Source organism: Delphinus delphis, chromosome 9, assembly GCF_949987515.2.
Source record: "Delphinus delphis chromosome 9, mDelDel1.2, whole genome shotgun sequence".
NCBI classification, from domain to species: Eukaryota; Metazoa; Chordata; class Mammalia; order Artiodactyla; family Delphinidae; genus Delphinus; species Delphinus delphis.
In genome coordinates this window covers 71,320,260-71,608,617 of record NC_082691.1, presented here as the reverse complement: position 1 = coordinate 71,608,617, position 288,358 = coordinate 71,320,260, and the positions used below count along the sequence as shown (strand labels likewise).

The 288,358-nt window shown below is 36.8% G+C and overlaps 2 protein-coding genes and 1 long non-coding RNA gene across 4 annotated transcripts; 2 read left to right on the top strand and 1 right to left on the bottom strand.

Annotated features, from left to right (window-relative positions):
- Positions 1–125,774: 125,774 nt before the first annotated feature.
- On the bottom strand, positions 125,775–235,189 carry LOC132430705 (uncharacterized). Its single transcript, XR_009520550.1, has 3 exons — positions 235,099–235,189; positions 215,210–215,348; positions 125,775–125,851 (listed from the first exon to the last, which is right to left on the bottom strand). It is a non-coding gene; the product is annotated as an uncharacterized lncRNA (long non-coding RNA).
- Positions 235,190–235,313: 124 nt separating this feature from the next.
- SMIM30 (small integral membrane protein 30) lies at positions 235,314–237,149 on the top strand. The gene is made up of 3 exons (XM_060020756.1): positions 235,314–235,347; positions 235,705–235,772; positions 236,235–237,149. The coding sequence occupies exon 3, from the start codon at positions 236,280–236,282 to the stop codon at positions 236,457–236,459; it is 180 nt and encodes a 59-aa protein (XP_059876739.1). The 5' UTR covers positions 235,314–235,347; positions 235,705–235,772; positions 236,235–236,279; the 3' UTR covers positions 236,460–237,149.
- A 22,792-nt stretch (positions 237,150–259,941) lies between these two features.
- On the top strand, positions 259,942–264,389 carry GPR85 (G protein-coupled receptor 85). 2 transcript variants are annotated; one of them, XM_060019951.1, is made up of 3 exons: positions 259,942–259,981; positions 260,147–260,262; positions 261,365–264,389. In XM_060019951.1, the coding sequence occupies exon 3, from the start codon at positions 261,535–261,537 to the stop codon at positions 262,645–262,647; it is 1,113 nt and encodes a 370-aa protein (XP_059875934.1). In that variant the 5' UTR covers positions 259,942–259,981; positions 260,147–260,262; positions 261,365–261,534; the 3' UTR covers positions 262,648–264,389. The 2 variants fall into 2 exon arrangements, with proteins under 2 accessions (XP_059875934.1, XP_059875933.1); XM_060019950.1 differs by lacking the exon at positions 259,942–259,981 and having other exon boundaries at positions 260,017–260,262.
- Positions 264,390–288,358: the final 23,969 nt, after the last annotated feature.

Sequence of the window (288,358 nt, the reverse complement as noted above, 5' to 3'; positions counted from 1 at the left end):
GCTTACAGTAGTACTATATAAGAATTTGTTTAAATAAATTCAGATAGAATTAGCATGACTGTTTCAGGGCATATTCCAGCCAGGACAGAGCTCATTAAATGTGAGAGAAAGTCTTAGCAACATATGAAAAGACAACTTGAATAGCAGGCGTGTATACCTTGATAGAAATACGACTTTCAGGAAAGCCAGGAGTGGAAAACAATATTGTCTTGTGATTCTGGGAGTTTTCATAAGAAGCATCCTCTCTGAAGAGCAAATATCCACTATATTTTACATTGAGCTGATAAAGACAATCAATGATTTCAATGGGGAAAGATTTATGTGCCAAAAAATATGAAAACAACTTCACATAATACTCAACTGATAAAAAAATAATGGCATATATCTGTCTTGAGGATTCATAGAAGCTTTTATTTTTCCTATAGTAACATCATTTATGAGACAGGCATATTGTCTTGATCTTCTTTTCTTTTTTTTTGCTTTGTCAAGTGTATTCCTTGGCACTTGACAAATAAATGAGCATAACCATACCATAATCATAACCTGACTGTATATACTCCATTTCCTCAAGAAGTTGCATGAACATAAAGCATTCTCCCTTTCGATCCTGCCAGGCTGTCAGTGAGGCTGGCCTTTAAATAGAACTCTGGTGCATTCCAATTTATAGGCAAGCATTACGTATTGTTGGGAACGCTCTCTAAAGATGAAGTATGAAGGTCCTGTGCTCTTAGGAAGAACAAAGCAGCTTTCAAAGAATGGTGACATCACCCAACAAACCTGCTGTCATTAGACTGAAATAAATGGGAGAAGTTCAATTAAACTCACAGTCTGAAAAGTAATTTAAAGGCCTCTTTCTTCTGCTTGGTGTGTATAAATGCTCAATTTTTACTCTTAACTTTGCTAGGATCAGTAACATCAAATACATAATAGGACTGGCAGCTAAATGCTTCATTTGTTCAGGGCAGAATATTTCTATGACCCTACACTCATAAACCACCCAGCCCCCATGTCAAACTGCAATTTCCCTCTTAAGCAATTCACCTTAAGATAATTATTTCCTTGCAGTTTTGTTTAAATTTCAGTTTTAACAGGTTAATTATTTCCCTGCAGTTTTGTTTAAATTTCAGTTTTAAAAGGTCCATGTGGCTTGTTAAAAAAATGTAACTTGAGCTATAAATGATACATCGTGGTTGATCCCATTTATCTTCATAACCAAGGTATCTCATTGCTCTTTCCAAAGAAAAGTAAATGTCATATAAGACCAGTCACCCTACATTTCCCTCAGTAGTCATAGGGTACATGCTATTACTGCTCCTTCTCTTCTCTGAGACTGGGACACTTTTAGGAAAATATTCTGAGTGACATAAAATTGGGAAATGATTTAAACTGCGATTCCTGGCTAAATTCCTGTTGTCAACTCTATGCAGTTAAATGATTAGCAGCAGGGCCGTTTGGCTACCATCTCCCTGGGCTGCTGGCTGCCTACTTGGTTCCACTACTGTCACTGGTGTGCTGCTTGAAAGACCAAGAAGGCAGCTGAGGTCATCCTGCCTTTGTAAGTAAAATTCAAGGTTAAATTTAATGTCTTTCCTATATTTCTGATAATTTCTAGGACCTAAAATTTCATGGCCACTTCTGGCTCTGAATTTCTTCAGTTTCCTGTGGATTCTAAGACTTCTATCTTGTAGCCATTCTCTTCCTTCTGCTCTGTGAAGGCACAGGTATGATGGAATTTAGCCCTTTCTCTGATTTTTCCCAGCCCACTCACTCAAGGTTATCATGTCTAGCAGTAAAGGTTTGGAGGACCAGGACTTTTAGTTTTACTAAATTTGGCATTTTAACATTATAATACAGGCCATAAGATACTGCTCAGCTTTCTCTCTTCTAGAAGGCTCTTTCACCTTTCAGACCCCTCTATTTATTATGTACATCAATTTGGCTCACCACTCCCTACTGAGTCCAAGATTTGACACTAGATGTCTGCAAATCCTACTAGAGTAAGTGTCCTCTGCTCTGGGTCTCATTCTTCAGTAGCACCTAAGAACTAGTGGATGGTTTGACGGTTTAGAATTTTCTTTCTCCCATTATCAGCCGCTATGCATGCTTCCCTAATCACTCCCCACTCCTATATATATTCAAACTCTACCGTTCACATGAGGGATATTAAGTCATACCCTCTGGGGCCATTTGGACTAACAAAGTGGTTTTACTCCTTTGACTTACTTGTCAAGTCTGTTAAAAAATACTCGAGGTGGTCCAAAACTATTTAAGCTGGTCAACCAAACAACTAACTTGGTCCTCCTTCTTTCCTCCCCACCTCCTTTTTTCCTTCCTTCTTGCCATAACAACTAAAACCAGTTTACCAAAAAATCATACTAATTTGTAGAGAGAAGGAAATCTGGGTCACATAAATTTATATGCATAATTTTTTAACTCCCAGGTCCCTTCAAGAGTGCTAGTTAGCTGATTCACTTTGCTGTACGATAGAAACTAACACAACATTGTAACTATACTCCAATAAAAATGAATTGAAAAAAAAGAGTACTACTGTTAATATTTTTTTCTCTAAATGTATAAAGCCTAGATTCAGATGCTGTGTCATGTATCTCTGTGAAGTGAATTTCAATCTCTAACTCCAAAGAGGTAAAACAGAATCTGCATTGATTATGAATACAAATAAAGTATTCAAAACTGCACATAGGGGCTTCCCTGGTGGTGCAGTGGTTAGGAATCCGCCTGCCAATGCAGGGGACACGGGTTTGAGCCCTGGTTCAGGAAGATCCCACATGCTGCGGAGCAACTAAGCCCGTGCACCAGAACTACTGAGCCTGCGCTCTACAGCCCGCGCACCTAGAGCTGGTGCTCCAAGACGAGAGAGAGGCCACCACAATGAGAGGCCTGCACACGGCAATGAAGAGTAGCCCCCGGCAACTAAAAAGAAAGCCCACACACAGCAACTTAGACCCAATGCAGCCAAAAATAAATTAATTAAAAAAAAAGAGAAATGCATTTCCAATAAAATTAAAAAAAAAAACTGCACATAAATTAAACATCTTATGTATTTTGTTTGCCCAGGCCATGGGTAAAAAAAACAGGGTCACAATAACATTGGCAAAAATAGTATTTCTCTAGTGCTGCTTCTATTTGCTTAATTAAAAATTAAAAAATCCAGGCCTCTCAAATCCCTTCTAAGTACTTCTGGAAGCCACGTCTAACCTTTGTTCTCAGCAGCTACCAGACAGGGAATATTTTCATCCCTCTTGCTCAGGCCTTACTTCCTGGAGCAATATGTGCTACTAAAGATTCTGATGCCAAAGCCAAAGGTATCATGATTTGTGCCTCCTTGCTCTGTTCCACTGTCTCTCAATACCAGTTGTAGATAAGCACAGCTCCCTGTTCAGACATCTGTCATGTCCTCAAACAGTACCCCGTCTGCCACCCCAAAGTAAACATTTGTAACATAATCAACAAGTAAGGTTTATCACCCTATGCTTTCTCTATCTTGATGTGATTTTAGTAAAGTGCCTCTTCTTTTTAAATTCTCAATGGTCATTTCCTCTCTATAAGACACACAGTGTGTTAGGTTGGGATCCAAGTGCAGATGCTGTTCCTACCGCCAACCCGCTCACTCGAAGGATGCTATTTTTAATACTTTCCCTCTCTCCCTCCTTTCTCTCTTTATCTCTTTCTTTCTGATTGTCTATGCTTCAGAGTACTGACTTTTACATTCTTCCTCCAAAAAATAGAGGTAGGTCCAAAAATAAACTTGATCAGGAGAAACAGGTATTAAGTAAGGATTAACCTTACTTACTTACTTAAACCTTAGAAACAGAGGCTCTTCATAAACAACTTAACTAGTTTCAGTTCATGGTTAACAGCCCTGCAGTTTAAAGAGAGCCTTCCAATAAGAAATCCATGTGTTTAAAACCATGTGATGGTGATTAGTAACTAATCACTAGTTTTGTAATTTTCACATTAGAATCAGTATCTCATAAGAATGTAGGTGATGGTAAGAGAATAAATAGAAATAAAATATCATCTGGGCAGAATGTTTTTAACCCTTAAAATTACTCCAGAAACATAAGATGGCATTTGACTTACACTACTGCTAGGAACTTAGATAATAAGCTAGAGGGGCTAATTGTCCTCCTCATCACTCCTTTGCCTCTCACAGTGGGACTAACTTCGGAGAACAGTGAGCATCTGGCATGCTGTTCTCCTCGAGAATAAAGTGGATCCTGAACTGTCAGTTGCTGACTGGTGGGCTTGAAAGCTAGATGAGATTTTTGGACAAATTAAAAAGTAATTTGCTGATGCACACTTTTCTCATAGTTTTTTAATTACTTGCATTTACTCTTTTTCATTTTTTCCCAATCATATGTTTCTTTTTTTTTTTTTTTTTTGCGGTACTTGGGCCTCTCACTGTTGTGGCCTCTCCCGTTGCGGAGCACAGGCTCCGGACGCGCAGGCTCAGCGGCCATGGCTCACGGGCCCAGCCGCTCCACGGCATGTGGGATCTTCCCGGACCGGGGCACGAACCCGTGTCCCCTGCATCGGCAGGCGGACTCTCAACCACTGCGCCACCAGGGAAGCCCCCATATGTTTCTTTTGTTCTACTTTGAAGAGAGTTTTTCTTCCTAAAGTCTGTTAACTGTCAACAAGTTCCCCTCAAATGAGCCCAGAGATCAAGCCTTGATTACCTTTAGCATCGTAAGCTTAGAAAAAATGGTGGGAAGAGGAAGTTGCCTAAAACTGAAGCTTTCAAAATGCTTCACATTACCCCAGCACCACTGTGGAACTGTTTAAACCATGGAAGTTATAAAGAAAGTTACCTGTGTGTTACTGTAATGTATAAAATGTTTCTTCTTTATTGTCAAGTGCATTGAAAATGTTTTTAAATAACTAAATGTTAGAATTACAGAAATGTTTATACATCTTTCCTTCTTTTCTGTTTCTACCTTGGCAATCTGACTGGTGTGCCTCTGCACATTTACAATATCCTTGCTTTTCTCTTTACAGTCTCAATAAACTATGACGAGGGGCTGTGTCTACATACACCAAAACAAGTGATAAATTAAAGACAAATGTTATCAGTTGTTTGGATAGCTTGTTTACCTGTGCCAAAATGAACTGATTAAATGGTTTTGTGTTTAAAAGAGAAAAAAAAGAGCCAAACTTTAAAAAGTTAAGAGAGTAATAAAGGACTCATTTTCCATTTCCTAATATTGCTGTATATAAATAGGCAATGTTGAATGTGTCAAAATCAAAAAGATGATTTCTATGTAACATATTTAAAATGCTAATCTAGGGATTATCTGCATATTCTATTATTTGTATATTCAGGAGGCAAAGGATATTTTCTCCATATTCTGTGCTATTGTCAATGTCATTGAAATTAATCTCCTCCTATTCACCCAACACGACTAGTAATTTAAGGTAGCTCAGACACTTGTTAATACCAAGTGAGTAAGAATGTAGAACAACTGGACTTCTTATACGTTACTGATGAAAGTGTCAATTGGAAAATCCACTCTGGAAAATTGTTTGGTACTACCTATTAAAGCTGAGTGTATACCTTATGACCCAGCAATTTCATTCCTAGGTATAAATCCAACAGGAATGTCTACATTCATGCACCAAAAGTAATGCATACATAATAGCAATGTACACTAAAGCCAAAACTGGAAACAACTCAATTATCCATCAACAGTAGAGTGGATAAATAATCATCAATGAAAACAAATGAACTACTATACGGTAAGACATATTGTGCAAAAGAAGCCAGGCTCAAGAGACTACATACTGTATGATCCCACTTATACAAAGTTCAAAAACAGGGGAAAAAAACTAACTTATGTAATAACCAGGATAATGGTTACCTGTGAGGTGAGGGAGTAGTAACTGGCACAGGGGGTGCTTCTAGGGTTCTAGTAATGTTCTATTTCTTGATCTAGGTGGAGGTTACATTAGTAATGAAAATGTATTGATTTGTTCATGATAATATATGTACTTTTTTGTATATACGTTATTCTCAATAAACCACTAAAAAACCTTAAAAAAAGTTTAAGGTACCTTGATAATAATTACTGTATCCTATATGTAACTCCTGCATAAAAGATACAGAGAGTTTAAAGTAGATGGGTAATAACTTTAAGTGGAGAAAACTGGCACACATCCAGTTAACAAAGTAATAAGTCATTTTGATAGCATACGCTCCCAATATGGGGTGACAAGAGCACATCACCTCTGTGGTATTCTCCAAACTCTAAAACTTCAATCTATTCATGAGAAAACATCAGGCAAACCCAAACTGAGAGGCATTCTACAAAATACTTGACCAGTACTCTTCAAAGGTATCGAAGTTATGAAAGATAAGGAAAGATCAAGAAACAATCACATGTCAGAAGAGACTAAGGAAACACAATGCCTAAATGTAATGTGGTATCCTGGGTATTCAGAAAAAGAATGGTAGAAGAACAGTGGAAATTTGAATGAAGACTACAGTTTAGTTAATAGTATTATACCAATATTCATTTCTTAGTTTTGATAAATGTAGAGATTATGTAAGAAATTAACATTAGAGGAAGCTAAGTGAAGGGTATACAGAAACATTCTGGGCTATCTTTGCAACTCTTCTATAATGCTAAAATTATTTTGAAATAAAAGAGGTTATTTAAAAATGAACTTGTAACTATGAGAGCTTATATATATTTGTTAATTTAAGATATTTAAATAAAATATCTAGAGTGATGCAAGTTCAGTTCTGGTATCTATCTGCATCTAGATATAAACACACACAAACATTCACACATACACATAAGCACACATACATGTTAGCCTCCTCGGTAAGCATGAGATAGCAGGGATGAGAAGTGTGTTCCGCTTTAGTGTGGACAACAAGATGCACACACATAAACTGAAAACTCCTGATGAAATCTAAGATTTCTGTTTAATATTCATGATATTTCTCTCTTTCCTAAGCCCATTAGCTCACTTCTCCATAAGGTATTGTGACATCTGTAAAAGTGTTTCTGGTCAGTTTGTTCCCTCTAAAATTCTTGCTCCTTATCCCATCTGGCTTTGCAAATACGTAAAATATCTGTGTTGCATCACACTTTTTAAAGCAGCTTCCAATGACATTCACTGACTTCAAGCGTGGCTTAACCGTTCCTACATCTGATGCAAATGGCTTCTTTAATTCTCTTCAGATCAGGCCACCCATCTTTGAGTATAACTGTTGCTTATTATCAATCTGTGTAGCAGTCTGCTCTACTTTTCTTCCGTCTGTTCAGGCTTAGGCAAGCTTACTGTTGAGCAATCGCATTCTTTACTATTGCCAAAACAGGTTTTATTTTATGTAATTTTACGCAGCTGAACTGCTCCCCTGACAGTAGCCATCCCGCTAGAACCAAGCTCATCAAGTTCACTGGTAATAGCAGTGAAGGAAATTTAGCCAAGAATCTTTAAAGTGTTCATGTCAGGACACAAAGAAGCAAACCCTCAGGGTACATGTTTCTGCTTGTTTATCATCCAGGAGTGGATGACCAATTCAGAAAAATGGAGGTATTATCTCATCTTCTATGGTATTTATTCAGTGGAATTTAAAATGTTATTAGGAAGGTGATCTTAACCATAAGTGCCATATATCTGGCCATGCATTGGGACTATAAAGTCATAATGTTTTTCAGGAAGACACAGAAATATCTTTATATCTCAAATATCAAGTTTAAGATTAGCTTGTGTCTATTTTTTTTGGGGGGTGGGCAGAGGATGGAAGTGACTGCTCACTTTTTACATTACACTTTGCAGTTTTCAAAATGATTTGGTAATATATATGCATGCAAAGAATTTGGGAATAAAATATTTTAGGAATTTAGCAAATGACTAGCAGCTCTGAAAGAACATATTGATGTAAGGATATTCTGTTGCACTAATGATATTTAAAGGAAGAAGAGTGGAGCAATCTCATCCTCTTCTCTGAGACTGGGAAAGAGACTGCATTATTCCTTTTTTTTTTTTTCTTTTAACAAGATAAGAAGTCTGAGACCAGAAAAATATAATGCCATTTGTGAAATACTATTCTTTCCCTTTGTCTATATCACGTCTGAAAATAATGATGCTGCAAATGTCATTTGTCTTATATTTGGTCTTGCATTTTATACTTAAATTCTCATACAAAATCATGAGATTTTATACTTAAAATTTCATTAGATTTTGGTGTAATACAAATATAATTTTAAAAATCAATGAAAATATACATCTCATCAAAATAAACATGTGATACTTGAATTGATTCAATAACTTTCTAGGAAACCACAGAAAGACATAATAATTCCATGGGTACAAACTCACATACTTTGGGTAAATGCTCCTGAAACTGGAATGCAGTGCCAAGAAACACTGCAGGGGCATTCTTGCAGAAAAAAAATGTCCCAAAAGTCTGTTCTCTTACCCTGTTGGCCTATTTTACCTAGGGGAAGGGAGCTAAAATGTGTTTGATGTACCCAATGCATTATTCGTTAACAGTGAGCACTTCATCTCTGTGCCAAAAGCAGAACCAATCTGCTTACCACTCCTTGCCATGATGCCTTTAAAAGAGAATAAAAGCAAAGTACTCATCAATCCTGTAAAGAAAATGACACGAGAGATAAATAAGACATAAAGTTATTGGGGAATTGGTAATAAGATCAATTATTTACATTAAATAAAAGAAATTTACTATGGATAATTTTGTTATGCAGAAATCAGATTGGAGTAAGGAAGTGAATATTTCTATTATCCTATTGGTCAATGTGGCTAGTATCCAACAAAACGTTATACTTCCCTCACATATGGAAGATTCAGTGCTAGGAGCTATTAACTCACCCAGAAACTATACATTTCCCAGACATCCCTTGCATCCAAGAATGATTAGTTTACCTCTTGTCAGTGGATGTGGGCAGATATAATGTTTGTCACCTTCATGCTTGAGTTTTTAAAAAACAAATGTTAATTCTCCACTAACGCTTTTTCTTTTGACCTAAGAGCCCCTGTGAGATGTCAAAGCCACAAGATGGAAGGAGTTTGGGTCCCTGAACTACCACATGGAGGAAATGTGCCCACTGGGAACATTCATATATAACCATTAAGTTTGTGAAAAATAAAATGTGTTTCATCACATCACATTAAAACTCTAAATTTAGGGTTTAGCTGTTACAGCAACTAGCTTTACCCTATCTTACACAGTCAGGTATTGGCTCATCAACAGATGAAGATAGGTGAAAAGAAGTCAACATCATCGATAATTACGCCCTACAAAGGCATCAGAGTAAGGGAGACACAACAAATAGAAGACAAACTCTCTCAGCAGAGATTGTTTGAGTTTTTATGCCTGATATTCTAAGCAGAAGAAAAATATGAGTCCACAATTACTGGACCTGAAAAAAGCTTGAAAGAATGTTCTTTCTGAGACAGGAAGGATAACCATGCATGAAGTTTTTAAAGGGAATAAACTAATGAAATTAGAAATAATGGCTGCCCACACATTAGGAAAGTTTCTAAAGACAGAGAGGATTAGAAAAAAATTATAGAAGAGATATCTAACCTGCAGTGACTTGCCTGGGTGTCCATCCCCATAGATTTCATTTCCTACACATACATATTTCCAGGGCCATGGGAAGAGCAGACAGAGGGGTCGGGCAGAGAATCACTCATATTCTTCCTAAAGACTGAATCTTAGTCACAGAGAAATTACTTCTCTGTTAAAATATCAGTTAATCAGTGAAATGTTCCTAATTTCTGCATATTTCTCCATATGCCCCCTCCCTCTGTACACTTTGAGTTCCTTTAGCATTCAGAGAACTTTGTGTAAGCCTGTATTCAGCACTAATGAGGTATGGGTGGGCTGCTTCTCTACGATTACTCTCCCACCCAGCAGTGATGGCTTGAGTACAGGGGCCTTGTATTATTCTTCTCTGTATCCCCAAGAGTTGTTTATTCATAAAATATTCATGAAGCATCTACTATGTGCCAGACCCTATGCTAGGCACTGGAGATAGAAGGGTGAACAAGACCAACAAAGTCTCTGACTTTTGGAGATTACATTCTACAGGGGACCAAAAAATTGAATTACCTCAAGTTACAATAATTTCTATGATTAAAAAAGAGGCAGAAATAGGGAATAGTAGAGGAGGGCCTTCTTTAGGTAGGATAATCAAAGCAAGTCTCTCTCTGAGGGGTGAAATTAAAAGATGAGATCTGAAGGAAGAGAAATATCTATGTAAAAAGTGTGTGTGCATTTGTGGTGGGGGAACATCTCAACAGAATAAAGAGTATGTGCAGAGGCTCTGAATCAGGAAATGGTGTATTTACATAATTTTAAAAGGCCAGTGAGTACGAATGGAGTATGTGAGGGGATCATGGCCTAGAATGAAGTAGGGAGGTAGATAGTTTTAGAAACTGTAGTAAGAAATTCAGATTTTATTCTAAGCACAACAGAAGACCATTGCAGTGTTATAAGCAAGTAAATGACATTACCCAATTTGGATTTTGAGAAGAGCATTTTTTATGGGTAATGGATTAGTATGTGGGAAAGATTTAGCAGGTTATTTAAATGATCCCAAGTGAGAGATTTTGAAGACCTGGACCAAAATGAAGGCAACAGAGATGGAGAGAAGAAGGCAGATCCAAGACATATTTTAGCCATTTATTTCACAGAATGTACTGAAGACCTGAACGTAAGCATTGACAGAGTAAGGAATGCAGGATAAATCTCAGGCTTGAGAAACTATTTAGAATGTGTAGATGGGGAAGATGTGCTGTAGTAGTGGGAGGAACAGATGGATACAAGTTGGGGAGGGTGGAGTGGGAAGAAGTCAAGAGTTCCATTACCATGATTTGACAAGTGTATGAGATATCCAAGAGCAGATGTCAAGTAGACAGTTGCATAGGCTAGTCTAGAGCAGAGAAGATCTGAGTTAAGTCAGATATCTGGGATGACCAGCATAAAACATAATTGAACCTATGAGAATTACTCATAGGTAATTGAGTAATTGAGGGGTAGAGCATATGAAGAGAATTCAGTGCCTTTCACAGTGCTTCATACATATTTTTTGAATGAGGACAAGAATCTTGACCTCATTGCCAGTGCCCATGAACAGGTCCCTGACTCTACACCCTGCCAGCTGCACCCCACACCCACCACTTTTCCTTTTTGTGTGCCAATTGCCTACTTTGATTTTCACACAGTGTCTGCTGCCTAACTTCCCAGATACTCCATCCATTCAGCTCAACTCCCTCATACCTAAGGAAACTCTGCAGAACAAGTAGCTTTACGCCCTAGCACCAGAATTCCTATCCTTCATACTTGATCTGATTTGCTCTGACTTGCTAATGATGTGATTGTTTTATTCTGATAAGGACGTAAACAATAAATAGATGCCCAGATGGATCCCAAACTAAGGGAGAGGTGAGATCTACTAGCAAGATTGTATAAAGAAAAAAAAATGATAAAAAGAATAGAGTCTAGAATAACCAGGGCACTAGTATGTGTTTGAATATTTAGGGGAAAAAATCTTTACAGGTTGAAAATATCTCAAAATTCTGTATGCTTTTCCATTAGAAATAAATCACTTTGTATATTCTTAAGCAATTATGTGATTCTAACTTTTTTTTAATTAAAGATTTTAAAGGTTGTGCTCCACTTCTCAATCAAACATACTATGTGTTTAAGGAAAAAACATATGATGCATGAAAGTTATTTAGTTTAAAAGAATATATTATTCTTTATGGCATTACACTTCTTGTTAAAAACTTCACTGTAAGTGATCTGAATTTTTGACATTAGCTTTACCTCATTACCATAAAATCATGATCTTTTAAAGGTAATTGAGAGTACAATTAACCTTAAGAAAAGGATGTCATCATTTTCTGATTATCTCAGCTTTCAAAAGCCAGTCATCCAGAACCAGTGTTTCTAATAAAATAAAATTTTCAGAAATGAGATCTGATCTATATTTTCTTGGCTCTCTGAATACAAAACAGACTTTGTGGGATGCATGCCTAATGAGTCATCCTTGTTTTTTCATGAAAAACATGGTTTTCCAGTACTGTAGCATTTTGCTCTTTACTGATGCATTTGCATCAAATGAATATATTACAACTTGGATGTTGTGATTTAGTTAATTATGACAGTCACATTGATGCCTTAGTGATTTCATGAATCTGGAATGGACCTGAGTTTTTTAGGGGTCTTACCTCTAATATTAAAAAAATCTTGTAAAGTGAATCTTTCTTAATTGTATTTGATTATGTTAATATTCTCTGAGTCCTGGAATGGACATGTTTACCATGGATATAAAAAGTACAAGGTCTCACTTTAGCAGCATAGCTGCCATGGACGAATATGGAACAGCACACAAAGGAATGATATGAACTAATTAAATGTACTGTTGTATTATTTTTCCCACTCAGTGTGGTTTAATACTTATTCATTAAATGAATAAGAGGGAAACTCTGCCATCTACTTTAAGTAGAGTGAAGGAAAGGCATCCATGAAGGGATGGCATTTAAGCTCTGACCTAAATAATGAAAGCAGCAGCAATGTGTAGAATCAAGGAAGAGAACTTCAGGCAGATGAAGCCAGAAGCATTAAAGCCCTGAGGCTGGAAAGAGCTCACCATGTTCCCAGAAGACCAGGGTGACAGTGACATGGGAGTGAAGAGAGAGTGGTGTAAGACTGATGGGCAGGCAGGGACCAGGTCACACTGCACCTTACAGGCCAAGGTTGAAAGCTTAGATTTATTGCAAGAGTTGGGAAACCACTGAAAAGCTTTAAGCAAAGGAAAAATATGACCTAGTTAGGGTCAAAAAAAAAAAAAAAAGAAAGAAAGTCCAGCAGCTCTAAGGAAGGTAAATTGGATGGGGTTAAGAGTGGTCCACAGTCATGGAGTCAATCTTTCAATCTTCACTTTGGAAAATATAAGTGTTTTAAAAGAGTTCAGATCTAAGAAATATAGATTAGGTGACTGGGAGTTTAGAGAATTGGGAATAAATGTAAGATAGGAATTTTTTCCCTAATGAAAATTTACTTTGCATTTGGTCTCCTAAGATAAAAGTATAGAAACTTTAATTAAAGTTAAAAGTTTATTTGACTATATTAAACCAAATGCAATGGTAAACTATTCCAGTCACACCCAGGAGCACTAAACATGTGTCAACTGATTTTCTGTGTTGATGGGGTTCTGTCAGAGCCTTTATGGACCTGACTCACATAATTGTGCTCTACTAGAGATTCAGACATCCCTCTTTGTTTCCAGTTTCTCCCTACCCCTACCTCTGATTTAGCCAATGAAAAATGAAGGAGCAGGCATCATTAGCACAACAGATCTACGTAACTTATTCATGAATTCAGGAACTGTAGACAAACCAAGTCAAACTTATGGTCCATCCTGTCTAATGCTGACTTTCACAGTCCCATTTAGAATAATTTGCAAAGGGAATATTTTCCTTTATGACACTGACCTCTAAAATTTAAGACTGAATTTGACCTTCCTAATTTCTCTAGCTGGGACAATAAGCCATGATTTCATGTAGTAAGCATATGATGAATATGGAATGATGATTAAATGAATGAATAAAATAAATAATACCCTCCATATATTGTAAATAAGAACACCCATCCTCTATAATAAGAAATTGTGAACCAACATCTAAATAAGGTTAGCCATTCGCAAGAGTAGCCCACTCCAAAAGATGCCTTAATTTATTAAATAAATTTTAATTATCTACTCTGGGGTCAGCAAACTTTTTCCCTAAAAGGCCAGACAGTAGACATCTGGACTTTGCAGACCATATGGTCTCTGTTGCAACTATTCAACTCCACCATAAATGACTATATTCCAATAAAACTTTATTTATGGACACACAAATTTAAACTTCATGTAATTTTCATGTGCTGTGAAATACTCTTCTTCTGCTTTTCTTCAATCATTTAAAAGTATAACAACCATTCTTGGCCCACAGGCTGTACAAAGCAGGCATCTAACCATAGTTTTCTGAGACCCTGGTCTCCTAAACATCAGGCATTGGAGAGACCGCAGTGAAGAAGATAGTTTTGTAAAGGTGGTGATGATGGGACTAAGGTATCCACCAAATCCTTTTTACTCGACCAAGGATTAACTTTAGGTAGACCAGTCAGATGTAATCTTGAAAATTCTGCATTATGTTCATTCAAGTTTAGCATGAAGTTCTGCTAATCTTGATAAGCAACAACAAGAAGTGAAGAATAATCATTTCAGCATATTCAAAGGCTTGTTAAAGGGGAAACATCTTTATAAAGGAATACTTTTTAAGAAAGCAATGACATAGAATGAAGCAAGAGCAAGTCTCCAGCAGTTCAACTTATGACTGAAACATCCCACCATCTATTCAACTCTTTTGGCTCTAGCATCATATTCATTAGGTAACTTTCTGATTTCCAATCAGTTTCCCAGGTACTCTGATATTGCAAAGGTAATGCCCTGGGTAGCAGATATAATTATTTCTACCACTGGAAATGAAGCGCCTCACTATGAATGAATAAACTGGTAAGCTTGGATAGTTTCAATCAAGTCCCCAGAGTCTTGTATATAAAAATAACTTCCTGAACATGGAATGCTGAGAACCAGATCCTGACCCCTTGCTGAGCCCACCAAGGTAGTGGTTTCCCTTGAGTCTCTGCCTACACAGCAGGCACATAGCCCTTAACTGCCAAGTTCTCAGTCAAGCATTATGTTTCTCTCCTGCAAAACTTTCTCTTAAACACTTTTTATATTTATTTTTCATTTGATCTGTGAATATTTTAGTATGTATCTCTATAAGGGCTCTTTTTAATCATAACCACAACACCATTACTTGTACTTAAAATAAATTAACATTAATTCCACAATATCAATGAATATGCAGTTACTGTTTAATTTTCAGTCTCATAAATACTTTAAATTTATATTTTTCTACTTTATTTACATTAATATATACATTTCTTTTCATTATTCTATGTCTGCATGCATTTACAGAGAAGCAAATGATTACTCTCTATGATAGAAAATACAGCTTTTTAAAATTTGACCTAAAGCTTTTCTTTCCAGCCTCAACAGCCTTTCTCTGTAGTAAACAGAGTGCTGGACTGAGAATCAAGAGATCAGTTTTTGTTTTTTTCCCTGCCACTTAATATATGAGATTAGGAAATCACAGAGTCTCTTTAGGGCATATTTCTTCACCCCATGAAATGAGGAGCTGAGTAAGTAGATGCTCTCAAAAGATCCTTTCCTCACCAAAACTCTTTGGTTCTGTGATTCTATAAGGGTGCCTTTATAAATATTCAGACAGGTGATATCCTCCTCAAGTCTATGATTTAGTCTAGTGAAGAGTACAAAATGTGTCATCAATCTTTAAAAGGAGGGAGTCAGATTCATTTGACTATTCACATAGTCTACGTATCTTTTCTAATTTACTAGATAATGATTCCTCCTACTCCTTAGTTTAGACAGCATAGAAAGAGCTACTCTAACCAAAACATCAATGTTAATGGTTAAAATAACTGGATCTTTTCCTTAAAACTAAAGAATCTCTCAGCATGAGAAAGCGAAAACAAAATCAGTGTTGGACAATATGCATATTTAAGGCTTTCCTTTTCTTTAAACTTTAGTCAGCAAAATAAACAGCAGCTAATTGTATAAAACAAGAATGAGATATATGATGCAGCCTCACAACTAACTTTCTGAGTGTGTATTTAATATAGGAACTTCAAATTAAAGTTTCTCTCCTGTAGTTTAATATCCTTCTATATCGCCTTCTTCTTAGAAGGTGAAGAAATTTCTCTTTTAAATGTAAAGGTCAATTATAGTCCAAAGGCTTTAAGAAATCAATGTTCTCGTGACAATTAAGGTTATAATTTAGAAGAAGACCCACATTATAATAAGTTAAAGTCTAACAATGAAGATGTAAGAAACCATCTAGATAATCAAAGCTAACGTTTACAAATGTAACTAATAAAAGAACTCTTTCTAAACAACTTATTAAAACATTAAAATTTTATTATGATTTAACATTAGATATAAAGCCTTTAAATCTGTTCCAATCACTAACTGAATTGCACAATTATTTAAAAGTGATTTCTGCCACTCATCCATGCCTGCGTCTGTGTTTCATATAGCATTAAGGAAACAGGCATCCAATCTTACTCTCTATAAAAGTCATATATTTTTTTCTTCTTTTAACATAGTCCTTAAACTTAGAAGATAAGTGCTATAAAAACTTGACTAAAAAGTAATTTGGTCAATTTGTTACAACACAAGCAAAACTAAAGAAACATTCTAACATTTGTGGGGAGGAACTGAATATGAGGTATAAGAAAAAGAGAGGAGTCAAGAATGATATCATAACTTCTGGTATGAGCAACTGGAAGGACAGAACTTCCATTTACTAGATGGGGAAAAGGGCCAGTGCAGCACATTTCAGGTTGAAACTTGGGAGTTTAATTTTGAAGAATATGAGATGCTTTTTGGATATATACATGTGGAAGTACCAAGTAGGCAGCTGGAAATAAAAGCCTGCGAGTCAGGGAAAATGTCTGGGCAGAAGGTCTAATTTGGGGAATTGTGAGCCAATAGATGGTATTTAAATCCATGACAGATGAGATCACCAAGTTAGTGTGTGTGTAAACACAGAAAAGGACCAAGGATCCAACCTTAGGCATTCTTTGTTTGAAAGCCAGAGACACCGGCAATGGAGACTGAGAAGGAATCACATGTGCGAGAGGAGGACAGTCAAGAGAGTGTGGTGTCTTGGAAGACAAATTAAGGCAATATTTGAGGGAGGAAAGAGTGCTCAACCCTACTGAATGCTGAGAAGTCAAGCAGAATATAGAATTTTGGCTTTACCTTCAAAATATATCCAAAATATGACCACATCTCACTATGTCCAAATGATTACTTTGATCCAAGTCATCAGTATCTCAGTGCATTAGCTTCTAAACTGGTCTCTATGTTTCCACCACAGCTCCCAACAATATATCCTCAAAACAGCAGCCAGAGTATTCTTTTAAACAAAGTTTGGTCATGTCACTTCTCTACTTAAAACTCTCTAAAGACCTCGCAACTTACTCAAGGTAAAAGCCAAAGCTCTTATAATTGCCTTCAGGGTTCTGTACCCTCTGGCCCTTCCACCATTTCTTATCTCCCTGGCTCACTCTACTTCAGCTATACTGCCTCTTTGTTGTTCATTGAACACATCATTTATACTCACGCCTCAAAACCTTTGCACTGGCATTCATGGTTCCTTCTACATGAAATGCTTTTCCCCTATATATCTACATGGCTTACTCCTTCACATTCTTCAAGTCTTTGCTTAATTTCACCATATTCGTGAGGTCTTTCCAAAATAAACTACTTAAAAATTTACCCCCTACCATCCTACAGTCCCCCATCCTTCTTCTCTGCCTTATTTTTTTCTTAGTAATTATCACTTATTTATTCATTTGTATTTGTCTGCCTTCCCTCACTATGAGTTCCAGAAGGCAAGGTATTTTTTTTCTCTTGCTCAAGCCATAATTTTGTGCCAAGAACATGCCTAACACGTAGTAGGCACACTACAAGAAAAAATAGTTTAATAGGCTTATTCAGAGCTTTGAGGGACACTCTACATTATGAATATATCCTATTTTAATCTCCCATAGTCCATATTTTCCTTTGAAATATATTTATTGGCCTTTGGATTGCTGCAGGTGGCTAAAACATAAAAATATTCAAATACTTTTCTGGCTACCAATCCATATGCTCTATTCCTAAGGGTACAGACCAAGCATACACTAGACAGGTCTTGGCTCCAAATCTCTACTTTGGCACTGTGCAGAAAAAGAGTTAACACAGCAGGCCTGAGACTTATCTTTAGAAAGGCCTGCTTGCAAGTTTGACACTCAACTGGCATTTGGGAACTTAGATTTTGGGAGACTTTTCACCACCCTAATTGAAAAGAGTGGTTCACCGTGCCTAAATTGGTTGTGCAAACAATATGGTTTATGCAGAATACCTGCTTCCCTTCTGGAAGTCTGGATTGCCAGGCAAAGGCTGACTAAGTGACCCATCTCCAAGACCCATCTCCAAAGGCTGACTAAGTGACCCATCTCCAAGACCCATCTCTGGAAACTGAGTTTCTAATGAGCTTCCCTAGTAGACAACATTTCACATGTGTTAACACAACTCACCCCTGGGGCAATTAAGCTTGTCCTGTGTGACTCCACTGGGAGAGAATTCTGGAACTCATGCCTAGTTTTCTCTATACTTCCCTCCATGTACCTTTTCTGTTTGCTAATTTTGCCTTGCATTCTTTCACTGTAAAAAAAATAATAGCCAGAAGTATGACTATATGCTGAGTCTTATGAGCCCTCTGAGCAAATCATCTAACCTGGGCTGGAAAGGGTCCTGGGGGCCCCTGATCTGGTCACTCATTGAACTCTTACTGCATGCTTATTATAAGCTTCAACCCTAGTGAACTGAAAAAGACCATAAATGAGCTTGTGGGCTTTATTTATTTTGCCCCTCTCCTTTAAGGCCTGGGGTTTTCTCCAACTGAAGAAGCCTGCTCCGTGGCTCCTTCTACAGAGGCCTCCTCTTATCAGGAAGTGCTTCAAGGCACAGTCACATGATAGAAATGGTGAAGAAATAAACCCTGTGAAAGAGAGCCAAGAGCATCCAGGCTTCAGAGCCAGCTCCACTGTAACTCCTTTACAGCTCTTTTGAAAGTGAAAAAATGGGAGGTTCTTGACACAGATTAGACTTCTTTTTTCTTGAGACATGGAGTAAGGAGGTATCTTCTCAAGGTTTCAATACTGGTTTTTAGAATCTGCCATTAATACTAGTCTTTGGATTTGAAATAATCATTCCACAGTCTAATGAAGAAAACTTACATATATAGACCATTTCCTACCAAAAGCACAATAGTAAATATAAAAAATATATGTACATGTAAAACACATAACTTTTGTAGTAAATGTAATAATAAATGTGCTTGTTATAGGAAGTGGTATGCCATCTATGTTTTACATAATCTCCTAAACATCCATTTCTTTCTTTGATTCAGAAAAACCATCCTGCCTTTTGTATAGAATCCTGATTTGTCTACCACATGCATTACTATTCAGGTCTAATCACTGCTCTTCAGGAAAAATAAAATTTTAAAAGACCAGCAAAATAGAAATTTAAAAGACCAGCAAAAAAAAAAAAAAATCCAGGAGATGGATGCACTGATGTATGCAAACAGACTAAAGTGATTAGAATTCTTGGGCTTAAAAATACAAAGTTTTAACAAATATATTAAGTACTATGAATAATTCATTTACCAAATTCCTAAGTCATCAGTAGTAATCACATGAACTGAAAATAAGAGCTAAGTTTTCTATAGTGTGGAGTTAAAAAAAATCATCACAATAAGCAGCACAGACTGAGATTTTTCTGTGTTTTTTAACAATCTGTATATGTTTTCATTGCTGTGTAACAAATACCACAAACTTGGTAGCTTAAAATAATACTCATTTATTGTTCCTACATCTGTGGGTCAGAAGTCCAGGAGCAGCTTGGCTGGGCTTGCTGTTCAGGGACTCACACTCAAGGTATTGGCCAGGCTGTGATTTTTATCAGGCTCTGGAGAAGAATCTGCTTCAATACTCATTCAGGTTCTTGGCAAATGCACTTCCTTGCAGTTGTAAGACTAAGGTTCCTGTCTTCTTGCTATCTGTAGTCTAAAAGTCACTCGCAGCTTCCAGATACCACCCACCATTCCCTGTCATATAGCCCCCTCCATCCTCAAAGCCAGCAACAGAAAACCTTCCTTGCCTCAAATCCCTCTCACACTTCCAATTTCTTTCCAAGAAGAGTCCAGTCCCTTTTAAGGGCTCATGTGATTACATCCACTAATTATAATCTTCCAATCCTACGAACATTTTAAGAATTGAGACTTTACTTCCGCAAAATCCCTTCACAGTGGAACCTAGATTCATGTTTAATTGAACAACTGGGAGAAGGTGTGTGTACACCAGAGTACAGACAATCTTAGGGGTTATCTTAGAATTCTGCCTACCACAAAATCCTAATGCACCAGGCTCATAAAGTGCCTGTGTTAAAGGCAGAACTAGAGCTGGATAAAACATCAGTCTGATCCAAAATGAGAACCGTTTTAAGTTCTAAAATTTCTAAATTTAGTAACTTCACATTTTTCTCATTCGCTTAGTCAGTTTCACCAATAATTGATCTCTTTTCCTTTTGTTATCCTTCTCTCTCCAGGTTTATTTAGTAATCAAAATCAATTGACCAAAATAAATGTGTGATGTCCTCAAGAAGTTCACTGTTGAAGAGAAGCAGCAGAACATAATGGAAGAAAGATATACAAAGAAATGTACAGAAAACCCAGTATCAAATGTCATGCACTGAACAGAGCAATTTCTTCACTGGCTATAGAACTAAGGAGCACTGTCTTGAGGCAGCTCTGCCTATGATAAGAGGTCAGCCTTTGGGGATGACAAACCTGCATCCTTTTGTGCTTATTTCACACTTACCTCACTCACTAACTGTGTGACCTTAGGGAAGCTCTTCTGACTTCCTTGAGCCCCAGACTCCTCATCTATAAAAGGGAGGTAGATAGTTTCTAACCCCCAGGTTTTTGTGAGATTTAAATGAAATAATGTACATAAGGCACTTTGGAGAGTATTTTTACCAGGTACCTTTACACATAATAGATATCAATAAATATATACTATTATTTTTATCATCATTTGCATAAATTATGGAAAGCTTCGTGGAGAGCATGTTTTCTCTGTACAACCACAAAACTTTGTGTGCAGGGGCCTATGTCATGGCTCTTACCCCTCTTATTTGTTATAATTTTCCTTACTCTTGTCTGTCCTTCCTTATACACTGGCTTCTAAAAGACAGAATCTGTGCATTTCCCCTTTCTGTCACCAGCTTGAATATGTGCTTAGTAAATAAATATATACATTTTGGACAAACGGATTAGGATAAGAACTGATACGTTCTTATCAGTATTTGGAAAAACAGAAATAATTAACCTTTGCAGAAGAAAAGAAAGGGCAGCTGTGGTAAACGGTAAGGAAGATACATCCAGAGATTAGAGGGAACAAATAGTTTGCTTTGGGGAACATCATCAATGAGGGTAACCCTTGTATAACCCTCAGTTTCAGAGAGGAGTTTTAGGTACCACGTTTTGACAAAATTATAGAGTAATATTAGAGAAATACCCAAATGCTGATTTTCTTAAATCTAATTATTTTGACTAGCATTTCAAAAAAGAAAACAGTTCAATACTTCAAATAGGTTATGATATGCATATTTCCTATTTCTACCTGTGTCAGATGAATTTGTCCCCTTTACTATAAAGCAATATCAAAGGTAAATCAAGAGTTCAATTCTTTAGTCTCTTCAATCCCATTACTTTTAAATCTTCAATAAAAACTAAAATATTCAGCACAGTTTGACCCATCAGAAAACCCATTCTTTTTACCTAACTTCAAATTGGTCAGTCAAAAAATAAACTGAGTAGTTTGCCAATGGTTTAACATTTGCTTTGCTATATCATATGTATAAAACTATGACCCCCAAATTACCAATGGCATTTTTCACAGAATTAGAACAAAAAATTTTACAATTTGTATGGAAACACAAAAGATCCCAAATAGCCAAAGCAATCTTGAGAAAGAAAAACGGAACTGGAGGAATCAGGCTCCCAGACTTCAGACCATACTACAAAGCTACAGTAATCTATACAGTATGGTACTGGCACAAAAACAGAAATATAGCTCAATGGAACAGGATAGAAAGCCCAAAGATAAACCCATGCACCTATGGTCACCTAATCTATGACAAAGGAGGCAAGAATATACAATGGAGAAAAGACAGTCTCTTCAATAAGTGGTGCTGGGAAAACTGGACAGCTACATGTAAAAGAATGAAATTAGAACACTCTCTAAAACCATGCATAAAAATAAACTCAAAATGGATCAAAGACCTAAATGTGAGGCCGGACACTATAAAACTCTTAGAGGAAAACGTAGGCAGAACACTCTTTGACATAAATCGCAGCAAGGTCTTTTTTGATCTACCACCTAGATTAATGAAAATTAAAACAAAAATAAAAAAATGGGATCTAATTAAACTTAAAAGCTTTTGCACAGCAAAGGAAACCATAAACCAAACAAAAATACAACCCTCAGAATGAGAGAAAATATTTGCAAATGAAGCAATCAACTAGGGACTAATCTCCAAAATATATACAAGCAGCTCATGCAGCTCAATATCAAAAAAACCAAAGAACCCAATCAAAAAATGGGGGGAAGATCTAAACAGACATTTCTCCAAAGAAGATATACAGATGGCCAATAAACACATGAAAAGATGCTCAACATCACTAATTATTGGAGAAATGCAAATCAAAACTACAATGAGGTATCACCTCACACAGGTCAGAATGGCCATCATCAAAAAATCTACAAACAATAAATGCTGGAGAGGGTGTGGAGAAAAGGGAACCCTCTTGCACTGTTGGTGGGAATATAAATTGGTACAGCCACTATGGAAAACAGTATGGACCTTCCTTAAAAACCTAAAAATAGAACTACCATATGACCCAACAATCCCACTCCTGGGCATATACCCTGAGAAAAACCATAATTCAAAAAGATACAAGCACCCCAATGTTCACTGCAGTACTACTTACAATAGCCAGGACATGGAAGCAACCTAAATGTCCATCAACAGAGGAATCAATAAAGAAGATGTGGTACATATATACAATGGAATATTACTCAGCCATAAAAAGGAACAAAATAGTGCCATTTGCAGAGATGTGGATAGACCTAGAGACCATCATACAGAGTGAAGTGAGTCAGAAAGAGAAAAACAAATATCATATAATACCACTTATATGTGGAATCTAGAAAAATGGTACAGATGAACTTATTTGCAAAGCCAAAATAGAGATACAGATGTAGAGAACAAATTTATAGATACCAAGGGGGGAAGTGGGGGATGGGATGAATTGGGAAATTGGGATTGACATATACACTAATATGTATAAAATAGATAATTAATGAGAACCTACTGTATAGCACAGGGAACTCTACTCAGTACTTTGTGGTGACCTAAATGGGAAGGAAATCTAAAAAAGAGAGGATATATGTATACATATAACTCATTCACTTTGCTATACAGCAGAAACTAACACAACATTGTAAAGCAACTATACTCCAATAAAAATTAATTAAAAAAAACAACCATGACCTATCTTGACACATTTTGCCTTGAGTTTAATAGAAGTCAAACAAATTATTTTATGTTTTTTTTTTTTTTTTTTTTTTTTTTGCGGTACACGGGCCTCTCATTGTTGTGGCCTCTCCCATTGCGGAGCACAGGCTCCGGATGCACAGGTTCGGTGGCCATGGCTCACGGGCCCAGCCACTCCGCGGCATGTGGGATCCTCCTGGACCAGGGCACGAACCCACGTCCCCTGCATCGGCAGGCGGACTCTCAACCACTGCGCCACCAGGGAAGCCCCTATGAGTTAATTTTTAACATCTGCCCTGCAGGAAAATTTTCACATGCCATGGTAAGGCCTAAATCAAAAATTTGCTGCCAAATTTTAAACTCTTGAAAGTAACTTGATAGAATCTAGGTCACACAGTATCATTTCGTTCCACATCTTCCCTTATAATTCAATGTCTACAGCACAAACTTCAAAAAGGACACTTAATCTAGAATAGGCCATTTTCTGCAAAGCAAAGCAAAAATCAAGTGTGAGCGATTTTTATGCATAAGTACAGATATTCAAAACCAGTACTGTAGTTGACCCAATTATTTTAAATATTAAGAGAAGAAGCTTGATGCTACCAATCTATTTTCTAAGAGACTTCATAAGAAATAACATGGACCTTAGGGGCAGATACTCCTAACACCACTGTGACAGGGGCCAGTTTGCTCCAATTTTATCTGTAAAATGGGTGTCCTGCCATTCAACTTTTCTCACACTACCTATTCTCCCTGAAAATATTCATCAATTCCTGTATATTATCTACATGTTGACATTGTCGGATCCATAGCTAATGTCAGTAAAATTTCTATGCACTTCAGACTCCTATATCCCACTTCCTACTGGTCCTGAACCTTTTGATATCCTAGACACCTCAAAATCAGCATATCCAAGACTGAACTCTTTATCCTCCCCAATATCTCTATGTCTTTATCTTCCTCCTCCCCAATATTTCTATATCTCTAAAAGAATATCTCCTCCTTTTTTCCCTAAGTCAGTGAAGAGGATTACTATCCACTCCATTACTCAAACCAGCAACCTGGGTATCATCTGTGAGGGTCCACTCTGGCTACCATCATAGTCTACATGAAGAGCAGTCTCTCCAGCTGCACAATACACATTGTTCCCTTCCAGTCCCATATCTACTCACACTGTCTCATTGGTTGTACTCACAAGGTAGCTTCCATTTTTCTTGCATCCCACTATCACTCCTCTAAGATTAGTTCCCACCATTTCTTTGCCTGTATCACAATAAATCCTAATTGGCTACTCACCCTCCTCTCTTACGCCCAACTAGTTCTTTCACCCACTGAAGTTAGTTTGAGCTTTCTAAAATATAAGTAAATTATGTTCTCTTCTTAATGCTATTCTCTTTTAATGATTCCCTACTTCCATGAAGATACAGTTTGAAATCTGTCAAGACTTACCCCTGTTATATATATATATATATGTATATGTATGTATGTATATGTCATATATATGTCAATAAGTGAACTGATAAATATGAATCCAAAAAGTGAAACAAAAATAGTAAATGTATTATAATGACAAATATATACTAGCTTCATATAAGAGAATTGGATTCTCCTGGACAACTAAGTTTTCCAAAGTTGGCAGGAATAAATTAATTAATAAATGAATCAATAAATAAGACGTATTGAGTTCAGCATTAACTGTTGCTGCACACCTGATGATCATCAAAGGCAATGAGAGTGCAGAAAGATCTTTCTCTCCTACAAATAGACTTTCTTAGTTTAAAATGTTTTTCTCTGTTATTATGTCCTATAAAATGAAATGTTTGTTACATGAATAAATGTATTTAAAAATTTATTTTTCATCTTTAACTACAAATCATATATATTTATATAATTATAAATTTCCAGAGGGTAACAGAAAATCTTTAACTGGCCCGGTGCAATCATGAAAATTATGACAAATATAGTAGGAACATTAACATGGAAAATATATTTACTGCATTTAAAACTGCTCCCTAGAAACACTGACAATAACAAACAATGTTGTCTGAGTTCTAAGTTCTAAAGGAAGAGAATAAATCTTTTAAAAAAAAGTTTTGAAAGCTGGGGATAAATATTGGATTAGTCTTGGTCCCATTGTGATAATCAAAATGGCTCTTTCTATTTATTCCTAATACTTATATTAAAAACTCAGATATTTTCATAAAGGAAACAATTGGATGAATAGGAATCAGACCTGGAGGCAACAGGAAGGCCTCCTAAAATAATCTAAAAGAACATGATTTTATGCATGTTTAGCAGCAGCTATTCTGATTTCTAGTATATGATTTTAAAAGCACCTTTGCAGTTTTTCCCCTATATGATACTTGTTAGGTAATCATTTACTTATGTTAATATGTTCAGAAGATAACACAAGTTAACAATTAACTTCCAAGGACCAAAAAAAGTAGACAACTAAGAAATATTGTCTTTTCTTCTCACTCTCAAAAAAACAGAGTAGATCACCCTACCATCACTATACAAAATTAACACGTTAACAATTCTTCTCCAACACAGGATATCCTGTATCTAAACAAGTGACTTGAACATTTTTATCTTAAAGAGTCAAAATGACATGGCTTTAGAAACTAAAATTAGTTTAGAAACTAATTTAAACATATGTAATCTTTACAAAGATGTAGAGAATTTTTCACTAGGCCCAATTTTTTGTTCAGTGAAAATAATTAATTTTGCTTTCAAAGAGGCAGTATCTTTGGGGGAGTTAGACAGCTGTGTGTTTTAATCATAGCCCCATTACCCTCTCATTTGTTCTGCAGGCAGACACTTAAAGTCTGACCTTGGCAGAGCATAGGCCTAGAGGTCCTTGGCAAAGGGATGCTGGTATTTACTTCTTCTGGATATTGATGGTTAGAGAAGCAAGAGAAAGTCTGAATATTGATTCTGAAGGACCTTTAGAGGGCAAATTCAGCAATCAGGGAAAAGTCAATGAATCAGAGAACCAGCCAAAATGTTAGAATACCACTGGGAAGGGTCACAGAAAAACTTCTGAACTTCATCTATGTCACCACAGGCATAGAGAAAATTGTGGAAGGCTGTTATTAAGGGTGAAGGGTGCAGAGGATGAAGAGAAGAGCTGATACCAAAAGTTCATGACCCACTAGAAGAACGCATACAATGATTCTGCTTAGGTTGCTGGCTTAATGAACAGCATAGGATATGAGGTCACAATGAAGAGAAACAAATGGGGCAATAGAAAGACATGAGTTTAATTTCAGTTACATAAAGTCTATGTGTCCTCTAAGACATGCAGGTAAATTCCCAGGGGACAGTAATATTTTAGGGACAGTAGGAGGAATAAGAAATACTGAAACAGTTGCCAGAAGTAAAACAGGCAAACTAGATCTCAGCAGAGAAACCATGTAAAAAGTTTTTCACTAATATGTGGAATCTAAAAAAGCTAAACTCATAGAAATAGAGAGTAGAGTTAGGGTCTGGGGGGGTCGGGGAATTGGGGAGATGATATTAAAGGATACAAATTTGCAACTAGAAGGTGAGTAAGTTCTGGAGATCTAAGGCACAGCATAGTGATGATAGTTAACAATACTGCATTACATACTTCAAAGTCACTGAGAGCCTAGATGTTAAATGTTCTCACCAAAAAAATAAAGAAATAATAATTACGTGATATAATAGAGATGTTAGCTAACACTCTGGTGGTAATCATATTGCAATACATAAATGTATCAAATCAACACATTGTAAACCTTAAACTTACACAATGTTATATACCAATTATATCTCAATTAAAAACAAAAAAGTTTGTTCAATGCAGCAGAGAGAATTGGTAGATTTCAGATTATATGAGACCATCTAATTTGATGTAAGCTGATCTCTGGTAACTTTTAAGAGCAGTGACAGGAGAGTGATTGGGGGGCAATCAATCAAACTGTGGTAAGAAGCAAATGAGAAGTGAGAAAATAGAGGGAAAGGGTGTAGAAGGTCCATTAAAGTTGTTGGCAGGTGAGAAAAGAAAGGAGTTGCCTTGGTACCTTGAGGTATAGACAAAACTAGAAATACATTACTGAAGTTTGCCAAAAAGTCTTTAGCAGCTTTTGAAGCTGAAAAATAAAAAAAGGAAAAACAGAAATTTAAGGTGCAAGAATATGATGAGAAAGTCTCAGAGAAATATAGAGATTGGTAGCAAGAATCCTGTAGGTGACGTCAAAACAGAATAGGAATAGGAGGGTGAGTTCCTGCCCTCAAAGACAAGATACAAAAATATAACTGGGGAGAGGGTGAAGATGGCGGAAGAGTAAGACGCGGAGATTACCTTCCGCCCCACAGATACATCAGAAATACATCTACACGTGGAACAACTCCTACAGAATACCTACTGAACGCTGGCAGAAGACCTCAGACGTCGCAAAAGGCAACAAACTCCCCACGTACCTGGGTAGGGCAAAAGAAAAAAGAATAAACAGAGACAAAAGAATAGGGATGGGACCTGCACCAGTGGGAGGGAGCTGTGAAGGACGAAAGGTTTCCACACACTAGGAAGCCCCTTCGGGGGCGGAGACTGCGGGTGGCGGAGGGGGAAAGCTTCAGTGCCACGGAACAAAGCACAGCAACAGGGGTGCAGAGGGCAAAGCGGAGAGATTCCCGCACAGAGGATCAGTGCCGACTGGCACTCACTAGCCCGAGAGGCTTCTCTGCTCACCCGCCAGGGTGGGCGGAGCTGGGACCTGAGGCTCCGGCTTTGGTCGGAGCGCAGGGAGAGGACTGGTGGTGTGAACACAGCCTGAAGGGATTAGTGCACCACGGCTAGCCGGGAGGGAGTCTGGGAAAAAGTCTGGACTTGCCAAAGAGGCAAGACACTTTTTCTTCCCTCTTTGTTTCCTGGTGCGCGAGGAGAGGGGATTAAGAGTGCTGCTTAAAGGAGCTCCAGAGATGGGAGCGAGCCGCGGCTAACAGAGCGGACCCCACGGACGGGCATGAGACGCTAAGGCTGCTGCTGCCGCCACCAAGAAGCCTGTGTGCAAGCACAGGTCACTCTCCACACCTCCCGTCCAGGGAGGGACAACTTCCCCGGGAGAACGCACGGCGCACCTCAGGCTGGTTCAACATCATGCCGTCCTCTGCCGCTGCAGGCTCACCCCGCACTCCGTAGCCCTCCCTCCCCCCGGCCTGATTGAGCCGGAGACCCCAAACCAGCGGCTCCTGTAACCCCGTCCTGTCTGAGCGAACAACAGACGCCCTCCGGCGACCTACACGCAGAGGCGGGGCCAAATCCAAAGCTGAGCCCCTGGAAGCTGTGAGAACAAAGAAGAGAAAGGGAAATCTCTGCCAGCAGCCTCAGGAGCAGCGGATTAAACCTCCACAATCAACTTGGTGTACCCTGCATCTGTAGAACGAATCATCCCAAATTCAGGAGGTGGACTTTGAGAGCACGATTTATATTTTTTTCCCCTTTTCCTCTTTTTGTGTGTATGTGTATGCTTCTGTGAGAGATTTTGTCTGTATAGCTTTGCTTTCACCATTTGTTCTAGGGATCTATCAGTCTAGTTTTTTTTTTTTTTTTCCTTTTTTAAAAAACTTATTTCTTACTAATTACTTTTTAATTTTAATAATTTTATTTTACCTTACTTTATTTTATTCTCTATTTTCTGCTTTCTTTCTTTCTCTCTTTCTTTCTTCTTTCTTTCTTTCTTCTTTTTCTCCCTTTTATACTGAGCCATGTGGATAAAGGCTCTTGGTGCTGCAGCCAGCAATCAGTGCTGTGCCTCTGAGGTGGGAGAGCCAACTTCAGGACACTGGCCAACAAGAGACCTCCCAGCTCCACGTAATATCAAACAGCGAAAATCTCCCACAGAGCTCCATCTCAACACCAACACCCAGCTTCACTCAATGACCAGCAAGCTACACTGCTGCACACCCTATGCCAAACAACTAGCAAGACAGGAACACAACCCCACCCATTAGAACACAGGCTGCCTAAACTCATACTAAATTCCCAAACACCCCAAAACACACCACAAGACGTGGACCTGCCCACCAAAAAGACAAGATCCTGCCTCATCCACCAGAACACAGGCACTAGTCCCATCCACCAGGAAACCTACACAACCCACTGAACCAACTTTGGCCACTGGGGACAGACACTAAAAACAACAAGATCTACAAACCTGCAGGCTGCAAAAAGGAGACCCCAAACACAGTAAGATAAGCTAAATGAGAAGACAGAAAAACACACAGCAGATGAAGGAGCAAGATAAAAACCCACCAGGCCTAACAAATGAAGAGGAAATAGGCAGTCTACCTGAAAAAGAATTCAGAATAATGATAGTAAGGATGATCCAAAATCTTGGCAATGGAATAGAGAAAATGCAAGAAACATTTAACAAGGACCTAGAAGAACTAAAGTTGAAACAAACAACGATGAACAACACAATAAATGAAACTAAAAATACCCTAGAGGGATCAATAGCAGAATAACCGAGGCAGAAGAATGGGTAATGACCTGGAAGATAAAATAGTGGAAATAACTACTGCAGAGAAGAATAAAGAACAAAGAATGAAAAGAACTGAGGACAGTCTCAGAGACCTCTGGGACAACATTAAACGCACCAACATTCGAATTATAGGGGTTCCAGAAGAAGAAAAGGAAAAGAAAGGGACTGAGAAAATATTTGAAGAGATTATAGTTGAAAACTTCCCTAATATGGGAAAAGAAACAGTTAATCAAGTCCAGGAAGCACAGAGAGTCCCATACAGGATAAATCCAAGGAGAAATATGCCAAGACACATATTAATCAAACTGTCAAAAATTAAATACAAAGAAAACATATTACAAGCAGCAAGGGAAAAACAACAAATAACACACAAGGGAAACCCCATAAGGTTAACAGCTGATCTTTCAGCAGAAACTCTGCAAGCAAGAAGGAATTGGCAGGGCATATTTAGAGTGATGAAGGAGAAAAACCTACAACCAAGATTACTCTACCCAGCAAGGATCTCATTCAGATTTCATGGAGAAATTAAAACCATAAGGGACAAGCAAAAGCTGAGAGAGTTCAGCACCACCAAACCAGCTTTACTATGCTAAAGGATCTTCTCTAGGCAAGAATCATAAGAGAAGGAAAAGACCTATAATAACAAACCCAAAACAACTAAGAAAATGTGAATAGGAACATATATATTGATAATTCCCTTAAATGTAAATGGACTAAATGCTCCCACCAAAAGACACAGACTGGCTGAATGGATACAAAAACAAGACCCATATATATGCTGTCTACAGGAGACCCACTTCAGACCTAGAGACACATACACTGAAAGTCAGGGGATGGAAAAAGATACTCCATGCAAATGGAAACCAAAAGAAAGCTGGAGTAGCAATTCTCATATCAGACAAAACAGACTTTAAAATAAAGACTATTAGAGGAGACAAAGAAGGACACTACATAATGCTCAAGGGATCGATCGAAGAAGAAAATATAACAATTGTAAATATTTATGCACCCAACATAGGAGCACCTCAATACATAAGGCAAATACTAACAGCCATAAAAGGGGAAATTGACAGTAACACATTCATAGTAGGGGACTTTAACACCCCACTTTCACCAATGGACAGATCATCCAAAATGAGATTAAATAAGGAAACACAAGCTTTAAATGATACATTAAAGAAGATGGACTTAATTGATATTTATAGGACATTCCATCCAAAAACAACAGAATACACATTTTTCTCAAGTGCTCATGGAACATTCTCCAGGATAGGTCATATCTTGGGTCACAAATCAAGCCTTGGTAAATTTAAGATAACTGAAATTGTATGAAGTATCCTTTCCGACCACAATGCTATGAGACTAGATATCAATTACAGGAAAAGATCTGTAAAAAATACAAACAGATGGAGGCTAAACAATACACTACTTAATAATGAAGTGATCATTGAAGAAATCAAAGAGCAAATCAAAAAATACCTAGAAACAAATGACAGTGGAGACACGACGACCAAAATCCTACAGGATGCAGAAAAAGCAGTTCTAAGAGGAAAGTTTATAGCAATACAATCCTACCTTAAGAAACAGGAAACATCTCGAATAAACAACCTAACATTGCACCTAAAGCAATTAGAGAAGAAGAACAAAAAACCCCCAAAGTTAGCAGAAGGAAAGAAATCATAAAAATCAGATTAGAAATAAATGAAAAAGAAATGAAGGAAACTATAGCAAAGATCAATAAAACTAAAAGCTCATTCTTTGAGAAGATAAACAAAATTGATAAACCATTAGCCAGACTCATCAAGAAAAAAAGGGAGAAGACTCAAATCAATAGAATTGGAAATGAAAAAGGAGAAGTAACAACTGACACTGCAAAAATACAAAAGATCATGAGAGATTACTACAAGCAACCCTATGCCAATAAAATGGACAACCTGGAAGAAATGGACAAATTCTTAGAAATGCACAACCTGCCAAGACTGAATCACGAAGAAATAGAAAATATGAAAAGACCAATCACAACCAATGAAATTGAAACTGTGATTAAAAATCTTCCAACAGACAAAAGCCCAGCACCAGATGGCTTCACAGGCAACTTGTATCAAACATTTAGAGAAGAGCTAACACCTAACCTTCTCAAACTCTTCCAAAATATAGCAGAGAGAGGAACACTCCCAAACTCATTCTAGGAGGCCACCATCACCCTGATACCAAAACCAGACAAGGATGCCACAAAAAAAGAAAACTACAGGCCAATATCACTGATGAACATAGACACAAAAATCCTCAACAAAATACTAGCAAACAGAATCCAACAGTACATTAAAAGGACCATACACCATGATCAAGTGGGGTTTATTCCAGGAATGCAAGGATTCTTCAGTATACACAAATCAATCAATGTGATACACCATATTAACAAACTGAAGGAGAAAAACCATATGGTCATCTCAATAGATGCAGAGAAAGCTTTCGACAAAATTCAACACCCATTTTTGATAAAAACCCTGCAGAAAGTAGGCACAGAGGGAACTTTCCTCAACATAATAAAGGCCATATATGACAAACCCACAACAAACGTCGTCCTCAATGGTGAAAAACTGAAAGCATTTCCACTAAGATCACGAACAAGACAAGGTTGCCCACTCTCACCACTCTTATTCAACATAGCTTTGGAAGTTTTAGCCACAGCAATCAGAGAAGAAAAGGAATCCAAATAGGAAAAGAAGAAGTAAAGCTGTCACTGTTTCAGATGACGTGATACTATACATAGAGAATCCTAAAGATGCTACCAGAAAACTACTAGAGCTAATCAACGAATTTGGTACAGTAGCAGGATACAAAATTAATGCACAGAAATCTCTGGCATTCCACACACTAATGATGAAAAATCTGAAAGTGAAATCAAGAAAACACTCCCATTTACCATTGCAACAAAAAGAATAAAATATCTAGGAATAAACCTACCCAAGGAGACAAAAGAGCTGTATGCAGAAAATTATAAGACACTGATGAAAGAAATTAAAGATGATACAAATAGAAGGAGAGATATACCATGTTCTTGGATTGGAAGAATCAACATTGTGAAAATGACTCTACTACCCAAAGCAATCTATAGATTCAATGCAATCCCTATCGAACTACCACTGGCATTTTTCACAGAACTAGAACAAAAAATCTCACAATTTGTATGGAAACACTAAAGACCCCTAATAGCCAAAGCAATCTTGAGAACGAAAAACGAAGCTGGAAGTGTCAGGTTCCCTGACTTCAGACTATACTACAAAGCTACAGAAATCAAGACAGTATGGTACTGGCACAAAAACAGAAAGATAGATCTATGGAACAGGATAGAAAGCCCAGAGATAAACCCACGCACGTATGGTCACCTTATCTTTGATAAAGGAGGCAGGAATGTACAGGGGAGAAAGTACAGCCTCTTCAGTAAGTGATGCTGGGAAAACTGGACAGGTACATGTAAAAGTATGAGATTAGATCACTCCCTAACACCATACACAAAAATAAGCTCAAAATGGATTAAAGACCTAAATGTAAGGCCAGAAACTATCAAACTCTTAGAGGAAAACATAAGCAGAACACTCTATGACATAAATCACAGCAAGATCCTTTTTGATCCACCTCCCAGAGAAATGGAAATAAAACCAAAAATAAACAAATGGGACCTAATGAAACTTCAAAGCTTTTGTCCAGCAAAGGAAACCATAAACAAGACCAAAAGACAACCCTAAGAATGGGAGAAAATATTTGTAAATGAAGCAACTGACAAAGGATTAATCTGCAGAATTTACAAGCAGCTCATGCAGCTCAATAAGAAAAAAACAAACAACCCAATCCACAAATGGGCAGAAGACCTAAATAGACATTTCTCCAAAGAAGATATACAGACTGCCAACAAACACATGAAAGAATGCTCAACATCATTAATCATTAGAGAAGTGCAAATCAAAACTTCAACGAGATATCATCTCACAGCAGTCAGAATGGCCATCATCAAAAAATCTAGAAACAACAAATTCTGGAGAGGGTGTGGAGAAAAGGGAACTCTCTTGCACTGCTGGTGGGAATGTGAATTGGTACAGCCACTATGGAGAACAGTATGGAGGTTCCTTAAAAAACTACAAATAGAACTACCATATGACCCAGCAATCCCACTACTGGGCATATACCCTGAGAAAACCATAATTCATAAAGTGTCATGTACCAAAATGTTCATTGCAGCTCTATTTACAACAGCCTGGAGATGGAAACAACCTAAGTGTCCATCATCGGATGAATGGATAAAGAAGATGTGGCACATATATACAATGGAATATTACTCAGCCATAAAAAGAAACGAAATTGAGCTATTTGTAATGAGGTGGATGGACCTAGAGTCTGTCATATAGAGTGAAGTAAGTCAGGAAGAGAAAGACAAATACTGTATGGTAACACATATATATGAAATTTAAGAAAAATAAATGTCATGTAGAACCTAGGGGTAAGACAGGAATAAAGGCACAGACCTACTAGAGAATGGACTTGAGGATATGGGGAAGGGGAAGCGTAAGCTGTGACAAAGTGAGAGAGTAGCATGGACATATATACACTACCAAACGTAAGATAGATAGCTAGTGGGAAGCAGCCGCATAGCACATGGAGATCAGCTCGGTGCTTTGTGACCACCTAGAGGTGTGGGATCGGGAGGTTGGGAGGGAGGGAGATGCAAGAGGGAAGAGATATGGGAACATATGTATATGTATAACCGATTCACTTTGTTATAAAGCAGAAACTAACACATCATTGTAAAGCAATTATACTCCAATAATGATGTAAAATATATATATATATATATATATATATATATATATATATATGTTTGTAGGATCAGCCTGTTTTTCTTTTGAATGATTCAGCAGTAATGAAGAATACCTACAATGTTTAATTGACTTAACTCTTTCATTTGCATTTTTATTAACTTAATGCTATTCAAGACATACTATGTTTTATTTCAGTTTAAACAGCAAAAATATTAATAGATTTGAAATTTTATAATGGTTGTCACAAGGTTAATCTTACAAGATAAATTAACCTTCGTGGAAACTCTGTAGTCAGTTTTATCTCAACAGTTCAAGGCTATTTTAAGATTTAACCAACTATCCCTTAAATACAGATGAATTGTTGTGTTAATGTAAAAAGAATTTAAAAGAGAAAAAACAGCTTCACTTCCATGAAGACTGCAAAACCAATTTTCTCACTATTTATTGCCATTAAAAACTTTCATTCTCCTATTTCTTAAATTAATATTTTTCCCAACAAAACTACAGACTATGAGCAACACTTTATTACACAGTGTAAGTCTCAGAAAAACAACCTAAGGCTGAACTCTACTCACTGCTATGTGAATTTATTTAGCCCTGGATAATCAACAGACAGATTTTCTATATTCAGTGTTTATTATACTATAATGCTTGTTAAAATTAATAGGTATTTTATATGCTACTCCAACTAGAAATATAACCAAAAGGTAAAAATTCACTCAATTGATAGTCTAATTAAAATTCCATATTAACACTCACTTTCTTACATTTAAAAGAAATGAGCATTTTGAAATCTAAATAGCTTAAGATTAGCATGTTCTCCATACATGTTTTTGCATGTCTGTTTCATAGATAAAATACTACATAAATTAAAAAAATGTTTTTAAAGCTTCTATTGCCAGTCACTTTACTTACTAACTCATTTATTCCTCACAACAACTATCTGAAGAGGAATCTGTTATTATCTGTGAAACTGACTGCCCCTAAACCCAAGTTCCTCTGACAAGTTTATGATTAACTGCTCTGTCTAAAGACTTACTCCCTTTCTTGCCCTGTACCTGTTCCCCCTCAAAGTTGAGGAGTACCAAAGAAAAGGGGGGACTGTAACTGAGCAGGACCCCATGGGGCCTTCCCAGGACAGACCTCCCCCACCTGGTCCTTCACCTGCCTCCTGTTTGTAGAAAAACTTTATCCTCCTGGGCCTTCCCCAAGTTCTAAAGAACAAATTTAATAAGAGAAGTGAGAAAATGCAAAAGGAAAGGAAAACAAGTGAGACAAAATAATAATCGTATAGCCATTAAACAAAGTCAAGGACCTTTAGTTCCTCCTCAAGGGTTATAGATAATATTCAGAGCCATGTCTTTGAGCTATTTTTCAGATACTGAAACACCTACTAGGTGGAAGAAGTTAACTGTATGTTGACCACAAGCACATAGACCCCAGACTGTTTGGAATCAAACAGTTGATGATGTTGACTCTTAACCACATCACAACCAACCAATCAGAATAATGTCCATGAGCTGATCACGCAACCCACAAGCCTCTCCCTCACACTGTCTTAAAAACCTGCCCCTGAAAACTATTGGGGAGTTTGGGACTTTTGACCATTAGCTGCCCATACTCTTTGCTTAGCCTTACAATAAACTGTACTTTCCTTCACCACCACCTGGTGTCAGTAGATTGGCTTTACTGTGCACAGGCAAGCAGACCCAAGTTTGGTTTGGTAACATCTCCATTTTACAGATGAAAAAGTCAGAAAAAGAGGTTAATTTTCCCAAACTCAAACAGCTAATGAATGACAGAAGAAGGGTTCAAACCCAGGCTGTCTGGCTCCCAAGTCTGGCATTGTGTCTACTGTGCTATTCTATCTTCACTGGCTTTGACTATGGGTTAAATTTCTGCCTCAGGTTAATCTCAAGTGTCACCAAAACAATGCATTGAAAACTATTCAAATAATCAATCTTTTCTACCTAATTTCAAATAGGCTGTTGAATTGAGTCAAGTTACTGCATAATCTGAAACTGTGTAGGCAAGACCTTTTCTAGGCCACAAATGGACAATCACTTGAAAAAAACTTCTCATTTCAATAAGCAGCTATTTGGATTTGAATTCATGTTGCTATGAAGGTTTCATGAACTCCTTCAAGACCTAAGGACTATCACTTAACATGTAAATATACTGAAGAAGTAATTTACTTTACCTCTCCTTGGAAGTATCTGAACAGAGAATCTAATACTTGATTCTAATACTCATTCATTCATGGTGTATCTATACCATGTTAACCCCTTTCTGGGGAAAAGCTTGTGAAATTCTCAAATACCAACTTTCAATGGCAGATGTTTTCATGTACCTAAAGAAAGGTCCCAGCTCATTGCTGCCTTGGTAACAATGGAACCCAAAGCAATGTTTCTGTGAGCATGAAGCTGAGTTTTTGTGGTGTTTCCTTTACTAGCTAGGAGGGAGCTGAGCTCTCTGTACAAGGTGATCATCCTGTTCATATATTTGGAGGAATACAAGCAACCAAGGCTCCTGAGAGCTCCCAGCCAAACAACTCTAACTTGATTCTCTATTAGTCTTGCACATATATTCTATTATTCAATTTCCCAAGCGTTATGAACAAAATCATTTTTATTTAATCTTTACTCTATTTAAGGAACACAGAAAGAGCTGTCATGTGTCACAAGCTCTAAGCCATTTGAATTTCCCAGGCTTTTTTCTTATCTCTACTGGTTATAATCTAACATTGACAGCAGTACCATACCTTCAACTAATATTTTATTTTATTATTTTTTTCAACTAAGATTTTAAATAGTAGACAAGATACAGACAAAAATGTTATTTCAATCCATAAACTGCCTGTAGTGATTCTTTTTGTGGGGGAAAACATAATTCATATCAATGGGAAAACAAGCTCCTTTTTCTTTGGAGAGATGAGTGGGAAAAAGAGAAAAGGTGAGGGCTTCCCTGGTGGCGCAGTGGTTGAGAGTCCGCCTGCCGATGCAGGGGACACGGGTTCGTGCCCCGGTCCGGGAAGATCTCACATGCCACGGAGCAGCTGGACCCGTGAGCCATGGCCGCTGAGCCTGCGCGTCCGGAGCCTGTGCTCCACAACGGGAGAGGCCACAACAGTGAGAGGCCCGCGTACCGCAAAAAAAAAAAAGAAAAGGTGCGATTCAGGGCCAAAAGGCCATTGAAAAGAGAAGTCCAAAACTGAGCTGGAAGACTGGGCTAAAGGGTTCTGAATTGATCCGACAAGAATTAATGAGGCTAGAGACTAAAGTTGACAAAAATAACTAAAACACTTTTTTAAGAACAGGCACGTCTAATATTCAATTACAAGTTCTCTGCCCTGTGATTTAAAATCCTTTCCATGGCTCGAAAACATCAAGGCTCACTCTCTACACTTGAAAACTTGACCTAATGAGACTGTGAATGCGTGTGATTTAAGGAAAGGGATAGAGATCTTGCTGAGCATATTAGCATATGTGAGAATTCAAAGTAGATACAGAAACAGACTAATTTGCTAGGAAAAGAGTTTGTAGCCAAAGACATCTAGGAAAAAGGTAAACAGCCCCCTTGGGATTCAGGTACATTTCATTTGGATTTTAAGGACCAGAGCCCCTTGATAGTCATCTGAGTGACCCCATAACATCCAATATCTGTAGCATTACTTGTCTCACCTACTACAGATTTGAATTATACAAACACCTATATAACCAATATCAGGATGACAAGCAGATATAATTCATTTATGTTCATCAACTGTGACTATGTCCAATCAGAATATCTAGTAATATTATTTAAAAATAAAAAATAAGTCATATTAAATTTATTTTTAAATCCATCCTTCTCCATCTAACCTGTAATCTTACCTCTCTTTCATATAGAGATTTAGAAATTAGAAACAAATGATTTGTCCTAAATAACATAATTTTAGAGGTTTAATCATTTTTAGTCAAATTAAACATGCTCATTCTCATCCTTCAGCTTAATATACTCATATTTGTATAAAAATAAAATTGAGAGTGACCTAAGCTCCAGTAATTCCATCCCCTAATTTTATATTCTTTCCTTCTTTTATTTTCAGAAGTGTTTATTAACTGCATCTCATGTGTCAGGAACATTATTCACCAGTGGAAAAGAGATTCAGGATGGGGTGTCACTGTGCATCATCAAGGGAAGGCTAACCTCCTCTGACCACCTTGACCCAACTGCCTCCAGCAAGATGACCCTCACACCCTATACACATCAATCTCATGGTTTTTTTCACTGTGCTTATATTGTCCTAAGTTTCTCCAAAAATCTCTCCCAAAATAATAGTTCAAATATCTAAAATTCTATCTTTTGTCCCTCCTCTGATCAAAAATTATAATGAAAATCTAACTGGTACATCTATATTTCGTCTTTTAGAATGATGATAGGGATATGATCAAATGCTCAGATTTAGGGTTCCAAATATCAAATATCCTTACCAATATCATTTCAAAACTGAACAGTGACAGTAATCACTCTACATGCTTTTATGAAACAGATCTAAAACTTTGGACTAAGTTCCTTCTAGACAAAGGAAAAAAATAAAACTCATTAATCATGTTCTTCAGGATGTCGTTATTAGAGGTGCCACAATGAGTTGCCATAGTGGCAGAGTAATACTCAGGTTTTTAAAAATACCAACTATAAGATATAGTTGAATCATCTTAAAAACGCTATTGGAGATATTTTCAGAGGACTGAATGTGTGTTTTTATTCATATAATTACCAGAGGCAAATGCTTCCTTAGTGGTCAGTGAGGTGAACACAATCCTGCCCTGTGAAGGGGATAGTTCATGTTCACGCGTCTCCATTAAGTCAGAAAAAAGCAATCTTTCACAAAACCCCAATCACGTACATTTTCCTTCCACCTGGAGATTAGATATCCGGTAAAAATGCACTTTGCTACTAGTCATTGTTAAAAGAAGCGACAAGTCGTTCTCCTTCTGATTTACAACACCTGGAATAAGCCATGATTATGTCTCTTCTCCCCTAGTTTTAAATCAAGATTGATTTAAGTAAAATTGCCTCGGTCTAAACTGGTTACTACAATGGTCTCACAAAAAGGACCGAAAAAATTTTCCCTCTTAGATTTAGTGTTTTTATCTTTTATAAACACATATGTTTAAATTACCATTGTGGTAAACAAAACATGACCCCCAAAGATGTCCACATCCTAATCTCCAGAACCTGTGAATTTGTTACCTTACATGGCAAAAGCAACTTTGCAGATGTAATTAAAGACCTTGATGTACGTAGATTATTCTGCATTATCCCAATAAAATCATAAGGTTCTTATAAGAGGGAGACAAAAGAATAAGTCAGAGAAGGAGATGAGACAATAGCAGCAGAGGTCGGAGTGACGTAGGTCAGTCCATGCCAAGGAATGCAGGCAGCCTCTAGAAGATGTAAAAGGCAAGGTCACAGATTTTCCCTTAAAGCTTCCAGAAAAAACACAGTCCTGCCAATCCATTTTAGACCTCTGACCTCCAGAAATGTAAGAGAATAAATGTGTTCCTTTAAGCCACTAAATTTATAGTAATTTGTTACAGCAGCCATAGGAAATTTACACAACCGTATTCAGCATTTTAAAATGTGGATATATTTTTATGTTTATTCAGTACTTTTTAATAGAAGAATGAATTTTGCCATCACATTTCTAGGAAAATATTATAGCATTTATATTTGTGGCAAAATAACTAGAGATATCATGAGAGAGAGTTTTACCTAGCTTAATTTCATAAATGCTCGGATCATCTGTATCAGTCATATAAATAAAAGTCCAATCTGTATGTACCATTTTCACCCATTTTAAAGAAGAAATAATAGCAAACTAAGACACTGTCCAGCTTTCACAAGGGACACACTCCAATGACCTACTCCTCTCTCCACCTCTAATATTAATAGAGTTTTCCTTTAAAATGGGGGTAAAATTTCTTGATTCATTGGGGAAAAAACTAAAAGCATTTGTATATGACCTTTTTTTTTAGAATGAGCATAACAGACTCTCATAAGCAGAGTAAGTGCATAAATATGTCTTGACAAAAGTAACTGATATTGGTAGTCCTTCAAAGAAGCTTGCATTCATTGCAGTGACAGTAAAATATTGCATACCCTCTTAAAAGCTAGGGTAACCACGTTTTAAATATGTATGTTAAAGCCCTTTGAACATACTTAGCATGAAAGGGATCACAGTCACAAGAGCAGACAGCATTCAATCCTGAAGTGCTCTGAGTTTACTCAATGAAAAAGAGAAGAGATTTTAAAATCCTGAACGTATGGGGTCTATTTTTCAGGGCAGAGTTGGAAAATGTTAGAATGCTGACACAAGTGATCAAAGATGAGATAATTCGTTGCCATTGGTAAGAGGGATAAAAGGTACTCTAGGAAGAGAAGCAAACATGTTTCTCAAAATGAATAACAACTCTAAATTGCATGGTCAAGTTGGGAACCATGACCAGAACTAATTGCAAGGACTATATAGAAAATCAGTAATATTTTGAAGGGCTACTGCATTTTCTGGTTGCCTCCCCCCACCCCCCACTATTTTAAGTACGTAAATATACTGAACTTTTGTAAATTTTTTTCTTTTGTAGCAGGTTTATTGTTGCCCACAGGGGAATGCTCTTATGTTTCTGGAAGGCACTCCTTGATCTTTTGGGTTCTTTCTGGGATCAAATCCTAAGGTACCAGTTAAGTGAAGAGCACCTCAATTCAACTACTTTATCCTGGTCAAAAAATACAATTTGGGAGTGGAAGCTTAGGACAGGCTTAGCCATGTGTACTCTGTTGTAAGTATTTACCCTAGAAAATGGTCCCTTCTTTTGTCCCTAATCTTTACCAGAAGTAAACATAGAGATAATCAGGATATTTAGAATAAATGTGAAATTCACATGGAAACCAAATTTCAGAAAGAGAGGGAAAAAATCCAAAATCTTATATCAGTATATCACCATTAGAACAACTGTTTGCAACTCTGACAAATTATAAATCTATTATTGGGAATTCTCTCAATTTTCCTCAGATGAGCATATGCATGTGAAATGCAGGAGAGTCAACCAAGCTGCTAAACATAATTCTTTACAAAGCATTTTCACATTATTTTAACTGATTCTCAAAACCACCTTTTATTTATTTATTTATTTATTTATTTATTTATTTATTTATGGCTGCATTGGGTCTTCGTTGTTGGGTCTTCATTGCTGTGCGCGGGCTTTCTATAGTTGCGGCGAGCGGGGACTGCTCTTCGTTGTGGTGCGAGGGCTTCTCATTGCGGTGGCTTCTCTTGTTGTGGAGCTCGGCTCTAGGCGCGAAGGCTTCAGTCGTTGTGGCACTCAGGCTCAGTATTGTGGCTCACAGGCTCTTAGAGCGCAGGCTCAGTAGTTGTGGCTCATGGGCTCAGTTGCTCCGGGGCATGTGGGATCTTCCCGGACCAGGGCTCTAACCCGTGTCCCCTGCATTGGCAGGCGGATTCTTAACCACTGTGCCACCAAGGAAGTCCCAAAATCACCTTCTTAAATGTATACTACTAAACCTAAATAAACTAAGGCCCAACGAACCCAATCCAAAGTCACATATCCAGTAATTGTAAGAATCCAGAGGGAAACGCATGTCTTTGGACTTTAGGACCAGTTTTCAAAGTTCAGGTGTTATTCATTTACTAGTAGGTTGTTTTTATCTTGTGGGACATAGCTAATGCCATCAAATTAAAATGCCAAGAATAACTGTAAAATCCCGAAGTTGCTAACACTTACAGAAATACTGCAAGAGAAATTAAATGAAACGGGTGAAAATGCTCTGAAAATAACTGTGCCTAACAATAATAGCCCAATTGTTAGATGGACTCAAGGTTGAAAGCAGAAAATTAGATTGAATAACAAAGGCAGGTTGCCTTTTTGTAGGTTACCTGAGAAGAATGCTATATTCTGATATCACAAATAGTTCTGCAGTGTAGCTGTAAGCCACATCCATGACATTGATAATGACATTGAAAAATGATAAACAAAAAAACCTTTATTTTATGGAAGGACATATTATGCTCTGTTATTAATATTTCATTGGAAGATGGGATGGATCAATTGTGGAAAATTTTGTTATGGGCCAATGCCAAAACTGCCAGGTGATGTTTAGGGATCAGGGAGATTCACAGAGGGAGTGGAAACTGTGATGGGGGCTGGGGGAAGACTACATTTTTTTTTTTATAAATACAGTTCCTTAATCCATTTGTCTCAATTCATTGTCAGGATCAATAAAAATGAATGTCACAACCAGTGTGACTCAACTAGTTTTAAAATAAACACTCAATTCTAAAAATACAGAAAGAATGCTAATTAGTTTTTAAAGGGGGGGAGAGAAAGTAAAAGGATCATTTGATAAGAAAGCATTGCAATAACTGTCACAATGCATATCATTACCTTTTTTATTACTAATCACTGTTCATTCTAGCTGGTTCAATTAACTGGTTATTTTTAATCACAACACTTTTTCAAATTTAATTTAACAAAATGTGGTGATGTCAATTAAAAGCAATGAATCAGGGAGAAACTAATGATTATAGATAATGCAATTGTCCTGGTTAGTTGATCTAGGAGAATGTGCTAAAGCTTTAATGAAGAGGAAAGCATGAAGCCAAAAGGAAGTGAACATGAGTACAGTACTATCATTGTTTTCTTTCAGGTATCCAAATTAAGTACACAGAGTCTACTATCATCTGGTCAGAACATATAAAATTTCACCAGTAAGGACTTAAATAAAGGCCATAAAGTACCTAAGTCACAGATAGCTCTTAGTCCTGAGATTTCATTTCTAAAAGGAAAAGTATTTTAAAATGTCTGTTGGGAACCAAAAATAAACAAATGGGACCTAATTAAACTTAAAAGCTTTTGCACAGCAAAGGAAACCATAAACAAGATGAAAAGACAACCCTCAGAATGGGAGAAAATATTTGCAAACAAATCAACGGACAAAGGATTAATCTCCAAAATATACAAACAGCTCATGCAGCTCAATATCAAAAAGACAAACAACCCAATCAAAAAATGGGTGGAAGACCTAAATAGACATTTCTCCAAAGAAGACATACAGATGACCAATAAACACATGAAAAGATGCTCAACATCACTAATCATTAGAGAAATGCAAATGAAAGCTACAGTGAGGTATCACCTCACACCAGTCAGAATGGCCATCATCAAAAAATCTACAAACAATAAATGCTGGAGAGGGTGTGGAGAAAAGGGAACCCTCTTGCACTGTTGGTGGGAATGTAAATTGATACAGCCACTGTGGAGAACAGTATGGAGGTTCCTTAAAAAACTAAAAATAGAACTACCATACGATCCAGCAATCCCACTCCTGGGCATATACCCAGAGAAAACCATAATTTGAAAAGACACATGCACCCCAATGTTCATTGCAACACAATTTACAATAGCTAGGACATGGAAGCAACCTAAATGTCCATCAACAGGTGGATGGATAAAGGAGATATGGTACACATATATAATGGAATATTACTCAGCCATAAAAAGGAACAAATTTGGGTGATTTGCAGAGACGTGGATGGACCTAAAGACTGTCATACAGAGTGAAGTAAGTCAGAAAGAGAAAAACAAATATCATGTATTAACGCATATATGTGGAATCTAAACAAATGGTATAGATGATCTTATCTGCAAAACAGAAATAGAGACACAGACATAGAGAACAAACATAAGGAAACCAAGGGTGAAGGGAGGGTGGGATGAATTGGGAGATGGGGATTGACATATATACACTATTGATACTATGTATAAAATAGATAACTAATGAGAACCTACTGTAAGGCACAGGGAACTCTACTCAGTGCTCTGCAGTGACCTAAATGGGAAGGAAATCCAAAAAAGAGGGGATGTATGACTACGGACAGCTGATTCACCTTGCTGTACAGTAGAAACTAACACAACATTGTAAAGCAACTCCACTCCAATAAAAAATTTTTAAAATGTCTATTGAGTATGTTCACCATTAGCATAAGGGCATAGGTACTGTTAGCACAAGAGTGTAAAATATTACTAATTAAAAAGGGGATCTGGTATAGTATTAAGCTGATTTTTTTCTGGTTAAAAAGGAATTCAGACACTGACCTTAGTCACCATAAAGATTCTCTATTCTTCTACTTCAGTAACTTGCCTCAAACCTCAATATAATCATTTGATAAATGGGGAAATCCCTGCTCCCTGGCATTCACCCAGTGTCTTGCCAGAGCTAGGAGTGAGGTTAGCTAAGAGTCCTCTCAGGATCATGCATATATGCTGGCCCCAATAGAGCCCCCTCAGTTTAGGTCATTAATAATGTTATGTCCTTTATATACGCAGCAGCAGTTCTGATTATATATCATCCGTACATGCTCTCTGAATTGATTTTTTCTAGTAGAGGCAATACATTCATATTAACCCCAGCTGTACTTTCTCTCCCAAGCAAGACAGCTGACCAGGGTTGGAAAGGCAATTTGCGGTTCACATCAAGCCAGCAAATATGTCTTGACTCAAGTGCCAACTGAAATGTCTCAATATTCAAACCCAGTTGAAAAACGCTCCATAACTGATAATCTTTGTCTGCCAGGAACTCAGGAGTGGAGAGTAATAGTAAACGCACAGCACAACTTATTTATCATTCCTGCTGACACACCAAATCATTACACTGATTTTATTTTTATATTATTTTAATCAGCTGAACCTATCAGTCACTTCATGAAATAACTGACTAACCAGCAAAAGACAAGAGGGGTCAGTAAAAGATTGAAAAACTAACCATGGAATTTTTGAGATGCTGATTTAACATTCCCAAAAAAAAAAAAAAAAAAAAGAGATACATAAACCTACTTTTCTCTTGGAAATAACAGGGAAGAACAACAGTTAATTGTGATCCAGTAGAAAGAACAATCAAATTTAGTCCTAAGGTTACTACTTCATCAACAATACCAGCATTACTAAATTTTTATTCCTACTTGTTTGTTTGTGTGCGTGTGTGTGTACTTCTTCAAAGTTCAGATCATCACAAGGAACATACACAAAGTATTTTAATCCTATTCTAAATAAAGATTTAGAATTCTTAGGGATAAAAAACTGTCAGTAGTATTACTATGCCTTATAAAATTATACAATCTGAAATGGAGGAATATAGTAGCCACCCGAAGGTAGTTTTTCAGATATAGAATTATTTTCATACCAAAATACAGTTAATAAAAATAATTTTGCATGCTTATTTAAATTTGGAAAAGGGAATAAAAATTGTGTTTTAGTTAAAAATGGACTATTAGGATTTAAAGCCTTCTCTGTTTTCTTCCTTTGTTGCAACCTGTATAAGGAGTTGCTCTGTGTTTTATTTTCCAGTCATCCATTTTTTTTTCAGCCTCCATAGCTCCATAAAGTTGCTCAAGGCAAACAAGATCTTCATATGTCTAAACAAATGTCATTCTCAGATTTCATCTCTAAGGCTATAATACTTAAAATCTGCAGTCTGACGACCTAAAGAATTTGCTGGTACCACAGTTCATTTACATGAATGATTACATCAAAAAATATAACCTAAATTTTGTAACTTACCTCTGATTACAAGAAAGCAATAAAAGCATATTCAGTAGGAAGAAAAACAGAAAATACACAAATAATGCTAGTTTCACTGTGCTTCCTTTTTTCTTTATTTTCTATTTTTTAACATAGATATATTACATTTACAATGAAAACGTTATGTCTCTAACACAATGTTTTTTGAAACATTGAAAATGTTACTGTTTCTAAAAATTAGTCTTAAAAATATGTCATTGGATATGGTTTTACTCTTTTTAAATTATTTTCTCAAAAAGATAAGCTAGTTCTAGCCTGCCATTCCAAACTGAAGTACCTAAAATACCTTAAAAGGATTTCAAGAAGGAGAGCATGTCAAAATCTATCTGGTGAACCAGAAATGTTCATTAGAAGTGGCAAGATTAGTTCCTTCTTAAAGGCCACACTTCTCATAATTTTTTACTAAATTTATCTTCATAGTTTCATAATAAGAAAGTTATACATTAAGGTTGAATCACAACAAATTTTTTTCTTTTTGTCAATCCTATGATGAAAAACATGAAATGAATATTCCCAGAATTTGTTTAGAGATAGATTCTCTCAGATCTCAGGTTGTATCACACATGTCCCAGGCAAGATGGCAAACTTTTCAGTTGAAAAATTTGTGAAATTGGCTGCTGGAAATTGACAACTTCCCAAATGATGTCAGCTATGATAAACTTAGAAACTGGAGGCCTGGAACTCACCAATATTCTCACTTTTACTGAATATTTACTGTAAAACTCTGGTAACTAGACATTTCCTAGGTGCTGGAGACATAAAGAACTATGAGACACAGACCCTGTTCTACCTACTGTCCATTTGGTAGTTGTATCAATTAGGCTGTTTTCATTTGCAAGAATCAGAAAACTCATATAGCTTAAAAATTAAGATAACTTATTGATTAATACCAATAGAGAGTATAAGCAGATTTCAATTTTGATCAGGGACCTAGGTTGGCTTAATTCTCATGCTGGCTTTTCTCGTGGTGGTAAAATGGCTGCAGTGGTTCCAGGTTCATATCCGCACGTCACAAAAAAGAGGGCTTCTACATATTCAACCATCAAAGTCCTATTTGGACATGATTTGACCAAACCCAAACAATCACTACAGCTATGAATATATTGTGTACTGATCTGCTTAAGCTTCAGTTACTTCCCATCCTTGAACCAATCAATAAGATTATACTGATGCAAAAATCAATCAGAGTTAATCACTGAGGCTGGAGGTGGAGTTAATATCACCTGTATCCCATGGATACCATACAAAGGCAGAAGGCTCAAATGTATGCTGGGGAGGAAACTACAAGTTTTATGAGAGTAGCCAATACAATAACAATGAAAAGTAGTAACAACAGAAGTCAATAAGAGTGATGTAACAAAAATATTGTGAACAATTACAATTATGGAGGGTAAAGTCTTACATATGTTTTGTTTTTTTATGAATATTTGTTGATTTATCATGCATTTATTTTAATTCACAATTGCTGAAATAATGGTAAATAAAATAATTATTTTATAATTCAGAACAACAGAAGGATATATGGGGGTTATAAGGAATCGGAAAAAGGCCTTGAAAGGATGAGCATGAAGATATTTTGGCTTGCATGATTGAGCAGTAAGGCACTCTAGTGGAAGAAATAGTTCAAACAAAGAGAAGTGTGAAACACAGAACATATTTTCTAGAATAGTCTAACCTTAGATGATAAGATGAAGTGCCTTAAACACACCTTATCTCTTTAAAGTAGCTATGAACACAGCCTCCTATTCTTGCAAGATGCTGGATTAACCATTAACTGAGGCTTGTAGCTTTTGCTGGAATTACACTTTCCTACCAAGATTGAATTGAATTTAAAAATTATACAGAAACTACACACACACATGCATTTTTTATTTTTACAATATTTTCAAAGGAGATTTGACAACATAGTCACATAGGCCATCCCATGTAATAATTCAAACCAGACAGTATAGTAGAGATACTGAAAGCTATTTTATTTAAAATCTTCCACTCAAGAAAATCTGGAACTCTCTAGATCAACGACTTGCATATAGATATGACCATCTTATAGTTTATTTTTGTTGTTTTTCTAAAACAATTTGGCTACCAAAATTGCAAGACTATGTTACCCAACATATTTTAAATTGTAAAATACATTCTAGATAACATTATCTCAGAAAATGTTATCAAGTTGAGTCTATCTCAGTTTCTTTTTCCTATTTATTGACACATCTCAAGGAAATGACAAAATTAAAGCTACTTTTCTCTCACCTTGTCATTTAATATTGTTCCTTCCTACCAAACCACTGCTTAAAAAGTCATCAGCTCTCAACTGGGAAATAACTGAGTTAATTGATTCCCCAAATATGCTCTTCTGAGAAATTAAGATATATCTATAAGTTTCAGTTAACAGCAGTCTAATTATAAAGAATCCTCAATGAGAGGATCTCCATTTGGTAAAGCTCATTGAGGGAAAGTTAGAATTATAAGGAAACAAATTTTCATAACTGATCAAGAAAGCTATATCACTTTCAAAGTAATGTCCAAGATAATTTATCCAGATCTCCATTCATTTATTTAACAAATTCTTTTTGAAAGTTTACTATGTGCCAGGCATGATGCAAGATATTGGGTGAATAACAAAACTAAGACTGATTATGGTTTCTGTTCCAATACAGGTGAGACTAGTTGGGAAAGACAAACAAATAGGCAATAACAATACCAGCAGTAACATGAAATAATGGGAACACACAGTATAGGTATCTAACTTGGAATTATAGAATTAAAGAAGCTATCCTAGAAAAATTTTTCAAAAAATTTTCAATGTCAAAGCTGAGAAATAAACAGTGATGACAGTTAGCCAACCAAGGAAAAGGGATAATTGTATAGAAAGCAGGAATAGAATATGCAAAGGCCTAGAATCTAGGGAGCATGGTACAATCAGGAAACTTCTAGAACCTAAAAGAATTCACAAAATGGGATCAGCCAGGCTTTTACTATATTTGGTGGATTATGTCCTACTATACTGAAAGAAAAAAAAAAAGAACAAGGCAACCATACCAGGGAGGTAGAGGGAAGTAGAGAAAATTCAACTTTTTCATATCCTACTGGCTACTACAGCTAAGGCTTTTTACTGCTAAAGTAATTCTTCCTTGGTTCAAGAAATAAAATTATTTTCTTATAATTATTTAGGAAGGGACCAAAGCTTCGGCAAGTACTAAAGGAGGAAAATAAAGCCACATCTGCAATCACCTACTGACCAAAGGAATCAAGTCCTACTGATGTTCATTCAATCTTGATACAGAAATTTGAGAGGTACAGACTAAATATGAACATGTCTGAAGATAATGGGTTGATTCATTTCTTTAAAATTCTGGACCCTTAGAGAATCACTGAGACAGCCTACCATCAAACAACTAGATTAGTCTAAGGAGCCTTGTTCCAAATCTTCTTATCTCTCAAAAAACAATGAGCCCTCTTTTCTTCTCCAATATTTTGAATCACAAAATTATATAGAATCTACCAAATTAAAAGATTAAATATAAATTTCTAAAAAGTTGATCTCTATACTAAAGTCATTTTTAACATAAAATAAGTCCATTGTGAGGATAAAAAACAAATCTCTTTGTCTTTACTGAACAAAAAAATAAGATAATGATAGACTGAGATACAATTTAGGCTTTATTTTGAGTTTAAGTTACCTCATTTTAAAGATCTCATAATACTTCAAATTTATTTTTGATCTACAAACATGTCATTAAAAATAACATTACCAAATAAGATGGCTTCACAGATTTATATCACCTCATGGAAGTAGACATGAGGTGTGCTTAGCTTCTGAGAGCTTACTGATAAATTTTCAGAACTTTTGCAAACTTGTTGACATCAGCCATGGTAAAAGTATTTACACCACAGAAACTGGCAAATTCTACAAAACGAAGTTGCCCCCACCCCAAGACTCGAATATTAAATATTTACCAACACATGACTAGTTACATTCATGGGGAAGCATAAAAGAAAGCGAATCACATCAACATTATACAATTGTTTATAAATCACATATGCTAACGAAGCACAGTAAAAAAAAAAATCATTCTCAGTACCTTCCCAAGTCCACTTTATAAGACTGAATCCAATTATTTTCTTACTGTCTAAGGCTCACCCTACCCCAATTATTATGTAATATGGAAAGCAAATGACAATAGTTAAAGTTTAAAAGCTTGATTCCCAGATTTGCTTTTTCAGAAATTAGCTAATGTGATTACTCCAGAATTTTGTGGTTTCAACCTATGTTTATCTATAATTTTTAATTAAGCCACTCAACTATCAAATATGTAAACTTAGGAAAGAATATTGACCTTTTTTGTTAGAATGCAGAGAAAAAATATATATAAAATCTTCTAAAGCCATAACATTCAAACTTGGCAGGTCTTTAGATCTTAGTGAATAAAGAAAATCAAGCCGACTCTGTAAAGCAGTTAAGTAATTTTTAAGCAACAAAGTCTTGAAATGACAAGATAAGCATATAAAATGTTTCCTCTAAGTTTCAAGGTCAGTTGAGGAGATAAGGATGCTGCCGTTGAGGTACACATTATACGTCATAAAAAGCATAGAAAGCCAGCTATGCAGCTCACTTGGGCTCAGGTCACATAGAAGTGCAACAAATGGGTGATGAGAGAAACTCAAGGTTTCACTGCTTTACTTGCATTCATTCTTCACAAACTGAAAGCATAGTGTTGAAATCAAGTAATCAAGGTTTAGTCCAATAGAAGTGCACCAATTCTTAGAATTATCAACTTTAGAAATCCTCTGGGAAATGAATTACCCCAGAGTACATGAATACAAGTTCAGTGCCTTGCTGCTCACAATTTCAAAGGTTCTTTACCCTACATGAAGGACTTTTAAAAAGGGCTTTTAAAAGCATGATGTATTTAAACAGCCACCCTACACTGCAGTTCTGACACTGGATGGAAAGGTCACCTTAACATATACCAGTGTTCAAGGATAAGTCCCTCCGAGACACATTTGGCACTCACTACCTCATTCCTCTGGTACATCTTGTCAACAAGGAAATGTCCGGGTCTTTACAGCAAGTCTTTATAAAGACCACATAAACAGAGAAGTAACCCAGTCTATTAATAAGCCCATCAAAGGCATTCTTCTTTACTGTCACAGTGTTTTTGACCTCTAGCATTTCTTTTTGGACTTTTCTTAGGATTTCCATCTCTCTGCTTAAATCACCCATCTGATCTTGTATGCTGTCTACTTTATCCATTAGAGTCCTTAGCATATTAATCAGAGTTGTTTTAAATTCCCCATCTGATAATTCCCATAATCCTGCCATGTCTGGTTTTGACACTTGCTCTGTCTCATCAAATTATGTTGCTTTTCCTTTTAATATGCTTTGCAATTTTTTCTTGATAGCTGGACATGATGTACTGGGTAAAAGGAACTGTTGTAAATAGGCCTTTAGAAATGTGGTAGGAAGTTGTGGCAGGAGGGTAATCATTCGATAGTCCCATCATTAGGTCTCAGTCTTTCAGTGAGGTTGTAACCCTAGACTACGAACTTCACAAATGCTTCTCAATCCTCCCTTCCCCCACCCCTCAGGTGGGACAGGATTGCTGGAGTGGGCTAAAGTTAGATAATTCTCTGCTCTCACATGGAATCTAGGGCTGACTGGAATTGAATTATTTCCCTCCTGCAAAGTAAGTTAGGCTCTGATAAAACCCCAGCAGGACAAGTTCCAGGTAAGGGCAGGCCTTGTTAAGAACAGAGTGCTCTGGTGTATTTCATAATAGTTCCTTTTCCTCTTTCCCTGCTGAAAGCATATGGGGAATTTTCTCCAGTATTTACTATTGAAAACAGCATCAAGCTCTTGGAGGTAATTCCCACAATAGAATAGAGGCCCCCTATGACAGGGTCCTCTACAGTCTTTAACTCTTAGAGTTGTCTACACTGAGCCTCCAGCAATTTGTCAATTACAGTTCAGGTTTTCCTACCCTGACACTGGTTCCCACACAGTTTCCACTCATGTGTCTATGCTCCAGGAAGCTGTAACTCCTTGTATCACCAGTCTGTCTCTCCAGTCTTGGACACAAGGATTTACCCTATGTCATCCCCTCTCTTCCAGATCCAAGAAGACTTGCTGATTTTTGTCTGTTCAGCTTTTTACTTCTTGTAAGGATGAAGTAGTGACTTCAAGCTTCTTACATGCAGAACAAGAAACCAGTGGAGCAACCCAATTTAGAGGTCCTCAGAGACAAAGGGAACACCTACAACTTGGCATTGATTTACTCTTCAGGTATGAATTGCCTTTTAGAGGAAAAGATCCACCTGGCCTTTGCTGAGATAGAATCAGATGGAATTGAAAAGGGAATGAGAAAGGAAGCATCAGAAATAAAAATTAATAACAGTGGATATTATATACCTACATTATTTTATTTAATCCTAAGAAGAACCCTAATTTTCAGAGTCTTGGGGTTAATATATCTCCAGTTAGGCATACCTCCCACTTCCTCCTCCCTCTGCCATTACAACCTACTGAAAGAAAGGTAGAAAGGAGGGAATGAGGGGTAAAAGAATAAGAGAAATTACAAAAAGTTACCAAATACCTTCCATATTTCAGATGGTGTGTTTGACATGTCTACGGACTTTAAATTCATTTAATAGTCACAACGCCCCTCAGACTCCCCTTTCGTAATTTATTTTCCTTTGTCTTCAGAATTGACTGGAGTTATTTCAACCACATATCCCTTGTATAAAAAGTATATTTGGGGTAGCTCCTGACCAAGATAATAAAATAAGTTTATGCTTTGATATTCCCCTATGCTATAATCACATAGCAAGGATGGGCAAACTAGAAAAGGAGAAAACTAAAAGACATAATTGAGATCAAATAAAAGATAAGCAGCTCTGCGGTCAAGACATAGAACAGAAACACTGTGTGAGACAGGACCTGAAAGCCGGTGAGTCTTAGAATTCCGAAACAAGCAGAGTTTGCCAGAAGTTCTACTCCTATCATTGGTACAGATCAACACGCATGAAGCCAGAGGCTAAACCCTCAACTATCCACTGGTGGCAAAGAGCAGGGGAATTTGGATATTCCCAGGGAGTACTGAAAACATATATGTCATTGACGCCTTGCCACGTAAACAGGTGCTAATGAGATAGGAAAAAATAAGAAGTCACTTTGGCCATGTCTAAGACTGTGTAACAAGTGCCATCAGTCTCTGCAATAGATAAAGTTACAGTCTCAGTGTCTAAACACCCAGGGCATTGGGAGATACAACTGAATACTATTGGCGATAAACCACTATAAGCCTCCAGCTCCTGTTAGTCTTTTTAAGTGGCTGTATTAAGATATGCATTTCTCACTTTCTCTTTGCCTTTAAGTTCTTAATTAACAGAAACACTAATTAAATAAAGGTTTTCCTTTGTTCTCATGGGATTCCATATCATTTCTTTTGGACCATGATAGAAGGGACAGGAAGAAAGTTTAGAAAATGATTTAAGTACCAGAATGCCAGTATTTTTGTGCTAATTCCCTGAGCTCAAATTTCCACAGGCAATCAAAGAGGAGCAGATGACACTTATACATACAATGGACTGCATTACAGGAGAGGAACCCTGAGCTTAGGGAACCCAAATTCTTATAGTATGTAGTTAACATGCCTGCCCTTCACTCCAGAGGGAGACATATTATACTGGAAAGTAAGAAAACCTGTTCTTTTGCTCCAGAGGGAAATGGTGTCTCTAATACCCAATAATGATCTTTACAAACATCGATTTAAAGTCCTAAATAAAGAGCAGTCAGTGCCTCACTTGCAGGATGTTCAAAAACATAAAAGACCCATGGATAACTGTCTTCCAACAAATATATGAAAAGATTCTCAATCTCATTAGTCAAAGGGAAAATGCAAACTGTGTGATATAATATACCCATTACATTGGATTAAAAAATAAAAGTCTAAAAATAGGAAGTGTTGACTAAAATATAGGGAAATGGAAACACTCATACACTGCTGATGGGAGTGTAAATAGGTCCACTCACTTTGAAGAGTAATCTGGCAACATGTAGTAAAGCTGAAGATGCTCATATTCCAGGATCCAGGGGTTTCACCTCTTGGTATATGCGTCCATGAAGCTTTTGCAAATGTTGCCAATAAAAAAAAATTTTGTTGGCAGCGTTCCTTGTATGCATGACAGAATTCTTTATGAAACAGAAAAGTTGGAATCAGCTTAGTTATCCATCAGAGGTGAGTGGTTAAGAGAAGTTATATAGAAGACTCAACAGAAGCTAAAATGAATGAACAAAAGTTGTATGTATAATCATGTATAATCCTCAAAAATACTGAGTTTAGTATGCCATTCATATAATATTTAAACTTGTAAAAGTTATCATATATTATTTTTATATAATAATTTATGTAATAAATTTATTTTTAAAGAGAAAATAATCTTGCATGGGAATAATAAATACTGTATTCCTGGTAGTTCTTTCTTTTAGGAGGTGAGGAAATTAGCATCAGGAAAGATTCCCAGAGACCTTAACTATAGCTATAATATTTTCTTTAGTTTAATGATATAAAACAAATATAGTACAATACTAAAATTTCTTAAGCCTGGGTATGGGAGTGATTGTTAAAATATTCTATATTATTGTTTATGTATTTGAAATATTTTATCCTAAGAATGATTAAAGCGATGTTAGTTTGAGAGTTGTGCTAAATATTCATATTTCCTGCATACTATCATTTAGTTTTTTGGCCAAGAGAGCCAGTATAGCTTTATGATTAAGAATCTGTCCTCCAAACAAAAAACGTCAGAGTTCAAATCCCAGCTCTATACCTAACCATTTTTGTAACATCAAGCAAGTTAACTAACATTTTTAAGCTTTAGTCTATATGTAAATCTGGGAAAATAATATACGTTACATTCTAGGTTTGTTAAAAGTGCTCCAAGAGGCAATAAATGGCTTCTCTTCCTTGGATAAGAAAGCATTTTAAAATGTTGACTGATATTTGATATTAGGAACAATTTAATATATACTTCATACATCCCTCTTTTATCTTTGGCCATAGCAACCTAATGTAACATTATAATCTCTTTAGAAAAAAGATCTCTTTAATCAGAGGTATGGTATATGTTTTCTAACTTCTTTTGACACATTCTTCATACCAGCTGACGATGTATCTCGCTGTTGCTCAATCCGCTCAGTTTAGTCTATGAGACTGTGATCATCCTGTTTTCTCTGTCTTTAATATCTTTCCATTCTGAATGGCTTATCCAACTCTTATTTTCCTTTGCAGCCTATGTCAAGACCTATTTCCACAATGAGATTTTCGTAAATCTTACCAATATACTTTGCACTAAATAGCTTTTTCTGAATAAAAACGTATTACTATCAATGACCAACAATAATTTCAGTGTTTTACATTTACGGCACTCTATAGTTTAAAATCACTTAAAGATTATGACACTCATATGACATTCAGGTGAAGATGAGCTACTGTGCAGAACTAATTTTATATCTGCTCACTCTAAGTTTAATACTTGGCATCACCTCACATACTAAGCAGTAAGATCTTTCAAAAAGTTCACCTTTAAAGGTATACCTCACTATTGGTTTTTGTGTGTGTTTTTTTTGCGGTATGCAGGCCTCTCACTGTTGTGGCCTCTCCCGTTGCAAAGCACAGGCTCCGGACGCGCAGGCTCAGTGGCCATGGCTCACGGGCCTAGCCGCTCTGTGGCATGTGGGATCTTTCCAGACCGGGACATGAACCCGTGTCCCCTGCATCGGCAGGCAGACTCTCAACCACTGCACCACCAGGGAAGCCCCTCACTATTGTTTTTTAATAAGTACTTTCCTGATACAAGGCTTTTTTTAAAGACTGAAAACCACAAGATGTTTTAGTTGCAAACATAAACTCATCAGTGATAATAAAAATGAACCATCAACTATCTTGTAATGTCTTGCCCGAGCAGTGTGTTCAGAGGCCCTGTTCTGTCCAGGTACAATATGATCCAGTTGCCTAATAATGGGTAAATATGTAACAGATTCCACAGAAAAACTTGGAGAGGGTAAAAGATGGACAATTTGTAAATTTATCTGTACTACACAATTCCTTTGACATAAAGAAATGAGCAGTCAAACAGAAAGACCCCATGCAAGCTGATGGGACGATCCCATATGGAAGGATCTCAATTAGAAGGATTCTATATGGAAGCCTCTGACTTGCCAAGGGAGATCCATTCACATCTAAATCAACTAAATCTCTCTATATACACAGTGTCCTTATCTGTGGGATTCACATGCCTAAAAGCCATGATCTTGAGGAGTCCTAATGGTCTAGGATCAGGGAGTAGGTGTGAAATAGGACAGGGGAAGATGAGAAAAGCAGAACTGCACTTTTTCTCTTTTACTTCTGAAATCCTATATATAGGCTTTGGTTTTAAAGCCTGAATGGTAAGCCTGCTTAATTTAATCAGTTCCATGTAAGGGAAGACAGATATTAGAAATTTCAGCAAATGAAGAGAACTAAAAATTTCCATTATCAAGAAGGACCTACCCAAGAGCCATTTATTAATAATATCCAGTCTTTATTCTGCTTTATGTTACTGTTTGTCTTATCCATGTGCTTGCTTCCTTATATTTCTGGTTAGTTTGCAAGTTACTGAATGATAAATCATGTACTTTATATTTCTTTAAAATCCCTGATATTGCTATTGTAAAATTAGTTTAAAATGTATGAAGTTTTAAAGTCTTTATTTTATTTATATGATTTTGGCTGTAGGAAAGACTTGATAATTCTTAATGTCAAAACCTGTTTCTAATTGCTAACTTGTTCTAATTAAGAGGGTGACTGGGGAAAAGAGAAAATAAGTGGATACCAGATTGAATCCAGGTTCCAGTGAAAGGGATAAAGTAAACAAAAGACAAAAAAGAAGAAGAGATAAATCAGGAGGAATAAATAAATAAAGAGTTGTTAGCCAATCAGAACCGACTACAAAAATGGATGCAGCCAGGTTAGATGTAAATACAGACGGGAAAACTGAGAAATACTGTGTAGGTAAATTCTTCATCTTGAAACAGGAAAATGGATCCAGTTATGTCCAACATTACACATATGTAATTGGATTCTCCCAATAAATTAATAAAGTTTTATAAACCATAGATCTCTTTGAAAAAATGACAGAGATTGCAATGAAGATGAAGACGTTATGTGTGTAAAAGGGACACATTACTGATAGGATTACTTAAAATGCAAACACCAAGAAAAATAGGCCTTCGTGACATTCATGGATTAAACTCAAGGTAAAGAGAAGAAAATAAATTGGACTTTTGGGATTCAAAAAAGTTCTGGACTGAGATTTCTTAGCCTTGGGCAACTGAACAGAGCCATCCAGAAATAAAAAAAAAAATCTAAAACTTACTTCAGAATTTATACAAAGTTTAATTACATAAGTATGTAATTTTACAGTCCCTTCCATGCATTTTTAGTTTGTAACTTATGATTCTTCTTTCTGTGTGATTCAGGGTGTTATGATATTTACAACTGCCTACTGTGGAAAAAGCAGAGAGAAGTGGCAAATGGTTAAAGTTCCAACTTCTCAACGAAGCTTCACCCATTTCCATCCTCATCTCATTTTGAGCCTCTGGTTTAGGCATAAGAATGATGAAAAACTATTAAATTAGTTTGGTGTTGTGAAGAGAGTCATTTCTAAAAATTAAGGGAGTTGAATCCTAATGTATGTCTACACTTATTTCCTGGGGTCCAATAGGGCCCAAAACCTCAGAGAAGAAGACTTCAATGAATGGGAACTCAGGACACCATAGAGTAGACTCATATCCTTCTCAAGAATGTTAACATTATCTATATTCAGTGATAATGACCATGAGCATCCCTCAGAGTTACAAGGCTCAGCTTTTTGAAGGGCTTAAAGATAAAGTTATCAAGACTGATTTTTTTATCAAAGGAGGCCAAGGACTTCAAGAATACAAAACTATCCATTGTGCTGAAATGCCAATCTCTACACTTGATTCACCAGGGATGATAAACTGGAGGACCAGGAAGGAAGAGACTGAATGTTTGGAAGTTAATAAACAAATATGACTACTTGTGATAATTTATGTAGGAACGTGGTCAAAGTTTAAATAAAAAAGACAAATTGGGGCATATGGTAAAATAAGTTCCTTCAATACAGGGCAATAATTTTTCTGTAGAATCTTGGGGGTTAGCAATTTTTTTTTTTCTGAGCAGAGGTACAGCATGATGAAAGTAGTACTTTGAGAATTTTAATTTGTGTTAATATAGAGTACAAATTGTAGGAATTATTTTTAATTCACAGAATCCATAAGAACATAACCTATTTCCACTAGGACTTTTGTACACATCAATTTTTGTCCCTAATGTATCAGAAATAACCTAAAAGAATCATATATGCTGGAATTTATATATAATAATTGTCAATAGCTTCCATGCAGTAGAATTAGTGTAAACTGAGCCTTCCCTGAAATTCATCTACAAATGTTAAGTTTCCAAATAATTCATTTTAATGATATTACCACCTATGAGTTCCCAGATTACATATGACCAAAGATACTTGTATTTAAAGGTATAGAAATTATTCATGTTGCTTTTATGAGATTGTTACAAAATGCTCATGTTGCTTTTATGAGATTGTTACAAAATGCTCAAGGGTGTATTGACTGACACAAAGATTAATATGGATAAAGACATAAATAGATACAAATATGGTTGTTTATACAGAATTATCATTATAAATGAAAGAAGTAAACTGTTTCCTAATTTATTTTTTATCTTTGCTTATCTAAATCTGGATAAAAATCAAGAGACTTTTTGGTAAGGTTAAGAAATAATGATCATGAATATCTCTTTCTCTGAAGAAAATTCTATTTGTCATCTAATGACATTTCCCCCTTACCTTTGGAAGGCTTTTTAACTAGGTCTTTGGGGGAAAACTCTCAGTTTTAAGAAAATTTCCTTTTCTCATTTAAAATTAAACAGTAAGTCAACCAATCCAGGCACTATAGGGATGATGTGATGTCCTTAATTTTTTCATATAATGATATGTACGTGTGGTAAGAAATTCATCTTTGCTAAATTTCAAGTTTCGTTTCAGAAGATAAAAGTATGATTTGGGCACTGTTCCCAGAAGTTCCTTTGAGGGAAAATGATACATTTCAAAACTGCAGAGTTCCAGTTGTATTTGGTTAAAATAATCATTTTGGAATGGAGGTTTTCTGTGTCTGTGTTTAAAGAACTGTTCTGTGTGTCTTAGTTCAGATTTGAGAGATGTCAAATTACGTGAACTCCAGGTTGTACACAGTCGCAGCTAATAATAAGCACAAAGTGTTGAGTTGTAACACCAACTAAATGTATTCACATGTCCTTATTTGAGTTTAGGACAGTGCTTTCCTCACCAAAAATAATTAAAACCAGATACCAAGGTAGCACAGCTGGATTTAGGACAAATATGCCACTAAAAAATATCTACTTCTACCCTGAAACAGAAAGGAATGTCTCCTTAAAAATAAAACTCTCTTATGGAAGCAGGATGTACAATTATATCTTAGTTGTGGTCTTAGTTGCAGTATCTACTTTCACAAATGAATTAAGAGAGACAGAAAAAAATCCCAGAAGAAATATAAGGATTGATTCTGGTAAGGCTGAAATATGTAATTGTCTTTCTACATGACACTAGCATTTTTCACAGAAAAGGCAATATTGAAATATCTGTCAATGATAATGTTAGTTTAAATTCAGCATTTGACACAATATTGTTTTAAGTTGCATGTAGAGTCAAACATTTTGTAGAAAAAAAGTGGAAGTAGGATGTTAGGAACACCCTTAAAGGACTTTACTCTTCAGATATAAAAGCCACTTAGAATGTATTATGAAACTCCAAACTCTTAACAGGTTCCAAATAAAACAAAAATGGCAAGGTATTAGATTAATTTCTATATCCACTTAATCAAAGATTTGGTTAACATTCTATTCTCCATTGCCAAGAGAAAAGTGTTCAGAAAAGGAGTGTATAAGTCATGATGTTTTAATGAACTGCTAGCTTTTGGAAAATAGTTTAAAAAAGAAAACTGAAGCTTGGAGGAAGAGAGTTAGACCAAACTTCATAGCACTAACATTGTTAGCGGGGCTAGTTCAACATTACTAATGATATTTTCAACTGCAAAATAAAGGTATTATTACACTAAAAAGAAAAAATAAAACTAAAAGAGTTCAGCTTTTCTGTTTGAAATAAGGGCCAGATTAATCATATTCTATACATTTTTTTCTATTGTACACAAGTAATACAATCAAAATGTTCACTGTAGACCCTCACACCTCATTTAAAAGATTTTTTTCCCAAACATAACCTCAGCACCAGTTCTCTCTAAAAATATAGACTACACATGAAGATCAAGTTTTTAATTGTATATCTATTTAATTTTATTACTTTCCAAATATAAAATTTATGCCTTGTTTCAAATGAAATTTGGCTCTCATTATTTTATAGCCATCAAAATTAATTTGAGTTGTTTCTTTTCTTTTCCAATCTATATGACAGATCTTTGAAATGTATTTTTTCAACATTTCTAATAGCTAGTGTATCTGCAAAAGGTCAATAAATATCAGTTTAGAAAACTTGTCAGTACAGACTAAAAATATTCTGTACTTTCATCTTCCCAGTAAGCCCTAACAGTGACAGAAAATCTACTTCATAGTGAAATTCAAAGTGGAGATATTTGATGACTACATTAGAATCTAATTAGAACACATCCTATTTAGAGTAAAACTTGGTACAAGTGAAATATGTTATGAACATTATGATGGTTAAACAAACTTTTACGTGCCTTACCCTGAAGGAAACACAAAATAAGAAAAATATAGTCACTGCTCTCAAGATGTTTAGATGAAAATATTCTAAAGATATAAGAAAAGTACACATAATTTTTTAAATAACAATGTTAATTTCATTATAGTATGTTTTCAACTATAATGCCCAAACATTTTAGACATGGCAATAGCAAGATTTCTTTGTGTTCCTATGAATATTCAGATACATTTCAAACATTCCTAGGAGTGGAATAAAATAGTGGTCATCATTTTTGCATTTTGACATCATTTGCATACTGGAAAAACCAAGGAGAATTTTTATTCAACTTTATTCTTTTCTCTTCATCACCTCTTGCCCCAAATAAGACATTAATTTTAATGGGAGCACTTCACTAAACAGCAATTCATTTATTATATTATTGCTTCTACTCTTTTATTAGCATTTTAGTTTATAAATGTAAGCTTTGATTTTTGAAACATTTCTTGAAATACTTAAAACATGCTAAGAGATTTTGGTCTTCAAACAAGATACTCATGACCAGCCAACTGATAATACTAATAAAAACTAACAATGTGTCAACTAGATAAGCCTGTTAAAAATGAATACCTTATGAATACTATGTTATCTATATATCCACATTGTGAAACCTGGATTATTGAAAGCTTTTTAATGAAACTTCTTAAAATGGATAAAGTTTAGGGTTTTTTTTTTTCTCCTCCTTTTCATCATGAGATGACCTTATAATTGTATATAAATTTGTTACTTTATTCACAGCAAAATAAGTTCATATTTTCCAACTTCACTTTTTTTAATATATATTTATTTTTGGCTGTGTTGGGTCTTCGTTTCTCTGTGAGGGCTTTCTCTAGCTGTGGCAAGCGGGGGCCACTCTTCATCGCAGTGCGCGGGCCTCTCATTATCGTGGCCTCTCTTGTTGCGGAGCACAGGCTCCGGACGCGCAGGGTCAGCGGCCATGGCTCACGGGCCCAGTGGCTCCGCGGCATGTGGAATCTTCCCAGACCAGGGCTCGAACTCATGTCCCCTGCATTGGCAGGCAGATTCTCAACCACTGCGCTACCAGGGAAGCTCAAACTTCACTTTTGATTTTAACCAGTAAATTATTTTCTTTAGGGAGACCGTGTGTATAGTTTTTGCTAAATAATCATAAATTAAAACACTGAGCAATTAACATATGGCAGAGACTGTGGCTTATCTTGTTGAACTTTTAAAACCAGCCTATGTATTGGAAGCATTTCTCTCCCTAATCTAAATGTGAAGAAACTGAGACTTCACAAGATTAGGTAACTTGCCTAAAGTTCAAGCTAACAAATGGCAGATGCAGGATTGGAACCCAGTCCATCTGAGACCTGAGTCATCACTCTTAGTCACTAAAACATGACACTTCCCAAAAGACATAAACATCCCTTTAGTGTAACAAGTATCAACTACTTGCCAATATACCACACAGGAGGAGGCCTAGGTTGTATGTCATTAGGGAAGAAGTGTTGCTTACTTCATGTAATTCTCCACAATTGCTGGAGAATCTAACCAACCCAGATACATTGGTAAAAGATCACTTGGAATATTATTTAAAATTTTCTAGTTGAGAAGAACAGAACCTACACTATAAAATACATGTTTTATAGTTATATAATATGTAACTTTAATAGACATGCATATGTATAATAAAATTTTTAAAATCTCACATGTAATCAAATAAAAAGCAGTAGACTGTGGTTTTGTTCTGAATCACAAATCCCCATCACTGGCCAGAGGAGCTTATCAAATGTCTTTCCTACTCCCTAAGGGAGTCTTCTCTGTGACAGCTGTTTCTCTGCTATGCCCTGACCCACTTCAGTATATCACACCAGTTCGTGGCTCACCATTATCTCTGCCAGTTCACACAGATCTGGTTATTCTGTTATATCAGTCCTCATATGCTAACTACAGTGCAGCATCTTTTTATACCTCTGTAATTGCACAAAATTAAATCTTTAAAATACAGACTTCAAGTATTTCTATTCCTATACAAAGATTCAAACAATGCAGTAACTTCCAGAGGTGTGGCTATTTTCCAACTCAAGTCCTAAAAAATACAGATTACAAAAATAACTTTTTCTGTGTACAACTGCAGTGAAAAAGATTTTATAAATCTTCCTGGATTTGGGAAGTAAGAGAGCAAATTCCAGACTGAATGTCACCTGAGAGTTCCTTAGTGCTTTCAGCTCAAGTGCCATGACAACCTAGTTGCTGTAATCAGTTGTAAGGTTTGTCACTAATAGTATATATGTTGTTTACAGTAATGAAAGTTCTCAGTCTCCTTCTCTGACTGTTCTGAAGCCCTTTCCTTCATTCAGTTTGTAATTTCTAAAGGGTATATATTTGCTTGATTTTTGTGCATCTCCTCCACTAGACTGTAAGCTCCACTGGCTATCCTTTTTTATTATTACACTCCCAGTGCTTAACACAGCACCCATTCTCTAACACTGTTTGGGGCATAAAGAAAGAATGAATAAATCTTGTCCAAATGCAAATCAAATCCTTCAATTTATCTTAAAACTTTCCAATGGCCTCTACTTCCTAAAGCAGGAGCCTAAAACTCTTTGGAAAATATGCAAAATCTTTGATTACTGGGCCTATCCCTATCTCCAGCCTCCTTTTCTTCCATCTCTGCACTCAATCTCTGCTTCATGAATCCGGAAACACTGGAAGCTACCCAAATGTTTCAAACCTTCACATTACCCCAAATTTTGGACATGCTGTTTCATACACCTTAAAAGCTCTTCTCACCACCCAATCATTAGCCCCCGATATGTGATTAGCATATGTCTACTCCTTCTTCAAGGTGCTATTCAAGGGTTCTGTGTAATTTTTCAGTGATGTCTTTCCTAACACTCCCAAATACAATTAGATTCTCCTTTGCCTATGCTCTCATTGCATTTTGTCCATATTCTCATTACAGCAATTATTATATTGTATTCATTATTTACTTTAGGTTTTACTTTCCTACCAGACGAGGATTATGACTACATAATCATCTTGTGATCAGGAGTTGTAGGTTTCATCTATGTGTTATCAGTATTTAACAGAGTGCCTATATATTAAAGGAGATCCTCTATAAACATGTAGTGAATGAATGAAAGAATGGAGGTCTCATTGTTACTTAATTAATGATCATGCTAGGACAGCTGAAAAACCCTTCTATACTTATTTTTTTCTCTGTAAGATGGCAATAAACTCAACATAACTCAGAGTATTACCCTAACAAATGGATTTAAACACACTCTCTAAACTGAATGTTCTACAAATGCTTCCTCAAGACATTTACATATTAAAGACAATTTATAGACATGAATTCAGTTTAGAATTCTAAATCAGAGAGCTTGCAAATAGTATGCTTTTAAATTGTTCACCACACTGTACAATAAAGAGATGATTCTTTTTTCCAGGAAGTATGCTACAACAGATAAGCTTTATCATATCTCACTATTCTTGGTTCCATATTGGGGAACTGTCATATACTGAAACTTAAGTTAGAAAATCTCGGGTGGGGTCTAAGACAGGTTCACCATTATACTAAGCTCTTTATTTACTGAGACTAGAGAGTTATTGAATTTTAGAGCTAGAGGGGTTCCATGAGAGAAGAGCAAGTTTCCAGTATATTTTTTTTCTTAAGAAAATCCAGAATTTGAAGAAAAAAAAAAAAGATAACGATGTCACCTTTATCTGGTGCAGGAGTGGTCAATGTAAACCACCTGTATGTAAACTATGAGAATTAACTAAGCATTTCAAGGGATTTATCACCATTACCAGCTCACCTATATAAAGATGACTTTGGGGTACTACAGTAACACAATTCTCCATTATTTCCATATAAAATGACCTCAAAGAGGGAAATAACACTGACTACATTTTTGAGCTGGGTAGCACAAACATGAAAGTATAATACATTTTCACATCACTTAAAAGACATTTCTGTTAGTACTAAAAGCAAAGGTCAGAAAAGATCTTTTTCCCGAGGGGAAGGGTTGCAGAGAAGAAGTACTGAAAATCCCACCTTTCAGTAGAATAATCTGTCCCTAATGTTGGATTCTTTATTTTTAATAAATGCTCTTGGAGGGCTAATGACGAAAAACAACTCTAATAATAAATAGCCTAATCAAAATGCAAGTCCATTTCTCTAGCACAGACATTAAGAGAAATGAAAAATTCCCATTTGTTTCTTCAGAGAAGATACTTTTATATTGTTTTCTAAAAATTCTGACTTTAGAAAATAAATAAATAAAATATAATATGTGCAGAATGTTTCCTACTCAAGAGGATTCCCTGAAATAATACATGCAGGACTTTTTTTTCTGATGAAAAGTAGCGTCATTACATACTCTACCTTTAGTTAAATTAGTCAAATTCTGTATTTTTCCCCTTTAATGTGTTACAAATTATATATGCTAATTATAAAGCTTTAGTGATTATCCTAAACATTTTACTTTCATATTTAAGAGTAGAGTTTTGCTACCACTTTTAAGACTTAATCAGGGGGGACCTTCAAGATGGCAGAGGATTAAGACGTGGAGATCACCCTCCTGCCCACAAATACATCAAAAATACATCTAAATGTGGAACAGCTCCTACAGAACACCTACTGAACGCTGGCAGAAGACCTCAGACTTCCCAAAAGGCAGGAAAATCCCCACGTGCCTGGGTAGGGCAAAAGAAAAAAGAAAAAACAGAGAAAAAAGAATAGGGATGGGACCTGCACATCTGGGCGGGAGCTGTGAAGGAGGAAAAGTTTCCACACACTAGGAAGCCCCTTCACTGTGAAAACGGGGGATAGGTGCGGCGGGGGGAAGTTTTGGAGCCACGGAGGAGAGTGCAGCAACAGAGGCACAGAGGGCAAAGCAGAGAGATTCCTGCACAAAGGATCGGTGCCCACCAGTACTCACCAGCCTGAGAGGGTTGTCTGCTCACCTGCCAGGGTGAGTGGGAGCTGGGAGTTGAGGCTCGGGCTTCAGAGGTCGGATCCCAGGGAGAGGACTGGGGTTGGCTGCGTGATCACAGCCTGAAGGGGGTTAGTGCACCGCAGCTAGCTGAGAGGGAGTCTGGGAAAAACTCTGGACATGCCGAAGAGGCAAGAGACCACTGTTTCAGGGTGTGCGAGGAGAGGGGATTCCTTCCCTGTCTGCCCACAGAAGGCAGAGCACCACCTAAAAGAGCTCCAGAGACGGGCATGAAACGCTCATGTTGCCGGTGTGGCCCACAAGAATCCTGTGTGCAAGCACACATCACTATCCACATGTGCGTCCACCACCCCAGGGGCCTGTGCTGCCACTGTCAGGGTCCCATGATCTAGGGGCACTTCCCTGGGAGAACGCACGGTGTGCCTCAGGCTGTTGCAACATCACACTGGCCTCTACCACCGCAAGTTTGCCCCGCGTTACAATTATAACTACCGTACACCTCCCTCCCCCCTGTGTGAGTGAACCAGACTCCCTAAGCAGCTGCCGCTTTAACCCCGTCCTGTCTGCGCAGGGAATAGAAGCCTGAGGGTGACCTACATGCAGAGGTGGGGCCAAAACCAAAGCTGAATGGCAGGAGCTGTGTGAACAAAGAACAGAAAGGGAAATTTCTCCATGCAGCCTCAGGGCAAGCAGATTAAATCCCCACAGTAAACTTGACGTACCCTGCATCTGTGGAATACCTGAATAGAAAAGAAATTAACCCAAAATTGAGGTGGTAGACTTTGGGAACAAAGGCACACTTGAGGTTTGCTGTCTGTGACTGAATTGTTTATGATTTCTATGTTTATCTTATTATAGTTTTTAGCGCTTGTTATCAACAGTGGATTTGTTTATTGGTTTATTGCTCTTTTTTTTCTATTACTTTTTACTTTTTTAATTTTAATAATTTTTAAAATATCTTGATGTTAATTATTCTATTTTTAAAATTTTTCTTTCTTTCTTTTTTTCTCCCTTTACTTCTGAACCGTGTGGCAGACAGGGACTTGGTGCTCCGGCCAGGTGTCATGTCTGAGCATGTGAGGTGGGAGAACCGAGTTCAGGACGATGGATCACCAGAGACCTCCTGGCCCCATGTAATATCAATCAGCAAGAGCTCTCCCAGAGATCTCCACCTCAGTGCTAAGACCCAGCTCCACCCACAGCCAGCAAGCTCCAGTGCTGGATGCCCCATGCCAAACAACTAGCAAGACAGGAACACAACCCCACCCATTGGCACAGAGGCTGCCTAAACTCATACTAAATTCCCAGACACCCCAAAACACACCACCGGAAGCAGCCCTGTTGACCAGAAAGACAAGATCCAGCCCCACGTACCAGAACACAGGCACCAGTTCCCTCCACCAGGAAGCCTACACAACCCACTGAACCAACCTTAGCCACTGGGGGCAGACACCAAAAACAACGGGAACTAAGAACCTGCAGCCTGTGAAAAGGAAACCCCAAACACAGTAAGTTAAGCAAAATGAGAAGACGGAGAAACACACAGCAGATGAAGGAGCAAGGTAAAAACCCATCAGACCAAACAAATGAAGAAGAAACACGCAGTCTACCTGAAAAAGAATTCAGAGTTATGATAGCAAAGATGATCCAAAATCTTGGAAACAAAATAGAGAAAATACAAGAAACATTTAACAAGGACGTAGAAGAACTAAAGAGCAAAGAAACAGTGATGAACAACAGAATAAATGAAATTACAAATTTTCTAGAAGGGATCAATAAGAGAATAACTGAAACAGAAGAACAGGTAAGTGACCTGGAACGTAAAACAGTGGAAATAACTACCACAGAGCATCATAAAGGAAAAAAAATGAAAAGAATTGAGGACAGTCTCGGAGACCTCTGGGACAACGTTAAACACACCAACATTCAAATTATAGGGGTCCCAGAAGAAGAAGAGAAAAAGAAAGGAACTGAGAAAATATTTGAAGAGATTATAGTTGAAAACTTCCCTAATATGGTAAACAAAATAGTTACTCAAGTCCAGTAAGCACAGAGAGTCCCATGAAGGATAAATCCAAGGAGAAACACACCAAGACACATATTACTCAAATTATCAAAAAATAAATACGAAGAAAAACTATTAAAAGCAGCAAGGGAAAAAAAAAAACAAAAACACAAGGGAATCCCCATAGGGTTAACAGCTAATCTTTCAGCAGAAACTCTTTAAGCCAGAAGGCAGTGGCAGAACATATGTAAAGTGATGAAGGAGAAAAACCTACAACCAATATTACTCTACCCAGCAAGGAACTCATGCAGATTTGACAGAGAAATTGAAAACTTTATAGAAAAGCAAAAGCTAAGAGAATTCAGAACCACCAAAGCAGCTTTACAACAAATGCTAAAGGAACTTCTCTAGGCAGAAAACACAAGAGAAGGAAAAGATCTACAATAACAAACCTAAAACAATTAAGAAAATGGTAATAGGAACATCTGTATCAATAATTACCTTAAATGTAAAGGGATTAAATGCTCCAACCAAAAGACATAGATGGCTGAATGAATACAAAAACAAGACCCGTATATATGCTGTCTACAAGAGACCCAGTTCAGACCTAGGAACACATACAGACTGAAAGTGAGGGAATGGAAAAAGATATTCCATGCAAATGGAAACCAAAAGAAAGCTGGAGTAGCAATTCTCATATCAGACAAAATAGACTTTAAAACAAAGACTATTACAAGAGACAAAGAAGGACACTACATAATGATAAAGGGACCAACACAAAAAGATATAACAGTTTTAAATATTTATGCACCCAAAATAGGAACACCTCAATACATAAGGCAAATACTAACAGCCATAAAAGGGGAAATCGACAGTAACACAATCATATTAGGAGACTTTAACACCCCACTTTCACCAATGGACAGATCACCCAAAATGAAAATAAGTAAGGAAACACAAGCTTTAAATAATACATTAAACAAGATGGACTTAATTGATATTTATAGCACATTCCATCCAAAAACAACAGAATACACATTCTTCTCAAGTGCTCATAGAACATTCTCAGGATAGATCATATCTTCGGTCACAAATCATGCCTTGGTAAATTTAAGAAAATTGAAATTACATCAGGTAACTTTTCCAACCACAACACTATGAGACTGGATATCAATTACAGGAAAAAACCTGTAAAAAATACAAACACATGGAGGCTAAACAATACACTACTTAATAACCAAGAGATCACTGAAGAAATCAAAGAGGTAATCAAAAAATACCAAGAAACAAATGACAATGAAAACATGACTACCCAAAACCTATGGCATGCACCAAAAGCAGTTCTAAGAGGGAAGTTTATAGCAATACAATCCTACCTTAAGAAACAAGAAACATCACAAATAAACAACCTAACCTTACAACTAAAGCAATTAGAGAAAGAAGAACAAAAAAACCCCAAATTTAGCAGAAGGAAAGAAATCATAAAGATGAGAGCAGAAATAAATGAAAAAGAAATGATGGAAACGATAGCAAAGATCAATAAAACTAAAAGCTCATTCTTTGAGAAGATAAACAAAATTGATAAACCATTAGGCAGACTCATCAACAAAAAAGGGAGAAGACTCAAATCAATAGAATTAGAAATGAAAAAGGAGAAGTAACACCTGACACTGCAGAAATACAAAGCATCACAGGAGATTACTACAAGCAACTATGTGCCAATAAAATGGACAACCTGGAAGAAATGGACAAATTCTAGAAACGCACAACCTTCCAAGACTGAACCAGGAAGAAACAGAAAATATGAAAAGACCAATCACAAGCACTGAAATTGAAACTGTGATTAAAAATCTTCCACAAACGAAAGCCGAGGACCAGATGGCTTCACAGGCGAATTTTATCAAACACTGAGAGAAGAACTAACACCTATCCTTCTCAAACTCTTCCAAAATATAGCAGAGGGAGGAACAATCCCAAACTCATTCTACAAGGCCACCATCACCCTGATACCAAAACCAGACAAGGATGTGACACAGAAAGAAAACAACAGGCCAATATCACTGATGAACATAGTTGCAAAAATCCTCAACGAAGTATTAGCAAACAGAATCCAACAGCACATTAAAAGGATCATACACCATGATCAAGTGGGGTTTATGCCAGGAATGCAAGGATTCTTTAATATACGCAAATCTATCAATGTGATACACCATATTAACAAATTGAAGGAGAAAAACCATATGATCATCTTAATAGATGCAGAGAAAGCTTTCGACAAAATTCAACACCCATTTATGATAAAAACCCTCCAGAAAGTAGGCATAGAGGGAACTTTCCTCAACATAATAAAGGCCATAGATGACAAACCCACAGCCAACACCGTCGCCAATGGTAAAAATCTGAAAGCATTTCCACTAAGATCTGGAAAAAGACAAGGTTGCCCACTCTCACCACTGTTATTCAACATAGTTTTGGAAGTTTTAGCCACAGCAATCAGAGAAGAAAAGGAAATAAAAGGAATCCAAATCGGAAAAGAAGTAAACCTGTCCCTGTTTGCAGATGACATGATACTATACATAGAGAATCCTAAAGATGTTACCAGAAAACTACTAGAGCTAATCAATGAATTTGGTAAAGTAGCAGGATACTACTAAATTAATGCACAGAAAAATTAATGCACAGAAACCTCTTGCATTCCTATCCACTAATGATGAAAAATCTGAAAGTGAAATCAAGAAAACACTCCCATTTGCCCCTGCAACGAAAAGAATAAAATGTCTAGGAATAAACCTACCTAAGGAGACAAAAGACCTGTATGCAGAAAACTATGACACTGATGAAAGAAATTAAATATGACACAAACAGATGGAGAGATATACCATGTTCTTAGATTGGAAGAATCAACACTGTGAAAATGACTCTACTACCCAAAGCAGTCTACAGATTCAATGTAATTCCTATCAAACGGCCACTGGCATTTTTCACAGAACTAGAAGAAAAAATTTCACAATTTGTATGGTAACACAAAAGACCCCAAATAGCCAAAGCAATCTTGAGAAAGAAAAACGGAGCTGGAGGAATCAGGCTCCCTGACTTCAGACTATACTACAAAGTCACAGTAATCAAGACAGTATGGTACTGGCACAAAAACAGAAATATAGATCAATGGAACAGGATAGAAAGCCCAGAGATAAACCCACACACACATGCTCACCTTATTTTTGATAAAGGAGGCAAGAATATACAATGGAGAAAGGACAGCCTCTTCAATAAGTGGTCCTGGGAAACTGGACAGCTACATGTAAAAGAATGAAACTAGAATACTCCCTAACACCATACACAAAAATAAACTCAAAATGGATTAAAGACCTAAATGTGAGGCCAGACACTGTAAAACAGAAAAATGAAAACATATGAAGTACACTCTTTGACATAAATCACAGCAAGATCCTTTTTACCCATCTCCTAGAGAAATGGATATAAAAACAAAAATAAACAAATGGGGCTTAATGAAACTTAAAAGCTTTTTCACAGGAAAGGAAACCAAAAACAAGAGAGAAGATAACTCTCAGAATGGGAGAAAATATTTGCAAATGAAGCAACTGACAAAGGATTGGTCTCCAAAATTTACATGCAGCTCATGCAGCTCAATATCAAAAAAAGAAACAACCCAATCCGAAAATGGGCAGAAGATCTAAACAGACATTTCTCCAAAGTAGATATATAGATTGCCAACAAACACATGAAAGGATGCTCAAGATCACTGGGGAAGGATAAGTTGGGACGAAATGAGAAAGTGGCATTGACATATATACACTACTAAATGTAAAATAGCTAGCTAGTGGGAAGCTATCTATTGCATAGCACAGGGAGATCAGCTCAGTGTTTTGTGACCACCTAGAGTGGTGGGATAGGGAAGGTGGGAGGGAGACACAAGAGGGAGGGGATATGTGGATATATGTATATGTATAACTGATTCACCTTGTTATAGAGCAGAACTAATATAACATTGTAGAGCAAATATACTCCAATAAAGATATTAAAAGAAAGCTCATCAAATATGGTAAAAATTCATGAATTCATAATGATATTTCCACCTTTGGAAGAAACCAGGAAACAAATTCAGAACTGATAATTAAAGGAAAGGGAAAGAAGTGAACATTTACTCTGCCTTTGCAGGGAAAGCAAACAGGCAACAAGGAAAAGTTATGCTTTATAAAGTGTCTAATAAATGTTGAAGAAATGTTAGAATATCACCATTTTGCAATTCCTAATGAAATAATTGATGCAGGAAACGATTATCATTGACTGAAAGAGGATGAGGAACTTTACAATGAATGGTTGGATTGTCTCAGCCAATCTTAACATCACAAAATTGAGAGATAACCAGATAAATATTAACCATATACAATGTGTGGACATTGTTTGCATCCAATTCAAACCAACTGTCGAAAAAACATTATGAGGCCAGTGGTGAAATTTGGCCGATGACTGAATTTGGTTATATTAGAAGAATTTTCTTCAATTTTTAGGTGTGCTAATGGTATTGTGCTTAGGTTGAAACATATAGAATTGCTGATATTACAACATTTCAACCTACAAAAATGACAGTTTCATATGGTTCAGTCTTATATCTTTTTAAAAAGAGTCCTTACCTTTTAAAGAGCCATATTAAAGTATTTATGAATGAAGTTACATGACTTCCTGAACTTGCTTCAAAATAATCCAGTGGGTGAAGGGGGATGGAAGAAGAGATGAGACAAGATTTGTTGTGTACTGATAAGTGTTGAAGCTGGATGATGGGTACACAGGGGTTCATTATACTATTCCTCCAATTTATATATATGTTTGAAATATGTGTTTTCATTTGTATAGTTCTAAAGTTTTAAACTTTTATGTAAGCTGAAATGTTTCGTTAAAAATGCCTGAGGCTACTTCAAAAATAAAAAGTAAATAAATTTTTTTAAAAAGGAAAAAAAAAGACAATCAATATTATTCCAGTGGCATAGAATACTAAACATTGTGTAGACCTTTCCATTGAAAACAATTAAAATTATGGATAAAATAGGGAAAAAAATATGCTTAATGCTTAAGAAGCATGAAAATAAGAATCCACCATAATTCGTTCAATTCCACTTAGAACAAAGATGTAGAAGGCCACAAGAGAATGCTGCTCTCACACTAATAATGAGAGACTGATAATCTATAAAATCATAATTTTTCTAGAGCCCATCAGAGAGCTGAGTTCTCCAGACAACCAAAGAAACTGAATTCTACAGAGTGACAAGCCTATAAGAGTAGAGACAGGACTTATAGACTGTTTGACCTATGACAGAGCAAAGGAGAAGGAGGTGGTCATCAAACAAGCAGATAAAAATAAATAAGCTAAAATTTTAACAAAATTTTAAAGGACAGGTATGGGGAACCTGTCAGTTGTCATATCTGGGAAGCCAGAAACAAGAGGAGTTTGCATTCACTTGCAAGCTCTTTTCTGTGGCTTTCCCCTAGTGATCCTGAGAAAGTCTGGTACAGGGAGGGAGACTGGAGAGAGTTTTCCCCACTTGGCACAGGCATTCAGGATATAACCTGCTATTGCACAAAGTCTCTTCTATTTCCCTATACCCTTCTTTCTATACCCTTCTTTCTTCTTTCTTCTTTCTTAAGTTTTAAGCTACTTGGAGAAGAGCAGCAAACTCTCTCATTCCCTGAGATGTAGGTAAAAAATCCATTATTTTGGTACAGGGGTAGAATGAAAACCCATTAGGGTTGGGATAGAAATACTCCCCAGTCACAGGACACAGGCAAAAATACTTTGCTGCTGCGAGAGGTATATAAGCAAAAGCCTTACACTCATGAGGCAAGTGCAGAAAAGCCTCCTGAACCCAGGATTCAATACCAATAGCAAGCAGAGATTAGCTAGCATTAAATAAGGGGCAAGAAATTATCTCTGCCCTAGACCAACCGCAGCTACAACTCAGAGTCTGGCTATCATGGGAAGGAAGAGAAGGAATGAAAGCAAAGGCCCACCTTTGAGGCCCAGGGACACAGATCCTGCCAAATACTGAAGATGGACACACACAAAAGAAGTAAAAGAAGAAACCCCTCCTGATCCTTAACATGAGACTAACACCAAGTAACAAGCAACAGCAGCCTAACACTAGAGAAGGGGCAAGAGCACAGACAAAGGCTCCACTCTATTGTTCAGGTGTGCAGAAATTTCTAAAGCTGAAGTACAGCAAGAATGCTGAGAAAAACACAAGGTAACTCCTTCCAACCACTGGATAAATTTGAAGCCCCTGTTGCCCTGAAGGTAATCATAACAACAACAAATCCTAAACCATGCTCAATTCCTGACTAGACTGATGCATACTAATGATCTGATGCATAGCGAATGTACTGAATACATACTGAAGAAGAGGAATTTCTAGAATAAACACTGTTAATTAACCTCAGTCTCTATTATTCTATAAATTATGACAGAATTCAATAAAAAACTATGAGACAATTAAAAAAAAAAGAACAATGACCCATTGTGAAGTGATAAAGCAATCAACAGATTCATACTTAGAGTTGACCTGTAAGTCTATGCTATCAGATAAGGACTTAAAAATGACTATAATAGTCATGTTAAATGATCCAGAGGAAAAAATAGACAATATGTATGAACAGATAGGGGATTTCATCACAGAGATGGAAACTATGAGAGTCTAATGGAAATGCTAAAAATAATAAAAATAAACATGGTAACAGAGATGACAAATCCCTTTGATGTACTCATTACCTGAGCAGAAACAGCTAAGGAAAGAATCAGTAAACCTGAAGACAGAGCAAAATAAATCATCCAAACTAAAATAAAAAGAGAAAAAAAGACTGGAAAACACAGAATAAAGAAATTAGAGCTGTTGGAAAACATCAATCTAATATACATTCCAAATACAAAACAAAACAAAACTGAACATACCTAGTCAAACTGCTGAAAGATGAAGAGAAAATCTTGAAGGCAGGCTAAGAAAAATGAAACATTTCATAGAGGAAAACACATAAGGTTTACCACAGACTTATCAGAAGTTAAACAAGTCAGAATACAACAGCATATCTTTAAAGCACTGAAACAGAAAAATCTATTGATTCTAAGTATTCTTCAAAACTGATAGCAAAGTGGTCTTTTTTTTTTTCAGATAAAATAAAGATGAATTCATTGGCAATAACACACCTACAGCAAGAAATGTTAAAGGAAGTTCTTCAAGCAAAAGAAATGTGATACCAGAAGCAAATGTGGCTGTACACAAAGAATGAGAAGATTGGAAATAGTAAAATAAATATAATCACAAAAGATTTTTTTTTCTTATTTTTGATCACTTTAAAGATAAATTAACTGTCTAAAGCAAAAATAGGAACATGATTGTGGGGTTATAAGATATGCAGAAGTAAAATGTGTGACAACCATAGCATAAAAAATGAGAGGGGGTAGATATAATGGTAGTGTTACAAGCTGCTTAAACTTTACATGAAGTGATATAGTAATATTTGGAGGTTGTGATATGTGACAAATGTATACTGCAAATCCTAGAGCATTCACTCAAAAATGTTTTTAAGTGTATTAACTAATAAACCAATAGTAGAAACAGAAGAGAATCATAAAAATACTCAATTAAAAAAAAGCAAAGAACAGATGAGACAAATAGAAAACAACTAGATGGTGGGTATAAATCTTTTAAAACAACGTAAGTAACAATAACTGCACTACATTTAAATGATCTGATAATCCCAATCAAAAGGCAGAAACTGTCAGATTGGACAATGGGATAAGAACCAAATAAAGAAATTATGAAACAATTTAAACATAAACACACACAGAGGTTAAAAGTAAAAGGATAGAAAAGATATGTCATGCAAGCACTATGCAGAAGAAAACTGAAGTGACTGTATTAGTGTCAAATAAAAACAGACTTCAAAACAAGGAATAGTACCAGGACTTACATAATTAGAAGAAAATCAATTCATCAAGAATTGTTGAATTATATAGATTCACTAGCATTATATAGATCATAACAATCTTAAATGTTTATGTACCTAAAAACAAAATTTTGTAACACATCAAAGAATAACTGATAGAACCAAGGAAACAAAGACAAATCCATTGTTATAGCTGGAAACTTCAACACTCTTCTCTCAGTAAAAGGCAGAAAAAGTAGAAAGAAATTCATAAAGATACAGGAGACCTGAAGAACACTATCAACCAAGTTAACCTAGCTGATATTTATAGGGCACTCTCCCAATCAGAGCAGAATGTGCATTGTTTTCAAATACAATGGAATGTTCGCCAAGACAGACAATGTTTTGGGCTAGGAAATGAACCTCAACAAATTGAAAAGAATTGAAATCATACAAGGTATATTTACAGACCACAATGGAATTAAACTACAAATAATGTGAAAAAAATGAATATTCAGAAATTAAATAACACACCTGTAAATAATCCATGTGTCAAAGAGATAATCACAAGGGAAATGAGAAAAATGTTCTGAATATAATGAAAATAGAAACCCAATATAACAAAATTTGTGGGCTGCCATAAAAGCATTAAATTTATAGTAACATATTTTTACATTAAAAAACAACAGATAGCCCAAATAACTAATCTAGGTTTTCACCTTGAGAAGGAAGGACAAAATAAATTCAAAATAAGTACAAGGAAAGAAATAATAAAGATAAAAGCAGAAATCAATGCAGTACCAAAAAGAAAAACTCAGTGAATCATACCATGCTATAAAAATAATTTTTCAATGCCATAGTACTTAAATCAAGCTTGTACTTTACTATTAGAATCAAGAAGATTAAATGACATGATGTTTATTAATTATTTATAATTTCCACATACAATAGAATATGCCATTTCTGCAACATCTATGTTGCAGTATTATCTATTGACATTTTTCCAAGCAATTATTTTAAAGAAAAAGAGTACCTCTAGGTAATTTATCTTTTATCAGCTTCTTTATACCTTTTCTAAAATTATGGTAGGAAGTAGTGTTGGGAAAGATGCATGGAGTCTTTTTACTCCCAATCAGTCACTTAAGAATGGGCCTTGGGCCTGGAACACTTCCTTACCAAGAGATGAAGAGCCTCACAGTCTGTGCTGGGCTTATCACCTGTGTAAGAATATCTTTCCCTGTTACAAGCCCAATATATGCTCTTTTTTTCTGCGTAAGCACCTGGCCAACCCCACTGTTATATCTGTACTCTGTGGAGAGCACACATAGCTCCTTCCACTACAGCATGAGAGGGGGGCGCATAGGCCAACTGCCCTTCATTTGCGCTGGGAAAGACCCACTGGCCATGGGGGACTGACACCCACTATTGAAGCAACTTCTCCAATAGGTTATATGTCACTTCCTTTAAAAATAACACATTCAATAATGTAGAATTAAAGGAAAGGATATCTGATATTTATTAAAATGTATTTATTAATAATCTATAATGTGCTATACATTTAAGCAGTGTCCATCCACAAACCTCATTCCAGAATATATCCTAAGATTAAAGGTCCTCTTCAACTGGTTACTGTCTCCATTCTAGCTTTATTTTCAGCTATTGATACTTTTACTGAAGCATGACTTAGACTAGCCTGGAGTTTCTGCTCACCCAAAATTCAACTTTATATCTTTCAGACTCTGATGAGAATTGTCTTTCGTATTCTTATGGCTAATTGAATGTTCACACTAGTGTATCTCCAATTCCCTGTTTATTAATCCAGAATTAATCTCTATCTCCTCTGAATTTCCAAACTGCATTGTTTATATCAGTCGAACAATGTCTATATCATTCTTCCTTATATCATACACATTTTTCAAAATGATTTGTATTTTCTTTGTGGAAATATTCTCCCCATCTACATTCAGTAACATAATCTTTGAACCGGCTTCCTAGATAATCTTCCATTCTCCCTTGAATGTAGGTGTGTTCATATGATAAAAATCTCATCGAGGGGAGGCAAGCAGAAGTAATATGAGCAATTTCCACATCACCGCCTTAAAAAGAGTGATGTATTAGTCTTTCTGTCCCTTCTTCTAGCACTCTATTACCCAGGATGTGGTGGTGTTTGTGAAACGCTCTAGTCCTAGAAATGGTGAAGCAACTAGATAGACAACTAGAAGACACCTGGGTCTTTGACATCATGGATCCACCGTATCAACCCTGAATCACTTATATTATAATCTGAAAAATAAATACTACTTTATTTTATTGAATCCACTGCTATTTTGGTCTTTGTTAAAGCAAAGATTTGTTAAACCTAAATCTCCATTAAAATGAGTATGTCCTACAAATTCCTTAGGGGCAGGAATCACATCTTCTTTTTGAATCTTTTGTATTCATCATCTTGCTTAGCAGAATGCCTTATGCATAATGAGTACTCGATAAATACTTGTTGCACTGAACATACCGCTCCAAATGTTCATTACATAACATCTTTATATAAGTAGACCAGTCACCAAAGAAATAAAATTGGATCACATAGTACAGGAATCAAGATAAGCCTTCTTCAGTAAGCCTTGCATGAATTGAAAGTTTGTAATAAGAAAGAGAGAGAGGGGAGGGGCCCAGGGGTAGGGGAAGGGAAGGGAAGGGAAGAGAAGAAAAATGATTGCTCTTTTACATGACTGAGTTTTAGGTGATTTGTTAAGCAGCACTATATAACTAGAACAGTCGTATTCATACTCCTCCTCTTTATATTCTTATTAAAGTAACTTTTGGGAATTCCCTGGCGGTCCAGTTGTTAGGACTCCACACTTCCATCGCAGGACTGCACGGGGCATGGGTTCAATCCCTGGTCAGGGAATTAAGGTCCCTCAAGCCACAGTGTGGCAAAAAAAAAAGAGTTAATCCTTGCAAATGGCACCTAACATGTCGTAGCGCTCATTAAATGTTAGTTGTAAAAAAAGGTAGCTTTTAAACACAAATACAAATGAGTAAGATGATTACTTAAAGCCTGTACTCTGTAGTTCAAAAGAGATGAAGCTCAGGGGATTTTTAGCTATTTTGTATGACATTATTGTGATGAATATATGACACTATGTATTTGTCAAAACCCATAAAACTTTGCAACACCTTAATGTATGCTAATTAAAAATAACAAAACATTTAGGAGGTCTGAGGATCTCAGAATGGAGTGTAGAATGTGACAAAAGGATCTAACTGTACTACAAATGTATGAAGGGACATCATTAATATGTATTGAATGAATGAATGAATGAATGAATATAAAGATATACTTGGAAGGAAAGGTGTTTCTAAGTCCACCTGGCTGGTATATCTAACTCTCAACTCTATCCCAGCCAAGTCAGTTTAAAACAATAGTAAGTATTACGTCAAAAATATGTTTAGAATTTCTGTAGATCTATGTTTCATCAATTTTTGTAGATAGAGATTGTTTACATTTAAAAAGCATTCATTTTTTTAAAGTTTTAAATAACTTTTATTGAAATATAGTTGACTTACAATGTTGTATTTTTTATTTTTTTTGTTGCTGTTGTTTTTTTTTGGCTGCACTGGGTCTTCGTTGCTGTGCTCAGGCTTTCTCTAGTTGCGGCGAGTGGGGGCTACTCTTCGTTGTGGTGCGCAGGCTTCTCATTGCAGTGGCTTCTCTTGTTGCGGAGCACGGGTTCTAGGTGTGTGGGCTTCAGTAGTTGTGGTGCACAGGCTCAGTAGTTGTGGCTCGCAGGCTCTAGAGCACAGGCTCAGTAGTTGTGGCGCACAGGCTTTGTTGCTCCGTGGCATGTGGGATCTTCCTGGACCAGGGCTCGAACCTGTGTCCCCTGCACTGGCAGGCGGATTCTTAACCACTGAGCCACCAGGGAAGTCCAAAAGCATTATTTTAAAATACAGTCAAACCTCATTAATTTGAACTACACAAATTTAAGATTTATGATAATTAAACCTGGAGTATGTACTATGAAAAAGCTATTGTTCATCAAATTAACAGTGTAGACAAAATTATAGGAGATGATATTGTGTTTCTAAATAGGCTAAGAATCATTTTTTATAGATTTTTAACAAATGTTTACATAAATGGATTTGCTTAATTACAAGTCACTCTCATTAATTCTTTAAAAGAAGACCCATAGGAGCTCTGCTTGGAATGGTTTGAGAACAACTTGTTTAAATAACCGTGTGTTCTTAAGAAAAACAAGACTGCATGTCTTCACAAATAGTCTATCATTCAGGCTTTTTAGGAATACGGGGTAGTCTTTCCTTCCATTAGTCCAAAATCTTGAGTCTTAAAACATCTGCCTGGTTTTAGTTTCTCTGCTATGTATTTTTTTCAATTTGCTTGGGTTGTAAAATAAAACTCCGTGTATTACTTTCATGACTTAAGACCTTAACACTGCTCAAGGTAATGGAAGAGTCTAGAACTGATGAAGAAAAATTATATCCAGCATAACAACACTTTTTTTTTTCATGTGCTCTAATTGCCATTTACTTCATATCTCCATGGAACAAAGCTTAGAAACAACTACTGTTGTCAATCAGTTTAAAAAATTATTTTCCATTATTTTAAAATATTTCAGTTACTTGAATATTAGTCTAATTTCTATTCTGTTGGATGAATCTTATAGAATCTGAAGCTCAAAGAAAAAATAATGGCATACCTTCTTACTATCTACACTATTTTTAACCAGTTTTCATGTTCTATAATTCAAAATTGTTTTAGAAAATAAGCTACTTAATATGGAACCATGACCCACTACCATAAAGGGTGATGGGTTTCTTTTTACTCTATATGTAGGCATCCTCTCTCAATTTTCATAAATGGATTTTAGTGCTATACTCTTCATGGTTGATTACAAACAAACCTTTCCCTTAATTAACAATGTAGAATCTGGGCTTCAATGCACAGTAATGAAACAGTCATTTATTGTGGCCAGCATCCATTTGGTTTGTGCCATCTTCAGATTGGTATATGCCAACTGGTTGTTAAATATTTTTAATATCATACCTACATGGGACATATTCTTTCTAGGTTCTTGCCAAGGGGTACAATTATGTCTTATTAGAAAATTCTAATCAAAAGCCTACTTTAGAAAAACAATATTTATAAATAATTACCCTATATCAGGAGTTCTGGGTATTTTGGACACAGATACTTTGAAAATTTAGTAAGATATGTGGACCATCTCCCTAGAAAACTTCACACGTACATCTATAGACTGAAAGTTTACATTAAATTTCAAAAGTCTTGAAGGCCCTTTTAAGTTCATATAGTTCCCAGGCTAAGAACCCCTGAATATATATGCTAAAATTGACCCTAGATCAAGCCTCAAAGAGTTGTATACTTAGATGTCATTATTCTTAACACTTATAGAATTTCTTATATTGTTTAATATGCCATTCTCCACTTTCCACTTCTGCCCATCTTCCCCACCATTCTAGTTCAAGTCACTATTGTATCTTGTATCTAGGCTCCTATAATAACTTTTTTCTTCTTTCTAATTTTGTTTCCTTCAAATCTATTACAAACAGCAATCAAAGTGATATTTTATAAGGTCACATCACCACTTACGTAAAATCCTTCAAATGTTTTCCATTGCATTCAGAACAAAATCCATATTCCTTACAAAGTTGACAAGGCCCTGGATGCCCTGATCCCTAATTTTTTCTATAGTTTCACCTTTGGGTAGTCTCCCCTTTCCCAGGACACTCCAATAACATTGGTCTTATTTCAGTTCTTCAGAGGTATCAAGTTTTCTCCTATCTTTACATACGCTGTTCTTTCTGTCTGGGATGTTCTTCCTTCCCCCTTAAGCTGATGAGTTCCTTCTCATCAGCTTAAATATTACTTTCTGAGGGAGGGCTTTCCTATAAATCTCTCCAATGTAAAATCAGTCCCTCAAAACATTCTGTAATAGTCATTTATGTGTAAGAATATTTATTTAGGTATTTCTCCCCAATTAGACAATAAATTCTATGAGAGTGAGCATAATTCATGTGAAATGTATATAGCACAGTGTCTAACACAAGTGACCTCTCAATAAATTTATAAGTATATAAAAAAGTTAATAAAATAATGATATTACTTAAGAACAAGAAATATACAGTTCTTTATTATATACATTATAGGGACAGGATGTTATCTACTGCAACACACAGTTTCCTATATATGAAGAGTCTTGGCTAAGACATCTGATCAATATGTTTGATCTGCCATGCTCCAAACATATAAAAATGTAAATAAATTGTATTCAAAATATTTTTACTATATGGTCAAATTTGAATGAATGAAAGAAGAAAGGAAGGAAGAGAAAATTCCATGTTCCAGAAACAAAATCTATTCACAACAATAATTTGGAGCAAAAGCCAAATGGTTCATTAGGATCATAGTATATAGATCTTAGTGGCAGGGGCTGAAAATTTAATTCTTGCACATAAATGCAACAGAGGTCTCAAGACAGTATAAAGCAGAGAGGTGAACTTTAAGCCCATATATAAAGCTAAGATCCATAAAGGGCAACCCTGACCATGCATAGAAACTAGAGAAATTCTGTTCCCTGGTTCTTTGAACATGATTAAAGCTTGCTATCTGTTCCCAACATGGGTGAAAACACAGTTTTTCCAAGAAACTGAAATTCTAAGCTAAACAGGTCAAAACGTTGATGCTTGCCTGCTGCTGAAAACCAAAGAAAAGGAGTAAACATTTATTAAAATTTCCAGCAGAGAACTTAATGAAACACCAAGAGACTCATGCTTCTGTAGTCCAGGATGCAACAGGTCCTCCAATAAAATTAACCACTGCTAAAAATGAGCTCAAAGTCACAAAGTATAAGTAATATGAATACTACAAAGAGGAAGAGATAGAAAACAATACAAATAGAAAAATTCTAACCTCAAGAAATAAAACAAAATAATATATTCTGAAAGGTTAATTTTAATTAGCACATATAAATTTCAAAAAGATGAAAGAAAGAACAAAAACTGTAAAGCAATTACAGTTACATGAAAACAGCAGACTCATTTGAAAAACAGCCAGATAGAGATTGCAAAAATTGCATATATAGTTACTTAAATTTTTTTTAAAAACCTACTGGACGAATTCAATGGTTACGTTAGTGACTAGAATAGACAGCTAAAGCAGAAGTAAGGTAAGTAGAAGTTATATCCGAGGACATTATCTGGAATGCCACACAATAATTTAAAGAGATATAAAATAGGAAAGAAAGGTTGGAAGCCATGCAGCATGAATTAAGAGGAAACAATTGGTTCAAACAAGGATTCTGAAATGAAAGAACAGATAATTAAGGAGAGTCATTGTTTACAGGGATGCTAGATTAAGGTTTTCCAAAATGAAATTTTTAAAATTTTAAAACATTCTCAGATTGAAGAAAACCACCACATACTTAGCAGGACTGATGAAAACAAAATGCAAAGAGAATTTGATGGAACCTTAAGAACATAAAGTATCTGAAGAGTATCAATTACAAGGGGATACTGTAAAAGAGTCCATCTGCAGGAAAAAGACAGATTCCTTCTAACAGAGCTCTTAACAGACAGAAGACATTGCATTAGTATCAAAAGAAATTAGAAGACGGTAGAAATAGGTGTTCAAAGTACAGAGGAAAAATAACCATCAAACCTAGAATTATAAATCTAGTTAAAAAAGAAATTCATGGAACAGCCAAAATAAAAACTGTTTTTGACAACATGGACTGAAAAAGTTTACACATCATGAACACATTCTAAAATTAACACTGAAAGACAATACCCAACAGGAAGGAAATTAATCCCCGATGGAAAGAGTTGAATACAAAAATCAGTGGTAAGTAAATAAATTACAAAGTAGATTAGTAGATCTAAATAATTATATAAAAAGTATAAAAATTATTAATTGGGGAGAGGTTGAAAACAAGGTGGCATGACAACAGCACAAAAGGTGAGGGTAGTATAATGCAAAGAAACATGAAACATTATCAAGAGAAAATAAAGGCCTAAATTAATTGAGGAATATGTCATGTTCATAAATTGTAAAACTCAATTTTGTAAAGATTTTAAGCCTTCCCCAAATGACCTATAAATTTAATGAGATACCAATCAAAATATTGGCATGACGTTTTTTTTAATCGGCACGACAATTCAAACTTTAGGTGGAAAAGCAAAGGGGTAAGTATAACCAGACAATCTTAAATAATACATAGAACAAACTTGGAGGATTAACTTGGTTATCAAGACTTGCTTTAAAGCTATAGTAATTAAGGCACTGTGGTATTGGTGCAAGGATAAACAAAAAGACCAATGGAACAGAAGAAATAGTCCTGAGACAGACCTACATTTATATAGGCTCTTGATTTATGGAAAAGATGGCATTGCAGTACAGTGAAGAATAGGACGATCTTTTAAAAAAAATTAGATTAATTACATATCCATAACAGAAAAATAAAGTGACCCATGTAATATACCATGCGTAAAAAAATCACTTCCAGGTAGATTGTAGATCTGAATGTGAAAGTTAAAACAATGCAGCCTCTAGAAGATAAAAGTTTTGGTGTAGGCCAAGATTTTGTAAACAAGACAAAATGATAAACTGGACTACATTAAATTAAGAACTTCTGTTGTGAAAAGATACCATTAAGAGAATGAAGAGTCAAGGAGAATATATTTGCAATATATTTATCTGAAAATGGACTTGTATCCAGAGCATATGTAGGACTTCAACAAATCAATAATTAAAAAAAAAAAAAACAAATGTTTAATAAAAGAGGCAAAGCACTTTAAAGGGGACTTCAAAACAAAACAGATAAACAAATGGCCAATAGGCATTTGAAAAGGTGCTCAATATTATTATTCATCAGGGACATGCAAATTAAGAGCACAGTAAAATACAACTACCCACACACCATGCTGAAATGAAAAAGACTGGCAATACCAAATATTGGCAAGGATGTGCAGCAACTGATATTCTCAAACACTTTATGTAAGAGTGTAAATTGGAATAATCACTTTTGGTAGACTGCTTGGCAATGTCTGGTAAGTTGAACGTGTTTTCTCATGTTATAGTAATTCTACTCCAACAGAAATGTACACATATATGCAACCAAAGACATATATAAAAATTTTCATAGCATTTTCACAGAATCATTGGTATCATATCAGCATAGGTGTTATTAGTATCAGCTAAAAACTGGAAACATCACACATACCCCTCAATAATAAAATGGATAAATAAAAACATATATCCATACATTGTAATACTTTACAACAATGAAAATAAACAATCTACTGCCACATGCAAAAATATGGATAAACCTCATAAATAATACTGAGTGAAAGATGCCAAACATAAAAAAGTAATATTTTATTTATTCTACTTATATAAAGTTCAAAACCATAACTCAGTCAAAATTAATCAATGGACAAAACTGTGGTTACATGTGAGAGAGGTAATGACTGAGAGGGTATACAAGGGTCTCTGGAGTGCTATAAATATTCTTTTTCAGAAATACTCTATTTCTGATCTGAATAGTGAATACACAGCTGTGTTCACTTTGTAAAATCTTTGTAAAATTTCATTGAGCAAGTACATTAAGTTTATTTTTCTCTATGTATGTTATATTTCAATTACAAGTTTAAGAAAAATGATAGCACTTAACATGCTAAATAAAGATACATGGAAGATAGGAAGAGAAGATTTACAGTTATACTGATATAATGTGCTTGTGTTATTCTAAATGAGGATAGAAAGACTAAAATATTGTTAAGTATGCATAATCAAATTTAAGGGTAACAGTGACCACAAAAGAATACAAATGGAACGTAAAACTTCCAAGCTAGGACTGTAAAAATAGGAAAAGGAGGAAAGCTCTATGTGTACCATAGAAGAAAGAAGATCGTAGTACAACAATCTACAGGTGAAAAAGAGACAGTAATTTGGGTAAGGTAGAGATCCTCAAAGCTACAATCTTAATGAAATGATGAACTTAGAAAAATATCTACCTACAGGTAAAAGTAACAGGAAAACTTTTCAGTCTCCTCCTGGGCTATGGATTCTAGGATCTGGCTCAGCAGGCAAAGAAGTCACCCTTGATAATTCTGGCAATAGTTTCACCTTTAGTTAATGGTAATTAATTTAAAGGATCTCATATTGGGGTCCTCCAGGGTACCTGGCTGAAGCAAATTCAAATCCTTTCTATAGGTATGATCTCAAGCTAGGTCACTGAAGCAGGCCTAATGGAACATGTGCTTACATTCCAAAATTACAAAACACATGAGAAAATAAGGCACCATGAGGAAGAGACAGCAAAGAAAACATACTATGAAATTTCAAAGAATTCAGATATTGGAATTATCAAAAACAAAAATTTTAAATGTGTTTTGAAATGTTTAAAGTAAGTAAAAGATGAAACTGAAAACATGAATAAGAGACAAGAGACTTTTTTTTGTCTGGCAGATTTTTTTAAAAAACAGATGAAATTTCTAGAAAAAAGCATAATTGTTGATATCAAATACTCAATGGACAATTTAAATAAGCATAATAAAAACAACTGAAAAGAGAACTGAGATAATGAGACACAGGGAACCAAAGAGATGGAAGAAATAAAAGAGATGTTTAAAAAACCTGTACAATATAATAAGTAAGCCAATATATGTTTAATCACAGTTTTGGAGTAGAAGAAAGAATTGGAAATTGACATTCTTTGGGGATTTTATGCTGCTTAAATAAATATAACAGTTTTGAGAAGGGCTAGAACCAAGAGAATGCCCACCAAAATCTCTGTAACAAGCCTTCTACAGTTCCACAGAAGCTGACAGAAGACGCAAGACTCCTGGGCCACAGAAAAGGACTTTATTGCAGAAGAACAATACAAGGATTATCAGTCTACTTGCACTGGTTCACTGATTCCCAAATTCTACAGAGCAACGAGGAGAGCTAGAGGAAATCTGCAAACATATGAGGATGTGCTACAGGAGAGGAAACCTGAACTTAGAGAATCCATTGCTTTTATAACAAGTAAGCACAACTTCTTTGTCCAGAGGGATACCTGATGTAGTGCAAGAACCTCACTTTTCAAGACTGTCTTCAGCCTAGAAAGTTCTGATAAGTGGCTCAATCAAGGACTTGCAATTTTGGCCTAGCAAGACTCAGCAAGACAAGCAGATGCACAAGAGGCCCAGAGCAAACAGACCCTCAACGGCTCATCCCAACATAAAAATAATTTCTCAGAAAAAAGAAAAGACACCATTCTTCCAATGTAGCAATCACAATGAATTCAGGAATTCCTGCTTTCATTTTTGACCTCTGCAAATTCCTAAGCTTCCTGTCAGATCACCAACTCACTTTAAAGTATTTTTTGTCTGCTCAGTCACCTTAAAGAAAAAAAAACAACTCTATATATTTAAGATTAGTTTAAAATTTACAGAAAAACTGCTTACAATCTAGCTTTAGGAATAAGGCAATAAACAAACAAGATACTTTCAAACTGGGGTAAGTGATGGCAGGAACTAAACAGAACAACATAAGAGTATGACTGGGACTAGAAGAAGCACTTAGGAAGGGCAGTCTGGAAATAATCTTACTAAGAGGGAAACTTTCATGAAATGTCCTAAAGGATAAAAAAGGATCAGCCATTATAAAAAAGAAAAACAAAACTCAAAAAAATAATTGAGGAAAGAGTTTTTTAGTCAGGGCAATAACAACAAAACCCAAAAGCTGGAAAGACCTTACATGTCTGAGAAACAGAAACAAGGCAGAAATTACCTTGACAAGGCTAATCAGCAACATTAGAGTATAGTGAGCAAGGAGAGATTTACAATATGGTAAGGGGAGTAGACAGGGCCAGATAGCACAGGGCCTTGGAAGCCATGGTAACATTTGATTCCATTCTAAGTACAATGAAAAGAGTTTTGAGCAGTGGCATTAGATGATTACCTGTATTTCTAAATGATCCTTGTATTGAGAACAGACTAAACGCAAGAGTAAAAGCAAAGAGACCAGTTACAAGGCTATTGAAGGAGTTCAGGCAAAAGGCAATGGTTGCTTTTATGAGAGTGGTAGCAGTGAAAAGAAGAAAAGTGAAAATATTTCATATATTTTGAAGGTAAGATTAATGAGATTTGCTGGAAGGGAAAGAGCTAAATCAAAGATGAAACAGTTTTTTGGATAGGTGTTAACTGAACTGGGAAGACAATGAAAGGAGCAGGTTTGGGTGTGAGGGGTGATGAGCAGCTCAGTTTTTAGACATTTTAAATTTGAGATGGAAGAGAAATCCAAATGGAAATATCAAAGAGACTACTGAATAAATGATCCTGAAGCTCTAAATACCTGGACTAGAAAGATAACTTTGGAAGCCTTTGACACACAGATAATATTTAAAGTAATGGTGATGAATGTGATCACCTAGAAAGGACATGGTGCTCAAGAAGAGGAACCAATATGCCTGCCTTCCAGCATCTGGAGGTTAAGTAAGGAGAAGCGCCAGCAAAGAACATGGTGAAAGAGTCACTAGGAGAAGCCAAAAGGAAAACCACAAGTGGCTGATGTCCTTATAATTAAGAAAGAATGAAGAGAGGTCTGCTGTATCTAATGGTACTAAGAAGTTTCTACTGAATTCAGCAACCTGGACATCACTGGGGCCCTGAACAAAATCAATTTTAGTGGAGCGCTGGGGCCAGAGCCTCAGTGTAATGAGTTGAAAAGTAGCCACAGGCAAGAGAATGATAACAGCTCTGATCCCTATTGGCAATGAATCTTCATGTTCAGAGAATGTTCCATATCTGTTTCAAATTTTCTGTTACCACCACAGTGATATTAAAGCTGGGAATCTATGACAAATTTCTTAATTTCAAAGTGATTCTCTTTATAAGAATTCTAATTCTTCCTTTGGTGAAGCTTATAACTGCAAATTAAAAGGGATGTTAATGGAGTTCTCTTAAATTTAATTCTATTTTTACAAGATACTGTATTCTATATTAGAAGTGTTATTTATTACTGCAAGTAAAAAAAAGATGTACTAAATATTCTGAAATCTAGCCAATCTGAAATTCATAATCACTTCATTTTTATGAGATTAAAGCAAATATTTTGGTAGGTTAAAAAAAGTCATTATTACTTTTAGTAAAGAAAGAAATAAACTAATGCTGAGATTAAGAGCAGAAGAGATACAGATGAACTGGTGTGCAAGGCAGAAATAGAGACACAGATGTAGAGAACAAAAGTATGGACACCAAGGGGGGAAGCAGAGGTGGGGGTGGGGGTGGGATGAATTGGGAGATTGGCATTGACATGTATACACTAATATGTATAAAATAGATAACGAATAAGAACCTGCTGTATAAAAAAATAAATAAAATTAAATTTAAAAAAAAGAGCAGAAGAGAAACCAAATCATTTAATCAATCTCTAGGATTATTTAATGTGAATATATTCCAAAGTTATCAAGATCATGCAAACCAAACACTAGAAAAAAATTGGTCTAGCAAATTCAGAATATTGTACACTGCTTCACCAGGGTTTACCAATAATTTAGAAGTTTGACAGTGTTTCTTAGCCTTGCTGATGAGGCAATAATGGAGTGATTAGAGGCAGTGGTTCTCTTCTCTGTGTCTCCTGCAAACAGCAGAATCCTCATTCTGCCACTTTATCTTGACTAAACCTGAACTCCTTACTTAATCTTTCTGAGTCTCACTTTTCTCATTTAAAATAAAGATTTATTTATTTATGCAACAAACATTTGTTGAACCCCTACAATTTACTGAAATTAGTATCTATATCATAATACCTATATCATAGAGTCATTGTGAGAATAAAAGTTCCTGACTCAGAGTTAGTACTCTGAGACATCATATACTTTCTCATTTTTTTCCTACATCAGGGTCTTTACACACGCTGTTTCCTCTGCCTGGAATACTCTTCAACTCCTTACTCCCCAATTTCACCTGACTAACTCATATGTATCTTTCTGATATCAGTCTTCCCTGACCCTCTCACACTACATGAGGTCCCTCAGTTATACAATATTCTAGCACCCTATACTTTTTCATCATAGCATTTATCACAATTACAATTATTTGAGGAATTATTTGCTTATTGTTTGCCTTCTCACTATTTTGTTTACATTGCCTAGGATGTTATCTTGAGTAAGTGAGTGAGCTGGAATTTCATTAGAGGAAAGGATGAAGGGGATTAATTCAAAGATGACTCCCAGCTTTCTAGATTGAACAATGTCATCATTAATAAAAGGAAACAGAAGATATATAAGGGAGAAAAGATCATGAGCTTTTGCTTTAAACCTGCTGGAACAAAAGGGCCTGAAGAGAATGCAGGGGGGAGATATTCAAGAGACAGCTGGAACTATGATAAGAGATGAGAACTGAAGGTTTTATGTGGTAGTTTAGCCTTGGAGATTGCCAAGGGGGGCTAAAAACAGTATGCTGCAGAAAACAATAAAGCACATGTAAAGAGTTGTATGATGGTTAATTTTATGGGTCAACTTGGCTAGGCAGATATTTAAGTACCCAGATATTTAGTCAAACATTATTCTAGATGTTTCTGTGAAGGTGTATTTTTAGATGAGATTAACATATAAATCAGACTGCCTTCTATATTGTGGGTGGGTCTCATCCAGTCAGTTGAAGGCCTTAGTAGGAAAAAAAAAAAAAACCTTGCCCTCCCCAAAAGAAGAGGGAATTCTGCCAGCAGACTGCCTTCACATTCAAACTGCAACAATTCCATTCTCCAATGTGCTGGCCAACCCTCAGATTTTGGACTTGCCAGCCTCCACAACTGCATAATCCTGTTCCTTTTTAAAAAACTCTCTCTTTCCAGATAGACAGGAAGATAGATAGAGATATAAACACTCTATTGGTTCTGTTTCTCTGGAGAACCCTGATGAACACAAGCTGATTTTAAAAAGGGTAAAAGGGATAACTGATTTAACATGATTCAAAATCACAAACGAGGCCGAAAATAAAATTCAAAATATTGACAATCGGTCCAGAATCTATGGTTCTGAATTTTGAATTACTGATGGTCTGTTTCCATGACAACAATAGTATGTAGGGGTTTCTGTGAACCATCTTTCATGAAAACAGGGGGGAAAAAAGAAAAAGAAAGGTTAGTTTAGGTGTTAGTTTGACTGATGAAATATTTACTCATAACTCTGCAAGCCTCAGGCAAAAACAAGCAAGAATCCCTATGACCAAAATAGTGAGTACTTTGTAACAGGATCTGTAATGTGAAGATAAACTGGATAGGGAACCCAATGATGGAGGCAATCTCAGTTCCATTCACCCACATGCAAACAGGAAATGCTGAGTCTGAAGGTCCTTTCTGTGCCTGGTGTCCCAGATTTCAAAACAAAGAATAAGCAGCATGAATGTGGTAGAATACTATAAGACTGGAATGGACGTTAATAATCATCTACTCCAATCCCTTTGTGTTCCTATAAAGTAAGCTATTTTTCCAAAGAGGTTAAGTGACTAACCCAAGGTCATACTGGTACAATCTTTAGAAATTAAAAAAAGGATACTAGCAGATCTTCAACAAAGCAGTCTTATACTTCCGAAGAGGAATTCAGGTAAATCCCACACAACCGGAAGAACTTAATGAACATATAGTATTGGATCTAGAGCCCCAATTCTCTGACTACAGTCCAATAATTTTCATTGGGAAAATTTGGTTGCCTTAATAATATGTAGATATATGAACAAATAAATGAATGAATATCATTTTCTACTTCACAAAAGACCTGCAATACTCTATTCTACTAATCTCACAACACGCTGAGGTAAAATGTAATGAGTCTCTAAGGTCATACAGTTCCAAAGAGCTGAACTGGAACCTAGGTTTTCTGACCTTTATCTGCACACTTTTTGACACATTCCTATTTAGACCTAAGGTCATATAATTAATCTATATGATGGGATAAGACCTCAGGCTTGAGCAATGTGGACAAGTGGTTTAATTTTCTGGCTGACTTGATAAGAAGAGACAGTTAAAAAAAAAAATAGAGCCTCCAGCCAGTTTTATCATTTGGGTTTTGCAGTCTTCAGCATCATCAAACTATTAAGTATAAACAGCCAAGCCTTTGTATTCCTGATTTATAAGAAACTAAAACTTAACTTAAAAAAAAAAAAAGCAATTAGTAAAGGCAGAAGTAAATTTGTACAACTGAAGTACATGTTTTTTACAGCACTCAAAATCTCATTCCAGGGGGTTTCCCTGGTGGCACAGTGGTTGAGAATCTGCCTGCCAATGCGGGGGACACGGGTTCGTGCCCCGGTCTGGGAGGATCCCATGTGCCATGGAGCAGCTAGGCCCGTGGGCCATGGCCGCTGGGCCTGCGCATCCGGAGCCTGTGCTCCGCAACGGGGGAGGTTGCAACAGTGAGAGGCCCGCGTACCGCAAAAAAAAAAATCTCATTCCAGGTTATCAGGGAATATGAATTCATTCTTAAATGTTTTACTTAAGTTCTTCCCTTGTTCCCTAATGAAGCAATAAATCCTTCAGGACCAGGCATACCCACAGATTGTGACACTTAGCTTTCAGATTCACATGGCATTCTGATAAATCCATTAGTATGTGCAGTGATGACAGATGTGATAAAGAGATCATCGTGGCTCTCACTGCCTATATTTTATTGTTTGTTACAGCCATCTTCTATTTCTGGAAAACACTCCCAGCTGCCTGCAGCAGAGCTAGGAGCCAGAGTTGGAAAATATGTTGTTTTTCTCACAGTTTATAACCTAACTTTCCTACCACTAATTATGCAGTACAGATAGGCAGAAATAATACAAGAAAACATGTCCTGAACACTAGTTTCATTATCTGGTTTCATTATAATAACCTTATTTCTGATCTTTCTTATTTCAGAGTTTTGAAAGACTCATTAAAAACATCTTCTCTGCAGTGTTTTATAACCTTTCGACATTTTCTTCTTATACCAGTCATGCCAATTTTTTTTTCTTAAGTCTATAAATAGGAAGGTTGAGAAGGAAGAAATGGACACGTTAACCCCTGTACATTTGGAACCTGACAATCAGATTTGAGGTGGGGAGGTTATATCATTACCTTGGTTTTTGTTTTCTTTTGAGGGTATATTGTAAGATGGCTAAAGCATTCCATGTGAATTCTGTTACCATCTTAATCATCAGTGAAATACACATGCATTTCATACATAATATATTTACAACTAATATAAAAAGAACAGGGAACTGTGTTCTTTTGCATGAGTTTCTGAAGACAATATTAGCCGCTTTTAAAGTATTAAAGCATTTTCATAGTTGTTAGTATGATCTGCAATTATTTTACACTTTTCCAGGGAGAAGAAGACAAATTATAAGTGACACAAAATCCTGGGCCCTTTGATCACTTTTATGAGTCTAGTTTAACCCTAATTATTATTGTTACTTTGTATTTCTATTTTTCAGTTATTTTTCCCTCTATAAAATGATAAAAAGCAGTATAATAATTTGCTTTCTATATTACTTGAATTTAGTTGTAAAGTTAATATATTCCCATTATATAATAGAAACCATTTATTTAATAAATAACCTATAAAGTTAATGTTAATCGATAGTTAAAACCTCCAATCATTCATCCTTTACCACAACTACTATGCTGATTAAAATTTTCTTACTTTTAATAACGCTTCCCCACCATTTTTTACAGGTTATATATGATCAGACAAATGAATGGAGGAGAAATAATGAAGCAAAATACTTCACACACTAGTTGATCAACCCTAATTAAAAAGTGACTATCATACAGAAATATATTAACTGAAGATTCATATTTATTATTAGAGCAACCTCTGAGCATCACAATCTCTTCAAAGATCATCATTTTTACTCATATAGGAACAGTACATTTTTGTATATCTTATAAATAGCCCTTGAGAAATGTATTATAATGTGAAAGAAAGTATTTTTTATAAATAAAGACAGTTTGACATTTAAGATGAACTGAGTCACACATCAAAAAAAAGAGTGGAGGGGGCTTCCCTGGTGGCGCAGTGGTTGAGAGTCCGCCTGCCAATTCAGGGGACAAGGGTTTGTGCCCTGGTCCGGGAAGATCCCACATGCCATGGAGCGGCTGGGCCCGTGAGCCATGGCCGCTGAGCCTGCGTGTCCAGAGCCTGTGCTCCGCAATGGGAGAGGCCACAACAGTGAGAGGCCCGCGTACTGCAAAAAAAAAAAAAAAAAAAAAAAAGAGTGGAGGAGCTAGGGTAGAGAGGTTTACTGAGTCTACTATTTAAACCATTCAATCTGATGCCTTGACTGATGAAGCAGGCATAACCTATGCTATCAAAGCTACAACAAACATCACTGCTGCAGTGGAAGATAAAAGACATTTCAATTAGAAATGGTGGTCTGTGGTCATTTAAGTGACTCTAATACCAAAAATAACTGATAAATTAACTACATGAAAGACTCATCTAAAATTAAGATAAGACAAAAAAAGGAAGCTTCTTGTGCATTTAAAATAAAGCAGTGTCAAACTGAGGGCAACAAAAGGATTTATTACCAATTTGTACTCAAAGAAGGTATCATTTAATATTCTGTAATAGGTTTTATTCCTCTGAACCAATTCCATAATATGTTGTAATCCTTTCCAGTGCAGCATCTAAAAATTTTCTTGTTGAATAAACTTGTTACTCTTCTTAAATTTATAAAATGATGTGAATTAACATGAAGCATTATGAAATGGACATTTTATACTCAGAATATCTTTTAAAGAGATATATAAGTTTCCATTTAAATATTGTCTGAGATACTATAATTGATTTCATTTATTCTTAGGTTTCTTGAATCTGAGTTGGTATTGACTTTTCTTATAATTCTGTGACGATTCAAGTAACAAGCTCACACAAGCGAGCAGCAGTTTCTTGCTCATTTACAATAGCCATTTTAGAACTAGCCTCTTTCAGTATCTTATATAAGATAGAATGTATTAGTTTGCTAGGGCTGCCCTAACAAAACATCACAGACAGGGTGGCTTAAACAACAGAAATTTATTTCTCACAGCTTTGGAAGCTGGAAGTCCAAGATCAAGGTGTTGGCAGCTTTGGTTTCGTCTGAGAGCCTCTCTCCTTGTCTGGCAGATGGATGCCTTCTTGCTATGTCCTCAAATAATTTTTTCTCTGTGCACATGCATCCCTGGTGTCTTTTTGTGTATGCTATTTTTTTTATAAGGACATCAGTCAGATTCAATTAGGGCCCACACTAATGGCCTCATTTTAACTTAATTACTTCTTTAGAGGTATTCTCTCCAAATAAAGTCCCATTCTGAGGCGCTGGAAGTTAGGACTTTAACATACGAATTTTGAGGGAACACATTTCAACCCATAAATAGAGTCATATCCAGTAATAAATGTTATGTGGCTTTTCAAAATATTACCTGAACTACTTTTCACATAATAAACTACTTTTTCACATAATTAAATACTGTGTATGTAAAGCATTCTGCAAGTTTTTAAGTGTAATGACTCTGTATGTACCACTAGAGTCAAACTACAACATTACATAAACACAATTTTCATCAAGTTTTTAATTTTAGTTAAAGCTATCTCTTCTTCTTTGTGTTCAGTTTGTTTGTTTTGCTAATTCCCATTAGAGAATTACTCCCAAATCCTGATACCTTCTCTAACAGTCAAGCATTATGACTTCTCCTTTCTTTTTCTTAAAGATGCAACAGCAATCAATGCTGAGCATTCCTTTACATTTTTCAGACTGCCTTTATCCCTAACCTACAATAAGGAAGTCTTTCCAATGATATGCCGACAATGCTCCTTTCTTGTGCTTCCCATATGTGATATTTTTTAATGACACTTTTTCAGAACATTAGAATCATTTGGTCACCTTACTCACCTGGCCTGTCCGCTTTAAGCTGCTTTTTCAACTGAGCCTCATAAAATTCATAGGTTATATATCAAAATTACATTATCTGAATGAACTCAAGATCACAGGTATGATATTATATATATTACTATATCAAAAGAAGAAAACTTTCACTGATAGAAAAAATCAGATTAAACCATGCATAGCTGAAGATGCCTATATATTTGAATTGAATTGCACTTAAAACCACGAAAAACTGGCTTTTGTATGTTATTTACAGTGGGTTGTTCATGTATGATATAAAATGCTTAATAGTACTTATACCTACTTAACAGGTACCATTTTTTATTACTTCTGAAACTGAGCAAGACCCTGCAGGGCCCTCCTGGGTACAGAAACTCCTTCGTGTTCCCTCTTTCTTGTTTGTAGAAAAAGGCTTTAGTCTCCTAGGCCTTCCCTGAGTTCCAACCAGCAGGCTCAAGCAGTTAACTAATTAGGGAAGTGAGGGAATGCAGAAACAAAAGAAAAGCAGTCAAGCAAGAAAAGTAATGATATCTTAAACAACAGTTCAGCAAAACAACGGAGTCCTGGTTTCTCTTCATGGGATGTACATAACAATGTGACTCATATCTGTGAGTTGTTCTGCAGAAACTAAGACACCACCCCCCACGTGGATAATAGTGACTACATACTGACCACAAGCACACAGACCCCAGACTGGTTGGTACCAGAAGGGTAATGATTAAGATTCCCAAAACATCACCCTGCTACCTTACTACCAATTAATCAGAGGAAAATCATATACCCTGTAACCCTCACCCCAAATGTTGCCTTGAAAAACCCTTCCCGGGGAGTTCCCTCGGGGTCCAGTGGTTAGGACTTGGCACTTGCAGTTCAGTGGCCCGGGTTCAATCCCCGCTTGGGGAATTAGGATCCCACAAGCCGCACAGTGAGGCAAAAACAAACAAAAACCCTTCCCTGAAAGCCATTGAGAAATTCTGGTCTTTTGAACACGAGTTGCTTATTCTCCTTGCTTGGTGCCCTGCAATAAACGTTATAATTTCCTTTACCACAACCTGGTGTCAGTGGATTGGCTTTGCTGCGTGGCAGGTGAGAGTACCCAAGTGCAGTTCAGTAACACTTCTTTGCATTGAAAGTTCAGAAATCACATTTGTTTAACTTCAAACTGTGTGACAGTGAAGTACACAACTGGTTACTTTCCAAATAGCACCAAAACAACAACTTTGAGAGTGAGTGTCTAAAATCAGAGAAAAAGGTAGGAAGAAAATCATTAACTTCCTATTTGGTTTGTTTTCTACTAGATTATCTTAAGGAGAGATCTGCAGTCCAGGGCCACTGACTGACATTGCCCTATATTACAAGAGGGTGCCAAACTGTCATATGTTTTTCTTGCAGCTTTTGCCACTTGGAAAAATAAAATGACTGCCTCCTTAAGTGCTGAATGACAAAGTCTCCTAACATCATAAAACAAAATATACTTTTTATGAGTAAGATAATAATTCCTCTGAATGATTATAGAAGTGTACAAATCCAAAGGGACTTCAGAAATACTGGTTGGAGGATACAAAGCCAATAAATTCTTTACATGGTAAGAAAAACATTTTAAAGATTTTTGCAAGTTCTAGTTCCCCTTCCTCATGAATTTTTTAAAAATGAAACAGCAAGGACAATAGCAAGTAGCAGGATGTGCAATAAAGAATTACATTTTAGAAGCTAGAACATGGTTCTATTTCTACTGGACAGAGTTCATTCTGGTTGAATAAGATAGGGATTTGCAACTCAGAAAGAACTATTTTGTTGTGATTTGCCTGTTGATTTTTGTTTTTGAGTATGTGTGATCAGAAGCATTGAGTTTTCTTTGAAACCACAAATCACCCTATAAAAGGAATACCCAGCCAAGTACATTATAGTTTGAAAGGTGACTAGCAGTGCTTCCCAGACCAATGACTGATGAGAAAAAAGAATTCCTGCTAGTATTTCAACCCAGCTAATATTCCTAGAGTGACTTAGAGGATTCTCTCTGTACTATTTTCTGTAATTAAAAAATCTCCCTTTGGTTCTTGCTCAAGTGCTAATTAGTTGCCAAGAATTAACCACTGCAACTATTCTCCAAAGTTATGAACAGTTTTTCAAAACCCATACATTAATTTGCTCTTCCAAAAAACTTGCAAATTTGAAAATTAATTTAAAAATTATTGAGTGTCATTTCCACATTTTCATAAACAGGACTCTGTTAGTCCAAAGAATTTAAAAGATCTCAGGAGGGCTTCGCTGGTGGTGCAGTGGTTGAGAGTCCGCCTGCCGATGCAGGGGACTCAGGTTCGTGCCCCGGTCCAGGAAGATCCCACATGCTGTGGAGCGGCTAGGCCTGTGAGCCATGGCCGCTGAGCCTGCGCGTCCGGAGCCTGTGCTCCGCAACAGGAGAGGCCACAACAGTGAGAGGCCCACATACCGCAAAAAAAAAAAAAAAAAAAAAAAGATCTCAGGAAAGACAGAAACAGAGCCAGCTCTGAGCACTAGCCTAGTCACCTTTATCTCAACTGTCCCTCCTAGCTTCTCTATCTCCTCTTACTATCTACTTTGTTTTCACTTAACTACTTAGGTTCCTTATAAGCCTTTGCCCCAGTGGTTCTTGGGTTAGATCAGAAACCCCAGGTGAAAGCCATGAGCCTCCTGAAGTATACACTTAAAAATCTGCACGTAATTTTAGGGGTTCATTGGCCTACAAGGTCTAACCATGGGCCCTTTTGCTGTATCTTATATTAGGTATAAGCCTTCAGGTTCAATTACCTATAATAACTGGTAAATTTTCTGTGTCTCCGTTCAAGACTTTGATCATGAGGCAGTTCCAGTCAGCTCTTCTTTTCAAACCACATCCTCAAAATTACTCCATAGTACCTCACAGGTTACCCCACAGGTCAGGAGTTCACCTCTGGTCCAACATACTATCCCATAGGATAGGTTCACATGGTGCTCTACCAGCTCAATAAGGACAGTGGGTGAGAATTTTTCAGAAAGGGGTAGAGTAGAGCAGGCAATATTGGCATCTAATAGAGATATTATAAAAAGATTCACAAGTTATAAAATTTTTACATACAAAAGAACACAGAGAATATTAAGTAGGTTATAAAACACAGCAATAAATGAACATCCATAAATTCACCATCTAACTTAAGAAATGGAATATTACAAATACAATAGAAAGTGCTTCTTGATCTCATTTTCCAGCCTCCATATCCCAAATTGTGTCTTAATCAATCCATCTTCCTTATTAGATATCCATCTTCCTTAGTAAGACATTAAGTAACAAGACCTAATGCTGAGTCTAATAAGTACTGCATTTCAAAGTAGTAGCAAATGTAAACATACTGAGATATTTACACCAGCTGTAATGTGATATGAAAACATCTCTGATTTATAACGGTGACAAACTCATAATTACTGCCAATATTACTGTGATTATTTTCATTCAAAATTAAATACTTAATTTCAATTAGAGTAAAAAAAATTTTTTTCCATCTAAATAAAGATGAATTCTGTCTCTAGACCCCAGGTTAAGAACATGTACTCTAGATAGAGCAGAACTAGCAAACTGCCAGCTGATAAAAGAATTTAGCCCAGAGATTTGTCTTTGTATATCAGAATGTACCAAAATGTTAAAAAGGAAATACATTTTTATGCCTCTAGGCAGGTTCGTCATACTCCAGTAATAGGACCATCACTCCCTACGTCACAGGATGCCTTCCCTGCAGAAGTCCCCTGAAATATTTGAGTGTGAGATCCCTACTCCAGAAGAATGATGTGGAACCCTGGAGTAATGCTGTCTGGTAATAGCAAGGGAGGCAGCTTGACAAGAGTAAATACACATGTTAATGTTAAGAGTAGAAGGCTGAGCAGCAATTCAGAAAGTTATTGATTGAAGCGACAACTGACCTTCTCTATGTCAGTTCTTTCTTAGAAATAAATTACAAACAGGAAATTCAAATATTTTTAACTTAAAAATGCATAGTAAAACTTAAGAAAATATTGAAAAATGTGTCTATCATCCTAACGTTACAAATTGTCTTTTGTACTTTGCCCATATTTATTAAAATGAAGGCAGTCATTATATACATAACTTCCATATTTTACTTCTATTACTTATATTTTATATTTCTCATTTTTATTTATAACATTTATAAATGGAAAAATCAAAACAGAAAGGGAACTAAAGCCTATAAAGTTATGAAAGTAAGGCCAATGACTGTACTCAGTTACATTTCCTGAAAGAAACCAAGTGAAGAATTACCCATTCTCCCTTTATGCCCAAGGTGGAATCATCGACCATTAAAAATATTCTCTGCCATCTAGTCCATCAGTTGTCCTGTATGGAGGCATTTCTTTCAAAATAAGGTTTGATTCTAACAATGGTAATAGAAGCAAATTTTTTTTTATATAATGGAAATAAAAACATGCTTGAAATGATATTGAAAAATGTCCATAACCTCACCTAGATTGGAGGGAGGCAAATATTTATTCAGCATCTACTCTAGGTTAAACTATTACAAACTGATGACCTCATTTCTATGAATTAGAAAATGTAATTTTTCTACTGCCATACTGATACTAAGTAGCAGAGTTGGGATTATATTTATATATTATGTTGTAGTCCATCTATCTGACTCTAAAATCAATTAAGATCAGAATGTTTCACCTTAATTACTGTGTAGAAAATAAGGAAAGAAAAACAAGATACAGTCCCTGTACTAAGTTCATTATACAACAGATAGAGAATAGTCATATAAACAGATCCTTTCAATGTATGTTCAAGTTGCTATGGGAACACAGAACCTCCATATGGTTCTCCAGAGTCCTCTTTCTCTACATTATGCTGCTATTCACCAGAGAATATGCCTACTAATATATGCACTACAGTCCACAGAGAATAAAAATAATTATGCTTCAGTCATAAGGTTCCTCCAAAAGGTGCTATTCTGGGGCTTCCCTGGTGGCGCAGTGGTTGAGAGTCCGCCTGCCGATGCAGGGGACACGGGTTCGTGTCCCGGTCCGGGAAGATCCCACATGCCACAGAGCAGCTGGGCCTGTGAGCCATGGCCGCTGAGCCTGCACGTCTGGAGCCTGTGCTGCACAACGGGAGAGGCCACAGCAGTGAGAGGCCCGCGTACCACAAAAAAAAAAAAAAAAAAAAAAAAAGGTGCTATTCTTCTTAAGATGATACCACTGGTGACGCAAAATGTAAAATGTGTGTATTTTCATTTATCCCAGGGTCATGAGTAAATTTAATCAAAGTCCTAATAAAGCTTGGAAATCAAAGAAAAATTAGAATCATAACTTACATATTTGGTAAAAGTTTTCCTGTATGGGAGGTATACCCTAATAGTTTGTTTTGAATCATAGCAGATGTAATTTCCAAAACTGCACGATTCCATAATTACATGTCCTTTTTGACATATCTTCAAATACAGATTGTCTCCAAGACAGATGTTTCATACAGAATCCCAAGTAACTTATATTCTAAGTAGTTATTCCTGATATTTTATAAATGTATGTATTGATATTTCCCTCTTTAATTTAGAGATGCTTCTATTTTAGCTTTTTCCCATTACTAAGTTTTCAGATAGTTGGTCCTTTTCTTATTCCAGTATACCATATGGTATTTTGGCTAATTTTTCTTGGTATATGAAATTAAGAAAAAGAAAAATGTACTGGTATTTGTTACAGATTGTCTTTTATCCGAGCATGGTGTCATTTTCTTTCTTCTAGCATAGTGATGAATTAAACTGAATGCCTGAGAAAGCATTATAAATAGTCTAGGAATACATTTTCATATATCAACAAAAGAGATTGCCTAGCAAATGCATTATTTTTTTTTAAATAAATTTATTTATTTATTTTTGGCTGTGTCGGGTCTTCGTTGCTGTGCACGGGCTTTCTCTAGTTGCGGCGAGCATGGCCTACTCTTTGTTGCAGTGCGCCGGCTTCTCATTGCGGTGGCTTCTCTTGTAGAGCACAGGCTCTAGGCGTGCGTGCTTCAGTAGTTGTGGCTCGTGGGTTCAGTAGTTGTGGCTCACGGGCTCTAGAGCGCAGGCTGAGTGGTTGTGGCGCATGGACTTAGTTGCTCCGCGGCATGTGGGATCTTCCCGAGCCAGGGCTTGAACCCGTGCCCCTTGCACTGGCAGGCAGATTCTTAACCACTGCGCCACCAGGGAAGCCCGCAAATGCATTTTTTAATTAACTAAAACTGTTTTAATTCATACTTCCTTAGTTTTTACCTAATGTTCTTTTTCTGTTCCAGGATACCACACTACATTTAGTTGTCATTTCTCCTTAGGTTCCTCTTGGCTGTGACATTTTCTCAGGAATTTCTTGCTTTTGATAACCTTTGCAGTTTTGAGGAGTACTGGTCAGGTAATTTTTAGAATTTCCCTCAACTGGGATTTTTCTGATGTTCTTCTTATGATTAGACTTAGGCTACAGGTTTTAAGGAGGAAGACTACAGAAGTAAAGTGCGATACTCAATACATCATATCAAGGGCACATACTATTCAATATTTCTTATTATGTTGATTTTTAGCCTTGACCACCTGGCTGAGATAATGTTTATCACATTTCTCTTCTATAAAGTTATTATTTTTCCCTCTTTACTCTTAGGAACAAAGTCATTATCCACAGCTCATGTCTAAGGCATAGGAAGTCATGGTCCCCCTCCTTGAGGGTGGAGTATCTACATAATCATTTGGAATTCTTCCACACAGATTTCTCCATTCTCTCCCTTTTAAAAAATGTATGCATTAATTTATATCAGTATGGACTCGTGGATGCAGATGCAATTTTTATATCATCATTCCCATAGAAAAAAGGGATTTGAGGTTTCAAAAGTAAAAGTTGTCCTTGAAAAAGACAAACATAAAATGATACCATTAAGGAATTCAAGTTTAAAAATGCTGGGAGAAAGTCTGAGGAAAAACTAATCTCAAGTAACTCAGAAAAAAATACTCTTGCTACTATTTAATATTTATAAGATATAATAAGAAAGCCAGGAGATACAAGATACATAGCTCAAAGTGGAGATTCAAAAATTATCTGGCAAATCCAATCAGGAAGAAAAACACATGATTCAAGGTTCAGAACGGAGGTTTGAGACTGCTTTTGCTTATTTATTAATCAAGTTCATTTAGTAATTGCTAGTTGTTAAAAACAATTATTTTAACAGAGTGCAACAGTCCAAATTCTATTTAATCACATTTGAATACAACGAAACTTCAATGATTCCAAAAAGGAATAATATATCAAACAGAATACACGTATGAAAAAATCACAGAAAACTTTAAAGCATTGTGTTATTATTTATTTCAAATATAGCCTATATAGATCAAGTGCAAATGCATATTATGGTATAAAATGACAGAAATTAATACAAAATTGCCAGTGTCACTTGTTTCAAAGTACATAGTCATGTGTCCTAAAGAGAAATGGCGTAAAACCAAAAAATTAATTGCTTGACTCAGAATTTGAAATTACATTGAAGGAATAATTATATTGTTGACCTTTTTTTAAGCTACTAATGTTAGTCTGGTTCTCCTTTATAATTAAAATGCCTAAAATTTGAAAAGAAAGCTCTAACTTATATTTTCCTACTACATAAAATTGCATGTGGAATCCAAATTAATCTTGAGATGGGATATCTTTTTTTAATGAAGAGACACATGAACAGCTAAAATGTGCCCAAAACTTACATTCATACTTCACCACACTACACATGAGGAGTTATAGGTTGTTTACTTCTATTTTAACTAATTTAAATCAACTATTCATAGAATACTGTCTACAATCACAATCACTTGAGGAAAATATGATGGAGTAACCCTGAAAAGCAATTCTGAGGCTCTGTGAACTCCAGACGCTATATATTCCTACAACACTTTTTGGCCTTCAAGCATTTGTTCATCAAGGCCACAGTATGAAATGGACAGCTTCTTCAGATCTTCAAAGCCTCCATCAGCCTCAGTCCATGAAAATGCTAATTAGGATTTTATACCTCAATGTCTACAAGCTATCAAACCTGGAAAGCTGAGTTTTTCTCACTCAAGACCTCGAGTACACCACCCCTTGGCTCTTTTCTGACAAGGTCTAAACCAAAATCTAGCCTAAACATCATTTTATGTCTATTCTGTTGGGCATTGTCTTAGCTTTGACTCTCCAAAACTCTGACCCTGCAAAACTTATCACTCAAATGGCAAGGGTAGAGAAAATGAAGTCTGCAAGAGTCTTTCCTCCTACTAAAAATGCCCTAAGTCTGATACTTGATGTTTCTTTCCTCTAGGTCTTCCTCACTTTTGTCCCACCTGAACTTCAAGATGGAGAGAATTTTCTGAAATGGGAGGAACCTGTAGGTCCTCAACCACACTACTGGAATCACAGGCTGGTAAAAAGAAATAAACAGCTAAATCTGCTGTTGTCACAATTCATTAATTAATCATTCCATTATTCTTTCTAATAAAGACTCAACCCCCCAGGAAAATTACTAATTTCTGAGTTATTGACAAATTAATTTTGTCTTTCAATAATATCAGAAAAATATTATAGAAAGAGGATTGGAAATCTTGATGTCTCCATAGAGTATGTGACCTAGAATATCAGCAACACTCCTGACCCATTGCTTACACAGATTTTGTAGACAAGGAAATTTGGTTAAGACCAACTCATGACAATTCTTGGAGAAAACCCAGTTATTTACTATTATTGCTATAATTGTAGTGGTGTTAGTGATATATTTAAGAAGATATATCCAACATTCACCCTAGCTATGAAAAAATTACCCAATAAAAGACCCACAAAATGTCTAGTCTTCACCAGTGTAACTCCCTATTGTATCCTCCAAGATAAAATTATTACAAATTAAATTAAATACCTTACAGAACAAGGTTACTAAAGTTGCATGACATCTACCAAAAATGACTTTTTGGTTCAAAGTTTATCTGTGGTACTTCCTTCCAGCAATATAGTTAGAATTAAAGCTGTTTTTTACTTTATGAGGATAAAATGAAATGATTTGTACATAGAAGATTGCTAGTTCCTTTATTCCTTGAGTCAATAAATATGTTATATTTAACAAGAAAAAACAACCAATAATTTAAAAGTAAGATTCTTTCCATGTAGCTTCAAATTCTAAATATTTTTAGATAATACGCTTTCTTATGGGTACGTGCATGCACTAGGAGTCTACTGAGAATTAAAACATTTATAATAATTTAAGTAATTATGATGATTACATAAGTTCTGTATTTTGAAGAAACAATTCTATGATGTGGTGACGAGAGAAGAAGTAATTATGTTTACAACTCATTATCCAAACATGGCATCATAATTATAAATTAAAAAGTCTCAACCATTTCCCTATTTTAATCCATTAGAAATTATTATCTGATTTGCCAAAATACTATTGTTATTGACCTTCACGCTAGCATTAAATAATACAGGCTTATATAAGCATTATCAACAGAGTCAAAGACAATGAAAAACTATTAAAACTTACTTTATTATTAATGAGTATTGGTAATTATTTATAATCATCCTGCATCCAAGCAATCATGTCTGTTGTTTGCTTGTTTGGTAAATTAGATCTAAAAATATGGCACATCTTTACTCATTCAAATATATCCTCCAATAAATGTACATTTAATGTGAAAATTATTTAAATTATTTTTAGGTTTCTTAGTTTAAATTCTGCCTTTTTCTTTGAAGAACACACAAGTTTCTCTTAGTATTAATCTAGTTAAATGATTGTCCTCCCACATATTTATCAATAAAATCTTCTGTAAGCTTCTCCCAGCTTCTCTCTTAACTACAGCTGCATCTGTACTAACAAAATGGCTTAACAGAGTTGGCCAGCTGGACTGAATAATTTGGTGTCTGTGCTCTGTAACCCAAACAAACAGCTTACAATTAATAGTCCAGTGCTTAAGTAAAAATAGGAAGTCTGTGCTTACACATATAAAAAGAAGACAATGGAGGCAACATGATTAATACCCAAATAACAGAGATAAAACTTTGAGGGAAATCCCAAATTGTTCAGGTAGAAATCTTTTCTTTTCTTCAAAAGAGATATCTAAAGTTAAGTTGTTAGTATATCTTTAAGAAAGCTCCATAAGCATGGAAGATATGGAAGCAATGACTCCTATAAGAATCTGTTCTGACTATGCTTTTAAATATAATGTACCTGATGAGCCAAGACATGTTAAGACTACACAACCATCAAGGAAACAGTATAACATAATGCCTTTCAAATGCCTGCAATATGAAACACAAAACATAAAAAAAAATCTATTTCAGCCATTTTTATAGCACTTCTTATTGATAATAGCAAATCAACTTTCTCCAAGTAAAATCTTGAACTTGAGATCAAACCAACTGGTTTGAGAAGTAAAATATACTTTAATGTTCTCTTAGTTTTAAGTCAAATAAAAAGCATATATCAGAAATAAAGAAAAAAAACTCTACACATTTAGGAACTAAATGAACATTTTCAAATTTTGCACTGAATTAAAACTTAGATGTAGAGACCTTCAAGATGGCGGAGGAGTAAGACGTAGAGATCACCTTCCTCCCCACAAATACATCAGAAATATATCTACATGTGAAACAACTCCTACAGAAAACCTACTGAATGCTGGCAGAAGACCTCAGACTTCCCAAAAGGCAAAAAACTCCCCATGTACCTGGATAGGGCAAAAAAAAAAGCAAAAACAGAGACAAAAGAATAGAGATGGGACCTGCACCTCTGGGAGGGAGCTGTGAAGGAGGAAAAGTTTCCACACACTAGGAAGCCCCTTCACTGGCAGAGATGGCAGGTGGGCAGAGGGGGTAAGCTTCGGAGCCACAGAGGAGAGCGCAGCAACAGGGGTGCAGAGGGCAAAGTGGAGAGATTCCCGCACAGAGGATCGGCGCCGACCAGCACTCACCAGCCTGAGAGTCTTATCTGCTCACCTGCCAGGGCAGGTGGGGGCTGAGAGCTGAGGCTCAGGCTTCGGAGGTCAGACCACAGGGAGAGGACTGGGGTTGGCTGTGTGAAGACAGCCTGAAGGGTGTTAGTGAGCCCCAGCTAGCCGGGAAGGAGTCGGGGAAAAAACTCTGGACCTGCTTAAGAAGCAAGAGACCATTGTTTCAGGGTGCATGAGGAGAAGGATTCAGAGCACCACCTAAATGAGCTCCAGAGATGGGCGCAAGCCTCAGCTATCACCGTGGACCCCAGAGATGGGCATGAAACACTAAGGCTGCTGCTACAGTCACCAAGAAGCCTGTGTGCAAGCACAGGTCACTGTCCATATCTCCCCTCCTGGGAGCCTGTGCAGCCCGACACTGCCAGGGTCCCGAGATCCAACATCCCCAGGAGAACATGTGGCGCACCTCAGGGTGCTGCAATGTCATGCTGGCCTCTGCTGCTGCAGGCTCGCTTAGCATTCCACACCCATCCTTCCCCACAAGCCGAGTGAGCCAAAGCCCCCTAATCAGCTGCTACTTTAACCCCGTCCTGTCTGAACAAAGAACAGATGCCCTCAGGCGACCTACACGCAGAGGCGGGGCCAAATCCAAAGTTGAACCCCAGGAGCTGTGGGAAAAAAGAAGAGGAAGGGAAATTTCTCCCAGCAGCCTCAGGAACAGTGGTACCTTGCATGTCTGGAATACCTGAATAGACAACAAACCATCCCAAAATTGAGGCAGTGGACTTCGGGAGCAACTGAGACTTGGGGTTTGCTTTCTGTACCTAATTTGTTTCTGGTTTTATATTTATCTTAGTTTAGTATTTAGAGTTTATAATCATTGGTAGATTTGTTATTGATTTAGTTGCTCTCCTCCTTTTTTAATATATATATATAGATTATATATTTATTTCCTTTTTCTTTTTTTGTGTGTATGTGTATGCTTCTTTGTGTCATGTTGTCTGTACAGCTTTGCTTTTACCATTTCTCCAAGGGTTCTGTCTATCCGTGTTTTTGGTTTGTTTGTTTGTTTTTATAGTTTTTAGCACTTGTTATCATTGGTGGATTTCATTTTTGGTTTGGTTACTCTCTTCTTTTCACTTTCTTTTTTTTATACATTTTAACTTTTTTCTATTTTTAATAATATTTTTATTTTAAAAACGTTTATTTTATTTTTTTTTACTTTGCTTTATTTTCTTCCTCCCTCCCTCCCTCCCTCCCTCCCACCCTCCCTTCCTTACTTGTGGCTGACAGGGTCTAGGTACTCCAAACAGGTGTCAGCCCTGTGCCTCTGAGGTGAGAAAGCCGAGTTCAGGACATAGGTCCACCAGAGACCTCCCAACTCCATGTAATATCAAATGGCGAAAGCTCTCCCAGAGAGCTCCATCTCAAAGCTAAGAGCCAGCTCCACTCAACAACCTGCAAGCTCCAGTGCTCAATACCCTATGGCAAACAACTAGCAAGATGGCAACATAACCCCACCCATTAGCAGAGAGGCTGCCTAAAATCATAATAAGGTCACAGACACCCAAAAACACACCACTGGACATGGTCCGGCCCACCAGAAAGACAAGATCCAGCCTCATCCACCAGAACAAATCCACTACTCTCCTCCACAAGGAAGCCTACACAACCCACTGAACCAACCTTACCCACGGGGGCAGCCACCAAAAACAACGGGAACTATGAACCTGCAGCCTGCAAAAAGGAGACCACAAACACAGTAAGTTAAGCAAAATGAGAAGACAGAGAAACACACAGACGAAGGACAAGGCAAAAACCCACCAGGCCAAACAAATGAAGAGGAAACAGGCAGTCTACCTGAAAAAGAATTCAGAGTAACAATAGCAAAGATAACCCAAATGCTGGAAATAGAATGGAGAAAATAAAAGAAACATTTAAGAAGGACCTAGAAGACTAAAGAGCAAACAAACAATGATGAACAACACAATAAATGAAATCAGAAATTTTCTAGAAGGAATCAAGCACAGAATAACTGAGGCAGAAGAACGGATAAGTGACCTGGAAGATAAAATAGTGGAAATAACTATTTCAGAGCAGAATAAACAAAAAAGAATGAAAAGAATTGTGGACAGTCTCAGAGACCTCTGGGACAACATTAAACACTCCAACATTTGAATTATAGGGGTCCCAGAAGAAGAAGAGAAAAAGAAAGGGATTGAGAAAATATTTGAAGAGATTATACTTGAAAACTTCCCTAATATGGGAAAGGAAATAATCAATTCCAGGAAATGCACAGAGTCCCATACAGGACAAATCCAAGGAGAAACATGCGAAGACACATATTAATCAAACTATCAAAAATTAAACACAAAGAAAAAATACTGAAAGCAGCAAGGGAAAAACAACAAATAACATACAAGTGAATCCCCATAAGGTTAACAGCTGATCTTTCACCAGAAACTCTGCAAGCCAGAAGGGAGTGGCAGGACATATTTAAAGAGATGAAAGGGAAAAACATACAACCAAGATTACTCTACCCAGCAAGGATCTCATTCAGATTCGACAGAGAAATCAAAATCTCTACAGACAAGCAAAAGCTAAGAGAATTCAGCACCACCAAACCAGCTCTACAACAAGTGCTAAAGGAACTTCTCTAAGTGGGAAACACAAGAGAAGAAAAGGACCTATAAAAAAAACCCCAAAACAATTAAGAAAATGGTAATAGTAACATACATAACGATAATTACCTTAAACATAAATGGATTAAATGCTCCAACTAAAAGACACAGGCTTGCTGACTGGACACAAAAACAAGACCCATATATATGCTGTCTACAAGAGACCTACTTCAGACCTAGGGACACATACAGACTGAAAGTGAGGGGATGGAAAAAGGTATTCCATGCAAATGGAAATAAAAAGAAAGCTGGAGTTGCAATACTTGTATCAGATAAAATAGACTTTAAAATAAAGAATGTTACACGAGACAAGGAAGGACACTACATAATGATCAAGTGATCAATCCAACAAGAAAATGTAACAATTATAAATATATATGCACCTAACATAGGAGAACCTCAATACATAATGCAACTGCTAACAGCTATAAAAGAGGATATCAACAATAACACAATAATAGTGGGGGACTTTCACACCTCACTTAAACCAATGAACAGATCATCCAAACAGAAAATTAATGAGGAAACACAAGCTTTAAATGACAGAGTAGACCAGATAGATTTAACTGGTATTTATAGCACATTCCATCCAAAACCAGCAGATTACACTTTCTTCTCAAGTGCACACGGAACATTCTCCAGGATAGATCACATCTGGGGTCACAAATCAAGCCCTGATAAATTAAAGAAAATTGAAATCGTATCAAGTATCTTTTCCGACCACAATGCTATATGACTAGGTATCAATTACAGGAAAAAGAAACTGAAAAAAATACAAACACATGGAAGTAAACAATACACTACTTAATAACCAAGAGATCACTGAAGAAATCAAAGAGGAAGTCAAAAAAACCTAGAAACAAATGACAATGAAAACACGACGACCCAAAACCTATGGGATGCAGCAAAAGCAGTTCTATGAGGGAAGTTATTTATAGCAATACAATCCTACCTCAAGAAACAAGAAACAACTCAAATAAACAACCTAAACTTACACCTAAAGCAATTAGAGAAAGAAGAATGAAAAAACCCTAAAGTTACCAGAAGGAAAGAAATCATAAAGAGGAGAGCAGAAATAAATGAAAAAGGAATGAAGGAAACAATAGCAAAGATCAATAAAACTAAAAGCTGGTTCTTTGAGAAGATAAACGAAATTGATAAACCATTAGTCAGACTCATCAAGAAAAAAAGGGAGAAGACTCAAATCAACAGAATTAGAAACGAAAAAGGAGAAGTAACAACTGACACTGCGAAAATACAGAGAATCATGAGAGATTACTACAAGCAACTATATGCCAATAAAATGGAAAACCTGGAAAAAATGGACAAATTCTTACAAAAGCACACCTTCTGAGATTGAACCAGGAAGAAATAGAAAATATGAACAGACCAATCACAGGCACTGAAATAGAGACTGTGATGAAAAATCTTCCAACAAACAAAAGTCCAGGACCCAATAGCTTCACAGGCAAATTCTGTCAAACACTGAGAGAAGAGCTAACACCTGTGCTTCTCAAACTCTTCCAAAACATAGCAGAGGGAGGAACAATCCCAAATTCATTCTACGAGGCCACCATCACCCTGATAACAATACCAGACAAAGATGTCACAAACAAAGAGAACTACAGGCCAATAGCACTGATGAACATAGATGCAAAAATCCTCAACAAAATACTAGCAAACAGAATCCAACAGCATATTAAAAGGATCATACACCATGATCAAGTGGGGTTTCTCCCAGTAATGCAAGGATTCTTCAATATATGCAAATCATCAATGTAATAAACCATATTAACAAACTGAAGGAGAAAAAGCATATGATCATCTGAAGAGATGCAGAAAAAACTTTTGACAAAATTCAACACCCATTTATGATAAAAACCCTCCAGAAAGTGGGCATAGGGGAAACTTACCTCAACATAATACAGACCATGTATGACAAACCCATAGCCAACATCGTTCTCAACGCTGAAACACTGAAAACATTTCCTGTAAGATCAGGAACAAGACAACGTTGTCCACTCTCACCACTATTATTCAACATAATTTAGGAAGTTTTAGCCACAGCAATCAGACACGAAAAAGAAATAAAATGAATCTAAATCAGAAAAGAAAAAGTAAAGGTTTCACTGTTTGTAGATGACATGATACTATACATAGAGAATCCTAAAGATGCTACCAGAAAACTACTAGAGCTAATCAATGAATTTCATAAAGCAGCAGTACACAAAATCAATGCACAAAAATCTCTTGCATTCCTATACACTAATGATGAAAATTCTTAAAGGGAAATTAAGGAAACACGCCCATTTACCACTGCAACAAAAAGAATAAAAATCCTGGAATAAACCTACTTAAGGAGCAAAATGACCTGTATGCAGAAAACTATAAAACACTGATGAAAGAAGTTAAAGATGATACAAATAGATGGAGAGATATACCATGTTCTTGGATTGGAAGAATCAACATTGTGAAAATGACTATACTACCCAAAGCAATCTACAGATTCAGTGCAATCCCTATCAAACTACCACCAGCATTTTTCACAGAACTAGAACAAAAAATTGCACAATTTATATGGAAACACAAAAGACCCCGAATAGCCAAAGCAATCTTTAGAAAGAAAAACGGAGCTGGAGGAATCAGGCTCCAGGACTTCAGACTACACTACATAGCTACAGTAATCAAGACAGTATGGTACTGGCACTAAAACAGAAATATAGATCAATGGAACAGGATTGAAAGCCCAGAGAAAAACCCACGCACATATGGTCACCTTATTTTTGATAAAGGAGGCAAAAATATACAATGGAGAAAAGACAGCTTCTTCAATAAGTGGTGCTGGGCAAACTGGACAGCTACATGTAAAAGAATGAAATTAGAACACTCCCTAACACCATACACAAAAATAAACTCAAAATGGATTAAAGACCTAAATGTAAGGCCAGACACTATAAAACTCTTAGAGGAAAACACAGGAAGAACACTCTTTGACATAAATCACAGCACGATCCTCTTTGACCCTCCTCCTAGAGAAATGGATCTAAAAGCAAAAATTAATAAGTGGGACCTAATGAAACTTAAAAGCTTTTGCACAGCAAAGGAAACCATAAGACAAAAAGACAACCCTCAGAATGGAAGAAAATAGTGGCAAATGAAGCAAATGACAAATGATTAATCTCCAAAATATACTAGCAGCTCATGCAGCTCAATACCAAAAAAACAAACAACCCAATCCAAAAATGGGCAGAAGACCTAAATAGGCAGAAGACCTAAATAGACATTTCTCCAAAAGATATACAGATTGCCAACAAACACATGAAAGGATGCTCAACATCACTAGTCATTAGAGAAATGCAAATGAAAACTACAGTGAAGTATCACCTCACACCAGTCAGAATGGCCATCATCAAAAAATCTACAAAGAATAAATGCTGCAGAGGGTGTGGAGAAAAGGGAACCCTCTTGCACTGTTTGTAGGAATGTGAATTGATACAGCCACTATGGAGAACAGTATGGAGGTTCCTTAAAAACTAAAAATAGAACTACCATATGACCCAGCAATCCCACTACTGGGCATATACCCTGAGAAAAACGTAATTCAAAAGAAGTCATGTACCACAATGTTCATTGCAGCACTATTTACAATAGCCAGGAGATGGAAGCAACCCTGGTGTCCATCAACAGGTGAATGGATAAAGAAGATGTGGCACATATATACAATGGAATATTACTCGGCCATAAAAAGATATGAAATTGAGTTATCTGTAGTGAGGTGGATGGACCTAGAGTCTGTCATACAGAGTGAAGCAAATCAGAAAGAGAAAAACAAATACCATATGCTAACACATAAAATATGGAAACTTAGAAAAAAAATTTGTTCTGAAAAACCTAGAGGCAGGACAGGAATAAAGATGCAGACATAGAGAATGGACTTGAGGAGACGGGGCATGGGAAGGGTAAGCTGGGACGAAGTGAGAGAGTGGCATGGACATATATACACTACCAAATGTAAAACAGATAGCTAATGGGAAGCAGCCACATAGCACAGGGAGATCAGCTCGGTGCTTTGTGACCACCTAGAGGGGTTGGATAGGGAGGGTGGGAGGGAGACGCAAGAGGGAGCAGCTATGGTGATATATGTATATGTATATGTATAGCTGATTCACTTTGTTCTAAAGCAGAAACTGACATACCATTGTAAAGCAATTATATTCCAATGAAGATGTTAAAAAAAATAAAACTTAGATGTTAGATGTAGCATATTCAAAGGGGTTTAGATTTTTTATTTAAATTCATCATATCGGTTTGAGCCCAACCTTACTTCTCTCCGTATCTTTTTTTCTTTCCCTGTGAATAAGTTGGTAAGAATGCCACATCCATTCTGATTAGCCAACAGATAAGCAATGTGGAAACTGATTTAAAGTCTCTACCACTAGAAATGTCAAAACAGATTTTACTTTCTTATAGGATGACAGCACTGGGCCTGAGATGTCAAACATAATTAAAAATTTTATTTTCAAATGTACTCCACAGTTTATACATACTGAAAGGATATCTTACCTTTTGAACTTACAGAGTGCTGTCCTTTGCAAAATGTGAGAGGCTTTATTTTAGTTTAGACTCCATTTGGGAGTGAAATCATTTCATCAATCATACCCAGAGGTTTCCTTCAGGATTTGGCATGAAAAGAGTGGCATTTCATTAAAATGTGCTGACAACTGAAAGAGCAATTCTAGCAGGACTGATTTCTCTCACCCTCCTATCTATGACTATCAAAGATTTTCCCAGTGGGTCATCCAAATTAGAGAATAAATTATAGTGTCTTTCTTTTTATAGTTATCACTCATTTCGTTTTCTGAAAGGGGAGAGGCTCAGAAGTTGCATTCTACTTAGTCATATTTATTTATAAATTTACTTAGTAAGTTTCTCCCAAAGTCGTTTCCTTGGCCATATGAGTAACAAAATGCCTGGGTGGGGAAGTCTCATTGTCTTTTTAGGACATGCAATCAAAACACTGAAAGTATAGAACTCACCATAAACTTCAGAGAATATCACCATAGATTTGTGGCCCATAAGGGAAAAAAAAAAAAGGAACTCCAAAAGCATGGATATTCCAAAGAAGGTTCTCTGCCTCTTCATCCCCAAAGTGTAATTTGAGGAGCTCTGACCTACCCACAGCCACAGTCAAACACCCTACATCCAGCCTTGAAATATAATTGGTTATTCACTGGTATTGTCTCTTTGGCTAGAGAATTAGTTCCTGAGGGCAAGAAATATGTCATATTCATGTGTTTATCAGCTACAAAGTCTTCATGATATCTTGCACATAGGTGGCTCTCAGTAAATTTTTAAAAATCAATTTTGTTGGCAGGTTGAAAGCCAAACATACAGTATCTGCCCTCCAAAAACCAAGGAAGCACAGTGGAGTGGCTCAGAGCAGTGGCTGGGGCAGCTGGCTGTTTGATTTTGAATCTCAGCCTCACTGCTTGAGTGCTTAACCATGTGCCAGGCACTGTTCTAATGATCCTATATATATTAACTTATTTAATCCTCACGATAATCATATTACATATAAAGAAACACTGGCACAGTGATGAAATATAACTTACTCAGAGTCACACAGCTAGTGAATATTTTGTTTTTCTATTTCACAACAGATAGCTTAGTGGGAACCTGCTGTATAGCACAGGGAGCTCAGCTTGGTGCTCTGTGGTGACCTAGATGGATGGGATGGAGGAGTGGGGTGGGAGGGAGGTCCAAGAGGGAGGGAGTATATATATACATATAGCTGATTCACTTCGTTGTACAACAGAAACTAACATAACATTGTAAAGCAACTATACCCCAATTTTAAAAAAAAGTTATTTTGTAAAAGTTTTTAAAACTTTATATTTATTTACTCTTCTCAATGTTTGAAATGTTTATTTTTCTAAATGTTATTTAGTTTCTTAAATGTTTGAAAATAATTTTCATTGTTTACTCCTTTTCTTTGTCGTGGACTTCTAATTTTTATTGCACTGTGATTAGAAGGTATAGTTGCACTCTTTCCAATCTAAAGCATTTATTAAGGTTTTCTTTGTGGACTAATGTATGGTCATTTTTGTAAATTTATCATAGCATTTAAACTATTTGGTTTCTTTTTTAAGGGCATTAAGTATGGTACATTCTATTAATGAATATATTTATAATAATTGTTCAAATTCATTTTGTCTATGTTTTAATCTTCCTGCCCTGTCAGGGCCAAATTACTGATGTAATACATAGCTCTCTACAAATGAGAATACAATTGTTATCATTATTTAAACAAAAGCTACGTAAGGTAAAGACAAAAAGATTAATGATACCAGAGAATAAAAAAAGAAAACAGAACTACACATTTACTAATTCCTTACCTATTATAAGAGGAGATCAACATGTATCATTTTATTCCTCAAGCTGTAAAATGAGAACTTATATTAATGGAGTTAATTATTAGTAGACCTAAAAATATGCTGCAGTATATACTTTCAAGTTACTGGGATGTGACGGAGGAGTTGGGAGGGGGTACCAAGGAAACAGGTACCCCCTGTTTATATATAAACAGAAAGGAAACAGGACATAGCGAGAAAGACAAAGATAGGATCATACATAAAGAAACATGAGTACAAGAGAATTAAGCCCAAACATTTATCACAACAATGAAGGTAAGTGAGATAAAAATCACTTTTTAAGAGAAACTGACTAAAATTGAGAAGAGGTAAGACAAACAATAAGTCTCAAACATATACTGTACACAAGATGATATCTAAAATATCTAAACATATATCTAAACTACAATTCATAGCATGAAAATAAAAGAGTAGGCAAAGGAAAACCAGAAGTATACAAATAAAAAGAGAACAAATGGAGTAATATCAATGTTGGGCAAAAGTGAACACGATATACAGAGCATTAAACAAAAACAAAGAGAGGTGCTCCTTTTTTTTGATGAAGGATTCTTTGTTTAGGTAAGTTTCTTAGCGAGAACACACAGTTGATATATCTGAGGATTCCTTGCATATTTATTTTTAGGTTACATTCATACATGAATGAAAACATGGCTGATGTGAAACACTGGGGGCATGTTAGTCTATCCTTATTGACTCTTTATGTATTTATGTATTGCTTGGTTGACTACTGGTATCTAAGGTCCCCAAGAGAATACTGAAGCTAGCTTGATTTTCTACATATTTTTGAGCAAACTGTTTCTTCTGATTGGATACTTAATATTAACAGCATAATTTTGTTTTTTATTTGTATTATGTACCTGGCATACATTACTGCCCTTAATTACTGAAACAGCTCTATGATACCTGAGGTTCACTGCAACACATCCAAAGTGATCAGCTCTGGTCTTAGCGATAAAGAAGCAAGACTCTATGGTCCTTTGGATAAACCGCCCCAAAACTGTTCCACTTCTACAGAACTTTTTTGGACGAATGCCAAGAAATTTGCTAAAACCCTGTTGCTAATATAAAGATTTTCCCAACATTGCATTTTATCAGAGCCCATAATATCAAGCTTATATCAACATATCAAGATATGACTTAGGATGTAACATCCCAAAAGCAAATTTTTACCTACCAGTTAATTTTTCCACAAGATTTTCTCACTCTTTTTAAAATACTTTTATATTTTCAAACATACAGAAAATTACAGTATAAGATAACAGATACCAGAGAACCTTCAACATGGCAGAGGACTACGACATGGAGATCACTTTCCTCCCCACAAATAAATCAAAAATACATCTACATGTGGAACACCTTCTACAGAACACCTACTGAACGCTGGTAAAAGACCTCAGATTTCCCAAAAGGCAAGAAACTCCTTACGAACCTGGCCGTGTGGCTGACAGGGTCTTGGTGCTCCAGCCAGGTGTCAGGCCTGTGCCTCTGAGGTGGAAGAGCCGAGTTCAGGACACTGGTCTACCAGAGACCTCCCAGCCCCTCATAATATCAATCAGCAAGAACTCTCCTAGAGATCTACATCTCAATGCTAAGACCCAGCTCCACTCATCGACCAGCAAGCTCCAGGGCTGGACACCCCATGCCAAACAACTAGCAAAGCAGGAACACACCACCACCCATTAGCAGAGAGGCTGCCTAAAATCATAATAAGGTCACACACACACCAAAACACACCACCAGACATGGTCCCGCCCACCATAAAGACAAGATCCAGCATCATCCACCAGAACACAGGCACCACCCCCTACACCAGGAATACCTACACAACCTACTGAACCAAACTTACCCACTGGAGGCAGACACCAAAAACAACAGGAACTACAAACCTGCAGCCTGTGAAAAGGAGACCCCAAACACAATAAATTTTACTGACAGTAACACAATAATAGTAGGAGACTTTAACACCCCACTTTCACCAATGGACAGGTCATCCAAAATGAAAATAAATAAGGAAACACAAGATTTAAATGATACATTAAACCAGATGGACTTAATTGATATTTATAGGGTATTTCATCCAAAAACAACAGAATACACTTTCTTCTCAACTGCTAATGGAACATTCTCCAGGATACATCATATCTTGAGTCACAAATCAAGCCTTGGTAAATTTAAGAAAATTGAAATCTTATCAAGTATCTTTTCAGACCACAACACCATGAGACTAGATATCAATTACAGGAAAAAATCTGAAAGAAATAAACAAACATGGAGGCTAAACAATACACTACTTAATAACCAAGAGATCACTGAAGAAATCAAAGAGGAAGTCAAAAAATACCAAGAAACAAATGACAGTGAAAACACGACGACCCAAAACCTATGGGATGCAGCAAAAGCAGTTCTAAGAAGGAAATTTACGGCAATACAATCCTACCTCAAGAAACAAGAAACATCTCAAATAAACAACCTAACCTTACACCTAAAGTAATTAGAGAAAGAAGAACAAAGAAACCCCCAAAGTTAGCACAAGGAAAGAAATCATAAAGATCAGAGCAGAAATAAATGAAAAAGAAATGAAGGAAACAATAGCAAAGATCGATAAAACTAAAAGCTGGTTCTTTGAGAAGATAAACGAAATTGATAAACCATTAGTCAGACTCATCAAGAAAAAAAGGGAGAAGACTCAAATCAACAGAATTAGAAATGAAAAGGAGAAGTAACAACTGACACTGCAGAAATACAAAGGATCATGAGAGATTACTACAAGCAACTATATGCCAACAAAATGGAAAACCTGGAAGAAATGGACAAATTCTTAGAAAAGCACAACCATCTGAGACTGAACCAGGAAGAAATAGAAAATATAAACAGACCAATCACAAGCAATGAAATTGAGACTGTGATGAAAAATCTTCCAACAAACAAATTCCCAGGACCAGATGGCTTCAAAGGTGAATTCTATCAAAAACTGAGAGAAGAGCTAACACCTATGCTTCTCAAACTCTTCCAAAATAAAGCAGAGGGAGGAACACTCCCAAACTCATTCTATGAGGCCACCATCACCCTGATACCAATACCAGACAAAGATGTCACAAACAAAGAGAACTACAGGCCAATAGCACTGATGAACATAGATGCAAAAATCCTCAACAAAATACTAGCAAACAGAATCCAACAGCACATTAAAAGGATCATACACCATCATCAAGTCGGGTTTCTCCCAGGAATGCAAGGATTCTTCACTATATGCAAATCAAACAATGTGATACACCATATTAGCAAATTGAAGGAGAAAAACCATATGATCATCTCAACAGATGCAGAAAAAGCTATCGACAAAATTCAACACCTGTTTATGATAGAAACCGTCCAGAAAGTAGTCATACACGGAATTTATCTCAACATAATGCAGGCCATAAGTGACAAACCCAGAGCCAACATCCTTCTCAATGGTGAAAAACTGAAACCATTTCCTCTAACATCAGGAAAAAGACAAGGTTGTCCACTCTCACCACTATTATTCAACATAGTTTTGGAAGTTTTAGCCACAGCAATCAGAAGAAAATAAAATAAAAGGACTCCAAATGGAAAAGAGGAAGTAAAGCTGTCACTGTTTGCAGATGACCTGATACTATACCAGAGAATCCTAAACATGCTACCAGAAAACTAGAGTTAATTAATGAACTTGGTAAAGTAGCAGGATACAAAATTAATGCACAGAAATCTCTGGCATTCCTATACACTAATGATGAAAAATCTGAAAGAGAAACTAAGGAAACACTCTCATTTACCACTGCAACAAAAAGAATAAAATACCTAGGAATAAACGTACCTAAGGAGACAAAAGTCCTGTATGCAGAAAAATATAAAACACTGATGAAAGAAATTAAAGATGATACAAATAGATGGAGAGATATACCATGTTCTTGGATTGGAAGAATCAACATTGTGAAAATGACTCTACTACCCAATCTACAGATTCAATGCAATCTCTATCAAACGGCAACTGGCATTTTTCACAAAACTGGAACAAAAAATTGCACAATTTATATGGAAACACAAATGACCCCGAAGAGCCAAAGCAATCTTTAGAAAGAAAAACAGAGCTGGAGGAATCAGGCTCCCAGACTTCAGACCACACTACAAAGCTACAGTAATCAAGACAGTATGGTACTGGCACAAAAACAGAAAGAGAGATCAATGGAACAGGATAGAAAGCTCAGAGATAAACACATGCATGTATGGTCACCCTATCTTTGATAAAGGAGGCAAGAATATACAATGGAGAAAAGACAGCCTCTTTAATAATTGGTGCTGGGAAAACTGGACAGCTACATGTAAAAGAATGAAACTAGAACACTCCCTAACACCATACACAAAAATAAACTCAAAATGGATTAAAGACCTAAATGTAAGGCCAGACACTATAAAACTCTTAGAGGAAAACATAGGCAGAACACTCTATGACATAAATCACAGCAAGATCCTTTTTGACCTACCTTCTAGAGAAATGGGAATAAAAACAAAAATTAATAAGTGGGACCTAATGAAACTCAAAATCTTTTGCACAGCAAACAAAACCATAAGACGAAAAGACAACACTCAGAATGGGATAAATATTTGCAAACGAACTGAAAAAGGATTAATCTCCAAAATATACAAGCAGCTCATGCAGCTCAATATCAAAGAAACAAACAACCCAATCCAAAAATGGGCAAAGACCTAAATAGACATTTCTCCAAAGAAATATACAGATTGCCAATAAACACATGAAAGGATACTCAACATCACTAATCATTAGAGAAATGCAAATCAAAACTACAATGAGGTATCACCTCACACTGGTCCAAATGGACATCATCAAGAAATCTGCAAACAATAAATGCCGGAGAAGGTGCGGAGAAAAGGGAACCCTGTTGCACTGTTGGTGGGAATGTAAATTGATACAGGCACTATGGAGAACAGTATGGAGGTTCCTTAAAAAATTAAAAATAGAACTACCACACGACCCAGCAATCCCACTACTGGGCATATACCCTGAGAAAACCACAATTCAAAAAGAGTCATGTACCACAATGTTCACTGCAGCACTATTTACAATAGCCAGCACATGGAAGCAACCTAAGTGTCCATCGACAGATGAATGGATAAAGATGTGGCACATATATACAATGGAATATTACTTGGCAATAAAAAGACACAAAACTGAGTTATTTGTAGTGAGGTGGATGGACCTAGTGTCTGTCATACAGAGTCAAGTAAGAAAGAAAGGGAAAAACAAATACCATATGCTAACACGTATATATGGAATCTGAAAAAAATAAATAAATGGTTCTGAAGAACCTAGGGGCAGGACAGGAACAAAGAAGCAGATGTAGAGAATGGACTTGAGGACATGGGGAGGGGGAAGGGTAAACTGGGACGAAGTGAGAGAGTGGCATGGACATATATACACTACCAAATGTAAAACAGACAGCTAGTGGGAAGCAGCCGCATAGCACAGGGAGATCAGCTCGGTGCTTTGTGACCACCTGGAGGTGTGGGATAGGGAGGGCGGGAGGGAGACACAAGAGGGAGGGGATATAGGGATATATGTATATGTATAGCTGATTCACTTTGTTATACAGCAGAAACAACACACCATTGTAAAGCAATTATACTCCAATAAAGATGTTTAAAAAAATTATCCATATAGAAAAAAAATAACAAATACCTACATAATCACAACCCAGAATTAATATGCTAACAACATTTTGCTTTAGATCTCTTTTTAATTACTGTTAAAAAACTAACCATTCCAGACTTTGAGCCTTTGTTTGAGTCATTCTGCTTCCTTTCTTCTCGGAGACAACCACCATCCAACTCATTCAGGTTTCTATGTGTTATTACATACATTAATACCATTTTAAATTTGCATTGCATCAGATCAATATACATATATAATAGTCATGCTGTACTTTGTATATACAACACTTTATTTTTGAAATCTGTCACTTTTGAAATATTTTAACAAACTTAGAAATCAAGGTCATTAATCTCTGAGTACCTGGAAAGAACATGGGTTCTCTATTTGTTAAGGTCAGAACCCGTATGTGTCAGGTATCATAAATATCTATTAGATCAAGTTTGTTAACTGAATTCTTTAGACCTTCTGTATGCTTGAAAATTTTTTTGTCTGCTTGACTTATTAGTTACTAAAAAAGGCATGTGCAAATCTCCTGCCGTAACTATGGATTAGTCAAATTCTTTTTATAATTCTGTCAATTTTTGCTTTAAATATATACTTTTTTAACAAATTTTTCCCTTGTGAAGAAAACTTTTAAGACCTACTCTCTTAGCAACTTTCAAATATACAATACAGTATTGTTAACTATCATCACCATGCTGTATATTACATCCCCAGGTCTTATTTATTTTATAACTAGAAGTTTGTACCTTTGAACACCTTCACTCTTTAAATATTTAATATTAAAATATTTAAATATGCTTCAAATATTTTGAAGCCATGATACATAAAGTTTAATTTTATTATTTCTTGGTGGAATAGTCCTTTTATCTTGTATGTGATAATGCTTTCATCTCTATTAATGTTTCACATGTTAAATAATTTTTTATTAATCAACAAGTATTTATTTGACTGGCACTTCCTGATACATTTTTTCCAAAAATGTATTTTACATTTCTGGGTTACTATGTAATGTTTTGTATCTAGTACAAATGGAATATATCTATGTAGTATCTGACAAATTTGAATGTCTCTTTTACATATGTGAATTTAATCTATTTTTTATGATGATTTCTGGTATGTTTTATCTTATCTCCACCATCTTCTTTTGTGTTTTATTTTTATAATGATTTTTCTTTGCTTCATTCTTTTTCTGCTCTTGCACTGAATTAATTGACATGTTTCTTCTTTATTTTTTCCCCTTTATTTCTCTCTATTGACTTGAAATAGATTTAGGAATAGATTTGTTTTTATTTTTCCATTTCAGAACTGAGACGGATCTTTCAGTCTGCAAATCTATGTTTTCACAAGTTTTCTAAAACTCTAGACCATCAAACCTGTTTTCAAACATTTTTTCTCCCCAACTCTCTATCTATCCTTTTGTAACTTGTATATTGGTCTTTTCACTCCATATTTCCATGTCTTTTCATTTCTTCTTCCTATTTTCCAACATGTAATTTCTCTCTGTTGTATTCTAAATATCTTCCTCTCTTCAACTATAGCTAGCCTTTTCTTTGTCATATATACTATGGTTTCAATTTCAAAAATCACATGCTTTTAGTTTCTGGAATTTATATTTTAGTATTTTAAAATTTCCCTATTCTTTTTCTATAATGTTCTGATTTTGTCTAATAGTTGATGTTGTTTCTTTTATTCTCTTTAACATATGGAAAATAGTCCTTTGGTCATTTCATACAGATATTTCTTGGCATGTCATTCAAGCCATTTTGTACATTTACTCTCATTCTCTGTTCATTACTTCCTATTATATATTATTATTTGTTGTGATATCATTCCCTTAGTGCTATTTCCTGGGAAGTCTACATGTGCTGGGTTGTGGAAAATTCTTCATGAGATTTTTCATATGGCTCTACTACAGCCTCATGTATTTCACTAATTTTAGACTCATGTGTGCTTATTTTTGGACTGATAATTGCTAAAATGTATGAGAAGTGCAAATTTGAACTCCACACTCAAGTCTGGCAATTCATATTTGGAGTTGTGATTTCTCATGGTGGTTCTTTTCCCACCACACCATGCTGGTACTTCCTAGTCTCTAAGTTTTTGTAGCCTCTACTTCAAGGACTAGACAACACCTGATGGTTCTAAGTTTTATATAAGGAGTTCAGTTCTAGTCCCCTGCCAACCACAGCCCTAGGTTTCACTCTGATTTGAGTCCAGGTCTTCGAATCTTAGCCACTGCAGCACATGTCCAGTTCTAATAAACTTTCAGCTTCAGCTTCCCTCACTTGTAACTATAGCTTTCCAATCCTTCTTTATTTCTACCTCCTAGGGACTTTCCTTGTTGTTTTTAAGAATTGACATGTTTTTTTGAAAGTCTGTTGTTAAATTTATCAACATGTGTTTTAGATAGGGGTGGCATTTTCTATGTTAGTTTAGCACACCATATTGACCAGAGATCTAATATACTATTCTCTGTCCTTGAAATTGAGTAACTTCCCTAAATCTTATCTTCATGAAGCTATCCTCTATTAGTTTTTCCTAAAATATAATTAGCCTTATTGATGCTTTACTTTAGTAAATGCTCTACTATGAATTTGAATGTTGATTCTGTCCCATTAGCTCCATTCTCCCCTTTAGCATTTTATTTGCCATATGCTGTACTTCTGAAAAATTTTTCATGTATATCGTCTTCTTTCAGATGACAATCACCTCTTTATCTATAAGACTCTTTCCAGCCTGTTCTGAGTAACCTTGAGTTGGTTTTCTACTGTGTCAGTTTTGCCTCTAAGGCAGGAATAGACAATTATCAATTTGTTAAGAGGTCAATTCTCCCCAAACTGATCTAAAGACTCAGTAAAATCCCAACCAAAATCCTAGTAGGCTTTCTTATGGAACTTGAAAAGCTAATTCTAAAATTCATATGGTTATATAAAGGACCAAGAAAATTTTGAAGAAGAACAAAGTTGGAGGATTTATACTATCACATTTAAGATTTACTATAAAGCTATAGTAAATAAGACAGTTTGGTACTGATGCAAAGAAAATAAACAGGTCAAGATAAAAAAACAAAGTCCATTTAAAAACCACACACACATGATCAATAGTTTTTGACCAATACAATTCAATGGGAAAGTGTGGGGCGGGTAGAGGGGTTTTTTTCAATAAATTATTATGAAACATCTACATATCAGAGAGAACCTTCACACCTACCTAACGTTATGTATAAAAGTAATTGTGATGCATCATAGCTTTAATGTGCAGGCTAAAATCTAAAGGCTTTAACAGAATATTTTCAAGAACTTAGAAACGAAATTGAGTTATTTGTAGTGAGGTGGATAGACCTAGAATCTGTCATACAGAGTGAAGTAAGTCAGAAAGAGAAAAACAAATACAGTATGCTAACACATATATATGGAATCTAAGGAAAAAAAAAAGGTCATGAAGAACCTAGGGGCAAGACGGGAATAAAGACACAGACCTACTAGAGAATGGACTTGAGGATATGGGGAGGGGGAAGGGTAAGCTGTGACAAAGTGAGAGAGTGGCATGGACATTTATACACTACCAAATGTAAAATAGATAGCTAGTGGGAAGCACCACATAGCACAGGGAGATCAGCTTGGTGCTTTATGACCACCTAGAGGGGTGGGATAGGGAGAGTGGGAGGGAGGGAGATGGAAGAGGGAAGAGATATGGGAACTTATGTATATGTATAACTGATTCACTTTGTTATACAGCAGAAACTAACACACCATTGTAAAGCAATTATACTCCAATAAAGGTGTTAAAAAAAAGAACTTAGGATGGATTATAATTCATTGGGCAGGATGCAAAAAGTACTAACCATAAAAGAAAAAAGTTAAATTGGACTTCTTTAAAATGAAAATCATCCAAAAAATACCATTAAGAACAAGCCACAGACTAAGAGAAAAATAGTCTCTACACATTTATCTAACAAAGAATTCATATTTAGAATGTGTAAAAAACTAGTGTACGTCAATAAGACAAAAAGACACCAAAATTTTAAGTGAGCAAAAGAACTGAACAGACACTATACAAAATAAGATTTATAAATGGCCGATAAACAAGAAAAGGTGTTTAACATCATTACTCACACTCCCTGCAGTTAGAGGTCTGCGAGGCACATCTCATGGCTGCCACAGTCCACCACTCGTGCCATGTTCACAGGCTTTTCTTCCTGAGGAGAAATCCAAAAAAGGAAGGTCAGTGGGATGAACCACATCTCTGTCACACGGTTAATCTCAGGGTCCTACTGGCGTGCATGCTCTCCTTTCTCCAGTATCCACCGTAAATAACCCCCCACCCTCAGATATTGCCTCTGTTGGCCTAAGTGGTGGGGTGATCCAAACTTTCAAAAGATATCATCAATGGAATAAAAAGACAAGCCACATTGTGGAAGATAATATTCTCAACGCATGAAACTGACAAAAGGCTTGTACTAAGAATATATAAAGAAATTCTACAAATTAATAAGAAAAAGACAGACAACCCAATAATAAAGTGGGTAACAGACTTTAATACCTTGTTTAAAAAGGGATATCCCAAAGGCCAAAAAATATATGAAAAAGTAATCAACTTCTTTATTCACTAGAGGAATTCAAATTAAATCTACTGTGAGATACTACTACCCACATATCAGAATGACTAAAATGAAAATAAGACAGCACCAAGGATTAATGAGGACAGGGAGCAACTAGAACTTTCCTACATTGCTGAAGTGCCCTTTACTATTCTCATTTTTAAGATATTTGTTTTGAATTGTACATAGAATAAAAAGACATAGGTATTAACATTTCGAGCAGGATGTTGACACATTTCCATTATTATTAATCTGATGATTTTATAGTCTTTGATATTTTCTCTTTTAATCATTTTTATCAGTTTTGTAAACCTGGATTTATACCATCATTTAGGGGAGGGAGGGGTATCTGTTGCCCATCATTAAATAGAACACTATACTTTAAGAAAAAGACTGCATTGCTAAACTAGCATTATGAGAGAGTATGGAGGAGGAAGGAAAAAAGAATGGAGGCATATGAAAAATGATGCAGATGTATTTGCATTTTTTCCCATTCACTCCATTTTTTATCTAATCATCTACATTTAAAAGCTAAAGCTTTTCCAGAGATTGCTCTTTGCTCCCAGTCCTTTCAGGTAGAGTTCTGCTAGTTATTGCATAGGCTGAATGCAGGAGTAGAGAGAGGCACAAGGTAATCAGGAGTCAGCCCTGAAATCATCCTTCTAACTCTACTCTTCTTGCTCCTCAGGTAACTGCACATCTTCAATTGTTTATATTACATTTCTTGAAATGATGGTACAGGAGGAATAAGTTTCCAGGAAAGACACCATTATAAATATGAGTTAAAATTATTAAGCTGGCCCCATATTCCCTGGGCTCCTCTAAAGCTCTTTCTTTCCTTCCCCTTCACTAGTATTCCAACTCCCTAAACCACTCTAGATATGGGACAAAAAAACTGAAAGTTCCTCTGATGACAGGAAATCAGCCTTGAAGGTTTTTCAATAAAACTTTTGATAGGGTTTATTAAACTATGATTCACAAATGTAACCGGGTATACATGATATTTTGCAGTATGTTAAAAATAAATGCATCACAGCTCAGGTGAGACTTACAGATACTACATTCCATGGTTCTGATGAAACACAATCATGGATTATGATTCTTTAGGCACAGTGGAAAGGCTAATTACATTGACTATGTCATCAGTTTATAGATTCAGATTTTATATGTTCTGTGTGACTTTTAATAGGGAAAAATAAAGACTGATTTATAAAAAAGTGGGCTGAATTTATCACTTTGGTCTACTATACTCCAGTTAAATTCAGCTCCTCTCCTCAAAATAATATCAGTTTATCCTGGCTTGATAGATTATAATTAATATACTCTCTCCTGTGCTTTCTGACAATTGTCCCATTTTGAGGGGAAACAAATACATTAGGGCAGTGATTGTTAACCTTAGGTACAAACTGAAATCACTTGAAAACTTTTAAAAAATCCTATTGCTCAGGCCATGCACCATACAGTTAAATCAAAATCCCTGGAATTGGAGCCACAGTCTAAAGCATTTTTTTAAAGGTCCCCCAGGTGATTTAGAAGTGCAACCAAGGTTGGGAACCACTGAGTCTGAGCCCCTGCCTCCGCTACCATCCTTGACAGTGTTCACATACATTACTGATATTGATCAGATACTAGTCAGTCAACCACTCAATTGACCAAAAGGGTCATGCAGACATACTTAAGATATTAAAAATATTTAGTTAAGTGTTTGCTCAAGAAGCTTTTGTTCAAATCTGCTCTAAGTAATTTGAAGAAGTAATTAAATATGTATGTGTGTGTGTATATATATATATGTATATATATAAACAAAAAATTAAATTCAAATATATAGGTATTATTTAACAGTTCAATTCAATACTGTAAACATGATAAGAAACCATAATGTGTTACGACAACTTCCAGGAAAACAGAACTCTTGAGTATTTAAATTTCTTTTTTGCCATGTAGACCCAATCACTTGTATGCATGTTTACCTATTTTTAAATGAAGACATATGCCTTGGATAAAGAATTTTGAAAACAAAAGAAAAAATAGCACTAGCACCAAAATATACATGGTAAAGCTTCTTCTATAAAACCAGCCTTGGAGGACAGGATCAGCATCTACAGGGGAGACATCTCTCTAAATGTGGCTTTGTGGTTCACAACATCCTTAAAACCCTTGTAACTACTTACAAAAGGATGTGAAGTGTGTGTCTGTGCATGGGGTTGCCCACTAATACGATTTTTCTGGGGAGAGGAATCATGGCTCTGATGAGGTTCCTATGAGGGGAATCTACTTTCAGTTAAGGGTGGAATGACATTCTGTGATTAGTCAGCAAGCATTAAAGGATGACATATCTCCATCTTTGTGGAGACAGTTGACCACAGTACACTGGATCTGAACTCAGATAACCAGGATTTGAGTTTCACCTCTACAACTTACTTGCTGAGTAAATGCAGCTTTCCAAGTTTCAGGTTTCTGGTCTATAAAATGGTGATAATAATACCTGTCCTACCTACCTAATAGGATTATTTAAAAGTTTAAAATCAAATAATTATTTGTTAATTCTAAACTACAGTTCAATGAAAAGAAAAGATTTAGCATAAAAAACAATCCCTGTGTTGACTGATAGCTTCCAGGCCAGTTTGTATGAACTCCTGTTTAAGCCCAAAGAAGAGAGATGCTCAAGCAGATGCTGAAATAATGGTTTATGCATGATCGAAGTAAGTTTCAGGGAATACAACTGACATATATTTGCAACCTTCTTTACAGGATTTGGCACATAGATGTGTGTGTGTTTGGAGGTATCTTCTCCTCTTTAAAACAACAAGTTCAGTCCAGTGAGATTTCAGCACAGTGGTTATTAACAGGGAGCCATAGGAGACAATCTGAGAAGCAAGGAGAGGGAAACACACCTTGATGAACCCTCTTGGTAACATCTCCAAAAGAAACAAAGGCCAAAAGAGGAAGAAACATGTAGTGACTGAGAGGACCTATTCAGGAACACTCATGAGACACTAGCTTGTCTTGCAGAAACAGTTGAGGACATTCTAAGTGTATTTATGGAGTGGTGGTGAATTTTGTACCACCTTAACCAGGAAATGGGGGAGCGATAAACCCTTGCTACATCTGATATCATCAATGAAGAAAAAACAATGTTATAATGCACTCTGCTCTATTTTACAACTTCATATCATGGGTGTCTATTTGTATAAAAAATTCTAAATAAATTCAGTTGTTTACATACTTCATTTATAATTTAACCAGCCAAATAATGATTGCTTTTATATACAATTAAGTTTATAACCCTGTGCAGATCATGCATGTTGTATCTGCCTGATATGTCCTTCTTAATATTTCTAAAACCTTTCTCCGTGCCCCCCCACCACACACTTGAATAAAGCATTAATAGGCTTAAAGATTGATTTTACATTCCCTGGATTAGAGCAGGATTTGTTAATTGCCACACTTTAGACAGCATCTCTAACACTGCATAAAAGTCACAAGGTTAAATGAGGTTTACTCCTTATTTTAAAATTGATTTGTGTTTTTGTTTCAGGAAGATATTTTATTTAACAGGATTATTATCATTGTTACAAAACCTTTTTTTTCTAATGTATGATGACAAGGAGATTTCCTGTTTGTAAATACTTTTACAAGATTTTGATCAAAAACATTGTAGTACCTATGTACATAGCAATCAAAAATGTTCTCAAGGAAAAATGAATATGATTTGAAACGTTAGCCTTATCTTTGATCCCATTTTCTCTTTCTTCCACCTCTGATCATTCAGCAAGCATTTAAGGTCTCCTCGATCTCTGACCCGGCCTCATCTCTGTGTACACACTGAAATCTTGCCAGTTCCCCAGACAAACCACACTGCTCAACATGCTGTGCCTTGCACTCACACTGCATCCTCTGTGATGGACATATCCCCTTTGCCCAGTGAACACCAAGTCAGAATTCAAAGCTCATCTCAAGCACTGTGCTTTATATAGAGGATTCCTGAATAAACATCCTTACTACCAGGTACAATTAATCACTCCTTCATCTATGTTTCTTTGTAACTGCCTGATCAGCCTTCTTCCCATGCATAGACAAAACCACATGATTTCCATAAAAAGTCCTTGCAAACAGACTAGAACATGTTCATCTTCAGAGCTGACCAATAATTTGACACTCCCTCAAACTGGTATTATTTAATATTTATTTCTAAAGAAATAACCTCCCACCAACAGTGCAAGAGGGCTCCCTTTTCTCCACACCCTCTCCAGCATTTATTGTTTGTAGGTTTTTTGATGATCGCCAGTCTGACAGGTATGAGGTGATACCTCATTGTAGTCTTGATTTGCATTTCTCTAATGATTAGTGATGTTGAGCATCCTTTCATGTTTGTTGGCAATGTGTATATCTTCTTTGGAGAAATGTCTATTTAGGTCTTCTACCCATTTTTGGATTGGGTTGTTTGTTTTTTTAAATCATCACTTATAATTGAATAGCACTGGCTATCATGTTCACTTAGGATAGTGGTTATGGTAGATACAATAAAAAGACTTGTCTAAAATATCTCTTTAAAGTTCTTTGTTCTGGCTTTCATTCCATTTCATCAACATACTTATCAAAGTGTGTTTTTAATAGCTTCATGTCCAATTAATAATACCCCAAAATGTAAATAATTGCTTATCAACAGGATAGACGGTCTTAATTTGTAATATGTAAAAAACTATATATGACATTATTTTTAAGATTCTTGATGACTAAACATTTAGATATTCACAATAAGACATAATTCATACTTCATATATTGTTAATTGTTTAGGCTTTTATTAAAAAAGTTTTCAGTATTAAATTTAAATGGTATAAATATGTAATTAACAAGTTATTCTAAGATAGCTAGATCTTAAACATTACCTTTGAGAATCAGTGTTTATCTAACTGAATTTAATTTAACCTGAGATGTTGATAATCAAGCTAATAAAATTCTAACTGTAATCAGAAAACTCCTTCTATTCTGACAGGTTTCCTACTTCACACTCCCTTGATGCACTTTGCCCACTCCATCTCCAACACAAAGCTTACACTTAACCTGGTGACAAGGTGATTAAGTGGCACACTAGAACAGAGGAGAACGAGGATTCAGCAAACTTCTGTATCTTCTTAGTCCTTGCCTCCTACTGCTCAATGTTTAGACAGGCAGCACATTTCTTAGACTGGCACTTTTCAAACATGTTACTACTGCTTTATTTTACCCAATTTAGACAAAAATGAATGTAATGTTTATTAATATTATGTATCTAGTATCCAGTGTCCTTCAAAATATAGATCTCTCTCTCCATCTACTGTTAAGTCTGTCATTTTGATAAGAGTTACACTGCCAGAAGTCATTAGTGACAAGGCCAGCAACACATTTGGCACAGAAAGAACTTGCAAATGCAAGAACCAAGGCAATGGAAAACTACCTAAGTTCAAAAATACAAGCCACAGAATTCTAAATTGTGCCTTAAAACTTTTCTATTTCAATTCTACAAGATATTTTGAGGGTATGTGCTGGACAGTGTTGTTATTAGACTCTCAAGAGGAAAAGGAGGGAGTGATTGGAACATACAGTTTTGAAAAAAGCACATTCTATAACTAAAGTACTTTGTTTTTTGTCACATAGCATCTTTTAAAATGTTACAATAACACTGGAGTAGGACACAAAATGTCTATGTTTATCAATAAATTTTTTTTTTAATTGGTGGTTTTAAAGTTCAGTGACTTCATTGCTCTGGATTAGCTTCAATCATTTTCATCGATCAGGAGGCTGAGGCTCTGGTACAAGCTTGTCCCTCCTGAATGATAAAAAAGGCCACATCCAGAACTAACAGCTGAGCACCTGGCACCAAAAATTACTGAGAGATCTCTGAGAAATGAATCTGCCTCCTTCACCTCTCAAAAATCCTGTTGAGTAGTTAATAGAAATGATTTTACAGATGAGTACCTTGCAGCCCCAGAGCATGTAGACTGCTGATATATTTAGAAAAGTGGTAGCAGAGTCAAGATTAGAACCCAGATTTCATGAATCTTTTACCATGCTTTCTACTATAACATAACTTTCCAATATAACAGTAACAAACACGTACTGCTTCAAAGTTTACACTAGAAGATGACAGTGACTCTTTGAGCTAAAAATGACTTGTTATTTCCCATTTTTCAAATAACAAAGTGTAACCTCCGTGGATAAATGGATAAACAAAATGTGGTGTACACATATTATTCAGCCTTGAAAAGGAGGGAAATCCTGTCATATGCTACAATGTGGATGAACCTTGAGGAAATTATGCTAAATGGAATAAAGGCAGTCAAAAGAAGCTAAATACTACATGATTCCACTTATATGAAGTATCTAAGATAGTCAAGTTTATAGATACGGGAAGCAGAATGGTGATTACTAGGGGCTGAAAGGAGAAGGAAATGGAAAGTTGCTGTGTAATGGATATAGAGTTTCAGATTTGAAAAAGTTCTGGAGATTTGTTTCACAACAGTGTGATGTACTTAACACTACTGAACTGTACACTTGAAAATATTTAAAGTGATAAATTTCATATTATGTGTTTTTTACCACAATAAAAATAAATGTAATTTCAAAGATATATAAAACTGGTTAGGCTGTGATTCAAAATCTCGTGTTCAAGAGTTAGGCTGTGATTCAAAATCTTGTGTTCTTTACCCTGAATTCCCCTGTAAGAACTATTCCCCCAAATAATAGGTGACTATATCACCTGCATGACTGCAAGCCCATTGCAATCATGCATCAGCAATCCTTTGTGGGACAAGAATTGGGAATAAGCACAGGCCCTTGCAGGACAAAGCCTGAGGAAGCAGTTCCCATCTTGCCATACTTGGACCCAATATTCCAAGGGAAAACATTAAAACTATCTTTATTTTTTTTTACCTAAAAACAAGTGGTCGGTATGGCGTGATCACAAAGATAGGCCATTGGTCCACTGACTTGACCACTTTATTCCCTTTTAGAATGATTACTCATTGTCATACAGACATAGACACTGAAAAGTAATGCCTGGTAGGAACACAGCCATCTCCAGGAAATGAGACCTGAGGACATGCCTCACTCATGTGGTGAGAAAAAGTTAATTCTAATGGCACTATATTCAAACCAACACTTTATCTGTTGGCATGTTTACAAGGAAAGTTGGAAACCAAATAAAGGATAATTGCCCATTCTCAACAGGATGTGGCAACTTTCATCTGTGATCCTTTATTTTCAGGCAGTAGCAAGGCTTGCCAAATGAGCTAAATGAGGAATGATTCTGATGGAGAGATGATGTTAAGGCCTAAGTCTGTGTTCCTCCCAGATGCTGGATTAATTGCTGTAATATAAACCCGCAGCACAATGTGTTCTCCACTGATATCACCCACTTATCTATACAAGCCTGTCTGTGATGATTTCCACTAAAGGCCAAATAGTGCCCTGAATAACTCATTGAGTTGTACAAGATTAGTCCAAATTTGAATAAAGCTTGTATGTTGTAAAGCTAAAACCTAAACTGTTACAATCATTCCAATGGATGCTGATGGTTTTCTTCATTAAACAGTGTGAGGACCCCACTGTCTAATCTTTCTAGAGTGCTTAGTAACCTCACTTTTGTTACTAGTATTTGTCTTTGGGATTCATGGGTTTTCTAAATAAGGGAGTAGCTCATGGTATACCTTTTATGAGGACACAAACTATTGCTACATTGTGTTCTTCATTTTCTCTTAAAGAATCTCTGTTTGTTACATCTAACTCTCCCTGGACATTTTGCTTCAGTCCATGGGACTGGGCTTAGGGAAACTGGTGTGGCATGCCTAACTACGTTCAAAAATAAGTCTTTTGCTCCAATTTTGACCCCTTATCTTTGGACCAAGCCAGTGAGCTGAAATTGTTTTTAAAAATTAGTTTTTTCCTTTGAGAAACTTGGTTCCTCAAATAAATTTAACAATGCTAGGTCCACCCTGCCAGACGTCTGGGTACAAACACAGGACTTCTTTCTGAAACCCTTCTACATAGGGATTCTGGACCTAACTCTGGAAACATTGAGAGGCTGATGAGTTTTTAAATAAAAGACCTCTAATGGCAGAAATTAGAATGGATCAAAAAGGAAAAAGACTGGAGGCAGGGAGGCAAGTTAGTAGGTGATAGTAATAGCTGAAGAAAACGAAAACCTGAATTAAAGTAGTGACAGTAGGAATGGAGAAGAGTAGGTAGATGAAAGGGCTATGACAGAGATAAAATTAGCAGGCCTTACAAACTAGTGAATGTGAGGTACAAAGGGTAGAAGGAATTTTTTCAGAATTACCTTTCTAAAGGAGAAGTAAGTTCATATTTTTCACCTGCTTACAACACTCCAATGGCTTCCCAATACACTTATTAGAGTCTAAACTCTATCCGTTGCCTTATAAGGCTTCATAAAATCTGGCCCCTGCCTACTTCCTCAGCTTCACTGCTCCCCAACCTCATTGCTCTCCAATTTTTTAATATAAATCTCCAGAAATACTGGATTTTCTTTCCCATCTCTGTGCCTATGCACTTGCTAGTTCTTGTGAACCCTCTTCCCCAGACTTGGATGACCATTGTTTTCTCTCCACAGAGATCCCAGCTCAGACCTCCTTCTACTTCCTCAGAAAAGTATTCACTGGCTCCCCACCAGCAGTAACACCCCCACACTGCAACAGTCACTCTTGATATCACCATGTTTGTCCTCTCTAGAACACCTATCAGTACCTGAAACTACCTTGTTTGTTTTTGACATTATTATTGTCTGTCTCTCCCTACTGGAATGTCAGCAACCTCAGGACAGGGATCTTCTTTATCACCAGTGCCTACCATGTGATAGGTTCTCAAAGAATATTTATTGACCAAGTGATATACAGCTATACATGTACATATACATATATATATATATATACATACATACATATATGTGCTGTGTCTGTGTGCCTGTGTGTGTGTATGTCCACACATGCCATATTTATAAATATATTCTATGGTAAAAAGTTATGGCTTGAGATTAAAACTATCAGACTCATATAGCTTGCTACATCCAAGTGTGATGCCTGTGCTGATGTAAGAAGTATTAATTTATAATTCTAATAACAGAATCATTACATATTGAACTCTATAAGAGCTATAAATACTTTTGATAAAAGAGAATTTGATTGAGATAAATACTCATCTAGGAATAAATTTCTAACCCATAGCATCTAAGGGTTAGATGCATCTAAATTTTATCCCCAAAATTTGTAGATTAAAAGTTGTATTTTAGAGACCTGGGAATAAGGGAGCTGGCATGCCCACAACACTCATGCCTATAATATTTTGTTGTATTGTTAGGAAACAGGGTAACTTTTTCTAGCAGGAGTAGCAAGTATATTTCAGATAAGACTACTTTTTGCAGGGAACATAAGTACCTCAGCCAGCCTTAATGGAGTCTATTTTAGGAGGCGGAGCAAAGGATCTTCAGGTTCTACTTCTCAAGCCATGCTTCTTTACATACCTCACAGGGTTATCAAAAGGGTTAAATGAATTAATGGTATTTTATCAACTTTATCTACACTCTATTTTCACATTGTTTTTGGATCTGAAGGTTCACTGAGAGTCCAAGATGGATCACTCTGAGTTCTGCATGGCATCAGCAGAGTTCCAGTGACCTCAATGTTTATTCTGTGTTTAAAGAACCATTGACTGTGCCAGGGACATAGGGTAATTGATCATGACTGAACAATATGAGTGCTACTCACTACCCATATTTTCTTCCTAATTTAGAACTTTATCATTTGAAAACAATTATATCACTGGGGAAAAAATGTCTCCTTTCAAAGAAAATGTATTCTATCAAAAACTGAGTCCAGGCAATAGCACAATTCCTCAATAGATCTTTGGATCCCACTACTAGGACCATACTTATCAATGCTGCTAATTGGATAGACACATCACATCACTGACCAATCCTGCTGCCTCTCCTTAATATGGTGCACCCCTGACTGCAGGGCTACTTCACTGTTCTTTGACTTACTGGGGCTGTGGTAGCAATAGCATGAACAACCTTAAATAGGAATGTTCCCTGTCCTCAGGGAGACTTCAATAAAAATAAGTCTCATGAGCTCTGTTTAATGGCACTTTCCATTTCTGCTCTAGTAAATGTACACTAAGACTATTAATCCTGGGAAATATAACATACACTGAAACAGCCTGAAGATGAGTCAGATTATTCCAGTGATGTTGCAATAGCTTCAAATGAGGAAAACATACAAGGTTATTAAAGAATATTTTTTAAGAGTCATTTTTTTGAGTATTTGATAATTATCTGAACCAAAATTCTATTCTATCATGGACCAAAAACATAGATTCATTAAAATAACTGTATATGTGATGTTTTTGTATAAATGGTTAGCTTATTAGATATTAAAAATAATACAGGATAATTAAAATTGTTTACAAACAAAAATAAATGTTTTCTTTGCAAAATTTTTGAAGAGCCCTGCATTTTATTCAAAGACATTTTATTTCAAGTATATGATTATAAAAGCAATTGATCTTTCAGGATAAGGAACTGTAGGAATATTAAAAAGAATAAAATAATATTAAAATAACTTAATAGTAATGATAGTATTAGTGCCACTATCCTAACATGATATTATATTCCACATGACAGTTATTTACATAATTTACCCAATATTACTCAAACATTTTCAATAGTTTTATGTAGGGTAGTGTTCATAATTTTAATAATAGCTCCAAGATACGCTATTTTCCTTCAAGTTTTTCTTTTTGAATATGTTGCCATTTTTCTGACATGGTTTTGAAATATGGATCACTTTCTCTCTTTTTATGTTTTAGAATGAATTGAAGGTTTTTATAACATTGAGATTAATATAGCAAATTTAACAGACATTACTCATTCTATAAATATTAATTCATAACCACATAATCAAGCACATATTTTTTAAAATTTCCTTCAAGTTTTGTAAAAATTGGGGCCTTTTTCCCTTTCTGAAACTTTCCCTACTTCAAATTTATTACTTTGTACAGAGGTTCAGTACTTCCATAGTAAATAAGTTTTTTATCTTTTATGTTCTGCTTTTGTTTTCACAGATAAGTGAATTAGAAATAATACACTTCCTTTACTATGGTCATTTCAGCAAACATCAACTCATCATACACACACACACACACACATCTTTTATTATCATATTATCTCTAAAACTGGATGGTTCTTTTCTTTTTTAATCATAATTTTCAAGCAACTTCCTTATCTTTCTCCTTCTCCACATACTCATCTACCTCACCTCCATTTAATTTTTTTTCTGTAGTTGCAGATAAATTTCCTTTGGTAATATCAACAAAAAAGATATTTGTGTAGTAAGTATTCCGAATGGTTGTAAGTCAGAGGATGTGTTTCAGCAGACTTCACCTATGAATGATGGCACAGCTGAAGATCTTAATTAGAACACTCTTTTTTCTTTGAAGGTTTTAAAGTTATTATTCCATTATAACTTTTATTGACTGGTGCAAAGAGGAAATCCAACTTTTTTTACTTTGGCTCCTATGATGGTCATTTGGTTTTTTTCTCCAGCTTAAGTGATGATTGTATATTTAAAGTTTAGTGACTTTAGGGAATATACACTGCTGGTAGGGATATTTATATAACTGTTTTCTTAAAGGCCCATATTAGACAATTTCATAAACTTATCCCAGCTGCTCAGAAGAAGTTAATTGATGAGCACAGATTATTTACAAAAAGTGGCAGGGATTTTAATAGGAACTGAGAACTATCTTCACCATATTATATATGCAAGGCTCTAGTTCTTTGTGTCTATGAATGTATTTTCACAAATATTTTGCATGGTTTGATAGTTTATTTTATTCTCAAATTTTGCTCCATTGCTTCCATGTTTTTGTAAGACTGAGGAAATACCCTTAGAAGTGGAAGTCTAGAGCTTCCTTTTTCTTGATGAGTAATAAAGATAGACATAGAAAATAAGAGCAAGGGTGAACCACTGGGTTATATACCAGGGAGAAACAGCCAAGCTGTTAAAAGGACTCAGTGATTAAAACATCCACAAATGAATAGACTAGCGCTTCAAGGTCAATGCTTTGTGTCTCAGACACATTGTCACAGGCAGAAATGCTTTCTTTGATGTGAACACAGCTTCTGTTGATTTTTCTCCTCTACTGGAAAAGAAGTAAGAACAGAGAGGTTGCTTAAAAGGTTGGTACAGTCACTAAATTCCCCTAAAATAGCCTTGAAAACCCACACACACAGTATCTATTTTCCTCACAAAGAAAGTCTGAGCCAAGAACAGAGAAATTTCTGAATAAGAGAAGACTACTACTTATCAGTTGTGTAATAGACTATGGCACTGCCTGCTTCTGCCATGAAACAGATTAGAGGAAAAACTGAGCACAGAGATCTCATGATGTAACTGAGAAATTCCTCTACACCTCAGATGACAAATCTTCAGTGTGACTTCAATGCTCTCTAAAAGTCTTGTAAATTCCCTGAATAAGAACCATGTTAAAACCTAAATATAATACACTTTCCAAAAGTTCTCAGACTATAGGATTTCAAGTAGCAACTATAAGATTTCAAGCAGATTTTCAATTCATCTAGTCTCCTTTGGCCAGCACAAGTCGTACGACAATAATATGGATATATCAAGACAAAACAATTATTAGCCCAAATCATGTAGATGTATATTTCCATATCTTCTGCTCTGTCACTACTCAGTAGCAACTGATGCTCTCACTAGAGCAGAAACAAAGATTTAAACATCACTCTAACCCTGGCTGAATCCAATTCGTGGGAGAAAACTGTGATTGGATAAGATGAGTAAGAAGAAGCAGTGGTAACTGGACCTAGAGAAGCTAGAGAGAGAAAGGAAGTCCAATAGAGGAAAGGCTACAAGAATCAAAGGGTGAGAGGACAGAGCTCAGCACTTGGATGTACTTGAGGGTGAACCGCTTGCTAATCATGGCCTGGGAACCACTCGATGTCTGACAGAACCTGGATACTTTTAAGTGCCAGACAGTGATGACATGAATGCCTTGTATTAAGGTGTCAGGCAGCTTGACATGAAAATCTTTCCCCTGTCCAACTGCATAGAAATCAACACCACTTGAGAATCTTCCTAGCCGTAGAAGCAACGATAGACACACTGCCACATTTTCAAACACGTATAAACATGCTTCAGAGTTGAATTTTTATTATATATAGATTTTATGAATTTTTTGAACATAATAAACAGTTTGTCTCACTATAAAAATTTTTTACCAAATAGCATGCTTAACGGCCATATAATGTTCTATCCCAACAAATTACTATAACTATCCCATTTGGTTACTAATAAACATAAAAGGCTGGGATGAATATTTTAATACATAAATATTGAAACATTTCTCCAAGGCAGGGTTTTGGAAATTTAATTGCTGGGTGAGAGAGAATGTATGGTTCTATGACTTTTAATGCATATTGCCAAAATGCTTTCTACAAGAGTCTTAAGGAGTTCTTCTCCCACCAGGATTTATGTGAATGACCTTATCCATCAGCATAAGCAATAAGTACCACTTTCTTTTTTTTTTTAACATCTTCATTGGAGTAAAATTGCTTTACAATGTTGTGTTAGTTTCTGCTAACACAAAAACAAAGTGAATCAGTTATATGTATACATATATCCCCATATCCCCTCCTCTTGTACCTCCCTCCAACCCTCCCTATCCCACCCCTCCAGGTGGTCACAAAACACCAAGCTGATCTCCCTGTGCTATGCACCACTTTCTTTTAATATTGTTTATTTCATAAGTTAAAATGGTATTTTTATAGTTTTAATTTACATTTCTTTATTCATGAGATTGAACATTTTTCATATGTTCATTATCTGTACATATATCTTTTCTCACGTCTTGTTTCTGTACTAAAAATCTCATATATTTTTATTTGAAAGTATATATTAAGAGATAGAAATCCTTTCCCTATTTTTTGTTACAAATATTGTCCCATTTATTGTTCAAACTTTCATTTTATGACAGTTTGACATTAAAGAGTTTTTTATCCCTTGATGTTTTCGCCTTTTGATTCCTTCCATTATATACAGAGACCATATAAGTAAATACCTAAACAATTCTTACCCATATGGACATCAAATAAATACCTAAATTAAGTAAAAGACTTTGCTGTTTGTTTTTCATTTTATAACTTAATTTCCCCCAAATTTTCTTGATGTATTACAGTTAATATTTCTGTATAATAAACTACACCAGGGCAACTCATCTCTGCTCCAAGTAGGGCAGTGCGGCAGCAGGGAGAAGCACTACCAAGATCCTCTTTTCAAAGAAGGACTTGCTGTCCAGCTACAGGGTGGGGCGGGGGATGATCAGCTCCTTCAGTGCCTGGCCTCAGCTACAGAGAGCTGCTTCACCTGAGGTCACATCCTTTACAGAACAGCTCACATCTGATAACTGCACAAGGCAGCAATATGAAGGTCCAGCCATCTCAGATTGACCAGGAACAAATCTGATGAGCAAAACTCACGGTAGATCTTCACAACTGGTTGGCAAAGGCTTTGTCAGACCTTCACTGAAGCTTAGATTTTTCCTCTGCCCAGTTCTGCTGTTGCCCCTCCTTACACAAGTGTTGAAGTCTACTAATCATTTATATCATCAGCTCCATCTCAGTGTTTGCTTCCAGAAAACCTAACATGCCGTAGGCAGCTCAACTGGCTGTTGGAAGATCCTCTTTCAAGATGGCTTACTCCTTTCCCATGACTGGCAAATTAGGGTGGCTGGACTGAATACCTCTTGATGTGGGTCTCTCTTTGGCCTTGTTGGGCTTCTCCCAGCATGATGGCTTGTTTTCACAGAGGTACAATTTGAAAATGTGTATTCTTTTTTATGAAGTACAAAGCTGAGCTGATATTTCTTATCAGTGTATCAACTATACTATCTAAAACCTCTTTAAATTTTCTGTTTTGGCTGGCCTGTATAAAACAGGGAATTTCTACTCTTCAGCTTTAGAATTTACTTGATATGTACATTCCCCATTAATGAAACCCATTTGATGACAAAGTGAGCCCTTTTACACACTGCTTATAAACTATGGTAAAACTCTGTGCTTGCTTTAATTTTTTCCAGTTACATAATTTATTTAAAATTCTTAAACATGTTAGACAATAGTTTTAATGAGTTAATGGCAGAGAAAGAATCATTTTATTTCATCTTTAATATTCAACATAAATTTTCCAAAACAGATATGTGAATTTTTTTAATTGTTACAAATTTTTGAAATCCCATAGCATGCATAACTGAACTCAAATGAATATTCAGCACCAGAGCTGCATACAGGTTGACAGTATGCGAATACTGTTCTTAATACTACCAGAGGTATTACAAAGACAGGAAAAAGTCACTCTTCTTCGCATGGGAATGTCTCCCCAGTATGGTGACTGTCACTTCATTATGGTTAAAAACACAGTGGATACTTCATCTGCACTGTAACTAATATTTACTTGAGAACCTGAGATCTTAGCTTGTGGATGAATGCTACCATTATTTATAAAGGGACTTAATGGGCACCATATTTTCAGGAATCTTTCAAGGAAGGCTAACAAAATTAAAATATAAATTGAGTTTTACTTCTTTAGCTCACAACATATCTTCCAAGTTATCTCATGTAATTATGCCATTTAATATGAGATAGACTTCAAGCCTAAATGTTGCAGACTATACTCCTTTTTAACACATCCTGGGGAAAATGCTCTGTTTTTAAAAGCACCATGTTGCTGACTCATGGAGACTTTTGTAATTCATTATGACTTTTAGATGTTTCTCTGAGGTATTTGGATCTAGCTCCTCATTACTCATTTTACATTTGTACAATGTGGTTTTTTTTCTTTGAGTGTACTAGTGAATGGCCTTATATTTGTTTCTTGCTCATCAAGGTCTTTTGAATACTGTTCCTAGTCTCCAGAGGGCTGGTACTTCTGCCCACCACCACCCCTACACTCCACCCTACCTTATCATCAAGATGTTCTTTCATGTAAAACTTAATGAAGATGATGACTGTGAGAGTCAGCCTAACAATGTCTTTGAAGTACCTGCTGGGTACACAGCACAGTACTCGAGTGAGAGGAAAATACAAAGGAAACAAGGGATACAGCTCAGCTCTTTAAAAGATTGAACTTGAGATGAAGAGAATGACACACAGAAACTGAAGCATATTTTCCCAAGGCAACTGCTGCTATTATGTCCAAGTACAGATTCCAAGTGAAAACTGAGCATACATTAATGCTAAGAAATTATTGGATCATATGTGATCTGTCAAGGAAGGTCACAATGCATATTACTGATAACAGTATTAAAACTGTAACAGAACGAATCCCCTTTTTAAAAACTATTTATCAAGCCCCCTTTCATTTTGACTCCAAAAAAAGAGATTCAATCCTTTTATCAAAAGCCCAAACAGGGAGACCTTCAAGATGGCAGAGGAGTAAGACGTGGAGATCACCTTCCTCCCCACAAATACATCAGAAGTACATCTACATGTGGAACAACTCCTACAGAACACCTACTGAATGCTGGCAGAAGACCTCAGACTTCTCAAAAGGGAACAGACGCCCTCAGGCGACCTACATGCAGAGGCAGGGCCAATCCAAAGCTGAACCCCAGGAACTGTGCAAACAAAGAAGAGAAAAGGAAATTTCTCCCAGCAGCCTCAGGAGCAGCAGATTAAATCTCCACAATCAATTTGATGTACCCTGCATCTGTGGAGTACCTGAACAGACAACAAATCATACCAAAATTGAGGTGGTGGACTTTGGGAGCAACTGTGGACCTAAGATTTGCTTTCTACATCTAATTAGTTTCTGGTTTTATGTTTATCTTAGTTTAGTATTTAGAGTTTACTATCATTGGTAGATTTGTTTATTGATTTGGTTGCTCTCTTTCTCTTCTTTTTATTAAATATAATATATATATTTTTTTCTTTTTTGTGAGTGTATATGTGTATGCATCTTTGTGTGATTTTGTCTATAGCTTTGCTTTTACCATTCCTCCTAGGGTTCTGTCTGTCCTTTTTTTTTTAAGTATAGTTTTTAGAGCATGTTATCATTGGTGGATTTGCTTTTTGGTTTGCTTGCTCTCACCTACCTTTTTTTTTATTACTTTTAAATTCTTTTTATTTTTAATAATTTCTTCAAATAACTTTTATTTAATTTATTTTTTCTTTCTTCCTTTCTCTCTCTTTCTTTCTTTCTTTCTTTTTTTCACCCTTTTCTTCTGAGCCGTGTGTCTGTCAGGGTCTTAGTACTCCGGCCGAGTGTCAGTCCTGTGCCTCTGAGGAATGAGAGCCGAGTTCAGGACATTGGTCCACCAAAGAGCTCCTGACTCCACATAATATCAAATGGTGAAAGTTCTCCCAGAGATCTCCATCTCAATGCTAAGATCCAGCTACACTCAACAACCAGCAAGCTCCAGTGCTGGACACCCCATACCAAACAACTAGCAAGACAGGAACACAACCCCACCCATTAGAAGAGAGGCTGCCTAAAATCATGAAAAGGTCACAGACACCCCAAAACACACCAATGGACGTGGACCTGCCCAACAAAAAGACAAGATCCAGCATCATCCACCAGAACACAGGCACTAGTCCCCTCTACCAGGAAGCCTACACAACCCAATGAACTAACCTTACCCACTGGAAGCAGACACCAAAAACAACGGGAACTACGAACCTGCAGTCTGTGAAAAGGAAACCCCAAACACAGTAACTTAAGCAAAATGAGAAGACAGAGAAACACACAGCACATGAAGGAGCAAGGTAAAAACCGACCAGACCAAACAAATGAAGAGGAAACAGGCAGTCTACCTGAAAAAGGATTCAGAGTAATGATAGTAAAGATGATCTAAAATCTTGGAAATAGAATGGAAAAAATACAAGAAACGTTTAACAAGGACCTAGAAGAACTAAAGAGCAAACAAACAATGACAAACAACACAATGAATGAAATTAAAAATTCTCTAAAAGGGGCTTCCCTGGTGGCGCAGTGGTTGGGAATCTTCCTGCCGATGCAGGGGACATGGGTTCGTGCCCGGGTCCAGGAAGATCCCAATGCCGCAGAGTGGCTGGGCCCGTGGGCCATGGCTGCTGGGCCTGCGGGTCCGGAGCCTGTGCTCCACGGCGGGGGAGGCCACAAGAGTGAGAGGCCCGCGTTCCGCAAAAAAAAAAAAAAAAAAAAAAAAAAAAATTCTCTAAAAGGAATCAATAGCAGAATAACTGAGGTAGCGAACAGATAAGTGACCTGGAAGATAAAATAGTGCAAATAACTACTGCAGAGCAGAATTAAAAAAAGAATGAAAAGAATTCAGGACAGTCTTAGAGACCTCTGGGACAACATTAAACACACCAACATTTGAATTATAGGGGTCCCAGAAGAAGAAAAGGAAAAGAAAGGGACTTAGAAAATATTTATAGAGGTTATGCTTCAAAATATCCCTAATGTGGGAAAGGAAATAGTCAATCAAGTCCAGGAAGCACAGAGAGTTTCATACAGGATAAATACAAGGAAAAACACACCAAAACACATATTAATCAAACTATCAAAAATTAAATACAAGGAAAAAAATATTGAAAGCAGCAAGGGAAAAACAACAAATAACACACAAGGGAATCCCCATAAGGTTAACAGCTGATCTTTCAGCAGAAACTGCATGCCAGAAGGGAGTGGCAGGACATATTTAAAGAGATGAAAGGGAAAAACTTACAGCCAAGATTACTCTCCCAGCAAGGATCTCATTCAGATTCAACGGAGAAATTAAAACCTTTACAAACAAGCAAAAGCTAAGAGAATACAGCACCACCAAATGACCTTTACAACAAATGCTAAAGGAACTTCTCTAGGCAGGAAACATAAGAGAAGGAAAAGACCTACAAACAATCCCAGAACAATTAAGAAAATGGTAATAGGAACATACATATCGATAATTACCTTAAATGTAAATGGATTAAAGGCTCCAAACAAAAGACATACACTGGCTGAATGGATACAAAAACAATACCCATATATAAGCTGTCTACAAGAGACCCATTCAGACCTAGGGACACACACAGACCAAAAGGGAGGGGATGGAAAAAGATATTCCATGCAAATGGAAATCAAAAGAAAGCTGGAGTAGCAATTCTCATATCAGAAAAAAGAGACTTGAAAATAAAGACAATTACAAGAGGGCGTCCCTAGTGGTGCAGTGGTTGGGAGTCTACCTGCTGTTGCAGGTGACACGGGTTCGTGCCCCAGTCAGGGAAGATCCCACATGCCGCGGAGCGGCTAGGCCCATGAGCCATGGCCGCTGAGCCTGCACGTCCAGAGCCTGTGCTCTATAACAGGAGAGGCTACAACAGTGAGAGGCCCGCGTACCGCAAAAAAAAAGAGAAAAAAAAAGACTATTACAAGAGATAAAGAAGGACACTACATAATGATCAAGGGATCAATCCAAGAAGAACATATAACAATTGTAAATATTTATGCACCCAACATAGGAGCACCACAATACATAAGGCAAATAGTAACAGCCATAAAAGGGGAAATCGACAGTAACACATTCATAGTAGGGGACTTTAACACCCCACTTTCACCAATGGAAAGATCATCCAAAATGAAAATAAATAAGGAAACACAAGCTTTAAATGATACATTAAACAAGACACACTTAATTGACATTTACAGGACATTCCAACCAAAAGCAACAGAAAACACTTTCTTCTCAAGTGCTCACAGAACATTCTCCAGGATAGATCATATCTTGGGTCACAAATCTAGCCTTGGTAAATTTAAGAAAACTGAAATCGTATCAAGTATCTTTTCTGACCACAATTCTATGAGACTAGATATCAGTTACAGAAAAAAATCTGTAACAAATACAAACAAATGGAGGCTAAACAGTACACTATTTAATAACCAAGAGATCACTGAACAAATCAAAGAGGAAATCAAAAAATACCAAGGAACAAATGACAATGAAAACACGATGACCCAAAATCTATGGGATGCAGCAAAAGCAGTTCTAAGAGGGAAGTTTATAGCAATACAATCCAACCTCAAGAAATAAGAAACATCTCGAATAAATAACGTAACCTTACACCTAAAGCAATTAGAGAAAGAAGACCAAAAAAAAAAAAACACCCAAAGTTAGCAGGACGGAAATCACAAAGATCAGATCAGAAATAAATGAAACAGAAATGAAGGCAACAATAGCAAAGATCAATAAAACTAAAAGCTGGTTCTTTGAGAAGATAAACAAAATTGATAAGCCATTAGCCAGACTCATCAAGAAAAAGAGAAGGCTCAAATCAACAGAATTACAAATGAAAAAGGAGAAGTAACAACTGACACTGCAGAAATTCAAAGGATCATGAGAGATTACTACAAGCAACTACATGCCAACAAAATGGACAACCTGGAAGAAATGGACAAATTCTTAGAAAATCACAACCTGACAAGACTGAACCAGGAAGAAATAGAAAATATAAACAGACCAATCACAAGCACTGAAGTTGAGACTGTGATGAAAAATCTTCCAACAAACAAAAGCTCAGAACCCGATGGCTTCAAAGGCGAAATCTATAAAACATTTAGAGAAGAGCTAACACCTATGCTTCTCAAACTCTTCCAAAATATAGCAGAGGGAGGAACACTCCCAAACTCATTCTATGAGGCCACCATCACCCTGATACCAATACCAGACAAAGATGTCACAAACAAAGAGAACTACAGGCCAATAGCACTGATGAACATAGATGCAAAAATCCTCAACAAAATACTAGCAAACAGAATCCAACAGCACATTAAAAGGATCATACACCATTATCAAGTCGGGTTTATCCCAGGAATGCAAGGATTCTTCACTATATGCAAATCAAACAATGTGATACACCATATTAACAAATTGAAGGAGAAAAACCATATGATCATTTCAATAGATGCAGAAAAAGCTATCGACAAAATTCAACACCTGTTTATGATAAAAACCCTCCAGAAAGTAGGCATACACAGAACTTACCTCAACATAATGCAGGCCATAAATGACAAACCCAGAGCCAACATCCTTCTCAATGGTGAAAACCTGAAACCATTTCCTCTAACATCAGTAACAAGACAAGGCTGTCCACTCTCACCGCTATTATTCAACATAGTTTTGGAAGTTTTAGCCACAGCAATCAGAGAAGAAAAAGAAATAAAACGAATCCATGTCAGAAAAGAAGAAGTAAAGCTGTCACTGTTTGCAGATGACATATTATACATAGAGAATCCTAAAGATGCTACCAAAAAACTACTGGAGTAAAGTAGCAGTATACAAAGCTAATGCACAGTAATCTCTTGCATTCTTATACACTAAGATGAAAAATCAGAAAGAGAAATTAAGGAAACATTTACCACTGCAAGAAAAAGAATAAAATATCTAGGAATAAACCTACTTAAGGAGGTAAAAGACCTATACTCAGAAAACTATAAGACACTGATGGAGAGATATACCGTGTTCTTGGATTGAAAGAATCAACATTGTGAAAATGACTCTACTACCCAAAGCAATCTACAGATTCAATGCAGTCCCTATCAAACTACCACTGGCATTTTTCACAGAACTAGAACAAAAAATTTCACAATTTGTATGGTAACACAAAAGACCCTAAATAGCCAAAGCAATCTTTAGAAAGAAAAACGAATCTGGAGGAATCAGGCTCCCAGACTTCAGATTACACTACAAAGCTACAGTAATCAAGACAGTATGGTACTGGCACAAAAACAGAAAGAGAGATCAATGGAACAGGATAGAAAGCGCAGCGATACACCCACGCACATATGGTCACCTTATCTTTGATAAAGGAGGCAAGAATATACAATAGAGAAAAGACATCCTCTTCAATAAGTGGTGCTGGGAAAACTGGACAGCTACATGTAAAAGAATGAAATTAGAATATTCCCTAGCACCATACACAAAACTAAACTCAAAATGGATTAAAGACCTAAATGTAAGGCCAGACACTATAAAACTCTTAGAGGAAAACATAGGCAGAACACTCTATGACATAATTCACAGCAAGATCCTCTTTGACCCTCCTCCTAGAGAAATGGAAATAAAAACAAAAATTAACAAATGGGACCTAATGAAATTTCAAAGCTTTTGCACAGCAAAGGAAACCATAAACAAGACAAAAAGACAACCCTGAGAATGGGAGAAAATATTTGCAAATGAAGCAACTGACAAAGGATTAATCTCCAAAATTTACAAGCAGCTCATGCAGCTCAATATCAAAAAAACGAACAACCCAATCCGAAAATGGGCAGAAGACCTAAATAGACATTACTCCCAAGAAGATATACAGACTGCCAACAAACACATGAAAGGATGCTCAACATCACTAGTCATTAGAGAAATGCAAATCAAAACTACAATGAGGTATCACCTCGCACCAGTCAGAGTGGCCATCATCAAAAAATCTACAAACAATAAATGCTGAAGATGGTATAGCAAAAAGGGAACCCTCTTGTACTGTTGGTGGGAATGTAAATTGATACAGCCACTATGGAGAACAGTATGGGAGTTCCTTAAAAAACTAAAAACAGAACTACCATACGACCCATCAATCCCACTACTGGGTATATACACTGAGAAAACCATAATTCATAAAGAGTCATGTACCACAATGTTCATTGCAGCCCTATTTACAATAGCCAGGATATGGAAGCATCCTAAGTGTCCATCAACAGATGAATGGATAAAGAAGATGTGGCACATATATACAATGGAATATTACTCAGCCATAAAAAAAATGAAATTGAGTTATTTGCAGTGAGGTGGATGGACTTAGAGTCTGTCATACAGAGTGAAATAAGTCAGAAAGAGAAATACAAATACCATATGCTAACACATATATATGGAATCTAAAAAAAAAAAAAAGTGGTTCTGACAAACCTAGGGGTAGGACAGGAATAAAGACACAGACGTACAGAATGGACCTGAGGACACGGGGAGTGGGAAGGGTAAGCTGGGGCGAAGTGAGAGAATGGCCTGGACATATACACACTAGCAAATGTAAAATATATAGCTAGTGGGAAGCAGTCACATAGCACAGGGAGATTAGCTCAGTGCTTTGTGACCACCTAGAGGAGAGGGATAGGGAGGGTGGGAGGGAGACGCAAGAGGGAGGAGATATGGGGATATATGTATGTGTATAGCTGATTCACTTTGCTATAAAGCAGAAACAAGCAGACCATTGTAAAGCAATTATACTCCATTGAAGATGTTAAAATTAAAAAAAAAAAGTCCACACAATTGTGCACCTATAAAATTGTTCTTCATTGTCCTCACATGCTATAGAAAATATGTAAATATATATATATATGTTAAGAGAAATCACGTAACAATTCATTGTGAGAATGTTCATATAATATCCTATACACATATAAATTACATAATATTGAGACATTCTATAACACCTAAGTGTACTTTATACATTCAGAATGTTAAAAAAATCTTCTAACAATGCCTGACCTGCTGAGTAACCCTAAAATGCTCAAAAGTCAGTGGCTGCAGCTGCAGGAAGATCAGAGCATCTTCAGGCGCCAAATTCTGTTAAAGATTTAATCCCTAATCTACTTAACTCCCAGGCTATCTGGCTTGGAATTTGCAACTGTTCTCACCTCTAAGACAGGAACCAGCCAGATCTCACTGGACTCATACATAGCACATCATTCTGTGACTGAAGACTCTGTGGCCAGGTAAGTTTGGAAATGCTAGGTACAATATTTCTTCCAAAAAAAAAAAAAAACTTCAGCATTTAGGGCTCGGATAAGCATCTCAGTTTTTTTTTTTTTAATGTGTTTGACTCTGTTTAACGCAGTATTTTCCAAACCTATTTGGCCAAAGAACTCATCTAATATAGTATCTCTGACATTCTAAAGCAATGAGTTCAGAAGAATACTCATAGAAATATACTCATCTATCAAACCTCCACTTAATAAAAACTTAGTAAGCCTCTTCTTCATGAAATTATTGATTTATCTATGCTATGGAGGCAACTAAGATGAGTTAAGCATCACCTGTGCCCTCAAGACACTTTCAAAGAAGTGAAAGAAATGAGAGATTAAAAACTAACTGCATTCCCAAGCAGAAAGAGTTTAGTGCCATAGTAGAGGTCCAAAAGAGCATGCAATTGGATTACAAAAAATAAAGGAAATAAGCCAAAAAGATGAGAGAAGTCCTCAAAGATAATGTGGAATTATAATAGAAGTCTGCCTTAAAAAACAGGTAAGATTTTGCTAAGTTCTGAGACTAAAAACAGTCTGTAGGCCCATTTATAGGAAGAATACATCTCCATGGTCCTTTCCAGTACTAACGCTTTGTTGCTCTGTGATTGTGTGATATTCTCTCTAGATGTTACATGGAGACAGTACCAAGGGGAAAGGCCAAGAGCTTTTGGAAAGTGTTGAGGAACAGATGTACTGCAGAAGGCATAAGAAGGGCATGAAGTATACAACTAAACCGAATTAAGGCCCAAATGTTCCAAGACTTAACTTTCATATTTAATGAGCACGTACTATATAGCAGTGACTATTAGAAAGACTGATACAACTGGAAACAAGACTGACCATGTAAGCATAGTAGGTCATAGTAGGTCATAGTAGGTCAATAATTAAATCAAGATTTATAACACATTTTGGTTAAGATCTTATGACAGGGAAAAGACAAAAATCTTTAAGAGTATGGAACATTGGCAGCAAACATAGTCAAAGAATGTTTCTTAGAGGAATTCATAGTTGAAAAAAAGGAATGCTAAACTTTTTCTGTCAACCATGGGGAGCCATCTAAGTTGTCTGCTTTTAAAAGGAGCAATTGGATCAGATCTCTCTTTTCAGAAGAATTCAGGGGCAATGTGAAAGATGTAGTGAAAGGAGAACACATGGGAGGCAAGAGACTTAGGAGTAAGCTATTCCATTACCTAGTAAAGTTTGTAAGCTCCAAACTTAAGGCAGGGTCAGCAATTGAGGAGAGGAGCAGAAGGAGAGGAGCAGAGAGGAGCTAAAAGAAGCTCAACATGTTCTAATGACCAATCAGATGCAGAGTTAAAGGAGTGGAAAAAGAAAAATATTTTCCCAATTTCCCATGTGAGATAATCAATTAGTTTCATTTCTATAATACTTTGAAACAAAGTGTCAGTAGACATGGAATATAAATGTTCAAAAGATGCATTAATCACCTAATTTCATTCAGAGATATAGTTTCTCTTTCACACACACACACACACCACATTCTTCTGTAAAAAGTTATACTATAATCCAAAGCAGTCCGTCTGGTCATGATGAAGCAGAAAACACTATAGTGGTTCCAGTGAAATGCCCCAAGAAGTTTTATTATCTCTGACCTTTTATAGAACATCCATGAAGTTCGTTAGACATCTTTACTTAAGAATATTTTCCCTGCAAATACCATTGGTTGGTCACAGTCCAGCAACTGCTAGGTATGTTTGATTTTGTAAGCGTTCTATCTCCGTAGAATATTTTGTAATGTGTTTTCATTTTCACCCCTTCTGTTTGCACCCAATTTTCTCTGTTAAATTACAAATTTAGATTCTTGTAATCTTTTTCATGTAAATCATTTCTTCATTCTACTCTATTAACCCTGAATATTAACTCATTCAATGAATATCTTTAGTATAATTGACTAGCAATATAAGCAAAATAAGAATTACATTAGGTAATGCTCTTAAGGTACAGTCTCATGTGTTAGCTATCTCCTATTCAAGAAAATAGTAAGTAATTAAGCACAACTTTAAGCCATTTTCCAAGGGTAAGATTTCTTTCAACACCAGAATATCCAGGAAACCAGAGCTGGTATAGCTCATCTGAACAAGGGGTCATTCACAGCAGTTTGCTCAAAGCTGGTAGTCAAACTCCATGAACAAAAACAAGCAACCACTTAAGAGGGAGAGGGTCATATGATCTTTTTATTACTTTATCAAGACAAAAATAGTGGACCTGAGGTGACATCCAAGCAGAGTCTCTTACCTGGTTTAGGACATTAAGAGATAATTCCCTCTCTACTCCCTGACAGAAATGTTAATCAACAAGTAAGCATAATTCCTGAGTAAAGAGGGATATCTTCTACAAATTTGGCAGGCATTACAGCTTCCTCTCTCTTATTGCACTACGTATAATTTAGCCTTCTGAAAAGGGGCACACAAAGCTCTGCAATACCTTGCTTATGAATAACGGCCACATTTCTATTGTGACTTATGAGGAGCAAAAATTGTCACATGTCAATGTTAAAGAACCCCTGGTGCTTTAGATTTTCCTAAAGCTTTTCTATCACATTCCACTTTCTTGATTCTATTAATTGAGATCAAATGAATGCAGTACTCTCTGAAAAGTCATAATCTTCAGGTAGGCCCTTATTCAATGTTAATGAGAAGTAGGGTATTTGTGCTTGATGCTGCCTGCCTCACCAAGAGCTGGGGTGACAATCCATCTAATAATCATGAAAAATCATGAAAATCCAAAATTGTGAACAAGTTTAGATTTTCCTCAGTGGTACGGAAACTATCAATCACATACTTCACACTGGTCAAAAATATGTGCAATATATATTTACCTTGTCTGTTCTTTTTTAATTTGAGGATTTCTACCTGATCTTCAATTAATTCTTTTACCTAATGTCAAAAAAGACACCACCATTTTAGTTTGATCTAACTGATCAAGTTTATGAATTGAGAAAAGATTCCATTTGATTTCAATATCTTTCAAGAATGATAATTTGATTCTTGATAAGCTTTGTCCCCCCAAATTTACATTCCTTTGCGAGAGGGCCTTTAAGAAGCAAAGTTAGGGTCTTGGTGTCCTTGTGGGCTAAAGCTCTTACAAGTTGAATTTCTTGATTTGTTTAAATCATCATTCCTGATGAGTTATTTGAATGATAGAAATTCTCAGTCTTGCTTTCCCCCTCTTGTAGTTCTAAGAGAGTAATTCAAATTATTTCTATGGTCCTATGCCCCAGTAAATAAGCGCTGCCCTTTAGAAGAGGATGGCTTGTTTGACAGTCCAGCCAATACAGTCATAGGCTTCAATGATGGTGCCTCAGTGCTGGTCAGGAGGGAGGAAGAGAGGGAAAGCAGGAGAAAGGGGCAGAGGGAATGAAGGGGGAGGGAGGAAAGTGGGGAGAGGGACAGGTTCTCATCTTTTTTAACACTGAATTTTCATGTATAATTTTTTGTTGGAAAAAGAAGTTCTGAGACTAAAAACAGTCTGTAGGCCCATTTATAGGAAGAATACATCTCCATGGTCCTTTCCAGTACTAATGCTTTGTTGCTCTGTGATTCTGTGATATTCTCTCTAGTCTGTGATTCTCAGATTAGCATGGGAAAGGCTAGTGTGAAAACATGTCTCCTTCTTTCATCTGACTGGTCTTTTCAGTCAATGGAAATAAATATATATACACATATATATGCAGATAAATATATATAGATATAAATCTATACACATATTTTTATATATTTATATATAAATATATAACTTGTCTTTTTATGGTGAAAGAAATATGCGTTCCAATATGACTCTCACATCTTAGGCATTTGCCATTATTCAGTATCAAAAAAGGAATAACAGGATAACCGTGTGGCTGCAGTGATTTAAAGCATATTCTTAGATCCCCTAAGATGTAGGGGATCCAGATCTGCACATTTGAATGGAGCTAATGTAAATAGGAAATATTTATTTATTCTTCCCTATTGTAGCATTTTTGCCCTGAGGCCCAGAGTCATGCCCAGTCTAGTTCACACTGTAGATTTCAGCTTTCCCTGCTAAAAAATATTAAAAGTCTTTTTAGCCATTAAAAATCTTTAGTGTTTTGTTGGGCTTCCCTGGTGGCGCAGTGGTTGAGCGTCTGCCTGCCGATTCAGGGGACATGGGTTCGTGCCCCAGTCCGGGAAGATCCCACATGCCACGGAGCGGCTGGGCCGCTGAGCCTGCGCGTCTGGAGCCTGTGATCTGCAACGGGAGAGGCCACAACAGTGAGAGGCCCGCGTACCGCAAAAAAAAAAAAAAATCTTTAGTGTTTTGTTATTGGCCCTTTTCCACTTATTAAGAAGAAAATATATTCCCTTATTATTTTCCTTTATGGAGTGGCCTACTTACAAGTAATAAGTTCCCCAGAGCTACAAAAATTCAAGTCGTGGGTGATCAGTTTCCGCAATGTCATAGAAAGGAATTCCTGTATTATATAATGAATTTTACTTAATAATTGCTAAGATCACATTTGTTTAGTGATTCTAGTATCCATCTTTTGTCTCTGAAAGTTCAAAAACCCCTGCTTTTCTCACTCAAGTGTTGACACTCTACAAATTTTATACTTTATATTCATCACTGGACCCAGAGCCTAGCTCCTATTACATACCTTATTTCAACTGTACTTGATTTTTACTGAATTATTTTTTAAGTCAACTTTTCTATACCATGAGTCATAATATTAGATTTTTCTAACATCCTTAATATTGTTTTCTTGGAACTTTTTTACCCTAATGTAATTCCATCTCACGAGAACCACATGATAATATAGGCAAGCCCATGAGATATGCTGGGAACTCTGCCCAGAAGTCTGAAGGGGTCAAGTTGTTCTGAGAATAGCTGACTAGCATAAAAGCTAGGTCCTGTCCAAGGTATGCAAAAAGTCACAACAAATTCCAGCTTACTTCTAACAGCACCTGCAGGAAGGATAATATCTGGGTATGAAGCTAGAGATACAACGCAATAAACAATACTCAAAATTGAGTAAATGTTATCATCCCAATTATGAAAAATAAGATACTTCTGAACAAGATCTCAGTCAATTGCAGAAGGTACTAGGAGTGGGACTCATCCTAGCCAGGAAACAAAGCAGGTACTGCAATGAAGGTGTTACCAGTACAGGGACATCTGTTAGGCACAGGCTACATCAGGTGTGACCCTGATGAATGAATATGGTCTACCCTGATTCCAATCAAGCATCTCAGGCTCATCATGTACACCCTGCTCTGGTAGAATTGACTCAGGGCATTGCTCACGTCTGGGCTTGGAATGAAGAACATCTGTGACTACAGCTTTGCAGGGGTGTTAAAAAATGGACTGAAAGTCTACCTTATAATTTTACATTTGTCAAAATCAGCTTTCTAAACATGCATTTAATTTTTCAGGATTTTTTAGGCCTTCTCTCAGAATTCCTAATTCTGCCAATTCATGGTTGCTTATCTGAAGATTTGTTCCAATTTTAAATCCTTAAGCATTTCCCTGTTTGAGAAAATGAAGTTAAGAATGGCATCTGTTCTAGTTGGCACTTCTACATGGTCTTTACTGCACTATAGGAATTTACTGACAGGACTTTGTGACCAAGGTGCATTAATCTTCAACAAATGTTCATATAATAAAAAAGGCTGTCATCAGCACCAAGTTCTATTACTAAAAAGTTTCAACAAGCTTCTCTAAAAAGCCTGGCTCATTTTTTCCCCCTTTATAGTTTTCAGATTGATTATAAACTCCAACTACAAAGTTTACCTTTCTCTCTTCTCTTGCCTACCTAAAGTGGGACTCTCTAAACTTATTTCTCTGTCATATTATAAAAGATCATATTAATAAAGGTTTATGTTCTTTTTTAATCAGGCATTTCAGTAAATCTTTCTTTTTGTACACTAATGAAACTTTACATTGTACTGCTTATTAAATTCTTTATGTAAAAATGTACAAACATTCTCCTAAGATTACTGGCGGTATGATTTTTAACCTCTACAAGTATCAGTTTTACTTTCTGTAAAGTGGGAATTTTGTAATAGTGTTATATTTGTAGTGAGCATTAAATAAAATATGTAAAAAGGTTTATCTGTCTATAATCTATAGTATTACCATTAGTATTGGTTAGTTTGTTTATAATGGATAAACTAACTGGTTTCTCCCACTATGATCCCCCTTCCCCAAATGAAGCATGAGAGTGGATTTACCAACACAGTATGACTTAAGTATCCTGGATGAGTATGAGAAAGTGGCACTTCATGGCTGATATTTCAGAGACACTGATGTAGGGCCAAAAAACTGAGACACCTCTTACAGGATTACAAATTCAGTCCCAAGTAGCATAAACTGACAGAAGCAAGCTCAAATGAGAAGGTAAGGAAGTCCAGAATCATGAGGAGCTGGTGGATCTATACCTTAGGAAAAAACATTTTGCTAAGCCAAGGAGGAAGTAGGCAACCTTCTTATATAGTCTCAGCCCAGAAGTGAACATCCACCCCACACTACCTCTTCCACCAACACTGAAAGATTAGGAAATACCCTGGACTTCTTTATCATATCGAGAATAATAGTGCAAATTTGTGACCTCGAATGGATTAGGCTAAGATTGCATTCTTAGCTAACCTTGACTCTTGGAGATAAACACTCTTTCATTTTTAACTTTCTATTTCATTTAAGCAAAACTGCTGGAGATTTCAGAAACACTCAGCAGGCCTGAGGATTGTTGATGGATTTCAAGATTTTGTTGAGTACTTTAAACTGCAATTAATTATAAGTCAATGTTCAAAAACTGTTGCACAACACTATTTTTGTAATTGATTTGTATAAACATATATCTAATTTGCATTATATTTGTTTTCTATGTGTGTAAATTCTTAAATTCTCACTACAGTTTTTGAAGGTTTCACCTATGACATTAATATCAACTTACCTATACTAATGTTTACACTTCAAAAATTGTTGTATATAGACCATCTAATTTGATTGTGGTTATCCCCACCTTACCCATGAACAAAATTTGTATCTGCTGCAAAGTAAGAAAATCAGGATTAGAACCAGACAAAAATATCCAGTCTTTTTCCTAAGCCACACTTATTTTCTTTCCACATCATTTATAATATGGGAAAAATTGGGAAATAAATGTACTCAGGCACTTATCACACCATATTGTAAATCTCTCTTTCTTATCCATTGTCCCACTACCCTGTAGGACCTTTGAAGATGGAAAGTTTTAGTCCTTGGGTCTAGCGTCATACCTGACACCTGCTCATTACTAAACTAATGAGGTAAAAATTGAAAATACCGTAGGGGTAAAATTCTTCCTAAACTATAAAATATCAAAGCTGCCCTCTTGGTGCAGCTGGCACCACGTCAGTCTCATACACTATAAAACATCATTTACGTATTTTTAAATTTGAAACTAATTTATAATATGAACTCTGGAATTGGCATGAAATCATTATCTTATATTTTCATTGCTTACATTATGTATACTTATACATAGAAACAGAAAAAAATGTTTACTGGAGAATATATTTAAAGAAAAAAGAGCTATAAATCTTTGAAGTATCTCAAGAAATTTTCATTTTTCACACCTTTCCTCTCATTTTTTTTCACAAAAAAGTGTCTCAAACAAGATTAGATAGAAAAGCACAGATAATCCAAAGATAGTCTCTCGCTGTGCACTGACAATGATGCCAAGGAAGGTAGAAGAAATAGAATCTTCCTGTTGATATATCAACCCAGTTTCAAGTAATTTTTTAAGAGATCACCAGATAGAAAAATCAATGTTCTGCAGGTCAAAATTTGTTTTACCAGAATTGAATTAGATCAGAACAGAATTTGAAATGCCATAACAGATTTCTAGCACTTAGCAATGTATTGGCGTAATATTTGTTTTTTGAAGGAGAAAAAAAATAGGACCTTTTAAAATTTATTTAAACAATTATTGAGAAAACTATGCTTCTGGGTATCCTTGTAACTGAAAGTGGCAAAGCTAACTGCAATGCCTCCACATGCCAGTCAAGGTTGCCTGTGTGGTGCTAGACAGAAACTTTTCCCCATGGGGAGGTCAGAAGGGACTCCCAGGTCAGAGCTCTCTGCAGGATGGCTGAGACCACTGTCACCGCTGCGTCGAAATCCTTGTCTGCCCACCTTGCTTCCCTCCCTCTATGACAGGTGTTATTCCTAGGGCCCTTGCCCCAAAATTTCCTGAACATAGTTATAGGTCTTCATCTCTAAGTCTGTTACAGGAATCAGTCCTACAACACCTACTAGGCCACACACTCTCACTGCTAATATAGTTCTCTCAGCACTCTAGAAAGAAACGGTTTGCCTTGTTGGGAGCCCAATAAGGCTCTTAAAAAACTGCATTTTCCTGCAAGCCTGAGGCAGACATTAAGGGTTACCTAAGCATTTTGGCAAAAACCAACAAAAACATTTCATTAGTATCGACACTGTTGTTGGCATATCAGGGATTTGCTTTTTAGCATTTTGAAATTAAGCAACTTTGGAAAAGTTTTGAGAGTGTCTTTGAAGGAACTCATAAATGCAGAGCAATAGCATACTCAGGAGATTATATGTAAACTTGCTGATGATAGTGTTCATCAAACTTAGGAATTACAGGAAGACAACTGCCCAAATACTTTAGAGATTCTTCCCATAGTGAAAATACTCTTTAATTTTCTGTGTCGTTTATAAATGTCCTCTTATTATGTGGCAAACATTCTATAACATTAAGTAAAATGCTACATATCTGGGGCTTAGTTCTCATTATAGATTCATTACATTTACATACAAATGGAAATAATTTGGCTATTTCTCCAGCGACTACAGGACCCTATCAACTCAGCACGAAACAACTGTAGCATCAGTCTTTCTCCATACAGACTCCAAGAGGCAAGATTCGCTGGGAATGTTCTGGAAGAAAAAGGAACAATGGGCTGTTCATGGTCCCTGTAACTTTGTCCAGGAAAATAGATTAAAAAAAACAAACAAATGCTCTGGATACAGCCACTGCCTTGCCAGAGGCCCCATTTCTGGTTCTGCCCTCCTTGTCCTCAACACCCTGACTCCACCACAGACACACTTTTACCTAAAATAACTCCTATGTAGCCTGTTCCTATTTTCCCCATATTTTTTTGGTTAGCGCTTAATATTGTGGGCCTTAGCTTTATTTAATGGTATAGTACTTTAAAATTTTCTATTAACAGAGGCTTAACATTAAAATATTATCATGTATATTAATATTACCTGTTTTATTAAAATATTTTTAAAGTGCATTTCCCCAATTTTCTAATTTTTTCTTTCACTTTTCTACTAATTTTGGCATTTATGTAGCTCATTTTTTACCTCATCTAGTTAACTTTCTTTACTTCCATACTTTTTACTGGGTCTTTTAGTCTTCCTTCTTTTAAATTTTATATATAAGATAGTTCTCAACTTTCTACTTAGTTTTAATTTTTAGTTTAAGTCCATCTTAACCTTTAACTTTGCTATAAGTTTACCAATCTTCATTTGCTTTTATAAGAGCCCACAAGGATCCAGGCTGCAGGAGTGCCAACAGAGGAGGACTGTATCATCTCTGCCCTGGCTACACTAGTGACAATGAGCACGATCATCCAAGCTGCTTCTGCACCAGGACCCCTAATCAATCTCCCTCTCAAGTTAAAGGAGGTATTTCAAGAGACTCTCATCTCTGTACACTCACAGTCCAGGCACCCATTCTGCTACCTTATTGGCTGGAGCTGGCCGTAAGAGACAGGAGGAACTACCCTATCAGAAAATTTTTAAGAAAAAGGAAACAATAGCTCTATAAATACAATTCCTGTGTTTTTTCCTTCATAGTACTTGATAACTCAATGAATGAATGAATGATAACTCAATCATTATCATATAGTTATGTGTGTTGTTCTTTATTTAAATTCTATCTCTTCCACTAAAGTTCTACTAAATGAGGTACGTAACTGTGTTTCTCTTGATCACTGCTGAATGCCTAGCCCAAGGTTTGGTGTAAAGTACAATTACAAAAAATATTGTTAAATGGGTAAATGAACAAATGAATAAACTAAATGTCAAATATTTTTAAAGTGAATACTGCTGAATAGGCAGTAAAGTAACTGAAGGTTTTCTCACCTTTGACCTTTTTTTTTTTTTTTTTTTTTTACTGTTGATGACTTTAACTGGCACAAGGGTTTTAAACAAAACACTGAAGTCAGGGACTCTGTAGATACAGTTATAGTGCAATGTATAAAAAGAAGTCAATTAAGGAAGGATATTAAGTAAGGAGAATTTTATTCTACAGACATTCTTCAAAAAGTAGTTTGTCCAGAAGTGGATTATGCAATGGCTGGGATATGTGTCCCCCACCACCAGCAAAATTCATTTGTTAAAATCTAACCCCCAGTGTGATAGTATTCAAGGTGAGGCCTTTGGGAAGTAATTAGGTCTGAGGATAGAGCCCTCAGGAATGGGATTAGTGCCCTTATAAAGGGGCCCTAGTGAGCTTTCTAGACCCTTCACCATGTGAAAATACAATGAGAGGTTGGCTGTCTGCAACCTGGAAAAGGGTCTTACCAGAACCCGACCTTACTGGCACCCTGATCTCCAACTTCCAGCCTTCAGAACTATAAGAAATAAATTTCTGTTGTTTATAAGCCACCCAGTCTATGGTATAAAACAGTTTGAACTAAGACAGAGCATTCACAATATTATCTTGGTTTAATAAATGTTTGCTTCTTAAACTAAATTACAGGTCTTTCTCTCTTTGTTTCTCTAGATATATTTTTTTATATCTTGGTGTTTTTTGTTTTTTTTTTTGCGGTACGCGGGCCTCTCACTGTTGGGGCCTCTCCCGTTGCGGAGCACAGGCTCCGGACGCACAGACTCAGCGGCCATGGCTCACAGGCCCAGCCGCTCCGCGGCATGTGGGATCCTCCCAGACCGGGGCACGAACCCGTGTCCGCTGCATTGGCAGGCAGACTCACAACCACTGCGCCACCAGGGAAGCCCATATCTTGGTGTTTTTACATTAAATGCTTAGACAGATAGTCAGACATTTTCCTAGTCCAACTTTTGGTTAATATTTAAAAATTTTTCTACCCACTTTTACATATACCTCCTGCAAACATACTATTAGATATTTTGAAAGTGATATGTCATTTATTTTGACATAACTACAGATTAAACTTTTAATTAATGAAAAGCAGAGATCCTCATAATAAATTGTAACTCATTTTAACTCAGAACAAACATAGGATTTCTGCTTTTGGATATCTTTAATTGGAACACCTGAATGTCTCTTTATTAGGCATGAATGCCAGCATGCTATTATACAGTATATTTTTTTTAATGTTAAGGCTCTATTGTTAGATATGGGGAAATATTTATGTTAACTCCCTTTGGGGGATTCTAAACAGAGTACTCTGTCATTTACTTTCTTAGAATCATAGTTGAATAAGATTACAATATTTCATGAAAAATAGTTTCAAAAGATATTTGCCCCATAAAGAAATTGTTGATAATTTCTTTTTCCATGAAATATTCAAAAGAACAGCCTATGTATGAAAATTCTTAAACACAGATAATTCTTGAGAGTTATTATTTGTTAAGTTCCAACATAAACAATGTCCGTAATAACAATGTCCACCTTGCTTCAAGAAGACAGTGCTCTTAAAATTTCAGATGAACATATAGAAGCTATTTGCTTATGTTTGGCATGCTTTGCCTCTAAAATACAGGTTTTGAGCTGGAGTTGTTCTCCACACAATTCCCTTGAACTCTTATTATATGGATCAGTGGCCACCTTGGTTTGGTTAACTCAATAATCAGTAATGGTCGCAAACTAGAAAGCCTTGTGATTTCAGGGAAATGATTATATTCTAAGGAGACTGAAGAAAGATGGAAAGTTTTTTAGTAGTTTCTCAAACAGAAAATCCAAACAGAACCTCTCTCTACGGTTTTTCACAATTTCTACTTTAAGTTCTGTTTTCAAAAGATGAGCAATTAGACTCAGATTAGAATTTTGCAGTCAAATGTTTTCTGTTTGAGATAGCAACAAAAACTCTGTGTGAAGTCACAAAAATACTGATGGCCACTGTTTTTTCGTTCCTAGTCTTCCAGACAGGGTTTGAGAGGGAAGAGAAAACAAAAGAGTGCTAAAAAGCCCAGAAGGAAATGATGGTGATAATTAGCAAGTCAATATTTACCCTAACTTTCATAGTAGTGATAGCATTACACAAACTACTTCTGACCTTCACTAATTTAAAATAGGTATCTTGTAATAATCTGTAGTTTTCATACATACAAAATATTGTGTACAATTCCTAAAATATATTTTGATAAATAGTACATATTGTTGAAATATCAATATTTATGCCAAAGTCAATATAATCACACACAAACTTCTATTTAAATGAATTTATACTTCCCCAAATAATCAAATAACTGAAAAATGCATACTCTAATCTCATCCTACACAGTGTCAAAGAAAAATTGCACTGGATGTAGTTAAACAGACAAGGAAGACTTTTTTCAAGTGTATTGCAGTAGAGGTCAAGACTATGGCAAAGGGGAGAGACAGACTGAAATCTACTCCTCTAAAACAAAAGTGGGGTGAGCTAGTGGAAAAGTACTGGAGGACGTTTGTGGGGAGGTTGTCAATGTGATTAGGCCAACTGTATGGGCTAACTGATTCTAGAAATTAAGCTCCTACCTCCCACATAGACTTGGAGAGAGAGGTTCTATCTAGCGTTGATGATTACTTTTCAGAATGGTTGCTCCTTGAGAAAGATACTCCTGGGTTCTAAAACTGGCAAAAGACCGGGAGAAGATTTACATCTTAAAGGAGCAAAGAAATAATTTACAGTTGCAAGTTTTCTAAAGAGTTCTAACAAAAGGGAGGTCAAGAGCTGATAGGAAGAAACCTGGCTAAAGTTTAGTCAAGCTGAGGGGAATATTAAGGCCATCTTGGTCAATAGATAGAAAGAGGAATGTGGCAAAACAGACTGCAAGCTGCAATGGCACATGAAGTAAATGTTGGTATAAACTAAGGACAATTTATGGAGACTTTATATTAAAATGATGAGGTTGCTCTTGTAATTCACTCACCAACAACTCAGTAATTCTTTATAGTGATTTCTAAAAGATGGTTTGCGTGAAACTGTTAAAAAATAAAGGCAGTTGGAGGTCAAACTTGACCAATAGGTTGTATCAGTCAGAGTTCAACCAGAAAAACAAAACAAGTAGGGGATATACACTGATGAATTTATTGTAAAAAATTGCTTTATGGAATTTTGGGGGCTGACTAGGCAAGTGTGAAATCTATAGGGCATACTGTTAGGAAGAAGAGGCTAGAAAGTAAGGCATGAGTTAAAGCTGCTACACACAAGCAGTATTTCTTCTCTTTCCAGAAAATCTCAGTACTACTCTTAAGGTCTTTCAGTTGATTACAGCAGACCACCTTGATTACCTAGGATAATCCTCCCTACTTAAATTCAATTGATTATGAATGTTCATCACATCTACAAAATACCTTCACAACAACACCTAAATTAGTGTTTGATTGAACAACTGAGGACCACAGCCTAGCCAAGTTGACATAATAGACTCACCATCACATAGGTTGAATTGAGGCGTTATCAGAGAGATGTAACAAACGAATTAACATCACCAGTCAAAACAAAGTGGTTCTCCATAAGGGTCTAATTGGTTTGTGTATTTAAATAAGTTAGAATATTTCAATTAATTTTAGAATTTGAGGGGATATATGTCACATGTTTTTCATTGATTCCACAGCTTTATTCTCTAGAAAAATATATGAACATATATAACATTGTAATACATAACACTGTGCTTAATAACACATTATAATTATTATCTGTAATTTTAAAAGTATATATTTGTACAAATCTATAGAGTAACCTAAATGTTCAGCATTTTATAATGTTCTAATATATACCTTAACTACAAAAAACTATAGTATGATATGAAAATAAAAAGCTTGTTATAAAAGTGAAGAATGAGTAGCTACTAAAGCATCATAGGAAAATGATATCCAACTTTCACGGTAGAACAGCATTCAAAACTATTGAACATTTTATAAGTGAATTAAATATAGATATTTTAATATTTACCCTTTTCATAATATAAATTACTTTAATGCCATTTCTTAATCATATTACAAATTTTTCAAAAGATTGACTAAAATATGACTATTTTCATGATTTTATATTATTTTGTGTACTGTTTTTCCAGTATGCATTTAAGATTTTGAGATGTAAAAATATGGTTGAATTGAGATTCTCTTTTACTTTTACATATGTCTTTAAATGTAAGCACTAAAAATCATTATTAGAATAAAGATAACGAGAAAGAAAATTAATGTCTGTGTCCAAGAATTCCTCTTCTTTCTCTCAGTCTATATTACTGCAATATACAGTAAGTCCCTACATACAAACGAGTTCCATTCCAAAATTTGTTCTTAAGTCCAACAAAGTTAGGCTAGGTACCCAGCTAATACAATCAGCTATATAGTACTGTACTATAAAGGTTTATAATACTTTTCACACAAATAATACATAAAAAACAAACAAACACAAAAAATAAAGAAAACATTTTTAATCTTACAGTACAGTACCTTGGAAAGTACAGTAGTACAGTACAACAGCTGGCATACAGGCAAGAAGAGTTACTGACTGGAGGAGGGAGAGGAGGTGGGAGATGGTAGAGCTGAAGGATCATCAGCAATAGGAGACGGAGGGCAAGCTGCAATTTCACTCATGCCTGACATTGATGGCATGGGTTCTGGTTCCTTGCTAGATTCAATTCTATCTACCCTCTTGAAAAAACAATCCAGTGATGTCTGGGTAGTAGCATGTTCACATCTTCGAAAGTTCGCAACTTGAATGTTCCTATGTAGGGGACTCACTGTGATCCCCAAGACTCATAAACGCACGTTCAGCACTGACACCAGTGACTAGCTATTAACAAAAAAACACTGAGATGTTATTTAATCAAATGCCCTTAGCATGCAACAAGTGTTATCCTGCATCTCCCAGCCTTTAATGCCTGCTTCAGTGTTCTTATCCAACTCATTCTAAAACTGAATATTTTATATTAGGTTTTAGTGAATCCTAGTCTTTCTTATTCTTGCCTAGATGTGAAAATTGCCATTTGCCATGAGTTAAGGTTAAAGTAGTCACGTTTCTGATAAACAGAATTGGCTCTTCTGTTAAGCTCCTTGCATTTCATTTCCATTTTATATTCTTTACTCCAGAGCATTGCTAACCCCCCAGATGTGCATGGGGCAGGAGGAGAGAGGTGTGGAAAGCAACACACACACACATACACAATCCCACCCATACTTAAGAGAATAATAATAGGCTCCTGTGACTCTGGAGACAGGGTGAGAAAAAGAGTAGGTTTGTATAAAATACAAGCAGTCATGAAGAGGACAACAGGGATAGCTGTGAAGCTGAGGCTGCATTCATTCTGATGTGCTAACTCATTGGAAAGTTGCCAGTGAAAACTAGGAAATTCATCTGAATCACTTTAAACCTCTCAGAGGAAATGTGCTATAAAAATTCAAGACAGTGTTGCCATTATTAAAGCTATTATTGCTAACATTTCTCATTATGAACACAAAGTCAGAAAAGGAAAAAAGGCTGGTAAAGAAATCAGACAGATAATAGGGAGGAAGGCTGACAATTATTATTCAGATAGGTAATGAATTTGGTAATGTCTAACCTATATAGTACAATGGATCTGTTACAATCTTTCTTAGATTGTGAGAAATAACAAGTTTCAATACAAATGTGGGTATTTAAAAGAAATGACTACCTCAAAGTTTTAGATATTAAGTTTAGTTCTCGTAACATCTGTGTGACAGCATTCTATTGATCAGTTTGGGCTGCCATAACAAAATACCATAGACTGGGTGGCTTAAACAACAGCAATTTATTTCTCACAGTTCTGGAGACTACGAAGTCCAAGATCAAGATGCCTGAAAGGCAGGTTTCATTCTAAGGTCCCTTCTCTTGGCTTCTAGGGGGCTACCATCTCCCTGTGTGCTCTCATGACCTCTCCTTTTATTCAAGGAAAGACAAAGCAAGCTCTCTAGTGCCCCTTCTTATAAGGGCACTTATTCCATCATGAGGACCCCACTTTCATGACCTAACTTAATCCTAATTACCTCTCAAAGGCCCCATCTCTACCATCACACTGGGGCTTAGGGTTTCAACACAAGTATTTGAGGGGAACACAAACATTCAGACCATGACAATTATTATATGTATAGTCTCCATTTAAAGAGAGCTTTAAAAGGATGCTTTATTCTGAGTGTATAAGCAAGTACAATATTTAAAAATAAAAAGAGAATCCTATGTATTTATCTATCATACCCCACTAGAGTCATAGTGTTTAGCAGATGCTCTTCTTACTGTTAAACAAAACCTGTAGATATATAAAAGTCAAGAAATCAAATGTTTTGTTAAAAGACTTCACTTTGAACATCTACTTGAGGATACTTCATAGGGAAATAAAATATTTTATAAGTACAAACATACATGATGACAATATGAAGATAGGAAAGACTGGGGAAGAAAAATAGTCACATTGGAGTAATTAAGTCACCAGGTTTACCCAGGTAAAAATCTCTGTTCAATAGCTGCCTAAGCAGAATTTACTTATCTGCCATCAGGCCCAGCCTTTACAAACAATCAGATGACAAACAAAAGCAGTCTAAAGAGGAGAGGAAAAACAATCACTGGTAGCTAAGGACTCTGTTTTTGGTTAACAATTTGGGGAGTTTAAGTCACCAACTTGCCTATTCACCTTTCTTGCCCTAGCAAAAAAATTTCTAGTTACAAAATGAATAAAAGCTACATTATCACTCATCCATAGTAAATTTCTATTTCTAGGTCACTTTAAGCAGAATGTGCTTGCTCATCAAGGCACACTTTGAAGAGCCTTGTCATAAATACTAAGAGAGGCAGTGAATCAAGTGAAAAGAGAATATGGAACCATATAGAGCTAGATACAAATTCTACCTCAACCATTTGCTATATTGGAGGCCTTGGGTAAATATGTAATCTTTCTTATTATGGAAGAATATTTGCATTATTACTTCATTGTATTATCTAACACCACAGAAATACAAAGGATCCTAAGAGACTACTATGAATAACTATATGCCAACAAATTGGATAACCTAGAAGAAATGGAAATTCCTAAAAATATACAACCTATCAAGACTAAATCAGGAAGAAATAGAAAATCTGAACAGTTCAATAATGAATACGGAGATTTAATCAGTAATCAAAAACCTCTTAACAAACTAAAGTCCAGGACCAGATGGCTTCACTGGTGATTTTATCAAACATCTAACAAAGAATAATACCAATCTTTCTTAAACTCTTCCAAAAAATGAAAAGGAAAGAACACTTCCAAACTCACTTTACAGGCCAAAATTACCCTGATACCAGAGCAGAAAAGGACACTAAAAAAATAAAATTACAAGTCAATATCCCTTATGAACAAAGATGTAAGAATTCTCAACAAAATGCTAGCAAGCAGAATTTAATGGCACAGTAAAAGGATCCAGGATCCTATACCACAATCAAATGGGATTTATCCCTGTAATGCAAGCATAGTTCAACCTAGGCAAATCAATCATTGTGATATACCACATAAACAAAATAAAATATAAAAATCTTTATGATCATCTCAATAAATGCAGAAAAAGCATTTGACAAAATTCAAAATCATTTCATGATAAAAACTCTCAACAAATTAGGTATACAAAGAATATATATCAACATAATAAAGGCCATAAATGACAGCCTACAGCTAACGTCGTACTCAGTGCTGAAAGCTTTTCCACCAATATCAGGAACAAGACAAGGGTGCCTACTCTTGCCACTTCTATTCAGCATAGTACTGGAAGTCCTAGCCAGAGCAATTAGAGAAAAAAAAGAAATAAAAGGCATTCAAATCAAAAAGGAGGAAATGAAATTGTCTCTTTGCAGATAACATGAATATATTTCTTTTCATACTTCCCTAAGGACGCCAGCAAAAAACTGTTAAAACTAGTAAATGAATTCAGTAAAGTTGCAGGACATACAATCAACATAAAAAATCAGTTGTGTTTTTATACACTAACAATGAGTTACTCAAAAAGAAATTAAGAAAACAATCCCATTTACAGCAGCATCAAAAACAACTAAATACTTATGAAAAAATTTAACCAAGGAAGTAAAAGATCTTTACACTGAAAACTATAAAATACTGATTAAAGAAATTGAAGAAGACAGAAATAAATGAAAAGATATCCCATGTCTATGCATTGGGAGAATTAACATTGTTAAAATGCCCATACTGCAGAAAATAATTTACAGATTCAGTGTAATCCTATCAAACTTCCAACGACATTTTTCACAGAAATAGAAAAAATAATCCTAAAATGCACTTGGAATCACAAAAGATTCCAAATGGCCAAAGCAATCTTGAAAACGAAGAAGAAAGTTGGAGGCATCACACATCCTGATTTCAAACTATATTACAAAGCTGTAATAGTCAAAATAGTTTGGCACTGGCATAAAAAATAGACATACAGGTCTTCCCCGGTGGTGCAATGGTTAAGAATCCACCTTCCAATTCCGGAGACATGGGTTCGAGCCCTGGTCCGGGAAGAACCCATGTGCCGGGGAGCAACTAAGCCCATGAGCCCTAAAGCCCATGCTCTGCTGAGCCCTAGAGCCTGTGCTCTGCTGAGCCCTAGAGCCCGTGCTCTGCAACAAGAGAAGCCACCGCAATGAGAAGCACGCCGTGGCCGCAACAAGAGAAAGCCCATGGGCAGCAATGAAGATCCAATGCAGCCAAAAATAAATAAATGTATATTAAAAAAAAAAAAAAGACATACAGACCAAGAGAACAGAATTGATAACCCAGAAATAAACCCATGCATATAGAGTCAATCTTTGACAATAGTTCCAACAATATGCAATGGGGAAAGGATAGCCTATTCAATAAACGGTGTTAGGAAAACCAAATATCCACATGCAAAAGATTATAAGTGAATCTTTATCTTATACCATACATGAAAATGAACTCAAAATGGATTAAAGACTTAATATAAGACCTGAAATTGTTAAAGTCCTAGACGAAAACACAGGAAAAATGTTCCTTGATATTAGTCTTTACAATGATTTCTTGGATATGACACCAAAAACCCAGGCAAAAAAAGCACAAATAAACAAGTGGGACTACATCAAACTTAAAAGCTTCTGCACAGTAAAGGAAACGATCAACAAAATGAAAAAGTAACCTGAAGAATGAGAGAAAATACTAGCAAGCCATATATCTGATAAGGAGCACTATCCAAAATATACAAAGAACTCACACAACTCAATAGCAAACAAAACAAAACAAACAACAAAAAAAAAAAAGATTTTTTTAAATGGGCAGAGAACCTGAATAGACATTTTTCCAAAGAAAGCATACAAATGGTCAACAGACTATGAAAACGTGCTCAACATCATAAATCGTCAGAAAAACTCAAATCAAAACCATAATGAGGTATGACCTCACATCTGTTAAGATGGCTATTATCAAAAAGACAAATGATACATATGCTGGTGAAGGTACGAAGAACAGGGAACATCTGTGCACTGTTTGTAGAAATGTAAAATGGTACAGCCAGTAAGGAAAAGAGTATGGTGGGTCCTCAGAAAATTGAAAGAGAACTACATATGATGCAGCAATCCCACTTCTGGGTGTACCTTGAAAGGATATAAAATGACTATCTCAAAGAGATATCTACAATCCCATATTCATTGCAGTATTATTCACAGTAACCAAGATGTGGAAACAACCTAAAAATCCACTGGCAGATGAATGGATAAAGGAAATGCAGTATACACACACACACACGCACACACACACACACACACACAGGAATATTATTCAGCACTAAAAAAGGAGGAAATCTTGCCATTTGAGATAACATGGATGACCTAGAGGGCACTGTACTAAGTGAAATAAATCAGACAGAGAAAGACAAATACCATATGATCTCACTTACATGTAGAGTCTAAAACAAAACAAAACAAAAACAAAAAAAGAAGAACTCACAGATACAAAGAATACGCTGGTTGTTGCCATAGGCAGAGGGTGGGAGGTAGGTGATATGGGTGAAGGGGGTCAAAAGGTACAAACCTAAAGCTATAAAATAAATAAGTCATGAGATGTAAGGTAGAGTATAGTGACTGTGGTAAATAATACTGTATTGCGTATTTGAAAGTTGCTAAGAGACCAAATCTTAAAAGTTCTCATGACAAGAAAAAAATTGTAATTACGTGTGGTGATGGATTGAGGGATGTTAACTAGACTTATTGTGGTGATCATTTCACAGTTCATACAAATATTTAATCACTATGTTGTACACCTGAAAACTACTATGATATTATATGTCAATTATATCTCAATTTTTTTTAAAAAGGAAATCCTGCCATTTGTGACTACACGGATAAAAAAGGAGAATGTTATGCTAAGCTAAATAAGCCAGGCAAAGAAAGACAAATGATTCATGATCTCACTTACATGTAGAACCTTTAAAAAAAAGTTTCAACTTATAGTGACAGAGAGTAGAATAGAGATTACCAGAGGTTGGGGAGTTAGGGGCAGGGAGAGGCAGGTAGGGGGAAAGTGGAGCTAATGGTGGAAGAGTACAAACTTTCAGTTACAAGATGAATAAATTCTGGAAACCTAATGTACAGCATACTGACTATAGTTATATTATAGTTAATATAGTTAATTATAATATAGTTAATTATAATGTATTGTATACTTGAAGTTTGCTAAGAGAGTCAATATACACAAACACAAAATGTAACTCTGTGAGGTGATGCATATGTTTATCAGCTTGATTGTGGTACCATTTCACAATGTATACACATATCAAAACATCACATTGTACAACCTAAATATATACCGTTTTTATTTCTCAAGCATACCTCAATAAAGCTGGAAAAATTAATTAATTAATTTAAAAATTATTATATTCCTATTTTTTAAAAAAGGTATTTAAGTTCTAAACACAAAACATCTCTGATAACATTGTCCTTTTCCATCTCCCCCACCACTCTCTGTTGTTAACACCTTCTCATTTTAGACATTATGTCCTCTGGGATACCTGTCCAGGTGCCCATGTCTGGGTTCAGTCACTCTTCTCTCTCCTTGTACTTCTTCATACTTTGCTTTATCAACCAATTATTTATTTGTTCATATTTCCATTAGACTGTAAACTCTATATCTTCTTCACCACACTAGGCACTTAACAATTATTTGTTGAATGAATAAACAAAGAAATTATTTCATATTTCAGAATGTCTCTCTGAAACCCTCAAAATACAGATTTTCTACTACACACTTAGTTTGCAACCTTCTCTCTCCTTTAATCTTTTATGTAACTAAGCTAGCTAATTTATTGCTTATCATTTCATTGAATTGTCTTACTTTTTTCAATATGTTCTATCAAAATACACTGTCCTTTTTAAAACTAGACATTGAATATTAGGGAGTCAGGTAAAATTATGATAATTAATTACTTGATGATTTCAGCTAGATGGAATAATCACCTGGATTGTGAGTGGCAGTTCAACTCCTATTGTCCATGCCTAAAATAGACTACCTGACTCAGGCTTATAAGACAGAAAATCAATCCCATAAAGTTATTTTGATGGTCAATTCTAAATTAGATCAGCTGTTTAGAAAAAGGATTGTTTGGCAATTCCTTTGACAGAATTAATATTTTAATAAAGTAACTGAATGTTCTAGAAAAAAGGAAGAAGAAAGTCAGTCCTCATCTAAAAGACCCAGAATGACTAAGTCACATAAAGAGTAACGGCAAAGTTATACTTCAGGACTTATGACCTTCAATTCAATTTTCTTTCTATATCAATATCAAATCAATAGCTAACATGAGTTGTTATACTAATTCAGTCTCCTCTCTACCAAATCCATTATCTAACCGCTTCTTTGATGTTTCTGTTATAATGAATTTATACCAATATCCTACTTTGTCCCCTAGTCTCTAGCTGTGCAGGCTCATAATAAACTCTTTGATAATGAGAGGAGAGAACTCCATCTCTCTCTTTTATCTACCCACCCCCCACCAAACCAGGCACAGGCAAGCCTTCTTAGCACAGGGGGAATGTGAAAACAACTTGTTCAGAAATCTGTTCTTCTGAAAAGCAAATGAATCTTCCAGAGAATCCTACTTCACTCCACTCTTCAGCACCCATCGCTCAAAACCCCAGTTTGAACCACTTCACCACCACTACCACCACTTGCCTAATCAGGAAGCCATTTTCATTTTCATCCAGATCAAACCAGCATGAGAAATTTTCTGGGTCATTATTCCCTGGGTGAAAAATTCAGTTTTAAAAAAAGACATAGGGCTATGTGTACATTTGTACAATTTGTTTTATGTACCTAGTTAAAAGTTCACACGTTACCTGAGCAAATATTAGAATGTTATATTAAATACTGTTAAGCTCTTGGTCTTTTTGTATTTTGACATATTCACCACTCTTCCCGGGTTTATGTTATCTGCAAATTTGATGGGTATGTCACAAATGTCTGCATCAAAGTAACTGATGATAATGTTGAACAGAAAAAGAAACCTTAATTTATGTTCCATAAACTTGCAAGGACAGGTGCAGGTCACTAAGGGCAGGAGGCAGAATTCATCTGTGTCACTGCTCAAAGAAGATAGTGATTTTTTTTTTCAAAAACCAAAAAACCCCTGCTTTTTCTATAAAGAATATTTCATTAATGCAGGTTAATTAAAAATTTCTTACCACCCGACATGTTGTAATATTACAACTCTACACTATTTAAAGCATTCAGTGATATTTTCTTTTTTTTTAATTTTATTTTTTATATACAAGGTTCTTATTAGTTATCCATTTTATACATATTAGTGTACATATGTCAATCCCAATCTCCCAATTCATCACACCACCAGCACCCACTCCACCACGTTCCCCACTTGGTGTCCATACGTTTGTTCTCTACATCTGTGTCTCTATGTCTGCTCTGCAAACCAGTTCATCTGTACCATTTTTCTAGGTTCCACATATATGCATTAATATATGATATTTGTTTTTCTCTTTCTGACTTACTTCACTCTGTATGAAAGTCTCTAGATCCATCCACATCTCTAAAAATGACCCAATTTCAGTCCTTTTTATGGCTGAGTAATAGTCCATTGTATATATGTACCATATCTTCTTTATCCATTCATCTGCCAATGGGCACTTAGGTTACTTCCATGACCTGGATATTGTAAATAGTGCTGCAATGAACACAGGGGTGCATGTGTCTTTTTGAACTATGGTTTTCTCTGGGTATATGCCCAATAGTGGGAGTACTGGGTCCTATGATAATTCTATTATTAGTTTTCTAAGGAATCTCCATACTGTTCCCGATAGTGGCTGTATCAAATTACATTCCCACCAACATGCAAGAGGGTTCCCTTTTCTCCACATCCTCTCCAGCATTTGTTGTTTTGTAGATTTTCTGATGATGCCAATTCTAACTGGTGTGAGGTGATATACCTCATTGTGGTTTTGATTTGCATTTCTCTAATAATTAGTGATGTTGAGTAGCTTTTCATGTGCTTCTTGGCCATCTGTATGTCTTCTTTGGAGAAATGTCTATTTAGGTCTTCTGTCCACTTTTTGATTGGGTTGTTGTTTTTTTAATATTGAGCTGCATGAGATATTTATATATTTTGGAGATTAACCTTTTGTCTGTCGATTCGTTTGCAAATATTTTCTCCCATTATGAGGGTTGTCGTTTTGTCTTGTTTGTAGTTTCTTTTGCCGTGCAAAAGCTTTGAAGTTTCATTAGGTCCCATTTATTTATTTTTGTTTTATTTCCATTACTCTACGAGGTGGATCAAAAAAGATCTTGCTTATTTATATCAAAGAGTGTTCTTCCTATGTTTTCCTCTAAGAGTTTTACAGTGTCCAGTCTCACATTTAGGTCTCTAATCGATTTAGAGTTTATTTTTGTGTATGGTGTTAGGGAGTGTTCTAATTTCATTTTTTAACATATAGCTGTCCAGTTTTCCCAGGACCGCTTATTGAAGAGACTGTCTTTTCTCCATTGTATATCCTTGCCTCCTTTGTCATAGCTTAGTTGACCATAGGTGCATGGGTTTATCTCTGGGCTTTCTATCCTGTTCCATTGACCTATATTCCTGTTTTGGTGCCAGTACCATACTGTCTTGATCACTGTAGCTTTGTAGTGTAGTATAAAGTCAGGGAGTCCGATTCCTCCAGCTCCATTGTTTTTCCCTCAAGACTGCTTTGGCTATTCGGGGTCTTTTGTGTCTCCATACACACTTTAAGATTTTTTTGTTCTAGTTCTGTCAAAAAAGGCCATTGGTAATTTGATAGGGATTGCACTGAATCTGTAGATTGCTTTGGGTAGTAGAATCATTTTCACAATAATGATTCTTCCAACACAACAACATGGTATCTCTCTCCATCTGTTGGTATCATCTTTAATTTCTTTCAACAGTGTCTTATAGTTCTCTGCATACAGGCCTTTTGTCTCCCTAGGTAGGTTTATTCCTTGGTATTTTATTATTTTTGTTGGAATGGTAAATGGGAGTGTTTCCTTAATTTCTCTTTCAGATTTTTCATTATTAGTATATAGGAATGCAAGAGATTTCTGTGCATTAATTTTGTAGCTGCAACTTTAGCAAATTCATTGATTAGCTCTAGTAGTTCTCTGGTGGCATCTTTAGTGTTCTCTACGTACAGTATCATGTCATCTGCAAACAGTGACAGTTTTACTTCTTGTTTTCCAATTTGTATTCCTTTTATTTCTTTTTCTTCTCTGATTGCTGTGGCTAAGACTTCCAAAACTATGTTGAATAACAGTGGGAAGAGTGGACATCCTTGTCTTGTTCCTGATTAAGCTTAGAGTAAATGCTTTCAGTTTTTCATCATTGAGAATGATGTTTGCTGTGGGTTTGTCGTATATGGCCTTTATTTTATTTTATTTTATTTTTTTTTGTGGTACGTGGGCCTCTCACTGCTGTGGCCTCTCCCGCTGCAGAGCACAGGCTCCGGACACGCAGGCTCAGCAGCCATGGCCCACGGGACCAGCCGCTCCGTGGCATGTGGGATCCTCCCAGACCGGGGCACGAACCCATGTCCCCTCCATCGGCAGGCGGACTCTCAACCACTGCGCCACCAGGGAAGCCCCATGGCCTTTATTATATTGAGGTAGGATCCCTCTATGCCCACTTTCTGGAGAGTTTTTATCATAAATGGGTGTTGAATTTTGGCAAAAGCTTTTTCTGCATCTATTGAGATGATCATATGGTTTTTATTCTTCAGTTTGTTAATATGTTGTATCACATTGATTGATTTGCATATATTGAAGAATGCTTGCATTCCTGGGATAACTCCCACTTGGTCATGGTGTATGATCCTTTTAATGTGCTGCTGTATTCTGCTTGCTAGTATTTTCTTGAGGATTTTTGCATCTCTATTCATCAGTGATATTGGTCTATAATTTTCTTTTTTTGCACTATCTTTGTCTGCTTTTGGTATCAGGGTGATGGTGGCCTCATAGAATGAGTTTGGGAGTGTTCCTTCCTCTGCAATTTTTTTGGAAGAGTTTGAGAAGGATGGGTGTTAGCTCTTCTCTAAATGTTTGATAGAATTCACCTGTGAAGCCATCTGGTCCTGGACTTTTGTTTGTTGGGAGATTTTTAATCACAGTTTCTATTTCATTACTTGCGATTGGTCTGTACATATTTTCTAGTTCTTCCTGGTTGAGTCTTGGGAAGGTTATACCTTTCTAAGAATTTGTTCCTTTCTTCCAGGTTTTCCATTTTATTGGCATAGTGTTGCTTGCAGTAGTCTCTTAGGATGCTTTGTATTTCTACGGTGCCAGTTGTAACTTCTCCTTTTTCATTCCTAATTTTATTGAATTGAGTCCTCTCCCTCTTTTTCTTGATGAGTCTGGCTAATGGTTTATCAATTTTCTTTATCTTTTCAAAAAACCAGCTTTTAGTTTTACTGATCTTTGCTATTGTTTTCTTTGTTTCTATTTCATTTATTTCTGCTCTGATTTTTATGATTTCTTTCCTTCTACTAACTTTGGGTTTTGTTCTTCTTTCTCTAGTTTCTTTAGGTGTAAGGTTAGATTGTTTATATGAGATTTTTCTTGTCTCTTGAGGTAGGCTTGTATTGCCATAAACTTCTCTCTTAGAACTGCTTTTGCTACATCCCATAAGTTTTTGATCATCGTGTTTTTGTTGTCATTTGTCTCTAGGTATTTTTTGATTTCCTCTTTGATTTCTTCAGTGATCTCTTGGTTATTTAGTAACATATTGTTTAGCCTCCACGTGTTTGTGCTTTTTACATTTTTTTCCCTGTTATTGATATCTAATCTAATAGCATTGTGGTCAGGAAAGATGCTTCATATTATTTCAATTTTCTTAAATTTACTGAGACTGGATTTGTGACCCAAGATGTGATCTATCCTGGAGAATGTTCCGTGCACACTTGAGAAGAAAGTGTAATCTGCTGTTTTTGGATGGAATGTCCTATAAATATCAATTAAATGTATCTCATCTATTGTGTCACTTAAAGCTTGCATTTCCTTATTAATTTCTGTTTGGATGATCTGTCCATTGGTGTAAGTGAGGTGTTAAAGCCCCCACTATTATTGTGTTACTGTAGATTTCCTCTTTTATAGCTGTTAGCAGTTGCCTTGTGTATTGAGGTGCTCCTATGTTGGATGCATATATGTTTATAATTGTTACATCTTCTTCTTGGATTGATCCCTTGATCATTAAGTAGTGTCCTTCCTTGTCTCTTGTAACATTCTTTATTTTAAAGTCTATTTTATCTGATATGAGTATTGCCACTCCAGCTTTCTTTAGATTTCCATTTGCATGGAATATCTTTTCCCATGCCCTCACTTTCAGTCTCTATGTGTACCTAGGTCTGAATTGGTCTCTTGTAGACAGCATATATATGGGCCTTGTTTTTGTATCCATTCAGCCAGTCTGGGTCTTTTGGTTGGAGCATTTAATCCATTCACGTTTAAGGTAATTATCTAAATGTATGTTCCTATTACCATTTTGTTAATTGTTATGGGTTTGTTTTTGTAGGTCCTTTTCTTCTCTTGTGTTTCCCACTTAGGGAAGTTCCTTTAGCATTTGTTGTAGAGCTGGTTTGGTGGTGCTGAATTCTCTTAGCATTTGCTTGTCTGTAAAGCTTTTGGTTTCTCCGTCGTACCTGAATGATATCCCTGCCAGGTAGAGTAATCTTGGTTGTAGGTTCTTCCCTTCCATCACTTTAAATATGTCATGCCACTCCCTTCTGGCTTGTGGAGTTTCTGCTGAGAAATCAGCTGTTAACCTTATGGGAGTTCCCTTGTATGTTATTTGTCATTTTTCCCTTGTTGCTTTCAATAACTTTTCTTTGCCTTTAATTTTTGCCAATTTGATTATTATGTGTCTCGGCATGTTTCTCCTTGGGTTTATCTTGCCTGGGACTCTCTGCACTTCCTGGACTTGGCTGGCTATTTCCTTTTCCACGTTAGGGAAGTTTTCGACTATAACCTCTTCAAATATTTTCTCGGGTTCTTTCTCTCTCTCTTCTCCTTCTGGGACCCCTATAATGTGAATGTTGTTGTGTTTACTGTCATCCCAGAGGTTTCTTAGGCTGCTTTCATTTCTTTTCATTCTTTTTTCTGTATTCTGTTCTGCAGCAGTGAATTCTACCATTTTGCCTTCCAGGTCACTTATCCTTTCTTCTGCCTCAGTTATTCTGCTATGGATTCCTTCTAATGTAGTTTTCATTTCAGTTATTGTGTTATTTATCTCTGTTTGTTTGTTCTTTAAATCTTCTAGGTGTTTGTTATTTAATTCTTCTAGGTCTTTGTTAAACATTTCTTGCATCTTCTCAATCTTTGGCTCCATTCTTTCCTGAGGTCCTGGGTCATCTTCATTATAATTATTCTGAATTCTTTTTTTAGAAGGTTGCCTATCTCCACTTCATTTAGTTGTTTTTCTGGGGTTTTATCTTGTTCCTTCACCTGGTACATAGCCCTCTACCTTTTCATCTTGTCTATCTTTCTGTGAATATAGTTTTTGTTCCACAGGCTGCAGGACTGTAGTTCTTCTTGCTTCTACTGTCTGCCCTCTGGTGGATGAGGCTATCTAAGAGGCTTGTGCCAGTTTCCTGATGGGAGGACTGGTGGTGGGTAGAGCTGGCTGTTGCTCTGGTGGGCAGAGCTCAGTAAAACTTTAATCCACTTGTCTGCTGATGGGTGGGCCTGGGTTCCCTCCCTGTTGGTTGTTTAGCCTGAGGGGACCCAACACTGGAGCCTACCCTGGCTCTTTGGTGGGGCTAATGGCAGACTCTGGGAGGGCTCGTGCCAAGGAGTACTTCCCAGGACTTCTGCTGCCAGTGTCCTTGTCCTCCCGGTGAGACACAGCCACACCCTGCCTCTGCAGGAGACCCTCCAACACTAGCAGGTAGGTCTAGTTCAGTCTCCTATGGGGTCACTGCTCCTTTCCTGCGTCCTGATGCGCATACTACTTTGTGTGTCCCCTCCACGAATGGAGTCTCTGTTTCCCCCAGTCCTGTCGATGTCCTGCAGTCTAATCCCGCTAGCCTTCAAAGTCTGATTCTCTAGGATATCCTCCTCCTATTGCCAGACCCCCAGGTTGGGAAGCCTGACATGGGGCTCAGATCCTTCACTCCAGTGGGTGGACTTCTGTGGTATAAGTGTTCTCCAGTTTGTGAGTCACCCACCCAGCAGTTACGGGATTTGATTTTATTGTGATTGCACCCCTCCTACCATCTCATTGTGGCTTCTCCTTTGTCTTTGGATGTGGGGTATCTTTTTTGGTGAGTTCCAGTGTCTTCCTGTCGATGATTGTTCAGCAGTTTGTTGTGATTCTGGTGCTCTCGCAAGAGGGAGTGAGAGCACATCCTTCTATTCTGCCACCTTGAACCAATCTCGCATTCAGTGTTATTTTCAATCACACCTTCAATAAAATATATACCTGACACTTCCTTCAAAGACAGCACATAGAAATTCTGAAAGCTGCCTGCAAACCTGCGGTTGAGGATTTCCACACCTCTGGAGCCTGAGTGCTCAAAATATCTAACTTCTCAGGGCAATCTCCGTGCTAAATCAGAGATTACCAGGAACAGGGCCCTACTCATTTCAGAATATCAACAGTGTTTTTTATGCTGTTTTTTTTCCTGTGAACAAATATGTATTGACTTCTTACTGTGTACTAAGTACTGTTGTCACTTAGAATATATATAAATTTTAAAAACATATCACCTATCTTCAAGGTTATCTCAATGTAGTTAGAAAGAGAGAAAGACATGTAAATAAACAAATGCAATAAAGAGAGTATTGTACATATAAGTATCCACATGGTATCAGAAATATACAAGGGGAAAAAGTATCAATTCTGCCAGAAAATATCAGAATAGTATGTATAGAGTCAGAAACACTTTAATTAAGTTGTAAATAATAATAGCAATGAGAACAGCAGCAAGGCAGGTGAAATGTACTATGCTTATCTCACTTAATCCTCTTGACATCCTATATGATAGGTACTATTATTATCCCAACTTTACAAATTAGAAACTGAGGAACAGTGCGATTAATTAACATTAACCCATAGCTAGTAAACAACGGAGCTGAGACTTGAACCCAGGGTTTTCTGACTCCAGAGCAGACATCCTTAAATATTGCAGTATCAGAAATATTTCAGATGACACACATGCTGTTAGGAGAGGGAAATTTAGGGAAAGAGACCTAAAGAGAGAGAGAGAGAGAAATTAAATACAATAATTTCTCTGGGTAAGTGGTAATATCCCTAACAGAAAACTGAATATGAGAAGCGAAGCAAAGATGTAGTGAAAATAAGAAAGATGATGTGCCAGATTTTGACCATACTGAATTTTAGTGTCTGTGAGACACATCCAGGGGCAATGCCTAGGAGTCACAGGATGTATGAGTCAGAGTTTAGGAGACATGCTGAGCTCAGGCATGCAGTTTACTCTCTAGGTCCCAGATGTGTCTCACCTACATGCACATTTGAAATATAAAAGTGGTTAAAACTATGCTTCTAAGAAGAATGTATAGTATGAGAAGAGGGGCAACAATAGGCATCTGAGAAATATCATTATTTAGACTAAAATAGAATAGTAGTTAAAAATCCCGTTTTATGAGCTCTCACAATCTCTGTGTACTTTTTCTTTATAATATTATCAATGGTGCAAATTTACAATTGTTGACAACTTATTTGAATAATTTCTTATACTCAATGAGTCAAGCCCCCTGGGCTTAGGGGTTAGCTTTTGCTAACCATTCATTATATTTCAAGCACTTAGCATGATGTCACCACATGATAGGTGCTCAATACTGAATAAATGAGGAAGGGAAACAGATAAACTCATTAGAAATGTGGAAAGAGAGGCATGATAGAGTGCTGTCAAGAGATTCCAAGGTTTCTAGCATAGAATATACAGTTAGAATAGAAATGAATCTTTGAAAACCATTTGGCCATCCTCACTATAACACAAGAAGAAGCACTATAACAAGAGAGCAGAAAGCCCTAAGAGGGCAATAACCTAGATGAAACTGAAAAAGAACTGAGTAAAATAAGGGAGAATTAAAAGAAATCTAAAAGTACAACACAGGATCAATATGTCTATTGGAAGCAATAAATGGAAGAATAGACACTGCAAAAACCTGTTATTGAAATATATAGGGCAAACTTGAGAAGCTTCATCAAAAATATAGAGGAAAAGGAAAGGCATTAAAGTTATGCAAATACTAAGAATAAAAAATGGACACTCAACGTAACAATCATGGATATCCTTTAAAATAAGCAAAACAATTAAACAGAAGCAACATCAAAATTATAATTGATGAAAACTTTTCTGAATTAAAAAAAATGAATATGCAAATAGATGTGGCTCACCAGATCTAAATAAAATCTAAGAAAGGTATTCTACATGCAAACACTCCTGAGTAAATTCTTGAGTTACCAACAGAAATAAAAATCCTCTGATAATCCAGAAATTTCCTTTAAATAGAAATGTATAAACTACTCTTAAAATAAAATAAACATGGTGAATAATGCATACATTAATAATGATAAATTGTATCCAAACCTCTAGTTTTTAATCAACTAGACATGTTGTAAGGAAAAGAGAAGAGGAGAGGGTTTCAGATGCAACTTCAAAATGTTTAATAAAATTCTTTATCTCACTTTCAGGGGACTTCAAAGATCCTATTTCATTCCTGACTTTGATAACTAGATAAATATAGCTTCAAAGAACTGCCTCCCTCCGTGTCCCAATCAATTCCAAAAAGCAGAAACTGCACAGTTCACATTTTCTAACTGCAATCCACTAAGGCTTGAAACCTTTTTTTAAAAATGTTTAACGGAGAAAAATTAAATCTTGGTAACTGAAAATACTCTTAACATTCTCCTAAATAACCACTGATTCAAAGCCAATCTATAATGAGAGACTACTTGAAAAATAATAAAAATGGGGCCATAATATCAAAACCTGTGATTGATTTCCAGGTCTGATTTCAGACATAAATTCAAAGTTTTCAATGCTTTTTCAGCATTATTTGTAATATTAAAAATTGAAACAGCATAACAAAAATAAGGCAATAGTTATTATTCAAATATTAAAACATATTTTTAAATATTTTTAAATGGCATAGAAAAAAGTTCACAAAATAATATAATGTGTAAAATGCAGTATCAAAAACTAAGTATATTATCATATGTGGTTAAATGAGAGGTGACATGCAATAATAACTTCTCTGAAAATTCAGAGAGAATTAGAAAGTAAAGGAATAGAGAAATAACTGCATAAATATATCTGAGAAAAGCAAAGTTTTTGACCAAATATACTTTCTATATGTCAAATCATTTTTAAAAAAAGTTTAGATCTGGCTGATGTATATTTTAAACGTCTTACCCTCAATACAATTTTCTAAACAAGCATATAAAATTTTCAGTACTCAGTGTGTTGATATTATTTTCTTTTCAATATGCTAAAATTAATCTACTATGATTGTGACCAATCTTAGGAAAAATCATACATCTAATCTCTACGGAGTTGTAACAGAGACAAATGATTTGATCTCCATGGACATAGATGTCATTGCATATTCTAAAGATAAGTTTTAAGAACAAGAACTGAAAATGGATAGACCATAGTAGGTCAAATCTCATTATAACTATCTCTAAAAAAACCTATGAGACAAAACAAAGTTAATAGTAGTGAGTGAGTAAGAAGATACCTATTTACTGACCTCAGAGGGTGGAAAATGTAGCTGTAGGAACAAATGCATGAGAAAAAAATTATTTAAAAATGCAGTAAGAAACTCTTATTCTAGAGACTTTGTTACATTGACCAGGTATGTTGATCTTCTGTGATCAACTTTCTAATTCAAAAATCAATTTATGTGTAGATTATAAAGACTGCTGGTATTCGAACTGGGCTCCTAAAAAGTCAGTATCATTCTGGGGGACCACATAAAGGATGTGCAGTTAGGAATCTAGTTCCTCATTCCTCACCCCATCCCAGTGTAAGCAAAGCAATTCTGATTTTATCATTTTTACATAATGAGGTTCAATATAATAGCTTACTGACAGGTTCAATATAATATACTGTTGTCCAAAGAACAACAAACAAAGCTTGAAAGTAGCTGCTAATTATTTCACTAAAGCAAACTACTCAGGTTAAAATATCATATAATATGCACATATAATCTTTAAATTTTACCAAGGGTATTGTGGGAAGGTCTTTCTGCACAAGTGACATTTGATCTAAGATGTGCAGAATGAAAAGCAACAACTATTCAAAGAATTCAGGGAAGAGCATTCCATGCCATAGGAATAATCAGGGCAGAAGCCCTGAGTCAGTAAAGGGTAGACAACAGTTTCAAGGAAGAAAAAAGACAGCAAGTGTGGCTGAATTACTGCACATGAAGGGGAAAGTGGAACAGATGATGCTGGATCAGCAGGTGGGTTTCAGATAGTCAGGGCCTTGCAGGCCACAGTAAAGAGTTTGTATTTTATTCCACAAGCAATGAGAAGTCACCGAAGGACATGAGCAGGGGAGTCTTTATGAAAAATTACTGTGGCTTCTATGTGATAATGGATTGTAAAGGAGCAAGAGGAGGAAAAAGAAACCAGTTTACAGATAGCACTAGAGTTAAAGGGGGAAAGCATGGTATCTTGTCTTAGGGTGACAGCAATGGAGTTACAGAGACATGGATATATTTTGAAGACAGAATCTTCCTGAATTCACTGGTGGACTGGATGTGGTAGATAAGGAAAGAGAAAAATCAAAGATATTTCCCCTAATTTTGTGGACAATGGATAGTGCCATCGACTGAGACAGTGAACACTGGAGGGGAGATAAGTCTGGGGAAAAACATCAAGAGATCTGTTTTGGACATATTAAGTTTGAGATGCCTGTTTGACAACCCAGTAGATAAGCAGGTAGCCAGATATTTTAATAGTAATAACAACAATAATAATAATAGCTAAGAACTATTGAGCACTTCTATTACATAAGAGCTACTATTCTGAGTGTTTTACATCTATCACTTACATTATAATTTATCCCTTAAAACAACTTATGAAGTAAATACTATTAATACTATCCTTATTTTATAAATGGGAAACTAAGGCACAGAGAGAATAAGTAACTGGGTCATACAATTGTATGGAGCTGGAAACTAAGCCCAGATGGTCAGGCCCCAAGGTCCATCATCTTAACTTCTACTCTTCATGGCTCACAGGACTCTGGGGCCGAGGAAAGCAGTCTCAGTTATAAACAGATATTTAAGAGTTATTCGTTAATTCATCAACTTTTTCATTCAAAATGTATTAATTGAGCACAAGCTCTGTTTGTGCCAAGCTCTGCTCTAATCAATAAAACAGATAAAAGTCTGGAGGAAACTCACAATACATCAGATGGTTATGAGTGTTATGAAGAAAACTAAAAATGTGTAAGGACAGTAGAAGTTCCTAGAGTTGGAGTATTATTTTATATAGCAAAGCCAAGATGGTCTCTCTGAGAAGGTGACATTTGAGCAAAAAGATAAAGTGAAGGTGCAAGCTGTGCATGTACCTTGATAGATGGAAGTATCACAGTAACTACAAAGGCCCTGGGGCAGAAGTACACTTAGCATGTTCCACCTTCTAGTACTAGGACCTAAAGAGGGCCTTTGAATTTGACCTATCCCTGACAGCATTCCTCCTTAAGGGGGAAATATGTGCCTGCATATGGGGTGCAGGGAGTTGCAGGAAAGGGGTGGGGGGGTGGTGAGGTAGGAGGTGGAGGGCAAGAATAGCAAAGAGCAGAGCCCTGGGGTCCCCCTACCAGTCTATATGCCCCAGTTTGCTTAACCAGTTTTCTGCCTTCTTCTATTATGACTAAGTATCTACCTTAAAAATATTCTTAGAACTAGAAACATTCCACACTCTTTCCATTCTTTTCCCTTCCAACCTGCCTCAGGTTAAACTCTCCCCTACAATCCAGCTCTGAAACCATGTCTTGCTCACTTCAATATCTGCTGACAAACTTCTTGGATGCGAACTGCCTGCCTATCCGGACATCTAAGATTACTGATGTTGAATTATCTCTCATTGCACATTGTCACTGATCACTGTTAGACCCTCCAGGAAGGACTCTTTGCCTACTCATTGACAGAAATTCTGGATATCATTTTTGCCTCCTACTGGATTTCCTCCCAGCACCTGCAACTGCTCATGTACTCCAAACACCTGCTCTATTCCTATAGTTCAATCTAATTTCAGATTTCTATTCTGCTTATACAGCACTATCCTGTTACAGTAGATAGGCAATAACTGGCCATACCTAAACTACATCTATAGCTATTCTTAGAATTGATTTGAAAATGTAATTTACCATTATTGAAAAGAGTAAAGCAACTATTACTTCAAACTGTGAGACCCTGGAGAGCAGTGTTATGTCTTAATTGCTTTTAATCCCCAAGGCCTAGCCCACCCCTGGCATAGAGTAGATGTTCAGTAAATGTTTTTAGATGGACAGAATAAATGAGTGACACTTTCAGGCATTTGCAAACTAAGCTAAATGCCATGGGGATGGTAGCACAGTCCTGCCTAACTGACTTTATTTTTCAAGTGGTAACATTAGACCAACAATTTTTCCAAATTTTCACCAATCAAGCTGACTTACTATAGGCTTTTGCTACTGCCCTCTCCAAAAGAAAGGCAAGAGTGATCAACCTATAATTTAGAGGTTCAAGGATTGTCACTAACATCTTTTGAGGATATGTCCTGAGTCATGAGGTGGAAGGAACTAAAAGTGGACGCTGGGATAACAAAATTAGCTTCTTTCTAAGGTAAATGGAGACTTTTTCTAGTGTCGTAATGCCTTCATGACATTTCCCAGGCACCTGAATGATCTGATCGTTTCTCTTGCCAAGGGTTTTCTCAAGAGGAAAAAAAAAAGGTAAATAAAAGAGGTCTGTCCATTTCGTAATAAATTGCCTTGAGTTCCATATGGATGTTTGCATTTAAAAGGTAATGGTTTTAAATGGCAATTACAAGGATTGATATGAGTTCTTAATAGGCAGAAAGGTAGTCAGATATGTTTAAATAATTTACATATTTATATCACAAGTCATGGGGGAAAAATAATCTTACTTAAAACTGGCCAAAAAAAAAATGGCAAAAATGAAACTACCTAGGAACTATTGTAGGCTTAAAGCATCATACTGGCTGTACGACCATGACATCAGTTACTAATGTTTAAATGTCATTTAAAAATGAATTGCTATGGTTTTTAACAAAAGACCTCTGTTTTGCCTGGTTTTCTTCTTATTCCACTTATTCATCAATCATTACCGAGAGCCAGCTATGTAACAAGCACTCTACTAAGCACTAATAATAGACAGAAGCACAATGGCTCTAACCTCAAGAATTCTTATTCCAGTTAAGTAAAAACTGTTATGAGCCATTGTAATTATTATCTCATATTTTACTAAATTAACAAGGCTGACCAGCTAGTTGGGAGACAGAGAGACCCAATCAACTTGCTAATTCAACAATTTGTGGTACAATATATGGATTATCTATATAGGTTATCTCTCCTCCATTTCAGTCCTGCTGCTTAATATTTCACCTTTTACTACTCAATAACATGCTCATGAGAAAATGGGCTAGGAAAATTAAAAGAGGTTAGCTAAATTATTCTTCAACTGATAGATTAGGAAGAAAGATTTTCATGTTTAACTGATAAATATATATGTATAAAATCCTTTTGTATGTATATCCATAAGAAAAAAATAATAGCCCAAAAGAAATATAAATAAAAGATATAAACTGATAATTCACAGAAGATGTTCAGCCTTATTATAGTAAAGAGATGTGACTTTAAACAGTAAGATGCCATGTTTCACCTGTTGCACTGATAACATTTTCAAACTTGATAATGTCTAGATGCTAAGAATATGACCAAAACAAGGTCTCATATATTACTGTAGGAGCAAACAATTTAGATAATGTTTTAGGAAGAGAATTTGGCAATATTTACCAAAAATTTAAATGCATATATTTTTCGCTCAGTAATTCTACTTTTAGAAGTCCATCCTACTTACACCATCTCTCAGAACAAGAGGCTGTTCATTTAGGCTTTGTTTCTAATAGCAAAACTAGAAATAATCTGAATTATGATCTTTTAAAAAAGGGGAATGGCTAAATAAAACATTTCACATACCATATACTACTATGTAGTGATTTAAAGTAATGAGGCTAAGCTTGTGTACTGACATGGAATGATATCCCTTATATAGCTTTAAATAAATGGAAAGCAAGTTGCAAATGATGTTCTATATGAATCCATTTTTTTGAACAAAAAGCTAACAAGCCTATATGTGCATGTGCTTATGTGTTTATGTTTAGAATAAGTCTAGAAGGATATTTATGAACCATTAAGGTAGACTCTCTATGAAGAATGAGATTGTAGCACGAGAAGGGAGGAATAGCACATGTGTACATCATTTGATTGTCACTAATGCCTATTACTTTAAAACTTCTTTATATTTTAACCACTCTTTTCCTCTCCATTAGCAGAGGAGGAAAAATTTTTTAAATTTAGATAAGAAGCTGAAACCACAGTGTAAAAAGTACTCACCATAATCTTCAGGTTCTGTGTTTGTATTGATGCATATATGGGAAGCCTTTGCCCTAAAATCCCATGCTTTGACACCTGAAGCAGAGAGAGATGCTACCTGTGAGTACTGTTGTTTGTTGCTGTTGTTGTTTTGTTGTTCCTTTAGCACTCTGGGGGAGCTGTATGGCATTTCTCAACCCGGTCACTACAAGTTGGTTAACAACACTGCCACAAACCTCCTGGGGGGTGCAACATGGCAGACAGGCAGGTAGGAAAACTAGGAGAAAAAAGAACTCCTGAAAACATCCTGAAATAGTGTCATCCTGTTACAGAGTCCAAGCTTGTACTGCTCCCCATACAACAGGCCAATAAATAAAGAGATGAGTTGTTGGGGCAAGGAACAGCAACCTTATTTGGAAAGGTTGGAAAGGCAGCAGACCAAGAAGATGGTAGACTACTGTCCCAAAGAACCATCTTACCCAAGTTAGAATTCAGGCTGCTTTTATACTAAAAGGGGAGGGGGTGTGGTTGGTTGTTGAAAACTTCTTGGGTGTCAGAATCCTTTGTTCTTGCATCTGTCCACTTAGGTCAGGTCATGATGTTCATGTAAACCTCCAACAAGACAAATGTTATTCTCTGTTCTATAACTTTTTACTTCTATATGAATGGAAAAGTGTTATGTTGCTACCTTTAAAGGTCAGCCTTGAGAATGGGCTATCCAGTATATTTCAAGCTGTAGGCAACATTCTTAACTTATAGCAAGAACAATAGAATACAAAGGTTAAATTAAAAGAAACAGATCCACTATGGAGTCAGATTTATTCTTCCGTATTACAATCCTGTATAAGTAAAAGCATTAATTATTCACAAATGCTAAGTTATATTTAAACATGAGAATTAACAAATGAACAACTAATGAACTTAAATTCTACCATTCTTTTTTTTTTTGGCTGCACCACACAGCTTGCAGAATCTTAGTTCCCTAACCAGGGACTAAACCCGCACCCTCAGCAGTGAAAGCACAGAGTCCTAACCACTGGACCACCAAGGAATTCCCTAACTCATGAATTTAAAATTGTAGGCGTAGAATCCATTTCCATATAGGGAAATATATGCACAAATAATAATAAAACTGGCTTTAAATCCCAGTTATTTTTCCTTTATTCTACTATTTTATGCTTTCCTATAGAATTGAGCTACATACTTTCACTCCAAACAAATCTCTGTTGTACAGAAATCTATAAGAAATGTAGCTGCCTTTTGAACCTTAATTTTACCTTAACCTACTTAAGAATTCTTTCTTTTCATTACATTGTAGATATCTTTTTTCAGTCTTAACCAATTTGTGAGTTGGTGTTCACTTCTTGACCTACATATCTTTTGGTGTTTTTAAACACAAATGATTAAACAAGAAAACTCTATGAATCAAAAAGATTGGCTTCAAATCCTGACTCAGCAATTTCTAGTTGTGTGTTTTGGACAAGGTACTTAAGACTCAATTTCCTCATCTGTTACATAGTTAATAGTGGTGCTTACTTTAGTTGTCCATGTGGATTCCCTAAGAGAATGCAGGTAAAGGGCATCCCACACTGTAAGTGTTTACTGAAGTATTATTATAACCACTCCCCTCAAATAGATAATGTAGTTGTGCATTAGCTCACACATGATGTTACAAGGTTAGTCTTTATCTTAAATAAGAAATGCAAAACATATTACACTAAGTGAGAGCTGTTTAAAAACAAACAACTTTATCTAATTGTCTGAATTCTTTTAAATACCTTTAAAAATGCCTGGAAATACTTTCTTCTAAAATTTTAAATTTTAAATGTTGGCAGGAGTCACACAGATGAATGGCAGTCTGCAGAGGCTATAGTACACCCCTTTCCATTCTGACAGATTTAATGTGAGCCAGGCTTCTAATATTACCAGTCCTCCCCAGCAGGCCCCCAACCATGTTCTCAGTGGATCTTGATTAGAGAGAAACAAATAAGACAGGCAAATGTAGACACAATTAGATGACAGGGTTAATTCCCATTTCCCAAGCCTGGAAATAGTCTGCTGCGTTGTTCCCATTCTCCTCCACTGGCAACTCTGTACTCAAGAATGGGAGAGAACTTGGTGTTTCCCTCCAGCAGCTGGCCCAGATACACTCCCCAAGAACTGCTGTTTCATCCTTCTTGAGGTATGGGGTGAAATGTTATACAACCTAAGAAGGGGGCGCACAGCCAAAAGCTGCATTGCCCAATTCGATGTTACCGAAGACTCAAAAGTGGGGCACAAAAGACCCTTGCAACTTTATCCTTATGAGGCATACCTGAGGTATGCAAGTACACAAAAGCATTATTGAATTGTAGGATTCTCCTTGTAAGATTATAACAAGATTGCTTTTGTGAAGTATTTTTCAGGCTACTAGATATTTCTTTCTAAAAGTAGCTACTTATAAGATCTTGAGATAGGCAAATTCTGCAAGAGTTCTTCTTCCTAGCATCTTAAAACAACACTGCATTTCTTTTTCCAAATTACGTAAGTTGACAGCCATATTGTTAAATTAAATGATGGCAGCCTTAATAATGTTCTTTTTTTTTTAATTTATTTATTTTATTTATTTATTTTTGGCTGCGTTGGGTCTTCATTGCTGCACGGGCTTCTCATTGCAGTGGCTTCTCTTGCTGTGGCGCATGGGCTTAGTTGGTCCATGGCATGTGGGATCTTCCCGGAACAGGGCTCAAACCTGTGTCCCCTGCATCAGCAGGTGGATTCTTAACCACTGTGCCACCAGAGAAGTCCCTATAATGTTTTTATTTTCAGTCATGTGATTATTGTTCTACATTTTACCTTCTTCCTAAGAGCAACATGATCAGTACAATATATCTTTTCTCCAGAAAAGTTTAACAGCTTCCAGAATTTTCTTGGATATTCTACAATAATTATTATAATAGTAGTAACAGTGGCTAACATTTATTGTGAGATTACTAATGACAAACACCATTCTAAGTGCTTTACATAAATTAACTTACATAATCTTCATAACAACCCTACCAAGTAGGCACTATTATTATTCCCATTTTACAGAGGAAGGAACTAAAGCACAGAGAGGTTTAGTAATTTCCCATAGTTACAGCTGGTAGCTGGGGAAACCTGAATTCAAACCCCAGCAGTCTGGCTCCAGAGTCTGCATTCCGAAATTCTAGGCCATGCTGCCTGGCTATCCACAAACAAGATGCACCTGTGATCAGACAAGGGTCTGATGAAGGTAAACACTGCAGTATTGGTTCTTGTTACATTGCAAGCTATGCTAACCACTACCCCCACAAGCCTCACCCCCAAAAATGAACAGTGAAGGAAATAAAAGCCCATTTCAAACATGCATATTTTTAAAATCTTACGTTTTTCTGAATAGTATATGGTTGTGCCGTTTTGATTCATATTTCTACCTTCTAAAAATACAGCAGACATGCATTCATTTTAAAAATTTACTCTGAATTTTGTAAAAGTCCAAGATATGACACTTTATCCAATGTATTCTGAGACCATAAAATAGCATTAGTGTATAAGATCAATTATTCTGATTCACCCTAAAGTCTTACAAGACCTCAGGCTCAGCATACATCCTTCTGAACACTCCAGGAAACCTCCAAATCCTTGGAATCCTCTGAATCAGAGGTTGCCGACACATTTCTAGAGGGTCCATGCAGGTAATTTTAATACATAAATCTTATGGAGTATAATATAATCAGGAGTGGGGGAACCTAGGGTTAACTAGAGAGGGCACATTCCATGTAAGAACATTCAAATTCAATTTTTTTTAAATCATGTGTCAATCACATAAAATATGGCTAAGAATACATTCTGCTCTAAATGGAATAGCAAAGCAATATGCTTCTTGGCCTGACCAATCTGGCCAGTACATCTGATACGATGTACTCTTTTCTATAATCGCTTGTTTATTAGCTATCAATCTCCCAGTATAAGTTCCCTGAAGGGACAGAGTCTCTTTCACCCTTATATTCATTTAGTCATTCAAAAAATAGTTTTTAAGCTCCTACTAAATACCATTATTTTAGAAACTGGGCATATAGCAGTGAACAAAACAAGTGAATTCTCTGTACACATGCCTTTTTGATCTTATGGGGAGATACAGAATAAATGTATAAATAAATAAGAAAAATCAGACTATGTTGCATGGTAATAAGAAATAAGGAACATAAGGTAGATAGGACAGAGGGTTTTGGGGTGGGAGTGAGGGTTGACATTTTATAAATGGTAACAGAGATCTCTCCAAGAAGGTGACATTTGAGCAAAGACATAAAAGAAATGGTGAGTGATCCACATAGATATCCAGGAAGAGCTTTCCAGACAAAAGGAACATTAAGCACATACGTCCTTGAGTACAAAGTGTTTTGCCTGATTGAAGAACAGCAAAGAACCCAGTGTGGCTGAAGAGGAGGAAGCAAGGGCAGGAATAGGAATTTGCAGAGAAAGGTAAGAGAAGGGGGAGCTGTTCATGCAGGGTCTGGCAGACCACTGTGATGACTCTGGCTTCTACTCTGAATGAGATGGGAAGCCACTGGAGGAGGGATGCGATCTGGCTTATGTTTTAATAATATTACTGTGGCTACAAAACTGAGAATAGACGGAAGGAGGGTAAAGGTCAACAAAGGAGACCAGTTAGGAGGGAACTGCCATAATGAAATGCAACAAATGATGGTGGAGTGGACCAGACTGGTAACAGACAGGATGGTGAAAGGCTATCAGATTCTGTATATATTTTGAGGTGGAGACAACAAGACTTGCTGATGGATTGCATGTGGGGTATGAAAAATAGAGAGGAGTCAAAATTTTTGGCCTGAGAAACTAAACAGAGGAAGTTATTAATTTACTGAGGTGGAGAAGACTATGGGAGGAATTAGTCTGGGGTGAGCGCAAGGGAAGAATCAGGAGTTCAGTGCTAGACAAAAATTGTTATGCCTATTGGGCATCCAAGTGGGAACGTCATGGAAGCAATTGGATGTTTATGACTCTGAACTTCAGAAAAGATGTCCAGACTGGAAATATAAACTTAGGATTAGCCAGAGCATAGGTAATATTCAAAAAGACAAGACAGGATGGAATTACCAAGGACATTATTGTAGAAGGAGAAGAGGTCCAGAGACTCAGAGCTTGCCAAGGTTTAGATGTCTGGGAGATGAGGAGAAACGACCAGATGAAACACAGTCATGACGAAGACAGTACCATGGAAATGCACCACCCAAATTCCCCCTTCAAGGAAGGACTTGCTTCCCAGTTTAAGGAAGCATGGGCAGCAGACAGTCACAGCTGTCAGCTACTTTAGGGTCCACCTCAGCAGCAGAGACCACCTCGGTCAAAAGCATGCCCTTCTCTGATAAGTCTACTTGGGAAAACAATATTTTCTATATGGAAGTCTATTCTGGCAGTTTTGAGTTAAGTGGTACTATAGTTAGTAAGACTGAGGGAACCATCGGATAAAGACACTTACATGAAATCCCATAATCCAATTCAGCTTTCTTCCTGTTTTGAACTCTAATATTTTTAAATGGCATTTTAATTCCAGTAAGTTATATGTTTTTTATCTAAATTAGTAACTGTAAGTACTTCCCTAAATATTTGGGAAGTTCTAGCACTTCCTTGGTTATGCAACTATAGCAAGAGGCAAAAATACAGATTAAAGACAACTTCAAATGGCTTATTTTACCCAACTGCAATTATTTGCTAATTAGTCTATATTTCCAACAGACAATGAGCTTCTTGCAGTTAAGAACCATGCATCTTTGTATCTGTGGTATCTAAGCATGGACTAGTTCTGGTATGTGCTCAATAAACCTTTGATTAATTAATTAATTAATGCATCCTCACAGAGCTATTGAGAAGCAAAATAAAAATCATTTAAATTTTACCTTCTCTTCCTTCTTTTACGATAGAAATGCCAATAAAGAATGAAATGGCAGAAAAATAAGAGGAGGGAGGCAGGAGGCATAAAGATAATACACAATTAATTGGGCTTCCTTGGTGGCGCAGTGGTTGAGAGTCCGCCTGCCAATACAGGGGACGCGGGTTCGTGCCCTGGTCCGGGAAGATCCCACATGCCACGGAGGGTCTGGGCCCGTGAGCCATGGCCGCTGAGTATGCGTGTCCGGAGCCTGTGCTCCGCAATGGGAGAGGCCACAACAATGAGAGGCCCACGTACCGCAAAAAAAAAAAAAAAAAAAAAACCACAATTAATTAATGGCTGATTGTATGATTATCTCTTTCACATTTGCTCATTTACATAAAAGCCTAAAGTGTGGCATGGTCAAACAATTTGTGCAATAGAGTACAGATTTCTTTATCACCAGTATATGCACTATCTACCAGTGTCCAACCACAATTGTTGGACAGTTTTGTTCACTTTTGAAAAATTGCATTTCACATCTGTAACCTCAAACATTTACATTGCAATATATTAATTGGATTTATGTATTTATAATTGATCGTTTTTACTCGTCACATTTCTAATCATTTAAAATGCATTAGTTACCATGGAAATAATGTCATCAACTAAGGGGAAACCTCAGTGATATCCACAAGTGATGAAATATGAAATCAATTAATATAATGGCTGTGCAATTTATAAGAGTTACTTAGAAAGGGTTATCTGATCTAATGTAAAATAAATATCATAGCATGAGAGAGGGTGTAGTCACTTTTTTACTCCTACAATCTCAGGTAAGTTCTATCATCAGCCACCCACTTAAAATGTATGCTTCTTTTGGATAAATTTGTCATATAAATCATCTCAGAAGTGGTCCATAGATTTAGTCGTCCTCAGAAAAAATGAGAAATGAAATAAAGCAATTCATAGCCTATGCACTGCTCTTCCATTCCAGGATCTTTGCCTCCTTCTGGCTGTGTCTCACACAGAAGTACTGATTTCTCCATCCAGTGACTTCCTTTGTAGATGACAGACTCACCTCAGGAAAAGCCACAGAGTAGGCAACCAATCAGGTGGTGAGACTTCAGGGCAACAGGAAAGTCTCTACATAAAAATTTTACCTCTCACCCCATGGTCTCTTGTGCATGAAATTCTACCATTTATTTCCATTTTTTGAGCATTGTCTTCCCTAGAAGACACCTTTTAAACTGCAGATCTGAAGTGCAGAAATTTGAGACAAGAACATATCTCAGAGATCCTCATATCTTATAGATGAGGAAAGTTCAGCCCCTAAGTGAGGAAGTGGCTTCCATAGGATAAAAATATCAAGTAAAGAACAGGGCTAAATAAGAATCCCTATCTCCTAACTCACAGGAATAGCACTGGGAGCCTGCAAGAGGGGTTTGGAGAGAGAAGGAAAAATGGGTACAGGTAGTATGAGATGTGATCCCAGGGAGCATAAGTGAGGAACCATGGAGAGTAAAGGAAGGAAAGCCAATATAACAATGCTTAGTGAATGGTTTGATATAGAATACCAATCAGGAGTGAAAAAGAGCCAGCCACTAACACCTAAAAACAACATAGGTGAACCCCACCAGCATAATACTGAGTATAAGAAGTCAGACCCAAAACAGGATATACAATATGAATCTATTTATATAAAATTTTAAAACAGAGGGGGCACAAGCTAGCATTCTGAGGTGCTCAAAATATTCTATATCTTGAACTTGGTAGTAGCTACATGCATGTATACAATGTAAAAATTCATAAAGCTATACATCTAAGATTTGTGAAGTTTTATGTAAATTTTGCCTCAATTTTTTAAAATCTTTAAAAAAAAAAAACTTTATTGAGCTTACCAACACTGTAGGTAATAAATGTTTAATTCTGCCAGGATCTTCAAGGTATTATTTGGAATGAAACTTAAAACTGTTTACCCAAGGGATGAAAGGGATAAACGCTTAACCATCACATCCCAGAACCTATTGATTGAGGTTTGCCTGATACGGCATTAATTTCTCTGCATGTGCATGAGTGCCAATGTGTCCCCCAGGTGTCCACCATATGGACTAAGAGAAGCCTCAAGGCAGAAATCAGGAGATGCACAGTTCATGCTTGTGATGAGGCACTGGCAAAATTTAAAAAAAAAAAATGGAAGTCTGATTAGAACTGTTCTCCATGGCTATGGTTAGATTCAGAGGTAAAGCTGAGAAGATATGAAACAAGGATAGGGACGTGTCTGATCCACACAGACTTTCCACACATGACAGCAAAATGGTACTATAGGTGAGGTGTAAATGTCAAGTCCTGGTGGGTGTGAAAAGGGTAACCTTAGTAAAAGCAATGAAAAAATGATAAGGCAACAAAATTATGCCCCAAATAATATATAACCCACTTGGTTCTATGATGCTCTAAACCAGGAGTCCCCAGCCCCCAACCACGGACCGATTAGCGGTCCGGGGCCTGTTAGGAACCGGGCCACACAGCAGGAGGTGAGCGGCGGGCAAGCGAGTGAGTGAAGCTTCATCTGCTGCTCCCTATTGCTCCCCATCGCTCCCATTACCGCCTGAACAATCGCTCACATTACTGCCTGCTGAACCATCCCCCCCATCGCTTGCATTACTGCCTGAACCATCACCCCTCCAACCTCCTCAACCCCTGTCCGTGGAAAAATTGTTTTCCATGAAACCAGTCTCTGGTGCCAAAACAGTTGGGGACCACTGCTCTAAACTCACTGATCCCCACAAGAAAAAGCATTATGTGTGTGTGTGAAATAGAGGAATGAAAGGGGTTGTACTGCATTCTCCACAGCCTTCCATTTTCACAGTGAGACAGGGGTAGGTCTGTAAATAGATGCAGCAAGATCAATATCAGTGGAGATAACCTGACTAATCAGGAGATGCCTTTAATGACAGAGAGCTGAGAGAGAGTTTGGGATAAATGTGAAGATTTCCCAATCACCAAATACCCTGTAGTGCAGGCACTGAAACTTCATTAACTACTTATGAAAGTTCCCTTTGGAGCAAATAACTTTGAGCACTTAGAGAGGGGGAAGGACTGAGAAATGCATTCCTTAGCAATAAAGTTAAGTACATTCATACAAATTAATCTCTCTAAGGGACCCGAATTATATCACTGACTTGACCCTCTAGCAGGATTCAGCTGCTAGAATAACACCTTAAATTTGCTATAGCAAATCCTACCACAGGCAGAGAAAGAAACAGAGATTGTGTCACAGGCAGAGAAAGAAACAGGTTGTGTCAATCATAAAAACCAATGTTACAGATACTACTGTTGCCTGACTGTAACCAACCTTCATTCTCTACTTCCTCGTTTCTGTCAGTTAGCTCTTCCACAAACAACAGATATGACTCAATCCCACTATGACTGTATATGGCTTAAACCAAACAGAACATTCACTTTTCCTAGCCTTTATTACTGATTCAGTGTCATATGACCATGACACACAAGCATTTCCTCTTTTTCCTTGGAATTTTTCCCTAGGTGATTGATTGTAAAGCCAGGAACTGTAGCCACCATCTTGTTTATAGCCTATGGATGAATCATACACATGGAGGAAAGTATGTGAAGAGAACACTGCTCAAGGCAACTATGAAGCCCACAACACCTTTTGATTTAGAAATATGGGACCAACGACTTTCTGTGTTAAGATAGTTAGAGCTGGATTTTCTGTTGCTGCTGATTCATTTATTTTTCTTTTGTCTCAATTTTTAATAACTATGAACCTTCACCAAATAAAAGCTGGATAAGCCAAATACCAACTACCCCACTAAAACACAAGCAGGACATCCTGGCATTTCCATTCTCTACTGAGGTTCACCATCATTTTCCATAATTTTTGTAGCTATATGGGATATTTCTAAATTATTTAGAATAAAACATATTTCTTTTCAGATAAACTGACTTGTTTATCTATTCCTATTTTTTGAGCATATTGTTATGAATTCCACTCCAGTCCAGAGTGAAACTCTGAACCTACCCAAATTCATCCCGAAACATCTCTGAGGATCTAAGCTGTAGCAGTATCTTGGCCTAGAACTTCATCGGAGGTAAGAAATTGGAAGAATCAATGATGATGCATTATTCTTTTTTTCATTTGTTTTTAAACAATCTGAGCAATTAAATATACACAAGCATGATTCTGGGTGATGACTGAGTTTAAGGTAAAAGAGAATTTTTTTTCCTCCTCCATCTTGCAAAGCCATTCACTTAGGAATTTTTTTAAATGCTGTTAAACTAAAGTGGAACAAAGACAATAAAGCCTCTTATTATCAAATTGTTGTTATAAGGTTTGCATTGAAAACTATCTACCCTCTTTAAACTATATATAAATGTGTGTTTCTATTTTTGTGTTTTTTATATATAATATATACACATATTCATGTAAATATATGTATATGAAGCCCTATGTATTGAAATTGTTTTTAACTGGACACTAGTTATCTGTTGAAAGGATTTTATAAAACCACTAGCTTTCACATACTTTTACCATGAATCGAGATCTGGTTTTCTACCATCTTTTTCTGTCCTTAAATTCCTAACTGTGCCTTGATGTTTTGGTAGAAAAGCAAGTCTTCTTGATGTTTTCAGGAACCCACAAGTCCCTCATTTTGTATATCTCTCCATATCATGCTTTTATCTTTTCATTCTATGATAATTTAGAAAGGGGATATTCTAAAGTAGGTGTTTAGCAATGAAGCTTTCCTTCCTGCATTTCCTTCCTTCCTTCCTGCATTTCCTTCATGGCCTGCTTGCCCTTTACTTTTTTAAAACTATTCAATACAATATACCTATTCTGCATATTTCAAAAAAGTGGTTTTGTGATATTATAACTGTGAGTCTTTACTGCTTCTATGTGAAAAAAAATTAAAGTCCTGAAATAAATGAACATGTCAGTCATTTCTTCTGTTTTCAACCAATTGTATAAAATTGATAAATGTGATTGATAAACTAGATAGACTTTAAAAAAAATAATTTCACTTCAGGGCTCATCTTAGAAGGATTTCCCTTCTCGCCTCTCAAAGAAAATACACGCCGCAATTATAGTTCCAATAGACTAGGTTACACTGCATCAACAGTCAATCCTAAAATCTCGGTAGCTCCAAAAAAAAAAATCAAGATTTATTCTTCACTCATGCTACCCATTCACTGTACATCACCTGGGTCTGCTCTGTGCTGTCCTCACTAGAATGCTGGCTAATAGAGCAGCCACTCTTTGGAATGCTCTTAATCACACTGGCAAAGGGAAAAGGAGAGAGTGTGATAAATCACCCACTGGCTCTAGCAGTTTCAACCTAGAAGATTTTGCACACATTTTAATGACCAAAGCAAGACTCATGATCACTCCAAGAAGGCAGAAATCCCAAAATGCCTGCTGGAGAAACCAGAAATAACTGGCAGAAGTACTAATGATTACCACACCACCAGACATAAATTCCTTCACTTTCCTGCTACAAATCTATAAACTTTCCTTCATCCACCTACTCATCCTTCCCTCCTATAACAAGAGAAGTCCTCCTTCCTGACTAACATTTACCCTCCCTCCTCTGCCCCTGATATCTCAGGACTCAGCTCTATAAACTACTCCTTCTTCTCTGTATCTTTAACACTTTGTGTTCTCTTGTCCCTTCTCATCATAATTTGTGATTGCTTCTCCTAATTTAAAACATTAAAACCTGCCCTTAACCTTCCCATTTCTATTTCTTCCTATCACTCTGCCTCGTACCTCTCACAGCCACATTTTTGAAAAGAGATGTGTGCATTCCCGTGGCCATTTCCTCAACTCTCATTCATACTTCAACCTACTGGATCTGGTTTTACCTTCACCGTGCAATTAAAACCATTTTTATTAAACTCACCAATGACTGATCTCTTATTGCTAAATCCCTTGTACATATTTTAGTTCTCAAATTACTTAACTATTAGCAGGACTGTCTACTCCCTCCTACTCCTGAAAATGTTCTCTTCATTTGACTTTGTAGTACTACTTTCTTGGCTTTTTTCCTACCTCTCCAAGAGGTCCTGTCTCAGTCATTTTCAAAGTACCTTGTTCTCTATCTGTTCTTTAAATGGTGGTGTTCTCAGGCTCCTGCTCTAGTTCCTCTTTTCTTCTCACTCATTAGTCTCAGCCAACATGAGTGATCTCATCCATTCTCACAACTTCAATTGTTGTCTCTATGCTGATGACTCTCAACTCTGACCACAAAGAGCTGAAACAATTTCACAGTCATCCTACCTACCACACTACCCTTTCAGTGCTTGCCTGTGTCCTAACTTCCAGATACACCAGATTTGATTTACAGGAAACCAGTCATCTTTGAAGCCAAAAATGAAAAGATAAAAACTGAAATAGAGTCCTTTATTAGCAGTTACCTACATTTTAATAAAATTATGTGTTTGTTTACTATCTCTCCTTCCCTGGTCTATCTGGGGTGGGAAGGATATAGTGTCTTAGTTATTATACTGTACCTCTAAGGCCTGGCATAGTGGGTGCTCAATAAATGGTTGTTAAGTAATGTTGCAATGCCACCTGGTGCTTCTCACCTAAATGTCACCATACTCAAGCATCCTTTCTGGGGAGTCTAGTATACCTGATTATATGCAGGGGCATAGCAGCGCAGGAACTACTAAAAGTTGTCCTGTCTTGTTAAATGGAAAAATATGCTGCTGCTCAATTCAGAGAAAATATAAACCACACTTATTAATCTGAATAGACTGTGTTGTTCTGAATTAGCAAGCAATCCTAAAATCTCAGAGGCTCAGAAAAAATCGTATTTATTTTTTGCTTATGCTACATCTCTACTGACATTCTCCACCAACAGAAGCTGCATGAGAAGTGTTATGGATTAACTTGTCTCCTCCACAAATGTTTATACCCTAACTCCTGTATTTGAAACAAGGACTTTGAAGAAGTAATTAAGGTTAAATGATGTCATATGGGTGGGGCTCTAATTCAATAGGACAGGTGTCTTTACAAGAGGAAGAGACCCCAGGGAGGCACATGCATAAAGAAAGGTCATGTGAGATCACAGCAAGACGAAGGCCATCTGCAAACCAAGGTGAGAGGCCTCAGGAGAAACCAAACTGGCTGGCACCTTGATCTTGGACTTCCAGCCTCCAAAACTGTGAGAAAATTAATTTCTGTTGTTTAAGCCACCCGATCTGTGGTATTTTGTTATGGCAGTCCTAGTAAACGAATAAGAAGTAAAAATGAAAAACTCTGGGACTTCCCTGGTGGTGCAGCGGTTAAGAATCCACCTGCCAATGCAGGGGACATGGGTTCGAGCCCTAGTCCAGGAAGATCCCACATGCTGCGGAGCAACTAAGTCTGCGGGCCTCAACTACTGAAGCCCGCCTGCCTAGAGCCCGTGCTCCACAACAAACAGAAGCCACTGCAATGAGAAGCCTGCAACGAAGAATAGCCTCCACTCGCTGCAACTAGAGAAAAGCCCGCGTGCAACAACGAAGACCCAACACAGCCAAAAATAAATAAATTCATTCATTCATTCATTTTAAAAAAGTGAGAAAGTCACTGGTGTCAAAAATCCTCTTCATGTTGGGATGCTGCTCTGCTCCTATGAAGTTCCAAAGATCAACATGAAGAGCAATTTTCATCCATTGTCATTGGCAAGAATGTGCTGAAGCGCACGTTAAATGATCTCACTCTCCAGATGAGACCCAAGTCCCTCCAAACAGTCACTCTTCCCTGTATGACCAGTCTTCTTCTGGGTATAGTATTGAACATGCCTGAGGAGAGCAATTCAATAGAAGGCAAACAGGACCCAGCAGCAGGACACAAGCATATCTTATGAGAGAAGGTTGCCCTAGAAGATATAGCTATTCCTCTCCTTTAGAAGAGTTTTTTGAAATATTGCATTTCCTCCCTAATAAGAATGATAGAAGTGTTTGGTCCTCGGGGTCAGCCCACTCCATCCCTCTCCTAGTCTAGATTCTTCTTACTGGGCTTCCTTATGCCTCCCCCTGACTTCACAGTCTCTATACTGAGACACATTCTAGCAGTGTTACTCAGGGAAACTTCCTTATCTGCCTCACTGATTGCTTCTAGCTCTAGATTAATGAGTTCATTTTTTTTTTACAATAAACTTAGCAAATCACAACTCTAATTCAGGACCAAAAAACTGAATTCCATCCTTTAAAAAACAGTAAGTTATCACAAGTTCCTACATATTCTATCACTGCATTTATACCAGAAAATGACAATTTTTTATTTTATATATTCTTACATGAGGCAGAAATATTATTTTAATTTTGCTACAAATTAGAACAATACTATTGATATACTGTCCTTAATAAGGTTGGCTACATTGAACATCAAGAAACAAATGCTCTGAAAGGTCATTTTTTTTCTGGTCATTTTTGTTTAATCCTGTGATATACTGGCAATGACTTTATTATCACTTACAGTAACAAAAAATGAAATACGCAGTTATGATTTCCATTCCTTGAAAAGACAGAAAAGAGACCCAATCTAAACTCTCTATATGAGCCCAGACATAAGGAATGTGACCAATAGCAGTTATCATGGAGACTCTTTAGAGTCAGCTCCCATCTGGCTCTGGTGAAGTCTCCAGTTTACCCAGAAGGTATTATTACCTCTCAAGACAGATTCAGGAAACTCCTAGACCAAAGAAGCTATAGTTTTGATGGAACAGCAGTTTTGGGGGTGGGTTACCAGAGAAAGAACCAAGCTGCCCTGACAAAATACTTGATTATCATCAAGCTACTGTTGGCACATCTCTACCCTTTGGAAGTTATCCTAGAATTGCCTCTAATCCCAGCACCTGCTCCTCCCCCACATATTTTGCTTCCTATTTGTCTTCCCATTTTGGGCTCATGACTACATCATAGGTTATATACCATTCTCCGGCCCATTTCCTAGCCCTTTTTCTGACTTTCAGATCCCTGAAGGTTATCCAGTGTGTCCTCCCGGTCTCACAAGTGACTCAGGTAGTGTCCAAATACTCACAATTAATATACTTATTCCTGAAATCACTGCTGATGTCATCTTTCCATAGCCGCCCCACCACGGTATCTTGGACAATAGCCATTCATCCCCAGGACCACCCCTACCCCAACTCTGCTGTGGGCCTGCAGAGATAAAGAAGATGCTTTGTAATGACTGAGTTTAATTTGGTTCTTTTTGTTTCTATCTCCGACACTCTGCTCAATAAAGAAGTGGTTTCAGACATTCTTCCCCTCTTCCCAGTAAGGATAACAGTTCCTGGCTCACACCCTACCCTCACTATCTCAGCCAGGGCCACGAAATACCTTCCAGCAATGCCCTACTCCTTCTGTCAAAAAGTTCAGCCAGTTCTGCCCTGAGTCCTGTTGGTAAAATTAACAGAAGACTCGTGTTTCCTTTTCAACTTTGCTTACATCGGTGACTTTCCATTTCTCTAAATGTTTTCTAAACTCTCTTGCACTTAAACCATGTTGTAATGTTATAAGTCATTAAAGCAAAACAAAACAAACAAATTATCTTCAGGGTGTTGCTTTTTAAAAGCCTAAAAAATGAGGTCAAAACCAGAGTTTCCAGAGTGGCTCACTGAATAGGATCAGCATCTTGAAGCATATACACCCTGTTACCCTATCTCAGAGAGAGGCATCCCATAATAGCTCATCTCCCAGCAGTTGCCTTCCCTGCAATGCCGCCTGCTGTCTTGCTTCTGTGCAACCTTGGAGGAGGTCCCTGCCCCTTCCCTCAGAGGCACTCATTTCCGGTTGCCATCTCAACCTGACTGAGGTATTCAGCTGTCACTCATTCACACCATACATCCAGGAGTGTGATTATGATGCAGTTCTCTCTTTGAAAAAAATAAATAATGTAGATCTGCCAGTTTCCGAATTTGCCCTGCGGAGGTCAGTTCCAGAAAAACTTTTTGCTTTCTCTACAAAGCTTCTTTACTCAGACTTGTGCAAATAGCTGCTGCTTATTATCCCTCTTAGTAAAGAAAGGAAGGGGTAAAAAATAATGAAAAAAGTAACACATATATTGGGCTGAACACATATACTGACATCTGAAGCCACACCACACGTTAAGTGTTTGCACATGCATTTGTATTTTTGCAGAAACTGAGTCTGATTTGAGCACTGTTGAAACACTAAATCCATCTCTTCACAATACATCATGCTGCCATGCCCCATACAGAGCTGGTATATTTTTAAGAAACTGGGGAAGAAAAAAGTATGGGATGAGTGGCCATTGTGCTAAAAAGAACTGCCTGTGAAACATCTATGGCGTTCTAGTCTCTCACTAACCTTGATTCACCAAGTCTCGTATTTGTTTACCTTTTACCTACATAGTGTGATCTAAGAAACAAAAAAATGTCCTTCCACCTTTTGAAGACAATGCCTGAAACTTTAGCCTCGCTTCCCTCCACTCCCTTTGGATAAAGGATTTGTGGTCATCAAGAATTCCTATTTAGAAATGCTACATAGATTCTGAGATATATTTGCTTATACCTGATAGGAACACCTAATAGATGAATTAATAGAATACTTACTTAATTTACTAGTTAACAGAGTGAACCTCAGTAATGGAGCATTAGATAGCTTAGTTTTGGTGAGGGAAAAGACGAAGAGAAGATGGAGGAAGTGGAAAATCTAAAGTCCAAGGCACTGAGGTAGGGAGAGTTTGGGGAGGGCAGTCAAGGGGAAACACAACCCAATTTGTAACAATCAGGGTAGAGTTGAAACCCTCAAGGCAGGAGGAGGCGGTAGAAAGAGAAAAATAGAAGGGTACCAAACCCAATCTTGGCCTAAGGGACAAACCCATGGAAACTAATTAGGGGAAAAGAGCTAGAACAAATAATGAGAAACTAGTAAAAGCGGAGGTAAATTGGGCACAACAGACTCCTGAGCCTATCTCCGTTACAGAATAAGTATCACATATCGCTCTTTGTAGAAACGATTTATTTGCTTGCACCCTTCTCCAGGTCATGGGTTTTTAGAGGACAGGGACTCTGTGTATATTTTATTTGTGTGGGACCAGAGCCTGGTGCACCGCCTCGCACACTGTAGAGGCTCAATTCATGTTTGAAGGGTAAATGAATGAAATCAGTTTCCTTTATTTTCTATTACATAAAATCCTTGCTATGAAGAACCAGATGTACTTCATATATGGTGGCACTTCAGCTGTATACTCAGGATTCTTAGAGGTGCTAAGGCCCTTTGAAAAGTATAAACTGTTTCATTTACAGAAAAGCAAATATCTTTTCTCAGAAATGTAGTAATGTCCAATATCTAACAAATACTGTTTAGGTGATAATTATTGTCATTTGTAATAGGCATTTTACTTATTTTCAGGGGTCTTTATTTATGGTTAAGCATGCTTCTTTACATATTCTATTTTTATATAAATCATTTAAATCAAACTCTATCTTGACTTCTACTGCATTATACTTCAATATTTGTAAGACAGATTTAGATAAAATATAGCTAATGGGGCTTCCCTGGTGGCGCAGTGGTTGAGCATCCGCCTGCCAATGCAGGGGACGCGGGTTTGTGCCCCAGTCTGGAAGGATCCCACATGCCGCGGAGCGGCTGGGCCCGTGAGCCATGGCCGCTGAGCCTGCGCATACGGAGCCTGTGCTCCCCAACGGTAGAGGCCACAACAGTGAGAGGTCCGCAAAAAAGAAAAAAAAAAAAAAAATATATATATATATATATATATATATATATATAGCTAATGATTCCAAAATAGTTCCTCTAGACATGCTATACGTTTTAACTTAATTTCCTTCTTACGTATCAGGAGAAAATTGTATGAGATTTTTTTTCCCATGCATCTCTCTTTCCTCATTATCAAAGTATTCATACTGAATTATTTTAAAAAGGCAACGTTTAGTATTCAATCAAATAATAAGGAGAACGTGTTCCTTCTCAGTGGTTTAATAATAATTCTTGCATCACCAACCCTGAATATTCATGTTATGGAAATGTGTCCTACTTCTATAGATTTCATCACTGTCAGCTGGTGCCACAGCAGAACACAGGAACACTTAGTCAGTCTTAATACATTCAGGATTTCAGCAATTACCAAAATGTCTTCCCTGACTTACCATCAATAATTCAACTTTTGAGGAATATAATACTGAGACACAGGAGGCTGACCAATAAATATGCTGCTATTCTTTGGAAAACAGGGACCTAACTGCATAAAATTGTGATATCACTTCACTCAAGTCTTACTTCAGCTATATCTGCATGACACAAAGACGACCGATCGATTCTGTGGGGGGAAATAAATCAATCAAGCCAGGTTTTTTCGTCTTTAGGTAAATGACCTATAGCATATTTATTTTTTCCCTCATTTTGCTGTTAGAACATAGTTTGTCACTGGTCTGATACTCATCATCCTCCCTCAAAACGTATTTATCATGCTTTAAAACCTCAATTCTGACCTTGGGCTAGTCAATATCTCTAAGATCAGTTTCTTCATCTGTAAAATCAGAAAGTTGGATTGTGTTGGGATCAACAAATTTGTTCTGTAAAGAGACAGATAATAAGTATTTTACGCTTTGAGGGCCATACAGTCTCTGTAGCAACCAATCAACTCTGCAGTTTCAATGCAAGAGCAGCCATATATAATACGTAAATGTGTGGGCATTTCTGTGTTCCAATAAAATGTTATTTTCAAAAACAAGCAAGCAGCAGGACAGATTTGGCTTTGTGCAGTAGCTTACCAACCCCTGTCAAGGCTCTTTCAAATCTATGATTCTATATGTTAGATACATATAAGGCACCTGAACACCAGAAGAGGGAATGAACTCATCTAGCCCCTCAATAACCCAGGATTAAAGGTGCACAGAAATTCCCCATTACTGAAAACTTCCTCTGAAAAAATCAAGTAGACCTAAGTAAACCCAGCTGATTAAAAGATTAACAAAGGTCCCTCCACTCTGGTCAGTCAGCATACATTTTATTGGTAGCCCAGGGTATACAGACACTAAAAAATCCAGGCCAAGTCTCTAAGTTATTTCTGGATGAGGGGAGAATATGCACATGAGCTTACAAGAATAATAGGATTTCACTCCAGGTTTTGTTGCTTTTGACTGCGCTGAAAGAACTCATCAGCATTAAAACAAATATTAGGTCACACTGCAGCTTCAAACTTAGAGAAAAAAAAGAGAACCATTTTTCATCTCTATATAGAGTACCTATTTCATTGAGTAGCTCAGGTGGTGAAAGCCTCAAAAGTCAAGGTCAATAAAAAAGTCAAGGTCATGTGTTAATCCCTTGTGAATGTCTGTCTATGAAGGTCTGCAGTTTCATTTGTCCCACCACTATGAATTACGCACATACAAATATAAACACAGAGGGACCATAGCTTGAGAATGCTCATCTGTGGAGAACAAGTAGATAACTGTGTGCTGAAAGATGATTCTGTGACATTCAAAATAAATTTTTTAAAAATTGTAGGGGGTATTACAACTGCCTAAGAAATATGTCCATAGTGACAAAGAATCCTAAGATAATAAAAAGAATGACAGATCTCATTTGGTTTACAGCAGTTTCTCAACCTCGGTACTACTGACATTTGGACTGGATAATTCTTTGTCGTCAGGAGCTCCTGTGCATTGTAGGATAGTTTACAGCATCCCTGGCCTCTCCCCACTAGATGGAGTAACAGCAGCTCCCTTTTCTCCTCCCTTAGTCATGACAAACAAAAATGTCTCCAGACACTGACAGATGTTCTAGATAGAGGGAGGAAAGGGTAAAATCACAACTGGTTGAGAACCTGTGGATTACAGAAACTTAAGATATAGAATTAACCATCATCCACACTTCAGGAGTCAAGTGGTACCCCAGACCCAACCTGATATTCACAAATATTTTATTACAATGACTTCCAAGATCCCTTCTGACTAATTATTTCCTCATCCCAATACATCACAGAATCACCCAGACGACAATGAGAACAAAAGTGCAAGGGATATTATCTGGAGGAGGATTACTACTGTCTTAGTCCTTTGTCCTAATCCTAAGCAGTATCTAACCCTTGCCCAATGGCAATGTTACCATTTCTAAATTTTACACACAGGGAAATCAGACCCAACTCACTATGTATCCCACTTAACTCCTAAATTATTGTTCATGATTGCTTGTTCCAGTTACTGGTAAAAAGACTTACAGAGCCTTAGGCCATAGCTCAGTGACCCAGCACTGAGTCAGTCTGTATGAATTTGAGCTCTTAAATCCCTGATTTCAAACTTTGTTCCAGGACCTAGGTCTCTTGTATTCCTACCATTCCACAGTTTTCTTAGGCAGTAGTGCCTATTCTCCAGACCTCACTGTTGGGTCCCCACTACCTGCTACACACTTCCCAGCTAACCATAATCTATTTGTTGAGATTTCATTGGGTAATTTCCTGCTAATATCTTCCCCTATCTGCTCTTGTGGGTAGAACCTTGTGGTGCTACTCCACTTCTGTGTTCCAACTAACTCTGTTCTGTGAGGTCTCATTGTTGCATCTGGCCATGAAATCAATCATCTATTTATTCATTCCAAAACAACAGTAATCACAGAGGAAAGAGAGGAGAAGCAGTTGTGTGGTTACTTCAAAGGCATCCCACCCTGAAAAGCTTTCTAGTACAACCTGACAACCAGAACTCTGATTATTAAAAGAAAAATCTGCTCAGGATATGCTGTTATGTTGTATTACTATGATATGAGGCTTTCTAACATTCTGAGTCATGCAGAAATTTCTACCACTCTCTGATATTACAGGTAGAGAAGACAAAACCAGAAAGAAGTCAGCAACGTGATACCAAGAAGAACCATCCATGAATGGTTCTTCTCTGCATGATAAAGTAAAAACAGTAGAAACAATAAAAAGTGAAGACAAAACATGAGATATTCATTTTTAAATCTTACACAAAATCATGTTTGACCCCAATTTGAGGGGAAATAATATTAAGTCATGTTTAAATATAAACATAGGGATGTATATTAATGTACCCTTGCTTTAATAGTCATATACCCAGGAAAAGTTTATTCAAGCATAAAAGTGACCGGGAAACATTTAAACACAAAAGTGAATTTTATTTCACCTCTGAGGTGAGGTTAAGGAGAAAGTGTTTTCTTGGCTTGTGCTGCATATAATAAGCACCAGTGAAAAAAATATCTGAAATATAAACATCCTAAACTGTAGAGGCTTAACCACATGACATGTAGAATCTCCAAAGGTACGCAGTGAGAAGAGCATGGGCCAGGATCCCAGGGGGGGTAAGGGTGGGCAAGAGGCTGGGGTTGGGACAGGGGCAGATAGAGCTCACGCAGCTGGAAGTATACAGCATGAGAGGTTGGCTACTACGCAAATCCTAATGACAAAGAGGACTGCCCCAGTGCTCAGGGTGAGGTTACTTCCACAGAGACATTTCGAGTGGAGCCCAGCAGCAGGCAAAGACCATAGCAATACCATGATTCAAGGAAGGTCCACCTGGTTGGAAGTAAATCCCCAGCCACTAGCGCAAAGGTGTAAATAGTGAAAGGAAGAAGTGTGAGATGGACAAATTCTAGAATGGCAGTCATGCCTCAGTCAAACATCCTGGGTTCCAGACGGAAACAGAAGTGTAAATCAGGTATAAAGTCAGAAATCCAGGAAGTCAATTTCTAGAATCTATCCACTAGAAAAGACAAAGTTCTAGCTGAGCCTTGCTCATTCATTCATTCATTCATTTATCCAATCCTTTGTTCACAAATTCATACTAACCACCTACAAAACATTGCTAGACACTGTTCCTGGCCCTATGGATTCAACAGGGAAAAACAAGCATCATCCCTGCCCTTGTAAAGAGCTTTGCTGGAATTGCTTCGGGGCTTGAGTAGTGGTGAATATTTAGGTTAAAAAACTTCATCAAGACAGGGCTGTTGGACACTACCAGTGTTAGCAAGATTGAACTGCCTGTGCCCCTGAAAAATTCTGCTCCAGCCCACAGGCAGCCAGATCAGTAGCAAGAAAAGAAATGTAGTTCTATGACCTTATAAACATATATTAAATAATAAATGGAGGACAAGGTGATGATGATGATGAGTAGTTATATACTTGTTTCATGATCCAACCAAGAGACTGAAATCACATCATTTATTTAAACAGAAAGTAATATAAAGAATTGTTATATTCACTAGTTTGTTGTATTTTTTAGATTCCACATATAACTGATATCATATAGTGTTTGTCTTTCAACAAGCTAGTGAATATAACAAAAAAGAATCAGACTCACAGATGTGGAGAACAAACTAGTGGTTACCAGTGAGAAGAGGGAAGCGGGGAGAGGCAATAAAGGGGTAGCGGATTAAGAGATACAAACTATTTATGTATAAAATAAGCTACCAAGATATATTGTACAACATGGGGAATATAGACAATATTTTATAAGAACTATAAATGGAATATAACCTTTAAAAATCGTGAATCACTATACTGTACAAAAAAGAATTGTTAATTCAGTAAAAGTTGTTAATTAGCTATTGAAAAGACAAAAAGAGAACTCTAAGTTATCACAGAGATAGTAACTGCAAGATGCAACTGCCATCACTGAGTTTGGAGAAATAAAGGAAGAACTGGGAATTATTAACTGTTAGAAGACTGGAGGACAGACCCCATGGTGTTGAAACTCAGATTTCTGAGAAAAGGAGATACTCAGATGGTGCTAGGTCCCTGAGCTCAGAAGTAGGAGGCATCCCAGACCTGGGGAGGAGATGTCCCAGAACTCTGAAAATGGGGAGCTATCCAGCTGCTACTGGGGTCTTTAAGGGTTGGCTCTATGGGTGTTGGGAAAAAACTGCAAATTGGACTCAACTGCTGCTATTGGAACAAACTGCTGCTACAGAGGTAAAGAAGCACTGCTGGGGTGACACTCACGGGGGGAAAAAAAGCCAATAGAAAACAAATAGGAAGAAAAACAGAAAATAAGAGCAAAGAGGAAGAAGCATGTTCCATCTACTTCCTCCTGCTTGCAGTCTCCCTCTAGCACCTCCAATGACAGAGTTAAACCAATTGACAAAGCAGAAATGTGATTTGCAGACGCCCAGCCCCAGTATCAAAAAGCAAAGTATAGAAGAGTGGCTTTGAAACTGAGAGATGATAGTTTAAATAACCATCCCAGCAATCTAGCGCAAATTATTTACCTTTTGGAGACACAGTTTGTCAAATAAGGACAATAATGCCTACCACAAGATGTTTTGAGAATTAGACAAAATATATATAAAGTACTTCACATAGTGCCTGAAAAATAAAATGCATTTTTTCACAATTAATGGTTTCCACTCCTGATTCATCCTTCCAAGTACATCTGCCACCTCTGGTGCCTTCCTTAAACAACTACATTGTAGAACCCCATGTGTGGCCTAATCTATTGCCAGAATATATCTCAGCAGGAAAAGTCTATTTATAAGGCCTCAATCAACAGGGAAATCTTCTAAGTTGGGGACCATATTTTGGCTGTTGTATTTTCACTTCCATTCCTCCCTGTCATCCTGAAAATCTGGCAAAAAATATCACCTACACACTTCCTTGCACTTGCCACCATCAATCCAATAGGCTGGCTTTCCATTAAGACACATTCAAGTTCCTTCCTTCCACTTCGCAAACAGTTCTAGCAATGTTTCATACTTGATCCAACACCTTTCACCCCAAAGAATTGTCTTCAATACCTTGTGGCCAGGAGGATCACATGCCCAAAAAGCAGACATAGGAACTCACTATCATTTTCCTGATGTTCTCTATCCAGCAGCCATTTTCCTCAGCAACATTCCAGACATCAGACACCTAAGGCCTAGGTAGAATTACTGAAAGCAGAGCAGTATCAGATGCGTTATGGCACATTTTAGAGGCAAGAGCCACCGTGGCCCTGAATGGCCCATAAAAACCAACTCTTACAAAAAATCAAAATATAGCTCTTCCACAATCTTGCCTAAAATTGTGGGTTCCTAATAGTTCATTCCCTTCCAGACCATGGCTCATGAGGTTCTACCTTTATTAACTCTAAGACCTCGGGAAATTTTCTTAAACCTCTAAGCCTCACTTAATTCCTTGTGGAATGGAATCCCTAACATTATCTCACATTTTGTTGTAGGAATTAGAAAAAACCACACAAGTTCAAGGAGAGGGAAGAGATGGGGAGTTGTTGTTTAGTTGGTATAGAGTTTCAGTTCTGCAAGATGTAACAAGTTCTGGAAATCTGTTACACAGCAATGTGAATACATTTAACACTACTGAACTGTACACTTAAACAGATACAATGGTAAACTTTATGTTCTGTGTTGTTTACCACAATTTAAAAAAATGTTTACTGAATGAATGAATGAATGAATATAAAGTTCCTATCACATGTGCAGGCACACACACACATACAAACACACACACGCACAACACAGATTCATCACAATGTCTGGCACATCACAGGTATTCAAATATCCATGAGGTTTTGCCTTTTTTGCCTTTGAGTCTCCCAACAATCTCTTGACTTCAGCCTCACCTGCATGAATTACTAATTTTTCTTCCTCTGAACACTGTGTAGACCTAATCACATTCTGTCCAGTGTTACTCCTTAACATTTCAGTTTGGGCATGCTTTATCTTGCCAAATAGATTGTCAGTTCCTGCAGAGAAGGGACCATATCTTATACTTCTTTTAATGTTCCCCCCTTCACATCCAGTGCAATCTTTGCATTAACTGTTGGCTGAGATTCTACTTCAAATGAGATGCACCTTCCCAGAGACAAAACATTCCAGTTGCTGCTGCCTGCTCTTGGTCCTCTATCATCATAGATCAACATTTATTGACCTGTTATTTATATAGAGATCTCTGTTAGGAAGACGGGGTAAGAGCAATGGACAGGGAAGATAGGAAGACAACTAAATGATATGTAAGATAAGATTATTGTCCTCAAAAGGCTTACAATCTATTTGCACAGACAAAACAAACATACAGAGGTTGGTAAAATTGCAAGGAAAAAAAGCTAAGTATCCACTGAGTGTTACGGACAATGCAGGTATTCAAGAGGCCATGGATACTTCATGGGAAATTAAACAAGAGATGAGCTTTAGAAAAACACAAGCAATAGAGTATATATTCTTTAGAGTTAAGATGATTCTTCAGGGGAAAAAAATGTATCTTCCTACTAACTCTGAGATAAAATTATTATACATTTTCAAGATAATACTAATAACAACATTATTTCAGGCACTGCAGTAGACTCTACATACTATCACTAATCTAAAAAAAAGGAGGGGGTGGTATAATCCCTGTTTATACATAAAGAAACAGTGTGAAAGAAACTAAGCTACTTCTCTACAGATGCAGATAGTAAGTACTGGATTTGAACACATCTGTCTGACTCCAAAGCATGAATTCTTCCCACTATACAACTCATTCATTCATCAAACATTTACTTAGCAAGTGTTGTGCTGAAGATAAAAAACTATGTAAAACATGATTTCTTCCTTCAAGTAGTTCTGGTCTGGTGAGGAGGCAGTTATAGAAAGAAACCATTTCAACCAAATGTGGTGAGTCCAAGAATAGAGACTTGCAGAAGAAGTTATGGAGTACATAGGAAGGAAAGTTAATCCATCCTGGAAAATCCTGGAAGATTTCCTGGAGGAGCAGAATTCTTTGTTGAGTCTAAAGGAATAAAAGAAACAACAACAGCTTACATTTATGTACTTACTAGGCAGATACTATTACTAGCCCTGATTTACAGTTGAGAAAAATTGAAGCACAGAGAAGTGAGCAACTTAAATCATTTATAAACAAGTGGTAGAGCCAGGATATGAACCTATTCTCTCTTAACCTCTACAGTATACTGCATATGAGTAGGAGTTTGCCAGAAAAGTAGACTGAAGAGGAGCATTTTTTGCAACAGGAAAATTGAGAGCAAGGCAAAGGCAAGAAACTGCCCTGTACGGGACCATATAAGTACCGTATGACTGAAGCAGGAAATAACAAGAGATGAAATTAGAGAATTATGGGCCAGACCACAAAAAGTCTTGTGTAACATGCTAGGCTCTTAGAATTTATCCTATAAACTATGGAAGAATGTCTTCAGATTATGCCAGCTATTTGGAGGATGAATGTCAGTTAAGACTAAAGGGAAGGGAGTCCATTAGGAGACAGTCGTCGTTATTATTATTATTATTATTATTACTGTAAAAAACAAACAACATGAATTTATTCTAATAATTTGTAAGTATACAGTACAGTAAGGAGACCATTTTAAAATACAACAGAAAGAGAATGAGAACTTGAACTTGGGTGGAGAGAACAAGATGGAAAACTAGGAAATAAGACATGTCTAAATGGCAAAATAGGCAGAACTTGGTGATGAACTGAATATGCCTACCTCCCTATCCATCAGCATTTCCTTTTTAAAATAATTTATTCAGGAAAAGAGACAGCATAAATGTATGCATTTGTCCTTCTGAACTGGTTACGCATGGTGCTAGGCCCAGTAGCATTAAAAATGATTGAGACACACTTCCCATCCTAGAAGAACCTGCAGTCTGGAGTGGGAGTGAAGAACAAGACAAGCGCAATAAAGGGTTATGTGGTTATGAAAGAAACAGGTACAACATGCTCTGGGGATCCAAGGCAGGAATAGTTATCCCCAACCTCGGGAGATCAAAGAAGGGTTGAAGGAAAAGATGCCCCAAACTGAATCTGAAGAAATGAGCAGACACTTCCAGTGGATCATGTATTACTTGACGTAAATGTTTCTCCAGTGTAGTGTGGCAGGAACACAACAGAACAAACAGTTTCAATGAATTATGCAGAGGAGGTGGGGGGGGGGGAGATAAATATGTGGACCCCTGAAGGTATCAAAAGTAGAGCAGGAATTTGTTAGCTGCTAGTTCCTCCATTAAAACACCAAAGCACAAGTGGGAAAGTGAGGTCACAAAAAGATGAAGGTGGGGAACAAGATAGTGATCTGCAATAAATCTACAAGAAGTGCTTTGGTTTTATAGTGCTGTCTGTGGCCACACCATCACACTCCATCTAGCTCCACCTTGAGGCACAGAGTCAGAGCTCAGTATGCTTGGAGAAGTATATAAGTCTATTAGGTATACCCTGAAACCTAGCATTTCCTATAATTGTAGGATGTTATCTTGAGATTCACAGTTATGGCTATGTGCATCAGGCAGTTCCTACTGCTCTTCTAAAGGATTTTAAATCACCTCATAACAACTTATGTTTAAAAGCCTCACTGCCTCAGTCACAAATATTGATCTTTGTGAACAAAAGTACCTTTTTTTGACAAATGTGTTTATAGAGACATTATTTTTTTTTAAATGCAATGCCCAATGTCAGAAAAGCAATATTATTCATGAATATAAACTCTCAGACTTGAAAAAGAACACCTTTGTTTAACCTGTTTAATATACAACATCTATGCAAACAATTCCTAAATCTCAAGCATCTTTCTGGAAATGGCTATTCATTCCCTTCTAAAGTCAAATTTCTACTGCTGTCCCTAACAATTAAACAAGAAAAAAGGAAATTCAGTTGCTGAAATTGATCACAGATTTTCAAGTTCATTTAACATACTGTCTTCAACACAACAACATAGGCTACAAATCTAGTTCTTTGATTTTGAATAATCTCAATATTCTTTATAGGGCAGTTTAGAAGTATTTTTCCTTAAAAAAATAAAATGATTTATCTAGAGGAAAAAATGTCTAATAAAATCATTTTAATTAGTTGTACACATTAATCATGAAATTGCACAGAATAATTATAGTGACAGTTCTCCACTTACTATAATGAAACATAGTGAGAATGGTTAGAATATAAACAGATCAGAGGGACTATGAAGGTAAGTGTTATTTGGCATAATTTTACCATGATTTAGTAAAGACTATGTCTCCCAGGATAAAATAATAGGTTCTCATTATATGAAGGTGACTTACTTGGAATCGGGAACCAGAAACTCTTTATTTCTCATGACCAGCCATCCCCAGTCCAAATCCCACATTCAGGAGCATCAGAATCTCTGACCACATGCCAAAATGAAGACAGATGGATACAGAGCTGTCACATATTCAGTACCTGCAAAAAAAAAAACTGGAGTTATGACATCAGAAGACAGTAGGCTAAGGCCTAAAGAGTCCTGCTTTTTCACACATAGTAGCATGTTTATTCATCCCATTGTACTTCTACAGTTCCCCAGAGGGAAAATAAGTACCTGAAGTTTCAACTGGGAAAGATGACTCACCCCGAAACTTGCTGAGTAGTTTATGAAGGTTTACAATGCTTGTGAATTGCTGCTTGTGTCTTGTGTGCCAGGTAATGGTCAGGATGACATGAGGCAAAAGGGTTTGATAAAATGGAAAATAAAAATCTATGGCAGTCACATATAAAAATGACAATGTGTGTATCATAAACCTTTACACAAACATTTTAGCATATGGTGTATATATTTCAAGTGATATAAGTGCAAAAGAAAAGGCCTTTAGCACAAATTGACCAGCTTCGACACTGGAAAAATACAAATTAACAAAAAAGAAATTCAAGGGAAATTAATGGATCTCATAAATGTCTCAAGGGTGAAAATATTGTTTTCTCCTCAACACAGGAAAGAAAGAATTTCTCGTAATAAATTCTACCAGATATTTTAGTGATGGTGTTATTTCTGTTGCTTTTAAAAATGTATTTTTAATTGTCCTACATATTTCCTTAAGCATACAAAAAGAAATGAGAGTCCTGGGGCGTAGCCAAGATGGCAGAGTAGGAAGGCCCTGAGCACACCTCCTCCCACAGGCACACCAAAATTACAACTATTTACAGAACAACTGTCTATGAGAACAAGCTGAAGACTAGCAGAAAAGATTTTCCTCAACTAAAGATATAAAAAAGGAACCACAATGAGCTGGGTAGGAGGGGCAGAGACACTATGTTATCAATACCCACACCCCTGGGTAGGCGACCACAAATGGGAAGATAATCACAACTGTGGAGGTTCTCCCTAGGAAGCAAGGGATCTGAGCTCCACCTCCACATCAGGCTCCCCAGCTTGGGGGTCCTGCACCAGGAAGACAAGCCCCTATAACATCTGACTTTGAAAGCCAGCAGGGCTTATATACAGGAGAGCCAAAGGGCTGTTGGAAATGAGAGACTCGAGGCACACAAAAGCTCACATGCTCCCAGTCCCAGCACAGAGACCGTAATTTGAAAGGAGCTTGGGTTAGACAACTTGCTAATCTTGGAAAGCTTCCTAGAGAGGTGGGAGGCAACTGAGACTCCCCCGAGGACATAAACACTGGTGGCAGTCAATTTTGGGAGCTTGATCTACCAGGCAGACACTGGTGCTGGCATGCACCATTTTGGAGTCCTCCTTCTAGCCTATCAGTGTTAGGGGCTTACCTGCCCACCAATGGGACAGTACCAGCCCCAGGACCCACCAGGTCATGCAGACAGCCATGCTGGGACCTAAGTGTCCATTGATAGATGAATGGATAAAGAAGATGTAGTATGCAACGGAATATTACTCAGCTATAAAAAAGAATGAAACCTTGCCATTTGCGACAACATGGATGCACCTAGAGGGTATTATGCTAAGTGAAACAAGTCAGACAGAGAAAGACAAATACTGTATGATTTCATTTATATGTGGAATCTAAAACAAATAAACATAACAAAACAGAAACAAACACAGATACAGAGAACAAACTGGTGGTTGCCACAGTGGAGGGAAGTGAGGGGATGAGTGAAATAGGTGAGGGAGATTAAGAGAGGTATAACCTTCCAGTTATCAAGTAAATAAGCCAGAGGGATGTAATGTACTGCATGGGGAATACAGTCAATAATATTGTAGGGCTTCCCTGGTGGTTCAGTGGTTGAGAGTCCGCCTGCCGATGCAGGGGACATGGGTTCGTGCCCCGGTCTGGGAAGATCCCACATGCCGCGGAGTGGATGGGACCGTGAGCCATGGCCGCTGAGCCTGCACATCCGGAGCCTGTGCTCCACAACAGGAGAGGCCACAGCAGTGAGAGGCCCGCGCACCGCAAAAAGAATGAATTTAAAAATTTTAAATTAAATAATATTGTAATACCTTTGTATTGTGACCGATGGTAACTATATTTATCATGGTGATCATTTTGTAATGTATAAAAATACTGAATCACTATGTTGCACACCTGAAACTAATGTAATATTTTAAGTCAATTATACTTCAATAAAAATTTTAATTAAAAAAAAATTAGATTCTCCACTTATCACAGAATAGCCCCCAAACAGGCAATACTATTCCCATTGCTAAAAGTATTTGAAATATATACCAGCATACCATACAAGTCAACTGTTCCCTACAATGCCCTCTCACCAAACTGAGGTGTTTTCACAAACAAAAGGATTCAAAAGCAGCAGAAGTCAGGATGGCTTTTGCAGTTTCTCAAAGCATGACCTACAAAGGAACTCCCTCTCTCTGTGTCATGCAGGCTAATCCCTACTGGTAGCAATGATAACGCTAATATACTGGCTGCACTCATCTGATGTTATTTATGTACCTCCAACTGATGACTAGTAAAATGAGGCTTTAAAAAAAATTCATTAGGTCCCCTTCCTTTTTTCCTTCCCTCCTTCCTTCCTCCCTCCCTCCCTCTCTCTCCCTTTCTCCATCTCTCCAGATTGTCTTTTCTTTTCTCCAATAGTGAAAAAAAATGGGTGCTAGTAGGTCTACATGTACCGCAATCCCTATCTCAGGCTACATTGGAAGACCAATGGATCATCACCCAGAGTAAACCTGTCACTTCTTCACATCACCTACCCACAGAGAAAAAATTCTGTTTCTTATCTATCTAGGTGTCTACATCAAAAGCTTAGGATGTCACCTTTGTTTTTTATCTTCTAATATCCAATAAGTTACCAAGACCCACTATTCTTGCTAATACTCTCAAATCTGTCCACTTACTACCATCTCAATGTCTCCACACAATCTGGGTCTCCACGATCTCTTCCTTGTCTCCTCACTGACCTTGATGCCTCTACTCATAGCCTTTCCATCTGCTCACCACACTGCAGCTAGAGTAATCAATCAAAAATGCAAATCTGGTCAAGTTATTCCTGTTAAAGACACTTCAGTGGCTCCCCCATGTTCTTAGGATAGTCTTGTATGCTCACAATATATGTTTCTGTAATCAGACCCCTGCTTATCTCAACTCCTCTTCACCTTACTGACCCTTACAAAAGTAGTCTGTTTTCACTATCATGAACTACAGCCAAGCTCTAAGGCCTTTGCACCTGTTGCCCCCTCTTACTAGAAAATCCTCCCTGCCATATCCCTGCCTTTAACATGGCTGAAACTTACTCAATCTAAAGGATTCATCTCAGATGTTAGTTCCTCCAGGATGCCTTCTACCTTACCTGCTTGGCACTCCCATAGAAATTGATTATCATCAGTCAGTGTTCACTTTTAGCTTCCCCAACACATCAGTAAGTATTTGTTGAAAAAAAATTTTTAATTCAAATCATTTTGTTGCATGACTGTTGGTTTTACTGTAGCATATGTGTATAAAGATCCAACTTAACTAACAATGAACCAAGCTGCTTAGCTTTGCATCCCACATTTAACTACTTGGACACACATAAACTAGGCAATTTTAACTTTATACTATTAAGGGTTGACAGAGACCCTGATATCATTAAAGTCAAGTCCTATAAATATAAAAATATATGGGTTTATATTTACCAGAAAACCAAGGTTTGAGTTTGCAAGAGCTCACTCTAGTTTTATTAATATAAAAATCAACCTTTATTGTTTCAGGGTCATCTCAGTGACACAAAACTGTCTGAAAATTTATCAACTGCTTCCTTTTCACAGTGATTAAGAACTGCCTGGTTAACAGAGGGTAGAGAATTGCACAGCTGTAACATGCTTAGTGTTATCTGAATGTAAACAAATGTGATAACTGAAAGCAAATTCAATCAAAAGAAACATTACCACTTTCTCAATGATTAACATGAAACTAGTTATCTAATGAAAAAAATTTAGAACAAAAACTTCAAGGTGACCCAAGACTTAGGAGTTCCTAATGTGAAAGCTTAATTCTGTTATAAGTCAGTCAGCATCAATATAAACTCTGTATCTGTCCAATTTAGAAGAATCTCTTGGATAAAAAAATCTAAGGTTCAACTGTCAAACACAGTACCTAAGCTTTGATTTTCAGGATGATGGGTGAGGAAGGTGATGGGTGAGGAAGGGGGGTAAAATGTGAATATTCTCTGTTTGCTTTGATGGTCCACAGTAAGCACAGTTCTAATTAATCTTGCCAGTAAGAGAAGCCATAATCCACAAGGACTCACCTTCCCAGCCAAGCTGCTATTCTACATCCTGTATGGCTGAGTGCAGAATACTGTGCTACCTAACCAAGTATAATTGGTACTGGATGCTCCACCCAGATTCCTTCCTCATCCTTCCCTCAGCTGTTGGGAATACCATCTTTTGACAGTTCACATTTGTGTCCCTCACAGAGAAATGCCCTTGGCCACAAAGAACTGCCTCACTTAAAGTTAAGCTCCCTCTCAGGGGAGAGCTCACAGTCAATGAGCTACTCATACAAAGGAACAAAAACATCTTTGCTTCAATATAGAGTATCTCTGAAGGAACATCCCAGCTCAAGAGCTCCCTAAAGGCTCTACTGATGCCTCAGTTGCACTGTGGGTCAGGTTCTCCCACTTCCTGATCCTCCTTTTCTCACTTCCTTAACAGATGCATTTCTGGAGACGACTTCTCAGAAAACCTCTTCATCTGAGAATCTACTTCCAGGCAGCCTAATCTAAGACTCAAGTCAGTAACTATGAAAGGCAAATATACTAGTATACAGTAATTTTGCTGACTTCATAGGTCTTGGTATCAGTCTTGGTCTTTTGTTACAGATGTCAACCTATTAACTGAGGCAAAGACAAGATCTAAAATTTAATCCACCACTAACTGACTCCAGTTCCCATTTAATTGTAAGAAAATTTAGGAACCAACTCATTGGTACTATAGGTTATCTTACTTTACCCTTTATCCTCAACAATTTTGAATGTTTGGCAAAAATTACTGGATAATTTTATCATCACCCAATTATAAGAGAAAAAATATTCTAGATGAAATTCTAATTAAAAGAGCATAAGAAGAAAAGGAGAATAAAAATGATTTGTCCACAGTAGATCTCTATGTTCTCAAAGATAGGGGAAATGTACTTTTGTTGGACTTACAAAGATTCAGGCCTTTTCTGATCAAAATATAAAAGAATTATTAGAATAGAATCTACTTTTTATGTTCTCAATCAATCTCTTAAAATCTCCTTTGGAAATGAAAGAAAGGTTGCCATGAAATCAACTGATTCATTTATTCCATTCACTTCTCAATCCAAAGGATATGAAAAGATCCTAGGTTTTGAGGTCTTTGTTTTTTCTTTTTTGTCTTTGTTTTTTTGTTTTTGTTTTTTGAGTTTTGTTGTTGTTGTTTTGGTGTCACCATTTTGAAGAGTAGAAATTAAATCAGTTGGTCTGCCTAACTGTAGTCTCATTTGTCTTAGTTGATACAAACCTAAGTTTCTCTTCTAGAGCATATGGACACAAAAACTAAATAGATCACAGTACAACAGCAAATGCTGATGTGCTATCCTTTTAAGAAAATATAATTTTTATGTATAGATGCAAACTGCCAAACAGAAAAGGAGGCTTGCCCACAAAAATAAATCTGTTTCCTTTAAGTAGAAATTTCTGTCAAGTACAAATAGAATCACTAACTTAAAAGTAGTTTCCTATAACTGAATGACAAGGCCCTATTCCTGTTGGGGAAAGGAAGATGCAAGTGGAGGCAGAGATCCATTCTTTTATGTTTTACAGGAAAAATAAAATGATATGTGTCTTTCTCTTTCACTCCCAGTGTATCAAACCTAGACTAGTTTTTCTAGATTTTTCTACAGTTGTCCCTCAGCATTCACAGGGAATTGGTTCCAGGACCCACCATGGATACCATGATCCAAGTATGCCTAAGTCCCATAGTGGGCCCTCTGTATCCATGGGTGCAGAACCAGCAGATTCAGAACCAGCATATGCGGAGAGCCAACTGTATATTTATTGAAAGAAATCTGCTTATAAGTGGACTTGTGCAGTTTGAATATCTGTTATCCAAGGGTCAACTGAACTATGTACTTTTATGAGTAAAAGTGTTTTAAATATTCATATATATAATATATAAATTATATCCATTACTGTGCTAGTAGGTACATTTCAAAAACACAATAATAGAAGTATTATAAAAATAAAACAAAAATGAAATTAAAACTTTACATAACTTCAGTTTATTAATTAGTGGTCCAAAAATTTTTCCTCATACTAAAATATTTTTTTTTTTTTTTTTTTTTTTTTGCAGTACGCGGGCCTCTCACTGTGTGGCCTCTCCCGTTGCGGAGCACAGGCTCCGGACACACAGGCTCAGCAGCCATGGCTCATGGGCCTAGCCGCTCTGCGGCATGTGGGATCTTCCCAGACCGGGGCATGAACCTGTGTCCCCTGCATCGGCAGGCGGACTCTCAACCACTGTGCCACCAGGGAAGCCCCTAAAATATTCTTAATAAAAATTCTAAAATAAAGATCAATGCAATCAAATATACATCATTTCTCTCAAACTTAGCTTAACATTTATTGATGCTATGATTCAAAAGTATGGTTCTAAATTCAATTATGATTGTCATAAGCTAAAAATAAAATGCTAAACAAAGATAAAAAGATCCAAATAGATGAGGCACATTATTGGCTGTGTTTATTAAATCATGAAATTCATTTTACAATCCTTTGAGTGGTTAATATTATATTTAACCCATGGTTTTTTTGCAAGAATCTTTGAAAGTTAATCAAAACCAGATAGCACGATATGGTCATCTACTTAACTAGAAAGACAAACACTACAGTAAACAATTATATGTTGAAAGTGAACTAATAAATATGGGCACTATGGTTGACTCTCACTCTTCCTAGAATAGCTGGGAGACTCTTTAGAACACATGATTATTTGACAAGTTGGCAGTGTAAGGGCACCAGTGTTAAACCACGTGATAAATATTAGTAAATCTGTATTTCTTACTTTCAAGAGGAAATTAATTTTAAAAAGAATTTGAACATTTCCTTCCCAAACTCTCTAGCAATCCAGGGAGAAAATCTCTTACCTAAACAACTGATTCCAAAGAATTGTTTAGAAAAGAAGACACCAAAAATTTAACCTTGGTGTTTTTTCAGGCTTTGCTTCCCTGAGTAGTTAAGCACCTAGACAGTATGATAAGCAGGGTCAACATGTTTACAGATCAGCACACTGCACATATTTTGGTCTCACATGCTCAAAAGTCAAATATACTATTGACCCTTGAATGACACAGGGGTTAAGGGAACCAACTCATATGCAGTTGAAAATTTCTGACTCCCCAAAATCTTAACTACTAATAGCCTACTGCTGACTGGAAGCCCTACCAGTAACATAAACAGTTGATTTACACATATTTTGTATGTTATATGTATTATATACTGTATTCTTACAATAAAGTAAGCTAAAGAAAAAACAGTAAGAAAACCATAAGGAAAATTTACAGTACTATACTGCATTTATAGATGCCATAAGTTTACATCAACTGTTGACAAGATGAACTGTCTGTCAGTACCTACATCAATACTCTATTATATGGTATAAAACACTGTAGATGTTATACATAATACTAACACTAGACATCAAAAACAAAAAGATAGGGACTTCCCTGGTAGCACAGTGGTGAAGACTCCACGCTCCCAATGCAGGGGGCCTGGGTTCGATCCCTGGTCAGGGAAATAGATCCCACATGCATGCCACAATTAAGAGTTCGCATGCCACAACTAAGGAGCCCACATGCCGCAACTAAGGAGCCTGCCTGCCACAACTAAGACCTGGTACAACCATATAAATAAATAAATATTGAAAGAGAAATTCATTTTTATTTACAGGTATAATGATTCATGTATTAATAATGAAGCAGCAATATAATTGCTTTAGAGTAGCCTAGTGTAATCTATAGGAGTGCTTCACAGTAGCCTAGCCTATATGCTAAGGAATGAATTGTTATAAAACTTTCATGGCATACAGTATTATGGTCACATTCATAATACAGTATAGGAAACATCGTTACTTTAAGAAAACACAAAAATTTCTAATACAGTTCTTGCTACAAAACAAGCTCACCACAATAGCAACAAGAGGTGGCTATGAAATTATTACATTAGGACAATAATGTACTACAGATTTTATACAGTTATAATTATTTTTTTAGCCGCGGCATGCGGGATCTTAGTTGCCTGACCAGAGATCGAATCCATGCCCCCTGCAGTGGAAGCATGGAATCTTAACCACAGAACCACCAGGGAAGTCCCTATATGCTTATACTTTAAAATTGCATCTTGACATTTGTTTACATTTCTCTCAACTGCAAATGGTGCCATGTACAGTCTGTAAGTGTATGTGTAAGTTCTGATAAATTTTAACTTTTTATAATAGATTTGTGTACACTTTATGGTATTAAATGATAAAAGAGGCTTGTATCTACGTGTATTTTATGCATTCATGACACATTTTTGCTTAATTTTTTTCTATACTTCTGGGCTACACAGTTCATCTGAGAGCTTTATCAAATTGTCACAAATCTCCACAAAACTTTCCAATACATTTACTGGAAAAAAATCTACGTATAAGTGGACCCACGCAGTTCAAATCCATGTTGCCCAAGGGTCAACTGTACTTTGATGTCCAATGTTTCATGGATTTACTCATTCAGAAATTAAATCAAAATAGTTCATTTCCCAGGAAAGCACAATTTGAAATTTAGAATAAGAAGAAATATGAAAACTTACTGTGGCCCAAGATTTAATCACCCAGAAATGTACAAATGCACAGTACAATGACTTGATATCCACAAGTCTGTTAAGATCATTCTGACTAATGGCAGGAAGCATTTTGTAGGTATTCCACAACAAATCCATTTTCGGGACACATCACATTCAAAAGCTTGAATAAGCTTTTATCTTGATCCTCAGATTATAAACTTTCGCTGGTCTGAATAAAATATACAGAACCCACTTTTCATCTGTTCACTTTAGTATTACACAATAGTTTAGGGAACAGTATCAGTTACACAGACTGGTGATAAAAGATGAACAATATTAACAATATATCATATATACTTATGTATTTATAAATATTAAGAAATCATTAACAAAGTTTTCTTTTCAGAAATAGAGAAAGAAGTCCATTTTCCCTTCCTATTTGAAATAAAGACAGAAATACTAAGAATAAAGCCTTTGAAAAGAGAAATAGCAGTGTCTCAGAGACTCTTGAATAAACTCTTAAAATGAGCACCAGACAACTAGCATAAGACTTGGGTGGTAAGAGGAGGAGATAAGAGAATGAGAGAATGTCAAGTTCAGGAGGAACCTTCAAGGACATGTAAACTAATCATCCTTTTGAAGTTTGAATCCTTTCTACATCATGTAAAGTGTTCATTAAGCCAGCCTATTGACTGATCAAGAATTCACTGCTCACCAAGGTAGCCATTTCTCTTAAAACATTAGAAAGCTTTCCCTTATATTGAGCTAATACTTGCCTCTCTATCTCTGTCACCCACTGGCAATCCAGAACAACTCCAATTCCTTCCCTTTAGTTTAAGGCCTCTCCTATGGGATGAGCTATCAAAAATACTAGTTAGTCTCAATGAGTCCTTTCCTTTACATCCCATAGTCTTTCAACTATGTTTTTCAACTAACGATTCTAGTGTTATCATAGCACAGTCCTGGTTAATATCCAGTTTGTTAATGTTTCTCTGAAAGTGGGGAACCCATAAAAGAACACTATATTGCTAGACTTGGCCCAAAGTGGAAAGAGCAAAGCAGAACTTCCCCTCTCCATTCGAGATACTACACATCTATTCCTGCAGCCCATGATTACATTCACTGTTTCCATGGCTATGTCACACATATTGATTCAAACTGAGCTTTATGTTGACTAAAACTTTAGTCTTAGTGCGTCAACTAAAGACTGCTGCTCACCATCTGCCTCTACAAGGATGAAGTCAGTAGCCACTGCAGTCGCTGACCCTCAACATGCCCTGAAAGGAGTTCAGGGTGGAGATCAGGAATGAAGCACTCTGTGCTCTGGGAAAAACTGGCACAACAGGCCTTCAGATAGTTAGATATTTTCAAGAGAAGATTTTATGAGACCAATTTCTTGTATCTTCTCATATCCAGAAAAGCACTAAAATCACTAACAGAGACATCTGCTCTTCATGACTAGCAGCCACCTTCTGCCAAAATGTGTGCCTGATTGCACATATCCCCTCTCGCCAAAACCATATATATATTGACCTCTCCTCCTCTACCTCTTTGGAGCAATTCCTCAGAGCTATCTGAGAGGCTGTCTCCCAGTCTATAGTCCTCATTTTGCCCCAAATAAAACTTAACTCACAATTCTCATATTGTGCATTTTTTTCAGTTGACAAGTTATTCATTTACTCAATAAATATTTATGTAATGCTACTACAAGGATATTATAATACTTGGAACAGTATGAGAAATTAGTGAGAGATAATTGAAAGAGGTAAGACCTGGGCCCAAGCCCCACTTTATCCAGCTGTAACTGTGTGGGCAAGAACACTTGTTAGACCTACTCAATTTTCAGAACTAGCTTGCTACCTGCTGGTCGCAGTTCCAAAGCATATGGATGAGCCTTCAGCCAGCAATTTAGAATACCAGCACTCCAGGTTATCCATTTCCCTTCCAAACACCTACTGAGAGAAGAAATGTTTAGGGAAGATAGGTCCAAGGCTTTAAAAATTCAATCCTTGGTTAATGTTGAATCACCAGAAAGCTACACGTTAGGAACCAACCACATAATACCTTTCTGATCACCTTCCGCGAGTTGCATTTAATGCTTTGTCCTAATCTTTAACAGAAGATTGTTGTAAAAAGTAACCATGTGAAAATCACAACTGCATTATTATGTTTTAAAGCTGCTGATACTGTCCATTTTGTGGCTGAGTCCCTTTTACTGCTAGGAAAGGCTTTGTTTTCTCTGAGGAATGAGATGTTTCTACAATTCTAAAGATGGAAGTCATCAGAATGTTTTATACATTTTTTAAAAAAGTAAGTTTTAGAGTTTGGGAGCTTGGGATTGACATATATATACTAACATGTATAAAATGGATAACTAATAAGAACCTGCTGTTTAAAAAATAAAATTAAATTTTTAAAAAAAGTTTCTTTTTTGTATTCTACTTATTTTATTATGAATATATTTGTGTGTACATATATATATATTAAACAAATATTTTTGTTTTCTTTCTTCTATTATTTCCGTATCAGATAACATAAGATATATTGACTTTATATTTTAAAAAAGTAAATATTAGAAAGAGACAGGTAAGTCTATAAGAAATAATGAGAAAAAATGCCACTTGAAACATGAACAAATAGCAAGAAATATTTGTATTTCCTGCTTCATCAGCAGCTGAAAAGGGGTCCATGAGAGCAAGATGGATAATTCAAATTGGGTCTTAATAAACTTATTATTAAGTTAAAGATCGTTGTTCAGTTGCCTCTATGTTTCCTCTTCCCAAATAATCAGGCCCAATAACTTATTCTCCCCAATGACAAAGGTTCTAAGAGCTGATGAACCTAAGAACTACCTAGAGAACTTGTTTTAGAAATTTGCATTTTTAAATAAACTCCCCATGTAATTGGGATGCAAATGAACCACATAATACATTGTTTAGAACCCTCTTCCAGGACCAATTTTTGGATCACTTGAATTAACTCTGTCACTCATCCCTGGGCTCTCTGTTGTCTCTTGAGGTCCCTTTAAAAGCCTGGTGACCAAAAGGTATGTTGAGTATTCTACTAAAGCAGAGCAGATGAAAGGGTTATGTCTCCACTCTTATGCAGCACACCACATTCACTTTAATATGCAGTAGTGTTGATAGGCATGCTCACAAAAGCAGTGCTTCACTTTGACTGTCAGATTGAGTTCAGTGACTTATTTTGACTCTCCTGACAAATGAGAGCTTAAAATGCATTAAAGTGGGTCCAAATCACAATCAAATGAAACTGTGAAGAGCACTGTTTGGGACTTTTTCCTCAACTGAACCAGCTGCAATCAGTTTTTAAAACATAATCTACTCCATTTTTTAAATAAAGAATTTTCCTTTGAATAGAAAATCTGGCCACCTCCGTGAGTAAAGTCACTCTTCCAGAAAGTAAGATCTTTTTGTCATAATTTTTTATTCATGAAGATTTTAAATTCAAACAATACCACTTTTAGAATATCTACAGGCAAGTAACCTGTTGTCAGGGAATAGATTTATAAACAATCAAAATATTACAGGCAAGAGTAAAGCAACTTTATTGTTGTTCTCTAGCTCACAATTTCATGGATGAAGAAATCATTCCATGACAGAAACTGGTGTTATACCATAAAGTTCTCTACCTGGACCATCTATATGATTTAGCAAAAGAAACAGATTTAAAAACTAAAGTGACCAATCACTTACAACATGTCAACTGAAAATTCACAGTAAATATCTACATAAAAGGTTCAGGTACTCATATAAGTTCCCAAGATCAATCTAAACGTTACCACTTCCAAGATATTTCTTACCTATAAAAACTCTACCCCAACACATTCTATCATGTCTAAACTGACTCTAGATAAAAAGTATTTTCAAAGAACAAGTTAAGATATCCAAAGAAGAAATTCAGGATTTGAAAAATGAGTGATTTTACTCAGAAAATGCCCAGACAGAAATTTTTTAAGTCTTTAGACTTAAGAGAAATCACGCAAAGACCAGTTGGGGCATGATTCACTCTCCTATGCTACCTGCATTTTCTATCTGGTATGTTTTTAATTTTATAAATTTCATGCTGTCTGTCTCCATGGTTACCAGTGCTTAATCATAATGAGCCCCTAGTCTATACACAGGAATTATTATTTCCTTATGAATTGCACATACTAAATTGTTAATAACTTCTCTATACTTTTGCAATGACTAGTTTAAGTTTTTCACTTCTAAGCAAAGATTTTCAAAAGGTTCTTTTGACTTTCTTTTCTTCCTTTCTGAATCTTGTATATTATATGGACTTCAGTGATTTCATGATAGTTGAGATTTGCCAACACATCACAATCTATGTTCTTTGATATATGATGTCTGTGCCCATCAGTAAGTGCTCTTCTGAGCCTCAGTCAAACATCCCTTAATTTTTAAAAAACATTTTTTGTATATACCTATTAAATCTAAGTCAAACTCAATTAACAAATTAGGTGAATACTGGTATTCATTCATTCACCAAACTAGGGCCTAGAGGGGAAGTATATAAACACCAACAACTCTTCAGTGACTCACCACAGTTAGGCTTCCTAAGCAACACTAGAGCACCTTATTTCAAAGATAATTAAAATGCAGTTTGATACTGTGGACATTTTCCCCATGAAACCATGTGGGCAATGACTAAGAGTCAGTCTTTGTCAGATTTCCTGGGTTCATAACCTGATTCTACCACTCACTTATGTGACCTTAGATAAATTACTTAATCATGCCTCAGTTTCCTCACCTGTAACAGGGGATAATAATAGTGTCTCCCTCACAGGATTATTTTAAGGAGTAAATGGATTTACATTTGTTAATGTGTGGAATAGTTCCTGACACATATTAGTCACTATTTAAGTGTTTATTAAATATAAATCAGTCAATCAGTCCTAGCCTATGTATCATGAAACCATGTTTTCTAAGAAAATATTTTTTCCCATGAGAAATATTTTTTCACCCTCCCATGAGGCAAGATAATCCTCACTTTAAATTTCCTTGTGCAGCACTTAAATATTATCTGATCAGCTAGTCTCATATCTATGAGAGTTATAGACACTGACCATATTGAGCATTTTATGTGTCACTTCATTTAATCTACAGTGGGAGTCCTACAAAAGATTGGTGATTTTCTCATTACAGATGAGAAAACGCAAGTTTAAAGAAGTTAGATAATTTGTACAAATTCACTGAGTTAGTAAGTGGCAGAGATGGGCCAACTGATGACATATCCAAAGCCAATGTTTTTAATCAGTCCATTACCATGGATAAAGTACTACATAAAAAGATAATTTCACAACTTTTCAAAACTATAAATTTGTCCCGTCCAGGTATTCTTAGCCTGCTCCTGGAAGCCCAGAAATGTTAAATTTGAATCTGTCAGTGCCTGTGGGTGTGGTTCCTCTGCTTCCTGGACACCATAGGCTTATGTGTGTGTGACTGACTCCCACAGATTACTGAGGTTCATCAGTGGAAATCAAGGTTACATCGGCAACGGGCTCTAGATGGTGCCGGGAACCATGTCAAAAATGACCTTCTGCAGCTTGCCCATTCATGTCTGTAAGATACTGACACCAGAGTGTTTAGATTCAGCAGCAGCTGAATAGCTCTGGAAAGTGCAGCGTATCTCATCCTGTTAGCTTAGTTGGCTCTAATGTAACAGTCTCAGTGATGAATGTCCTATTACTGATGGGAAATACTGATTAACTCTGGGTTGGCCTTTTTTAATTGTGAAGCTCCAATAAAATGTCTCCACTCACTTGGCTTGGTTCAATTGCTAATGAGGAAGTCTGGGTTGTATGAACTTCCTGACACAAATCAGTGACTGCAAAATCTTGATGTCAGCCTATCATGCCTTCTCTGATTGATACCAGAAGTGCCTTCCTTCAGGGCCTACCAATGCCTCACTTCTAACAATTATAAAATAAGCAGAAGCCACTTCTTCATTCTTCTCTGAAACCACTTTTGAGTAACAATTGACTTGTGAAATTTTGCCCTCCACCACTCAGACAAGTGTCTAAAGTAAGGTTCTTTGTCTCTGAGTATCATTGGCTACCAGTGATCTCTGTTTCAGTGAAGGATAGTGTAAGCTTAGGTTCTTCCGAATTGAAAGACTACATTTTGGATCTGATAACACTAGACACTTAATGCCAAAAGAGGAACTATATAAAAGCCTGCAGAAGCATTCAGACAGCTTGGGCGGGGCAACGTCAGGGGAGATGGAATGTGGCACTGCTTCAGAAGAGCTGTGGTTCACGTTGCTATCAGAGATGTTCACAGGCAGAACTTGTAGCTAGCAGACGCTTGGCACAGAAGAAGCTGCTCATCTCCCTAGTACTGATTAAGGAAATGATCATCTCTTTTAGAAGAGGGAACTACACATGTACAACATGGCAGTCATTGTCCTGGTCAGTGATCTGGACAAAACATCTAAATCTGAGTTATAGCTAAGAAATAACAGTTCATTAAGATGGTTTGCAAGAACGTCAGAAATCAAAAAGCAGCTTCAGGTCAAAGGAGTGGAGGAGATCATTATATTCACTGTATCCCAGAAATTAATCCCTGCCTCTACATTACTTAATACTAGTAAACCCTGAGTTGACATTTCCAGTTACAGTATACAATATAAACTAATGAAAACCAATTATATGACTCTTGACTTATAAGTCAAAGACAAACTTTAAAAGAAACAAACATGATTTTTTGAAGCTATCTGGGAAAACAGAGTTCCTTCATCCATGAGTATAAGCAAATTAGTTCTAAGTAGGGGCTGTAAGAATAATGTTTATCCTCTTCAAACAGTGGACCTTACTGAAGCCAAGGAGGTAAGGTAAAAATCTTGGTACCATGTTCAACACAGTGCCATCTCTCAGGGGTAATACAAAAGTATTTCTTTCTGTCCTGCAAGCTCTGCAATTAAGTATCCCATAACAATCTATCAAGAGTAATACATTCCTCTGAGCCTACAGTCTCAGTTATTATAATTCCCTCTTAGCAAATCTTCTAATGCTGTCATTTCCTTTGCTGCAATTTATAGAAAAAGCAGTGCAGAGTTATAGACTAGCTGCTGTAACTAGAATTCAAAAGGAATTAAGAGTCTTTGTTTGTTTGCTGGGTTTTCTTGGGGTGGCCACAGAGTTCATTCCAGCTGACTGATTTCTTGGAGCTATTCACCCGTATCTAGACCCTCCCAATCACATTTTCAAAACCCTTTGGACCTAACATGATCAATCAATGATGTGACAATAACTGAATGGAGAATATATTTTAAACATAAACGTAACCACCAGTAGGTATGAAATAAATAGTAAAATCCCATCAAGGCAACAAACGGACAGCTTTTGAGTACCAAGGGAGTGTTTTCCAGTCAGCTCCCAACCCAAAGCCTAGGAAGCCTAAAATGCCTCTGTATCCAGGGAGTTCCACAGACATTTTCTATTTACCATGTTTGTCTGCAGAAGAGCATATTCACAATGGAGAGAAGCCACATCCTGAAGACCCCATATATTTCATGGATTTGTTTAACAGAAAATAGTAACAGCAGTTAATATTTAATGAGAGCTTACTATATGCTAGCCACTAATTCTGGAAATTAACTCATTTAATCCTCATAATATACATATGAAGCAAGTACTATTATACCCCATTTTATAGATGGATAAGCTGAGTCTTAGAAAAGCTTACCAACTTGTCTATTGTCATACAGTTAGTAAGCAGCAGGGCCAGAATTCTAACCAACTGGTCTAACCCCAAAGACCCTAACTCTTAATCAGTAACCAGGGGAACAGACCTACAAATAAGAGGGAATTGATAAGTACTGAGCTCTGGTAACTTTTTGGTCACTTTAGAAACATTTCATTTAATCCTCACACAGCATATTTTATAAAAGGAAAGTAAGTTTCAGAGAGATTAACTACTCAAATCCATAAAACTAGCAAGGGAAAAAGCTAATATTCCATATACTACATCACAGCACCTCTCCACAGCTTAAAGACTAAGTGGCAGAAATAAAAGCAGAAATCTCACCTCAATTTGCATATCGGTGCTGTTATAAGAAAGTGACCAAGATGTCCCTGGTGGTGCAGTGGTTAAGACTCCGCAATCCCAACGCAGGGGGCCTGGGTTCGATCCCTGGTCAGGGAACTAGATCCCGATGACGCAACTAATACCCGGCGCAGCCAAATGAATAAATAAATAATTCTTTAAAAAAGTGACCAGTGGAAACTGTCTGGCAAGGATGCTGATAGGACACAGAAGAAAATCTGTAGTTAACAACAAAATCAGCATAACCAAGGAAGAAAGAATCTAAAACATTAGAGCACTGCAGTGTTGATGTTGGGGTGTGTGTGTGTGTGTGTGCGTGTGTATGTACTGTTTCATTGTTTTCAACTACTCCTTTTCTTTTCTTGATGAAATCTTGAGTAGTTCTCAACTAGGGACAGTATCTCACCAAAGACTATCTGGCAATACATGAGGGCAGTTGATTGTCTTCACGATTAGGGGATTCTACTGGCATTTAGCAGGCAGGGGCTAAAGATGCTAAATATCCTGCAATATTATGTCGGCACAACAAAGCACTGTCTCACTAAAAATGCCAGTATTGCTCGTCCAACATTAGAAAGTACTTAAAGAAACCATTCAGGTATTGCTAAGAAAAAAATACACCATCCAGATGGGCTTAATCAATATTTGCACCCCAAGTGGACAGAGGAAGTAAATAGGGGCCATTATAGACAGGTTTCTGAACAAAGTAGTTCCTGTTTTAGGTACTACTGTGTCTTATACATACATAGACATAAAGCCTTGCTATTAATATTATGGAGAAAATATGTGAGACCTAAATTTTGAATAAAGACTCAAAATAATCTGTCGAAATACCTTATGGTTTAGCCTAAAAGCAGACTTCCTACTTATAAGGTAGTTTCTACTACGAACAGTGTAACAGTGACTAAACATTAATCAACAAAATTTGATTCTATAAAAATATGAATCAGTAAAAACACAAAATTGGCATGCTTAAGAAACAGCAAAAAGATGAGTGTGATTGGAATGAGCATGAGTGAGTAGTAGGCTGATGTCAGAAAGGCAGCCAGAGGCCAGAATGTGTAAGGGGGTTGTAAGTCTTGATAAGGAGCATAGACTTCTGCTTATTGTGATGGAACTGGAGAGCTTTAAGCAAGGAATAAATGATCTGACTTTTTTTTTAATTTTTGAATTTAATTTTATTTATTTTTTTATACTGCAGGTTCTTATTAGTCATCCATTTTATACACATCAGTGTATACATGTCAATCCCAATGGCCCAATTCATCACACCACCCCCCCCACCCTACCCCCCGCCGCTCTGCCCCCTTGGTGTCTGATTTATTTTTAAATCACTAGTTAGGGTAGTAAGAAGAGAACACTGAGAACTAGAATACCATTCTACTTGGAAACTAGGGTTGTAATAAGGCAGACAAAAGCATATACATCAACACCTTTGTTAAGTTGCCTGATGAGGGTAGATGCTGGTTAGGAAAAGTTAACCAATTTTATTTTGAAACTACACGGGCCCAAAACATCTCTGCACAAACTTCTGCCACTCTTTTTCAGATAGGCCAGGTCATCATGATCTCTTAACATAATAAAGAAAAAGCATTTTATCATCAGCAAACCTTCAAACTTAAAACTAACCCATTATCTTCAACACTGACACCCCCAGAAACAAGTCTGTAATAATACTAAATTTACTGTGGTCTCTGCTGACTTCAGCAAACTGAATAAACATATAGGGAAAAATTAAATCCCCAAATTGTTCACACTAGAATGCAAAAGAGTATTTTTAAAGAGCTGCTATTTCAAATATAACTGATTAGAAAGGTACAAAACCAGAAGTAGCACAAGGCAAATGAGTCAAAGACAGAACTTGTTAAAATAATCAAGTTTAGAGAAGCAATGCTGACATTACTGTGTAATTTTCCATAGACTTCCAATTTGCAAGACACCTTGCTTTGGTTTATTTGGCACTGCTTTGTCTCAAGAAATCCTGCTGGCACATTTATTTATTCAAATAATTGTTATTAACCAACATTTCTGAGCACCTGCTGTGTGTGTGTTAGAAGCTAGGAATGTAAAGCTTTGCTGTCAGTCCAGAGAGATTAGTAAAGTGTAAGAAAAAAGATGAACAACAATAAAAAAATTACGTGCCAATTATGGGCACTGAACTGAAATATACCTGCTGTGTCTCAGAGTCCTAGGGGGACTTTCAGACAGGGCAAGTGACTTCACCCCTAACCCACATCATTAATAACTGATCATTTCCAGGGTACCAAAAAAGTCCTCTAGTCAGTAAATGAGAGTTCAGAAGACTGGGTGATTAGAAAGGTTCAGTAAGGACTTCGTAGATTAAATTAGACTTTAAGAAAGCCTTTCAGAAAGGGCTAAGACTTACATATGCAAATAATTTATCCTTATGACTTAAAAGTATTAATTTACAACTTTCCATAAATATTTGGGGATACATAGGGTGGGTATCATAAACATATGAGTGAGAAGAAATCTCTAAAGCGTACCATACACTGCACGCCTGAAGTAATAGGGAAACACAACTCTAGAACCTGAATCCGAGACCCTCTTATAGTGCTTAACCTGTTTTTCCTCAAACGGCCTGTTTTTCCCTACAGATGTTTCTGACATTTTCCAAAACGTCTTATTAAACATGTTTTCCACCATTGCTTAAGAGTTAACAAATATCATAAGGCACATTTGGAAAATGGTGTCAGGGGATTCCCTCCTTCAAAAATGTTACAAGCCGCTAGGTTAAATGCATCTGAAACAGATGGCTCTGCTCGGGTGATTTCTTCCGGCTGCTGTGTCTGCATTTCAGTCAAAGAAAAGGACGTAACTTCTTGTGTCTTGAAACCTTGAACAGGGTGAAAAAAAACACTTGCTGTCATTTTTTTTACCTTTTTGTGTGGGTGTCAGCTTCCGTACAACTACACTAAACTACTTCACCAGTGACAGGTTCGGCCACGTGAAGAAGCCCCGGGAGCTCGCTCCTCAGCGTCTCCGGTAGAGCGTGACCATGTTCCCGCAACCAGTTACAAGGGAGCGCGCCGGTGCATCCTGTGAGTTGTCGTCACAGGGGATTGTGGGAAGTGTAGTTTAGAGACTCCGCCCGGCTCGCCATTCCTGTAATGGCTGCTTCCTGGAAGGTAATGTACGAACTTGTCCCCGAAGGCTACTTAGATTGCCCAGGGTATTTGTAAAACAGGCGGCAGATTTGCACGTTGCCGGGCCAAAGCAGGGATTCTTTTTAAAGTCCTACTATCAAGTCCTCGAACGAACTTGTTTTTTTGGTTTTGGGGTTTTTTTTAGCTTTTCCTTTATAGGCTAACTGACCAACTTTTAAATCTAGTTCCCCTGCTTGAACAAACTGTTGTCGTTAGTTATTACCCATTCTTCTCCCTTACGTACAACCTCCCCGCTCTGCACTGACTCTAGCTGCTGCTTTAAAATAATAATTAATAATGTGCGATTTTTTAAATCCTGCTACGCCCCTCTGATAATAGGTGCTGTCACGTGGAGCTTAGCCTTAGCATCCTGAACTGGTAGAATTTAAAAAAAAACGCTTTCTTTGGTAAGTCTTACTATTTCCCCCACGACTTCACAGAGTTATATGTGGTTTGACTTTGCCAGATTTGTTTGCATTTCCTGGATGGGAGCGACCCTAAGAAAATATAATTTTCATTCACTAGGATAGTTTCCAAGTTAGTATCTTGTGCCTCTTCTGTCTTTTCTTATTCTACTGTTCAATTTCTGTTTTGTTGATTCACACGGTGTTGGCGTTATAGAGTGGGGAAAAATTGCTGGAGTAGGGGAATTATCATGAGAAGGGGCGATTAGCCTCAAATGACCATCTTTAAGTACCATTTACTTCCCTCAGTTTCTTCCACCATAAAATGAGGAGATGGGTCTGAATATAATTTATAAAGTCTCTGATTTAAAAGGTTGTATGAACTGTTGTCATGTATTCATACTGTCATTTGAAAAGGTAGGAATTTTTAATGGTTCCTTTTTGTTTCCATGTTTTAATTTCTAGGAACCTTCAGCCTTTAAGAACCAGTCACCTCAAGATCTCGACATCATGATCTCAGTTTCAACACAACTGTTCCTAGTTCTCTTTTCATTGCTTCTGGTGCTGCCTGTTGTGGAAGCAGTAGAAGCCGGAGATGCAATCGCTCTCTTGTTAGGTGTGGTTCTCAGCATTACAGGCATTTGTGCTTGTTTGGGGGTATATGCACGAAAGAGAAATGGACAGATGTGACTTTGAAGGGCCTCCTGAATCAAACCTTGCCCTGAAAACCTTTGTGCTATTGAGGTTCAGAACTGAGTTTTGGTGTCTGAAAGTTCTCAAGAAACAGTAAATAGGGTAGCTTCATAGTCTTGGTTATTTCCCTATAAATAGGAACAAACTGATATGTTAAATGGAAAACAAAACGTTTTCTTCACAGCAAATAATGCACTGAAAAATGCCGTCTGTAATTTGCATTTGCTAGTTAGAAAGAAGGTCAAAGAAGTGAGATGGCTGAACTCTGCATAAGTAATATTTCATAATTTCAGAATTCTCAATAATAATAAGAAAACTCTTGCCCAGAATCCTAGGAAATTGCCACTGTTTAGTTATAATCACTGCCTCCTGCATCACTGAGGAGTCTTTTCTCCATATTTTTAATGCATTTTTGTTTTGTTATCTCCCAAGTTAATATTGTACCTAGATATTAAATACAGTTGGTCAAAAAATTAAAACTTATCTCTTTGTGGGGGAAAAAGTTTAGAGAATGTATTCGATGTATCTAACATTGAAATGGAGAAAAGATTTAATGTAAAAAAATACTTTATATTGACACTGAAATGGAGAAAAGATTTAACGTTTAACAAAAACAAAAAAATCTTTATAAACTGCTAACATCTCCATGGTGAGAAGTACTATATTAAATATAAACCCATTATGTAAGTTACTGTGTGGTGTTTATTTCAGACTGCTTTTATCTTTGTGTGAACTTTTTATAAAGTAAGTGGAGAAGAGTAGGATGCCTTACCTTAACTGATCACACTAGCTTGTAGAGATACAATCAGTGAAAAAATAAGAAATGGGCAGCATCAAGGGAGGGGAGAGGCCTCTGGTAGAGAATCCACAGATGCAGAAGGAAAATGTAATGGCCTATACTGATTTACACACAAGCCAGATGAGGCGTAATCTCCCTGACCTTGCTACTTAAGGTGTCCTCACACCAGCAGCATCACCTTAGGACTTGTTAGATCTGCAGAATCTCAGGTCCCACCCAGACCAATTGGATCAGAACTTTTGTTTCAAGAACCCAGGATAATTTATATGCACATTCAAGTTTAAGAAGATTGCTCTAACTTGTTTGAGCCCAAGGATCACCCAAAGCACTTGATAAAAACTGTTAAGATTCTCAGGTTCCTCTCCTGGTTGCACTGTAGTAATTGTAGGTTGGGGTCTGGAATTCTATGTTTAACAAGGGTCTCCAGTGATTCCTTTGATTGTGTAGATGCAGCCAGCATAGAATTGTATGAGTAAATCAAACTACTATAGGGTCTTAATGAAAGCAGGTAGTCAAATTTTTTCCTAAAATAATGCATTATCCCATCTCTAGCTCTCCAGGTAACACTGGGAGCCTTAATTTTGATCAGAAAACAGGCAGCAGCAATCTAAAATCCTTAATGTGCATTTCTCCAGGTGTGAGCAGACCTGGATTTCATGAGGGATTTGGTAGAGGGTACAGAGAGTGAGGGACAGCCACACTGTAGACACAGAAACCACATGGATCTGTTTTTGTTATACTTGTTTTTTCACCAAAGAAAACACTGATAGTTTTTTATTCTGATAAATTGGCTGTTATACATTGTGTAATCAATAGAATTTTTTTAATTTTTATTGGAGTTTAGTTGCTTTATAATAGAACTTTTTTACATGTTTTTTTTTTGAAAGATGGAAAAAGGAATGCAGATTGCGGGCCAGTTTGTCCTATCTCATAAAATACCAGCCTATTGGTACTGATGTAGAGAGGCTGCTCCTGCTTCCTTGTATGTCTGAACTTTTTGATTGGCATTGGGAGAAATCATACCTAAAGTACATTTTTTTAAAAAACAGGAAAGCCTGTTTTTGTTTTTACTGGAGGCTCAGGTAGCACATGACAGTTCATAAAATGGCTTCAGGGGTAGGGGAAATCTAAAGTACATTTTGAATCACGGTGCACTGTTTATTTAGCCACCTATAGGTACTATTTTTTAAATGTTCAAAATAAGACTACAAGCAAACATTCTTTGATAAACCTGTATTTCCACAAGTGCCTAGAAGAAATCAGAAAACTGCCATTTTCCTATTGTCTCCTTAAAAGTAGAGAATTATGAGGTGGCTTTCAGGAATTTTGATGTATATGATGGGGAATACCTTCTCTGTTTTTAGCTCTTTTCTATCTAGGTTGGATTATATAGTTTTGCCTGAAAAGAGCAGAAACTCTTAATGGTGGCTCTTAACGTTTTGGGAGCCACCAGCTCCTTTGAGACTCTGATGAAAGCTATGGTCCTTCCCCTAGAAAAATGCACATACATGCTGGCATTTTTTTAGATTAATTTCAGGGAGTTCGCAGAACTGAAGCCCATCCAGAAATCCCAAATTACAAACTTCTGCCCTTTTATTTCCTTTTTTTGAGGTTCTTTCCAATTCTGAAATTCCTTGATTTGCTCTGAGGGATAATACCCACTGTGGAGCAATTACAAGAAGAATGGGATTAGCAAATGTCCCCTGGGTGCCCAGCATAATTTGCAGATAACTAGTAAATGTTCTGTACATGTTAGCTTGGTTGAGTCTGGTTAAAAAGAAGACTAATAGCCAAAATCAACAAGGGAAGCGCTGGTAACCAGCCTATTCCTCCAATGCCAAAAATCAGTGCGTTTCCTGTCATTTCTCTCTGGCTGCTTTCAAGATATTTTTTCTCTGTTCTTAGTTTTCAGAAAGTGATCTGTGGTATGTCTTGGCATAAATATCTTTGGGTTTATCCTGTTTGGGATTTGCTCAGCTCGAACCTACAGGTTTGTTGTGTCTTTTTCCCAAATTTAGGTAATTTTCAGCCATTATTTTTTCAAATACTCTTTCAACCACATCTACTTCTTTCCTTCTGGGACTCTGTCTGCCTTATCACTGCCAGACAGAGGTAAAAGTCCAGAGGGAACCTCATTACTGTTCCCTATGTGCCCTCCTCTGACCCTGCAGGTGGGGTGCCTGTGGCTACTGGGTGGGAGTAGGAGTTCAGACTCCGCATGTGTTCTCCACTGGCCCATGGCCATGTCTAAGCACATTGGCATTTCTGGGTTGCCACCTCGTCCAGTACCTAGTCAGAGATCTATGAGGCAAAAAGAAAATCTAGAGAATTCACCACCGTGTCTTCTGGTCCTAAGGTCCCTAGCCAGTCTGCCTTCTTTCTACCTTTCAGAATCTTATGTTTGTTTTATAAATAATATCCAGGATTTTTAGCTGTATTTAGTGGGAGAAATAGGAAAGAAGATGTCTACTCCATCCTCCTGGAAGCACAAGTCTCCTCAGTGTGTATTTAAAGAGTGGAGGGATTAAAGCACCAGGTAAATGATCGATTCAAGGAATTTTACTCACAGACCTTTGTCCTAGGATCGCTCACATCTACCCTCCCCTTTTCACCCATCCAATAATATATTGTTTATTCCTGTCTCTTACCCAATAAGCTCAATCAAGAATGCAGGAGTGCAGATGAAGTTTAAAAAATGAACTGTATCCATATTTTGTCTCAGCATTGAGAGTGCAATGGCAGCTTTTTGAAAAACTATCAAATGTACCACCTGTGAAGGAGCCAGCCAGGCCCAGGAAATCTCAGAAGCTACACATCCCATGTACCTTAACCCTCTTAGGCTTTCTAAGCTCTGCAGAAGCTTGTCAAATGCCATTTCCAACCTTGAGTGTAGGAAAAGTGATGTAGCTATATAGCCTGCAGCACATAATGAAGGGAGAATTTTCTGCATAGGAACCAAACCATCTCCGTCCCAGAGATACATATCAGCCTCTTTGATGGTATCACAATAGTGATTAAGAGCCCAAGCTCTGGAATCCAATAGATCTAGACAGATAACCAGATTCCATCACTTAAAATGTGATCTTAGACAGGTCACTTAATCTCTTGTAAATTTCTGTCTCCCTATCTGTTAAATGGGGAAAATAATAGTACGTGCCTCATAGATGGGTGAGGAATACATGAAATAATGACTGTGAAAGACTTGGCATGCTGGATGTTATTATAATTGGTATTTGGAGATATCTTCTAGACACAAGGGGAGAAAAACCTACTAGCATCAATTTTGTATTTATATATAAAGAAGACATCTTTAGAAAGTTATGTAAACAAATCCCTTATTAAACAGTTCATTATATTTTAATTTTGACATTTTCTTTGTCTGTTTTCTTTATTATAGTTTTCCCCTCATCATTCTAGGCTTACAAATTGCTAAAACTCAAAGACATCTGTGAAGAAAAGAAAATTTGGCTTCCCTAAGTTTCCTCAAGCCTTTTCTGTACCTGAGTCTCCTGAGGAAAAGAAACAGGAAAAAAAGAAAGAAAATAATTGAATCTGTTTTAGTAATTCCTAACGTGCTCAACCATGGGTCTTTACTAAATGACATAATGAAAGCTTAGCAGCAACTGCCCAGGTCATTTAAGGAGATGCAAGGAATTTGCTTCTCTCTGTTCAGGAAAATAGAAGATCTGGTCCATATTCCACTAGGAAAAATACTCTTAACATATCTCATCTCATTAGAAGTCATAAAGATATAAGCACCATAAAATGTGTTTAATATTTGTTTCCTACGTGGAGAATGTAGGGAAAGCCCTTATATTGACTTACGAACCCCAGACAGGATTTTTATTCTTAGGTGAGAATAGGTCCAAATCAATAAATATGTGTGCAGAATAGCATATTTAAGGTTTTTTTCTAATTTTTAGTAACTTCATTTTTCTAAATTGCTTCTGTGATTAATATACACCAAACATCTAAATGCAAAAGGCAGACCAGAAAAATATGACTGCTGTAAAACACTAAAATGTGGTTTAATTTCTCATTGATTTGTAGTATCAGAGCTACAATACCCCTCTCACACATTATTTCCACTGAATCCACTATATATGGCTGATTAAAATTTTGAAAATATTAGTTAGCTCTTGATAATCTGAAATGAAATTACAAAATTTTATATACAAGAGGGTTAATTATTTTTAAACGGCTAATCATGAAGTGCTTCGTTAAACACTGGGATTTTAAATACCATATGTCTCAATATTAATCAAGATAATTATGCTCCAGATAAATGTGCATAAATCACTTAACAAAAGACTTTAGAAGCAGGCATGAGCACCAAGAACAGAAACTATACCATATTCTATTTCAGATGATTTGTCAGAACAACTCTCATTTTGCCACAAAAATTACCAGGGCATTGCGATACCTACATAAAACAGTTTTATGGGCCCTGTGACGACATGTGCACACTTTCACTTGTTTAATCAACACTTTTCAAGACATCAGTACAACTTAGAAAGAAATTAATCAACTACCAGGTGACTGACCTTGAGCCAATAATTTAACCTCCACAATTTTTCATCTGTAGAATTATTTGTCACTAATCTCTAAAAGACTTCCTGGTGATAAAAATGTGTGGCCCCATATAGTTTTCCTAATTTCAAAAATAACAAGGTCTAATGTGTTAAAAAATATTGTAATTACCCATTTTCATATGGCAGCATGAAGAGCTGATTTCCTCTTTGAACTCTTCAGTGAAAACTGTAGTCTAGTCATTTGGCACATTTTTGGATTTCAATTTAGTGAAGCAGGGGCAGCTCATTTTCTGTACTGAATGAGTATGATTAGGGATTGTCTCAAGAAGGAAGAATAAAAACAAACCGTAGCCCTGCCACTCCCACTCACAGCAAACAGCCCACACACTAATTGAAGTCAGCCTGGCAGGATCCAGGAACAACCTTGAAGTTTCGTGTGCTCAGTCCTTTATGGCACTACTGGTGAGACTCAGCTAACAGACACACCATCTTCCCAGTGGCCAAGACAGACACTTGAGAGGGTGTGTGGTGCCTTCCTCTCCCTCACACTCCACATCCAGTCCATCTCTAAGTCCTATGGAACCCAGCTCTAAATTATGCCTAGGATCCACCCACTTCTCTCCATCCTCAAGGCTTCTACCCAAGTTCAGACCACCATCATGATGTGGATGAGATCCACAGCAGAACCCTAGCTTGTCTTCTGACCTCCCATCTTAACCCTCTGCAATCTTATCTAAACACAACAACCATGGTGAACTTCTTAAAACACAAATCTGACCCTGTTACATACCAGCTCAAAATTTTTTAGCAGATTTCTTAGTTTTATGAAATCCTTAACAAACCTTAGCACTGTTCATCTACCCTTATTTCCTCCCCTACTTTTCCAGTCTCTTCTATGTCCATGACCCTCAACCAATTTCACACTCTAGCTTTCAGCCACACTAAGCTATTGCCTTCCCAGAAAAGCACCATGTGTGTTCCTTTCCTCTCTCTCTCATTCCCCCCACTTACCCTGCTCTCTTCATGTGCATGTTCCTTCCTCTGCCTGGCCTAGTTTTCCCAGTTTACCTGCCTTATTCCTAAAATCTTAGGCTTGGACAGCACTTCTTTAGGACGTCTTCCCTGACCCCTCCTCTCTGAACTATGCAGGCTACAGTACGCTCACACAGCATTCTTTACATCTCGCATCAGGCACATACCACCCTGTATTTGAATCTCTGTCTACTGTATCTCAACCAACCTCAACCCCATCTTCAGGATTGTAAGTTCTATGAGGAGAGGGACTGAATCATTAATTCACTGTTGTATTCCTAGTTTCTAGCACAATGCCTGGCAAATAGAAATTGCTGCTCAATCTTTTTTAGAATGAATATATGATACAGAGTTAATGTAGCAAAGGGTCACCCCAGCCCCGGATACACAGTGGATCATGGCACTCTCTCACTGGGCCTGTGTGTGCCCTTAATGTCCTCAGTACAGTGCTACCAACCTTTCAGATTTTGCCCAGGACAGGTCTGAGATTCACTGCAAGATTTTAACATTTTCTTGAACATCTAAATTATAATTATAGAACATGATTTTAGTAAATTTTAAGATACAGTCTAGTTAGTTGATCTGAATGTTTGCAAACACTGTTTATAATATCTTGCATTGTACACACGTTTAATGACTTGTTTAATTTAGTTTAGAAATGATCCACCATTTTGAAACACAAGATGTTTCCTGTTTATTTCTCATTCTTTTATTCCTACTCCAGCAACACCAAACTACCTGAATTACCAAAATCAAATGTCTTGCCGTGCCTCCACGCTTATATTTCATTTGCTTTATAAATGTCATCTCCTCCATGAAGTCTTTCCCAAAAGAAGTTAATGATATCTAAACTCCAGAGTCCATAGCTCATTGTTTATACCTGTCGTATTGCATTTCTTGTAGTCTTGTTTTATGGTTATTTAGATACTTATTGTCCCTTTTGTACCACCAGCCCTACCAACCCCTCCCCTTCCCATCGACCCCTGCCCCTGTCACCTTTATCTTAAATTTCTTGAAATCAAGATTGTGTCTTTTTATCATTGTAAGTACTAACATACCTTGTCTATACTGTTAGAGGTTTCAGTAAATACTTGTTTATTTGTGCACTGAATTTATTTCCTAAATAATCTTGAAGAATTAACACAGCATTGAATAAACAAGTCTATATGCTGAAAAAGGTACGATATTGAAGCTAATATAATTGCTTTTTAATAATACTGCAGGTTGGGAGTTTTTTTTTTTTTTTTTTTTGGTGGTACGTGGGCCTCTCACTGTTGTGGCCTCTCCCGTTGCAGACCACAGGCTCCGTACGTGCAGGCTTAGCGGCCATGGCTCACGGGCCTAGCCACTCCGCGGCATGTGGGATCTTCCCGGACCGGGGCATGAACCCGTGTCCCCTACATCGGCAGGCGGACTTTCAACCACTGCGCCACCAGGGAAGCCCGGGAGTTTTCTTTTTACACACAAATGTGTGAACTCTGTCTATCTGAAAGCAGTTCGTGTTTACTCGAAACGTCATCCATTGAAAATCATCCACTGTGAAGTACTCACAAGACAGTTGTCATCACACTGTAGTTCTTAGATGATGCTACCATAGGTGATGTCAAAGCCTACATTTCATTCAGATGAGAAGCCTTTATCAGACAAAAATTTAAAAAGAGAAGAAAAGATAACTGAAGCTCAAAGTCCTTCTACATTTCCAAAGATGACTCTCAAGTAAAGAGCCCCAAATAGGGTTCCACTTTTCACCCTTAGCCATGGCAAATGGATCATGTAGCCACTCTATGATTCCGCCTTGCTGTTATGTTGGATCTTATGACTTTCCCCTTCTGAAGAGTAAATCAATTCAGTGTCCAGGTATGACTAAAGGTATAAAGAAGCAATAAAATTCACCTTTTAAATATCAACTTGATCATCCAAATGTTTGGGCCTCTATAAAATAGTTCTCTTAGAAAAATGTGGGCTTAATTTCATTGATGCTTCCATTACTCAAAGCGTATGTGGCCTGTGACATGCTCCTTCGAACATCCCCAACAAAGGGAAGACTTCACCACTGAGCATTTGGTTTTGGAAATGAGCCAGAAGTAAATCAGTGCTGAGCCCTGTAAGTAAGGTAGGTGACCAGAAACAGAATGAACAACCACTTGAGATAATTCTCAAATTGTCTGAGAGCTTTGTGCTCTCACATTTTACACTATTCTCACTTTTGAAGGCCACCTTCCACAACATAAATTTAACAAAACTGTGGTAGAGCACACATACCATTTTGTTTTCCCAGCATTTAACATTTAAGTATTTAATGGATATTTTAACAACCAAATAATATTCCATCCCATACATTTGCCATCATTTATTCAAAATCAATTTTTTAAATAATACTGGACATGGCAGTGCTTTCCAACATCTTGTCATTTATTGATAACACTGCACTGCAATAAGCAAAATAGGCAATTCTTACCAGTTGCCAAATAGATATTCATATCCTTTGAACCAGCCTAGAAATTGACTTTTTTTAATTGAGGTAGAGTTGATTTACAATATTATATTAGTTTCAGGTATATAACATTAGTAATTCAAAATTTTTATAGATTATACTCCATTTAAAGTTATTATAAAATATTGGCTGTATTCCCTATGGTATACAATATATCCTTGTAGCTTATTCATTTTATATATAGTAGTTTGTACCTCTTAATTCCCTACCTCTATCTTGCCCCTCTGCCCTTCCCTCTCTCCACTGGTAACCATTAGTTTGTTCTCTATATGTGAGTCTTTTTCTGTTTTGTTATATTCATTTGTTTATTTTTTAGATTTTACATATAAGTGATAACATACAGTATTTGTTTTTCTCTGACTTATTTCACTAGGCATAATACCCTTCAGATCTATCCATGTTGTTGCAAATGGCAAATTTTCATTCTTTTTTATGGCTGAGTAGTATTCTGTATATATATACCACATCTTCTTTATCCTTTCATCTATTGATGGACAGTGCAGTTGCTTCTGTATCTTGGCAATTGTAAATGATGCTGCTATGAACACTCAGGTGCATGTATCTCCAAATCAGTGTTTTCATTTTCTTCGGATACATACCCAGGAGTGGAATTACTGGATCATATGGTAGTTCTATTTTTAATTTTTTGAGGAACCTCCATACGGTTCTCCAGAGTGGCTGCACCAATTTATTTTCCCACCAAAAGGGTTCCCTTTTCTCCATATCCTCGCCAATATTTGTTATTTGTGGTCTTTTTGACGACAGCCATTCTGACAGGTGTGAGGTAGACATTGATGTTTAAATATTAATTTTTAGATTATAATTCGACAGATATATGTACATAAACGTATTTGTAAAGTATCTGTTATCTTAAACCTCTAAAGAAGCCACCTTTTCTAAAATGGAGGATTGGGGAATTCCCTGGCAGTCCAGTGGTTAGGACTCCGTGCTTCCAATGCAGGGGGCACGGGTTCAATCCCTGGTCGGGGAACTAAGATCCTGCATGATGCACAGCGTGGCCAGAAGAAAAACAAACAAAAAAAGACAATCAACAGTGGAGGATAATTGAGGTTACTATACAGTATTTTACCAGATATGCTAGAGGTCTAGGTTTATAAAAGACTGTTTGAAATCTAATGTGGAAAGAAAGGTTTCTACCCAGGGAGAAAAGATAACAAATCTCTTATTAGAGAAGAGGCCCAGAGTCATTGTGTACTTTTATAATAAGCAGTCTATAATTGGGAGCACACGAAGTAAAAAGAAAAATCATCATGTATTCTTGAATATTCATTTTCAAGATTATTCTTATTGTTTTCATAATTTAAATAAGCATTACTTGTCCAGTGATCCCTACATTTATTATTGTTAGTGGTCAATATAATGATAGCTATCAAGAAATCATATTAATTTGATCATTATTACAACAATGAACAGCAAACCACACACAGTGAAGTGTTTCTTTCCTCAGTGTCAGTGCTAAGTGACAGAAGTTTATGGCTAAGAAAGGCTGTGTGATATAATGAAAAGAGCAGTAAGTGAGGAGTCAAGGAGATAAGGATCCCAGTTCTGGCTGCACTGCAAACAGGCTAGAGGTCACTGGGCAAATCACTTACAAGTTAATGTGGGCCTCATTTTCTTAATGTGTAAAAGGAAAATATAAATAAGTAGGAATGGTCTACCCAACATATCTATTCCACTGACAGGAACTTCAAACAAGAATTCCTCTTTGATGGAGGATGTGCAAAGTGAAGGAAGGCCTTGGCAAACAGGTTACCAGAAGTGGGGCCAGCCTTGAAAAAAGGCAGAAGTGGTTCCTTGATAGACGACATGATTTAAGAAAAGCCAGCAGGAAGCACCCAAAACCAAAATGCCTCTGTTCTATACACCCTTCAATATTTTTGTGATATCTGCAATTCCACCGTGAATGGTACCTCTCTTCTGGGTCTTAAAGGCCTAGAGGTATTCTGGCTGAGTCTACTGAATGATCACATGATGTGAGGCTGCATCTTAAGCTAAAACCAAGAACTTCCAAATGGAAATCCAAATTGGGATTAGACTCCTGAGATTGAGACTAGGAAGAGGGATGAAGGGTAAGGTTTCCAGAAGTGGGGAGAGGTCAGGGGTGGTCAATGCTCCCAGAATATATAGACAATTATACCATGTGACTGAGGATTGATCCTGCTTAAAAGAAGGTTAACTTTTGCTTTATCATCCGTTAAATTAACCAGGTCAATCTAATAGCAATAGTCTTAAAAGCAGAAAACTTGTCTTTTTTATTTTGCATTATTCTAGAATACCCAAGATAAAGCATAAAACAATGAGCACTCAATAAACATTTGAAGACTGACTCAAGGACTCTGTCCATAGAAAAACCCCCAAATGGTTTAAATGACAAAATAAAGGATTTCATAGGAAATATAATCTACTTTGGTAGCCTGGCAAAAATCAAGTAAAATCAAAATAAAATTCAAAATTAGTAGCATTATCATAAAAATATAAAATCAAAGCAAGGAAGGAGCATTTCATGATTTTATATTAAGTTGGCTGTTGCCAATTTGTTTATATGTTTTATTTTTCTAAATAAAACTGGCATAAAATGGTTGCTTTCATATTTTTTATGTGAATGGAAGCACTCTTCCAAATAAGAGATTCCCCTCCTACCTCGGGCCTGGTAAGGGAGACTACATCTCATTGTACTCAAATGACAGAACTCAAAAAATAAAAGGAGGCAGGAAGGAAGAAAAGGAGGGAGGAAGGAATGAAGTTATTCTATTTAAGAGAATCCATAGTCATTTTAAAGATCTTTTACTATAATGAATAATTGTATGGATAAAATAAATTTTCACTTATGCTTTTATTTGCTGTAAAAGCAAAAAAAAAAAAAAAGATACTTGGTCCAATTACAAGGCTGTTACAGTGCCTTTAAGAAGAAAGGCTGGTTGTTTTGTCAAGGGAGCCTCAGGGAGGGGCTGAGAATGGTGGGACTGTTTTCCTCATACCTCTCTGCTACTCCTTTACTATCTTCTTAACTGTTTTTTCTTGCTCTTCTGATGCCTTAATGTTCATTCATTCTTCAAGTCTCAGACTTTGGCCTTCTCTTCTGCCAATACTCTTTCTTAGAAAATTCCTGTCTCCATATTACTTCACTCAGAGTAGGGCCCCAGGGCTTCCATTTGGAGTAGACAACTCCATATGGCTAGCTCTGACTCTCCTCACTCCAGTTCAAGAGTGTCTAGCACTTATAAATGACGCCATGTGAATGGCTGGCTGTTACTTTACATTCATTTGCTAAAATGAAACTTATCTTCCTGCCCAAACTGAATGCTTTGTCTGATTTTTCTCTCTCTCTCTCCCCCTACCACCCCCTCTGTGTGTGTGTGTCCCCATCAATCTACTACCAGCCAAGTTTGAACTTGTTCTACTCTCATACCCAGGCAATAATTCTGATTTACCTTGGTTCTTTCTCATTACAATTTTTTCCCTTGACTGTTCTATCACTCTAGTACTCACACCTGGACCATTTTTCATAAAGTCAAATATTTTAGAATTGTAAGTCTGTGACTATCATCAGCCTGGCAAGGAGAAAAAAAATGGGGGGAGGGGGTTTTTATGGACTAAAGCTGTGTTTTTCACTGTGTTAATTAGACATCTAGGCTCCACAGAGCTGCCTTGGCAGCTGCCAAATCAAACAGTAAAACATCAACAGAGTATGGCCCTAGCCCCAATCCCACTTCACTCCTAGCAGCTCCACCATTATCTGTTTTATGTGTGAATTCCAAGTATGATCTCATCTGAAAAAACCTGTGCTATTACCTTAAGGAAAAAAGTTCCAAAACCACTGTCAGGTAACTTTTTAAGGCCCTCTTACCTCTAAAATTCAAGTCCTGTGAAATATAGTAATACAATTATTAAGAAAGAATTGAAGAAATTACTAGTTTAAACTTCTACTTATTAATATGCATCTTTAGATCAATTCTGGTTCTGGCAACTTGAAGGGTTTGAATAAATTTAGGGTAAAAATACATAAGTTATTCTGGGTTTCCAAACAGTCAACAGGAGGAGAGTGTAATAAGCCTTTAAGAGTCCACAGCATCTGTGAAGAAATAGGGAAACATCTCTAAGACAGCACACATTCTGAAGTCCATAGGATTCCAGCCTTTTTTCCAAACAGAAGCACTTTATGACAATATGCTTTCCACAGCTCATTTGTAGTTAAACAGCGAATGAATCTAGGAAAAAAAGAGTTTAAAGGCTCCTATGTTCCATGGAGATTTGAATTTTGGCTCGCTCTTTCCGTTTCATGCAACTTGGCAACAGTAAATAAACAAATAGGGTTTAACATGTGTCTCACTGGAGTGAAACCAGCTGGTTTCACCTTCAAGGTGTGGAAGATGGAATGTAGTACAGTGGATTCTGGGTATTTAGGTCCAAAGACTGGCTGTTGATAGAAACCATGCAGGAGGTCCCTCAGAGCCATAACTCACACAACAGGGCAGCAGAGGATTCACCGGGCTTCAAGTCTTGGCAACTGATTTTTCTCTTCAAGTCTGGTTACCAACATGACGTTTATGCACCTGATTAACTCTGAGTATGGGAATTCACTTCTCCGAGCTTTTTATTCTTACCTATATGTAAAGACTTTAGGCTTGATGGCTCAGGGCCGGTTTGCACACTGGAAATGTGGCTAGTCTGAATTAAGATGCCCTGTAAGTGCTGCAAAATACACACTGGATTTTGGAGACTTAGTAACAAAAAATATATAAAATATCTCTTTAATACTTTTGGATTATAATATGTTGACTTAATATTTGGGATACTATTTTGGATATACTGATTTAAACAATGTGTATTATTAAAATTAGTTTTACTTGTTTCTTTTTACTTTTTTTTAGCTACTAGGAAATTTAAAATTACGTATGTGGCTCACATTAAACACCTCTGGACTGGTTTAGATGCTAGAGTCAGATTTAGTGTAAGAAAAACCTAAATCAAGTTTATGGTTTTACCACTTCTTGAGGTAAGTCACTTAGCACAAATCTCAACTTTTCCATTGACCTTGGGCAGGTTCTTATATCATTCTGTGCTTTAAGTTTCCTCACCAGTAAAATGAATCATACAACCTGTCTTATAAAGTTTTGTGAAAATCAAGTAAGTTAATGAATGCAAAGAACAACACCTGTCACATTATAAACACCATATAACTATTCATTATTCCTATCTCTAAACTTGTCTTTTTTTATATTGAAAGGAGAATGATACTTCATAGGATGAAGTTAGAATTCAATAAAATAATGTATTATAAATCATAAAAACTAGGTAAATGTTGGTAACCGTTCAGCTCTAAAAGTCAATAAATCTGTGCAACCCTGATGGTCATTACAAAGTTTCAGTCCTCCAAGATAAACATGAGTTCAGCACTTACAGTCCTTTACCCTAGGGTATCAGTAGATTAGTCTACTGTACATATTTTTTGTATTCTATCGCAGGCTATGTTCAGAATGAGCTTTTAGTAAAAAGTCAAAAAAGCTCAGGATAGATGCCAACCTTTTCACAAAGCTGTGTATATACACATATACTGGGCATTTAACTTGCTCTCTTGCTAATTTTGATACTGCATAGTTTTTAAGTTGACTTGGGGCTCTCTAGAACATATTGTACTTAGAACTATTTGAGCATATTATAAGAAAAAGAGTTCAGCCATAATATATGGTACAACTCCTGAGGGGAAGGAAGAGATTATTCTTTAATTCATTTTCAAAGTACCATACGTACTTGGAGATTTAGTAGAAGAAATATATGTAAAAGAAAAAGCATTTAATTCTTAGTTATGATGATGTTTTTAACAGAAATATTTACTCAACTAATAATTACTAAATGCCTATTATTTGCCAGGTACTATTCTAGCCACCAGGGACACATAGATGAGCAACATAGACAGAAATCTTGCACTCATAGAGCTATGCAGTATCAAAATTATTGAGAGACAAAGTTAAATATTGAGCATATGTGTATATGCCCAAGTTAGAGGGTGATGTTGGCATGTATCAATCCTGATTTTTGACTTTACTAAAACATCATTCTGAACATAGTGTGTGAGTAGAATCAAACCTTCAGTCCATCTCTTCACCAAATGTCAATGTATGTATGATCTTCTACAGCACTAGGACATCATGAAACATCAGCAAGAATCTCACCAATTCAATGCCAGATGGCACAAAAAACAAACCAATTATAGAGTGGATTATAAGCAGGCTATATACAAAAGTGCTGTCTCTGCATGATTCCTAGTTTTTCAACCAAGTGCCAAGGATTTGTGTGCTTAATTCCCATTAGAATTTACGGGAATTAACAGTGCATGAGGGTTTCCCTGGTGGCGCAGTGGTTGAGGGTCCACCTGCCGATGCAGGGGACACGGGTTCGTGCCCCGGTCCGGGAGGATCCCACATGCCGCGGAGCGGCTGGGCCCATGAGCCATGGCCGCTGAGCCTGCACGTCCAGAGCCTGTGCTCCACAACGGGTGAGGCCACAACAGTGAGAGGCCCGCGTACCGCAAAAAACAGTGCGTGAATGGGTAAAAAAAAATTTTTAAGTGGAAGGTGAAATCTTGAAGAGCCCCAAGATAAAAGTGCACATTTTATATATGTTGTTGATAAGGGCCTTTTAAAGATAAATTTTAGAACTGTTTAGGTTGTAAGTGGGGGCGCAGATTAAGCATGTGCTGACTTAACAGAGGCTGGCTTAACAGAGGCTGAATGTTGAAAAGGCTGCATGGTGTAGTGGAAAACATTCCCTGGTCTTATGTACAGACAAACTGGCTTTTAGTCCCTGCCTCAAGAACTTACAAGCTTCTTGGTACAGAAGGACCAATGTACGTGGAACTGTTTTATATAATGCTAAGCAATAAATACACCTGGACCTGCACACAGTATATATACCTGAACCAGTGAATACCTAATGAATAGAGAATTTTAAATTTTAAATGATGGATTTGTTGTTTTTAATTAACTGACCGATTTGCTATGAAAGAAACTCAAGAGATCCATGGTTCCACTGGAAGAAACCTGATAGTAAAGACCTGGAAGCTTAAAAAGACTCCTGATTGTTAAAGAATTTAATACAAATAGAATAAAAGGACAGCAGTCCTGGAGCTACACCACAACCCCATAGTGACTGAAGGAGACACTACACCAACTAAAACTGTCAGAAATTTCCACACTAAGAATTCTCACAGGAGGACAGATTATTTACCTGGACCTAACACAGGTCTGTATCTCTTAGACAACTGCTTGCCCAAACAACTAACAACTACAATCGTAGCTCTACTCTACAGTTTTAATTGGGATCAAGTGATATGAAATCCACAGTCAAAAAATATTTCAAATATTGGAACTCTTGGCATGGAACCATTTCCATTTCCACCTTGTTAAGCCTGCCCACCTCTCTACAGCACAGTGACATTCAAGGAGATGGTGGGTAACAGTTAGCAGTACAGACTATAGAGTTTAGAGGTATAAGGCATTTGGTATTTTGAATCTCTATAAACAAGACTCACATTTTTCATAATACATGCAAGCAACAGTATTCCTCATACCCCATGGAAATGATTAATGACCCATTAACGATAGCTGTGCCAGAAAAAAACTGCTATAAATCACATACCAACTGTCAATACCATGCCATGATTCTAGATCAGATAAAGGAGAAAGATAATCTCAAACAAATTCTATATGGTGAAATTGTATACACCCACTCTCAGTCATTACCACCTTCTGAAAGTGAGCTATCATCCTATTTCAAGTTGTTGGAAGCATTTTTCTATGCCCTCCTTGTTCCAGGATTACAAACTCTATCATCAGCTCTGGGCTTTGTTCAATCTAAGAGGACTTAAAGAATGATTTAGCTTTTTTTATTGTATTCAATTAATGAGATGAATCAGCACTATTTTATAGAAGAACCTCTTATATTCAGCTCTAATTTATGCCTGGTAAAGGAGGGAAAGGAATATCTTCTAAAAAGAAGACAAAGTGTAAGAAAAGATAATCCTGATTTTCACCTAAGAGTAATATCACCTTTGTGAAGTCTTTTTCCAAGTAGCTAAATGGCCAGATTCTGTTTCAACCGTTTTCCTGTCTGTTCTATAATTATGAAAATCCATTTGCAAAATTAAAGAGTATTCATCATTTAAAATTTTCTTTTTATATTATCAAGTTTTCACTTCTGTATTGGTAAATCAGATTTAAATTTGTTTTCAGGACACACCACCCTTTTGGCTGTTAAAAAAGTAATGATCAGGGCTTCCCTGGTGGCGCAGTGGTTGAGAGTCCGATGCAGGGGACATGGGTTCGTGCACCGGTCCGGGAAGATCCCATGTGCCATGAAGCGGCTGGGCCCGTGACCCATGGCCGTTGAGCCTGCGCGTCCGGAGCCTGTGGTCCGCAACGGGAGAGGCCACAACAGTGAGAGGCCCACGTACCGCAAAAAAAGTAATGATCGTAAGTCCAAGGCCAGATAAAAGCTGAGATATTCTGTCATGTATGTGAGCACCAGGTTAGGAGCTCAAAGCATAAATTTCTGCTCTTGGCTCATAATCTGCATGACAGACACTGTTATTAAAAAATGGTTTGAAATTATTAAGTAGTAAGGCAAATAAGGAATCATGTAAATGCTAATGTAATAAGGCTAAGAAGCAAACAAAACTTGCCCAAATCCAGAGTAAATCCTTGGCCAAGAAAACTTTCTGCCCATAATACAAATAATTATCCCAGCCTTATTAAATTAAGAAAACATAGAGTTCAGCTGGAGCCTGTGTCACTGTTTTTTTTCTTCTTTTTCTTTCGTGTCCTCCTCACAGTGCCTAGCACAGCACCCTTTATGTAGTAGGTTCATAATCACCCATTCAACAAAAAGGGTGGAGTGCCCTCTATGTGCTGGATCTGGGCACCAGGGAAGAAAAGGGCAAAATAAGATACTGTCTGAACTCTCAGTCTGATGGAGACTGACATTTATAGAAGGAATGAAATAATGTTGTGCCAGGACTTATGTCCTTTCCGATGTAAAATTAGGCAGATATCACACTTTTATTTTTCCCAAATGTTAACCACGTTAAAGTAGTAACCATGTTTATGAAGTATGGGAATTTTGTGTTTGTCCTTGTTTTATAGAATTATTACTCTGTAAAGAGAAAATTATAAAGTTTTAAAAATTAGGAGAAATGAAAGTGAAAGGGCTAACCAGAAAATCAGAATGCAGGACTGGACAGTTACTACGGGAAGCTCTTAAATTAGAGTCTAAGGTTCTTTACTTTCAGCCATGTTTTAATAATGCCCATTTATCAAAAAGCTAAACACCACAAAAGCTTAAATAACCATAATCCACTCATATTATCATATAACTGGTGCTTATAATAATGGCCTTAACTCACTGTATTACTGAGGTAACCCTGAATAATCAAAGAAAAAAATGTCTTAGACTTCTTGAGTTTTTAAAATTATATTGCATTTTTATTCTGTGAAAATTTATAATCCATATAAGATATGTATGACTCTCCATTAACCTGAATATTAAATTAAATTTCCCAATTCTTAATTATTTTACCAACACTTGCTTTTCCTCCCTACCTCGCTCCAACACACACACACACACACACACACCCCTACACCCACAGGCCACACTCACTCAAACTATACCACATAGGTCACTTTTCTCTTTTTCATGGTTGAGACTAACTTTATCTTTAAAAAAAAGACAAAAAAGAATGAGACAACTTAGAATATTTTAATAGACCAAGGGCTTTTGATCAAATCTCTAAAGTTTTACCAGGCATGGTAGGGAAACTTGCATTTGCTCTCATTCACAGCATCACATTTAAACAGTGCGTAATAGAAGAAGAGTTTTAAAGACTTCCAGAAGAAGAAGGCATGCTATATTTATTTAAATAACTAACACTGTTCACAAAACATCAAGAGAATTCATTGAAACCTTCATCACTAACAGTGCTGTCATTAATAGCAAAATAGTTTCTGAACCTGACCTTATAAGCCTTTAAGCCTATGCCCCTCACTTGTTAATCCCTTTCAGTGTGACTTGCTCTTCTGAAACTGCTCTCTCCAAGGCTGCTAATGATTTCCTCACCACCAGATTCAATCATATCTTCTAATCCTTCATCCTTTTAAACCTCCTAGATACAATTTATACTGACGACCACTCCTCCCTTGAAATTCTCTCCTCCCTCAAGGTCTATGACACGGATGTTTCTTCCTTTGTTCTAGCTGTGGTTCTTACATGTTCCATCTTGTTTCGTAAATATAGACATTATCTTAGCTTTGCAGTTTGTTCAGAAAGAGAAGGATGGGCCTGTTTATTTATTTAACCTCAACCTTACCTCTCAACAGTCTCTCCCTTGGCAATGTCATCCAACAGTTAACCTATTTCCACCATCACCTACCTATAAGTACTTCCTGAATTTGGGGTCTTCACTTCCAACTGCATATAAAACATCAGCATTTAAATGTTCCACCAGCATTTCATATTCAATCTGTCTAAAATTAACTCATTATCTTCCTTACAAACCAGCTCCCCCTTTTTTAACTTTTGCTACCTCTAGTTAATGGCATCTCCTATCTCCCAGTTAGTTATCCAAGCTCCAAACCTTAGAGTCAATTCTTACTCCTCAATCTCCTTTGCTTCCCTTATCTAATCACTTGATTAAAAAACAAACAAAAAAACACAGCTTCTACCTTCTCTTACCAATCAGATCTATCGCTTTGTTTCTGTTCATTCCACCCCCTCAACTTCTACCAGTTCAGGCTTTTCCTACATTGATGCAACTGCCTGTACACTGATCCTATGTCTTGATTTTTCATTTCTTGCAAGATCTAGCACAGTGATTCCTAGAGAGTAACCTCAACAAATGTTTGTTAAATGAATTAAATAAAGGAACAAGTTTTAAAGTTTTCAGAGAGAAGGAAATTGTGAACAATAAAGATCAGAAAAGGTAAATTGCTAAGTTTTAAAAGCCTGGATCTTAAAATGAGAAGGAAGGTCTTAAGAGATGCTAGCTTTAAATTTTTAAATGTATTATATTTACACATCGGAACCTGTTTTGTGACAGAGTAAAGAGAAAAATCTGACAAATGAACTTTTAGTATTTTGGGAAGAAACATGCCATATTCTTAATCTTTTAAAAACTCATTAAAATTCTGAAGAAATCTCACTGTTTGAGGTGTTCACACTTATGGTTATTCCAAACTCCAGAGGCATGATTTTTTAAATCCAGTGGCAGTTTTTTAGGTATAGTATATTCTTTCACCATTCTGTTCCTCAAGCATGAGTACAAAGCCCCCTAGAAACTTTCAGTTACTTAGATGTCCCTGTGAAAAAGGTCATTTTTTGCCACAGACTAGCAGGTGAAAACCATTTTCAAAATATAAATGCATACTCTCCCTTTCTGTTGGTCACTTATTCTAGGTTAGTGATTTTTTTTTTAATAATCTATTAGAAAATGTTTCTGCGCAAAAGTCCCTGGTGAGAGCCATTCTTACCAAGATCCAGAAATTTTATGGAAGCTTCTTTTTCATATATAACTTTAGACTTTACTAAGAGTTGGGACTATCAAAGATACATATTTTTAAAGGTTTAATGACAGGCGTTAAGTGGGAGAGATAGTACTTTAAATGAATGGTCACAAAATCTTTAGAACGCTTATCCTAGTCTATCATTCTCTGCATTTGTGAAGGATTGTTTACTTCCTGACACATTTTCACATAATGCATAGAACAAAAATACTGCATTTGTCCATCATGAGACTGTGAATTTGGCAAAAATCGGACATGTCCAATTAATTTTGAAAAGAAGATAATTGCTGCTTGAAATAAAAACTGTATATATTACAAGAACCAAATTAAGCAGATTACATCAGTCTTCCTAATCCACTGATCAATACAGTAAATGTAGTATGACGAGAGTTTGAAAACCGTTACACTTCTTCAAACTTTTAGAATCCTTCAAACCCAGGGTATATAGTATTTTGTTGTTTGCTTTGTCTCTTTACTCTCAACCTGAAAATCAATTTTTCTAGGTTTGGTGATATAAGGAATCAAAAAGAAATTAGCTATGATCAAATAAGGTTATGATCTGAACAACTGAAGTGATAATTTTATATTTGAGAATCTGTAGATGATATGAAGCTTTTGTCCATTAACGTATTAAATATATTTTTAAAAATCTCTGTTGATGAAAGATGCAGGCTTCCATGTTTTCTCCAGTAGAGTTAATGAACTAAATGGAAAATATCTCACTAATTTCTTAAACCCCCTTGTGAGGCAAGAAAATGACATTCTCATCTAACAGCTGTAAAAACCGAAGAACTAATAGATGTAACTGCACTCAATTGCAAAGGAAAATAATAGCTCTAATATACCGTGAGTTGTGGATATGAAAGAATATTGCATACACATAACCCCTCCCTCATTTTTAAGGAATCAATCTTGGATCTTGGCCCTATACCTTTTGGCAGAGTAAATTATTGCCTCAAGGGCAGGCTGTGCAGTCATCCTTTTAATTTACTTTTAAATAGCTCTTCCCTAATCCATACCACCTAAGATTGAGCCAATCATGAATTTTCAGCAAACTTAAGTCACTTATTCTATAGATTTTTTAACTAGAAATTTTTCTAGTTAAAATTTTTTTTTAAGTTTACATTTTCTAGATTTTTCTCCCTAAATTCAGGAGATAATAACTCTTTGCAAAGTACATTGGGACACTAATTGGGAAGTAAAAAGGAACAAACTGAATTGATTTGTAGTTTCACAGAAATGAATTTGACATTCACTTACAAGTTGCAAACCCACGTATAGTTTTGAACACTTCTGAATTTATTTGTTTTGCAAAAAAGTGGAATGTTTCACTAGAATCGAAATGCCCTCAAGTTATTTCCAGTACTGCTGTAGAATTGATTTTTCTAGGTTAAGGGAACGCCAAAGTGAAGAGATACTTCTTTTTTTCTTTAATCATTATCTATTTTTCTTAACTGGGTTTAGGACATCCCAAAACAAATCAGGAAAATGTAACTTCATTTCAGTATTACCAACATAGGGCATTTTGTAATGACTGTAACATGACTGTGACATTATGACAGTGAAGTATTCATTTTTAATCTTTTTAAGCTTTAAACAGAGAAAGCTTTTCCTCGGTATGTCCAATAGAAATACAATATGTAAATTAATCCATATTATCTGTATGCTGATTGGCTTGAGTTCCCCCGAATGTCACAATCTCACCACCCAGCAATGAGGTATTTTACTGCTGTCTGGAGATCAAATTATTGCTGTAGAGAAGATCTTTATTTTTTCTGTTTCATTAACAGATTATTATAAAGCAATAAGCATGCAGGAGGAGAATCAGACGTTTTACCTTGGGAATTAATGAAAGCATTTCTGCTCGTTTTTTGGAGGTGGAGTTGTCGTTTAAAATCTTATACCACCCCCACAAACAAAATTCTTACGAAATGGTAAAATAAGGAAATCCATGATTCCAGAGACATCCCTAAGCACCCAGGTGTCAGGCTATGTACTGTCGTGTGATATCACCGGACCTTTTGGACGGGTATAAGTTTTATGAATCGTTATATTCCTAGTATTTTTCTTCCTTAACAACAAAGGGGGGAAGGAAACTCACATACATACAACTGCTGTGACATTACAATCTACTGGTCAGCTTTACTTGCAAGAAGCAAAAGAAAGGCTATTGCTTGGTGGGGTGGAATGCAAGGAGCAGTCATTTAAAATTTGTGTAAGCCTCGTTCTATAGTCATATTCGTTAAAGTAGAATGGACATAAATCATTTTGCAGCTTTCCTCTGAACTTAGTTTCTTCCTACTTAACGCATATCTGCGTGCACTGGAGAACAGAAGAAGACTAACAAAGGGCTGCCCTAACCTGCCTTCCCTTCTTCCCCATTGACAAGATTTTTCCTGACTATGCCTTTTTTCTTTTTAAAAAAAAATTTTTTTTTCTTTTCCTTTCTTTTTCCTTTCTCCCCTCCCCTCCACTCTCCCCCACACCAAGCTAACCTGCAAATGCAGTCAGCTGGGGAAATCATTAAAGAAGAAAGCTGAAAGAAGCTCCCAATGCTTTGGACCGCCCTAAAAGAGCATGGAGGAAAATGGGGAAAGCGAGGGTTCCCGGAAGCTGAGGTGGAGGCGGGCACCCCGGGCTCCGGGGTGCGCTGCCCTAAGGGAAGAGGGTGGGCCTGAGGTCCTGAACGAGCCTTTCCAAACCCCACTCCCAATGCAGAGAGGGAAAAGTTCAGAAGCAGCCGCAAGGGGACACAGGCCAATTTTGCCAGTTCAACAGGACAGGACATTCAATAAAGCCAGCCCGCTCTGGAAAAGGGTCGGGGCTCCTGTTGGCTCCACAGAGGCTGAGGTAGCCCCCTGCCGCCGCCCTCGCCACCGCTGCCGCCGCCGCCGCCGCTGCCCCTGCGTTACTGGGGGAGACGGTGCCGCTGCGACAGCGGAGGACGCGGCTGGAGCTCAAGGAGGCTCCAGCGCGCAGGCGCCGCCGAGCCCTGCCTGGATGTTCAGTCAAGGCACTAAGGCAAAAAAAAAATCAGCAGTTTATAGAAAGAAGAAGCTATAGTCTGTCGGGATATCCAACACCAACAGGTAGGAGGATATACTCTCGGTTAAGTTTGGGGGGAGGGGGCACACTGTTGATGAAACTGCAGGTTCACCGGGAAAGAGCCCTCCTTGAGTTTTTTTTTTTTTGTTTTTTTGTTTTTTTGACAATAAACTGCATAATGGAAGTACATTCAGACAATGCATCTTCAGTAGGGCTTACTGAGAGCTCCATTTCTGGAAAGCGTTGCAAGACTGAGGAATATCAGACTGCGAATCACCGGGAACAGTTCCCTTGCAGCACAGAAGCAATCTCTCCCCATCTTCGCGTATGTAATGCATGTCTCTCTCCCCCTCCCCCTCCTCCACCCCCCCATTATAAATCCAGGGGTGGCGGATTTCAGGTTTCGTAATGTTGCATGATGCGATCGGTATTTACCCGGGGATGTACCGGTGGGGAAATTAAAATCATCGAACGCAGTGTTGCCTGGGCTTCTATCAGCATATTCCGGGCAAGTGAGAAGTGGCAAAGGAAACATGCTTGGTGGGAATAACAGAGAAAGCCGATTTCCCTGGTGGGGCTCCCCAACACCTAGGAGACAATGTGCATTTTGTTTTAAAATGAAGCCACTTGCGATTTGCAACGAAGATAATCAGTGTAAATGGGAAAAGCTTAATTGCCCAAGAAATACAGGTTCATGTTAAATTCATTTGAATTCAGGCAGCCCCGGTCTACAAATGTAAGTGCATTATTCCTCTGGGTGTTTCCCTGACCAATATTTACATTAACCATTTTTAATAATCATGTGGGTTTAAAAGAGAAAAGATTTGCCAAAAATGGGGGGGGAGGGAAAGACAAAAGATTAAATCACATCAAATCCTGGGACAAGTTCCTATTAATTTAGAAGTCTAATGTTGAAATCATGCTTTAAGATGAATCAACAAATATTCCTCTTATAATATGCAGCATGAATAGTGGCACTTGAGTCAAAAGACATATATTTTGGAAGGGTTCTTTGGATCCATATCAGCAGAGAAGCTGCAGGGAAAACACTGACAGATACTAACAGACCTCAGATAAATGTGGGTTGTCTCTTCTCTGTCTCCTATTAGCAATCTTGTAGATTCCATTGCAACACTAGTGATTAACTCCAGGACTGGCATATTTTACAATTGGGGAACATTTTATTCCTTCTCTCCTAAAGGTGCCCAATCAAATGTATGTTCTTTTAAATAGAGACATTTTAAAATTCATCTAGCTCAGAAAACTGAACAAGCCAATTCTCTGAAATCTCAAGCAAAAATACTAAAGCAAATAATATTCAAAATTAAAACTTTATTTGCTTCCCCATAAATGAACAGCTTTATGTTAGCACTGCCTGACATCATTGCTTGTTAACTTTAGAACTGATAGCTCTTTTTTTTTTCCAGATATTCTGATGGCAAATCAAATGGAAGAAAAGAGGAAGCATGACTGCAGATCGGATCAGTTCTCTTTGTGGATTACATTTTCAGTAAAATGCATGGATATATCTTTTCCTTGTTCTTATATCTAGATCATGAGACTTGACTGAGGCTGTATCTTTATCCTCCATCCATCTATGGCGAACTATAGCCATGCAGCTGACAACATTTTGCAAAATCTCTCTCCTCTAACAGCCTTTCTGAAACTGACTTCCTTGGGTTTCATAATAGGAGTCAGCGTGGTGGGCAACCTTCTGATCTCCATTTTGCTAGTGAAAGATAAGACCTTGCATAGAGCACCTTACTACTTCCTGTTGGATCTCTGCTGTTCAGATATCCTCAGATCTGCAATTTGTTTCCCATTTGTATTCAACTCTGTCAAAAATGGCTCTACCTGGACTTATGGGACTCTGACTTGCAAAGTGATTGCCTTTCTGGGGGTTTTGTCCTGTTTCCACACTGCTTTCATGCTCTTCTGTATCAGTGTCACCAGATACTTAGCTATTGCCCATCACCGCTTCTATACAAAGAGGCTGACCTTTTGGACGTGTCTGGCTGTGATCTGCATGGTGTGGACTCTGTCTGTGGCCATGGCATTCCCCCCAGTTCTGGATGTGGGCACTTACTCATTCATTAGGGAAGAAGATCAATGTACCTTCCAACACCGCTCCTTCAGGGCTAATGATTCCTTAGGATTTATGCTGCTCCTTGCCCTCATCCTCCTAGCTACACAGCTTGTCTACCTCAAGCTGATATTTTTTGTCCACGACCGAAGGAAAATGAAGCCAGTCCAGTTTGTAGCAGCAGTCAGCCAGAACTGGACTTTTCATGGCCCTGGAGCCAGTGGCCAGGCAGCTGCCAATTGGCTAGCAGGATTTGGAAGGGGTCCCACACCACCCACCTTGCTGGGCATCAGGCAAAATGCAAACACCACGAGCAGAAGAAGGCTATTGGTCTTAGATGAGTTCAAAATGGAGAAAAGAATCAGCAGAATGTTCTATATAATGACTTTTCTCTTCTTAACCTTGTGGGGCCCCTACCTGGTGGCCTGTTACTGGAGAGTTTTTGCAAGAGGGCCTGTAGTACCAGGGGGATTTCTAACAGCTGCTGTCTGGATGAGTTTTGCCCAAGCAGGAATCAATCCTTTTGTCTGCATTTTCTCCAACAGGGAGCTGAGGCGCTGTTTCAGCACAACCCTTCTTTACTGCAGAAAATCCAGGTTACCAAGGGAACCTTACTGTGTTATATGAAGGAGCATCTGTACATCTTTAGCCTTGTGAAACACTAACCTTCTCTGCTAAGCAATTGTGGCCTGTAGCCATTTCTTGAGAAGAAAATCAAGAATGGGATCAGCAGTTATAAGGATTTGGGCAACATTCTGCAGTCTTTGCAATAGTTCACCTATAATCCTATTTTAAATCTCAGAGTGATCCTGCTGACTGCCGGCGAAGGTTTGTAATTAAGAAAGGACTGAACCACTGCCCTAAGTTTCTTTATGTGGTTGAAAACTAGATAATGAAAGTAGCAGGTGCTAAGTATCAGTGCTAAACGCTGTGTATATCACTACTTACGAAAAAACATCAAAAAAAAACCAATTAGCATTGGACATCTTAATAAATTAAGTTGACATGAGGTAAATGTGTTGATAAAAACTAATTTTAGAAGTTTGAAGACTTTAAAACATTTCATACTATTATTGTTTTGCAAGGACTAAAATATTTGGGGACTTAAAGTACTGTAATTCACTAAAGATATGCCATGAATTATTGGATTACCACACTTTTAAAAAATCGCCTTGTAAGTTTTGGGGAGCATTCCAAAGCAGTATATTGGTTCCAATTAGAGTTTACTTTTTTTGTATTAATACATTACTGTTTCTAAATACCACTTTCCTTACCTACTAGTGAAATTGCTAGCATCGAACTGTATTATGTGGTTTTTGTTGATTTGGTATAAAGTTTTTCCAATTCATCTATATTTTACAAATACTAGATACTGGTCTGGGAGGCAACATTAATGGTACCAACCGGTCACAACTGAGCAGTTCTAATAATGCAGAATAAACACATGTTGCCTTAAAGGATTATCTAGTATCTTTCATCTTATTTAGCATTGGAGCAAACTGGAGTCATGGGAAATTGAATCAGTAACTGGTCATGGTCATGCAACTGGAAGTGCATGGACGATCATTTAATACTCTTTCCTTTTTCCTCACATGGTTTGAAAATTAAGGTGCACATCACTGGGATAATGAGATTTTCTTCTGAGTTGTGCTACCCATTCTAGTGTGTTCTAAGAAGGAGGCAGTTGATGTGTGTTTATATTTTAAGTCAGCTGTCAAGGGGAGACCACAGCCTTAGTATGACATCCTGCACAATTTGTAAAGCCTTTATTCTACCGAAGGCACAGTCTTGTTTATACTTTCTGCACATTCAGTGTATTGGTCGTTTAAATTATTTCAGTTCTAACTTGTGAAAGCTTATAATATGATTTCTAGTATTTCAGAAATACATTAGAGTCTGTGAGTCTCATTCTTCAAGATACAGATGTGTGAATTTCAATATAAAGTTGCATTTGCCAAAATTTACTTGTGTAGCCTGTTACTTTTCTTGGAATAAATTTTACATTTTTGGCAGTTAATTTTTTTTTTAATTGGGAGGCAAGCACAAAATAGGAAGACTAGCTTTATTATGGTTTTGTTTCTTTATTTTTGTAGCTACTATATTCTGGAACTGAAAATGCATGAATGATGGGGAACCTAAAGCTGATAAACTGACAAATAATATTATCTGCAAAAGCATTATTTGGTAGCTTTTGTCGTATTTATCCTATTTATTCTTACAAAGCCAGTAATATTTAAAGATGTAAACCTGCTTAGTTGGTTGGTTCAGAATTTTAATATAAACATCACATTTTATTTTGGGCCATGGTAGAAATTTTGGATTCTAAATACATAACTTGTAAGAAGAATGGTTTACAATTACATTATGACAAAACCAGAAAAGTTGTTATTGTTTTTGTTTGTTGTTCATTGTTTTTGTTTGTTTGGGGGTTTTATTTTTATTTGGTACTTGAAAATTAAGATTAGGAATCTAATGGAACAGAACTCTTTATTGCTACAGTGTTTCTGTAAAGAAAACATCAATATAAATATAAGTAAGGAAAAATAAATCATTGAAATATTTCAATGATATATGCAACAATTCAGTTTTGCTCATATAAGGACAGCTCAAGCCATGATTTAGTGAGCACTCTATTTGAACTCATTTTTACTTTATATCAAAGTTGATTGGATCTGAGACAAAATTTAATGTACAACAGTGAACTGAATCTAGCAATAAAGACCCCTTTTGGTACTAAAATCATTATCTAAAATACAATTAAGGAAATGCTATCAAAAGGTATTGGGATAACATTATGTTTCCAACTCAAAAAGTTTACAGTAGAGACATAATTACCATGACTATATTTATAAAGAGCTTCGCTTAGAGGTTCAAATATCACCAGCAATCAGTAGAAAATTCAACAATGATCTTGAGGCCAGAGAGACCAGGTTTTATTAACACTGGCCTCCATTATATACACAAAAACCCGGCATGGATTAAGACTAGGAGACTGGGAAGTCAAGAGCAACAACCAAGTGAGATTGCCTGATTCTACCTAGCTATTTGGAACAACATATTCCAACAGCTTTGGTAAGTGATCAACCCCAGTGATCAGTGAATAATACTGAACTGTGGTGACTCTCATTTAAGCCTACTCTTGACTAACTTGGCATTTCAGGTCAAGGGGCAAGCAGTGGGTGAGATACATCCCCAGTTAATCAATGCTATTTGTAAGTCAATAAGTAATGGTAGCAATCATATAAAATAAAAGTCTGCTTCAGTGACTCAAGGACCAAATCACATTATCTATTTTGGCACCCATTCCAATATTCAATATTGAAAAACTGTTGCAACTAATTCAATTTGAAAATGTTACTAATCTTCAACCCATAAAAATACATTCCCACTGGGGAGTCCAACTTCCCTGTGAGAAAAACCCTTTATCAGTAATAATGTGTCCCTCTAGGACTAATTACATCTGAGTTGAACAGGCTTTAGATTGTTTTCCTTAATAGTGGTAATGTGTTTGCATGGATGTGTCTATAATCTCATCTGGTTCCTTTTGTGCACAGTGGATTTATTTGTGAGATGCCTGGCTGGAGCTAGGCATTAAGTCTGTGACTGTGAAACCCTATGCAGATATTAACTGAGGCAGAAGGAGGTGAGTAACTGGCTCAGTTTCCCGTGGAGGCTCCATTTAAATAATACAAAATTAACCATAGTGATTAGATTTTAAAATTATTTGTGGGACAACCTATTGACTGAATTATCTTCTCAAATGTTAGCTGGTTGGGTTTCAACACCAGCATTTTTCATAGAGGTTAATAACTGATTTGTCTTTACATGGTTATGGCCCCTTATCCATTTGCCTCTACATCCATGAATACTAACTGAAATGCTTATTTATTCATTCATTCAACAAATATGTGTTGGTCACTGAGCTTGGTGCTGAAAGCACAGTAGAAAACAGGCAGAACAGAATTAAATATGTAGTAGCAACAAGTTACAAGTGTTACAATAGTAAATGTTTCTAAAATGGACTTGATATTAATGACCATAAATGGACTCTCTTCCATTTTCCCTTCATGCCTTACCCCCTATCTTTCCCAGTATTCCCTGGGATCTTTTATATATCATACTCCCTCAATTCAGAGGGAGCCCCCCCATTCTGCTCACATTTCATTTAGATGAATCACCCGTGCTGTGTTTTGGAACCCTGAGTTCCCTCATTGTTAGTGGTTACACAAAGTAACAGCAAACCCTGAGTGTTAAAGTCCTCCCACTCCTGACTCTCCACTTCCATGTGGAGATACTTCAATTCCTTCAAATGACAGGGAGATGTTCTTTCTTCCATACTCATACCTTCCTGCAAGTTAGCATGAGAATGCCTGGGTAAAGTGCAATCAAAGGAAGGCACTAAGATGTCAACTCCCAGGGGGCCTCCCATGGTGCTCACAGGGTACATATCTTTTATTATGAAAGCATGCTACTCCTTCAATGTTTTTCTTATTCCTTATTAGAGATAAAACAAAACTCCCTACCCCTACCCTCATCAGCTGAAAAGTTTATTTGGCCTCCAAAATTTACTTCTATTGCAAATACAATGAAATGTACTTAAAATTATAGAGACGTATCCTTTTCAGCTAAGGCATGTAATAGCGCATTGTGTTGCAATGGGAATTACTGTAGAACAGTTGCAAACAGAACCAAAACCCTTCACTTCTGTAGATAAATTTACTTTACATTAGATAAATTTACTTTGTTCCATTCTTTATTCCACGTGTAGCATAAACTATATTGTTATTAAAACAGAGCAAAACAAAAACCCCAGCTTATATTAACTTTATCTTAAAAAGAAAATTAAAAAGATAAGACGACAAATAGCAGTGTTTCAAGTACTGGCTAAATACAAGACCGATGATTACCAGAATTATGGGTTATTTACGATTCTAGAATCACGTGAGTCTGTTTTTCTATGCAAAAATGCATCATTTTCATGTTTGTTAATAGTCTCATAAATGTTTTTAATGGAAACTGCAAGGTCTACTAAGATAATTGTTTGTTGCTGACATTTTTCTTTTGTTCTTAACTCTGGGTATGCTAGTGTTCTGTGACTTTCCTAATTCTCTCACAAACTTTTTTTATACCATATTAAAATGATAGAATTGCTCAATTTTGAGGCACAAGTTCACAGTTAGTCTATACAGTGGTTAAAACTAAGGGAGCATTTGGAAATGACTGGATTATTTTTTGCCATGAGTCGAAGCAGTCAAATAAGCTAAAGGGCTATTGAGAACTGGGGCAATGGAGAAAAGATTGTTTTGGCTAACTCATTTTGCCATTTACTGCATTGTAACAAGCTCTAAAAAATATATTTAAACCAAGAGGCTTTAACTTTATAAAAGGATTATATAAATAAGACTTTGTTTTTAAAATGGAGAAGCAGTTTTTATATCACATCCTTTTGCCAAGAGGATGATGTCTATTAACTGCCCAAACCCTTTAGATTAAAAGGCTTTTAAAGCTAGTTTTCCTCCCACCAGATTAAGCAGTTAATACAAGGGCTGGAGCCCTGAAAGGCCCCAGAGCAAAGTAAAAAAGAGTGTGTTTCCCTCTGAGTGACTGTGAAAAAAGACCTTAAAGGAGTAACAGGTGGTTTGGGGGTTGAAATTAATCACACCTGGCATTCACAGCTAGTCCCTTAGCTCCTTCTGGTGCCATAGGATCTCATCATCCTCAGAAAGACAGGTTCTCAAGCTTGGCTTAGAGGCAGAAAACAGTTCCTTTTTTCTCTTTGTGTTTGGAAAATTATAGGTTCTTGACACAGTATTAAAATTGACACTGTAATGCATGTCCTGGATTATGAAGTTTTGAACAGATAATAAAATAACATTTAACTTATATGGGTATTCGAGATCATGGGAATAATGATCAATGGGAAGTAAGTCATTTACTACAGCACAGGAAAAAGTTATTATATTATTTAAAAACTTTAAAGCTGAATTGATAATTGAGCTTCAACTAGCTAAAGTTAATTAGCTGTTTCTTTTCATAGCTTTAAGAAAAAAAATTGGACTAGATGAAAGAGGAGTTTGTTCTTTTCTCTTCCATCCTAAAAGATGTTGAATTGAGAGATTTCATCTTCTCCAGGGAAAAAAAGAAATTTTGATCATTTTTAGTAAGCATTTTTACTTAAATATAATTCAACAATCATTTATTGTGTGGCTACTGCATATATCATCTTGGACAAGTTACTTAACCTTTCTATGCCTCCTCAATAAAAAAGGGATAATACAGCATACATCCTGATGTTATTGAGAGGACTCAATGAGTGCATCCTTATGAAGCCTTTAGAAGAGAGTCTAGCATCTTAAATAAATTTTAATTTTTACTGGTTCTCTCATAGTTCACCATTTAGCAGCAGAGACATGAACAAATTATGAGACAATGTGATAAGTGCTGAAAGAGAGATATGTGAGATAAATGTAAAAGAAACACAGACAAGCAATTAACTCTGTGAAGATGGGAGAAGGAAGGTGAGAGAAAAGGTGGCAGCTGAACTCAGTCTTGAAGGATAATTTTAATTATATCTACTTGACAAAGTTAGGAAAGCCATTTCAGAGAAAGGAAATAATAAAATGAGCAAACTGTATAGAGACTTGAAAGCTCATGAAGTGTTCAACATAAGGATCCGGTACTAATCAGAGAAGTTTAATGTTGTGTGGCTGGGGCTTAGGTGCCTGGAAGGGGAGGACCAAATGGCAGAGGGGTTAAAAAGCACAAGACATGGAAGTTTAAGTCCTTATTCTGTCCCTTACTATCTTTATGATCTTGAAAAAAGTTCATTAAACTCTTTGAGTCTCAGTTTGCTTATCTGTAAATGGGGGAGTAAGTAGCAGCAACCACTACTTTCGAAGATTAAAAATTGAGATAATAATAACTATTATTAATTAAATACTATTTGCTAAAAACTGTTCTAAACACTTTTCATATATGAACTCATCTGATTAACATAAGAAGTAGATGCTATTATTCTCCATACTTTACAAATGAAGAAACTGAAGCACAGAGAAGTTAAGTATTGGGTTGGTCAAAATTTTCATTTGGATTTTTCTATAAGATGTTCCAAAAATCCCGAACAAACTTTTTGGCCAACCCAACAGTAATAGGCAAAAGATGGATGTAAAGCACTTAGTACAGCGTGCAGCCCAGAGTGAGCATTCACTAAATATCAGCTATGCTGCCGCTGCTATTGCTATTGTTCATTTTAACAAAATAACTGAAGAAGGTTAGAGATTAATGGGAGCTGAAGTGACTGAGCAGAAACAGCTCCAAAAAAAAAAGAGCTCCAGCCCTCAGTCTTCAGCTCCACCTTGCTGTTCTCCCTTTTTCCACTAAAGGAAGCAAAGAATAGTAAGTAGTCAGTTGTCTAACAGCCCTCTCCACTTTCATGTAGGATCATATTAGCACAGAAACAAGAATCCATCTGATCTTTCAAATGAATATTTAGAAGGACATTGCTCACATTACATCACTCAAATTTTGAAAGTGGACTACACAACTCATACCATGTGGAGAGTTTTACCTACATCTAGCTCATATTCTTCAGTCCTACATCAGTTTTGTCACATTTTATATAAAGTGGAGATTTTAAAGGGATGATTATAGTAAGCTGGGTAAAATCCTTTCAAGGCATCTGTTACCTAGTCTCCCTTTAAAGTTCACCTTTCAGGATCACCATTCCCAGCCACGTCCCAACTACTTACACTTATTTCCCTACTCTGAAATCTCTCCAGAGCCTTCTGTAACTCTAGCATTCATAACATTCAAAACTACACATAGTAGAGGAATGATTAATTGAGAATATAATGGCAGAATTACCTCATGAGTCCTGCCCACTTGGCATTCATGCATCCACATGGTCCTCACACTTGTATGACTATTAACTCATAGTCATTGTTTACATGCCTGGTGATCCTTCACTGCATTTTCTAAAGCTGATGTTTTGCCCATTTGAACTCCCCTATATCCATCCCAATTCAGCTTCATTCTTTTTATTTGATCTCTTACTTTACCAGTAACAGTACCAAGGAGATTTCATCTTCTAAAGTGACAGCCACTGCCTGAGAGCCAATTCTCACATACAATATTTCAACTAACTAGGTTCCTACCCAAGCAGCTGTAGGTCCAAACTAATCCCAGCTTGTTGATATCAATGCTAGAGAATATCTATAGCATATTAAGATGCTTTTCACCAGGCTTCTCCTTTATTCATGTGCTAACTTCATAACAACACATTATTTATTATTTTAACATTTTTTAAAAATATCTTTCTTGGAGTATAATTGCTTTACAATGGTGTGTTAGTTTCTGCTTTATAACAAAACGGAATCAGCTATACATATACATATATCACCGTATCTCCTCCCTCTTGCATCTCCCTCCCACCCTCCCTATCCCACCTCTCTAGGTGGTCACACGAAGCTGATCTCCCTGTGCTATGCGGCTGCTGCCCACTAGCTATCTATTTTACATTTGGTAGTGTATATATGTCCATGCCACTCTCTCACTTCGTCCCAGCTTACCCTTCCCCCTCACCATGTCCTCAAGTCCATTCTCTACATCTGCGTCTTTATTCCTGTTCTGTCCCTAGGTTCTTCAGAACCATTCTTTTTGGTTTTTAGATTCCATATATATGTGTTAGCATAGGGCATTTGTTTTTCTCTTTCTGACTTACTTCACTCTGTATGACAGACTGTAAACCCATCCACCTCACTACAAATGACTCAATTTCATTTCTTTTTATGGCTGCGTAATATTCCATTGTATATATATGCCATATCTTCCTTATCCATTGATCTTTCAATGGACACTTAGGTTGCTTCCATGTCGAGGCTATTGTAAACAGTGCTGCATTGAACATTGTGATACATGTCTCTTTTTGAATTATGGTTTTCTTAGGGTATCTGCCCAATAGTGGGATTGCTGGGTCATATGGTAATTCTATTTTTAGTTTTTTAAAGAACCTCCACACTGTTCTCCATAGTGGCTTTATCAATTTACATTCTCACCACAGTACAAGAGGGTTTCTTATTCTCCACACACTCTCCAGCATTTATTGTTTCTAGATTTTTTGATGATGGCCATTCTGACTGGTGTGACGTGATACCTCATCGTGGTTTTGATTTGCATTTCTCTAATGATTAGTGATGTACAACATCCTTTCATGTGTTTGTTGGCAATCTGTATATCTTCTTTGGAGAAATGTCTATGTAGGTCTTCTGCCCATTTTTGGATTGGGTTGTTTGTTTTTTTGATATTGAGCTGCATGAGCTGCTTGTATATTTTGGAGATAAATCCTTTGCCAGTTGCTTCATTTGCAAATATTTTCTCCCATTCTGAGGGTTGTCTTTTCGTCTTGTTTATGGATTCCTTTGCTGTGCAAAAGCTTTGAAGTTTCATTAGGTCACATTTGTTTATTTTTTATTTTATTTCCATATCTCTAGAGGTGGGTCAAAAAGGATCTTGCTGTGATTGATGTCAGAGTGTTCTGCCTATGTTTTCCTTAAGAGTTTTATAGTGTCTGGCCTTACATTTAGGTCTTTAATCCACTTAGAGTTTATTTTTGTGTCTGGTGTTAGAGTGTTCTAATTTCCTTCTTTTACATGTAGCTGTCCAGTTTTCCTGGCACCACTTACTGAAGAGGCTGTCTTTTCTCCACTGTACATTCCTGCCTCCTTTATCAAAGATAAGGTGACCATATGTGCATGGGTTTATCTCTAGGCTTTCTATCCTGTTCCATTGATCTCTCTTTCTGTTTTTGTGCCAGTACCATACTGTCTTGATTACTGTAGCTTTGTAGTGTAGTCTGAAGTCTGGGAGCCTGATTCCTCCAGCTCCATTTTTCATTCTCAAGATTGCTTTGGCTATTTGGAGTCTTTTGTGTGTCCATACAATTTATAAAATTTTTTGTCCCAGTTCTGGGGAAAATGCCATTGGTAGTTTGATGGGGATTGCACTGAATCTGCAGATTGCTTTGGGTAGTATAGTCATTTTCCCAATGTTGATTATTCCAATCCAAGAACATGGTATATCTCTCCATCTGTTTTTAACGTCTTCAGTTTCTTTAATCAGTGTCTTATAGTTTTCTGAGTACAGGTCTTTTACCTCCTTAGGTAGGTTTATTCCTAGGAATTTTATTCTTTTTGTTGCAGTGGTAAATGGGAGTGTTTCCTTAGTTTCTCCTTCTGATCTTTCATTGTCAGTGTATAGGAATGCAAGAGATTTCTGTGCATTAATTTTGTATCCTCCTACTCTACCAAATTCATTGATTAGCTCAAGTAGGTTTCTCATAGCATCCTTAGGATTCTCTAGGTACAGTATCATGTCATCAGCAAACAGTGACAGTTATACTTCTTCTTCAACGATTTAGATTTTTTAATTTCTTTTTGTCCTCTGATTGCTATGGCTAAAACTTCCAAAACTATGTTGAACAATAGTGGTGAGAGTGGACACTGTTCTATTGTTCGTAATCTTAGAGGAAATGGTTTCAGTTTTTCACCATTGAGAACGATGTTGGCTGTGGGTCTGTCATATATGGCCTTTATTAGGTTGAGGTAGGTTCCCTCTACGCCTACTTTTTGGAGAATTTTTATCATAAATGGGTGTTGAATTTTGTCAAAAAATTTTTCTGCATCTATTGAGATGATCATACGGTTTTTATCCTTCAATTTGTTAATATGGTGTATCATATTGATTGATTTATTTGCATACATTGAAGAATCCTTGCATTCCTGGGATAAACTCCCCCTAATCATGGTGTATGATACTTTAATGTGCTGTTGGATTCTTTTTGCTACTGTTTTGTTGAGGATTTTTGCATCTACGTTCATCAGTGAATAGCATCTATGTTCACCAGTGATACTGGCCTGTAGTTTTCTTTTTTTTGTGACATCTTGTCTGGTGTTGGTATCAGGGTGATGGTGGCCTCATAGAATGAGTTTGGGAGTGTTCCTCCCTCTGCTATATTTTGGAAGAGTTTGAGAAGAATGGGTGTCAGCTCTTCTCTAAGTGTTTGATAGAATTCACCTGTGAAGGCATTTGTACTGGGCTTTTGTTTGTTGGAAGATTTTTAATCACAGTTTCAATTTCAGTGCTTGTGATTGGTCTGTTCATATTTTCTATTTCTTCCTGGTTCAGTCTTGGAAGGTTGTACTTTTCTAGGAACTTGTCCACTCCTTCCAGGTTGTCCATTTTATTGGCATATAGTTACTTGTAGTAATCTCTCATGATCCTTCATATTTCTGCAGTGTCAATTGTTACTTCTCCTTTTTAATTTCCAATTCTGTTGATTTGAGTCTGCTTCCTTTTTTTCTTGATGAGTCTGGCTAATGGCTTATCAATTTTTTTATCTTCTCAAAGAACCAGCTTTTAGTTTTATTGATCTTTGCTACTGTTGTCCTCATTTCTTTTTCATTTATTTCTGATCTCATCTTTATGATTTCTTTTCTTCTGCTAACTTTGGGGTTTTTTGTTTTTCTTTCTCTAATTGCTTTAGTTGTAAGGTTAGGTTGTGTATTTGAGATGTTTCTTGTTTCTTAAGGTAGGAACGTATTGCTATGAACTTTCCTCTTAGAACTGCTTTTGGTGCATCCCATAGGTTTTGGGTCATCGTGTTTTCCTTGTCATTTGTTTCTTGGTATTTTTGATATCCTCTTTGATTTCTTCAGTGATATCTTGGTTATTAAGTAGTGTATTGTTTAGCCTCCATGTGTTTGTATTTTTTACAGATTTTTTCGTGTAATTGATATCTAGGCTCATAGCATTGTGGTCAGAAAAGATACTTGATACGATCTCAATTTTCTTAAATTTACCAAGGCTTGATTTGTGACCCAAGATATGATCTATTCTGAAGAATGTTCTACAAGCACTTGAGAAGAAAGTGTATTCTGTGGTTTTTGGATGGAATGCCCTATAAATGTTAATTAAGCCCATCTTGTTTAATGTACTATTTAAAGCTTGTGTTTCATTATTTATTTTCATTTTGGATGATCTGTCCATTGATGAAAGTGTTAAAGCCCTCTACTATGAGTGTGTTACTGTTGATTTCCTCTTTTACGGCTGTTAACATTTGCCTTATGTATTGAGGTCCTCCTATGTTGGGTGCATAAATATTTACAACTGTTATATCTTCTTCTTGGATTGATCCCTGATCATTATGTTTTCTTTGTCTCTTGTAATAGTCTTTATTTTAAAGTCTATTTTGTCTGATACGAGTACTGCTCCTCCAGCTTTCTTTTGATTTCCATTTGCATGGAATACCTTTTTCCATCCCCTTGCTTGCAGTCTGTCTGTGTCCCTAGTTCTGAAGGGGGTCTCTTGTAGACACCATATATCAGGTCTTGTTTTGTATCCATTCAGCCAGTCTGTATCTTTTGGTTGTAGCATTTAATCCATTTACATTTAAGGTAATTATCAATATGTATGTTCCTATTACCATTTTCTTAGTTGTTTCGGATATGTTTTTGTAGGTCTTTTCCTTCTCTTGTGTTTCCTGCCTAGAGAAGTTCCTTTAGCATTTGTTGTAAAGCTGGTTTGGTGGTGCTGAATTCTCTTAACTTATGCTTGTCTATAAAGGTATTAATTTCTCCATCAAATCCGAATGATCCTTGCTGGGTAGAGTAACCTTGGTTGTAGGTTTTTCCCTTTCATCACTTTAAATATGTCCTGTCACTCCCTTCTGTCTTGCAGAGCTTCTGCTGAAAGATCAGCTGTTAACCTTATGCTGATTCCCTTGTATGTTATTTGTTGTTTTTCCCTTGCTGCTTTTAATATTTTTTCATTGTATTTAATTTTTGATAGTTTGATTAATATGTGTCTTGGCATGTTTCTCCTTGGATTTATCCTGTATGAGACTCTCTGTGCATCTTGGACTTGGGTGGCTACACCCTTTCCCATGTTAGGGAATTTTCAACTATAACCTCTTCAAATATTTTCTCATTCCCTTTCTTTCTCTCTTCTTCTTCTGGGACCCCTATTATTCAAATGTTGGTGCGTTTAATATTTCCCAGAAGTCTCTGCGACTGTCCTCAGTTGTTTTCATTCTTTTTTCTTTATTCTCCTCTGTGGCAGTATTTCCAGTATTTTATCTCTCAGGTCACTTATCCGTTCTTCTGCATCAGTTATTCTGCTATTGATTCCTTCTAGAGAATTTTTAATTTCATTTATTGTGTTGTTCATTATTGTTTTTTTGCTGTTTAGTTCTCCTAGGTCCTTTAGTTCTTCTAGGCTCTTTAGTTCTTCTAGGTCCTTCTAGATGTAGAAAATACAACGTTTCTTTTATTTGCTCCATTCTATTTTCAAGATTTTGGATCATCTTTACTATCATTACTCTGAATTCTTTTTTATGTAGACTGCCTATTCCCTCTTCATTTATTTGGTCTGGTGGGTTTTTACCTTGCTCTTTCATCTGCTACATATTTCTCTGTCTTCTCATTCTGTTTAACTTACTGTGTTTGGGGTCTCCTATTCACAGGTTGCAGGTCCGTAGTTCCTGTTGTTTTTGGTGTCTGCACCCAGTGGGTGAGGTTGGTTCAAGGGATTTTGTAGGTTTCCTGGTGGAGGGGACTTGTTCTTGTGTTCTGGTGGGTGGGGCTGGATCTTGTCCTTCTGTTGGGCAGGGCCATGTCCAGTGCTATGGTTTGTGGTGTCTGTGAACTTAGGATGACTTTAGGCAGTCTCTCTGTTAATGGGTGGGGTTGTGTTCCTGTCTTGCTAGTTGTTTGGTATGGGATGTCCAGCAATGGAGCTTGCTGGCCATTGGCTGGAACTGGGTCTTAGTGTTGAGACATGATGTCTCAGAGAGCTCTCGCCGACTGATATAATGTGGGGCCAGGAGGTCTCTGGTGGTCCGATGTCCTGGACTCGGCTCTCCCACCTTGGAGGCTCAGGCCTGACACCCAGCCAGAGCACCAAGACCCTGCCAGCCACATGGCTCAGAAGAAAAAGAAGAAAGAAAAGTAAAGAAAAAAAAAAAACAGATAGAATCCCAAACCTAATGATAAAAGCAAAACTAAACAGAGAAAATCACACAAAGAAACATACATACACACGCTCATAAAAAGAAAGCAAAAATAAGAATGATCTGAACCCTAGGACAAAAGGTATAAGAAAATCTAAGCAGACAAATCACACAAAGAAACATACACACTCACAAAAAGAGAAAAAATGGAACAAAACAGAATAAATTTAAAAATTTATAGAATAATAAAATTTTAAAAAATAAAAAGAAGAGAGTAACCAGACCAATAAACAAATCCACCAATGAAAACAAGCACTAAAAACTAAACTAAGATAAACATAAAAACCAGAAACAAATCAGACACAGAAAGCAAGCCCCAAGTCTACAGTTGCTCTCAATGTCCACTGCGTCAATTTTGAGAACATTTGTTGTCCATTCCGGTATTCCAGAGATGCAGGGTTCATCAAATTGATTGTGGGGATTTAATCCGCTGCTCCTGAGGCTGCACAGAGAAATTTCCCTTTCTCTTCTTTGTTCACACAGCTCCTGGGGTTCAGCTTTGGTTTTGGCCCCACCTCTGTGCGTAGGTTGCCCTCAGGCTTCCGTTCCCGCCCAGACAGGACGGGGTTAAAGAAGCAGCTGATTAGGGCTCTCTTGCTCACTCAGGCCATGGAGAGTGAGGGGTATGGTAGTCATAACTGGAATGTGGGGCAAGCCTGCTGCGGCAGAGGCCAGCATGACACTGCAACAGCCTGAGGCACGCCATGTGTTCTCCCAGGGAAGTTGTCCCTGGATCTCAGGACCCTGACAGTGGTGTACTGCACAGGCTCCTGGGAGGGTATGGGTAGTGACCTGTGCTTGCACACAGGATTCTTGGTGGGAGCGGTGTCAGCATTAGCGTTTCATGCTCGTCTCTGGGGTCTGATAACCATGGCTTGTGCCCATCTCTGGAGCTTGCTTAGGCGGTGCTCTGCCTTCTGTGGGAGCACAGAGTAGGAATCCCTCTCCTAGCACACCCTGAAACAATTGTCTCTTGCCTCTTCAGCAGCTCCAGACTTTTTCCCTGACTCCCTCCCAGCTAGCTGTGGTGCACTAGGCCCCTTCAGGCTGTGTTCACGCAGCCAACCCCAGTCCTCTCCCTGGGATCTGACCTCCGAAGCCCGAGCCTCAGCTCCCAGCCCCCACCCGCCCCAGCAGGTGAGCAGACAAGCGTCTCAGGTTGGTGAGTGCTGGTCGGCACCAATTCTCTGTGTGGGAATCTCTCTCCTTTGCCCTCTGCACCCCTGTTGCTGTGCTCTCCTCCATGGCTCTGAAGCTTTCCCCCCACCCACCCCCAACCCTGCCAGTGAAGGGGCTTCCTAGTGTGTGGAAACCTTTCCTCCTTCACAGCTCCCTCCCAGAGGTGCAGGTCCCATCCCTATTCTTTTATCTTTGTTTTTTTCTTTTTTCTTTTGCCCTACCCAGGTACACGGGGAGTTTCTTGCCTTTTGGGAAGTCTGAGGTCTTCTGCCAGCATTCAGTAGGTGTTCTGTAGGAGTTGTTCCACATGTAGACATGTTTTTTATCTATCTGTGGGGAGGAAGGTGATCTCCATGTCTTACTCCTCCGCCATCTTGAAGGTCTCCCATAATAGCACTTTTAGTTTTAATCAGACAGACTTGATGCTCTGCTTCCATTTCAAACGATCAAATTATGGATATCTGTGCCCTGTTATTCCTTTTTATGTTCTATTCTCAATTATAAATAATTCATAGATTTCTTTTAGAGGCCACTACATTTGTTTCAAGTTCCTGTTTCAAATATATGAAACTTAAAATTTAGGAAGACATTTTAGTATGCCACCACAGTTTGCAATTCTGAATGATCCATCTCTGAACATGCTTACTTAATAAGCATCTACTGTGTACAACGAGTTGTACTGTATGCTTTAAAAACCTTTTAATTGCATCTAGTATGGCTAAGGTTTTAGTCTTAAAGACTTGTGAAATAAACACAAATCTAGTTTTCTCTTTGTAGTTGTTTTTGCTATGCTTTACATGCATAAAAACACTGGCTTTTAAATTCAACCCAGTACAGAAGTGTTTTGCTATTATTTTTAATCACACTCTAGGCTTACGTTTAAATGGCTATAATTAACTGTGCATTTAAATTTACAATTTCTGATTTTCAGCAACAAAATGATTTAGTTATACATCATTTTTATATATTTTGAGTCTAGCGGCTTGACTTTTAAGAGAATGAACTAGGAAAAAATATTATTATGGTAGTAACTTTTTAGCTACTAATAAAGAATTTGGTGGGTAGCATGGGAAAATATTCATGCATGCTAGAATTCATAATTCAGGGAAACAAATGTTCCCATTTTTACATGGCCCTTATACACCCAACCTGCACTAGGAATTCTGTACAATTATTGCATCAGTGCTTTTAGATATGATGCCACTCAGTTCCCTGATGCAGAAAGAACCTGTATTCTTCTCTGTAGTGCTATTATTTGTTATGCCTAGAAGGTCTTGAGCATTTTCTGCAGTGCCAGAGCCCCAGTGCTTTGTATTTCCATCATGGGCATGAAAAACTATCATTTTTAGGAAGAAAAACAGTATGAGAGAAAGACAGTTCTTACTATATTAACTTTAGCTGAGGAATATGTGCTCTCTGTTATAATTTTAAGAGCAGCTTAAATTTTATGTACATGATAAAATAGATCCTCATAAATATTCAACCGAGAACTATTCTATTTTCAGTCAACTAAAGCTATACTTATATTGATAATCATTATCAATTATAGAGTGTTCATTATAGTGAACAGGCAGAAATATAAAGAAAATACCAGACCCAACTTTCTCCTTAGATATTTATGACAGAAGACAGAAAAATATAGTTAAGTACATTTCACTATTAGTAGCAGAAACAAGATGTAGCAGGACATATGTACATAATCACCAAACAGAAGGCAGTTAAGAAATGATAGAGAATGATAAAATTGTTCCAGTGATGTGAACTAGTGACACTAGGGGGAAAAATCTTCATCTGTAGGAAAGTTAGAAAAGTTTGAAAGTAATAGGAAAAAAGGATGGGGCTAATATTTTAAGCAGTTGAGAATTTGACCTTACTTTAAAGAACTTCCAATGTCTCTCTATTGTATACATAAGACCAAGTTCAAACCCCATTATAAGACATTTTATGATATAGCACTGTTGTCATTTATCCATATTCTTCTCTTTTTCTTTTGTTTTCCATTCCTTATCAATACCATATAAACATACACACACACACACACACACACACACACACACACAGATACACACATACATACATACACACACACACACACACACACACACACACCTCCTCCAATATATAGGCACACACTTCTCTTCCCAAGCTATCCAACCCAATCCACAGGCCCACTCAAGTTCCATCTTTGAACACTTTGACCCACGTTAACTTCTCAGTTCTCCAAGGCCTAGGTTATATGTGATCTGTGTGTGGTTTTACATGATATGATGCCGTTCTCTAACTGCTTCAGATTTCTCTAGTAAGATTGTAAGCTCGTGGGCCTTGTCATCTACCTATTTTCCACCCCCACAAAGTACCCTAGCTTACTACTAGGTGATAACTAAATGCTTAAAAAGTAGAAATATTATTTGCATATAAGGACAGAAGAGCAAAAATAGTAATTTTGGATATTTTTAAATTAGAAATATTTTTGCCTTGTCCCAGTTCAGAAGTTAACTCAAATATTATTTCCAAAACAGGCAGAGAGAAAGAGAGAGAGAATCTGTAATCAAAATCTAGATAATCCTGCCCTCTCCTTTGTAAATAAATATGCTACTAATCCTTTAATGGCAAACGAACTTTAAAGTTTTCATTAGTGGTGATGAATTCTGAACTATCATACTTTCTCACTTGGTTTCCTTGTGATCAGTTTCAGACAAATGTCCTACATAATCCGAAAGGCTATGTGACGTTTTATTTACAACAGCTCTGCAATTTTAACATTAAGATGCTAGGCAATATTGAAGCTACATGTTCAAAAATTTTTTTTTTTTTTTTGCAGTACACGGGCCTCTCACTGTTGTGGCCTCTCCTGTTGCGGAGCACAGGCTCCGGACGCGCAGGCTCAGCAGCCATGGCTCACGGGCCCAGCCGCTCCGCGGCATGTGGGACCCTCGTGGACCGGGGCACAAACCCGTGTCCCCTGCATCAGCAAGCGGACTCTCAACCACTGCGCCACCAGGGAAGCCCCAACATGTTCAAATTTTTAAAGACATTTTTATGTTGGAACATTCTTCACGTTGGACAATATTCAGAGGTGGTCACATTGTGTTAATAAAGGATATCTCTTAATCTATTATTCAATAAGGACTTAGATTTTAATAATCACATCATGACTACAAAAACAGCATCATTTAGAAATCAATTAAGCTATAGAGGAATAAGGCACACAGATGCATTTTACATCACTAAGAACAAGAGTTAGGCTTATCAAGTATAAATAAATATTGTTTTAATATCAGTATTTTTCCCCAATAATTAAAATAAATTGTAAAATATATTCTAGAGTAACCCAATTTTTACCAGATGATTCAAATGACATGATTGAAAAATCTCTTTGAAATGCCATTAAGAATATGACCCTGGGGCTTCCTTGGTGGTGCAGTGGTTGAGAGTCCGCCTGCCGATGCAGGGGACATGGGTTCGTGCCCCGGGTCCGGGAAGATCCCACATGCCACGGAGCGGCTGGGTCCATGAGCCTGTGCGTCGGGAGCCTGTGCTCCGCAGCGAGAGAGGCCACAACAGTGAGAGGCCCGCGTACCGCAAAAACAAAAAAAGAATATAACCCTGGACTTCCCTGGTGGCACAGTGGTTAAGAATCTGCCTGCCAATGCAAGGGACATGGGTTCGATCCCTGGTCCGGGAAGATCCCACATGCCGCAGAGCAACTAAGCCCTTGCACCACAACTACTGAGCCTGCGCTCTACAGCCCACGAGCCACAACTACTGAAGCCCACACACCTAGAACCCATGCTCCGCAACAAGAGAAGCCACCACAATGAGAAGCATGCGCACCGCAATAAAGAGTAGCTCCCACTCACTGCAACTAGAGAAAGCCCGTATGCAGCAACAAAGACCCAATGCAGCCAAAAATAATAAAAATAAATAGTAAATAAATAAATAAAACAAAGGAAACTTAGACTTAAAAAAAAGAATATAACCCTACAATTTTATAATACATTTTTTATGTGCTAAGAATATTAACCTTCTAATAGCAACTAAATTTTTAAGGTATATTCAAGTACACTTTAGAATAATTTTGTTTCATTTCAAATATAGACTGTTAACAACAACATAAATGCTGTTGACTTTGGTATATGAGGGCACTTATTATTTTATTATATCATTGTTATGATCATAGTTATTTTAAATCAAAATAAGTGGAGACAATTTGGGTGTCAGTAGGACATAAGAGTAACAGAACCTTGAAATCTCAATAGTTTGTTAGAAAAATGAACACTCTGCGTATTAATCAGTGAAAAATAAAAATGGATGGTTGGATTTCTTGATTTTACAACTATTTAAAAGAAAAAGGAAAATGGGCATGTATCTGTATAAACCCATTCCTACAGCTAATACCTTTTTTAAAAACAAAAAACTAAAACTTTCAGTTCAGTGGTTCTCCTGAAAGTTAACTAATTGTAAGAATCAGGGACAAATAATTATAAGCCTTTATTTTATTAACCCAGAAAAACTACAAGTAATGACCTTCTCTATTCAGCTAACTGAACTTGGCTTATGGTTTATTTCTGAGAGACAGATCATAAAGAAGATTGTTTAATGATTGTAAATCAATGTTCAAGAGAATTCATTTACTCGTTCAACAAACATTTATGCGCCACCTACTATGTTCCACTGTATTCAGTACAATGATAACAATAGTGAATAAAACAAAGACACAATATCCACTTCGACTGCAAGGTAGTCAAGTAAGTTTGTTTTGTTTTGTTTGCGGTACGCGGGCCTCTCACTGTCGTGGCCTCTCCCATTGTGGAGCACAGGCTCCGGACGCGCAGGCTCAGCGGCCATGGCTCATGGGCCCAGCCACTCCGTGGCACATGGGATCTTCCCGGACCGGGTCACGAACCCGTGTCGCCTGCATCGGCAGGCGGACTCTCAACCACTGCGCCACCAGGGAAGCCCTCACATAAGTTCTAATTTTTGCAACTCTAACAAGCCAGCACAAAAGTAAGTGTAAGATGAGGGAGAAACTGGATTCTCTGAGAAGCAGAAGAAATTTAAAATCACCTGTTACTTCTCTAGGGCCAGCTCTACTTCTCCCACTCCACAATGCATCTGCCATCCTTTCATAAAATGGCTAAAGACTAATACCAGCCTGACTCCATCATGTCAATGATAAACACATCAGCAATAATAAGAAATACTTTTTGGGTCAAGAGATTCAAATGATTGTTCTGAGTGACCACAACCAACACAAAAATTTCCCTATTGAATTTGCTTTTAAAAAATGCAGGCTTCTATTTTGCACAAATTTCTATTGCTTTCACTCTGAATTTCTACACTATTTCAAAACTTTTAGCAAGCATTATTTTTGAGAAATTCAGATACAGCTACACTGCATCACAACAAAAGGAGGCAAATGAAAAATGCAATTTCCTATTTCTCTTCCCTCATCACCACTGTACAGACTTGAAATTGCTAGATGCTTCCTCTTCCTAAAGGATATACCCGTAAAATTAAGATTTTCAAGGTTATTGTGGTAAAAGGGATTTGAATAAAACCATGTGTGAATGGATGCCCACCAAAGGGCAAATCAGGGTCCACAAAACCAAGGCTGCCCACCTCACACTGCCCTCAGGAGTCCAATGACTCAATCTCATGAACCAACCAAAATAACAGAAGAGAAGACACAAAACAAAGGTCATGATTTCTGCTCATGAAATAAATGGCATCGTGGGATGAATAATACAAACAGCTGTCTTAAGTCTATGGAAATAAAAAGGCATTTCTAAGGCATAAATGTCACAACAGGGATGAGTTAATGGGAAAATGGAGTCTGAAAGGCTCTGAAGAGGACAGACCCAATCGTGTCTAAGTTTATGAGTCTGATGAATATTCCTAGGCAATAATATCACAACAGACTGAATTCTTATTATAGCACATCATATTGTTTCAGTGAAATGAAAGAAATTACAAATCATTGGATAGAGTGAAACTTCACGCGAGCCGGAAGTATTTTGTTAATTACCCTGAAAGCCTTCTGGAAAGAAATTTATGACTTTTAGTTTCTATCTTATCAACTGACAGCAAGTCACTGGTTTATTAGCCTAGAACAAAAAAATTCGATGGGAAAAAAGGTTAGTTAACCTATTCATAGGTATTATGTAGCCAAAAACGTGTGTGTACTATTTACATTTTTTACCTTTAAATTGATTATACTGGCATATTTTAGAAATAACAAGAATATTTCTTTCTAAGTATCATGACAAAAAGTGCAGTTCTAACTAAGAGTCAGAAGACCTGAATTCAATTCTAATTCAATGCTGCTGACAACCTACTGAGTGGCCCAGCCAATGTCATCAATCTTTCTTGACTTCAGTCTCATCATTCTTACAATGACCTCTGAGACAAACTCTTTCTGTTCTCAGAGTCAGTTTCTTCCACCGTTTAAACTATGCTTTTTTATTCTACTAAGACTATCATGATGAAATTTTAATTCATACACACTGCATTGTTTCTTTCAAATAGATTAAAGAATAATGGATTCATATAATAACAATAAACTCTAGTTCCAAAAATAGCACCCAAATGCTCTAAAAGAAATTATGGAGATTCCAAATGTGTGAATTACGGAGAATCTGCCCTACACACATAAACCCCTCAGCATGTAGAAAGGAACTTTAAACAATTATATATCCTGAAAGTTATACAAGCTATAAAATGACTAAGGAGAAAATATTTTTTGATGTTAGGAAGAAAGATAATATGTCATTTTGATACTTTGAAGGACGTAAGTCTGAGAATGACTGAAATAATACATTAGATGGATGGGACATGAGACATCTAGATTCAGATCCTATGGGTACTTGGAAAGTAGAAACCAGGTATTACTTTATTTATGGTTCTAGGAACCAAATAGTGGCAGAAAGTAAAAGTGTGCAATGAAATCTCAAGAGAACTTAGATAACTTAAAAATAATTGCAGCTTTAGAAGGTACCTGTAGCTTGAAATCAACGAAAAAGTTATGTTATTGACGCACAGAGAGCAGAGTTAATGAAGGTAAAGGCGCTTGTAAATTGGACAACAGCTGGTTAAGACTAACGATACACAGAGTAGATGACCACTTACCGTGTGTAATTTGAGGCCACAAGATTCTGTCTCTCAAAATAATTTTTTCCACTTACTTGGCCTGAAATTCCTGCCCTGTAAGAGAAGTAGCCTCCAGAAGGACACTGTTAAGTTGTACATGTGTGACACTGGAGATGTGAGGAGGCCCCATGTCCCATCCCATTTTCTCCCAAACTTCCAAGAGACCTTGTTCTATCAATCACCACCACTCCACTCCTGGAACTTGACCTTTCTGCTAGCTTCTTATATTCAGCATTTAAATACATTCATGACTCTGCTGCCTCTAGTAAAAGGGGGAAACTCCTCTCAATTCTGTATCTCCCTCCAGTTACCATGCCACCTCACCTTTTCACAATCAAATATCATCTTCTATTCACTTCTCCATCCATGACAGCCAGATTTCCTTCACTATTTCTATTCCCAAGGTAACCAATAATGTCCTGGCTCCTAATCCAGAGACAGTTCTTGGTCCTTAGGTTGCCTGATTTCTCAGCACCATTTGACATAGTTTACCATTCTGCCCTTATTATGCTCTTTCCTTGGCCTTCAAAATAGCATAAGCATCTGGTTTTCCTCCTACTTCTCTGACCATGATCTTTCAGTCTCCTTTGCAGTTTCCACTTCTTCCTTAAATGTTGTTTTTGATCCTTAAAGAGCTACCCTAGGCCTCTCATGCCTCTCTCTTAACACTCTCTCCTTGGGAAATCTAATACCATAGACATAACAATAGTAATCAACTATATTAGGGCCATTATTAACTATTTCAGTACCTTGGTACAGACTACACCTGCCAGACAGATGTTATAATAAATACGCAAATCTACTATGTCTATGATATGAATGGTATCACCTTAGGTGTGGCACCTTTGTGATATGCACAACTCATACAAAAATGTATGGGGGAGGAGCTTCAACATGGTGGAAGAGTAAGAAGTGGAGATTAATAACGAACCAAGTAGGCAGAGAGAAGGACGTGCTCTCACTCCCTCTTGTGAGAATGCCAGAGTCACGGCTAGCTTCTGGACAATCATTGACAGGAGGACACTGGAGCTCACCAGAAAGGGTACCCCACATCCAAAGACAAAGGAGAAGCCACAATGAGACGGTAGGAGGAGCGCAATCACAGTAAAATCAAATCCCGTAACTGCTGGGTGGGTGACAAACAGACTGGAGAACACTTAGACCACAGAAGTCCACCCACTGGAGTGAAGGTTCTGAGCCCCACGTCAGGCTTCCCAACCTGGGGGTCCAGCAACGGAAGGAGGAATTCCTAGAGAATCAGACTTTGAAGCCTAGTGGGATTTCACTGCAGAATTTCAACAGGACTGGGAGAAACAGAGAGTCCACTCTTGGAGGACACACAGAAAGTAGTGTGAGTATCGGGACCCAGTGGAAGGAGCAGTGACCCCAGGGGAGACTGAGCCAGACCTACTTTCTAGTGTTGGAGGGTCTCCTGCGGAGGCGGGGTGTGGCTGTGGCTCACCGTGGGGATGAGGACACTGATGGCGGAGGTTCTGGGGGTGCGCCTTGGCGTGAGAACTCCCGGAGTCTGTCATTGGCCCCACCAAACAGCCCAGGTAGGCTCCAGTGTTGTGCTGCCTCAGGCCAAACAACCAACAGGGAGGGAACCGAGCCCCACCCATCAGCAGTCAAGGAGATTAAAGTTTTACTGAGCTCTACTAACCAGAGCAACAGCCAGCACTACCCACCACCAGTCCCTCCCATAAGGAAACTTATACAAGCCTCTTAAATAGCCTCATCCACCAGAGGGCAGACAGCAGAGGCAAAAAAAACTACAATCCTGCAGCCTGTGGAACAAAAACCAGATTCACATAAAGATAGACAAGATGAAAAGGCAAAGGGTTATGTACCAGATGAAGGAACAAGATAAAACCACAGAAAAACAACTAAATGCAGTGGAGATAGGCAACTTTCCCGAAAAAGAATTCAGAATAATGATAGTGAAGATGATCCAGGACCTCAGAATAAGAATGGAGGCAAAGATCAAGAAGATGCAAGAAATGTTTAACAAAGACCTAGAAGAATTAAAGAACAAACAAACAGAGATGAACAATACAATAACTGAAATGAAAACTACAACAGAAGGAATCAATAGCAGAATAACTGAGGCAGAAGAACGGATAAGTGACTTGGAAGACAGAATGGTGGAATTCACTGCTACAGAACAGAATAAAGAGAGAATAATGAAAAGAAATGAAGACAGTCTAAGAGACCTGTGGGACAACATTAAACGCAACAACATTCGCATTATAGGGGTCCCAGAAGAGGAACAGAGAGAGAAAGGACCCGAGAAAATATGTGAACAGATTATAGTCGAAAATTTCTCTAACATGGGAAAGGAAATAGCCAGCCAAGTCCAGGAAGCACAGTGAGTCCCATACAGGATAAACCCAAGGAAAAACACACTGAGACACATAGTAATCAAATTGGAAAAATTAAAGACAAAGAAAAATTATTCAAAGCAGCAAGGGAAAAATGACAAATAATATACAAGGGAACTCCCATAAGGTTAACGGCTGATTTCTCAACAGAAACTCTAAAAGCCAGAAGCGAGTGGCATGATATACTTAAAGCGATGAAAGGGAAGAACCTACAACCAAAATTACTCTATGCTGCAATTATTTCATTCAGATTCAATGCAGAAATCAAAAGCTTTACATACAAGCAAAAGCTAAGAGAATTCAACACCACCAAACCAGCTCTACAAAAAATGCTAAAGGAACTTCTCTAAGTGGGAAACACAAGAGAATAAAAGGACCTACAAAAACAAACCCAAAACAATTAACAAAATTGTCACAGGAACATACATAACGATAATTACCTTAAACATAAATGGATTAAATGCTCCAACCAAAAGACACAGGCTTGCTGAATGGATACAAAAACAAGACCCATATATATGCTGTCTACAAGAGACCCACTTCAGATCTAGGGACACATACAGACTGAAAGTGAGGGACTGGAAAAAGGTATTCCATGCAAATGGAAATCAAAAGAAAGCTGTAGTAGCAATACTCATATTAAATAAAACAGACTTTAAAATAAAGAATGTTACAAGAGACAAGGAAAGATACTACATAATGATCAAGGGATCAATCCAAGAAGGTGATATAACAATTATAAATATATATGCACCCAACATAGGAGCACCTCAATATATAAGGCAACTGCTAACAGCTATAAAAGAGGAAATCGACCAGGACCAGATCAGGACCAGATGGCTTCACAGGTGAATTCTATCAAACATTTAGAAAAGAGCTAACACCCGTCCTTCTCAAACTCTTCCAAAAAATTGCAGAGGAAGGAACACTCCCAAACTCCTTCTACGAGGCCACCATCACCGTGATACCAAAACCAGACAAAGATACTACAAAAAAACGAAATTACAGACCAATATCACTGATGAATATAGATGCAAAAATCCTCAACAAAATACTAGCAAACAGAATCCAACAACACATTAAAAGGATCATACACCATGATCAAGTGGGATTTACCCCAGGGATGCAAGGATTCTTCAATATATGAAAATCAATCAATGTGATACACCACACTAACAAATTGAAGGAGAAAAACCATATGATCATCTCAATACATGCAGAAAAAGCTTTTGACAAAATTCAACACCTATTTATGATAAAACTCTCCAGAAACTGGGCACAGAGGGAACCTACCTCAACATAATACAAGGCAATAGACGACAAACCCACAGCAAACATCATTCTCAATGGTGAAAAACTGAAAGCATTTCCTCTAAGATCAGGAATAAGACAAGGATGTCCACTCTCACGACTATTATTCAACAGAGTTTTGGAAGTCCTAGTCATGGCAATCAGAGAAGAAAAAGAAATAAAAGGAATACAATTGGAAAAGAAGAAGTAAAACTGTCACTGTTTGTAGGTAACATGATACTATACATGGAAAATCCTAAAGATGCCACCATAAAAC

What these genes read in the sequence shown, in the direction of transcription:
- SMIM30 (XM_060020756.1), top strand. Translation starts at nt 236,280, where the DNA reads ATGATCTCAGTTTCAACACAACTGTTCCTAGTTCTCTTTTCATTGCTT.
- GPR85 (XM_060019951.1), top strand. Translation starts at nt 261,535, where the DNA reads ATGGCGAACTATAGCCATGCAGCTGACAACATTTTGCAAAATCTCTCT.